The 288,358-nt window shown below is 46.5% G+C and overlaps 2 protein-coding genes, 1 long non-coding RNA gene, 1 other non-coding gene and 2 pseudogenes across 7 annotated transcripts; 1 reads left to right on the plus strand and 5 right to left on the minus strand.

The window, feature by feature from the left end:
- Positions 1 to 457: 457 nt before the first annotated feature.
- Positions 458 to 178,646, minus strand: CEMIP (cell migration inducing hyaluronidase 1). Of its 4 annotated transcripts, none has more exons than XM_054257295.2 (33): positions 178,415 to 178,646; positions 177,429 to 177,556; positions 175,927 to 176,099; positions 175,102 to 175,297; positions 166,580 to 166,675; positions 82,901 to 83,010; positions 78,478 to 78,624; positions 77,490 to 77,628; positions 76,233 to 76,469; positions 72,059 to 72,238; positions 68,701 to 68,771; positions 67,378 to 67,473; positions 66,606 to 66,727; positions 60,708 to 60,840; positions 59,770 to 59,961; positions 47,103 to 47,278; positions 44,665 to 44,874; positions 30,789 to 30,994; positions 30,022 to 30,091; positions 29,000 to 29,128; positions 26,495 to 26,580; positions 25,424 to 25,555; positions 21,879 to 21,914; positions 21,642 to 21,797; positions 18,800 to 18,980; positions 17,401 to 17,616; positions 14,247 to 14,458; positions 13,127 to 13,312; positions 8,483 to 8,687; positions 8,229 to 8,315; positions 7,428 to 7,585; positions 4,972 to 5,072; positions 458 to 3,241 (listed from the first exon to the last, which is right to left on the minus strand). In XM_054257295.2, the coding sequence occupies exons 6-33, from the start codon at positions 82,992 to 82,994 to the stop codon at positions 3,114 to 3,116; spliced, it is 4,086 nt and encodes a 1,361-aa protein (XP_054113270.1). In that variant the 5' UTR covers positions 82,995 to 83,010; positions 166,580 to 166,675; positions 175,102 to 175,297; positions 175,927 to 176,099; positions 177,429 to 177,556; positions 178,415 to 178,646; the 3' UTR covers positions 458 to 3,113. The 4 variants fall into 4 exon arrangements, with proteins under 4 accessions (XP_054113270.1, XP_078183035.1, XP_078183034.1 ...); XM_078326909.1 differs by having other exon boundaries at positions 177,429 to 177,588; XM_078326908.1 differs by adding an exon at positions 85,946 to 86,232 and having other exon boundaries at positions 177,429 to 178,646.
- On the plus strand, positions 3,129 to 45,147 carry LOC118154500 (uncharacterized). Its single transcript, XR_008482060.2, has 3 exons — positions 3,129 to 3,340; positions 12,389 to 12,510; positions 44,220 to 45,147. It is a non-coding gene; the product is annotated as an uncharacterized LOC118154500 (long non-coding RNA).
- A 21,327-nt stretch (positions 178,647 to 199,973) lies between the features above and the next one.
- On the minus strand, positions 199,974 to 257,170 carry ABHD17C (abhydrolase domain containing 17C, depalmitoylase). Its single transcript, XM_002749196.6, has 3 exons — positions 256,268 to 257,170; positions 206,091 to 206,270; positions 199,974 to 201,407 (listed from the first exon to the last, which is right to left on the minus strand). The coding sequence occupies exons 1-3, from the start codon at positions 256,858 to 256,860 to the stop codon at positions 201,188 to 201,190; spliced, it is 993 nt and encodes a 330-aa protein (XP_002749242.3). The 5' UTR covers positions 256,861 to 257,170; the 3' UTR covers positions 199,974 to 201,187.
- On the minus strand, positions 222,351 to 222,483 carry LOC118154843 (U4 spliceosomal RNA; annotated as a pseudogene).
- A 25,587-nt stretch (positions 257,171 to 282,757) lies between the features above and the next one.
- On the minus strand, positions 282,758 to 282,864 carry LOC118154931 (U6 spliceosomal RNA). Its single transcript, XR_004745185.1, has one exon. It is a non-coding gene; the product is annotated as a U6 spliceosomal RNA (small nuclear RNA).
- A 48-nt stretch (positions 282,865 to 282,912) lies between these two features.
- On the minus strand, positions 282,913 to 282,985 carry LOC144576850 (U4 spliceosomal RNA; annotated as a pseudogene).
- Between the last annotated feature and the right edge of the window lie 5,373 nt (positions 282,986 to 288,358).

Here is a 288,358-nt window from a genome sequence, read left to right on the forward strand (position 1 = left end):
GCTTCTGCCTGGCTTCCTCATCGGGGAGGGGAGTGGAAGTGACAGCCTCCTGATGGCTTAGAAATGTGGAGGACGTATTGTGTTCTGGACAGGGCCAGCCATATGAATGACATCTCTTGATTTGAACCATCCCTACCTACACCTATGGGCACCCCCTTGAGGTGGGGCAAAGTAGGATCTTGACATATGACTAGCCCTTGGGAATAAGACCGTGGAAGTAAGGCAGACACGGGGTGATTTCATCATTCTTATTATCCCTAAGCAACTGGTTCTCTTAGGTTATCCTTAGATAACATTATCCTTAGATAAAATGAAGCCCGCTTTAATAGATAATGAAAGGCAAGATGATGACATCCTTTGCGTGTTTACTATAATATGGCAACATTTTCCAAACCAGAGTCAATGTCCTCGGCTCTAGGTGAACCCCTTCCAAGCAATGCAAAAGACATTCCAAACGTGACAATTAAGACAGGTCTTTATTTCTCTGACAGTGACTTCTTGAAGTGCACATTTAATAAATAAATAGAAAATATATCTTTGTTCATAGTGATGCCTACAAGAAATGTTTACATACAAACACTCTATACATCTAACTTCCGAAAAAGGACCAGCTATTTCGGCAACAGGTAAAAGACAAGCATTTCAGAGGAGCATTGCTTTCCTTAAAGACCTAACTCACTTACATCTTACAAATAACAAGGAGAATAGTTTTCTAAGCAGTAAGAAAATTGCTACCAAGAAAATGCCGCGATATTGGCTCTTGGTGAATGGTTTAGGAAAAGTTTTATGTACAGATCCCGTACTGTGAAACATATGTACAACTCTGAGAACTTTCAAATAGAATCTTTTTTAAAATGAACTGAGCCAAAGACATTCAACATTCCTGGCCACCTGAAAGTGATCACATCCTAAGTGGTTCACAGTGTGAGACCCTTGCTTTAAAAGAGTGAAAACTCAACAAAACCGTGGACAAGAAGGACATGAGGTCATCGGAACTCTCCTCTCTGGCACCGCTAATCTCCCTGGAAGAGGTCTTTCCTGTGATTCTGGCCTTTGAAGTGGCCATATCTTTAAAAGCAGAGTACAATGGTCACTTCCCAGCAGCTGAAAGATGTTTGGTGGGAAAGACCTCCCTGGTAGTCGGCTCCCACCTGGGCAATGGACTCTTGGACCGAGTCTGATGTGTGCAGCTGGGTGGAGGGAGCCAGGCAGGCCCTCTTTGAAGGAAAGAGTTTGTGGTTGGGGCAGGAAAGGGGATAAACATAGTTCATCATCACAAGACCCAGGGAGACCCCATCGCCTTGTGCAAGAGTATAAACCACAGAGAGTTCTCCCTCTTCCAGGAGCTCTTTGGGCTCTAAGGTGGGCTAGGGAGCGAGAAGGGCATTTAGCACCCAGATGGACTGGGTGGACCCAACAGCTGTTCAGACACCCAAGATCAGCCAAATTGGCTCGCCAGAAACATGGCTGGCCCTACCCCATCTGCTGGGCCGCACCTGTAGAGCTGCAGAGACAGGAGAGCTGGCAGCCGCTGTGTACCCCGGCTGGGCTGACAGGTAGTGGGCAAAGTGAAGGCCACAGGGACCACCAACACCAAGGGGTTTGTGTGTTCGGGGAGCAGGAGGAAGACAGTGGCTCATTGTCATTCTACTCTAATTGTTTTCTTTCCTTCGAGGGGACTTGTCCCCATTTCCAGAAGCTGCTTCAGGAGCCCCTGGGCACTCTGGGGCTGACTGTTGAGGCAGTGTGGTGTGGCAGCAAGGGCTGGGGTGGGGCTCCCCGGGCCCTCCCCTGGCCGTGTTGTTCTTTCCCATCTCGGGGGCTCATTTTCCCCATCTGCTAAAATGAAGGCTTTGGGCTAGGTATTTTCAGTATTTCCAGCTCTGAAATCCCAGGCTGAGGGAGTGTAAGCACATCTAGGGTCTCCTGGAGCCCCCACTGCTCAGTCCCCGGGATGAAGAGCAGATGAGGCCCCAAGGCAGGAGCTCACTTCCTTGAACTTCACTGTACTCTCTCGGAGTCAGAGGCAGGGCTGCCGGGGAACGCATTCCTCAGTGCTCTGGGCATAAGCTGTGAAGCCCATTGCTCCCTCTGACCACACTTTATCATGAGTGGGCCGACGAGGAGTGGGCAAAGGGCAACGCTGCAGTCACCAGCGGAAGCAGGGAGGGCCCAATCCCTCCCCGACCCACCCCAGAGGCTACCTCTCCCCCCACCAAAATGCCCCCAGCCTTCATTGCTGTAAGTGAGAAGCCTTCCTGACCCTCCCCTCTGAGATGGCACTGGTCTCTGTTTTACCTCTGTGTGATTTCTCTGTCTGGCGTTGCAGTGCACATGGACCTGACTGCAGGCCCCTCGATCTAGGCATTCATTCTCACCTCTCCATCCTGTGTGCCCTGGGGCACCCAGCATCGTGGCTAGCAGAGGAAAAGAATGTTTTCCTCTACTGTTGGGTTTCAGGTACCATGTGAAATGCTGCAGATTTCAGGACTCTCACAGCTACAAGGGCCTTTGGGAGTCATCTAGTCCAAATCCCAGCCTGCCACCCAGTCTCCTGAAAGGTGGACACGGCCAGAGGCGGGGCTTGCCTCTTCCCCGAGGGTAGCCAGTTCCGCCTCAGCTCCTAATCCTGTGAGGCTGGCACTTGCCTACAGGAGTAAAGATTTCCTCAAGGCCAAGGCTTTCTCTACATTCACCACCCTCACTTGTCTGCTGCAGACCATGGGGATCTGCAAATGACCCGCCCTCCAGGCTACCTCCTAGCTGGGTAGGGGATCCTGGCAAGGTGTATCTTTGCTGTCCGCAAAACCTAGGTCTCCTGATATGGTCCCCACACCCCACTGAAGAGTCACAGATAGGAGAGAAGCACCCAAGAGGCTGCAGAGAAGTGAAGGTTTCCAGCACCGCCACAGGGGCTGCAGGTAGACACTTGAGTGGGGGCAGGTGGCAGCACCAGGGTCTCTAATATCCTTCCCTTGGCCCATCAGGGCTAATACATGGTCTTCCCAGGCAGCTGCTGGTAGGGGCTGGGGAACTCAGCCATCCCCCAGTGGTCTGCTGCCAAGAGTCAGCATCATAGTCCACCATGAGGTGGCACCGGGCGGCAGCTGTCCTCACAGCTTCTTCTTCTTCACCACAGGAATGGGCACAACTTGGAAGATTTTGGCCTTGTGATCCTCAGTGTCCAGAGTCACCCAGATGGGCCGGAAGCTGCCTTTGAAGCCAACAAATGCCATTTGCTCTGAAAAGCAATGATGAGCTTCCTGAGCAAACGCCCTATGAGAGGACGGCTGCCCCGCCCTGTTCCAGGGCTCCCATCACCAGCCCCTGCCTGCACCAGGTAAGGTACCCCCCAGCCACACTGCACTGTGACCCCCTGGGAAGAGCTCTGTGTTCAGCTACTGCTGGTACCTGACATGTGTTTGTATGGGGCATGCAGGGGCTCACCCGAGCCTCATGACTAGACAGGGCGATGGCCTTGCTATAGACAGGGGAGCCATGCATAGCAGGAAATGGGGCAAAATGTGAGGGAGGAGACTTCCTAGGAACCTGCCTACCTTCGAGCTGCCCCTCTAGGATCACCAGCAAGTCCCTGCCCTTCTCTAAAGCCCAGTGTTCCCATCCATCAAATGATGGCATTTATCTACAAGATCTCCTTCCACTCTCTATCACTCTGTGGCTTTGAAAGAGTTCTGAGAGAAGGAATTTGACCAAGAGTGTGGAGCCAAGGTGCAGCCCGAATGAGAACTCGAAGCCCCTGAACCCCACACAGCACCTCCACCTTGCAGTTCAGAACTTGTCCATCCAAGGGACATGGGGATCCACATCCACACTCAGTTCATCCTGGCAGGGAACGTGCATTTATCACCGCCGGGAAAGTGCCATTCAACTCAGGTCCCTTTACATGCATCAGCTTTTGGCAGCCAGGGTCTTAATGTGAAAGACAGAGGCTCCGAAATGATTCCAGGACTTGGCTGGAAAGGCTCCTTCTCTTTTCGTATGTTTTCCTTTAGCGGGTTGAGGGGTGTGCATTGCTTCTGGTTTTTCTCCTCACCCCATAGATGGGCTTCTGATTTTGGTATTTTCCGTAGTGAGGATGGCATCTAACTAAACAGCCCAGCTTTGGGTTAAGAAGATTAGGATCCAAATCCTAACCTTAAACAAGTGGCCTGGCTGTGAAATTCTCGGTGTTTTCATCTTAGGTGGAAATAGTAGTACCTGCTGCACAAGTTATTAACGAGTGAGTGAGATACTTACGCTCTGCAAAGCGCAGGGCTAACCTACATAGCATGGTCATGGTCATGGTCATACTGCCCGTGGAGCTGCTCTGCCTCCCACACAGCCTCCCTGAGGACTCTCCCTGAACCTAGTTTGTTTGATGATAATGGGTGCCATGCTTCTGTGTCCCTCCTGGATGGCTTCTTCCAGCCCAGCCAGCAAGCCTGTACTAGGCTTCACCACCGGAGAGCTGCCTGGCCTTGGACAAGCCACGTAGATCCTCTGGGTTCTAATTTTCTTTTCAGCTACCTATCAGAGGAACACATAAGAGTTTTGCAAGCTGCCAAGGACCGTCCATATGCTGGGCATCAGGTGGGATGCTGAGAAAGATGCAGGACCCCTGGCCAGTCTGAATAGCAGGAACTGTGTAGGAGGGCTAGACTAAGCCACTTTTCTTACAATACTTTTGTTGGATAAAGGGCCACCTTCCAAGCAAATGAGTGAACAACTCTAGCAATTTTCTTTCAGTGTCTGCCAGCAAGTTATAATACATTTGCTGCAGTTCAGGGTGGGAAACAGGTGGCATCTTCCCGTCCATTCCAGTAGACCACTGGTTGTATAGGGGATTCTGAGGTTGTACCCAATTAGTACAAAGCATATTCTCAACTCAGCAAAAGAGGAAAGCAACGTCCATGCCAGCCATTTGCCTTCTCTGGTTTTGGGGTCAATTTAATCCCCAGTTCAAACCCTTACCTTTCAACTTGAGACCCCTGTCTGCCCCAAGCTTTTCCAGCACTCTGGTCCACGGGCCTCTGGAGATGTATCTTCCCTTTGATACCATGAGCACTATGGAACTGTATGAGAAGAAACCGATTAGACCGGAGAGAGACTGCAAATTGGAGCAAGTGGGCATGGGGAGGGATGCTGGGTTGTGCATGGTGGGACTGGACTTGGCAGTGCCCAGATGTCTGGCCAGAAATTCAGGAAAGGGCAGCCTCTCCTGTGTGCCGAGCTGACCGGCTCTTTCCGTGTGATGACAGACATCCTGAGCTCCCTCCCACGCATCTGGCCACAGTTGGTGCCCATGGCCTTCTCCAAGCCTGGAGTCTGCTTGTGGCCTTTACATGTCTCTCTCCAGACAAAGGAGAGGGTATAAGTGGAGTACAGCGTGCCGGGGCTCGGCACGCAGGACTTCAATATGCATTTCTTCCCTTGAATGCTGTCAACCCTGGTTAGGTAGGACCAGATCGAAGTGGTGATGGAGAAAGGAAGGAGAAAGGGATGAGAAAGAGAAGAGGTGAGGGGAGGAGGAGGGAAGTATCTGTCATATAAAGCCATCCAGGAGCGCCTGAAGGTTCTAGAAACCAGCTGCATTTGGCATCACCTGGGATTTCATTAGAACCACAGAATTCCTCCACTGCAGACTTTCTGAATCAGAATCTGCCTTTTTGCAGGATCTCCAGGTGATTGTGTATATGTTAAAGCTCGAGAAGCCCCATGCTAGAGGATTTCTCTTGGAGCCCATCTTTCTTTTGCTGTCTTCTTTTGATGGACACAGGCTGAGTGTAGTCCAGAGCCAGCCTCCTTTGAGCTGCAGGAAGAGCATGGCCAGGTTTGAAGTCTTTCTGGGGAGAACATGTCCTTACCATGATACTTGGGTTGTACCAAGAGCTCAGATTGACCTCTCATGTTCATGTCACCCCTCTCTGGTCAGGCAAGACAAGGTTACTGCCTCGATTTTGCAAACGGGGATATTGAAGCAAATAGTTATCAAGTATCTCAGAGGACCTACCAAAGGGAAATATGCTTGAAAGAGGCAGAGGTTTGGAGCAACGTGCGTGCCCAGCCTGAAGGTCCCAAATTGCAAAAGTTTGACTTGGAATTAAGGAGTGTCTACTCCCTGTCAGGGGATGTATTCAGTCCAAAGTGCTGGGAAAACAGCTGTCACAGTGGCAGACTCAGCACGCCAGGCCAGACAGGAGGACGTGGGCACCTCCCCTGGGACTAGCAACGGGGCAGAAGCTCAGTGGGCATCCACTTCGTATCTCAAAGGAACTCTGTAACCATAGACCACAGTCCGGACATGGAAAAACTGTGCAGGAATCTGGAACCCGTTGTTACCCCCATTTGTGTTCCCCTGGGAGCAGCAGGAAAGATCTTAAGATGCAAAGGGCTTGTGTGTAATAAGGATAGATGGGAAGGGAGCTGGGGCTGCCTCAGGCCCTGGAGGAAGGCTGGAGAGGGAGGCCCAAAGCGTGGTGGGGAGCGGCCCCTTAGGCAGAGAGGGCTCATCGCAAACACAGTCTCCACTCTAGATTCAGGATCTGTTCTCAGGAGGAGCTTTCTACGTTGTTTCATTTCAGAACAAAAGCTAATGGTCCTTTGTTAAAGGTGCTGAGGAATTACCAAAGGTTGTTGCTAAGGAGAGGGGATACAGGTTTTCCCTACATTTAAGAGTTCAAACCAGCAGGCAATATGGAGGATGGGTGGGAGTTGGGGGAACTGGAAGGGGGGGCCAGTTAGGAGACTGTGCCAACGGTGCCGGTGATGAGCAGCAAAGGCCTGGGCGGAGCAGCAGGAGAGAGGATGCTGTGGAGGGAACCAGCAGGCGAGCTATAATGCAGGTGGAATTGACAGGGTGTGATGATAGCTTGTGGAGGAAAGAGAGGAGCCAAACGGAATGCCCAGATTCTCGTCTAACTAACTATCAGGGTGGGTGGTGATGATTTGATCAAAACTGAAGGAATAGGATGAGTGGCTGGTTTAGGGAGGTTGAACATTTTAAAAGGCTGAGAATGCAGTTCCTTATAAGACGTCCAGGTGGCGTTCTCCAAGTAGCAGTTGGGTCAGTGTCTGGCGCGCAGGAAAGAGATCCAGGCTGGAGATAGTAGCCACCAGCACTTGGATCGTGTTGAAGGTGTGGGAGGGGATGAGATCACGCCGGGAGTGTAGTGCAGAGGAACAGGGCAGCCTTCCCATGTGCAGCGGGGCTGCCCCGTCAGCCTCCGCCTGACCTACATTCACAGCAGCCTGGCTCCAGCCCCAGAGTCCATAGGCGAGGAAGCTCTCGTCCAGCACCCATGATTTGTGGGTAGGTTGTAGAGACTGCCTGAGCTTTTCCAGACTGATCTGTGATGAGGGCCTTTGTGAGAGGGAGAGGGCCCTTGCCCAGGGGTCTGCCAATTCCAGAAACAGAGGCACAGACTCACTTGTCAGGGACAGCCGCCATGTAGTTGAAAAGCTGCCATGGTATGCCCTGCAGAATGGCGTTCCTGAAGCTCATGTGGCTCACCACACGCCCTTGGTGCCCATCAATCACCACCACCTGGATGCCATCCTCCGAGCTGGGGTACTTCTTCCCATCCACCTGCAGAGCCAGAACCACCCAGGTGTGAGGCGGGGTGCTGAAGCCCCAAGGTTCTCCTGCCCGGGGGGTTCCCAAGCAGACCCTGAAGGCAGAAGCCGCCTGTGCTGCTGTTCGAAGCATAAACTCCATTATCACTTCACTCCCTGTAGCCCTCAGTGGTGGGTGAAATAATGGCCCTGCAAAAGATATGTCCACCCGGAACCTGTGAAAGTGAACTTGTCTGGAAATAGAATCGTTGCAGATGGAATCAAGTTAAATATTATTTGATGAAACCATTTGGATTTTTAGTCCAGGTAGGTGCCCTTGCAAAAGAAAGGAAGGGGACAGGTGAGAGTCAGACACTCAAGAGAAGAGGCCACATAAAGACAGAGATTAATGTGTCTGCAAGCCGAGGAATGCCCAGGAATGCTGGCAGCCACCAGGAGTGAGAAGAGGCAGGGAACAGATTCTCCCCTGAGCCCCCTGAGGAAACCACCCCTACCAGCACCTTGCTCTTGGACTTCTGGCCTCCTGAACTATGAGAATAACTTTCTCTTGTTTAATGCAAGCCACCCAGTTTGTGGTAATTTGATACAGCAGCCCTGGACACAGTGTCACCTCTCAATGAGCAAACCCGAATCCTGCAGGGGCCAGAGGCGCTTACCTCGATGTAAGCGAAGTCATTCCAAAGGTGGAAGAAGTGCTGCTTGAAACTCTCCATCTTCACCTCCAAGAAGTGGTCCTTTGTTTTCTGGAAAACATCAACCCCAATGCAATTTTCAGGTTTGGGTGGTCATTCCCCTCCTCTTCCCGCATCCCCAGCCACAGGAGATGGTTTGTGGAGCTGAGTGGTGGACCTAATTGGATCTGGGCCAGATTGGGTGGCAGAGGGGTCCAGGCTTGCTGTCAGTCACTCACCAGCTGAGAACCAAAGAGCTTCTTGGGCATTGGCACGTCCACGACAGCTCTCTCTGCGAACCTGGGGTAGGCTGTGGCTGTGCAGTCACTGATGCCTGCGTTCTTTGGGATCAGAGCTTTAATCTTGATCCTCTCACAGCCTTTCATGGAGCAGAAAGCAAACCTCTCTCTCTCGTTCTGAGCTTTCAGCTTCAGGAACAGCAGCCTGCACACAGGGAGCATTGCTGGACGTTTGCCTGGGCACTCAGAACTGCTCCCTTCTCCTCCCTCCCACTGAGACATTTACCATAAGCTGGTCATAGCAGGTAGACCCAGAGGCGTTACAGAATGGAACCATGTCCACCTACCACAGGGTTGTATGTAGCTGGAGAAATAAGGAACAAATGCATTGAAGAAAAAGCCAATGAGAATGGCAGTTCTATTCTGAGCACATTTTATGTGCCATGCCGTGCACACATGGTAAATCGACAAATGTAATCCTCAAACGATCCTGTCCAGTAGGTACTATTGTCATCCTGAATTCTCAGATGGGGAAATGGTGGCTCAGAGAAGCAAAGTGACTTGCCCAGGACCACACAGCTGGGACGTAACAGAGCTAGGCTTTTCCATGCCCACATTGTGCCTGCTGAGGAAGTGTTCCGTCTTCCTTACTCTGCTTTTCTCCATTTATCCCAAACATCATTTTATAATTTATTAAACAGTCATTATTATTGTAAAGGAAGCTGACCCAGTGTTACAGGAAGTCAGATTGTAAGGAAAACACAGCACCCGCTTGGGATTCATTATTGCTCTTTTAGGGCAGAAAAGCCCTTTCAGGCTGAATCCCGCATCTGAAACGTGGGAAGAAATGATATGGGGTGTCTAGCACCCATCCTGCTCTGGCAAGCAAGCCTGCACTGAGCTCGGTCAGACTAGGCAGCTGGGTTTGCCCCACAATGCCATCACCCCAAACCTGTCCACACAGCTGCTCAGACCAGGGGCACACACTGGGTTCGAAGCGGGGCCATGATTGGCTACCCAGTAACCAAGAGCCTCGCTCTCATGGGACCCAGCAGGTCTTGGCCAGTACTGATTGGTGCTTGAACTAAAAGACCACATGGAGTTGGGGCTGACAAGCTTGTTGTGCCTGCTGAGGAATCGAGAGAGGAAGGCAGTTCGCAGCAAGTAGCTAAAACAAGAGGCCAAGCATGTGTGTGACGGTGGGGAGATGGGGAGATGGAGGGACGTGGGGGTGGGCAGGCCGCCTCCTCCCTGCTGGCTTTGCTGTTTCCACTGCCTGAGCCCTTGAGGCCCAGGTGGGTTTTTATGTCTTCAGGGCCCCTTGGTTTTCTCTCTGTAGCACCTCCACTTATTCTGAGCTTCCTTGAGTGGCTTTATGTTTCAAGCCATCCACATCAAGTGATCTCAGAATAAAGTAGAAACTGACTTACTGAGTTACAGAGGCTGCCTGCTCAGGGCTGAGAGCAGAGCAGCCCCATCTGCATTCCATGCCCTGCCTGTGGGGGATGCTGGGGAGGCAGGTAGTTTTGAGCAGCTTAGGAGGAAGGTAGTTCACTGCCACCCATGGTCACATCTCCCTAGAGGCTCCCAACATGATCCAAACCACTCCTGGGACCAAGGCACAGAAATGGGATTGGTCCTGAGGCTTCCACACAAAATTTAACAGTATTCAGGTTTCCTTGTTGCCATTATATATCAGATAATCTAAACCGGGAGGAACCTAAACGACCATCCAGCCCATGCTAGATAGCAGTTGCCTTCCCTAATCCTGACCTGCAACTTGGATGCATGCCAGCTGGCTGAACTGCAAGGCCCTGGGAGGCATGAAAGGGGCAGGGGCTGGGCATCTGCCAGCCCAGTGCTCAGACCCTGGCTATGACCAGGGAATGTGGCAGAGCAGCACTCCTGATGGCCGTGCACCTTAAATAACATACTTGTTTATAATTTAGTAAGAATCATTATAATAATTCACTGAGATGGTGTTAAGCAAACTTAGCTATCCAGAACACAGCTGTAATCAATTACCTTTTTTTTTTTTTTTTTTTGAGACAGTCTCCCTCTGTCGCCAGGCACCAGGCTGGAGTGCAGTGGCGTGATCTCGGCTCACTGAAACCTCTGCCTCCCAGGTTCAAGGAATTCTCCTGCCTCAGTCTCCCAAGTAGCTGGGACTATAGGTACCTGCCACCACGCCCAGCTAGTTTTTATATTTTTTAGTAGAGACAGGGTTTCACCGTATTGGCCAGGATGGACTCGATCTCTTGACCTTGTGATCTGCCCGCCTCATCCTCCCAAAGTGCTGGGATTACAGACATGAGCCGCCACACCCAGCCAACAGTATTTTTTAACTTGGAAAAATTGAGAGATGATTCAGAGCTTATATATTTCACACTTTGAAACCCCCCTTTTTAGCCGACTTATTTTAATTTTCCCCCTAATTATAGCAAGCTGGTTGTTAAGTATCCTAGTCCATAGATTATTAGAAGGTGGCTGCTAAGGGCAGGTGCTCTGAATGTAAGAAATAACAAATGCATAAGGCAGAAAGATGTTTGAAAGCCCAAGAGTTTGCAGCCCTTCTCCGTAGGAAACAGACTCCCTATAACCGAACTCCTAGTCCCTAAGAGCATGGCTGAATTGAAACACAACCTAATGGTCAGTAGGCATAGGGCCAGGCTAAGCTACCCACCAAAAGGTTGCCTTATGCAGCAAAATGTGCTTAAGGTGACAAGTGGACAAGCCTTAGATTTTTAAGACTTTGGTCAAAGAGGTTCAACGTATTTCGTGGAAGTTTCCATTTGAAAAATTCAATCTTTTGAACATTTCAGCACATGAGCTGAAAAGAAGAAAATATGCGCGGATGGTATCACAGGGACTTTACCTTATCAGCATCTGTTATTTTAATCATAATATTTCCTAGTGGTATGTGCAGCGTATCTCATGCTCCTCTTCTGGCTTTCATTTGGGAGGATTTTCCTAAATACTCCTGGCCCCTGGTCCCTCCCCTCATCCGCTTCTTCCCAGGGAAGTGAGTGTAGCATATAATTGGTTAGTTTTGGGTATTTGGCTCAGCCCGTAGAGCAGGGGTACTCTGGTCTGCCTTCCATGCTCTGAGGTTTGCGGGCTGGTCCCTATGTGGGGAGCCTGTAATTGCTCAGTGCTACCTGGGGCTGGAGAAATAAAACTGGGGATGATATTGGGAAGCTCTGTTCTCTAGCGGCTTTATCATCAGTGAAATGGATCGCTGCTTCCTCACCTGCCAGCGTGTCTGCTCCCAACCAGCTTAGAGCTTTTTTGGGAATTTTTAGTGCCCTTCCATCCCAACATTTTACTTATACTTTTGATTTTCAAATTTTAATTTGCCCTTAATTAAATTGATGGAGCCATAAATAAGATAGGTCACCTGTTATCAATTTCCTTATCATGGACTTCCAGATTAGAATAGAAAACTGGCCATGAAATGATCTTTGACCCTTACTCCTCACAGTTTACTATCAATAGCTTCATTGCTGTGAAGCTGGGTTGGCTTTTTTTTTTTATTTAAAAAGACGGCATTTCACCATGTTGGTCAGGCTGGTCTTGAACTCTCGACCTCAGGTGATCCGCCCGCCTTGGCCTCCAAAGTGCTTGGATTACAGGCGTGAGCCACCACGCCCAGCAGCATTCTTAAGATATTAGACTAAATTTCTTTTTAAGAGGGGGACCAAAGAACTCCCAGGAACAGATATTCTGTTTCCATTATATCTCTATTGAATAAATCCAGTGCAGGTTAGCAAAAGGGTGAGGGTTTTGAAGACAGATCTAGGCTGATATCTAGGATCCAGCTGGGTCAACTTTATGCTGCGTTCTCAGGAAGTCTCTCCTATTTTTCCTGTGACTTCTTTGCCCATCTCTTCTTCTTTTTTTTTTTAGATGGAGTCTCGCTGTGTCATCCAGGCTGGAGTGCAGTGGCGCTATCTTAGCTCACTGCGACCTCCGCCTCTCAGGTTCAAGTGATCCTCCTGCCTCAGCCACCTGAGTAGCTGGGATTACAGGTACGTGCCACCATGCTCAGCTAGCTTTTGTATTTTTAGTAGAGACGGAGTTTCACTATGTTGGCCAGGCTGGTTTCGAACTCCTGACCTTATGATCCACCCACCACAAGTCCCAGCTTGTAGTTGGGACTACAAGTACCCACCACCATGCCCAGCTAATTTTTGTACTTTTAGTAAAGATGGGGTTTCACCATGTTGGCCAGGATAGTCTTGATCTCCTGACCTCAAGATCCGCCCGCCTCGGCCTCCTGAAGTGCTGAAATTACAGGCGTGAGCTGCCATACCAAGCTGCTAATCTCTTAAACCTCTGCTCCAAGTGGGCTGTGAGGATTTGAGATAATGCACCATCTTTTCTGGATTCTAAGATTTACTACCTTCGCTTTTTTTCCTGAAATACGTAAATTCCCCCACAATTCACATGTATATTTAATAGAGTGTTTTACTTTTAAAGCTTAACAGCTTTAAAAATGTTGGCCAGGTGTGGTGGCTTATGCCGAGAAAAGTGTCTTACATTAACTGGCATTAACTACCTGGTTGTTCTTAGGATTGCTGGAAAGGCCAGGTGGACAAGATGAGGTCCAGCCGCTTTCCTGCAGCCACATGGCCAGCCACTCACCCTGAGTCCTCATCCCAGTAGTAGTGGCTCCTGCCAGGATAGCTCTGCTCCACTTTGTCCATCTGCAAGGTCCTCACGAAGATGCCCGTCTTGGACGTTTGCTTCAGCAGGCGATTGTGAACGTCTGAGACGATGGAGAAGGTGGTGCCTCGCGGGTAGCAGAGCCCCACTCGAATCCAGTCGCCCCTAGGATGGGAAGCAGAGTCAGGTTACAAGCAAGGGTGTCCTGGCCACAGGGCCTTTGGGGTATGCCTTGGAGAAGGAGACCAAAAAATCTCCACCAAATGACACCTCCATTTTCATATGGGAAATTCTGAAAGAAAATTTGCTGTTGTGATAACCAAGTTGCAGTGCTCAAGGAGAGAGTGAGAGACAGTGGCTGCCATGAGCAGAGTCTGAATGCTTTACTCATGTGTCTCCAGGGCCAACCCCCCGGGTGCTCCCTGTGGAAGTTTGGGAAAAAGACATTCTTTTTGTAGTGAAAGAGCAGAGGGTCCAAAGGACCTAGGCTCAGCCCCTTCTGGGTCCAGCTTGACTGCAGGGCCCATTTCATCTCTTCCATCTCATTTCCCACAACTGATAAATGTCTGTCTGTCTCACAGGAATACTGTGACAAGTAAATAAAATGCATAGAAAATATTGAATCTAAATATATGAAGCCCTATCCAGATGCCCTTGGTCTCATCACTTTGCCTGGCAGAGCCTCATTTCCCTCTCTGTAGAATGGTAATAGCAATACCCAGATATTTTTGCCATCTATCAAGCACTTGCTAATGCCAGGTCCTGCATGCCCATCAGATCCTCATTGCACTTCTACAAGGTAACACTATCCGCAACTCAAAGATCAAGGAACTCGGGCTGAAGAGGTGACATGCCCTGCCCAAGGTCACCCATGCTGTCGCAGGGGCATGGCCTGTGTCCTCTAATTCCTAACTCCTGGGTGATATCAACCCCTCTAGGTGCTCCTGCAGAGATCACTCAGGCTAGCCTGTGGTTCTGTGAGAGGCAAGTCCAGGACTTTGAAAAAAAAAAAAAAAAAAAAAGGCATCGTTATCAGCCTTGAAACCACCCAGAGCAGCTGCCCCCAGATCTCCCTGCTCCTGGCAGGACACCCACTCACTTGTTGAAGTTGATGAGCCAGATGGCAAGTTCGGCAGGGGCCGTCTGGTCCCAGTGGATGGTGTAGCCCTTCTGCAGGGTGACGACTGGCTGGTACTGCTGGTAATGGGTGCTCCTAGTGAGCGCCCCCTCCAGGTAGAGAGGGTGGCTGGGGAAGTCATTCTTGATGATCTTCATTCGCAGGTTACTGGTCTTGTAGGCTTGAATGTACATCTTTTAAAACCCAAAAAGGAAATATACAATGAGGCTATTACGAAGGGTTATTCCAAGAGTGTCTGGTTAACATCTGACTACGGACTGCACTTTCAAAGGTGCTTTCTCTTTACAGAACCCTTTTTAGAAGGCTTGAATGAAAGGCCAAATAAGGAGACATCTTTTCCTGCTGGTGAACGCAGCGCCAGCCTTACTGTGTAGTCTAGGTAATGCTTTCTGTGCATCTTCATAAAAGTGCTCTGTTGAGTTTCCAGTGGAAATTTGAGAGAGTCTGCATCATAGTCAGATGGCAAATTCTGGACAAAGAACAGAGATGTGGACGGGGGAGGAAGGGAAAGAGAGGCAGGGAGAACTTTTATAATTCTGCCCTAAAATGTAGCTCGCCTGTAACTGGCAGTTGCTGTGCCTGCTTCTCAGGGAGTGCCTGGGTGTGTTGGCCTGCTTCTCCCTCCTACTCCCCCTCAGTCTCTGGCCCCTGAGGCCAGTCCTTGTGGTGCCACAACACACTGGATGAATAAATGGTGCCTCGTTTCAGAGGGAAAACCGAAAGCCAGACTGTCAGCCATTGAGTTCCAGGGACCTTAGAGCCTGGATGCTTTAGCCCAGCATTGGTTTAAAACACTGCATCCTGTTTTATGGCACTTCCCAAATTTATAAAACAATATCCCCTTAACAGCCAAGAGCGACAATCACACCAATGTGCCATGATGTTGTGCTTTCGGAAGAAAGTGGTTATCTTCCCCTCTAGTTTTATTGCATATAAGATGGAAAGAGAAGCTTCAACCATGCCATCTGAGGAAACTGTCCTGAGTATCAGAGGTAAGGGGTCCACTGAAGATTCTGTAAGATGTAAAGTGAAGGAAAAACACTATTAACCAGTTGCCAGTTGTGATAACCTGGCAGGCTCTAACAATGTTTTGGTTTTTTCACAGAAGATAAGCAACATATCAGAAAGAAAGTGTGGGAAGGAAAATCATGGCTCCATATGAGATACCCAGACCTTGAGCTGAGGCTGCGTAATGCTGAAAGTGTGGATGCCAGGCTTGAGAGTTTGGTCATCCTTCAATTATTCAGGGCATGACTCCCCTCCATCAGTTCTCTTCTGACTCCTATCTTCCTCAGACCATCACATCCACCACTCACTCCCATTAGTGACTTGGCTCTTCCCCTGCCCACACCTGCCGCAGAAGCCTCACCCTGGCTCATGACACAGCTCCACCTCTCCCAGGGCATAGAAAATCCCACAGCCTAGGAGAGAGCTGCCTCTGCAGATGCACCATCTCCAGTCTCCACTGCGCTTTCAACACTGCCAGGCGCTCCTTCCACAAGCCTCTTGTCAACATTTTCCACTCTCTGCAGCAGCTCTTCCAAATCTGTTTCAATCTCTGGAGGTTACTTTTCTCAAACCCAGTCCCCTAATTCTCAGCACATGACATCACCTTCTCCTGTAGAGAGGAACACCCTCAACTTCCTGCCCTCTGCCCCGTCTTCCTCTAGTCCTCCTTCCTGCTAAATGCTAGCCCGGCCACCACCTCTGGCACCTACTCCCCTAGCTGCACCCTGTGCCCCCTTCACCTCCCTATGGCCCCTTTCCTTCAGCCTGACACCATCTCCCTCTCCTATTACTCCTCCACCCTAAACCACCATTTAGCTCTTTTCCAGCACCCACAGTGGTGACAATGGTGCCTGCCTTGTAGGATAGCTGTGAAGACAGCGTCTTCATTCATACGTTTCCTTCACTCCCTGAGACGACCTAGCTCACTAGGAACCTGACAATTCATTTTCTCAGGCCTCTCTCCATTTACTCATTTATTCATTAGTCATTCATCAAAACACTAGAAGTAACAATAATATAACAATAGCTAACTAATATTTTCAGTTCTGCCCCATTCTAGGCACTGTCTAGACCTGCCCTGTCCCTCATGTGGCCACTGAGCACTGGACATGTGACCAGTGTGATTCAGGATCTTGAATTTTAAACTTTAATACATTTAAACTTTGAAACAAAAGCAATGTAAATATTTTTCCTATCCCATTACTCTGATTTGATCACTACACATGATATACATATATCAAAATACCACACATGCTCCAGGAGAATAGACTATGATCTAGCAGTAAAAATGCAAAACGAAATTAAAAAGAAAACATTCACATTGAACACAACGCTATTGTTTCAGCAGGACTGCACTTCCCTTTGTTGAAAATTGAGTGGCTTGAGAGTATAAAACATACAGTAGGTTTTGAAGACTTAGAAAACAACAAGTGTTTAATGATTTTCGACCCCGGTTCATGTTAAGATGACAGTATTCTGAATAAAGTATTATTACAATTAAATTGTTTCTTTTTCCTTTTTTTCCCCCAAAGACGGGTCTTCACTGTGTTGGTCAGGCTGGTCTTGAACTCCTGACCTCAGGTGATCTGCCTGCCTTGGCCTCCAAAGTGCTTGGATTATAGGCATGAGCCACCACGCCCTGTCTTTTTGACTTTTTAAGATGGCTACCAGAACATTTAAGGATACATGTGTGACTTGCATTACATTTCTATTGGATAGGGCTGGTGAAACACTTTACATGTATTTTCTGAAGCCATCCCCAAAATCTCACTTGGAAAGTTCAACTATTATCCCAGTTTTATGGGTGAGGAAACAGGTTCCACGCGTCTGAGTAATTTGCCCAAGGTCCAGTGGTAAGTGTTGGAGCCTGACTTGAATCTAAGCATTGGACCCAAATGGTTCTTTTCTTAAGCATTTTGCTTACTGAGTGTTTTGACTTGAACTTTATAAAAATCCTACTGGGTGAGAGGAAAAGATAAAAAGAAAGAAAAAAGAGATTCTGTATCTCTCTGGCCTGAAACAGAGCCAGGCATACAGTAGACACTCACTGAACGCTTGCTGCATGAGTGAATGAGTGAGTGACCGGGCCCCAGAAAGGTGTCCCCACCTGTGCATAGCGACCGCTGCAGATGGCTCCTCTCCAGTCGGGGACGTTGATGCACTCTGGGTGCCGGACCAGCCAGTTGTCATCTTTCGTGAGGTAGGAGCCTGGGTACTCGGACACGGAGCCATCGACGTCATGGAACACAGATGTCTTATCCCCATCCATGTCCAGCTGGTTGAACCAGGGCCCAGGCTCTCCGAAGAACACTCTGGAAGTAATCTAAACAGAGCCCAGGAAAGTTAGGCAGGGCTGGAAGGTGAAAGGAAACTGCAGCCGTCATCGGGCCAGGGCGAGGTTTCCGATTTCCACTGACATTACAAGCCGGCCAAAGCAAAGATGCTCTTGGGCACAGAGAGAAACCGCATGGCTGACCCCTCCGATGCAGCCGGAGTAACAGTCAAAGGTTCACCGTGCCTCAACTCCCAGACCTAGCACATGCTCCTGGCCTCTGCTCACTGGAGGGTTGGCTGCTGTGGGTGAGTGTGGAGACTGCTCTGAAATGCGGGTTTCACCGACGGCTAGGATGGAGGAGGGGACTGAGGACTGTGTGTGTGTGTGAGAGAGGTGGTGGTGATGTGTGTATGAGAAAGGGCACACACACACACACACACACGGGGGGCATCCGTGTACGAGAGAAAATGTGTGTGGGGCATGTTTCAGGAAGACAGTTTTGTCGCATGAGCCCTCGCAGACTTCCATGCCAGACCTCTTTTGGGCCCTCAGTTCCCTAAGTAAAGACATTAAGTAATTTCAGTTTCACATCTTCTCCCTGAGCCTGCCAGGAACTGGGGAAACGGGCAAAAGGCAAGAGCAGGGAGGAGGAGGAGGGAAAAGTCTAGGAATCTGTAACACGAGGGAAGTATACAGGAGGCCTGGCCCCGCCTGGTCTCACGGGGCAGCCCTTGATCTTGATCTCCTAACCCTCAGCTCTTCTGCCCTCTGTGTCTAGGGCAAGGAAGCCTCTGTTTATAGTCTGCTCTTGGGGAGAGATTAAACAGAACACCATCAGTTAAGATTTCCCTTGGAAACTGTGGGGCTTGTTAGATTCTTCGTGCCAACACAGGTGGCCTGATCACAAGACTCAGTTTGTCAAAGTCAAGACCCTTGGAGGAACAACCTAGGAACCTCAATCCGCACGTCGGCTTCCTCCTGAGGCCTGCCTGGGTTTTCAGCAGGGAGTGAGCAAGCAGGCATTTACCCAGACCTGACCTGTGGGGCAACCTACGCTTGTACTTTTCCAGTTTGGATGCAGAGCAAACTGGGACATGGCCCAGCCTAGTTGGAGGAGGCTTTTCAACCCCTTGTGGTGGTGGCAATAGCTCAAACTCTGGGCCCCAGGAGACTTGTGAATCACCATCCAAAGTCTGGGTTTGCCGGGAGTCTGCCCTGGCGCCTCACTCACCGGAACGTCCTCAAAGGCAATGCCGGTCACGTTGTTATGGGGGCAGCTCTGCCAGGCATTATTCAGGCGGAAGGCCAGGGCGCTGGTGTGCCGGCCCTCCAGGGCCACGAACTTTCGGAAAGTGCAGTTTTGAATGTTGATGGGGCCGTCATAGAACTGAATTCCTCTGATCGGAAAATTCCTATGGAGTTAAGTAAGATGTCAGTCTAAATGCCATGTTGTTTGGAGGTGAAACAACAGAGCAGAGACTTCCTGAGTAAAGCCATTCCTGATGCCCACCTCTGGCAACTGCCCCTGACCCAGATCATGACTGATTTGTTCATTCATTCATTCATTCATTCATTCATTCATTCATTCATTTAAAGCAAGTATAAACACAGTAAGTGTCAATGGATGACTGCCTGATGAATGGATGGATGGATGAGTGGATGGATCGGTGGATGAGTGGATGGATCGGTGGATGAGTGGATGGATCGGTAGATGAGTATCCATCTAGTTGCTGGTTTGGAGTTTGGAGAATGGTCCTGTGTTTCAACATTTCCCCCAATTTTTCAATTATATAGTCATTGGGTAAAGACTGTAAATACCACTGCCAATATTATGTTTCTTGGGAAGGTAGAGCTGTTAGTCATTATCGCCTTAGTTTTAGTTGCTATAACAATTAAATCAGATTAAGACCCACAGCAGTTTCTCCTCTGTGAGTAAGCCTTTCACACTGGCAGTGTGCTGGCTTTGGGAAATGGGGGGAAAGAACACAGAATGGAAGGTGATTAACATGTTAAAAGTAATTGTGAGGCAACATTTTTGGCACCCCTGGGCAAAGGGGAGGTCCCACTGGAAAGCAAGACAGTGGACTGACAGGGAACCCCAAGAAGGCCCTGAGACCCAGAAGAAGGTGGGAAGGGGCAACAGGCTTGGAGATGGAGGCAGGAGAGACTGGACAAGAGCTGGTAACTTGAAGATTTTGCCTTGGCCTAGCACGGAGTAGGTCGCTCAGACACACTCTCCCATTGCCTCAGACTCCTGAGCAGGGCATGGGCAGCGAGGGTCTGTGGGGCCGGCTGGGCTTCCTGGTGGCCCTTCTTGGGCCAGGCCCCACTCTAGGCTTGCTCCTCTAAATCCAACATGTATGCTTGTGCTGGTGTCTCTACATCTGGGTCGGGCCCGTTCTCTTCCACAGCAAATATAAATAAGGTAGAATAATGGAAAAAGAAGCAGAAAAAGTATCTGCCCACAGGGAGAGGCCATACTCCACCTGTCCTTGATCTTCAACCCTGCGCTCCCTTCCATTCCAATATGGTTCCTGGAGGAAGTCCTAGGCACAGCAGTCATGGTAACATGCCTTCATGGGCACCAAAGACTCTTTGCATTTCTACGTTTTTATGTTTATAACTGATTCACATCATGGCCTTGAGTCCTGATTCTCATGGGATGGCTCCATGCATTTCTTCATTTCACGTATTTTAGGGGTAGTCCATTTTTACTAGCTCTATATTTAGGTTTTGCACTTCAGGCCCTGACCCAGCTCTATACAAGATGGATCAGTCAGGATTAGGACTGTGCGGTCTTAGGTTCCTACCTGCAGATGCGATTTGAGGAAGCTGCCTCTGTCTGACAGGCTTCCATAAACAGGGTCACCTCAGGAAGTCATCAGAGCATTCTGACCCTGGGAGGCTGGCAACCCTTGGCAAAGAAATGCTGAACATGCAGACTCAGGGTCATGCATACAATGCTGAAAGGGACTGCTCCATCACTCAGGTTACACAGAAAGAAGGGCTTCTCACCAGCTCGTGCTGAAGGAGATTGTGATTTTGCCTTTGCAACGTCTTTTCCACGTCCAGTTGTGTTGGGAGTTTTAGGTCTATGTGTATTTAGTGTCCTGACTAATAGAAATTATATCTTCCTAGAGGAAGAGTAGGAAGCTCAGGAAGATAAGAAGGGCTGATCTTATCACCAGGAGCACAGGGGCCTACTCACAGGCTCAGAGCCCTGCTCTCTGGCTTGAATTCACATCTGAGCAGAAACACGAGCAGAAGGAGGAAAATTTCCCCACCACTGACCCAGCCTGTGGCCTTCCAAGAAATTGACTGAGTCCATTTTCCCTGTTTGCTCATCAACCCTCCAAGTCACCCACTCACTCTCCACCCGCCTGCTTCACGTCTGACCTTCATTTACACTCCCCCAGCTGTAGAGCCCAGGACTCCTTAGGACAGTCCCGCTTTTCTGTTGTTGAGGATGTCTGACTGTTAAAAAGATCCATCCTTCTTGCACTAAGCCAACCCTAAGCCATAGGGCCATGTAGAATGAGTCGCAATGTGCACAGCAGCTCTGAGGACATGTAACAACATCCCTCATGTGATGGCCCTGAAGTGGTGGTCCGTCTCCTGGCTGAAGACCCCAATCTGCATGTGACATGGCTTTGGCTTTTGTCACCCTCCTGGTTATTCTCCATTAACTGTGCTTCGTCCTGACTCTATCACTGGGCCATCTTCAGGAGTGGATGAAACACTCCAAGTGAGTCTGCTGTCACAGAAAAGGACTCAACAGTCCCTGATCCCAGACACCAAATTCCCATCAACAAAGGCCAGGAACGCATTACGCATTTTGATGGCCACATTGCCCTGATGCTCATATTCAACACTGTTTTTTGACTTCTGTCTCCCCATTTCTGATTTCATCCCTTAATTGTTAGTCTCAGTCACCTCAGTGATTCCTCTGGCTGGTACAGGACAGAAGAATTCATAGTCAGCAGGTAGAAACCACCCATTAACTTTTTCCCTTCCATCATAGCCACTTAGGCTAAGCCATGCAGAACAAGGAGCTACCAGGGTTGCAAACCTACTGGCCTATAGGGAGGGTCCTTCCGCTATGGTCCACGCCGCCGGGGCCCCAGATCCTGTTGTCCATCATTTCTGTCCCCACGTTGCCACTCTCGCCAACAAACAAGCTGTTCTTTATCTCCTGCTTGGAGCCTTCATCATACGGGAAGGTTCCACCGCTAGAGAGAGAAAATGTGTGAGGTGAGATGTCCAGAGACAAGGTCCCACAGAGGGCCGAGCACAGTGACAGTCGCCCTTACCTGGCCAGGGTCAGGCCGATGCCATTGTCAGCAAACCTGTGGATGAGAGCAGATTGATAGTCAGAGCATGCCGTGGCTTCACCTTCAGTGGAGTTGTGGAGAGGACTCTTCCTGTCCTTGGAGTCATACTGAACACGGTGCAGAGGAAGGAGACTCTACGTTAGCAGAGGGGTTGCTCAGGAAGTTGTGGCTCTCCTGTTCACAGGAAGGGGGTGTGCTGGGTCCCCTCCCACTCCGACTTTGACTCTAGAGAGAAAATGGGGACCCCAGTAGCTCCCCACGTTCAATGGTATTCACAATAGGCAGACTGGGCTCCATGTGTCTCCCTCTCCAGCTCCCATCCTCTGTGACTCCAGGCCTTAGTTTGAGGTTGGATCAGGAGAACTTTGAGGGCCTTCCGCTCTCAGGCCCAGCACCACAGAAAGGTGGAGTATGAGAATGGACTTCTATTTTTCTTCTTTTACCATCTTCACTGCTGGTTCAGCCATAGAGAGAAGCACCAATAGCTACTTTTCAAGTCCCCAGGAAGTCAGGCAGATGCTGGCCCTGAGAAGGGCAGAAGTCATTTTGCAATTGCACTGGGGCCATCTCATCAGCTCCCTTTCACCTCTGTCCTTTTTAGGGGTCAGATGAGCAAGCTCCAGGGGGGCATGTGATTGTGAGGGACAAAGGATTACACAGAATCCTGAGCTGAGCCTTCAGTCCATGCTACCACAGACTTCAGAGCCAAATACAGCGGCCACCTTCACTTCCTGTGTTCAGGGGTAGATTTAACTGGTCTCCACGCCTCTGCTTCTCCCATCTGTACTGTCCACCCTGCCAGGCTCATCTCAAAGTACCATTCTCACCAACCCCTCTGCTCCCTAAAATTTCCATGGCTTTTTAACCTTCATAGACCCAAGCTCCAGGGCCTGGTGAATCCATCCCAGCTGCACCAGGCTGGTCCTGGGGGCCAGGACGCTCTCTAGCGCCCAATGTGCTTTTTCATACTCTGCCCACCCTCTTTCAGGACACAGGGAACTTTTTCTTTTTCCAAAGCCCATTTAGTTCAAATCCATCATTCCAGGCCTATCATTAGGGCATCATCTTCTCCATTTATTTTCCAAAACTTCCTGAGTCTTGTCTCCCAGACCCCTCCATGGCTTTTCCTCATTGCTTCTGCCCCCCAATGCCCAGCTCTTCATCCCCTCATTCTCCACTATGTCCCTAGGAATGTCACAGAGACTTATAGTTCCCATGCCCACCGACCCACTGATGACTCCAAAATCAGGTACTTTTCCGGCCTGCACTTCCCCAATTTGGGACCTTCCCGGTAAATGTCTCATGAGCATCTCAAACTTAGCATGTCTGAAACAACACAATTTTCTTCTATCCAAGCCCGTTCCCCATTCCAAAGGCTCAGTTTCAACCAAGCTCTCATGACCTGCAGTCCTCTCTCATCTGGACCGTGGCAGTAGTATCTTCACTGGCCTTCCTGCCTCCAGGAGTGCCCCTCCCATCCCTGCCTGCAGCCAGTGTTTATACAGTGACCTTCCTGACATGACTACAATGGCCAAATGCACCAGTCTTTGAAGGGATCCCAATCCTCTGTCAGTCCCTGACTGTGCCAACCTTGTCTACGTGTAGGACCACAGCCTTGGTGCCAGTCAGATCCTGGGCCACCGTGGAATGAATCTAGTAGAGGATTAAAAGATACACCCACTTTGGCAGGAGGGGTCTTCAGAGTTTTTCTTGCTGCCCTAAATCCAACATTTACCATCTCTTTAGGAACCCAAACTCTGAGACGCCCAACAACCAGAACCAAGAAATTTACCAAATTTATGATATTGCAAAGAATTTTAGCACTGACACCATCTAGTTTCTCTTCAGTCCAGGGCTTCCACCCACCTTTTGGTAGTGCCCCTCCCAAGGATGCTGTAGGGTCTGCTCTAGGGATGAGCAGCCTGGCAGCTTACCCATTGACTGGTGCCTCATGTGGTAGGAAGGTTCTTCCTTCTCCAGAGCTGAAACCCGCCCCATGCCTATCACTTCTGCCCTCTAGAGCCAATCAGAACCAGCCTGCCCCCTTCCCCTAAATGCCCTTCAGAAACCCAGAATCAGCTCTCCTTTCCCTTTCCTTCTTCTTAAAATGAATGACTTCTCTTCTCCTGTGCAAAATGAAGACCCCCTCGGCCAGGTGCAGTGGCGTACGCCTGTAATGTCAACCCTTTGGGAGGCCGAGGCAGGCAGATCACAAGGTCAGGAGTTCGAGACCAGCCCAGCCAATGTGGTGAAACCCCATGTCTACTAAAAATACAAAAAATAGCTGGGTGTCGTGGTGCATGCCTGTAATCCCAGCTACTTGGGAGGCTGAGGCAGGAGAATTGCTTGAACCCAGGAAGCGGAGCTTGCAGTGTGCTGAGATCACACCACTGCACTCCAGCCTGGGTGACAGAGCAACAATCTGTCTCACCAAAAAAAAAAAAAAAAAAATTGAAGGCCCTCAGTCTCTCTGTCTCTGTTTTTGGTTTTGTTTTTCTGAACTTTTTTTTCCTATTGTTTATTTTTGACCACTGCCTACTGCCATTCTATGCCCCAGCCTGGCTGGGTGATCCGAAGGTCTTTGAAACTCCCCGTCTCTGTCTTCCACGTGTCTTCCTGGGGCTCCATTGCTAAGTCAGGTTCTCCTCAGGTCTGTGTGTTTCTAAGCAGCCTTTCTCTCCCTCCTCCTCTCTCTTGCACTCTGTCAATGCTGTGTCTCTGCTTTTCTCCTCACATACTTTTCAATTTCTCTTGCTCCCTTTCACCTTTATTACTCGTTTAATTGGTCACAATAAAATAGAGAAATATGTTTATTTCCTAACAGGGTTTCTGATTTCCCATTTTTTAACACAAAAGGCAGACAAGGAGACATTTCACAATATTCCCTGAAAACAAACCCCAGCTCCGCTGCCTGCACCTTCCGGTCCTTGTCCAGTGTGTGCCAGTCACTCACGCAGGGACTGAGAGCTCAGCCTTTCTGAGCCTTTCCCTGCCTTTCTCATCTGGGTCTTGCAGTCCAGTGAACTGTAGCCCCAAGCTCCAGTTCAGACACTAGCTAACTGCATGACCTTGAGAAATTCACTAAACTGAACTTCAGCTATCGTTTCTCAAATGGAGATCATAATTTCTATCTTTGAGAAACATGGTAAGAAATGAATGCAACCAAGTCTTCCCCGCAGTAAGTGCCTAGAATATTCTGGCTTCTTTCTTCTTCCCTCCCTTAGCTGATGACCGTGTGACCTTGAGCGAGCCAAGCCCAGTGACTATTTGGAAGCAAATCACAACAGCACCTGGTACTGTGGGCTGAAGCCAATATGCTGCTTTCAGGTTTTGTTTTTTCATTTTTTTTCTTTTTGGTCACTGCCTGCTGCCATTCTATGCCCCTGCCTGGCTGAGGGACCAGAAGGCCAAACGTCAGTATGTCTGGCTTCCCCTCTCTGCTTTGCTCTCCTCTCTCTGTGGGGCGCTGGGGGAAGACACGTCATGCCCACTTTGTGCCAAAGCCACACGCCGCTCTGACTCACCGGCAGCTGTCCAGCCACACGTCCCCGCCACGCAGCCAGGCCCCGTGGTCCTGGTTCTTGTAGGCAATGAAGTGCCTGATGATGGCTGGCTCCCGGGGCTTCAGCGGGTCGGCTTCCTGGTGAGGACTGTATCTGCAGCACACCATGGGGAGGGCACAGGTGGCAGTGTGGGGGGCATGCCTCTGCTGACTCCCTTCTTGGCTCTGTGAGCCTCTCTCTACTCACAGTGCCCAGGAAGGCACTGAGTACACAGAAACCCATTCTCATTGAATGAACCTTCTGAGCTCATTAGAGAAGCAACAGGTCTCTCCTCCATGGCCCAGCCCATGCGGGCTATAAACAGGGCACCTTTGTTTTTCGTCAGTACCACCAAAGAGCCTGCCCCCGAGTGGGGGCAGAGCACAGAGGAAAGTTCAGCTAGCCAGTCCCAGCAGCACATGCAACGCAGTGCTTGTGGCCCAGCAGGAGAGTCTGGGGATACACTGCTCTTCCACTAACTGGCAGGTCACCTTGAACTGGTGCCTCTTCTGGGGACTTCTTAGTTACAAAACACAGTACACTATCGTGTTACCAGTGTTACCCACTTTTGATGGAGACCAAGCAACTTGTCTCTTTAAAGGGGATTGTTTTTGCTAATTACCTTGAGGTTTCAAAAGTACCTTTTAAAAGTTGCCCCTGGCCTTTGCCTGAACAGCAGGTTTATTTATAGGAATGACCTGCATATTCTTTCCCATTAAATTGATGAAATTCTTCCCTTCTATTCTCTTCACCCTTTCATCCTGGCACCTCTTGTGGCGGTGCTCATTTCTGCTGACTTACCAGGTATTCACTTTGCTTCAGGATCTAAAGACCTCTGGGAATTTCTATCTTCCTTTGGCTATTGGAGCTGGAATCCTAATTGACTTTACCCTGGCTCAAGTTTTCACCATTGTACCCCCAGCAACTAGCTCAATGCCCAGCACAAACCAAGACCTCAACAGATGCCATGAATGAATGAGTGGCTGAAGGAGGGGGAGGCAGGAGTTGGACTGCAAGGTCACCATGGACTGTATCTTCCCAATGGCTGATTACCTGGCAGAGATGATCGAGAGGAAGGGCCGCTTGTCTTTGGCAGAGGCCTCGGTGGTTTTGACTCCGTTATCTATGATCATGCCAGCCTGCAGGGAAGAGACATTCAGGGACACATTAGCTTCTACTGCGGGCTGCAGGCGTCTTCTCACACCCAGCCTCACTGCATACCTCTGAATGCTCCAGGAAAAACAGCTCTGTTCTCAGGCTGCATCAACAGAAGTAGAAGATCTACAGTGAGGGAGGTGAAGACACCGCCTTATTCTGCATGGCTCAGACCAAATCTGGAATATTTGACCTCTTTGAGGAGCAGATATGGAAACTGAAGTCTAGAGAGGCATGTGTCTTGTCCAGGGCCACATGGTACAGTTCATGTGTGGAACCCACACTGCTTTGGACAGTTATTAGCCCAGGCCTCAGGTCAACAACAGGTGTTAATGCTTAGGAAATTTATCTGCTGTGATTTAAAGGAAACGCTGAACCTAAGTCCTGTGTTTACCTTAGGCAGGGGTCAGTGACCTTCCTGCGGTCTCATTTTAGCTCCTGCCTGACTTGAAGAGAGAATCTGGCTTTCTTGTTTGACTCCAAACACGTCCCCTTTGTCAGCTGTGGGGTAGGGAGAAATCGCATGGTGCTGCCCAGGGAGGCCACCATGCAGTCTTCACTCCTTTCCGGATTCTCTTGGCCTCTTGTGAATGCTCAGACCCGGATTTCTCTTCTTTAGATAACTGGAGGGCACTGTGGCCATTCATTCTCCAGCTGGCTTATCATTCGGCAGTGGCGATGTGAGTCAGGTGATGTGGGGTTGACTCGCAGCTCTCCACTCCTGCTAACTATGACTTCACTTCTTTAGCCTCAGTCATAGCGTCTGCAAAATGGGCTAGTAACACCTACATCACATGATGGTTGCGAGGACCGGATAAGAGACCCCAGGTGACACCTCCTGGGACAGGTCCCTCTCAGTGTGGATGTGGAGTCAAGGCTTACTGGGCATAAACACCAAGGACGGGGCCTCCTCCTTGGCTCAGACAATGGAATCAATGCAGCTGGAGGTTCCTCTTCACTTTTTCCCTCTCTACCCCAGAGAGTGAGACCTGCTGCCTTCCTCAAGGCTCGTCCCTGTGCACACCTGTGAGCCCTTGCATGCTGCTTGTTGGAAACCATCCACCCACGTGTACTCCCTGCTTTCCAGCCTCTCCATACCTGCTAGGTTCTATGTGGCCCACCTCCCTGCTCATGGGAAGCCTTCCCAAGTTGTGGGTGTGGGGGATGTCTTGACAAGCAGCCAATACATTCTCTCCACTGTTCCCCTGCCACCAATAGTGATACGCCCCTGCACCTGCCTCTATATGGAGACAGCTCTCTGAGGTCCGTGCCAGTCTCAGAAATGGCCTCTCTGATACCCTGCTCTAATTCTCCTCCGTCAAGGCAAGACTGTTGTTCTTCCTCCTCTGTCCCCTGCCCCATGACATTGCCCTCTTTCCTAGTTCCTGGGATACAACACTGCCCAGAGATGACTCTTCTCTCTCTGCCACCCAGCCCCAACCTGCTCGTCCCTTGCCCTACCCCATCTCGTAGGTGTAAGCACATTCTGAGACATGCTCCCTTTCAGTCTTCTCTCTGGTTGGGCTTTTTTCATCTTTTTACTTTTTGACTCTGCATGTATCTGTTACCCTTGAGGAGTATCAGTTTCTTCATCAGTACCATTAGGGATTCAACCAGAACACCAGCCTAGGCATTTGGGAGTCTCCCGGCACACTGCCCTGGCATCCTTGAGACTACCTCTGCCCTCACAAACAGCGTCTCTGATCTCAGCTGTGCCCCAAGCTCCATTCCCAGGCCCCATGACTCTGGTCTTGACTGCCATCCTTGCTGGGATGTCCTTGACAGACTCAAGATCCCACTCATCTCAGGATGCTCTGTCCCACAGTGCCTAGCTTGGTGCTAGACACAACAGCAGGTGCTTAGGACATGTTGATGAGCAAATGAAGATGACTGGGGACTTTGTGTCCCACCTGGCCACTTAGCTCTGTGCAGATGCAGCATTCATTTCCCAAGAAATAAGACAAGAGGGAACAGCAGAGAGCATGACAATGCTGCCTCCCCCGTCCTTCAGAACCATGTCTCCGTTTCCTTCTGCTTATAGATCAGGCTAACTTTTCATCATTGAGACCGCATCCATGACCACCAAGGGAATTGCAAGCAAATTCAGGTGCCCAGCTTAGGCAGCTCTCCCCCGTCAACGTGAGTGAAGGCACAACTTGCTGCTTCTAGCTCTGGGCACGTGCTAAGTCCACGCCTGTACGGGAACCACCACAGGAGATTCGTGTGAAGAATGTGGCCAATGGCCTGGGAGCCTCGCAGGGCTGCTCCATCTTCTTTGGGACCAACATGAAGAAGGCAGTTGTTCCCAGCTGTCGCCAACTGGCCACCCTGGCTCTAATCATCTGCAGGCCTGGGAAGGGGACCGAGAGGCTGGCCGGAGAGGCGCAGTCTGGAAAGACTTACCCGGTAGTTGGAATGTGCTCGGTTGTTATGGAATTTTCCCAGTGGAATGTGCTCTGAGTAACCTGGGGAGTACATTCCCACGGAGGGCCCTGTCGGTACGTGGTGGAAAATGAACCAAAATCCAGTTTCCTGTTGGGGAAGGACACAAGGGGAAAGCCACAGCATTCAGCCCCAGAGAGCTCCTGAGCCAGGCAGCCACACAGCCCACCCTGAAGGGTGGGTCTAGTACCCAGTGCCAACACCCACGCAGGCCCTCAATGCCCACCCCAGCACACCTCCATGTGGTCTGGTCTGGAAGGAAAAGAGTGCAAAGTAGAGCCCACCACAATAGTTCAAGCCCCGCAGGGGTTCCTACTCTATCAGACACAGCTCAGAATGGATGTGTTTCAATCACTGCAGGGCTTAAACTCCTCCTACACACAATGAGAGGATTTCATGAGTGTTCTCTGTGTGCCCCTTTCATTCTACAGATAAGGAAGCTGAGTCCCAGGTCAAGGTCAAGGTCCCATGGAAGGCCATGAGCAGGGCTATGTGGACGGCATGCTGTGCTGCCACCCTGGCCGCCACCTCCCAGCTGTGTGTGTCCCCGGGCATGTCAGTGCTCCTAACCTTAGCTTCCTCCCACATCATAGGGGGTTAATAACGTCACCGGGTTATTGCAAGAACGTCACCTCGTTCTTGCAAAAATCGAATTATGTGAGCTTACAACACTGATGTGTCAGGTACCATTCTAAGCTAAAATCATGGCATTCTAATATGATTTATTATACATAAAGTGTTCAGGGCTAACTGTGGTCACCAGTATTATGAAGTGACAGGGCTGTCCTTTAAAACCAAGTCCAAAGGACGCCCCCGACCCACCACCCCCAGTCTATTCTTTTCCTTCACTGCAGCTAAGCCTGTCTGCATGGATGTCTGCACTTGGGGCTCAGAGCACACATGTTTCAGGGTACACCTCAGCTGTCTCCCTGCCTCCAGCCCCTACCCTCATCTTCTACCAGAGAAGGGATATTTCTGCTCACCTCAGATCCTGCAGCGGCGCAGTTGATGAGGTTGTTGTTAGGATTGGCCATCCAGAAGGTGGACACGGCACTGCAGGGAGGGCAGAGATACCTGAGGTCAAAGGGCCACCAGGGGTCACCCTACCTCACGGTGGGCGCAGGTCGGGACTCTGATATTGGCCTGAGAGTCTCTTGTCAGATATTTGAGAAATCGTTGATTTGTTGATCTGAAACCCAGTTTTCTCATTAAAGTGTGGTGCTAGTTTAAGCACTTAAAATGTTCAGAAATTAAAATGAGCATGGGTCTTGAAAATAGAAGCCATGTGTGAATGATGTCAGAGTGGCTCTAAAATATGCATAGGTCAGAAGAACCCAGGAGCATAGCCCTTTCTAAGGGAGGGGTCCTGCATTTGGAAGGCTAGCTGCACCAAGTCTCTCTGTCCTCTGTCTTCTCTCTGGAAAAGGTCTGTGTGGTGGGGTCCTTCGTGGCAGCCGAGGTGGCAGCTGCTTCCTCTCATCAAAGAGCACCGTGTGGATCAGGAGAAGCTCCACAGATGAGAACAGGGGCCCTCTTTGGACAAGAAAAATGCACATGAGGCAAACTGAGAAGGGAGAAGGGAGAAGACGCCCTCCTGCCTGCTCTGCAGGAAGCTGGAGCAGTAGGTGGTTAAGGGCTGTGAGGCTCAAGCTGTGCAGAGCCCCACAGTGCTGGGCTGAGCTGAGTGAACACATGCTCACACATCCACACCCCATCCCCTGGCACACAGAGGGGGGGTCCAGGCACTTACTTGCAGTCCTGCCTGGGCTTGGGGATGTACCCGGGATAGGAGTCCTCGGTGATCATCTTGCACATCTTACTGTCACGGTCTGAGGGGAGGAGGGTTCCAGACTTGACAAGCAGGCCAAGACAGTGGTCAAAGGTGTTGCGTTCCTCTGGTCCGTCTTCCGTGAAGAAGCAGTGGCCCAAAGAGTTGTAACCCACGACGTCCTTGATCTGCAGGGGCCAAGACAGGGAGGCTCACCAGGCATCCAGTTATTCATGCACTCATTCATTCATTCAGCAGACGCTGAATAGTATCGCCCGTACACCAGGCCCTGGGAGGAGCACTGCAGGTTTGGAGATGAATATGACAACAAGGGATGGGCCTGGGGAAAGTGGAACAGGGGATGGGATGGTGACTTTTAAAATTCCTTTCCAGCTGAAGGAGTTGGGGGTGGTGAGGCTCTATAGGGTAGGAAAGAGGGCAATATATCATAAATGAGAAGGTGAATCCAAGAGAGGCCATGGACTGGACCACGTGCACCCACTCTGATGAGCACACAGCTGAGTGCCTTGTGTACAAGGACTTACCATGGAGGGACTCCACTGAGTAAGGGTGGAAGAGGGAACTCCGTCTAGGAGCAGCCCCTGAGCTGGGGCAGGTGCGCTTATTATTGAGACCAATATTCATGCTCCTCATTGTATCCTCATCCAGAAATCCAAGCCAACGTGTTAGCCCAGTTGCGCATCAAGCCACATTCGCAACGCCTGGCTTCAGAACTAGAAAGGGCTGCAAACTCCAGCTCTTCAGTTTCCTTCTTGGAATCACACAGTCAGTGGGGAAAGCAGGAAGAGCATTTGTGTGGATATTGAGATACCAGGGATTCAGTTTCAGCAGCACATCCAAGCAGCGTGGGGATCTTAGGCCTCCTATTTTCTCTTCATGCGCTTTTTTCCCACCGCAAAAATGAAGGACTTAAACTCCATGATCTCTGAGGACTCTTCTGGGTTTGAACTCATCAATCTCAGAACTCAGGTCTTCAGAGGGCCCCTAACCTGCGACCTGCCTCCCTGTCCATTGGCAGACCCTGTTTCCAAGCATAACTGGCAAACAGGTACCCTGCTTCCAAGCATAACTGGCAAACAGGTACCCTGCTTCTGCTCAGACACTCCAGAGAGAGGTTCACTTCCTTGCAAGGTGGCCTGTTCCACAGTGGGGCAATGGCGAGAAACGCCTCACTTATCTTCCTTCATCCTTGCCCCCGGGGACAGACTGCCCAATGATGTCATCCAACAAGGGAGTTCCTGCTTCCCGATGACATCAATTCAACCCACACCTATTCAGTACCTGCCACCATGCCAAGCACTGGAAAATCCACATACCAACCAGCAGCAACGCTTCCTCTCCTCCCCGCCCCAGCACTGTGAGCATGTTGAGAGGCTGTCCTGTGCATTGCGGGGTGTTTAGCAGCCTCCCTGGCCGCAACCTACTAGATGCCAGGAAAAGCTCTTCAGTTATGACCACCAAAAATGTCTCCAGACATTCACTGCCACACATTCCAGTGGGTAGGAGGGAGGAAGGGTGACAGAATCATCACTGACCGAGAGGCCTTGATGTAAACACCACAGTTCCCTCCAGCCTTTTTTTTTTTTTGAGACAGGGTCTGGTTCTGTCATCCAGGCCAGAGTACAGTGATGCGACCTTGACTCACTACAACCTCTGCCTCCTGGGCTCAAACTATTCTCCCACCTCAGCCTCCCCGGAAGCTGGGACTATAAGCATGTGCCACCACGCCTGAATAATTTTTGTATTTCTGGTAGAGATGGGCTTTCACCAGGTTGCCCAGGCTGGTCTCAAAGTCCTGGGCTCAAGCAATCCTTCTGCCTTGGCCTCCCAAAGTGCTAGGATTACAGGCATGAGCCACTGTGCCCAGCCCAGAGTCTTTCATATGACAGCTGCCTACTCCCCAAGCCCCAGACAGCTGACCTTTAGAAGCATCCTCAAACCACACTCCACACCCCAGCACTGGACGGGTCCCTTCTACCTTTCAATCTTGTTGAAATCTCACACCATCCTCTATTCAATTTTTATTTTGTTTGTCAGAGATGAGGAAAATGAGACTCAGAGAAGGCAAGTGATTTGGCAGAGGTCACATGAGCCATATGTACAAGGTTATGGCTGAAAGCATGGTTTTCTGTGCCCACTCATTCCATAAGGGAGGACCCAACATACAAGTGGCTCTGTTCCAGGCAAGCTCTCGGTTCTTTTGAATAAGCCTCCTTCCCTCCATCTTTGGTAATAGGCAAGGATGTGATCTTAAATCCTATTCACTTGTTTAATAAGTCAGTCAGTATCGCGGTCAGCCAATGGGACTGCTTTCCTTTCTTCTAGTAAGCCCTGGAAGCTTGTTATAAATAGCCAGGACAGACAAGCCTGGGACGAAAAAGACAAGGAAATGTGGGCTTCCCGAGCTGGCAGGAACATCTGTGGTCAAGTGTAATGCCTTCAACTTTATAGAGGAGGATGCCAAGGCCCAGAGAAGGGATGTGGAGTGTCCCAGGACACTCAGTGACCTCACGCTGCCGCTGTGCTCAGACCCAGGCCCCTGGCTCCCTGCCTGCCCCCATAGCTCTTTCTGAATCTTCGGGACCCATTTGCCCTGTTGTGTGGATCACACTTTGGGTAGTCTTTCTCTGAATAGGAGCAAATAATGACTTAGGTGCATTCTTTTTTTTTTGGAGACAGAGTTTCGCTCTTGTTACCCAGGCTGGAGTGCAATGGCGCGATCTCGGCTCACCGCAACCTCTGCCTCCTGGGTTCAGGCAATTCTCCTGCCTCAGCCTCCTGAGAGCTGGGATTACAGGCACGCGCCACCATGTTGACCAGGATGGTCTCCATCTCTTGACCTTGTGATCCACCCGCCTCAGCCTCCCAAAGTGTGGGGATTACAGGCGTGAGCCACCGCGCCTGGCCAGGTGCATTCTTACTCTAAAAAATGCCAGAGAAAGAAATTCCCTCTAAGACTTTCGAGATGTGAGAGAAAAAGCCTCATTGAAAGGAAGAAAAATGACCATTGTTTATCAGAGGCTAAATGTTTTGACAAGTTATCTTATCTAAACCTCATCACAACGACAATTCTGTAAATGACACTGGGACTTAGAAAGTTGCCCCAAGTCACTTCTCTTGCAAGGACCAAATTAGGACTTGATTCCCCATCTGTCTGATTCCATAACCTGTGTGTGAATGAATACTCAACAATGCCGGAGAGAAAAAGACTCTCTCATTTTGGGCTGCAGTTCTTCTCCTTAGTAGCGGCGTGAGGATGGCACACAGAATCAAGAGGGAAGCATAAGGCCGAGGAAAGCCCTAGGGTGGGGGCGGAAGACACAAGTTCAGGTCTTTACTAAGCCTCAAGCTGTGTGTGACTTGCCCAAGTGTCCCTGTGCAGTGAGATGACGTCTAAAGTTTCTTCCAGCTCTAACGTTCTGGTCTTGTTCCTCCTTAGATCATTTCTCAGAGTTAAATATTTCAACTGTGACATAGCTTGAGATGACAGATGTAGACAGATGTTTGGATAGGTAGATGGATGGCTAGTAGCAGATGCATAAATAGTAGCTGCATAAACAAACACGCATATAGATTCAAGGGTGGCCATTCAGTCCCTATGCATGCCAATCAGAAGTAATTCTCTTGCACAAATTGTATTTTTCCCTCTGTTCTTCGGGATACCTTCCTCCCTGCTGATGGCTGGCAGTTGTGAAAGCAATTGCTAAAAGCTGTTTTAAGTGTTCAGCCATTGTTAGGTGTGGTCCAGGCATAGGATGGCGAAGGAGAAAGTTCCTGGGCTCTGCCTGACCATCAGAGCTGCAAACAGCCAGCGCAGACTGCTTCAGTGGGGGTGGCCATCTTATTTAGTTTATGGTCTGAACCAGGACACTTTTGAAGTGAAGGAGCTGTGATTAGTAGTTAAGCTGGGGCAACAGGTCTAAACTAGACCGTTCTGTGCAAATCAGGACATATCTGTGTGCGGTGATTTCTACCATCAACTTGTATACAGCAAGTAAAAGAAACTGCTGTTTAAAACAAATACAGATAAAACTGAACTTTGTTTCTGCCTTCTAGGGTGGGTATGATATGATTTATGTTATTGAGAAATGTGGCTGGGCGTGGTGGCTCACGCCTGTAATCCTAGCACTTTGGGAGGCCAAGGTAGGTGGATCACCTGAGGTCAGGAGTTCAAGACCAGCCTGGCCATCATGGTGAAACACTGTCTTAAAAAAAAAAAAAAAAGGCCAGGCGCGGTGGCTCAAGCCTGTAACCCCAGCACTTTGGAAGGCCGAGGCGGGTGGATCACAAGGTCAAGAGATCGAGACCATCCTGGTCAACATGGTGAAACCCCGTCTCTACTAAAAATACAAAAAATTAGCTGGGCACGGTGGCACGTGCCCGTAATCCCAGCTACTCGGGAGGCTGAGGCAGGAGAATTGCCTTAACCCAGGAGGCGGAAGTTGCAGTGAGCCAAGATCGCGCCATTGCACTCCAGCCTGGGTAACAAGAGTAAAACTCCATCTCAAAAAAAAAAAAAAAACAGAGAGAAACTCAACAACAAATACAGTCATGTTCTAAAGAACACTGGAATTTCCAATCTTCTGCCATTACTATTATTTCTTAATTTCTTTTTGAACTGCTGAAAAGGAGATTGCATAGAGTAGGGTAGTGGGTCATTTGTTTTACCGACTGTCTTAATGAGTTTTTGAATATGCAAATTAAAACTGGGAGGAGAAAAACACCTGGACAACCAAATTACTCTGGCTAACAAGGAAAGGAGTGCGTTTCTAAGGCAGCCCAGGAGAGGTGGGGAGGAGGATGGAGAATGAGGAGGAGGGTGGAGAATGAGGAGGAGGATGGAGAATGAGGAGGAGGGTGGAGAATGAGGAGGAGGGTGGAGAGTGAGGAGGAGGGTGGAGAGTGAGGAGGAGGGTGGAGAGTGAGGAGGAGGGTGAAGAGTGAGGAGGAAGATGGAGAGTGAGGAGGAGGATGGAGAGTGAGGAGGAGGGTGGAGAGTGAGGAGGAGGGTGGAGAGTGAGGAGGAGGATGGAGAGTGAGGAGGAGGATGGAGAATGAGGAGGAGGGTGGAGAATGAGGAGGAAGATGGAGAGTGAGGAGGAGGATGGAGAGTGAGGAGGAGGGTGGAGAGTGAGGAGGAGGGTGGAGAGTGAGGAGGAGGATGGAGAGTGAGGAGGAGGATGGAGAATGAGGAGGAGGGTGGAGAGTGAGGAGGAGGGTGGAGAGTGAGGAGGAGGGTGGAGAGTGAGGAGGAGGATGGAGAGTGAGGAGGAGGGTGGAGAATGAGGAGGAGGGTGGAGAGTGAGGAGGAGGGTGAAGAGTGAGGAGGAGGGTGGAGAGTGAGGAGGAGGGTGGAGAATGGGGAGGAGGGTGGAGATTGGGGAGGAGGGTGGAGATTGGGGAGGAGGGTGGAGAATGAGGAGGAGGATGGAGAGTGAGAAGGAGGGTGGAGAGTGAGGAGGAGGGTGGAGAATGAGGAGGAAGATGGAGAGTGAGGAGGAGGATGGAGAGTGAGGAGGAGGGTGGAGAGTGAGGAGGAGGGTGGAGAGTGAGGAGGAGGGTGGAGAGTGAGGAGGAGGATGGAGAGTGAGGAGGAGGATGGAGAATGAGGAGGAGGGTGGAGAGTGAGGAGGAGGGTGGAGAGTGAGGAGGAGGGTGGAGAGTGAGGAGGAGGATGGAGAGTGAGGAGGAGGGTGGAGAATGAGGAGGAGGGTGGAGAATGAGGAGGAGGATGGAGAATGAGGAGGAGGATGGAGAATGAGGAGGAGGGTGGAGAGTGATGAGGAGGGTGGAGAGTGAGGAGGAGGGTGGAGAGTGAGGAGGAGGGTGGAGAGTGAGGAGGAGGGTGGAGAGGAGGAGGAGGGTGGAGAATGGGGAGGAGGGTGGAGATTGGGGAGGAGGGTGGAGATTGGGGAGGAGGGTGGAGAATGAGGAGGAGGGTGGAGAGTGAGGAGGAGGGTGGAGAGTGAGGAGGAGGGTGGAGAATGAGGAGGAAGATGGAGAGTGAGGAGGAGGATGGAGAGTGAGGAGGAGGGTGGAGAGTGAGGGAGGAGGGTGGAGAGTGAGGAGGAGGATGGAGAGTGAGGAGGAGGATGGAGAATGAGGAGGAGGGTGGAGAATGAGGAGGAAGATGGAGAGTGAGGAGGAGGATGGAGAGTGAGGAGGAGGGTGGAGAGTGAGGAGGAGGGTGGAGAGTGAGGAGGAGGATGGAGAGTGAGGAGGAGGATGGAGAATGAGGAGGAGGGTGGAGAGTGAGGAGGAGGGTGGAGAGTGAGGAGGAGGGTGGAGAGTGAGGAGGAGGGTGGAGAGTGAGGAGGAGGATGGAGAGTGAGGAGGAGGGTGGAGAATGAGGAGGAGGGTGGAGAGTGAGGAGGAGGGTGAAGAGTGAGGAGGAGGGTGGAGAGTGAGGAGGAGGGTGGAGAATGGGGAGGAGGGTGGAGATTGGGGAGGAGGGTGGAGATTGGGGAGGAGGGTGGAGAATGAGGAGGAGGATGGAGAGTGAGGAGGAGGGTGGAGAGTGAGGAGGAGGGTGGAGAGTGAGGAGGAAGATGGAGAGTGAGGAGGAGGATGGAGAGTGAGGAGGAGGGTGGAGAGTGAGGAGGAGGGTGGAGAGTGAGGAGGAGGGTGGAGAGTGAGGAGGAGGATGGAGAGTGAGGAGGAGGATGGAGAATGAGGAGGAGGGTGGAGAGTGAGGAGGAGGGTGGAGAGTGAGGAGGAGGGTGGAGAGTGAGGAGGAGGATGGAGAGTGAGGAGGAGGGTGGAGAATGAGGAGGAGGGTGGAGAATGAGAAGGAGGATGGAGAATGAGGAGGAGGATGGAGAATGAGGAGGAGGGTGGAGAGTGATGAGGAGGGTGGAGAGTGAGGAGGAGGGTGGAGAGTGAGGAGGAGGGTGAAGAGTGAGGAGGAGGGTGGAGAGTGAGGAGGAGGGTGGAGAATGGGGAGGAGGGTGGAGATTGGGGAGGAGGGTGGAGATTGGGGAGGAGGGTGGAGAATGAGGAGGAGGATGGAGAGTGAGGAGGAGGGTGGAGAGTGAGGAGGAGGGTGGAGAATGAGGAGGAAGATGGAGAGTGAGGAGGAGGATGGAGAGTGAGGAGGAGGGTGGAGAGTGAGGAGGAGGGTGGAGAGTGAGGAGGAGGATGGAGAGTGAGGAGGAGGATGGAGAGTGAGGAGGAGGGTGGAGAGTGAGGAGGAGGGTGGAGAGTGAGGAGGAGGGTGGAGAGTGAGGAGGAGGGTGGAGAGTGAGGAGGAGGGTGGAGAATGAGGAGGAGGGTGGAGAATGAGGAGGAGGATGGAGAATGAGGAGGAGGATGGAGAATGAGGAGGAGGGTGGAGAGTGATGAGGAGGGTGGAGAGTGATGAGGAGGGTGGAGAGTGAGGAGGAGGGTAGAGATTGGGGAGGAGGGTGGAGAGTGAGGAGGAGGGTGGAGAGTGAGGAGGAGGGTGGAGAGTGAGGAGGAGGGTGGAGAGTGAGGAGGAGGGTGGAGAATGAGGAGGAGGGTGGAGATTGGGGAGGAGGGTAGAGAATGGAAAGGAGGGTAGAGAATGGGGAGGAGGGGACTAGAACTCAACAACCAGGTTGAGGGTGGGGAGAGAGTACCCTGGAGGGAAGCGTCTGGTCTCCGGAGGGAGGGACCTGTTACTCCATTTCTTACTGTTGCTCGTGGTGCTGATCTGTAACGTGTTCCCTCTCCCTCCCATCTGTTACCCCAATCCACCAGTAAAAACCCTGGACCAATGAAACTTTTGGGGAAATCAAGGCAAACAGTCTGGGTTTCATATTTGGGCTCATGTGGAAAGGAGAGATCCAAACCACCTTTGCAAGAATTATAAGAGCTAGAAAATGATGACAGTGAAAGAGATCTGACCGAAGCAACTCCATCTTGCTTCTAACCCCCAAGCTGTCCTTGGTCATCCCTAGAGTAGGCCAAACTGACTTTGGGAGGAACTTAGTTTATGGCTTAACTTTGAAGCAAAAAACGATAACAGCCCTTTCCCAAAACAAAGGGGAGGGGGTACTAAACTGCTTTTGTAGGACTAACAACTAGCCGCAAGATTAGAAATTATGGTTTAGGAGTCACGAAGCTTGAGGCCATAAGATTCTAACCCCTCCCCCAATTGCTCCTGGGGACAACATCGCTATTATAAAACCTAAGATCAGTGCTTGAGATATTTTTCAGACGCTGCACTCAATGGATCCCCTAGTGCCTCCCAGACTGATAAACTGGCTCATCTGGTCCTGTGGCCCCCACCCAGGAACTGACACAGCGCAAGAGGACAGCTTTGACTCCCTATGAGTTCATCTCCAACCCGACCAATCAGCACTCCCCACTTTCCGACCCCTTACCCATCAAACTGTCCTTAAAAACCCCATCCCCCATTGTGGGGGAGACTGAGTTGAGTAGTAATAAAACTCCCGTCTCCCATACGGCCAGCTGTGCATGAATTAAACTCTCTGTTCCAATTCCCCTATCTTGATTAATTGGCTCTGTCTGGGTTGCAGACAAGGTGAGCCTCTTGAGTGGTTCCAAGATGAGAGCAGCCATGTGAATGAAGAAGGGAGTGGGAATGTGAATTCAAGAGACTGAAATAGGGAGGTAACCAGGAAAAACAGAAGCCTCTTCCACAAATCCTAGAACTTTGAGTCAGGAGAGAGGGCACCGGGTCTCCTGCCAAATACACATGGGGCTCAGCCATCTTTCATAGAATGCCAGAGGGAGGATATGTCCCTGGGGCTGGGGCGACTGGGGACTGGCTGCAGTCTGTATAGATGGTACCCACAGAGCAGTGCAGGTCACAACCTGTGGGGCCACACGTGGCAGCCTGTTGGGGACATCCTGGTTTCAAGCATCTTGTGGCTATTGGAAGCATTTATGTCAAAAATAGCACATTTTGAGCAACGCACGAGGAGGAAAAGAAGGAAAGGCAGGGAGGGGACAAGCCGAACCCACATTGGAGTCATTTCGTCCTTCCACAAAAGCACTGGATTAATTCGCTTCCTCCAGGGAAATCAGGAAGGTGATTCCCCCTATGTTCAGCCTCCGAGTTCAGAAACACATGTTAACATAAAGTAGGGGGCCCCTTTTGCATTCCCACCCCCACTATCCAGCCTACAGATACTGTGCCATAGAGCCTTCCTTCGAAGGCGGACCGCACCCCACATCTGCCTGCATCCTGCAGCTTTGGTGCTAACGACTGCGTTTCAAGAAACACACCATTGACAATATCAATATAGTGAGAAGCATTTTCCAAATTCTGTGTTACGGAACTCCAGCTCTGTGAGATGCAAATGCGTTTAGGCATCGCTAGGATAACCAAAGCTAAGCATGTGTTTTTACTGCGAGCTTTTGCTCTACTAGCACGCGTCGTATGTGGTGTTTGCCAAGGTCATTTAACTACAGAGGCCAGTCTCTGTTTGTCTGGATACTTGCTGCTGTCTCACGGAACCAGTGATGTTTGCGCAGAACACAGATACAGAGGTACAGAGTAATACTACTTAATAGTAATGCTCTTTGAATACCATTGCTGACTATGTCCCATACATTAACTGGTTTAATCTTCCTAAAGACCCTTTGAAGTCAGTTCTATCATCATCCTCACTTTACATAGGGGGACTGCGTCCTGGAAGATTGCCATCAGTACCCCGAGGCCACACTGGCTGATTAAAACACAGGTCCCTGTGACTCTACGCTCTTCTATCTCAATGTTCTACTGAGGCCCATAGTAACTGTTACATCAGAAAAGAGTTAGGAGTTGAATGAAGCAGGAGAGACAGCACTGGGTTGGCTGAACTTGGTGGTGACATTTTGAATGACATTGTTGAGAACCATCACCAGGGCTGGTGGAATTTCAGACCACCCTTCCAAAGAGTTGGCGGTAAAGAAAGGGAAAGAGCAAAGATGGCTGGCCAAGGGGGAATTAGGGACGAGGGAAGCTGGGTAAGAATAAAGGATACCGGAGCCTATCTATAGGCGGCGGGAGAGGGAGCTCATGAGCAAGGGGCTCCCAGGACACTGTAGGATCAGCCCAGAGCCAGGCTTTAAGGCACTCTCGGCTCTGCACAATCAGGAACCCCTCTTTGTTCCAAGCCAGCATCTGCTTGTCTGGAATCTATTCCTCCTTCAGATCAGGGGCGGTGTTAGGGAAAAGGTTCTGCGATGCTGCTGAGTGGCCTCTGCGTTCCAAATAGGATCTCATCTTTGTCTGTATTTGGCCTCCTTTCGTCCCATCAGCTAAAATCATGTTTCCAAACATAGTCAGCTGTGAATAAATCCTTCAAGCCAAAACGAAAGCAGCAAATGTAAAATACCTATGGAGACCATCCAGCTCCCGAGGCAGCATCTCTGAATGTGGAACTCTCTGCCCCAGTGGCGGAGCATTTGCAGGGTGCCAACCCACAAAACCCAATTCCCATGTGGGGGATGGCTCTTGGGGATCTTAGGGAAGGACACTGGAATGCTCTCCGTTACCCTGCTGTCTGTCTGCCTTAGAGAGTTAGAGGCCTGCACTTCATCTAGATTCTAAGCTAGGACAATTTGGTTTCACCTTGGGAAGGCCTCAAGGGCTGCAGTCTCCAAACCCTAACCCACCAGCCTGGCCATCAAGCTCAGCCCTGAGCTGAGTGAGGCTGCAGTTCTATGTGGTCACAAGGACCAGGCTGTAGCTGGTGCCTCAGCCACCTAATGTCTGGACAATGGCCCTCGCAGTCTGGCAGCTGGCATCCTTGAGAGCCAGGCGGTAGGGTGACCTTGGCACATAGGGCAGCAAGGGTCTTCTGGTTCTGAGAGGCTGTCCAAGGCTCTAGCTCTAAGAGTCCACCTCCAGAAACAGCTCCGTGGGCTACCCTGATCTGCTGACTTCCCTCTTGCCCCATGCATCTCTCAGTCCCCCATCCTATCTTCATGAACTCACACTCCTGGCTCAAGGCCTATGCCATCTCTCTCAGCCTCCCCCACCCTCTCCCAGCCTCTCCCAGCTCTCCCTGCTCTCGCAGATCTCCCAGCTCTCGCAGATCTCCCAGCTCTCCCAGCCTTCCCCACCCTCTTCCAGCCCTCCCAGCTCTCCCACCCTCTCCCAAGCTCTCCCACCCTCTCCCAGCTCTCCCACCTTCTCCCAGTTCTCTCAGCCTCCCCCACCCTCTCCCAGCTCTCCCAGCCTCTCCCAAGCTCTCCCACCCTCTCCCAGCTCTCCCACCTTCTCCCAGCTCTCCCAGCTCTCCTAGCCTCTCCCTGCTCTCCCAGCTCTCTGAGCTTCCCCAGTTCTCCCAGCTCTCCCAGCTCCCCCAGGACCTGCAGTGCTGCCGGGATGCTCACTCTCTACACTGTCCTGGTGGGTGTCCTAGAGTGCCCGAGGCCTCTGCCCCTGCCACTGGAACTTCTTGTGCCGTTTCCCCCTGCATGAGTCCATTGCTGCAGCTGAGTGCTCTGAGAAAGGTTTGCTATTCCAAAGACAGCCAAAAACATTTCACAGGCATTTCCTAACTGAACCACCCGAGAGGAAGCCGTCGCATTCTCCATAGCACGTGTGAGAAAACTGAGGACCTGCCTGGTTAAGTAGCTTGCCAGTGGTCACGCAGCAAGTGAGAAAGCACAGCCACACGTCCACACTCCAGGGTGTGTGTTTGTGTGTGTATTTTCCCTGAGAGTCACAATAGCTTCCACTCAAACTGCTGCAGATCTATAATTACAGGCTTCCAGTAACATTAATATCTTTCTCTTTAGTAAAGTGACATGTAGGTGAATGTAAGCTAAATTTACGAATAGAACTTCAACAAAAATGCTTACAGCAAGTAAAGCTCCGAAGACCCAGTGAAGCCTGTTATCTTTCCTAAGCGATCCTACATTGTTCTCTTCACCACGTGTCCTAACCTCCATCACCACCCTGTGTGAGAAAGGTGTGACTGCATCCATTCAACTGGTTCTGTGAATCGCAGGAGGGAGCAGGACAGACCTGAGGCCTGCACCCGGGACAAAATGTGGGCCACACACTCCGCTCCATGCTTTTCATGTTCTCTGTTAGCTCAATCCATGCAACCATGGAGAATAAGCAGTGCCGGCCTCTCCATTTTACAGAAGCATAGAGCAGTCAAATGACTGGCCCAAGATCACATGGCTTGTAAGTGGCAGAACTCCAACTGCAACGCAGGAAGTCTGGCTCCAGAGCCCATGCTTAGTGTGATACAGCATCCCTGACATTCTGAATGATCATACATCTTGATGTCTTTCCGCTTCAGCCAGAAAACATTGCCCTTTCCTTCTTCCTTGAGCCCCAAAAAAATGCCACATCTTCCAGCAATGGCTCCAGCACAGTCCTCTACCACTTATTGGGGAGAATCAGCCCTGATGTGTGGCCAGTACCTCCACATGAACCCCAGTTGCATCTCATTCATCCCCACAACAGCCCTATGTGTTTGGTGTTGTTTCTCTACTTGACTGAGCAGGAAACTGAGGTTCCGAGAAGTTAAGCTACTTGCCCAAGGTCCCACAGCTCACAACCTGTAGATCAAGCCCTTGAACCCAGGCCATCCTAAGGACTCCAAAGCTGATGATCTCTCCTGTTTACTCAGTGGGAGGTTTTAAATTAGAGGATTTAAAACACAGAAACAACAGACGCTCCTTTATAATAGAAGAGTACTTGAATAGAACCACACCGACGTCCTCCTCATTTTCCCATAATCACATGCCTGTTGGTGAGGTTCACTCTGCTTGTTTTAAAGCTGGGGTTACAAACTCAAATGCCCACAGGGACCAGAAGGCAATGAAAGGAGTGGCACTGGCCTGGTGGGGGGCGTTACAGTAATTGTAACCGCCATGGTGGGCCTGCTGCACCCTAGAGAATGCACACCTGTCTTAGTGGAGGCAGCCTCGACTTTGCTCTAAGCCATTGTTGCCATGCAGAGAGGCATGGGCAGGCACTGCCAACTCATCCTACTTTTCAAGAGAAGCCAGGAATCCAGATTTTTATGTCGAATCACTTAATTTTTAAATGATGGAAACTAATTCAAATGTTTCTTTAACCACTATTTAAGCCAAACAAAACACAATGCGTAGCTGGATTTAGCTTGAAGGTGCCATTCTGTGATACCCAGTGTTAAAGTTTATAGAGGATATAAGTGTAGTTCATTTAAAGAAAGTCCTATTGAGTGTAAAATTATCAATTTAGTTTAACATGTTCAAATGTTTCTCTAAACACAGTATAAGCCAAACAAAACACATCTGCTTGCTAGATTCAGACTGCAGGGTGCCATTTTATGATGTCCAGTGTTAAAATTTATAGAGGTTAGAAATGTAGTTCGCTTAGAGAAAGGTCAAGTTAGTGTAAAAATTATCTGTGGAAATCAAGACAAGCCTCTGATACACATGCCAATTTGCTAATGAGAGTATTTCTCCCAGCAGCACTTGCTCTGAAAGAAGACTTGGTTCAACAGAAGAAAAAAAGCCCATTGTTTTCACCATCTCAAATCTGGTGGGTAGATACCACAACCAAGTCCTGGCATGACCCCCCTGTCTGCAGTAACAAATCTGTCATGTCGTGTGGCCACAAAATGATCTCCAGATTTCCTGTTATGCCAATGAAGCACAGGAGAAAATGGACTCCCAGAAACCACCCCAAAGTAATCACTCTCCCGTCTCTGCTTGGTACCTTTGGTAAGGACAAACCTCGATTTTCTCCTTCCTGTTTGGTTGGTGATCTGCTCCCAGTTGATATCTTTCTAAAATCTAAGATAAGGATGGTTCAACCCCCAAAGACCTTAGAGTCAGTGTCTACATCCAAACACCCCTTCAGTGCTAACCATCTATGGCCCATCCCCAGAGTTCCCTGAAGGAAGAAGGTGCTTACCAACAAGCCATTGGAGCCATGGACTGTGACACAGCGAGAGAATGTATGATGGATGGAGAGGTCCCTGATGTATGTGGGTGGGTCATAGCCTCCCCTTTCGTCCACATCACCAGCCAGGTGGAAATGAATTGGGTACTGACCCACCAGCTGCTGTCCCATATGCTTCAGCTCCATGCCCTCCAGGTGTGCTGCCTTGAATCCCAGAGCAAACTAGAAGAGGAGAACCGAGAGTGAGAGGAGACCATGAGATGCTTCTGGATTTCCCTGGCTGGTGCCCATATTCCAAAGATGCAGCAGTACTGTTCCTTATCAGTCCCCACCCAGTACTCAGTAAATCAAATATATTCTCTGCAAATGGACTAGAATGTCTGGCCCTTCTTATATTGAGGAATACAGGCAAGGTGCTGCTAATGACAGAGGACATTGTGAGGAAATGGACTGCTTGGAAATGAGATGTTCTAATAAATGAGATGTTCTGTGATATACCTTGGGCTCACTTTGACCCTCCTTTCCCATCCCCCAAGCCACTAAGTGTTATGAGCAAGGGATAACTTTGAGATAACCTGGAGGGGCAAAAAGCATGCCCTATGAGCATGGGGGATCCAGAAGACAGTGGACCAAGGAGCAGCAACAGTCTTGGCCATTGTCTCCCATGTAAGACCTTCTCCTGGCAGAGGGAAGGGGAACACTGACTCTGGAATCTTTGTGAGCCCATGTTCTGGTGGCATGTGTGTGAGTGGAGGGGATGCCACATAATCACTTCACAATATGCCTAGAGCCATTCATTTTGGGCTCAAGAAAACCACTTGACCACAGGGATCATCTGCCCTCCAGGTGCTCACCATGAAAGCAGAGTCCAGAAAGGACTCCTGTCAAAAGTCAGGCTCAGCCAACCTCTAAGAGAGAATAATAATATTGGCATGCTAGCCATTTCTTCCAAAAATAGGTGTCAATCAGAGTGCCAAGTCCAATGCTGCCCTGGAGAGCTGTGTTGAGAATGATTCTGAGGGCTAGTGTGAGCTCAGTGGGAAAGTACCCTAATCACTCAGGGACTACTCTCGGGAATGGAAAGGGGCTACAGCAGCTGGTGTAATACATAACTGCTATTACTGCTTTAGTCTCACTAACGAGTTTCAGCTGAGGACAGTACCATCCCCTCTGCCCCACCCTTATACCCAGCAGATGACTGGATATGTGTACAAGTGTTTTTGGTGGTGGTAATGACTGAGGAGCACGGCTAGCATTGAATGAGTGGGGACCAGGGATGACGGAAATCCTATAATATAGGCCTGTGCGGCAAAGAATGATCTCACATAAAATGCCAGTAGGGCCCCCATTGTGAACTCTGTAGGTTTCACTCCATTTATCTCTTCAGTTACACTAACAAAACGTCATATCCTTAAAGTGCATGATGTTAGCTTTAAGAGAACTATCTTCACAAAACTCTGAGATAATATTGTGCTATAGACATTGAAACCAATTACTACATGAAGATATTTGGGGTATCTTAAGGAATGTAATATGCCAGGAAAAGGCACTTTGCATTGTGATGCAAAAGAAATTCCTCTTTGAGCTTCATACTAGAAAAATATAAGCACCAATAAACTAGTATCGTTTTTCTATATTGTACAGTAAGAACCCTGCAGCTCACTATGTCTCCTCTTTGTCTTGACTCTAACCAGGAAACTCACAGGTAAATTTAATGCTACAACTTTTGTTTTCTTTTTGAGACTGAGCCTCCCTCTGTCACCAGGCTGGAGTACAGTGGTGTGATCTTAGCTCACTGCAACCTCTACCTCCTGGGTTCAAGCAATTCTTGTGCCTCAGCCTCCAAGTAGCTGGGATTACAGGCACGTGCCACCACACCCAGCTAATTTTTGTATTTTTAGTAGAGACAGGGTTTCACCATGTTGGCCAGGATGGTATCCATCTCCCGACCTCATGATCTGCCCACCTCAGCCTCCCAAAGTGCTGGGATTGCAGGCATGAGCCCCCGTGTCTGGCCAATGCTACAACTTCTAGATCCTCTCACGTGCTTGTTTTATCTATACGGTAATGGATCTATTATAAACGTGACTTTTTGCAAGATGAATGCTAGTTCTTTTAGGAAGTGATCAGGGCAATAATGAATAATGAAATAACGAAGACAAGGGATGAAGGCATTGTTGAGACAGTGTGACGTGTACCATGTGGCTAAGAGCAGAGAGCTGTTTGTTGCCAAGTTAGCTCTGTCATCTCTGTTATTGCCAATTATTAGTGGGGGAAACTGCATGCCAATGGGTAATACATAAGCCTCCTCAAACTTCCAGAAGGCGCCCTCCCCTTGATCATACCTCCTGTTCCCCCACCCTCATCCCTACCAGGAAGCCCTGCCTAGAGGGTGACATCATGGAGCCTTTCCTGGTTGGGTTGACAGCCTCTGCCAGACACACACATACCTTGATGTGGCCCCCAAAGGTATCAAAGTCAAAGAAACTGCAGATGTGGTTTCTGTAGGGGTAGCATTTGTCCTCCATCTCCCCCATCACCATGATGTTCCGGCTCAGGAGCCCAACCTCCGCCCGCATGTCCACGCCATCGATCTCCTCCCCGATGTGCAGGTACATTGGTTTCCCTAGGGCAGACAGGGAGGCAGGTAAACGACAGCAGATACCGCATGCCCACTGAGTTCCAGCCAGCTGCTTCCATGGCTGCTGCTTGCTCATCACCAGGCTCGGTGTACACAGTGGTCTCATGTTACAGAAGGATGAAGGTCAGGGAGGTGAAGTCACATGCCCGCACGCAGAGCCAGATCTCACAGGTACACAGGCTCCAGTCTCAAGCCCTTGGCAGAAATGGCTAACTGTCCCTTAATATTTGTTTCCTCTTCTGCTCTTCAGTCCTGGACTACTGCATTTTAGCTGGAAACAGGGCCATCCAAGGGAATGACATTCTCAGCCTCCCTGCAGTCAGGTGCAGCTGTAAGATGTGAGAAGTGATAAGTGCCACCTCCAGACTGCCCTCCTCTTGCTCTTTTCTGGGGGCTAGCGGGTCAGCTTCACCCACGAAGGTGAGAGCCATGCCCCAGAGACAGCAGAGCAATGGGAGGGAAGAAACTGGTCTCCAGATGATACTGTAGATTGCCGACCTTAGGAAAATAAAACAGATCCCCTGTCTTTAAAGCCTCTGCTTTAGAGCAGTGCAAATTCATAACCTGTTAAGGCAGGTAAATCCCTATTCTGCTTACCTCAGCCTCATGCAGAATGTGTATCTACAGCCTGGGGCTCTAGAAAGAGCCAGACTGGAGCTTCCATATCCACCGTTGTGGCCTGGCTCTGGATGCCTCCATGGTACCACGTGGAGCAGTGGAGAAGGGCCTCCACCCAACTCCGTACTGAGCTCCTCACCACCCCCCGTCCTCCCTCTGGCCTCAGAGAAGAGGATGCTCCCTCTGCTTGCACACTGACTCCCAGGCCCACCCCTTTCCCTATCCTTAAGGCCCTGGACTCCCTCCACTAGCAATTTTATTTCTTCCTTCATTTGGGCTCCTTATATTCTGCCTTCAAACTTCTCTAGACCTTCCCATCCTTAAAAACCAAACAAACAAAAGGGCTTTTCCAGTTCTGCTACCCCTCCTAGCAATTACCAGTCTCTCTCCCACTGTAACTGGAGTCCCCGAACTTGTGATCTGCCTCTAACCCCTCCGTTTTCTATACACTCTCTCCCTCCCACCACTCCACCCAATCTCTTGCCAAATGCAGTCCTTTCCTCCCCACTCTGTGCAGAGAATGCATCTCAAGAACGATGCAGGGTGATGAGAGTTCGAACTTTAGAACTGCCTTTGATTTATAGCCCCAAATCCTGCCTCCACAACAATCCCACACGCTCTTATGGAATAAGGAGATCTCAGGCGAGCTCTAAATTCGTTTGGCTCATCCTGAGGTTGCTGACTTGGCTTATGGATGCTTTCTCTTCCATTTGAGGATGCAATTACAGACAGCAGTAACCTCCTATGTGGATTCCCAGCCTGAACCACACCAGCTCACCTCTTGGCTTTCACTATGATCTTGACTGAGCAATGGGGCCCCGGCCTCAGCCCCCAGACACAGCCAGTGTCCACATGTGAAGGCTACAGTTATAATTAGCCCCGAGCAACACCCACCACAGTGGCATTGCCCTGCTGTCTCCTCCCCAGGAAGAGCCGACCCTTGCCTGCCCCTTCACCCCGCACGTCCTGTGTGCCTGCAGTGTTTCTAGCGATGTTTACTGTTTTGGAATCCTGCAGACTCAGTGAGATGGTTGGTATCCTTTGAAGTATCTTATTCAAGATGTGAAATTGACGCACTGCAAATCTGAGAAAATATCTCCTGTGGAGCTGGTATAAGTTTCCTTCCACTGTTGTAACAAATTACCGCAAACTTAGTGGCTTAAAACAACATAAATTTATAGCCTTGGGAGTCACCGTCTGAAATGAGTCTTATGCGGCTAAATCAAGGTGTCAACAGGGCTGGTTCCTTGAGGAGGCTCCAGAGGAGAATCTGCTCCTTGCCCTTTGCAGATTTGAGGGGCCACCTGTGTTCCTTGGCTCATGGCCCCTTCTATCCGTTTTTACACACCTCACTCCAGTTGCTGCCCCAGCACCACGTCACACTCTTCCGACTCTGACCTTCCTGTGTCCCTCTTATAAGGCCCCTCGTGACCACACTGGGCCCACCCAGATAATCCAGGATAATCTCCCATTTCCAGAGCCTTAATTCATTACATCTGCAAAGTCCCTTTTACCACATAAGCTAACATTCATGGGTACCGAAGATCAGGACATGGATATTACTTAGGGGTCATTATTCCACCTATCACAGAGTCCTCCTTTTCTCAGATAGTGGGTTGGGTCTTGACCTGTCACCCAGGCTGGAGTGCAGTGGTGTGATCATAGCTCACTGTAGTCTTGAACTCCTGGGCTCAAAAAATCCTATGTGGGATCCCCAAATGCTGGGACTACAAGTGGGTCCCACCATGCCCAGCACAGAGTCCTTCTTTAAACCAGTATCAGACATCAAAAAAAAAAAAAAAAACCTTAGAAAGATTTCATTTACTGCAATGTACTCTCACTCCCTGATAGGCAGATGCCATAAAGGTCTGTCCTGCAAAAGGGGTGGGGAGTGGACACCACACTTGGAAGCTGTCAGGCCTTTGGTTTCATCCAAGCTTCTGACACCAACCAGGGGAAACGATATGAAGTGAGTTAACTCTGCAGAATGTGGGAGCCCCTTGTTCCAGGGCATCCCACTGAACGTGGCTTCTCACTTGTGCTACAGGGCCATGGTCTTCGCATTTCTAAGATCCAGAAGCAGGGCTCCTGCGGGCCACCCACGGAAAAGCCTCTCCTTTCATCCCTGACTCATCTCCCATCCATCGGCTCTGTGGCTTTCAGTCATGGGGCCCTCCCAGGTGTGGGGGGCAGAATCTTTCTGAAAAAGAACTTTTCACTGGCTTCTGAGTGACAAGTGCCTCAGGGGAGCGAGACAGAGGGCTGGACCTGCAGAACTGATGAGAAGAGAGACTCACAAGTCCAGCGAAGGATTCACTGAAGGACAGACTGAAAATGGATTATAATCAGATCTAATCATGAAGAACCAGATACAGAAGGGCTTTTGCAGTCACTTCATTTTCCATTTGAGGAAATGGAAGGTCAGAGTGTGCTCAGGGCCTGATGGTGAGTGGGGAGGAGAACGTGGGCCCACAGGTGACATGGGGTCTGGGCTGTTTTTCTTTACCCCTGGATCCTGGCCCTGTGACCAAGAGAGCACTGTGGGACTGTGGGACCTTTCCCACAAAGGCAACCTTCAACACAATGCCTCCACCTGTGACTCAATGGCCATGCCCCATGAGAGCGTGAGTCCTGTCTTTCCCAAGCCTCTTTTCCGGTCCATGGACCCTGGCCTCTTCCTCCAAGGACTAATACATCATGTCAGTCCCATGTACAGGTCTTCTCTCTGGCAGCCACAGGAGTGTGCTGCTCTGATCTCTCTCGGAGGGAGCCTGCCGCCAAGGGGGTCGAGAGTGGACAGCCTCCAGCAGCTGCACCTTCAGGATCCATGTGTGTTTTCTCCGGGGTTGTGCTCTTCTTGGACTCCTCCCGGTGAGTGAGCTCCGCAGAGGTACCAGAGTCCAGAGTCGGGTCCTTCCTGCCCCAGGTGAGATGCCCCCAGCAGGCAGCCTTTGCTCCCCAGCTCCCCATTGGCCCCTCAAGGTTTCTTAGAGCCACACTGCAGTCTAAGCTCCTTCCTCCTAATCATCCTTCCTTCCTCTCCCCTCCCAGGCTTCAGACCTGCATTTGAAGGTCTGAAGGAAGGATGGAAAAGTGAAGGAGCTCCTGACAGCCTGCAGGCTCCCTCTGCTACTCCTGCCGCTCTCTCCTTGGTCCTACACGCCGCCTACCACCTGCACATCTAAATCTGCCTGGACACATCTTCCTCCTTTGCTTTTTCCTCACCTGTGGAAGAGCTTGAGGATCAACACAGAGACCAAAAGAGTTTTGGCCCCCTCTGCTTCCCTGTCTTTCCTAGTCTTCCCAACTACCCCAGGGCAAGATGCTCCCTGCAGACAAATAGGACAGTAAAAATGGGCCCTTCTTTTTACAGAGCTGGAGTATCTTTCCCTTAGGCCTTCCAGAAGCCTGGGTTTCCAGCCATGCTGGATCTGGAAGTTCCTTTGTTTCCTGGTGGGCATCCCCGTGGACGGCTGTGTCTGTGCCCAGAAATACTCCCAAAAGGCCTTCCAGCCAGCAGGGCTGGCTTGGGCTGTTCTCAGGGTGCAAAGGAAGAACTGACTGCTAGTGCCCTAGAGGCATCTCACAGCAGCCCCTGAACTGACTAAGAGCAGCCCATGAACTGACCAAGCGATGGGGAGCCCCAGGGGTGGGTCCTGAGAGCACAGAGTGAACTTCGCAAAGGGAAGGAATCAGACTTCCCAAACTCCCCAAAGGGTTGAGCATGTTGAGAGAAACGTGCAGAGAGCAGCAGGCTCAGTCCTGCCGGGCAGGGGAGGGCAAAGAGGTCTCCATGCAAAACTCAGCTCCCTGCGTACCAGTTTAAGGGACTGACACAGCGAAATGCCCAGCTCCTGTGGGTTCATCTCTCATCACTCCCACCTACCCTCTTCTGTTCCAGCCAGACCAGACTCTCATCCTTCCTTGGACATGCACGAGCTTTCATCATGTGTCTCCCTCCACCTGCGACAGCTTTCTCCACTTTGCCCCTCACCATCCAGCTCGTTTCTCCTTCTCAGTGATGCCCTCTTTGACCACAGTCAGCATTAGCCTTTCCTTCTGGGAATTCCCACAGTGCTTGGCAGAGCCGAGAAACCAGGCTGAGCCTCCACGCCTCCAGGACACTCATCCTTTGCCTTTCAATCATCCCTCACAGCATGTGTATCCTGGTGCTCTGAGTACTGCTCTCAGCTTGCCAGCATCCACCTTAAAACATGGTGTCCAGGGGCTGGGTGTGGTGCTCCATGCCTGTAATCCCAGCACTTTGGGAGATCGAGACCATTCTGGCTAACACTGTGAAACCCCGTCTCTACTAAAAACACAAAAAATTAGCCAGGCATGGTGGCACATGCCTGGAATCCCAGCTACTCGGGAGAATTGCTTGGACCTGGGAGGTGGAGGTTGCAGTGAGCCAAGATCCTTCCACTGCAGTCCAGCCTGGGTGACAGAGCAAGACTCCATCTCAAAAAAAAAAAAAAAAAAAAAAAAAGGGATGTCCAGGAAGAACACGGATTAGAGGCATCTGCTTCCGCTCTTGTAGGTGGCCAGAGAGCCTCCTCAGGGATCCAGTCTTGAATGTTGCTACAGAGGTAAGATAGTGTGATGGGGAGGATTGTGACTCTGGGGCCAGGCTGTGAGGGTCAGATTCTAACTCAGCTCACAGCTGGGAGTCCCTGAGCATATTATTTAAGCTCCTGGAGCCTCAGGCTCTTCATCTGTAAAACGGAGATAATAATAGCACATACCTCAAAAGGGGGCTGTGATTGTTAAATGAATGAATCCATGGGATGTGCTTGGAAATGGTGCCCCTGGCACATGGGAGGAGGCCAGTGTAACAGAACTGACACCTACAACTGTCACTGGCACCATCCCCAAGGCTCCCACCGCTGGCTTCACACCTGTAATGATGGGAGTTGGTAGACAGCAAATTTGGCATCTTTCTTTGTCCCGTGGGGGAAGTTGGGCAGGGTGGAGGAGTGGCTGTCAGGTAGGGAGAGACACTGTGTTTATCAGACTCCTGTGAGCCAAGGAAATATAAGTCGGGCTGGGAGCTGCCAGCATGTTTCAGTCCCACAGCCGCCTCCCCGGCTGTGGAGCTTCCTGTCAAGACCTTGTACAAGACCTGGCCGTGGCTATTGGCTGTGGCAGCTACTTTATCTGTCCTGCTGCCGCCTTCGCTGGCCACTCCCAGGCTGCTATCCAAGAGACAAGGGGCACTGTGTGCCTGACTCCCCCGCACCTCATCCTGCCTCAGAATTCTCCCACCAAGCTCCACCCCTCCCTTCCTCCTCAAAGTCCTGATACATGAAGCTCCACCAGGGAAAAGCAGACGTGGCCAAAGCAGCCTTGTCTCAAATAATCCTGAAGTGCATGAGCACCCAGGTGAAGGGGAAGAGGAAGGAGAAGGACGAGGTGAAGGGGAAGCAGGGGGCTCTGCACACTTGCCGTACGCAGGCCTGCAGATGCTGACCTTCTCTCGTCTTTACTCTGCAGGTGTCCTGGTTCCACAACCCCCAGAACCCTCTCTACAGGATACACAGGGTGCTAGGCACCCTGGGGTCAAGGGAACAACATCAAAGACCTTCCAATGGAAGAAGCCAGAGTGTGCACTTGGAGCTCAGACCTAGCAGGACTCTGGGAGTCTGGTGGAGGGGAATAGGGGGTCATCATCTTCAGGTGGAGACGCTGGGAACGAGGGCCCTTATGGAGGGAGGGTGAAGCAGGACACATAGCCTTGGAGCCAGATGGCTCTGACTTAGAATCCTGGCTCAGCTGTTGACTTGCTTGACCTAGTATCACTGCTGCCCATAGATCTTCCAGTAATGAAGGAAATGCTCTATTCTGGGTTATCCAGAGGGTAGCTGGTAGTCACTGGCGGCTACTGGCCGCGTGAAACCTGGCTGCTGTGACTGAAGAATAGGTTTTTTTCATTTTGAGGCGGAGTTTCGTTTTTTTGCCCAGGCTGGAGAGCAATGGTGTGATCTCAGCTCACCACAACCTCTGCCTCCCGGGTTCAAGAAATTCTCCTGCTTCAGCCTCCTGAGTAGCAGGGATTACAGGCATGTGCTACCACACCTGGCTAACTTTGTATTTTTAGTAGAGACTGGGTTTCACTGTGTTGGTCAGGCTGATCTTGAACTCCCGACCTCAGGTGATCCGCCCACCTTGGCCTCCCAAAGTGCTGGGATTACAGGCGTGAGCCACCTCGCCCAATCGGAATAAAATTTTAGACATTTAATTTCCATGAGCCTCAGTTTTCTCATTTGTGTCACGAAGAAAACAGTAGCCTCTACTGTTTTGTGAAGACTGAACAAGATGGTTTATGTGAAGTACTTGGAATATCACAGAAAACTAAATTCATGTTGATTCTAGCTAATGGCAGTATTCTTTAAGGTATGGGGGTGTTTACGGGCAAAGTGGGGAGGTGGTAAAGACAAGAGGGCAGGAAATCAAGGGAGGGGAGTTCCAATTGCCACACTGTGAGCTGTTGAGAATCATACTGTGGGTGACAAAACTTTGAAATATTTTTAGATGATTCATGCATTTTCATTACTTCATTACTCCCATCTGTTTTCCATCAGAAAGGCCTTAAAATGCAAATGATCTTGTCCAATGGAACCTGGGAGCAATGAGGAAGGAGGACCCAGGAAGGATGTGTCCCCGTGTACAGGAAGCCTGGGGGAGACAAGCCTAAGAGATAGAACAGAATGGGGGGGGGCGCTCAGAGAAAACTCAGGATGGGGGGGGGCGCTCAGAGAAAACCCAGGATCAGGGAGGGTGCTCAGAGAAAAGTGAGAAGTGGGTAGAGTCCTTGATCCCTGTCAACAGGGAGATGGAGAGCCAGAGAATGGGCTTGGGGATGAATAGGATGAATCTGAGCCTCTCCAGGACAGACAGACATGCACACACAGGCACTCACACACACACACTCACACACATGCTCACACAGGCACCCCTACCTAGGGCTTTTCTGGTGCTGTTCACCAGGAGATGCTGTTTTCATGGGGGCCCCACAGCTCCTGGGCAGAGCGAAGGAGGCGGCCGCTCTGAGCGGAATATCTTTTAAGGGAGGGGAGGTGAGCTGGGGTGGGGCTGATGGGGAAACACACACAGGTGGTGCTAAACCCAAGGGAAGAGGAGGGCGATAGGGCAGGCGCAATATCTTCTCTGCTTATCCTCTCCCACTTGGTACTCAGGGCTGGAGCAGCCTCACTGCATTCTGTCCAGCCTTATGGGCCCCCAGGAGCAGCTGACCCTGGTGGCCAAAAGTGATCAAGAGGAGCAGCTCTCCTGCAGGGACACCCCAGCCGCACTGTAGGCTGAGCCAGAAATGCTGACACACACTGGTTCCCCATCGTCAGGGCTACCCTTGGCACCACAGCTGCCTGGACAGGACCTGCTCACAGTGAGGTCTCCCATGCAGCCCTTGGGGTAACCCAGCCTGGGGTGCAGACGGGGACTGGTCTGAAGAAAGCCCACTTGCCTCTCCCTGGAATGCCCACTGGCTCCACACAGGCAAGGGCTCACAGTCAGGCTTTCACCCTCCTAAACAGCCCGCATGTCACCCCAGGCCCATGGACCAGCTCAGAGTGAGCAGTGACATCAGCTCAGGTGGTCTGAATGCCACTCCTGCCAAGAGTCCAGGGGGACATCTGACCTCCCAGAGGCTTCTTCACAATGCATTGTCCCTGGGTGACACAGAGTCACTCAGTGAAGATGCAAGTGTTTGACTATCACTAGGAACTTGCTTCTCCTGGCACCCTCCTATAGCCACTGATCTAGACAGTTCTTCCTTGCCAGGGGAAATCCAGTAGGCTTCTACCCTCCAGAGACTTCCCTGTGCACTAAGAATAAAGCCCCAGATTGCGCCACGGCCCCTCCGTCTCCCTGAAGCCCCACGTAGCTCTCCCATTCTCCACGTTAGCTACTCCGGGCCTCTCGGTAGCTGGAATGCCCCATGCTCCCCTCAACTGTACATTCCCCTCTGGCAGTACTTCGCCCGAGGTAGATTCTATGCTGTCTGGGCTCAGCCGCTCGCTCCTCTGGGAAGACGCCCGTGCCTGTCAGCCTTTGCCAGTCTCCCTTTTCTACAGTCCCAGCACCTCCCATATTCCACTGTGATAGCAGCTGTCACCATTCGATTTTGGAATTCTATTTTGATTGGAACAAAACTTTGGTGGATATCTATCTTCACTGCTGGACTGCATGCTCCCTGAGGACGAAAACACATCTACCTTGCTCACCACAGCGTATGCAAGGCTGGCACTTTGCCTGGCAAATGTATGTGTTTTCTTTTATTTATTTTTGAGACAGTTTTGCTCTGTCACCCAGGCTGGGTGCAGTGGCACGATCTCGGCTCACTGTGACCTCCGCCTCCTGGGTTCAAGTGATTCTCCTGCCTCAGCCTCCTGAGTAGCCGGGATTACAGGCATGCACCACCATGCCTGGCTAATTTTTGTATTTTTTTTTGAGATGGAGTTTCGCCTTGTTACCCAGACTGGAGTGCAATGACACTATCTTGGCTCACTGCAACCTCTGCCTCCTGGGTTCAAGCAATTCTCCTGCCTCAGCCTTCTGAGCAGCTGGGATTACAGGCACACAGCACCATGCCCAGCTAATTTTTATATTTTTAGTAGAAACAGGTTTTTACCATGTTGGTCAGGATGGTCTCGATCTCTTGACCTCGTGATCTACCTACCTCAGCCTCCCAAAGTGCTGGGATCACAGGCATGAGCAACTGCGCTGGCCTATATATGCTTTCTAACGGCTTGGTGAATCAATGATGAAATGCTCCTACCCACCTCCTCGTGAAGAAAGAGCAGGGCAAGGCCACCTGTCCAGCCTAAGGATGGAGGAAGCATGCAACATGCACACTCACAGAGATGACATCCACACCTTGAGGCACTGGAGGCATGTGGAGAAATAGCTGCAGGCCTACGACAGACCTTGGGTGTTCATTAATAATGATGACAGCTGGGTGTGCTGACTCACGCTTGTAATCCCAGCGCTTTGGGAGGCTGAGGAGGGAGGATCACTTGAGCCCAGGATTTTGAGAACAGCCTGGGCAATATAGTGAGACTCTGTCTCTACAAAATAATAATAATAGAAATAAATTGCTTCCCTGTCTCTACAATACCCTCCACTTGCATGTCCCAAAAAAGCAGAATTGGTCAGCTAGAAAACGCTCTTAGCCACGCCCCTTTCTCCTTTCCCATCTTTAGGCACGGTTGCTGAATTACTGCACCTAATAGTAATAATAAGAGCTGACATTCATTCAGCACTTACTGTGAGCCAGGCAATATTGTAAGTGCCTCACATACACAAACTCCTTTAACCCTCACGACAATCTCATGAAGTAGTCATAATCATTATCTCCTTTTTTTTCTTTTAGAGAGATGAAGTCTCACTCTGCTACCCAGGCTGGAGTGCAGTGGCACAATCTCGGCTCACTGCAACCTCCGCTTCCCCAGTTCTAGCAATTCTCCTCCTCAGTCTCCCGAGTAGCTGAGACCATAGGTGCACGTCGCTATACCCAGCTAATTTTTTGTATTTTACTAGAGACAGGGTTTCACCGTGTTGCCCAGGCTGGTCTCAGACTCCTGAGCTCAGGCAATCCACCCATCTCGCCCTCCCAAAGTGCTAGGATTACAGGCATGATTTTACAGATCACGGGAAACTGAGATAAAAATTACATAACTGTCTAAGGTCATATAGCAAATAACTGCAGTTCCTGGAACCCAAATCCCAGATGTCTGGTTCCAAAGCCCATGTTCTTTATTCTATTCTGCCTCTGCCAAACAAAACCCAAACCAGAAATGTCTTCTTCAAAATATCTTCATAGAATGTGACCAACAGCATTTCCCCATCTACTATTAGGGGTTCAACTGCAAATAGCCACACAGAGCATCTTTGCATAAAACTGCCCCCAGCATGGCTGCTCACACCGTCATGAATATCTTTCTTATGAAAACCTCTGTGGCAGATTCCTCAGTGGCTCAGAGCTAAGGGAAAGTTGACCCTCTTGGTCTTCTAGGCTCCTTGTCTCCTTCCTTTCAGTGGATAATGATTGTTAAGTAATTCATGAAGTTTCTTTCTTTGCTCTGGCTGCCAGGAAGCTCAAAGATAAAGCTTATTGTCTATTTTAGTATCTTCTGCTCTCCTGCTATCTCGGTCACCTCCCTCTCTGCTTTCGCTGAATTTATTCTCCTTCTATCTTTTTCTCCCTGGGTGCCAGATTTACTTGGACTTGTGTTTGTGGTAAGATACCCCAAAACATTTTGCAAATAATGTAGGGGTTCAAACATTGTCATTTTAAAAAGCAGACTCTGTTACTTTGTTCTGGGCAGGAACAAATGTCTAGTCATCTCAACCTCTACCCACAAGCTGCTGCTTCATTCCCTCTCTTTAGCTACACTCGCCAAATTACCGTCTCCCTCCAAAGCATTGTAAGCCTTCTTTTTTAGGTTCTGAGATGTACGATGGGCACCCTGGCATCACAGCTGCAGTGTTTGTGGACTGCCTCTGCCACAGGACCTCTAGGGTCCGCTTCCCCCATGAGTGAGATAAGGTGACTGAATTCCATCAATGTTCTCAGACTTTTTAAACGTTTCCTCCACAGATTCTTCCTCAAGCACATCTCAGCCAGTCAAAAAGATTGTGTTGAATTTTATGTTCCATGGGTTTCTTTCCAAATGGATATGATGAACATAATAAAAATGCTTTCCCAATCCATAGTCTTTCTCCCAGCCCCACTGCAGCACGTGGTATTTTTAATGCCCAGTGTTGATTCCCCTTTCTTCTGGTGATACATCCCAATTTTCCTTTGGGGAATGACCATTTATCCCTTTGATGCAGTCCTAGAAGAACTTCCAGTGAAGGTTCCTGCCTTTCCCAGCCAAAGGGTGAGTATACGTGCCACTAGTCCAAGTGGATGCTCTCTCCCTGGAAGGTGACTTTGGAAACTATGTCCCAGGGCCTAAGCATGGTTCTTAAAGATGATGCCTTAAGGATGCATCCATTAGTTCCTGCTACCCAGACCCCATGGGCTAACTTGTTCCCTTTCCTTTTGCAGGTTGTTCAGCTTCTCCTTTAGTTCTCCAAGTTGAATATCCTCTCAATAAATTTCTGTTTTGCTTAAGATAGTCAAGTTGGATTCTGTTACTTACAACCAAAGAACTCTAATTGAAACACAACTCGCCATACTAAGAATTATTGATCTGAATTATATTTCAAGTCTCCTTTTACCTTTAACAATCTGTGATTCCAGTAACCTCACATAACATAAATTACAGGACATCTAAATCAAGATTTACGAGAAGAAAAAGAAAAACCCCAAACCCCCAGATAGAAGAGATTAAAAGTTTTGTAGTAGATTGAATAATTGTTTAACAAATATTCACTTCCTCCCCCTCAAACTTGAAGAGAGATATATACTTCCCTAGCCGAATTGTGTTGCACTTTACCATGTGATTTACTGTAGCCAATGGCATGTGAGTGCGAGAACGTGCCATCTTTGAGCCTAGGCTTTAAGAGTTCTGTGTTTCTGCTCACCCCTAGGAGTTTGCAACCTCCCCCAGGAGAAGAACATGTTTTGGGAAGAATGGGAGTCATATGGAAGTGACTCGAACCCAACTCTCAGCCTGGAGTCAAGCTCAGTCCAGAGAAACTGAACTCTAGACAACCTGCAGATGCATGAGTAAGAAATAAAGCCTTGCCATGAGGCTTCAAGATTTTTTTTTGTTATGCAGCATCATCACAGCCATAGCTGACTAATACAGATTTGTCGTAATTTCAGTTTACTTTAAGCCTAACAGTTTTCAGAATCTCCCAGTCTAGGGAGGGATTAGTAATAGTCCTACCTGCCACTTTGACCTGGTTGGGGGCGCAGGACCGGCAGGGAATCACCTGGAACTCTTCTGCCTGGTACATGGAGTAATCAGTACTTGCAATGACCAGGGTGTCTCCAGGCTTCCATGACTGTACATTATCCTCCAGGTTCAGAATGGTGCTGTTCACATTGGTGTCAATGGTGACTGTGAGTTTGGGCCTCACTGCAACCCAAAACAGGAAAGACTGAGACAGAGCCCTTTGCCCTTGGCAAATGTTTGGCTACCTCTTTTTTCCCTTCCCCTCCCTAAATAAGTAAATGCCAGCTTTGCCTATCCAAACCCCAAATCACTAGCTTACTCCATCCCGCTCTTGGTAAAGGTTTTTGAAGTCAACAAAAATCCTACCAGAAAAGAGCCATTCATTAGCTCCGGGCAAAGGAATTTTCCACTAACTTCTTAGCTGGAGTTAAATGTGGCTGCCTCACCCCACCCACTTTGCTAAAGATGTAAAACAACTACAGTTCCTCCCAACTATTATTTTCGGTAGCCATAAACCTCTCCCCCTAAACTTTCCTTCCTAATGACTGCCTTCTGGAGATGGCCAAGTGCCTCCGAGAACAACCCAACCATTTCCAATCTTTTCTAACAAGCACTTTTGGAACTGGGTTTAAAATAAGAGCACCCAAAAAAGCAAAACGCTGCAGCTCTCTGCGGGGGAGGATGGCTCTTCCCACCTGCACCCTGACTGCCTTGGACCAGGCCCTTCCCCTTCCTGAAAGACTTATGGGCAGGGTGGGGTTCTGCTGTCTTCTGCCAGCTCCAAGGCCCCTCGCACTGCTCCTGTGTCACAGAAGTACTCTCCTTTGGGAGCCCTGTTTCACTGAGATGTCTGGAGGTTGCCTGCATAGCTGCCAGTTCAAGGAACCGCGCTGCAGCTGCACCTCCATCCCCGACAAGGGACCACTTACCAGGCTTCCCACAGAGGAACCTCACACGGTAGCTCCTGCAGGCTCGGCCCCGGTCATAGCAAGCAAACCTATAATCTTGGCCTTTTTTGTAGACAACCTCGGTGCTGAGGTTAACTCCATCCATTGTAGTGGCCTGGGAATGGCACAGAAATTACAGAGCAAAGTCATTTTTTTTAATAAAGAAGGAAGGTGATGATTCGTGTTCTAAACATGTACTCAGAAGTCTAAAATTGTCCCTGCTGCAACGCTAGTTACAATGGCCCGAGATGATTATCCCGGTGATTGCCCCCATCGGCTTTGTTGTGAGAAAGACAGCCTAAAGTCTTGGAATAGGTAAATGCCTGGCCTGAGGTCCTACAGTACTCGATATCGAAACGAGGGATTTACTGCTTATGGCTGGGCGAACATTTTACAGGGCATCTAGAACAAGTGGGCGCTCTTTTAGCATCTGGGCACACCACGTTTTATAACCCACACCACCACTGCAGCACCAAGAACATTGGGAGCCAGCGGTCCCAATGTGGTTCCGCATCCCATGGGGAAGTCTTTAAAAAATGCTCATGCCCAGGCCATCCTTGGAGTCTCAGATTTGATTGTGTCTGGGGTGCGGCACAGGCATCTGGACTTTTTTTTTTTTTTTTGATCATTTAAAAAATTTACTTCATTCTTTTTAAACTTTGATATTTTTTACGATTTTTTTTCTTTTAAAGAGACGGTGTCTCGCTATGTTGCCCAGACTGGAGTGCAGTGGCTATTCACAGGTGCAATCCCACTACTGATCAGCACGGGAGTTTTGACCTGCTCCGTTTCCGACCTGGGATGGTTCACCCCTCCTTAGGCAACCTGGTGGTCTCCTCCTCCCTGGAGATCACCATATTGATGCTGAAATTAGTGCAGACACCCGATCAGAATAGCACACTACAGCCCAGAACTCCTGGGCTCAAGCGATCCTCCCACCACAGCCTCCTGAATAGCTGGGACTACAGGCACACCACCGTGCCCGGTGGGCATCTGGACTTTTAAAAGTTGCCCAGGTGATTCTAATAGGCAACAAAGTTTGAGAACCACTTGTGCAGTTATAAAGTGAGATGTTTACCTATATCATCTCATCTTATCTTCATAGCAAAACTATGAGGCTGCTGTTAGTTTTACAGATAAGGAAACTGATCCTCAGACAGGTTCAGTCACTTACCTGGGATCACAAAGCCAGGTGGTGGCAGAGCTAAAACTTGAACCCAGACTTATGTAACTACAATGCAATACTTCTAAGCCCCACCCACTCTTGCCCTGAGGCGCGAGCCACCTACTGTCCTTTGTTCAAATGTCTGCCTCTTCCCACTACATAGTGGGCTCTGGGAGGGCAAGGAGCAGGTTTTTGCCCCCTTGTCCCCAGCATTCAGCCCAGGGTCTGGCATAGAGTGAGGTTTCCGTGGATGAGGGCTGGCTGGTGAGCAGCCACAAGGCCAGGTGGATAATTTAGGGAGCAATTCTCCTCCCTACCAGGAGGGCACGATCCTTGCCAGCTGGGGCCTGTCCCAGAGCCAGGGTGTGTCTGCATCCTGACCGTGACTGTCATTCAGAGACATGCAATTTAGAGCAAGGGCTGCAGCTGTTGTCATGTTTGGCATAGAGACCAAAGGAAGGAAAGCACAGCTGATCAAGAAAGAGAGGAGACTTTTTAGGAAACATTGTTCTGAACCCAGCAGATCCGTTATCTTTGGCTTAGGAGGAGAGCCATGTGGATGTGAGTTCGGCCACAATGAAAACTCAGCCATTTCCTGCAAAAAACACACTCACACCCACTATCTCAGATGGTCTCTGCAACAGCCAGAGACAGGGTTGCAAACTCGCTTTTAGATGGAGGTCAATGCTGATGCTCAGAGGGGTTCAGGTGTAAGTCAGGTCAGTTAAGGTAAGCCTGACTCCTAGGGCCTCCTGACATGTTCCCCTGAGGCAAGCAAGGTCATCAGTGGGAGACGCCACGAGATGGAGAACTGAGCCCGAGAGCACCACGGAATGGGCTGGAGACTTCTCCAGGTACGACATCCAAAAGTAATTTCACGAGAGCTTCTACCCAATTCTGCTGCTTTTCCTTTTTTCCTTTTTCATCCTAAAGAGTGACCTCAGTTTTGGAGAAGAACAGTAAAAAGGAATCCACCATAATTCAGAGAAACAGATTTTTAAGTAGACCGAGTTTACTGTTATTTCTGATAATAATAATTATCAATATGATAACTAATTATAAATTTATTTCATTGTATTTTATTGATTTATTGATTTGAGACAGAGTCTCACCCCTTCCAGGCTGGAGAACAGTGGTACCGTCTCGGCTCACTGCAACCTCCACCTCTTGGGTTCAAGTGATTCTCCTGCCTCAGCCTCCCAAGTAGCTGGGATTACAGGAACCTGCCACCACACCCACTAATTTTTGTATTTTTGGTAGTGATGTGTTTTCACTATGTTGGCCAGGCTGGTCTCAAACTCCTGACCTCAGTTGATTCACCTGCCTTGGCTTCCCAGAATGTTGGGATTATAGGCATGAGCCACCGTGTCTTGCCAATAAATTAGTTTTCAATAATAAAAAATTTATGGGCCACTTTTAGTTTGCCCATTTCATTGCATAGAATCCACAAAACACGCCCATGAGGAAATGATTATTATCCCTAGTTTTACATGTGAGGAAACTGAGGCACTAAGTAACAAGACTGTGAGTGACGCACCCAGGGCACAAAATTTAATTTAAAATCCACTCTTAGGGTCATGCGAAGTGCAGAGTGGGCACTGGGAAGAGCGGGCTTTCTTAAATTCTGCACTGTGGATGCCTTCCTGATATACCAAAGCCCACAAGTGGTGGAGCTGCGATCTCTTTGGCCAACTGAGATCTCTCTGGCTTCAAAATATGTTTTTGTTACCATCGGGCTGACCTCCAGCCACTGCACTGGCTGCTGTGGGGAACACATAGACTGCCTGATGTCCCTCAAGGAAATCTGGGTCCAGCAGATCCCACTGGCCTTGAAGGGTAGCTGGGTTTTAACAGAGAAGGTGAAAGGCAAGAGAATTTTCAGCCAAGGAGAACTGAACAAAGGGCAAGACATAGAAACAGTGTGTTTCTGTTACTGTTTTTTTTTTTTTCAGAATCACAAAATATCAGATCTTGGAAAAGTTTTTCTTGAGGTCAACTATGCAGTCTTCCTACTTCCTCTTTCTTCCCAACCTGCCTCCTCCAATCTTGCCTAGGTTGCAAATGTCCTTGACACTCCCTGGCCCAGAGGCTCTGACTATGTCAGCGAGTGGCAGGTATCCCGGGACTCACTGTGTACGGCACGGAGCTGGTCACTGGGGGCAGGCACAAGCAGGAAGAGGAGCACGTAAGAGCTCAGGATCGGGGAGGTGAGAGGCACCAGAGGACCAGAGAAAACTGCATTTTGGCAACTGTGGCAAAAATGAGCACGTGGGAAGTTCTGTTTCATTTCAGTCTCTCCCTGGGTTAATTAACAGGGGCATTCAGCTTTTGGCTAATGCATTCGTCAGCTTCTAAAAAGGAGGAAATCCTGCTTCTCTCACCTCTTGTGAGCACAGACAAGACTGGCTTTTTCTGGTTTTAGAAACATCCAGGAGCATATTCTACATCACCATTTTTACCTTCGATGGATATCAAGAGATCCTCTAGCTAAGTCTGGGGATGACCGTTGGTGAAAGATTCGTGGCAAGAATTAGGAATAAGCCTAATCTCTCCAGCGTGGCAACACCTTCTCTTCAGTAGAGATGGAGGTTTGACTTCACCATTGGAGGCACATGACTCTTGCCTTTTAGATGACCAACTCAGTAGACCTCGGTTTTGCCAAGAAAAATCCAAAGGTCTTATTATGGAATTGGGAGTTCTGAATGCTTTCATTGTGGGAAGACTGGCCTAAGCCCCTGAGTAGGGGACCACACTGCTGTTGGGTCTTTTATTCTCTGGACCTCAAATAATGAAGAACTTGAACTCGGGGAATGTCTTGCCAAGGGGACTCTTTTCGTTGGAAGAGAACTAGGTCTTGCAATATGGCAACAGACTAATAGTTACGGAGGGTAGGGTTGGGTCCCCACGATGGGTCTTGGCTTACGGAGCTCTCAGCCTTGGTTTAATTGTGTGTTTTGGGACACTCAAGGAAGCGCCTGCATCTGTGCTAAGAGCAAAGTAAATGCAAGAATGGGAAATGTCTAAGAAACGCTGTTTTCCTGGCACTGAGAGGTGGTCTTCCAATCAACAGTGTCTGGAGCCAGGCGGCTGGCCGAGCAAACACCAGGAGAGATTTGTAGACCATGTAAGCATTCCTTGAGCATTTCCAGAAGTCTTTGGAGAGGGGATATTGCTAAAGAGCTAGACTTCCTGTGGTCAAGTGAACTGGAGGGATAAGATTATGGCTATTTCAGAATTAAAGCTGGAATGTTCAAGGTTACGAGAGAAAATTAAAATTAAATCTGGAAAGTATGTGCTATGGGGGATCAGTGCTTTTTGATTCTGTTGGACCCAAGGAGAATCTGCGACTTGCAACTTAATCTGGGTAAATCCTTCTCAATAACATCGAAACCATGTGAAGGAAAGAGCCTTAGCCAAAGAATGAGAAAGTTTTCTCCAGCCTTTGCTAAGTGCAGAACAGAGGATCCTCCCTTGGATACGTGGTCCTTCCTACGATGCAACGCAGAGGGTAGAAGTTAGTTCTGCCCAGGATGGCGCAGCTGGCTGAAAGCAGACAGATGGCCTGGGACCCGAGCTGACCTGGGACTTGAGCTTCAAGATTCTAGGAAAAAGTGTTGTACACATGTGGTCGCTATTTTTATTGGCTAAAGGAGGTAATGTGGGCGGGGATGGCCTTTCTCAAATGCCAGTTTTTTTTTTTTTTTTTTTTTTTTTTTGAGTCGGAGTCTTGCTCTGTCACCCAGGCTGGAGTGCAGTGGTGCTATCTCAGCTCACTGCAAACCTCCACCTCCTGGGTTCAAGGAATTCTCCTGCCTCAGCCCTCCAAGTAGCTGGAATTACAGGCACCCACCACTATGCCAAGGTGATTTTTTTTTTTTTTTTCATATTTTTAGTGGAGAGGGGATTTCACCATGTTGGGCAGTCTGGTCTCTAACTCCTGACCTCAAATGATCTGCCCACCTCGGCCTCCCAAAGTGCTGGGATTATGGGCATGATCTACTGAGCCTGGCTCCAGTGGCTTCTAATTCTCCATCAAGCATTTAAGCAGCCTCAGATCTTGTCTTAGAACAAGACTGGGCATAAGGAAGTGAGTCTCATTTACCTTGCCTATTTCTCCTGCCTCTCCTGTTGTGCCCAACGCTCAGTACCCCACTGGCTTAGCTGGTGAATTATGAGGCCGTGTATTTACTCAACACTTTCTGGATGCAGCCGAGAACATCAAGGTCCCCTTCAGATGGAATTAACTCCAAGTGAAGATTTTGAGCAAACACTGTCCATTCCATGAATGCTGGCTTTGATTTAGCTCAGTCAAGAACAAGGCTGTGCGTGTGTTCTCCATCTGGGCTGGCCTGGCCTGTACCCCAAATCCTAGCTGCATCCTGTGCACTCAAGGTCCCTAAGGAAATCAACTGGGAAGTGAGGTTGGGCAGGCCAAACCCATCCCTGCGGCGGGGGCACTCTCAGCCATGGCTGAAGAAGCACGTTAAAGAGAAAGAACTCAGAAGCTGGACTCAGGAGAGAATCAGCCCTCACTCTTGGACAGATAGCAAGCCTCCGCTTCAGTCTCTGAAGTGGGTGCGGGACTCTTCGGCTGACTTACCTCACAGGAGGGCCATGACAATCACAACACCCAAGTGACAAGAATGTCTGTAATCTATAGAGTTTTCTTCAAAACAGCACATTTCTATTTTCTATTTTTGCTGTGAGTTTGGTACCTGTATATCAATAGGACGATTGCAGATTTTTCCCGGGTGAGCTGCCCAGAGGTCTGAGATTTTCTCCCCACCTTTAGTCTGAGATACTTTATCGTGGTCGAACCACTCCGTCCACTCCACATCTAGGCAAAAAGCAAACAGCAGAGTCAGACAGAAGTTACCTGTGAGGGCAAGTCACACTCAATGTGGTCTCCTGGCATCCTTGGCACACCGGGAACTGAATATTTTGTGTCCGTGGTTGCACCAGGCTGGGGCTTGGGTGGCTCTCAACAATCTGCCTATTCTCCCATGTTTTAATTAAAAAAATGAGTTTCTCTTAATGTAAAATTTATATTCTTGGTTATCGCAAAAGCAAATAAAGAGAAAAGAAAACCCATCTGTAAATCCATCATCCAAGGACTGCAACTGGGATTGCTGTTTTCTGGAGTCCCTGCGTGTGGGCTATTTGAGGGGCAGGTTCCGTTCCTACCTGTGTTTCCTGTTCAGTGCCATTGCCTGGCACATCAAAGATATTCTGTGAACTAAGCTGAATGCCACAGACCCCAGCTGAGATGAAATTCAAATCTTAACCAGGGGAGAACACCCTTTTGGGTTATGGGCTAAAGTGGCTTGATTAATTAAAGACAACTCTCAGCTGCACATTTTTGGTTGATCCTGCAAAAGTTACAGTGGTCCGACTGCTATGAGACAAATCTAGTTCTTATAGCAAAGACACTGATTTCTGGTCTTCTGTCCCAGTGTTAGTGTCACCAAGTTGTCTGAGACGCCTCACCTTGAACCCACTCGCTGGACAAAGAAACATTGAAGTATTCGCCATGCTCAGTCTGGAACAATTTGAATACTCGGGCAGCGGCAGAGCCCCGGTGTCCTGTCAGAGAAACCAGACGCTTTAGGAACTGGACAGGCCCCCAGACTCAAAAAGTTGTAATTCCAAGGCAAGGAAACCCCCTACACACACGGACACTGACTCATTTATTTACAAATATTTTTTTAGGTAAATAAAAGAAAATCAAGATGTTAATTCACTTGGGAAACAGATTATTGTCCATTCTTTTGTGTCCATTTTGAAAGTTTAGTTCCAGCCTCCGAACAAATTCAGATTGTAGAGCTCTAGCATGTCTCACGGGCTGAATTCCTCCTGGGCGTTAGAGCTGCGGCACTGCCCTCAGCCTGCGCTGGGCAAAGGAGGCTCCCACTGTGTCCTGAAAGCCCATCTAAAGTGTCGTTTTAGCTCTTTTTAGAATTTATTTTGAGATGGACCCTCACTCTGTAGCCCAGGCTGGAGTATACTGGCGTGATCTCCTCCCAAGTAGCTGGGAATACAGGCACCAGCCACCATGCCTGGCTAATTTACTTTTATTAATTTTTTTTATTTTGAGTAGAGACCAGGTTTCACCATATTGGCCAGGGTGGCCTCGAACTCCTGATCCGCCTGCCTCGACGTCCCAAAGAGCTGGGATTACAAGCGTGAGTCACTGCACCCGGCCTGGTTTTAGCTCTTAAAGTACCACCCTTGTTGGGTCTATCCCACTTATCATCCTTTCTTTTTTTTTTTGAGACGGAGTTTCGCTTTTGTTACCCAGGCTGGAGTGCAATGGCACCATCTCAGCTCACCACAACCTCCGCCTCCTGGGTTCAGGCAATTCTCCTGCCTCAGCCTCCTGAGTAGCTGGGATTACAGGCACGCGCCACCATGCCAGCTACTTTTTTGTATTTTTAGTAGAGACGGGGTTTCACCATGTTGACCAGGATGGTCTCAATCTCTTGACCTCATGATCCACCTGCCTCGGCCTCCCAAAGTGCTGGGATTACAGGCGTGAGCCACTGAATTCTCATCTTTTCTATGCCACTTCTAGGTTTTAGATTAAGCAATGAAGACTTTCATGAAAAGGTAAATATTATCGCAAGTGATGGGCCTTGGGCCAGCTCTTTGCCACATCCATGTAAGGTGGCCAGTTAAGTGTCTGCTCACTCATCTAGGTGTTGGGAGCTGGGCATTCATGCTCGGAGAAAAGTGGGCTGTTCAGCAAAACCCTGCAACACTTGGTCAGAGACACACTGGAGGGAATCAGGCCTCTAGTCAGCTATTCATTACCATGATATTCAATATGGTCTTCCACTGAAGAAGATGGACTTCCTTTCACAGTTAGAAAACTCCAAGGGTGTCTGAAAAAAAGAAGAAAACAAAGAGTAAAGTTATTCACGAGTCTGAACCTGCACGGGGTGTGGGGTGGGGGGAGGGCAGAGTTGAAGCAGCATCAGGTTGAAGAGCATCCTTCCGTCCCTCCCTGCTGTTTGGGGGAAATTCATTCACTCTCTGGGCTTCTCTTCTCCAGAAGGAGAAGCACCTTTCTTTGCAAGCCGCTGCCTGGCCTGCCTGGTGTCTGCTTCTTGTGAGCCTGTTCAGCTCCATTCTGGCAGAAGATGGGAGTATGAATCACAAATAAACAAACAAGCCAACAGACCTACCACACCACCTGCCAAGCTCAGTTATGTCCCAGAGCAAGTGCCTGGATACCTTTAGGAAAACACATTCCAAGAGAGAACATGCTCAGCTCCCCTGGAGTTGAGCTCGAGGAAAATATCAGAGGCTAACGTGACTGACCATCTGCCTTGGGCCTTGGAAAGGAGAGAAATGTCTCTTGTTAATGGGGAGGGAAGGTGAAAAAGAAGATCTAAGGTTTTGAAAAATTGTACACCCATCTTTCCTTCATGCAAGCATCTGCTGCTTTAGGGCAGGAAGGTTTTCTTACCCCATTTGTCTTAGGCATTTTGTATTATGCCTAATGCAATAGTGGGGTTCAGGAGATGCTACCCCCAAAAATGGCAGCTTGGCATATTGAATACTTCAAGCTCATGGAATTTGAGAAATGGCAGGAAGGAGTTTCTGACTTTCCCCTGAAGCAGGTCCAAAACCCTTATGTGAGAGGGGCCTTCCTTATCCCCAAAGGCAGATGGCTAGGGTAGTCAGTCACGGTAGGATAGTCACGACAGCATAGTCTCCGATTCCCAAAGGCAGAAGGAAGCCAAGAGGAATCTGCAGGAACAGACCATGCTAAGTTTTCCCTGTTTACTGTGCTTGGCTCAATTCTGTCCTATCACATTTCCCCACAACTCTCCGCTTCATCAAACCTTGTGTACCGACACTCAGTTTAACTGTTTCTTTGGGTCCTGGTTTCCTCATGAAGGTTCCCATGTCGTGTAAAACTTGCCATCTGAAATATGTTTGTGTGCTGTTCTCCTGTTAATCAGCGATTTGTTACTGGTGCTCCAGCCAAGGACTTAGAAGAGTAGAAGGAAAGAGGTTTTCCTCCTCCACAGTAGCTCTCTCTCACTATAAGCTATCAATCGATTTTCGTGCTGAATGGCTCTCATTATTGTTTTGGTCTCTTGTCTTGGAAAGTGGGTCACTGCTGAATGGTGTTTAACCGAGGCTGGGGATTTGACTGCCCACTCTCCTGCCTAAAACCTTCAGTAGCTCCCCATTGCCCTTTGAATAAAGTCCAACTCGTTGGCACAGTCAAAGGCCCTCTGCCCCCACCCTCCAGCCTCACCTCTTACCCCTTGCCCTCTCTCGCATACTGCCACTGCCTGGCCATCCCCACCTTCTTCGGGAGAGCCACTCTTTTGCCCCTTGGCCTCCAAAGCTTCTGGTCTCTCTATGGGACCTGCTGGGCCTCATCCTCACGCGTGTGTCTGCACGAAACTCCCCTTGCCCACTCTCTTGCTCTCATGCCTCATCATCAATTTCCATTCACATCTGCCTTCCTCTGAGAGCTCAGAACACCTGGTCTAACCAGGTATCTCCCACCTTATGTGTTCAATAACCATTTCTCGAATGGGTGAACAAATGAAGGGTCCAAGTCTCAGTTCTCCTACTAATTTTAGATGCCTTTAAGTTTCTCACTCGAAGAGTGTCTCTATACAAATGAGGCGTGGAAATGTGATTTCTGCCTACGTACCTCCTTTACCCATTTGAACAGATGGGCAAAAGATGGTGAGTGCCCGTCTTTCCAGTGGCTCTTGTTTATAAGGAGAAAATAGTTGCTAACATTTCTGGAGTGCTTATTCTGTGCCAGACGTGATGACAAATATTTTGCTCATATTATCACATTTAATTATCCCATTTTACAGACGTAGGACCAGGCAGAGAATGAGTCCTTTGCCTGCAGTCACCCCTCCTAGGAGGCGCAACCCAGGCTCAAACTCAGGCCACCGGATGCCAGAACTTGGGCCCTCAGCCACTTTCTTCTGCTGCTGAGGCTCTAAGTAGTCAGTTCCCTGGTGTTTCTAGCTCACTGTAAATTAATAGACTGGCCTTTTGATTTATAAAACAACAGAATGGAAGTGCAATTAATATTTCCAGACAAAGGAGCCTTATGATTCCAAGGTATCATTGTCATCTTTGGCTGCTAAAGTTTCCTGCTCGAGTTTCCCGTCCAGGAGAAGTTGTCTCTGGGCTGTCGGAATGCACACTGGAACCTGCAGCACCCCTCCCTAGCCCAGGGCGTTTCTGCTTAGCCAGCAAAACTGCTTTGCTCCAAGCCCAGAAAAGTCTCTGGCTTGCCTCTCCTCTTGCCCCCAGAAGTGGGAAGCTGAAGGGAGGAGCATGGTAATCTCCAAACGGCCATGGGACAGATAACCTCAACTTTCCACTGAGCCCAGATTTGATTCAACATGACAAAAAGGCGTTTCTGCTATGGACACCGGGAGGGGAACAACACACAGGGAGGGGCCTGGCAGAGTGGGGTAGGGAGAGGGAGAGCATCAGAACAGCTAATGCATGCTGGGCTTAATGACGGGTTGATAGGTGCAGCAAACCACCATGGCACACGTTTACCTGTGCAACAAACCTGCACGTCTTGCACATGTATCCCGGAACTTTAAATTAGATTTTTCTAAAAAGGCGTGTTTACTATGGGGCCACCAGCCCCCTCCTGGTGCCGATGTGCATGCATGCCAATGTCAGACATGATGCTGCACTCCAAGGCAAACACAGCACACACTAGAACATGGCAAAGGGCCGCTTCTCCTTGGGCATTTGGCTCAGCGGAGACACTTCACAGAATTTCTCAAAAACTGTCTGCCAATCCCCACACCATGACATGAGCCCCTTCCCAAAGGGAAAATGAATATTAGCTGCGCATCAGAGACATGGCTGTTGCACACAGTAGGTGCTCAGGTAGCATTTTGTAAGTGGCTGGCTGAATGAACGAGCTCATATAAACAGAGAGCTTTTGTGTTTTATGAATGAACTATGCTTGTAAGAAAAAACAAGCTTTCTTTAAGAATAATTTCCAAACATATCAAATGCAGATGTCAATCCCTGCATCCACTAGGTCATTCAGGATGGTGTGGCTGTGGGGACAGGAGATGGGAAAGGTACATTCTCAGTAGGATAGGGTGGCTTCAGTATTCCAGAGCCCAGTGGCGGCCGAAGTGAGGGGCAGTACCTAAACCCAAGGTGTAGGAAGTGTTTGCTTCCCAATTTGGTCATCGCCTTCCTGGCTATGTCATCTAGATTTCGAGAACCTTCATCATTCACTGCAACAGCAAGGATCTTGCCATCGGGCACCACGTTCAAATACTGGACCAGACGTTCACTCTCTTTCTTGGATCTATAGGTGTCAAATCTAAAAAGGGTGGAGAGAAGAGATTTGAATAGTCTTGACAGCAGTCAAAAAAGAGAGCTCTAAGCACAAGCCTGTGCTGCAACAGCTAACATGCTATCCGAGATCCCCGGGTCTGCAATTCTTAAAGAAGGAAGCTGCGGCCGGGCGTGGTGGCTCACGCCTATAATCCCAGCACTTTGGGAGGCCGAGGTGGGTGAATCATGAGGTCAAGAGATCGAGACCATCCTGGTCAACAAGATGAAACCCCGTGTCTACTAAAAACACAAAAATTAGCTGGGCACGGTTGTGCATGCCTATAGTCCCAGCTACTCAGGAGGCTGAGGCAGGAGAATTGCCTGAACCCAGGAGGCGGAGGTTGCGGTGAGCTGAGGTCGCGGCATTGCACTCCAGCCTGGGTAACAAGAGCGAAGCTCCGTCTCAAAAAAAAAAAAAAGAAGGAAGCCGCTTCTTTAAAGAACAAGTAAGTTTAATTATTTTGCATACCATACAATGATATCCAAGCAGAAGGGATTTGACCATAATGTTCATTCGCTGAGTAAAATGCCAAAGAAATGATTGTACCAGTGGAGACTTCAGGCTCCAGGGTGTTGAGTGGGTCACATACTTGAGGTCTAGGACTTTTGGTATTCCCCTTTCATCCTGGAGGCAGAGGATCATGCCTCTTGCAAGAGCCTGGCTTTTAGAGATAGTTCAGATAGCTAGGGCGTTAGGAATGTGTATCTTTGATCCAGACTAAAACAGCAATCTCAGAATTCCTGGAGATGACATGGAGAGTATCCTAAATCCCTTATCCCACCCCAGAGCAGCTTGCAAAGAGACTTGCAGAGATCCAATTTAAAGTTTATTTATTGGCTGGGCATGGTGGCTCATGCCTGTAATCCAAGCACTTTGGAGGTCAAGGCGGGCAGACCACCTGAGGTCGGGAGTTCAAGACCAGCCTGACCAACATGGTGAAACCCTGTCTTTATTAAAAAAAAAAAAAAAAAAAGAAAGTTTATTTATTGACCTGTTAAGGATTCTTATGATAACGCATCTTAGAATCATTAAAATATAATCTCTGATTCACACAGTAGCAGTCACATAATATTTGAGTATTGCAAATGTTGTTGCATTGCTATTTTCTCCCATTTACTTTTTAAAAATTATTTTACTTTATTGCGGTAAGAACACCTACCTTGAGATCTACCCTCTTAAAATTTTAAGTGTACTGTATAGTATTGTGCAATGTTACACAGCAGATCTCATAATAGTAAGAACTGATCATCTCCAAATTAACAGATAACCTATACTCATACACATAAAATATTCACAAAATAAAAATCATACACAGAAAATCTGTACCTCTGGTGAGAAGAATTTATGAAGCAAAGACACAATTTTGTAATGACTCCAACTTTCCCCCATGTAAGGATAAAGATTTTGTGCAATTATGATGGAAATTCCTAAAGAATATGTCTTGGAACTTAAGGAACATAGTTCTAAAGTGAATCTGGAAAAATAATTTAAGGGGGTTTCTGGAAAAGAAAAACAGTGTTGGTACTGGTGTAGCTAGATAGGTGCTCCTGGGTCCTCACACTTGTTTTCAACTGTTGGCACAATCTGGTCCAACCCCACCTCACCTTGCAAACCCTCCACTGTCCCTCCCCAGAAAGCTCTGCTGCAAGCTGAGTGCTTCTCGGTGCCCAGTGACCACCCCACTAGCCCACTCTGCCTTCATCATTCCTTCTCTCCTTTTCTCTACCTGATCAAACACCTACTACCTTTCAAGAGCTGACCTAAGTTCCTGCTCCTGTAACCTTCTTTTTATTTTATTTTATTTTATCTTATCTTATTTTATTTTATTTTATAAGATGGACTTTCACCCTGATGGCCAGGCTGGTCTTGAACTCCTAACCTCACGTGATCCACCCACCTCGGCCTCCCAAAGTGCTAGGATTACAGGCGTGAGCCACTGCGCCTGGCCTTCCTGTAACCTTCTCAGCCTGCATTTACCTGTGTGCATGTATGTGCTTATTAATATCTTTTTTTTTTTTTGGAGATGGAGTTTTGTGCTTGTTACCCAGGCTGGAGTGCAATGCGGTGATGTGGGCTCACAGCAACCTCCGCCTCCTGGGTTCAGGCAATTCTCCTGCCTCAGCCTCCCGAGTAGCTGGGATTACAGGCATGTGCCACCATGCCCAGCTAAGTTTTTTTGTATTTTTAGTAGAGACTGGATTTCACCATGTTGACCAGGATGGTCTCAATCTCTTGACCTTGTGATCCACCTGCCTTGGCCTCCCAAAGTGCTGGGATTACAGCCATGAGCCACCACTCCCGGCCCTAATATCTTTACTCATACACATTTATCTATCACATTATTGAGGCCTCCAGCACATACTTTAGGTAAAAGATATTTGCAACAAGCAGGCGTTCTGTCCATGCCATCTCCACAGCCTCTGTCCAGATCACTTCTCATTATCAGGCTAGTACATAAACTTTAAATTGGATCTCTCAAGTCACAGTGTTGTACTTACTTAAAATACAGCACCAAAAAGATCAGTGCACAATTGAAGAGGCCATCCTCTCTACTATGAAGGCAAGGGCTCTCTGACATACTTTGTGTCAATCAAGGCATCAGCTGTTATCTATAGGCTCAGGCTAGCTCAGGCTCAGGACAAGGCAAATGGCTGTCACCAGGCAGCCCATAGAGGCGATACAGGCACACCTGGGTTTGAATCCCATCTCCAACACTTTTCAATCTTGTGGCTGAGTAAACTTAGCCCTGTGAGCCTCAGTGCTTTCAACTGTTTAAGGTGGATAATGACAGAACCTTCCTCACAGAATTTTGATGAAGATCAAAGTACATTTGACAGGTGAAGTGATGAACGGTGTTTTGCAGGGAGAAAGTCTAGTGACTGCATTATAGCTACTAATATTTACCGGCAAGGTTGGGTGTCTGTGAGCACCGGCAAGCTCTTTAGTTCTTGCCCACCCTGCCCCTGACTGCAGCTGGCTCCTGCTGCCTTCATGGTGACACCCATGGCTTGGACCCTGTTCTTGAGGAATGCGCCTGACTCCCTCCCCCAGCAGCCCCAGGATAGCTCTGTCTCTACTTGTCTACCCCACCTCTGTCCTTCCCTCTGTAGGGCCAGGATGAAAACCCCTGGGATTGTAGGGCAGGTCTAGCCTCGGCAGAATCTGCCAGCTTACACCTGCCCATGTTGCCCTCCAAACATCTCTCAGGTACACCCACTAACCGCCATTGCTTCCAGGTCTTCACCACCACCATGTCCTGCCTAGACCACAGGAGAAGCTTCCTAACCCCCTGCAAGGTCTTTGCTTTTGCCTCCATGATTAAAACCAATCTTTACCAACAGCAGCCAGAACATTATTTTAAATCAGATTATGCCCCTCTTAAAGGCTTTCAGTGACTTTGCTTCCCACTTAGAAGAAAAACCACCTCCTCATCGCGGCCTACAAGGTCCTGCCCTGCCCGGATTTGTGACTCCCATGTGATGTGACTGTGTGCTGCTCTTCCACTACCCACTGTGCTCCTGTGGCTCTGGCGGTCTTCCCGTCCTTTGAGAATGTCATGCCTTTTCATACCACTGGTCCTTTGCACTTGCTCTCTGTCTTGAACACTCTTTCCCTGACATATACCCTGCATTTCTCAGCTCAAATGTTGCTTCTTTACACTGCCTTTCCCTGACCACCCTATCTAAAGTGGTCTTCCCTAGTTACACTCTAGCATCTCACTGTCTTTCCCCCGCCTACTACCAATGATCACGATCTGAAACTATGTTGTGTGTACATATGTGTGCATGCTTGCTCCTCATTAATTCAGCATTATTAGGCAAACACCTGGGGAAGGACAGGACTCCTTGAAGGCAGGGATTCCCATCTGTTTCATTGATTGCTGTTCTCTCAACACCTAGAGTGGCACCTGGCCAGGGAGCACACTCAGTAAGTGTACTCTGAATGAATGAGTATACGTTTAAGTGAAGGCAAACCTTACCGGTCAGAATGGATAACTGTGCCTGATTTGGAGTCGATGACATGAACAATGACTCCGCGATGGCCCCAGCTCCTTTCGAAAAAATAGCCTCCTTCTGCCATGCCACCTGGGTGAAGGGTCTTGTTCAGAAATGTCCAGGAGAGCTTCTTCTGTCCATGTAACTCAAGAGTGCCTCCTCTACCGACCCCAATGTACTTCAGACCGTAATAAGGATCCGGCTGAATACCTTCATCAGCCCTACAAGAGAAAACAAGTCCCCAAAGTTGGCTGGCACATCCTTTGGCTGGATGCTGAACCGAGAGGGAACCTAGGAGTCACACCTCGCTGACCCCCACCATGGCCACCATAGAGCTAGTCACACTTTCATCACTTAGGTCAGTAAAAATAACACTAATGGCTGGGCACGGTGGCTCATGCCTGTAATCCCAGCACTGTGAGGCCCAGGTGGGCAGATAACTTAAGATCAGTAGTTCGAGACCAGCCTGGCCAACACGGTGAAACTCCATCTCTACTAAAAATACAAAAATCAGTCAGGCAATGTGGCACACACCTGTAGTCCCAGCTATTTCAGAGGCTGACTCACCAGAATTGCTTGAACCAGGAGGCAGAGGTTGTGGTGAGCTGAGATCATGCCACTACCCTCCAGCCTGGGCCAAAGAGCAAGACTCTGTCTCAAAACAACAATGGCAGCAAAAACATTAGCAACCCGATCTACCTAAGCCAGACCAAAATAAAGCCCTGAGGGCCAAGCTGAAGTGCCAATGATTAGTTCACAGGTTGGCGTGTTTCCCTTTCAGTTCTAAGTGTTTGATGTTTTGGTCCATATCAGACGCAGAATCACGTGGACATGCACTGCACCCCCTTGTGCATTCCTGGCTATCACTTCTTAACGCTCTCAACTGTTTAAAGAGGGAACACAGCCAGGGGCAGGTACCACATGAAATCTTCTTGTATCTTGTCCATCATAGCCTATTATATAAACACTTGCCAAGCCTCCCTGAACATAACATGATTGGAAGGCGGCAGAAAGGATGGCAGGCCCATCTCTAAAACAAGTATAGCATCCAGGCCACTATATGTAATATGCCTCATGGACTTCTCCATCCCAAGTCACCACGTCTTTCTTGTTCATGATCCCCATCTGGGATTCCTATCTTACAGGCAAGGCTTGCTCTCTTGCCTTCCCCTCCATCTTGTAAAGCCTCCCCCTTGTCAGATCCATGGGTAGCAATTGATCTGTAGGAGTGGTCTACCCACCTTCCATACAAAATGATGGTGAAATTGCCTTGGAAAGGGCAGAGGGGACTCCCAGCATGCATCTCTCCTCCGTTGTCGATCAGGATGTGCCTGGTTCGCAAAACAATTGGCTCATCATGGTCTTTAACAACTAGCTTGCCTGAAGACGTAGCATTGGGGGAAGGGTTAAGAACACAGTGTTAAGGGTAAGCTTATATTAGAGCCAAGGCAGACTCCCTAAGCACCCCCATCTCACTGGGGCAGGCAAAAAGGCACATCTTTCAAACATTCCTATGCTTGGTGTGCTTACAAGCACAGTCATCCATCAGTATCTGAAGGGAATTGATTTTAGCACCTCCCACAGATACCAAGCTCCATGGATCCTCCAATCCTGATATCAAAGGGCACAGCATTTGCATATATGCACCTAACCTATGCACATCCTCCCATATACTTGAAATCATCTCTAGATTGCTTATGGTACCTAATCTAATGTAAATACTGTATAAATAGTTGTCAAACAGTATTTTTAGGAATAATGACCAGAAGAAAGTCTGTACATGTTTGGTGCAGATGCAGATTTTGTGGAATATTTTCAATCTGGGATTGGTTGAATTCATGAATGCAAAACCCACAGATAGAGAGGGTGGCTGTAATTACTTTTCTTGCTCTCTGCTTTGCAATGTGTAAATAACACCTATCTGGTCAAATGCCATCACTGCATGTACCGCATTCAGTGACCAGGCCTCTAAAGAAAAGATAAGCAGAATTACTCAAAACACCAATAAGGTGTTTCTTCTACAAATGCTCCTCTCACTAAGATTGAACCTCCAAGGAGCCATTCCTAACAGCTCTGAGCTGATGGTTATCTCAAACAACGGAATGCCAACACGAACCCAAAGCATGTGATGTTTATTCTGTCCATCTGAGTTCATGGCAACCTGCATCCTATCTGCTAAGCTCTGAAGCAGTGGAGGGAAGGGGGAGGAGCAGAGAGAGATTGGCTTACCTCCCTCTGAGATGTGGATGGAATAGACAGTGGCAGAAGAAGTGAGCAGCAGTGTCCTACCCCAGCCGATATGCACATGGTGGTCTTGGTCATGGCCAGGGTTCCAGGGTTGCAGCTCTGGGCTCTGATCAGGGCACCCAGCAGCCACTGCCAAGGACAGAGAGATGTCACTGCTCCCATCTACCAGCCTTGCCAAGCAAGAATGCTACAGGCCAAAAGGGGGCTCCCATGCACCTTTAAGGCCCCTGCCTCCTCTCTGTTAGAGCTAAAAGCAAGACCCTAGAGAGCTGAGAGACCTCCTGACATAAGAGGCCGGAACCTTGGCGACCAGTCACATATTTTGCATGTATATTTATCACGTATCTGTGAATAAGTCAGTTCGCTTTTCTGGGTTCAGTTTCCCCATTTACAAAATAAAGGGTAGACCTAATGACTTCTTGGGACATTCAAAGCTCTAAAGTTATGCAATGATTTACCTAGACTACTCAGATTCTAAGACATTCTGTCTTCTGGAAAGCAGTGTTTGAGTAGCTAATAAAGCTCTTTCCCTTTCTGCATGAGAATTAGACCTTTGGTTAATTTTCTAGCTCTGTTCCACTGGAAACCTGAGAAAGACAGTATTATATAAATTGTTACCTAGCAACATTCTTTATAACAAAAGTGACCGCTGATTGGTGAATGGCATCTAAACTGGGAGGAACTATAGTTTATATTTATACCTGGTGGAGTTGTCACACTCTAGCCTTCCCTGAGAGCAGTGACTCTTATAATGGCACATTTTGTGAGAATCCTGGAAGTTACATCTATGGAGTTGCTACTGGCTCCAGGGGTGCATGAAGTCTCTAAGACACAGTGGTCTCCACACTTGTCCAGTGACAGTCTTATTTCCTCTCACCTGAGCTGTCACCTGGAGAGCCAAAGAGAATAGCTTCTGGATGGGTGTCCAGAAGACTGCCAGGACCACTCCCATGGAAGAGAGGAGCCTGATGCTGCTCTGATGGCATCTGTGTGTCCCATTCTATATTTTCCAAGAAAATCTGATAACCAGTATGACATATGGTCACCTAATGAGTCTGAATGTTTAGTTGAGCCTAGAAAGACCCAGGGTAGGTACTGCAGAGACATTTCTCCCTGATCTCTGTAGAAGCACAGGGAGGAGTCACAGTGTTCCCATGGCTAATAAAGTTTGATCCGTCAGTGTCCCCAGGTGGACTTGAGTGAGGAGGACTGGCACTGTCACAGAAACTGGAACAATCTCCAGCAATAGCATGGAAAAATTCAGGGGAAAACAGGTGGGAAGAGGCAATGGACAAAACAAGATGAGAATGAAGTGGCTCCGAGAACAAGCCCCAGTGCCCCCTCTTTTCCTGTGGCTAGAAGGGTATGAAGTATGAATCAGTCACTTTCAAAATAACCCCAGATGGGGATGAGGAGGCGGGAAGGTGATGGGCAGGTAAGCCCATGGCAAGGCAAGGTTTCCGATGAGAAGCTCTGGGGCAGGTGCTGAAAGGAATGGAAGCAAGCTCACAGCTCAGGCCCCCAGAAGGGAGCCTAGGAGAGGCTATGTCTCTCGAGCGAAGAGGGTGCCACAAACCCTGGGAGGGATTCTGGCATCAGTGCATGATATGGTTTGGCTGTGTCCCCACCCAAATCTCATCTTGAATTGTGGCTCCCATAATTCCCACGTGTTGTGGGAGGGACCCAGTGGGATATAATTGAATCAAGGGGGCAGTTTCCCACACACTGTTCTCCTGGTAGTGAATAAGTCTCACAAAATCTGATGGTTTTATCAGGGGAATCGCCTTTCACTTCCTTCTTGTTTTCTCTTGTCCACCGCCATGTAAGATGTGTCTTCTGCCTTCCACCTTGATCGTGGGGCCTCCCCAGCCATGTGGAACTGTGAATCCATCAAACTTCTTTTTCTTTATAAATTACCCGGCCTCAGTATCTTGATCAGCCTCTAGAAAATGGACTAATACAGTGCAATTAGGGGCAGGTCACTTCAAAATGTTTCTTGGTTTGTATTCAGCCATCTCCAGAGTAAGAGTGTCTGTCCCATATTTACAGATGTCAAGGAAACCTAGAATGGGGTCCCCTCTTCATCTGCACTCAACAGCACCAGATACGGACCCCATACCCACACTGAGTTGTCCTGTTTGCCCACCTGAAGGCCCTTCTCTTCTCTGCAAAGCAGAGTGTAGGTCCTCAGTGTCCGCTTGCTGGGTCTCACCCCCATCCCCACTTCCAGCCCCATAACAACTCTCCTCTAGGCTCCCTCTGCCTTGCTGTCAGCTGTAGTGCGGGCTTTGGATCTCTTCCATTAAGAAAAGAATTTCACATTTTTTGGAGTTTCACCAAAGTAGCTCTTCCAGCTATTGTAAATGCCAAGGGGCTCAAACAGTGGCAACACAAGGAAAAAATGGGGCAATTGTGGGCTTGCTCATCAGTGGACTTTCCATTTTAACGTAAGATCAGACTAGTCAGCGGTGGGGTGGGATGGGCTCTCTGCGGTGAAACAGAGTAGCCAAGGGTGGTCACGACGGCTGTGCTGTGAAGCCCACTGCTGGGTTTGTCTCCAGACAGGGTCAGGTGCTTAGCTGGCTTCCAGGAGAGGCCAGTCAGAGGTGCTGGGCTTCCTTCCATCAAGTCCTGGACGAAAGTATCAGGCTTGAAGGTGGTGAATTTCCAGCCATGTGGGAAACATATGTGGCCAACTGAGGATCGCAGTAGTCCGGGCAAGAAGCCATGAGCATGCTGGGAAGGAGCCACTGCAACTCCACTGGACAAAGCCTTGAGGTTGCATAGTCCACATCTGCCAGGACAATCCTGACTGCCCTTTTCACTCTCCAAGGGCAGCAGTTTGAATATAGTTTGCATTTGGATTTGGAGGTGGTCAGTCTGACCTGTGTGAGCACACATCCCCGCTCTCCAGAAGCTCTGATACCACAGCTGAAGCACAGCAGATGTAAGATTGGCCTTGAATGGACACTCCTTTTCTGCAGCTGGACGTTTTGCTGTTGGTGAAGGCCAGTGTCAGTGGTTTTTCATTTGTATGAATCAGTGAGTGGCTAAAGAGGGCCAGGGCTTTCGCTGAAATATCACCATGGCAACCACCCTCACTTTCCCAGGAGGTGCCGCTTGAAGCAGGATTGAGAGGGAGTGCAAGCCCGACCTACTTGGAGCATGAATGGCAAGGGCTGGCGTCTACATCCCTCTGATGTCAGAGAAAAGCACAGGCCAGATGGAACCAGAGGCTCAGCCCCTTTCCACATGGTTGATATGCAAACAGCAAAAGAGGTGCCAGGATGTGGGAGGAAACAATCAAGAGAAGTACCTGAGGGCACCCCTCCAAGGTGGGACACCTTTAGAGTAAGCCACCCTAAAAGATAGACCCAAACCCAGTTCCTGGCACAGAGTCAATGCCCACTTTGTGTTTGTTAATTCAATAAACGAGAAAAGGACAAATGAATGAATTCAGGTAATACAGCCAATCATCGCCTGGAAAGTTAAAATACTGACTACTGGCTGGGCATGGTGGCTCACACTTGTAATCCCAGCACTTCGGGAGACTGAAGTTGGAGGATCCCTTGAGCCTAGGAGTTCGAGACCAGCCTGGACAATATAGTGGGACACTGTCTCTACTAAAAATTTTTAAAAATAGCCAGGCATAGTGGCATGCACCTGTGGTCCCAGCTACTAGGGAGGCTGAGATGAGAGAATCACTTGAGTCCAGGGAGGTAGAGGCTGCACTGAACAGTGATCATATTACTTCACTCCAGCCTAGGCAACAGAGTGAGACCGTGTCTCAAAAGAACATGTCCCCTAAGAATCAGAAAAGTTCTTTAAGAAATCACAGTGAAGGAATTTCACTAGTTATTGATTGTTTTCTTCTATCAGTGGGTGAAAAAAAAACCAAAATATAAATTCAGTGTAAGGTTCTCTATTCTTATTATAGAAAATCATCAAGCTCAATGAACATAAAAAGAGCATCAATAAAAGAGCAATCAATGGTGATAAGATTACAGCACTGAACCCCTTCTGAAACGGTAACATTGTCCCTGTCCCTCACGGTCGGCTAGAACAGAGAAAAGTGTTTCCCTATAAAAGGGCCTCAGCTCTCCATCTGACCACTGCCCCTACCTGGTGAGCTTCATTCATTTGTATCAGGTGCCTGGCTCCTGCAGACACTGCGTTTGCAACCCCTGATTCTAGTCCAGCTCCTTCATTTTGTGGATGATGAAACTGAAGCCCAGGATGAAACGTGCTGGGGACCAAGGAATTGAGTAAGGCCAGGCCGGGGCCCAGTCACCCTGACCCACTCACACGGCTCCTCCTCCTAGCTCCCACAAGAGCAGCCTTGCTCCAGTGAGGGGCCGTGCCTTGCATGATGAGATGCAGAAGTCCAAGTGTTTGCAGTGCTCACCTGCGGATGTCACCCCAGGGAAGCAGGTCAGAGTGAGCCAGCTGATGGTCAGCATGGCCTTGAAGGAGAACTCCTGCCTCCCGGAAGCTCCCATCCTGTCAGTGTGCTCCCTGAAAGAGAAGAACACCGAGTCAGACATGCAGCCTCAGCAGGCTGGAATCAATCAGTACACAGGGCCGACATGGAGACACACAGACACAGGACAGGCAGTGCCAGAATGGGCACACGCCAGCCAGCCCACGCTCCAGTGCAGCAGCCTCACCTCCAGGGCAGATCGGGGCATGAAAACCCTCCCATTGTCCTGCCCGTGTCCTGCAGCTCAGAGACTGAGTGATGGATGGAATTTCATCCTTGGCACTCAAACTCCCTCCCCTCCAGAATGAAGCTTTTTTCTCAAGTCAAGAAACAGAGCAGAACAAAAGTACTCCTACTGAACATGAGCTGGAAATTAGATTCCACCAACTCGCTGTGTGATCGAAGATGATCTGTTTAATCTCTGGATCTTAGTTTTCTAATCTTTGAGGGTGGGGACTGGCTGTTTTCTAGCTTTTACGTTACCAGTCTATGTGTCTAATCCAGTCTTGGATAATATTGAAAATGTAAATATAGATGCCTACATGCTGTAAACCTTCTTCTTATCTATCTAGGAGGAAGGTGTGGCAAAGATAGCTAATTGTCCCCAGTATCCATTTTCTCCTCCTTCCTCAGTAACAAAACCCCTGGTGTTTATCTGGGCACATGGCTACCCAGAAAAAAGATTACATTCCTCAGTCTCACTTGCTTGTCCTTGTCCTCAGCCTCCATTACTTGTGGCCTTGGAATTCAGCTCTGGCCAATATAACAGAAGTATGGTGTCTGAATTCCAGGAAATTCCCTTAAAGGAAGCACAGAGAGACTTTCTTCTCTCCCTTCTCCTTCCTGCTAGCTGGAAGGAAGATGTGATGGCTGGATTTTTAGCAGCTATCTTGGGCCATTCAGTGGGGGCCATGCATGCACTGAGGATGCCAGTGCAAACAGAGAGAAAACTTAGGCCTTGACCCTGTGGAGAACCAAAATAGCCCTGGATGATGGACTTGTTTTATTTTGAGAGAATTAAGCTATTTTACTATTTTTTTTTGAGGCAGAGTCTTGCTCTGTTACCCAGGCTAGAGTGTAGTGGCAGGATCTTGGCTCACTGCAACCTCCACCTCCTGGGTTCAAACAATTTTCCTGCCTTAGCCTCCTTAGTAGCTGGGACTGCAGGCATGCACCACCACACCCAACTACTTTTTGTATTTTTAGTAGAGATGGGGTTTCACTATGTTGGCCAGGCTGGTCTCAAGCTTCTGACCTCAAGTGATCCCAAAGTGCTGGGATTATAGGCATGAGTCACCATGCCCAGCCTGAATTAAACTTCTAGTTTATTAAACTTCAAATTTATTGAAGCTATTGTTATTTTTTTTCCTTTTACTCATACAGAAGGTTAATATGGGAATCTATCTAGGTAAACCTCAAGACAGGAACTTAATAAAGACAAGATGTGAGATTTCCTTTTCCAGCTGTAATGCCACTTGGAGAGAAGTGTTTGTTCAAGTCCTCTGTGGTGCACGTAGGGAACTGAGACGGGCTTTGGGGGTGGCCAGCTCCAGCTTCTATGCGGTCTCCCCAATTCCTCCTCTGAATATGACTGTAGTTGTGCCCAGAAAGACACAGATACTCTCCCATACTGAGAAAAGGGCCAAAATCTATCTCACCCGGCCCAGGCTCCTCTCTGAAAACCAGCTCAGCGACAAATCTGATCACCCCCGACCTTTTGGTTCAAAGTGAAGCTCTTTGTGCAAGTTCAGTGAGTTGGGACAGGCAAGGGGTCTGAAAGGAGGACACTGCGCCGTCTGCCTGTTACCTCCCACACAGGTGTGCTTGGGAGGCCAGGGGAGGGAGGAAATGATACTCCCAGAATCAATGCCTGCCGTGTCCTCTCAACTGCCACCCTGCCTGACCCAAGCCTGCTCTGCTGAGAACAACAGGGCCCATTCTAGTCATGTCAGCCAGATTGCTGAAGTCATGCATCACAGCATCTGGGAGTGGCGCCTTTCCCATGGCCCCCAGAAGAGGAGTGCTCCATTTCACCCTCCTTACAATAGACAGAAGGGGACATCAGGAATAGGAGCATTTTATGGTCCTCAGGGAAAAGCCAGAACCCTGGTCTCAGATCTCCCCACCAGTATAGAAAAACCAAAGGTATTAATAGTTCGCTGTCTGCTACCAAAGTGTCCCGCTCATCATGGGCTCCCCTGAGGAACCCTTCCTTGGTCAAGGAAGATGACAGACTGCAAGGTTGGAAGTGAGAGGGCAAGGGAGGTAGGCTGGGTGGGGGCACCCCTCCTGCCCTAAATTGTTGGGTAACCCCCATTAAACACGTTCCCTTCTGTGGACCTCAGACTTCCCAGGTACAGAGTGGGGAGGGTGGTGACTTGGACATTGAAGGTCTGACATCTTCTGATTATATCACAGGTGATTTCAAAGATCAAACAAAAAATGTCACTTTCTGGATAAATGCAAAAATAATTCCACATGGAGGAATAATGCTCAACTCCCTTCTCCTAACATTTGTGAGACCTTCTGCTATGTCTCAGACCCAGCTGTCTAAGCCACTGGGGGCAGAGAGATTGCCCTGCCCATGGAGGCCAATCCCACACTGCGGGGCTGGTGGTCATCTGGGCTTTCTTGCCCATGAGTGGCTTCCAGTGCCTGAAGATACATGTCCCCAGAAACATTCTGTTGAAGTGAATCCTAAAAGATTCCCAAATTTCACTTGGGAATTCTTTCACCAAGGGAGGACAGCATTCTCCACTGGCCATTAAAAGCTTCCTGGCAACAGGAACTGGGATTCTGCTTCTTAGCTGGCAAGATAGTCTTGAAACAGTTCCCAGCTGTTGAAGGCATTGAAAGAGCACATGTTAGCTAACAATGCTGGAAGTCTCTACAGGAAGCTGTTGGCTGGAGACCAGTTGACCGCTGTCCTCACTGGGTTAGAGGGCTGCTCAGAGATCAAGCCATGAGGACCTGAGCTGGCCTGTCCCTTAAAGGGTGCAGCAAACTCCTTCAGCCGAGCCTTTGCAAAAGAAAATGCAGGCATCCTTTCCCAAAAGCCAGCACTTCAGGATACTCTGCAAGTCTTCACAATAACATGCTAAGGTTTTCCAGAAGCTCAGCTGCCCCAGGTCCAGCTGCTGCTCAGTCCCCGTGGTTGCTGGACCTCACAGGGTCAAGAGACAAAAGAGGAAAAGCAGGAGCAGGAGGCGTTGGTTGCTGGTGTCACTCTCTGCTTCAGAGGATCCAGGGTTGGTCACCTGCAGGGCAAGGGGAGACACAGGAAAGGAGCTAAGTGTTACAGGAGCCTCCAGAGAGGCCGCAGAGCAACAGCACTCCCATGACTCCCTCAACCTCATGGGGAACCAGGATCTTCCCTAGGGATTCTTGGAAGAAGAGGGAGGAGGAGGTAACAGAGAGGGTCAGTTTAAGCTGTGAGGCAGGAGGTGAGATGAGACTGGTGGGGTGACCTGGAAGCTGGTTTCCTGGAATAAGACAGCAGAGAGAGGCATTCCCCTCCCTGCCCACCCTGCAGGAGGCGATTCGTGCTTCAGCCAAATCTAGGCAAGGTTAATCTCAGTGACTGCAGGACAGTGGGGTAGCCAGGAGCGTGTGCTCTAGAGTCTTCGATCCCAGCCACGCAGCTCACATGGAGGGTGCCATGTGGCCACTTGTGCCCCGTTTAAAAGTCTGTAATGCTGAGACGATGTGCCATAAATTCAGGGTCACTGTGGGAATCAAGAGACACTGACACATGGTCAGTGATCAAGCCATTAAGTCTCTTGGTATCAAGGACAGTCCGTGGCATGAGAGAAGAGACAGGAGATGGGACCTGAAAATCTGGGTTTGAATTCCAACTCTGGCTCTCATCAGCCGTGTGACCTCGGGCAGGCCATTTAATCTCTCTGTGCCTTCTCATCGCCAACATGGGAACAATAATGCTACTGGTAACCAGTTGTTATTGTGGTAAGGGTTAACTGAGATATGCTAACTTGAAAAATGTCAACTCACAGATATCACTGGTCCCTGGAGTAGGCGATTTGGGTGGTACAGAGAGGAACCGGATGTGAATCCTGCCTCTCGAGTATTACTGGCAAGAGGAGAGGGAGGCCAGAATGCAAGGAAGTATACTCCCAAATGGTAAGCTGCTATCTTCTTAGGCAAAGGAAGATAAAGAGATGGATAGAACAATCTAGAAAGGACAGAACAATCTAGATAGTCACTCTGCTTCAGTTAGCAAAGTTCAAGGGAAACATTTTATTTGAGACTAATGATGCTGGATGGTTCTCTTAAAATGACACACGAGAATATACAGGTCACTTTTTATCCTGTGGAGAGGTAGCAGGCTTTGGAATCAACCACACCCTTGTGACTTCTCTTGGGCACAGTTTTGTTTACGCTGATATGTCACTTAATGGTTATGTATCTGTTACCGGCTGAATCGTGCACTCCCCAAATTCACATGTGGAAATCCCAACCCCCAGTACCTCAGAATGTGACTGCATTTGGAGTTAGGACTAAGGAGACAACTAAGGTGAAATGACTTCAGATGGGTGGGTCCTAATCCAATATGACTGGTGTCCTTATAAGAAGATGAGACCAGGGTGCAGACACAGAGGAGAGACCAGGTGAAGACACAGGGAGAAGACAGCCACCAACAAGCCAAGGAGAGAGGACTCAGAAGAAAGCAGCCCTCCTGACACCTCGACCTCAGAGCTCTAGGCTCCAGAACTGTGAGCAAACACGTTTCTGTTGCCGAATTCACCCAGTCCAGGCCGTGCTACTTTGTTACGGCAGCCTAGCAAACTAATACGACATCCTTCGGTAAATTACCCAGCTTTTCTGAAGCTCACGGGTCTCTCATCTGTCACAGTAATAGTAACAATCGAAGCAAACACTACCGGGACGGGACGCTGTGAGGTGCCAGGAACTGCTTTATGCACTTTGCTTACATTGACTAATTTACCATCTCAGAGCAATACTCTGAGCTAGGTATAATTATTATCTCTAGTTTATGGATGGGGAAATTGAGGCACAAAGCATATAACTTGCCACTTGCCCAAGGTCATACAGGACATAAGTGATAGAGTTCAAAGCCTGTCCTTCTTCTCCAGAAGTTGTGCTCCTAATTCCTAGGGATGAAATTATTTGCAGTCCAATCTCAGGATCTCAGAATAGAGGCCCTGGTAGGAGTGTGGGCTATCGCACAGTCAACACTTCTCAACCTTCAGTGTGCATCTGTTTTCCAGAGAGACCTTGCTAAAACATGCAGATTCTGATTCTGTAGGTCTGGGGTTCTGCAGAGGGTCACAGAACCAGTAGGTGGCCTAGTCAGGATTTGAACTCAGGTGTTCTGGTTCCAGAAGCCACATTCTATAAAATGGGAACAATAACACGATGCCCTGCTTATCTCTCACCCAGGTTTACTGGGAAGAGTAAATGCTTGATTTGAGCCATTTCATTGCCCCTGGTAGACAAATCCATGATCTTGAAATCAAACCTGAGTGAGCTTGAGGGAAGGTGGGCAAGAATCCCCCTCCAGCTCTCTTGTGGTCAGGGAAGCTTCCATGTTGCCCTCTTCCTTTATGACCTAGGTTTCTTGTCCATGGACTTTTAAATCCATGCCATGGCTCCTGCAGGATCACCTACACAGGGCCCACTTAGCTCCTTTTCTGGCAAAGGACCCAAGTCTATCCTCGTGGATGCCAGAAACCATGGAAACAGGAAAGCAGAGCTCAGGAATCTCCCCTGACAAACTGTGATTCAGAAACCCTTCTCGGACATTGCTCAGTAAGGACCCTGTCCTCCTCTCCTGGGTCAGGTAAGGGGCAGCCAAACACCCCCCATCCCTTACTGCCTCCACCCACCACTCGTCCCTCCCCAGGCCCAGCTTTCCCCTGGCAGAGAAATGCATCTTTCTGGTCACCTGGTTCAGACACAGCATCCCTAGAAAGGAGATGGGAGACAGAACAGCCCAAGCACCCCTCTGGATCAGATAAACACAGGAAGAGTTGCAAGCCTGGGAAACTCCCAGCAGCCCTGATCTCCCTCCTGCCAGCCCTTTCTCAGAGGTGTTGCTTTCAGCACTGTCTCCTTAGGATGTGTGGGGCCACTGTGCTGGGACCCCAGGGACAGGGTGCCCTAGCCTGCATCTTTGGAGAGAAGCGCTTAGAAAACCCTCTGCTTCTGCAAATCGGGACATCCCAGGCTGCTGCGTGAAACATGCTTCTCTGGCATGAGTTACTTTCACCTTTTGAAAACACACCTGCCCAGACCTCTCCCATGGCTGCAAAGACTAAAAACCCCAGAGACCCTCCAAAGCCTGCTGTCTCTTCCACAAACTGTGCTTCTAATTCCTAAAAATAAAACAAATCACCGTTTAGCTTCAGGCTCACAGAAGGTAGGAGCTGATAGGAATAAGACACCAATTGCAAGGGAGGGGACTTGTTAAAATGCAGTTTCGGATAGGTCTGGGGTAAGGTCTGATTCTGGCTTTCTAACAAGCTCCCAGGGGAGGCTGGTGCTGCTGGTTGGTGGACCACGCTTTAAGCAGCAATCTAGTTCACCCCCACCCTCCCCATCTTACAGATATGCAAACTGAGGCCCACAGAGCAGAAGGGAGCTGCTCAAGATGATTAGGAGCAACTAAATGGAAACCTGAACCAGTATCCGACAGGGGAATTACCATCTGAGCTCGAATTATGGGACACATGTCATCTTCTCTGTCACTCTGCTTGCTTGGGACGACAGGCGAGAGAGGGGAAGACTAGGCCCATTTATTCCCTCTTCTGTTTCTATTGAGGCAACACTTCAAATCATTATTTGGATAGTAAACGCATAACTTGGATATCTTTTATCCATAGATTCTTTTTGGTTTTTGTTTTTTTGTTGTTGTTGTTGATGTTGTTTTTAGACAGAGTTTTGTTTTTGTTGCCCAGGCTGGAGTGCAATGGTGTGATCTCGGCTCACTGCAACCTCTGCCTCTCGGGTTCATGCCATTCTCCTGCCTCAGCCTCCCAAGTAGCTGAGATTACAGGTATGTGCTGCCACCACGCCCTGCTAATTTTTTTTTTCCCCACTCTGTCACCCAGGCTGGAGTGCATTGGCACATCTCAGGTCCCTGCAGCCTCCGCCTCCTGGGATCAAGCAATTCTCTGCCTCAGCCTCTGGAGTAGCTGGGATTACAGGCACTCACTACCATGCCCAGCTAATTTTTTTGTATTTTTAGTAGACACAGGGGTTTCACCATGTTGGTCAGGCTGGTTTTGAACTCCTGACCTCAAGTAATCCACCCGCCTCGGACTCCTAAAATGCTGGGATTACAGGCATGAGCCACCGCGACCAGCCAAGAGTCTTAGATTATCTTTCCCCCAAAAAACGTTGATATGGGAAATTCCCACTCGGGAACCACATGCAGAGCCAAAGAGGAGAGAGGCTACTGTTCTTTGTGGTAGCAAATTCACCCTCGTGGGCTCACCCATCCCCAAGAGAAGCAGAGCCATCAAATCCAAATCCCTCCTCACCCCACAAATCAGCTGTCGGGGAGGGATGGTTTCAAAGCCTTTGCCAATTGTAGTTGGGAGAAAGGCAGCTCTTGAAACTATTTAATCCTCATATTCATTCAACTCACACGGTCTCGGTATCCCATGGGCGGCTGCTGTGCTGGTGCTGGGGGAAAAGGCAGGTAAAATCCCCACCCTCAAGGATCCCCCAAGTCCCATCCTCCTATGCAACAGGCCCAGAAATCTGAATAATGCACATGACCCTCCCCGCAAACCAGATACGTCCTTGTGAAAAGTCAACCTGTAATTACTCATTTGAGATTAAACCTAAGAGTAAATAATTTAGCCACAATGACAAATCTGGCAGGGTGTCCACGCTTTTGGTTTCTCTGGGTCATATTGGAAGAAGAAGAACTGTCTTGGGCCACACACAAAATACACTAACAGGAGCTAATGAGCTAAAAAAAAAAAAAAAAAGTTTGTGCATAATTTTCATGATAGCCACCATCACAGATAAGCAAAGAAAGTCCTCCCATTCAAAAGGTTGGACATAGCTTCATGCTGTCCAATACGGTAGCCATGAGTCACATGTGGCTATGTACATTTACATTTAATTATAATTAGACAAAATTAAACATGTAGTTCCTCAGTTGCACTAGGTACATTTCAAGCACTCCATAGCTTGTATATGATTAGGGGCTACTGTGTTGGACATCACACGTTGAGGACGTGTTTATTTATTTATTTTTTTGAGACAGAGTTTCGTTCTTGTTACCCAGGCTGGAGTGCAATGGTGTGATCTCGGCTCACCGTAACCTCCGCCTCCTGGGTTCAGGCAATTCTCCTGCCTCAGCCTCCTGAGTAGCTGGGACTACAGGCACGCACCACCATGCCCAGCTAATTTTTTGTATTTTTAGTAGAGACGGGGTTTCACCATGTTGACCAGGATGGTCTCGATCTCTTGACCTCATGATCCACCCGCCTCGGCCTCCCAAAGTGCTGGGATTACAGGCGTGAGCCACCATGCCCGGCCCCCGAGGACGTGTTTATTACTGCAGAAACTTCTACTGAACAACTCTAGTTTAGAGCGTCAGTGTTCAGAGCAGTGTAGAAGGTCTTTACCAGAGCTATAAGCCAGTTCAGAGCAACAGTTCTCACGGTGGCATTCCCCAACAGCAGCATCACACCACCTGTCAGAAACACAGATTCTCAGCCCCACTGCGGACCTACTGACCTAGTGACTCAGAAAAACCTGGGGGTGGGGCCTCGAAAGCTGGCATAACAAATCCTCCAGGTGATTCTGATATGTGCTTAAGTTTGAGAACCATTAGTTAACAGAGTATTCACTAAATCCCAAAATGACACTTGCCACCCATCAGTTAAGTGTCAACCTCCTAAATATTTGAAAGTGTATCAGGCTTTATCACAAGATAGATCCAAATTTAAGTCTCAGACCTGCCACTTAAGGCTGCGTAACTGGCCAATCACTTAACAGTCTAAGCCTGTGTCTGCTCAGTTGTAAAGTGGGAGAATAATAGTATGTATGTCTTAGAGGTCTGTCAGATGGGATGAGATGATGCTTGCAATGCGTGTGGCACATGGGCCGGCCCGAATTAAGACTTCATTAAGGTCAGTGTGTCTCCATTACCCAGGTCTGCCTCCTGGGCAGTGACGGATGCAGCTGCCATCACACCGGCTTACTACATGGGTTTTTTGGGTAGCAAATTGGTAGCCCTGCGTCATCAGATGAGAGGTACATCTAAACAAGAGTTGCTTTCTGGAAAACTTGTCACAGAGGGCTTTATGCAGGAAACTCACCCCTGTCGGGCAATATATTTATGACCTGGGGAAAAACCCAAGTATGACCTAATGAGAGTCCCTCACTGGGCTCTGGGTGAAAGTTCTGCCTGGATTATGTGAAGTGTCGCAGATACACCAAGCCAGAGTCCTGGGGTCCTGAAACAGCCTCCTAGCAGAGAATTCAGGAGTAGGTAAGGGGAGGTGCCTGCTACCTCAGAGGGCCAGGGTGTGGGAGGAGGTCATTTCTGCTCTGCAACCTGGCTCATTGTTTTATTCCGGGGGGGATTTGCTTGTCTTCCACATTCAAGCAAAGCACAGCTCCCAAAAGAGGGGAGGGGAGGAGAATGGAGGGGAGGGGAAGGGAAGGAAGGGGAGAGAAGGGGAAGGGAAGGGATGGGAGAGGAAAGGGATTAAAAGATAAAATATGCTGTGCATGGTGGCTCATGCCTGAAATCCCAGCACTTTGGGAGGCCCAGGCGGGCAGATCTCAAGGTCAGGAGTTCGTGACCAGCCTGACCAATATGATGAAACCCTGTCTCTACTAAAAGTACAAAAATGACCCAAGTGTGATGGCAGGCGCCTATAGTCCCAGCTACTCGGGAGGCTAAGGCAGGAGAATCGCTGGAACCCAGGAGGTAGAGGTTGTAGTGAGCCACTGCACTCTAGCCTGGCCAACAGAGTGAGACTCTGTCAAAAAAAGAAGAAAGGGAGGAAGGGAAGGAGGAAAGAGAGAGAGAAAGAGAAAGAAAGAAAGAGAGAGAGAGAGAGAGAAAATATGACTTGGTTTACCCATCCCAGTATTAAATCCCTACCCTTTGGGGGATTCCATGAATGAAAACGCAGCACCTGCTGGGTGAGGGGCTGTGACAGAGGGGAAAGGGTGCGGGAAATGCAGCACCCAGGGAGCAGATCCATTTTTAGTCCCACTAACTTCCTCCTGGCCCCCAAAGGCCTTGCCCTGTTCCGATGTTTGCTTCCTTTACGTCAGTGTTTTTTCTCTTCCCCACCATCCTCCAGCTGCCATGCTCCAGCTTTTGAAATGTATAATTTGTTTTAATTACAAAATAAAATAATTTTTACCTCCCCTAGAGGGTTCTCTCTGGTCCTAAATTTCCTGTCAATTTCTTCTCCCTCTGCATCTATATCAGACTTATCAACCCCTTATTTAAGCTTATCTCATTCTGCCTTTGGAGTTCCTGAACATTTTCCGCCTTGAGTTGTGGGCTCCTTGAGAGCAGGGACTCCATTAAAACATTTTTCTTCCCAACAGACCTTAGTTCAGTAGCTTGGCACACCAAGGCTGCCCGGTCAACACTGGACTGAGTGAATGTGTTTGCCAAAGGAATTTGGCTCTTTGCTAGCTCTGCAACTTTGAACTTTTTGTCCAATGCCCTCTATCAAACCAGGTGAGTATATTTTGAAGCAGAAATTGGAGACATTAAAATAAGCAGATTTTAAAAAATATATATTACTCTGTTTTTGTCATGTTAGCATTACCCTGAATTGGGGAAAAAAGAGTATCTTCCCTGTGAAAGTCGGTTGTCTCCCATCATCATAAAACAAGAGGGGAAGTCTTACTACAAATACAGGTGCTCGCAGGCTCAGCAAGTCCAAGGCCAGCCTGCCCCTGCTACAGTCTGGGGTGACTGGAAGCTGCAGCGAGGAAGGTTCCTGGCCTCTCCCGCTAATCCCAGGACTCTCTGGAGGGGACACTGCACACTAGAAAAGGTGAGCCAAGCCCGGGTGCAGTGGCTCATGCCTGTAATCCCAGCACTTTGGGAGGCTGAGGCGGGTGGATCATGAGGTCAGGAGATTGAGACCATCCTGGCCAACACGGTGAAACCCTGTCTCTACTAAAACACAAAAAATTAGCTGGGCATGATGGCACGTGCCTGTAGTCCCAGCTACTCAGGAGGCTGAGGCAGGAGAATTGCGTGAACCTGGGAGGCGGAGGTTGCAGTGAGCCGAGATCACGCCACTGCACTCCAACGTGGTGACAGAGCAAGACTCCATCTCAAAACAAAAAAGTAAGTCAAGTGTCCCAGTATGCCCTGCCCTCAGTCCCCAGGTCATAGACACCCAACACCTCTGAAATTCACTTATTCCCATAGGACAGGCTTCTTGCATGATTCCTTCAGGTATTTCTGGGACTCCCCACGGGTGCCTACACAAATCCTGTCCCAGCTCATTCTACAAATATCCTGGGCTTTCACAGCCACAGCCTCTCCCTGGGAGCTTAGCTAAGATCCATCCCCACTCCTGCTCCTCATCCACCTGCTGCTATCTTCATGCATGGCACAGGAAGTATCCTCCCCCAGCCCAACCCGCCCTGGAAGCTGCCTCCTACCTCACGCTGAAAGTGGCCCATCTTATCTGCATGGAAAGGGAGCATCCAAGCTTGGTTCCATGTTCCACAGCCAGGCGAACCTGGCTCCCACAGTATTAGGGAGGCTAACAGAGAGGTTCATTTAGGACACACAGGTCCTGGTAATGAGCCTGCTCTGGCAGCTGGCTCACTCTCCACCTTAAACCTCTCCTGACTGTCCCTCTGGCCCCAGCTTTGAGTCTTCATAGCACAGGACAGCTTCTTCCATGATAGGATTCCGCTCTCGGAAGCCCCATTGTCCTCTCCTGAATTTGAGCATCTGCCTGGCTTTCCCAGCCCATCGGATGGTCTGTAAACAAGTGAACCTCATCTGGAAAGACAGTTTAAGCTCCACCAGCTCAACCTGGGCTCCTCAGCCTCCTTATGAATCACCGGATGCAGCAGGTATTTCGAGACAGGCGCTGCCACCTGACGTCAAAGGCAAGCTGACCTGAGTCCCAACTCTGGCTTCCCCAGGCACCACCCACAGAAGGCTCTGCCGGCTGGCTCTCCTCCAAGCAGGGAGTCTGTCAGGGTCAGGGGAGCCCAGAAGGTTGCCCCACCATGAGCCTTTTATTCCCAGTTCCCTGGGCAAAAGTGGTGTGGGCTGGTTCCCCAGAGCCAGCTGCTAAAAGCTCAAATGATGCCAAGAGCAGCCAGATCACAGAGTTCAAGGACCTCAGAGGTAAGGTGAGCCTCTCTTGAGACTCTGAGTCAGAACTTGGAGCTCCCCAAGTCTACTCACTGGACTACACACCTCCCCAGCTGGTTGTGTGCACTGTACTGGCTTCATAAGTGACTGTAGCAATAAACACTTCATCAATTGTATTTGTTAACTGAAAATACCAGCATCAGCAGTTAGCCTGGCATTTCTTCTGGTCTGAAGTTATTCTGTGTGTGCCTACTTGTTTCTGAAGCTCAAGATAAATTTTTGCCAGATGCCTCCTGCCTTCTCCCCATCACCCCCACCAGGGTCAAGACCCACATCACTCCTCATCAGGGTTATTTAATGGCGCTCTTTTCCCCATTCTGCCCACTGAGGGGTTCCCGGCCCAATGCAGGAAGGGAGGCTCATGGTCCCAGGAAGAGCTTTGTTTCCAAGTGGATAAACTCGTGCCGAAGGAGAGTGAGGATGCCTGGAGAACACAGCAGGTGCCAGGGATCAGCGAAGATGGGCATAGTGCAGGGTTCATTTATGAAGCACCTTCAGTGCAAAGTTAAGGAGTCTGGACTTTATCCTGAAAGCGTGGGCGTGGGGGCACTGGCGGACAGGAGGAGCCAGAGGAGTGAGCTGCTGTGTGCTTTCATGCTTGCCAGGGACAGGGAGGAGGAATGGGAGGGGAACAGGAGTGCAGCCTGGAGGTCCCTGCTGGAATTTCATTAATCAATCCGTGTTTATTAATAGTGCCTCCTGCGTGATGGGTCTAGGCATTGAGACACAGCAGGAGACAACCCAGGAAAAGACCCTGCCCGGGATTAGGTTAGAGCTTAGGTTCCAGTTGTCGGAGAGAGGGTTTGCAGGAGGAAGAACAGAAACCAGTAAGCAAGGAAATGCATCCCACGTGTCGGATTGTACAAAGAGCTACAAAGAGAAATCACGCAGAGGAGGAGTTCCCCCTGATAAAGTGACCTTGGAGCAGGCAGCGGAAGGAAGAAACAATGGGGTTAGGAAATGCCATGGGACCCTCCAGGCAAGGGGACACAGCAAGAGAAGGGTGTGAAGGATGCAGCAGCAGGGGCTGGAGCGGAGCGGTGAGGTCAGAGGGCAGAGGCGGCAGCACAGCTGGGGGTAGGGTAAGTTGAGGGTGATAAGACGTGAACAGCCAGGTGGCTGAAACTGGGGTGGAGGCAAGGTGGAGGTGGGAATGGAGAGGAGGGATGTGTGTGGTGTTTGAAGCCGGGCATGCTGTCGAAACCATGCCTTTCTCTGCAGCAGATGCCCACTCGGCTCAGAGCTTCATTGATTAGCTGTTAGGTGAGAAGGGCACTGAAAACCCCGTCACTGGATGTGGTGTTTGCAGTGTTGCAGTGCTGGCTTAAATAAACCCTGCAGCGAGCTCTGTGACGTTCTCATCCCATCATGGCTTTCACACTGACAACTAATCCTTTTGGCGTGATGCCTCCAGCACAGCAAGCCCATGATTGCAGACTGTGTGGGCCTGACTTACAACTGTCATTAAGATTCTAGTGCCCAGAGGGAAGACAGGTAATGTGATTCCAGCTAAGTGGGCCCCACCATACACACCTGGATGTGAAAGAAGTTCTCAAAACCAGAAGGCCCTGGAAAACGTTATTGGAGTGGTTCTATGTGTGGCTCTGTTCTGTGCGTTCGAACTATTTTAATATGATAGAAGTGTAACTCTAAAGCACCCACTTTCCAAAATGAAGGAACAGGGGGAACAGAGCACCAGAGAGACTCACCCAGATGACTTGAAAGCAGGGGGAGCCAGCAGCCAGAGCTGGAAAGGTCCAGAGGAATGTGTGTGTGCCTGCGTGTGTACATGTGTGCGTGTGGATGCATGTGTGCGTGTGTATGAGTAAGAGAGAGTGAGATTCCTCTGCAGAGCTTGACAAGCAGGCAGATCCGCCCCAGCCCTAGGGTTCTGACTCTAGGTTTGGAGCAGGAATTAGTAATCTGAATTTGTACCCCAGCCAGACACCCTGAAAGATTCTGATGCAGGTAAAGTCCTTCTAGAGGCACAGTGGGAAGGGGAAGATACGTTTTCTTCTCTCTACCAACTAAAGGAAAAACTACTTTTTCCCTTCACTACTCCAATACTTTTGGCCGCTAAATGTGTAAGGGATTTTCATCCCACACAGTTCTCCCATTCTCGGTGCACAATAAGTAGGTGCCCTACCATCCATTCGATTCTGATGCTGTCTACCCAGAGTCAGTACAGACGCCATGGATTGAGATCTGTGTTTAGAGCCAGGTTAGGGTTAGTCCACCATTGCCTTCCAGCATGTGGACTGTGAACTAGAGGCATCCTTCAAACTGAAAACAAGGGCCTTGTAGGGCAAGGGCCCTCTGACCCGGGCAAAGGCATATTCTGCTGAGAGCAGTAGGAGAGATGGGACAGGTAGGGGTTCATTGCCAGTAAGATGCCTCCTGCTCCCAGAGCTGGGTGTCTTCAGGATAGGCAAGGTTTATAACAAAAAGTGATAGATTGGAACCATCCTTAATGGTGGATGGGAGAATGTGCTGTATTCAGAATGAATGAGGAGCCCACACAGGGTGTTTGTGGGTTTCACTCCCTGCTCCCGCATTCAGCACCTTGATGTTCCTTTGCTCCCACCTCTCCCTTTACTCTCAGTCCATGTGGCTAACAGGGGCTGACCCACTCACCAGGCTCTAAGGTAGATGAGTGACCCAGCCTGGCCCATGGATAGGTACATTGCCCTGGCTGCTGTGACTGGCACAGGGATGTTCACATGACCCAAGTCAAAGAAAAGGGACATTGGCTGGAACTACTGGGAAAGCTGGATCTCATCCCACTGCGGTTGGCAAGCCCAGAGTTGCTGGGACCACCTTTGCCTCTATTTTGAGAGAGCCTCCCTGAGAGTGAAGCTTGCACAGAGGAATGTGGAGCCTAGAGATGAAGAAGGCTCACACCTGAGCACCAGACCCAACAATACCTGAGGCTACCCCTATCCCAGACTGTTCAAATGCATGAGCCAATACAGTTTCTTTTTCGTTTAGGCCAATTTGAGTTGTGTTTTTGACGTTCACTATGGAAACAATCCTAACTAATAAGGAGCCAAAAAGGGAAGGAAAAATGAAGGTTAGTTCTTTACAAGGCTTTTTGCTCTCATAAAATGGTTATATAATTAATGAGGCCTCCTATTACTTTATTGGAAAAGAAGACTTCTTTTCCTCCATTGTATGGTGTCCCCAAAACAGGCATGTCCCTAGAAAATGCAACCCACATCAGAAAGAATGAAAATCATCACTACCACTAAGGCTGACGACTATTGCATGAAGAACTGTGCAAGAACCACCGACAGCCTACTCCCCACCATATCCCAGTCCGTCCTCCATAGACCCACCAGCATGGATCGTGGCATGCTTTTGCTTAAAACCCTCCAAGGGCTTCCTGTCCCACCTAGCATGAAGTCAGAGCCCTTTATCCAGCCGCGTGTGGCCTAACCCCTCTGCAGCCTCATCTCATACCAGTCTCCATGCATGCAACACGGGCCTGTTGCTTCCCTGAAGATGCCAAGCTTGATTCTGCCCCAGGGACTTTTTACATGTGGTTCCACTACCCCACTCATCCTCGGGTCCCAGTCTAAAGTCCTGTTCTTACAGATGCTTTTCCTGCCCTCTTCTTCCCATCTGAAGGTCCTCTCTATCAGCGCCCTTTGTAGCAACCTGGTTATTTTCTTCACACAGTTTATAATCTTATATTTGCTAATGAGTTTGCTTATTGTACATACACTTCATGAAGGGAGGGATTTGGCCATTGGTGATGCTGCTGGAAGTGTGGTCCAGGGACCAGCAATATCAGCATCACCTGAGAGCCTCTTAGAAACCAGGGGTCTTGACCCACGACACTGATCGGCAATCCCCAGTGACTAATGCACACAGTGAAGTTTGCAAACTTCAACTTCTAAGGGTCCTTTCTCTACTCTAAGACACCTTTTGCCCTCATCTTCCCTCACTGGGAAAGGAGTTGGATCTGCTGGCTTCTGTGCATCTCCTTCCATTCCCCTTCCCTTCCCCCAGTAGCATTAATATTAACCAGTGGGGCCACCAAACACAGTGGATGCCATGAAAAGTTTCTCAAAGATCTGGGGGCCCCAGCGGGCTTATGCGAGAGCCCTGAGACAGGCGTGCAGCCCACAAATGAGCCCCTTGGCTTGGACACAACAAGAGGCCAATTTGCTGGCACCTGCTGTGCCTGGAAGTCGGGCTGGAATGCCATGAGGCAGGGCCTGGCAGCAGTTCAGAGAGTGCAGCCTTCCTCCCGGGCTCCTGTTCTCAGGCTCACACAAACCCAGGAAGGGCAGAGACAGGGAATGTTTGCACAGCAGATAGACTTTCTCCACTCCTCCCTCTGCCCCGCCAGAGTGGAGTCGAAAGAGCATGCTTGATTTTAGTTCAAGTTTGGGCCAGAGTCCTCCTTTGATCTGAGAGGCTTGTCTTTTCCTGGGTTATTTATTTGTAGAAACCACTCTGGTTTCCTGTGACTTCAAATACACCTACAGGAAGCCACTGGCAGGTGGGGTTCTAACGCATAGGCCTGTTTTACAGCCCTGGGAGCCACCAGCTCATTGTGATGGGATCAGTTACCTGGATCCCCACTCGCAGGTGAAATTTACAGCCCTGGGCTATAGAACAAAAGCCCCTGTTCTAAGGAAGAAAATGGGTTTGGATAAAGCTAGCCAGGAGGAGTGGCCAGAAACAGGGAATCCTGGGTTCTAGGCCTGGGAGACCTTGGCAGGCCTCCCCTGGGCCTCAGTATTCCCTCTGTAAGTGAGAACCAAGGAAATGTGTATTTTAGTGCTTACTCGGGGCCAGGGAGCTGTGACTGAGATATGTAGGGATGACAGTTCCTGATTGCATAATCTCAGCTCGCAATCCTGAGCTCCGGGACCCCTGACTCACCACTAGGGGACCCCAGGGCTCCACATAATTGCTTTTCCCTCCGACCCAACGTTTTGCTATGAAAATTTTCAAACACCCAGCCAAGCTGAAAGAAATTCACAGTGAACATGAACACAACCACAACCCAGATGCTACCGGTAACATTTTCCTGCTTTATCGCATATCTATCCATCCAGAAATCAATCTTAGTTTTTCATTTCAAAGTAAAGACACCACCACCACATTTCCCCTCAAACACTTCAACCTGAATATTATTAACCAGAGTTCCATATTTTTTTCATCTTTTCAGGAAAAATTTATGTGTAAATAAAACACACAAACCTAAAGTGTACACTTGCTGAGTTTTGACAAATGCATATGTCTCTGAAATCCAGATCCCCAGAAAGGCACAGAACATTATCATCCCCCTAGAAAGTTCCCTCATCCCCTTCCCAGTGAATTCCAACAAGAGGCAACCACTCTTCAGGTGAGAAATACCAGAAACATTCCATAGATTCACGTTGCCTCTGCTAGGACTTCATGTAAATGGAATGATCCAGTATGTAGTCCTTTGTACAAGGCTCTTTCACTCAGTATGTTTTGGGATTCACCCACATTGCTGCGTGTATCAGTAGTTCATTTCCTAGAACTGCTAAGGAATATCCAACTACATTAATATACTCTACTACACAACTGCCTTACTATTACTGCTTCAGGGAAGGCCAACAAAGTGGAATTTGGGAGTAAAAAGATGGCACTGGCCGGGCACTGTGGCTCATGCCTGTAATCCCAGCACTTTGGGAGGCTGAGGCAGGCAGATCACTTGAGGTCAGGAGTTTGAGACCAGCCTGGGCAACATGGTGAAACCCCATCTCTACTAAAAACATAAAAATTAGCCAGTCGTAGTGGCACATGCCTATAGTCGTAGCTACTCAGGAGGCTGACACAGGAACCAAACCCGGGAGGTAGGAGCTTGAACTCAGGAGGGAGAGGTTGCAGTGAGCAGAGATGGTGCCACTATACTCTGGCCTGGACAACAGAGGGAGACTCCGTCTAAAAACAAACAAAAGAAGGCAAAACTTTGCTACCAAAATGCAGCCAGAAGGAGCTGTGTTTGCCGCTGTCCTCCATTCCAAGATGCTGTGGAGGCAGATGTCCTCAGCTCAATTCCCAGTCCCATCATTCACCTGCGGTGTGAACCTGGGAAGTCCTGGTACCTCTCTGTTCTGCAGCTTCCTCAACTAAAAGATGCTGGTGACAACAGGACCTTCCCCAAACAGCAGTTGGGAGGAAGAATGAGGTAAAGCACTGGAAGGGATCAGGGAGTTTCTGGCATGTTCCATAAATGTTACCATATGTTGGTGAGGAGGAGCTTTCACTTTCATTCATTTATTTTTTGAGACAGTGTCTCACTCTGTCTCCAAGAGCTTCAGTGCAGTGGCATGACAATATCTCACTCCAGCCTCAAACCCCTGTGCCATCCTTCCATCTCAGCCTCCCGACTGGCTGGGACTATAGGCACACACCACCAGGCCAAGCTAATTAAAAAGAATTTTTTTTTAATTCTATGTCATGTTGCTCAGGCTGGTTTTGAACTCCTGGACTGAAGTGATCCTCCTGCCTTGGTCTCCCAAAGGGCTGGGATTACAGGCCTGAGTCACCATACTCTGCTGAGCTTTGACTTTTAAAAGATATGATGCCTGCATGTACCAGCTCTGCAAGTCTTGGAAATTTCTGTACATTCTTTTTAAAGCAGGCATGGCTTCATTCTGTATATAACATTATCTCGTGGATTTATTTTTTCTCTTTCTGGTTTTCTGCTTTCCCTCCCCACGACTTCCCTTTGGCATTTTTGAGCTGTCCAGCATATAAGTCTATTAAGTACCTTCTGTCTAACTGAGGTTTTGAAAGGATTCAAAAAGATGGTGTAGATGAGATGTTTAGGGAAGCACCTGGTTTGTAGTTAGCTCTCTTATATAAAAGTTGTTTTCCATTGTTAGTTGTGTTCTCCAAAAAAACAGGGCAGAGACTAATTTGCTGAAAACAAATGTGGATGCTCAAGGAATACCTTTGAGAGAGTCTTGCCCTGAGAAATCAGGACACCAGGCTCACAGGTCAGCCTTGCCCTCCCTGCCCTACAGATGCTATTAAAAATGGAATTCAAGGGAGCAACTGCAAATTGCCTGAAGCATCTCCTGGGCCTTCAGCCTGGTCTCCCAAGGGCTGCAGCCCACGCCTGGTTTATAGCCAGGGGAAATTGCCAGGGGAAGTTGTTTATAGCCAGGGGAAGAGCAGAGCCCCCGCCTCAGGCTCTGGCCACATTTGCAGAGCTGAGCTGTGGCCCAGCATGCTGGCCTAGGTTCAGCTCTAGTCGGCCTTGTTACCTAAGATCTTCCAGAGGCTTCAGTTGGAAAAAGTTATTCCTTGCTTTTCTCCGTAAAATGAGAGAAAGTGGTCCTGGCAGAGAGAGGAGGTAGCACTGTTGCATCTCAGGGCAGGCCTCACTGGCTCACTGAGGGCCTGCAGAGGCCCAGGGGACAGTGCCTGGTTGGAATCTGAACACAGAACTCTCTGACTCCAGCTTGTTCCTGCCTCTGTCAGTTTCCTTCTGGGTATTAAATCTGGAAGTTGTGCTTCCAGCACCTGGGTCTAAGAAATAATCTTAAAACATCAAGCCCATGACTTGCCCCAAGATCCCGTAACAAAGATTCAAAGCAAGATCCCAATTCAGCTCAATGCTGGTGCATCACATATTAGGTCGAACCGTACAAAATTGTCCATATTCAACGGTCTTGATCCACAAAAATGTCTGTTCTGTACAAGTCAACCTATATGTTTATTCAGCCATTCTTATGTATACACCATTGTCCTTAAGTCTGGGAGGGGGCTGGGGTAGCAGAGAGATGAGAAAACAATGCTTGCCCTTAGAGTTTGTGTTCTAGAGCCCTTGGAATCTAATCTCTCTGTTCTTCTGATTTTCTTTCTCAAGCAGTCCTACCTCTTACCATGAGAGCCATGCCATTTGAATTGGGACAATTTCCTTCTTAGGGCGTCAAGGACCACCATATTGCAAGTCTTCCCAAAGCTCTGCCTCGAGCCAGGGTTTCCACTCCGCTCCAGCGCCCTCTCTGTGATCTGCCCTTTCACAGGATGGACCTCCTAGAGTCACGCTTCTTCGGCAAGCTTTCTAACTTCTAGGTCAAACAGACTGGACCAGGCGCACAACGGACCAAAGGTGGGCGGATTATTTTTCTCCTGGTTCCAGTCCCTTCTTGTGGCCTGGCTTTATTCCTGCCTTTGATGCCAGGAGACACTACCTGTTTCCTCACTGTAAATCTAAGCCGCGTGCTTTTTCCCCGCCTTTCCATTTGACTAAATGTAGCTCAACTTGGTTTAACTTACTTGCAACCAAAAGTCTTAGTTCTTCAGCCCATACATGAGTGATCTGACTTTTATCTCCCAGGATCTTATTTTTGTTTGTTTTTGAGATGGAGTTTCGCTCTTGTTACCCAGGCTGGAGTGCAATGGCATGATCTCAGCTCACCACAACCTCCATCTCCTGGGTTCAGGCAATTCTCCTGCCTCAGCCTCCTGAGTAGCTGGGACTACAGGCATGTGCCACCATGCCCAGCTAATTTTTGTATTTTTAGTAGAGACGGGGTTTCACCACGTTGACCAGGATGGTCTCAATCTCTTGACCTTGTGATCCACCCGCCTCGGCCTCCCAAAGTGCTGGGATTATAGGCGTGAGCCACCGCACCCAGCCCTCTCCCAGGATCTTAAATGGGCATTGGAACTTTCAGCTACAACAAACACACTTTTCTGCGCAGATTTCTACCCTATTCTCAATGTCTCTCCTGCATTGACAGTCCCATCGCTGGTGGCCGGGACTTTGTAAGAACAGAGGAAGTCATTCTCATGATTCACCTGGTATCCCAGGGCTGGATGGGGGTGAGCTGTGCAGGCTTGAAGGACTCACAAAGATGGTGCATGCGGGTGTGGGCTACCGGGACATTCTGCCCCTCAGCTATGCAGGTGCCTATTAGGAGCTGCTCTGGTGTGTTTACCATTCAGTCCATGTTGGAACAAAGACAAGCTGAAAATCAAATAAACGCCTTCCAGACACTTAACGCTGCACACACTTTATCTTCCTCCTCCTCCAGGATTGAAAATGAGATAAGCACCACCTTACTTGGCTATTCTCCAGGGTCCTAGCCTAACCGGAGAAAGGGAGAGGGTGAGACTATCCCTCAAAGTATGTTGGGACATGAAAACAGAGGCGTAAACCCGTCTTTGAATGGGGAGAAATGATAGGTGTATATTTTAAACCATGCTTCAGTATGAAAGATGATGGCAGAGGAAATGTCAGTTAGCTGAGTCAGAACGTTTCCAGCTCCATAAAAGCAAATGCCATCTTCTACATGAAACTTCCAAGTAACGGCAAAAACGCAATTACTTTTGCACCAATCTAGAATAATGTTGCTATTACTAGTCACTAATTGTACCTCTCCTATTTAAAAAAACACATTGGAAGTAGCCGTAGAATCCAGAGGTTCCAGTTCTGATGTCAGTGACACACTCTGACGGCCTTCTGTGTACCAGCCACCAGGCTGTTTACTTACTCCATGGTTTAACTCCCACCACATCTCAGAGGTTAAGCGATTTGTCCAAATTCACATAATCGGCAAGGTGTACATCTGTTCCAGGGTCCAAGTTATCAGAGTTTCAAGCCATTGCATTTTCTCACCACTCTGCTGCTCCAAGAACTAACAGTTCCACCAGAAGAGAGCAGTGAACTCTCAGCCAAGCACCCCTTCCTGCCCAGCAAACTTGACCTCCTCCCACTCTTTTGCTCTTGAATTCACCCTTTCCCCCCTGAAGTTCTACCACAGCCTTCTGCTTCCTCATTATCTCTTCAGCCCAGAATCTCTCTATCCTGACATCCACAGGGCCTCCCGATAGCCGCTTCCAGTCTCCTCCTCCTTCCAATCCGTTGCCTACAGTGCTGCCAGGACGGTGTTTCTCAAACGCAAATCTTGTATTCTACACCCTTCCAAAACCCGTGTTGCTATCTGAGCTTCCCAAGAAGTGGCCCCTGGGTGTTTCTCTACTCAACCTCACCGGTTCCCTCTCTTCAGGCCCCGCATCACCTTCTAACTTACAGTCTGGCCACACTAGACCACCAGACGACCTCCTGCCCACCCAATGCCTGACATGAGCATGTGGTTTGTGCCTCTTATCACATTGCTGTTTTTGCTGGAAGGCTCTTCTCCAGCACCAATGCCTGGAGGAACCCTACCCCCCATTGAGCCTTTAATAAATTTCCAAGGGGAATGAAACACCCTCTTTCTTATTTCCCACCTCTATTCAACACAGGTCTCTTATTATTACAGAATTTTATTACGTGGATTTTTCCATGCTAGAACATGAACTACTGGAGGGCAGGGAACCTTATTTTCTTCCCTTTTCTGCCTCTGATTGAGGGCCTGGCCCAGAGTAAGGATTTAGTAAATGCTTGTTGGATGAATCACAGAATCAGTGCTCAACAGATCAAGGACCAAATGATTCATGTTAACCCCCAAAACAACCTCACCTAGAGTGAGATTAGATTTGCCAGCCAATTAGGCCATGTTCCTGTCTCCTATTCACCCTTTGTTTGCTTCCTGTCCCTGCTGTGGAGTTGGGGTGGCCCCAGAACTGTCTGACCACCTCCCCTCCTCTATGCCCTGCCTTTCCCTCTCCCACATAGTCACTCCAGGGACTCCCATGAGGGCTAGCACCACCCTGGCACTGGCCCCTGCCAACTGGCCCGCAGGTGAATGCCTGACTCAAGCCAGACCAATGGGTTGCTTCCCTGAGATTCTGGGCTTGGAGCTAGAGAGAGTCTGAAGTCAGTCTCACCGCTGTGGTTCAAGTTACTCAGTACAAGACAGCAGCCCCATCGGCTGCTCCATTCCCTGTTGGCACTAGAGCCCTGCATCCCTGCTTTCAGCCATCCCTGAGCCTGCCTCCCCCAGTGGTCTTTCCAGAATTTCATTTCTCAATCCTACCTGAGATTCTCTGCACCTTCACCCTCTCTGTTGGCTTGTTAATTGGAGTTGGGTTTCTGTCACTGACAATTCCAGAACGCTGACAAGTAAGGGGGTGAGCACGCACCTTTGCTGATACACCTGGCAGAAAACTCAGCCAGGCTATAGCTGGGTCCATGGAAATCACTGCAGTGAGACGGGGCCCCTTTCCCTCTCCACCATCAACTTTAGAGGCAGCAAAGTCCCTGATATCACAGCTTCTCCTCACCCACCCTACAGGACATGTCTCCTTGGAAAAATAAAAAGAAGATGATGGCTGGCCAGGATGGCTCATACCTATAATCCCAGCACTTTGGGAGGCTGAGGTGGGTGGATCACTTGAAGCCAGAAGTTCAAGACCAGCCTGGCCAACATGGTAAAACCTTGTCTCTACTGAAAATACAAAAAAATTAGCTAGGTGTGGTGGCACTTATCTGTAATCCCAGCTATTTGGGAGGCTGAAGCATGAGGCTCACTCGAACCTGGAAGGTAGAGGTTGCACTGAGCTGAGATTGCACCACTGCACTCCAGCCTGGCTGACAGAGTAAGACTCTATCTCGGAAAAAAAAAAAGAGGCCGGGTGCGGTGGCTACGCCTGTAATCCCAGCATTTTGGGAGGCTGAGGCAGGTGGATCACCTGAGGTCAGGAGTTTGAGAGCAGCCTGACCAACATGGTGAAACCCTGTCTCTTAAAAAAAAAAAAAAAGAAGACAATAAAGAAGCTGCCACCTTCTGTCCTTCTACTCAGGCCCAAAACCCCTGACTAGGAATCACTCCCCAGGCCAGCTCCCACCAAAGACAGCCCCTGGCCCCTCCTACACACACCTCCCACCTCTCCCACCCCTGACCCTGACATTTCCCCGCTCTGCCCCTCCCTTGCCTGGACGGCCATAACAGCCTCCTCTCCCTGCAGACCACTTTGCCAACGGAACCTTCCCCAGACACATATGCGGCATGCTCCAGTCTTGTTCTAAAGCTCTCAGTCCTGCCCTCTCCCCACCACTGCCGCCTACAAACTCTCGATGGCTTAGCAGAGGGTGGCTCTTACCTAACTCATTACACCTTGGGCTGACTCATCTCTAGCGTGTGTCAGGCACTGTGGGCCATGCGTTCTCTCTTGGGTCACGCTTGAGCATCTCTGCCTCTCTACCTTCACTTGCTCCGCCCCCCTGCCTGGAATTCCTTCCCACTCATTCAGGTATTTCACTACCTTCAGTATATTTCAATCTGGCCTCATTTTTGAGAACCTCTCTGATAACATCGATTGATAGCCGGCTTCCTTGTTAACCACCTGCTCACTCTCTCTCTCTCTCTGGTGCTCATTCTGCTCAACCACATGGGACATTCAGATTAAGAGTAGCCTCATCCACCTCATTTGTCCAGCACACGAGTAACTGGAGCTGGATCTAAGGAGTGAACTGGGCCGGAACTCTCAGGTCACTGGCAGAGGCAGTAACTGATCCCACGGCGTGAAGTGGGTGAGCAAGAGGGAGGAGGTCAGGGTGACTCAGGGTTGGAGTAGAGAGGGGGCTCCTCGCCAAGACAATGGGGAGCAGATTTCCCAGCTGGCTGGAAGTTCCTGCTGAATTGGAAATGCTTTCAGGTGGCCGAGTGTAGGGGTGCAGTAGGCAGTTGCAGAGGCAGGTCTGGACATCAAGAGAGAGGCATGGACTTGACATTTTAAAGAGATTGGCCAGGTGCAGTGGCCCATTCACCTATAATCCCAGCACTTTGGGAGGCTGAGGCAGCACTTGAGGTCAAGAGTTCGAGAGCAACTTGGCCAACATGGTGAAACCCCATCTCTACAAAAAATAGCTGGGTGTGATGGTGCGCGCCTGTAATCCCAGCTACTTGGGTGGCTGAGGTGGGAGGATCACTTTAAACCTGGGAAGCAGAGGTTGCACTGAGCCAAGATCGCACCACTGCACTCCAGCCTGGGCAACAGAGCAAGACTTGGGCTCGCGCTCTCTCTCTCTCAAAACGAAGAAAAAAAATAGTTTAAGAGATCCCTGAAGCCTGTGTGTTCATCAGAGGACATGCTGACTGTGAGGAAGTTGAGGCCTGAGTTCTGGGAGCACAGAAAAGATTGTCTGTGACCCTGCAAGGTCCACTTTGCCCTTCTTAGTAGCTGCACCCCACATTGCAGAGCTGGCCCTGCTTTGAGAAGCTGGGGAAACCGGATTCTTGGGTACAGCTTCCTGTACCCCTTCTTTCCACTTGGGAGCCCATTCTCATCTGTGAGCAGGCTGTGCCCCAGGCCACCAAGAGATGGCTTCCTTCCTTTCCGGCTGTTGCTTCTTGGAAGACTAACCCCAAGAGAAATCCTCCATAAATGGGATGATGTGAACCAAACTTCAGCCCTCTCCCTAGAAATGCCAGCCACTGCCTGAGTCCCAGCCAGGGAGAAAAGGCCCCACAGGCTTGGGGCTGGCCTGCTGAGGCTCTGCCCTTCCCACAGCTGTTCCTGAGCCACAGAGGTCTATAAATGTATTACAAGGTGTCGAGTGGATTGTGAGGCCAACCCAAGGTGTCAGAGCATGGAGCAGAAACAGCTGAGGGGCGGCCGTCCAGGAACTAAATCTCTCATCAGTCTGTTTCCCAGAACTGCGGAGCGTGAGTGGCTTCTCTATAGGAAAAAGGCTGATGGAGGCCAGGTGATGAGGCCAGATAGGCAGAGTCCATGTGGCTTGTGGAGGCCAGAATAAGTATCAGCCCTTTCAGACCTCGGTTTCCTACAGGGATCCTTCTCAGACTTTTTCCAAGGCTTTTTCTGATAAATCACCCAATTTCTGTTTTATCTGGGTCATCGTCTCCTTAAAGTTCTGAAGATCATCTTCCCCACTCACCCTGCCACATTTGAGTACAGTCTGTGTCCCACTCTTGAGGATAAAGTCCTCTTTGTCCCTGCAGAAGGCATTCGAGGAGATGCATACGCTGGAGAGCCGTGCCTCATGACTCACTGTCTCTGAAGATCACGGAAGGAATCTCAGGAAGAGCGAGCGTCTCCACGGCTGTTTCATCTTCTGCTCCTGGCTCCTCCCGGCGGGGCAGGGACATTGCTACCCGGCCAGCAAGCATCCTGTCACAGCGCCCTTCCCTCCTTTGACATTCTGAAGAAGTCCATGGTTTTCCCAGACTGAAAGAAGGTGGTCCCAGCATCAGCTTTCTGAGCCCATGGAGTGAGGACCTGTTTTCTCAGCAGCCTTGCCGGCCACCGCCCTTGGTGACTAGGATCATCACACAGACACAAACTGCAGCTCTTTGTCAAAGGCATCTTGCTGGAGTGGATGAAATACCTGGAATATCCGATTCTGGGGTCCTACTCCCGGGTGGCGAAGCAGTGAAGGGACTTGATCTCCACTTTCTTCACAACATGGTCCTGAGTCGCTGCTGGAGCTGCCGTGAGCCCTGACTGTACCCCACCCCGGAAGCTCTCTGTTCACTCACATTTGCTTTACTGGTATAATTTATTGATGCCTCCCATAAAGCCCTAAGTTTACTGCTCACTATTTCCAAAAGTTTCATCAGGGCCGAGTGCAGTGGCTCACGCCTGCAATTTCAACACTTTGGGAGGCCAAGGTGAGCTGATCACTTGAGGCCAGCAGTTCAAAACTAGCCTGGCCAACATGGTGAAACCCCATCTCTACTAAAAATACAAAAAGTAGCTGGGCACAGTGGTACACACCTGCAATCCTAGCTGCTTGGGAGGCTAAGGTGGTAGGATGTCTTGAACCGGGGAGGTCAAGGCCACAGTATACCAAGATTGTGCCACTGCACTCCAGCCTGGGTGACAGAGAGAGACCCTGTCCCGCCCACCCCACCCCCAACATAACCAAAAGCTAAATAAGAACTGTGTGGAGAAGTTCTAAAATACACAATTTCCTAAGTCCTTTCCTGGTGATCTTCATTCTGGACATTCTGGGATGGGACCCAGGACTTGATCTCTTAAAAATGTGCTCAGAGATTCTCACACACAGCCAGCAAATGGAAACCACTGGTGGGAGCCCCCAAGCCTTGTCACCAGAACAAGAGCAATTATCGGGCTCTAGTATCAACAGCTGAGTTGCTGAGCCAGGAATTAGGACTTCACACTGATGCTTAGAAAGCTTCCTTTTCATTTCGGTCACCTTTGATCTTTCCCAACTCGAGCTTACCACTCAAATCCTTCCCCACCGAGTGGCATTGGGCCACTGGCAGGAAGGCCTTTCTCCCTTCCATACGTCTTTGAGAAAACAGATGACACAGTCCCCAAGCTGCCAGTAGTCACCAAGTTAACTCTTTGCTAATTTCCTGGGCTTGTACATATCCTGTTTGAACATCAGTTCCCTTGACCCAAATGGCCAGGCACGTGAATAGCTGCTCCAGAGGCCTCTGACCTACAGCCCTGATTAGTGCAGGCTAAGGACTACCGACAGGCGACCCACCCAGCAGGTGAAGCATAGGAAAGGTTTCCCTGGGGAGGAAAGGCCTCCCTCAGGATGCTTGGAGACCTGCAAGACAAGCATGACTGACTCAGAGAGAGAGCCGCGGGAGCGAGGGAGGGGAGGAGTGTGCTCATTGGTTGAGTGACTGTAAGTGAACAAGTCAATGCATGTCCCACACGGGGCTCTGTGCGTGAGTTTATGGGGATGGGGGAAACGTCCATCTCCATAACAGAAACCCTCTGGGCCTGATATGGCCAAAGGGTTAAATGGAAAGTGTTCCCTGACTGTCCTTCCCAAGTGTCCCCCTTTCCTCTGCCACCTGGTCGCGCCCAGAGCAAAATGGTCTGTATGGAGATTAACACTTAGGTGGGTGGATAAAGGAAGCACCCGTCCCTCAGCCTGGAAGTGAGGTTTCAGGGCGGGAGTCAGTGTAGCAGAGGGCATGTGTGCCCAGAACAGGGTCAGGCTGAAGTGGATGAGGTGGGTGGAATGGGGGTGTCAGGAGGAGTTTCCCAAATCTAGAGGGCGGAGGGAGGAGGGCAGATGATGCATGTCTGCTGGCTTCACTAATTACCTGGTGTGTCTTTGCACAACATGCCAGGGTCTGAGCTTTCCTCTGGTCCCATCCAGCCCTGCCTAGTGACTTGATCTAGCTCACCAACAGGACTTGCCACTCAGTTATGGCCTGCCCGCCTCATCCCAGGTCACAGCCAGAGTCACTGTGGGAGTGTTAAGGGCTGGAATGCTTGCTGTCCCAGGCTCCAGTACACCAAAATCAGTTCACAGCACCGTGTGTCTTCCCTGAAGACCAAGAAGGAGGCCAGAGAAGACCAGAAAATCAGGACAAAGAGGAAGGCGATGATCAGCATTTCCCGTATTTTCTCAATTAGGCTCCCCTGACAGGTTTTTAGTGCCATGTTCATATACTACCTGCACCATCCACCCTGTATGTAGCACAATATTTGCTACATACTGGGTTGCTACATACTGGGTTGTCAATATATTTCTGGGTTGTTTTTAAACAGGGTCTCACTTTGTTGTCCATGCTGGAGTACAGTGGTGTGATCACTGCTCACTGCAGCCTCAACCTCCCAGGCACAAGAAATCCTCCTGCCTCAGCCTCCCAAGTAGCTAGAACCACAGGCATGCACCACCATGCCTGGCTAAGTTTTAAATTTTTTGTAAAGATGGGGTCAAGCTGTGTTGCCCAGGATGGTCTCAAACTCTTGGGCTCAAGCAATCCTCCTGCCTCAGCTTGCAAAGTGCCATCACACCCAGCCTCAGTCTTCCTCAGATACTAGCTTCATCTCCCAACACATAATTGTCAAATCACTGGTTGTGCAGAAAAATTTAACTTTATCCATATGTTAGTTTAAAATCATTGTTTAAATTTAATTATAAATTTAAAAAATTTATCACTTTTTTTTAAAGAGACAGAGTCTCACTACGTTGCCCAGGCTGGAGTGCAGTGGCTATTCACAGGCACGATCCCACTACTGATCAGCACGGGAGTTTTGACCTGCTCCATTTCCGACCTGGGCTGGTTCATCCCTCCTTAGGCAACCTGGTGGTCCCCTGCTCCTGGGAGGTCACCATATTGATGCTGAACTTAGTGTGGACACCCGATCAGCATAGCACACTGCAGCCCACTGGGCTCAAGCGATCCTCCCACCTCAGCCTCCCGAGTAGCTGGGACTACAGACACGTGCCACCACGCCCGGCTAAAATCATTTTACAAATCACTCATGCTTAGGAGCATCTGGATGAGCTTATTTGAAGGTCCTTCTAACATTAAAGAATAAATGAGGAGTGGATATGGTGTGTACTGGGTTCTGGGGCTCTGAGCCCTGTCATGGGCACCCCGTGGCTGGGGCCATGCCCTGCTCTCCCAACCCAAGGCCGGGCCACCTGGCTGCTCTCCAGCTCCCGCTCCGTGCCCCAGTCCTCACGGTGTTTCTACAGCAGCCCTGACACCTGGGCATGGCTTCCTCATTCCATTATATCTTCTGTCACTTTGGGGATGGTAGACCCTGAAACTGGATGGGGAGGACACAGGAAGTGAGAGGCAGCCCCATTCTGCCACCGTGGAGCCGCTGGTCAGGTCCAACTGGCTTAAAAGAGCCCCAGCTGAAATGAGTAGACATTCCTCTCTGAGCTGCCTCAGCTCCGTGAGTCATCCTGGGGGGTGGTTTTCAGGAACACAGTCCTACCATGGAGGCAATGGCCACCCGAGAACCCCAGAGAGGAAGGCGCGGGGCAAAGCAGTTACCTGGCTAAATTTGGAAGACAGGCCTACAGCTGTTTCCACCCACTCCTGCCCCCTCATCCTGGCATTAGGCTATTTTTTTTAATTGCCTTTGCTCCTCGCCTGAGTATTGCCAGCTATTTTTCCCAGGAGACATTAAAGTAGGGCACTGGCGGACTGGGGGATGCAGGCGGGCTGGAGGGCACAGGCGGGCTAGGGGGGCGCAGGCAGAGAGGCCCCGAGGCAGCTGCAGCTCATCCCAGGCAGGGGGAGGGTGCAACGAGGCTGGGGGCACACAGGCAGGAATCCCACACCCATTGCCCAGCTGCTCCAGATGCTGGGTGTGAGTGCCAGGGAGGCTGGCCCAGGGCTGTGTGGACCTGCCTGAGTGGTTGCTGGGTGCAGCCTCAGTGCCCTGCCTTCCAGGGAAGTGGCAATACGAAGCTGGCTTGCCCAGGAGTAGGCCCCATGGAGAGTTAAAAATCTGCAGCTGAGCTGAAGTGACACAAACGGGCTGCATTCTCATCTGGCTCTGTCACTAATTCACCAGGAAGCCTTGGGCAGTGACTGGTTACTCTCTGCCTCAGTTTCTTCTTCTGTAAAACAAGGAGGGGTCTCATACTTTCCCAAGTGCCATGCCACCAGGATCCTCGCTCTTCTCTGGAGTGAGAGGCAGGCCTCTCTTTTGGCACCTGGGTGGGCTTCTGGGTGCTGGGTGACAGAGCGCCCAGAGAAAAAGCACCTTCACGATCTCCTCAACACATGGTCTCCACCATGAACTGATAGAGATGGAGGGATAAGTCCAGCTCCATATAGAAACCCTCTGAGACTGATGCCGCAAAAAGGTTAGAAGGGACCGTCCATGACTGTCCTTCCCAAGTGTCTGTCCTTCCTTCTGCAACTTGGCCTGGCCCAAAGCAAAATGGTTCATATGGGGATATAGACTAATGTGGGTGGGTGAAGGAAGCACCTGTCGCTCACCCTGGAAGTGAGATTTCAGAGCGGGGGTGGGCGTAGCAGCCCCCCTGCCCCTCCAGCCAGAACTGCCATCCCATATCCTCAGCTGTCTCTAAGCAGAGGCAATGTGCCCAGTAGAATAGGAGCTGAGTGGAGGCAGGTCTTCTTGACTGATGCATTCAAAGCATCTAAACAGTGCTGGTCTCATAGTAGGTGTTCAATAAAAGTTGAATGAATACATAAAATTAGCAAGAAGATGGGCTTTAGAGTCAGACTAGCTCTACTCACTAGGACCAGTGACCATCTGACTAGTGAGTTACCTCATATTTCTGATCCTTAAAATAGTCACCTGAAAAGTGGGGATAACGATGGTGGTGCCTTCCCTCATAAGGCCATCGTAGAGATTAAGTAAGATACAATGCCGAAGACATTCTGTATGTGTCTGGCATGTAGTGGGTTCACTGTTCTCATTTATAGGGTGGTTCTACTGGGAGGTACCATCAGTATTTTAAAGGTCACCTTGTACAGTCCAGCTTATCACCTCTCACTAACAAGATGTTCTCTGCTGCTCTTGCTTTCAGTTGGTGACAATGTCATCCACTCAATCATCTATTTTTTTTTTTTTTTGTAAGTGGCTAGTATAAAGGAGATACAGCCATTTGTTTTGTTTTGCCTTTCTTTTTCTAGGAACATTTGAGATAAAATTACAATAATCTACTGTTTTAGTAAGATGAAATGATACTGCTTAAATTTGGAAAAATCTCAATTGATTTGACCACTTTTCTTGTTTAATCTTTTATTTTTTATTTTATTTATTTTTTAATGGATTGGAGGTTTCAGTGGGATGGGAGAATCACAAGGAATCAGGTGTTCAGAGGAATGTATTGAGTAGAGGTGAGGAACTAAGATATTGAAAAGTAAAAAAAGGAGAGAAGGAGAGGAAGAAAGAGGAAGAAAAAGAGGGAGAGAGAACAGGAATATTGCTTCATTCTAAAAATAAGTATTAATAATGGCCGATCAATATTTTGTGTATTTAAAATGGAGAACTCTATAAATAGTTATTGAGTTTACTTGTTCCGGATCTGAGTTGAAGTCCTGGATATCCTTATTAATTTTCTGTCTCGTTGAGTCTAAATCTCGTTATGGGTCTTATGTATCTGGGTATTAAGATCTCTTATTGTTGCATTGATCCTTTTACCACTGTATCTTTGTTGCTTTGAAATCTATTTTATCAAATGTGAGAATTGCAACTTCTGCTTTTTGTTTATTTATTTATTTTTGCTCTCCATTTGGCTGGTAAATTTTTCTCCAGCCATCTGAGATCCAAGATGGCTGATCACTAACAGCTCAGGATTGTAGCTCCCAGTGAAAGCTCAGAGAACGAGAGGACGCCACACTTTCAGACGAATTTTCGTCGCTCACGGACCAGCAGATTTCTAGTGGAGGAGCCCCACGGGTCGCCAGCACGACTCTTGTGACCGGCACAGCGGTTTTGCCGGCGCCTTGGCGCAGCAGCTCTTCATGCAGAGTTAACGGGACTGGTTCCCTTACTGACTGGTGTTTGGAGCTCCGGGAAGGCAGAGCCGCTTGTTGCGGACTCAAGAAGGAAGCCAGACCGGAGATTCCCGGGCAGAAGAGCACCATCAGTCTTACCACTGCTATTTGGGCCGGCACAGTGGGTTGCTTGAATCCCAGCACTGGGAATCAATAAATTGGACGTCGACTCAGAAACCTAATTAGAAAGGCGGTAATTGTAAAGACGACAGATGGATAAATTTATAATAAAGGGAAAAAACCAGCCTAAGAAGGCCGAGCATACCCAAAATCAGAACCCCTCTCCCTCTACAGGGGATTGCAGTTCCTCAGCAGCAATGGAACAAGCCCTGATGGAAAAGGACTGTGTTCCATTATCTGAAGTAGGCTTCAGAAGGGGGATGATAAGAAACTTCTGGGAATTAAAAGAACTTGTTCTAAGCCAATGTAAAGACACTAAGAACTTTGAAAAAAGGTTTGACAAAATGCTGAAAAGAATAGACAATATAGAGAGGAATATAAATGAACTAACGGAGTTGAAAAATACAACAGGAGAACTTAGTGAAATATGCACAAGTTTAAATAGCAGAATGGATCAAGCAGAAGAAAGGATATCAGAGGTCAAAGACCAACTTAATGAAATAAAACGACAAGACAAGAATAGAGAAAAAAGGATGAAAAGGAATGAGCAAAGTCTCCAAGAAATATGGGACTATGTGAAAAGACCCAATCTACGTTTGATTGGTGTACCTGAATGTGATGGAGAGAATGAATCCAAGCTGGAAAATACTTTTCAGGATATTATCCAGGAAAATTTTCCCAATCTAGCAAAGCAGGACACTATTCAACCCCAGGTAATACAGAGAACACCCACAAAGATATTCCTCAAGAAGAGCAACCCCAAGGCACATAATCGTTAGATTCACCAGGATTGAAATGAAGGAGAAAATACTAAGGGCAGCCAGAGAGAAAGGCCAGGTTACCCATAAAGGGAAGCCTATTAGACTTACAGCAGATCTCTCAGTGGAAACCCTACAAGCCAGAAGAGAGTGGGGGCCAATATTCAACATACTTAAAGAACAGAACTTTCAGCCTAGAATCTCATACACTGCCAAACTAAGCTTCACAATTGAAGGAAAAATAAAATCTTTTATGAACAAGCAAGTACTCAGAGATTTTATTACAACCAGGCCTGCTTTACAAGAACTTCTGAAAGCAGCATTATAGGTAGAAAGGAACAACCAGTATGAGCCTTTCTAAAAATATACCAAAACGTAAAGAGCATCAACATAAAGAAGAATTTACATCAACGAATGGATAAAATAGCCAGTTAACATCAAATGGCAGTAACCCTAAATTTAAATCGACTAAATCCCCCAATCAAAAGATACAGCCAAAACCTAATGGTATTTCCAAAGATACACAAAAGACTCAAAACAGAGGGTTGGAGAAAAATTTACCACTCAATCATCTAAACAGAAATGGGGAGTTCCTCTTGGCTCTTCCCATCCCCTGACCCCTGGGACCTCCTGGAAAGTCCCTCTACAGGTCTCATGAATCCTTCTCTCATTCCTGCTGCCACGACCCTTATCCTCTCTCAAACGTCAAGCCTCACTCTAAGATCTCCAGATGTCTTCTGCACTCCAGGCCCCTCCCATACCCCTGGATTTCTCTTTTTTTTTTTTTTTTTGAGATGCAGTCTCTCTTTTGATGCCCAGGCTGCTGGAGTACAGTGGCACAATTACGGCTCACTGCAACCTCTGCCTCCCAGGTTCAAGTGATTCCCCTGCCTCAGTCTCCCCAGTAGCTAGAATTATAGGTGCCTGGCACCATGCTCAGCTAATTTTTGTATTTTTAGTAGAGACAGGGTTACACCATGTTAAACAGTCTGGTCTTGAACTCCTGACCTCAGGTCATCTGCCCACCTCGGCCTCCCAAAGTGCTGGGATTACACATGTGTCACCACAGAGCCACCATGCCCAACCCTGGATTTCTTTCTATCCTCAACCTTGCTGCAATCCCTCTCTAGCTATCAGCCCCTCAAGAACAAAGAATGAGTCTCTGTGCTCAGTAAACATTTGTTGACTGATAAATCAGCAAACACAGGAGACCAGAGTAAAGGTCAAGGTGGGGGAGAAAGGCCAAGTAGAAGGAGAAGAAGAATGAAAGGCAGTGGGGCTGAGAAGCTACTTTGTGCAAAATCTATTACCTTTTAATCCACCATGATTTTGTTTAAAAGAGAATAGGTAAATGATGAAAAGGAAAAGCATCTATAAGATATGAACAAATGGTACCCAACTTGTTTCCATTCCAAGAGCGTGTTTCTAAGTTGACTGTTGAGAACTTGGCATCGCATTTTCTGATGGACATGCAGTTCAAGAATATATTGAGAGTTCAATAGCTGTTACTGTCCCACATCAGTGACAACCATGGATGAGGCTCATCAGTGTCTCCTGCATTTGCTGATTCATCAGTCAACACATGTTTACTGAGCACGAAGACTCCTTCTTTGTTCTTGAGGGGCTGACAGCTAGGAAGGGATTGCAGCAAGATTGAGGATAAACAGAAATGGGGCTCATCCATCGTCGTCACTATCTCTGATCAGTGACAACTATTGGTGAGCTCTTAATATATTTCAGGAACTGTGCCAGGCACTTTCCACGCATCTTTGTATGTAATCCCCGCCAGGAATTAGAATCCCCATTGTACAGATGAGGAACAGGGTTGTGGGAAATTTGTGCAACCGTCTCAAGATCTTTTGGCCAGTTAGGGAAGGAGTTGTGAGTTGAATCTAGGTTTGTTTGATCCCAAAGCTTGTGCTTTCCCCCATAGGCCATGTTGCCATGAATTCCCAGCAATACAGCCAGCTGCTCTGATTGGTCAGCCCTGGCCTCCCAGCCTTGTCATTGGCCAACAAGCCCTGAAGGGAGGGCTCTGCCAGTTACAAGGACCTGTAAGAGGGAAAGCCATGGACAGAGAAGAGAAGGAAGGAAAAAGAAAGACTCCTGATAAACACATCAGGTGGACTGAACAGCAGGAGATCAGGCTAAGGGCAAGTGGAAATGCCTAAGAAAGAAATAAGGTCCAAATTCTAGAAGTCATACCCCTTGCCCCCTGCTCCCATGTCTGTACCAACATGGTGGACAGGAACCAAGAAGTGGAGTAGTGGAAGGATGATCCCATGCCCTCCTTGGCTGTGGACTCTGGGGTCCCTCCTAGAGCGTTTTCTCCACCCCCACCCCATCACTGTCATGGGAGCCCTTTGCTTACCTGGCCCTGGGTGACTGAAGGCAGAGAGTAGGGGTTACTGGCTGTCTAGGGGCCAAGTCGGACCTGCAGATGTGTATAGGTCGTTCTGTGTAGTGTTTTTAAACATATTTTTAAATTCGGAATTTTCATAAAAACATCTGGATTTCCAGCTCCACTGGAAAATCTGAAGATCTGACAACCCAGGCCTAAATTCCCACACGGCAGCCATCAGCTGGCAAAGCTACAGCTACCCCCTTCAGCTGGGGCAGAGCCTCCCCCTCAGAGGACAAGATGAGAGGGGAAGGGATGTTCAGGCTGTCCCTGGCCATGGCCCCAGGTTCCGGGATAGCAGCCTAGAGGTTTCCAAAAGCTGTGTCGTACTCCCCTTGTGGCTGGTCAGGACAGAGAACTGCTTTGTCAGCTAATGAAGTTGAGGCGTGGTGGCCGCACGGTGGGGAGCCCGACAGCCTCCAAGCCTGCCTATTTCTCCACTGCTGGGCTCAGTCCACTCCAGGAAGCCTGCTGGTGCTTCTAATGTAACATAAAACACTCTGGCTTCCTAGCCTGGACCCCCTGGACTCCCTGTCAGGTGGCCGTGGTCTCTGCACCCCAGGGTGGTGTATCCAGGGCACCTGGGCAAATACTCGAGTGCCACAGGTCCCAGGGCCGGCCTCCCACGCATCGGGCCATGGCACCCAGCAATCCAGCAGTGTGGCCCCTGCAGCTCCTGGTGCACAGTGCTGTTTACTTCTTCAGGGAATGCTGTAGGAGCCAGGCCTGCCGAGCCGGAGAGGCAATTTCAGAACCACCAGGCAGATTTTTCATTCCAACTTCAAGGAGCTTCCAGAAAACCCAAACAAACATTTGAAAACGGCTGCCTCGCCACAGTTCTGGAGGCAGCGCCAAGGAGAAAGGCATCGCCTGTGGGCCAGCAGGGTCCCTGCCAGGAGGGAGGGTCCTGACAGGCTGGGCTGACCTGTGAGACTGACTGCTCCAGCCAACTAGGTGTGGAGTCCCCGTGAATGACTCCTTCCCACCTTCCACTCCTCACATGCAATGCGAGTGGGTGGATCATCTCCGCTCTGACTTTGTCTGGAATTCCCTCTCCTACCACACTGCCACATCGCACCAAAGTCAGGGGTTGGACAAGCAGAGAGTCTGGGGCAGGGAACAGCAGCGCAGAGACCTGGAGGAGCTGTAGCACAGCATACTTGGGGCAGCCAGAGGGCAGAGTGGGAAATGCATTGGTAAAAGTCCCTGGGAGAAAGGGTGTTCTCATCTTAGATGGGTGAACAAGGAAGTGGACGTACCCAACGGAGAGCACAAAAGAAAGCAATGAGAGACCCCAATCTGTGCAGGGGTGGTGTTCAGGATGCAAGGTGAATTCAGGTGGGGTGGGGTGATGTCAGCAACCATCCATGTCTGTACCATAAGCTCAGCTGGGCAACTTTGCCCCTAACAGCTGGCATCTTGAATGAAAAGAAATGAGCACTAATAATGACCCCAGATAAATGCAAGGATGAGTGGTTCAGATGCTCCGGAACATCTGGGTACTTCTTCTCAATGGAAGGCAGATGGGGAAGAAGGAAAACACCATCAGATAGTATCTGTAACAAGAGTTCCAGCCAACCAGGAGCAACTGCTTAGAGGCAGTCTGGTGAAGTGGCTGGAACTATGGCATTAGAATCTGAATTTTGACTGTATGTTTCTGGGCAACCCCTGGTTTCCTCGGCTCCAGTGACCTCTCAAGGGTATTGTGTAGACAGACATGAACTGGTACCTGTGTTCTGTACCAGGCTGCCATGAAGAATGGCATTCTTTGGGTCTTGCCATTTTGAACTCCTCTTCCAGAGGAGCCTGGGAAACCCTCTGCTTACCTGATTCTGGATTCTACCATCATTTACACCCCTCCCATTTCTCCCATTCATTCCACTTGCACATCCGTCTGTCTGTCTGCCAAGCACGGAATCTGGTATGACATCACTCTTTCCCATCTGTGCATCTCGGAGTGCTTATGGAGCAAATCATTCTGAGCAGCCACAGATTCCTGAGGAGGGCCTGGTAGTGCTCTGGAGTTTGAGCAATCTCATCTTCTCCTCAGCCTCAGGGACTGTGCTGGGGGCCAGACACATCACTTAGATCACAGTGAGCAGATGGCTGCCGACAGAATAGGGATGCCAGATGTGGGTCTGTTCCCAGTGAGGGAGAGAGTGATTCTGGGGCCAGCTCTGGAAGGTGGGAGCTAGGGGCTGGGGAGAAATTAGAAATAACCTTTCTGAACTAGAACTCAAGGCAGCCAGGGGCTCAGAACATCTAGGACTCCTCTGCTTCACCCTTACAATCCTATCACATTATTCTGCTGTGCTGCAAAATGTCACTTACAACCTTCTACTGCTTTGGTTCTGGTAACTGCAGAGTCTTTATTTGCTGAATACTCTGTTGGATAAAAAAATTAAAATCTGGGCATGGAAGCTGACACCTGACCAAATTTCTCTGCATAATAAGCAGGGAGGCCTTTGGATGTGATGGGGGTAAAGGGTCAGGCTGGCAGAAAACCCAGGAGGAACCGGAAAAACAAAGGTCCTCACTTGATTGGACACTATGGAGGAAGGAACTGTGGAAACAGACACGTTTGAGGCAGGTTTTCAAGCTGTTTGTAATGGAGTATGCGTCTCCCAGACCTCCTTCCCCCTGAGATCTTCAGCAAAATGTCTGCCATGCTCACGAATGCATTTGGTACAAGCGGATAAATACCAGAGATACAGCAGGGTGCCAGACACTGGAGAGCAATTTGTTTGAAATCTCTGCCTTAATTTCTCAGAGAGGAAGGCATTTTTCTGCCTTTCAGAACTCTCTCCTCCTCAGCCCATTAATACCACCAGTCCTGAAAATGGTGCCTTTTTGCTCTTACAGAAAGAGGCAGAACTGAAGGTCAAGCCAAGCTCAGCACACTTAACTCTTCGATGTGGGCAACAGAAGCCTGTACCAGAACTTTAAGGCCAGGAAAATCCACTAGCAGCGGAGAGGGTGGAGACAGTTTCCAAGTACTTTTTGGTTTAAAAAGAAAACTAGAAAAAAAAAAACTGAATACAAAAAAAAAAAAAAAAAAAAAAAAAAAAATCACTTCCGTCTCCTCTCTAAATATGTCAAATATGAGCCACTTTTTTATGAGCAAACCAAGTTACACATGACCTATTTTGATGTTTCCCAACCAATAGAAAAAAACATTTTTTAAAAACACTTAAAAGTAAACATGTAGATATTTCCATTTTCACCTAAATTTTATTATGTTTTTTTCCAAAAAGAAAAAGCCCTGGTTCAAGTTGGGGCAAGGCTCTAATCTGCCCAGACTATCTGTGGCAACCGTGAGGCAGAGAGAAACAGACTGGGGGAAAAGAGAGACGGTGGATGACCGCAGCCCAATGGCAAGGTCCCTAAGGAAGAGGAAATCCCAGGTGCCCACAAACCCTGGACACTCAGGTGAGCATACGCGATGTCCTCAATGGTATCTCCAATCTGTAAAGGACGAAATAACATTATCTGTTTTCAGACTTCATGGGCACCCCATAGACGCTGACACCTGAAAGACAGGCCGGTAGATTCCACACGTTTGAGACCAACTGGTTCCTTCTGTGGACCAGAAAAGCACAGATTGGCTGCCCCTGGAGGGTGAAGAGTGGCCATGCAGGGCCCCTGCCTATCACCCAGGCCCAAGACCTGACAAATACCCAAGTGGGCAAATACTGACTGAGCTCCTACCCTGTCTTGAGCCTGGTTACGCATTGATGGTGGACGGGTAGTCCTCTGATTCCGCCCAGAAATTCCTACTTTGGAACTCAGCGATGGTACTACATTCTCCATGGAACCTTCTCTGCTGTTCCAGGCAGAGAGGACAGTAGGAGCAAAAGCATGCTGAATCGGGGGAACTTGGAGTAGCTTCCCAGGGCCAAAAGAAAAGATACATAAGATAGAAGAAGGAGGGCAGGAGGCAGGCTGGAGCTAGCTCACTAAATCCACTGCATGCCAAGCTAAGAAATTTGGCTGCATGCTCGCTCTCTCTCTCTCTCTGCAGTGAGGACTCGGAATAGTTTTTAGTCCAAGAAACATAATCTTCTAAAAATGCAAACAATCCCTATTTTGAAAAATAACAACACTTGAGTAATATAAGAAGCTGCCACATGCTCTTTTTTTAAAAGCTTTTTTTTTTTTTTTTTTTTTGAGAGACAAATTTTCAAGGGCCTAAATACTGGAGAGATGCTGTCTTCACAAATTGGAAGACTCAATATTGTAAATATTTGGTTTTTTCCCAAGTTGATAGGGAGAATCCCAAACAAAACCCCACTACGTTTCCCTTAATGGAAACTGACAAGGTAATTCTAGAAGTTGTATGAAACTGCTGAGGGCCAAGAACAGTTAAGACAATCTCGAGGAACAATGTGGGAGGCCTTAATCTCCTGGATATCAAGACATATTCTAAAGCTAAGTCTTTGAGATAAATGAACCAGTGAAAGAGAATACAGTCCCACAGATTATGGACATTTGATTTATGACAACAGTGGCTTCCCAGGGCCATGAGGAAACTATAATCTTTTCTTTTCTTTTTTTTTTTTTTTGAGACAGAGTCTCAGTTTTGCCAGACTGGAGTGCAGTGGTGCAATCACAGTTCACTGCAACCTCCGCCTCTCGGGTACAAGTGATTCTCCTGCCTCAGCCTCCCAAGTAGCTGGGACTACAGGTGTGTGCCACCATGCCCAGCTAATTTTTGTGTTTTTAGTAAAGGTGGGATTTCACCATGTTGGCCAGCCTGGTCTCAATCCTGGAATTACAGGCCTGAGCCACCACCCCCAGCCAAGAATAATCTTTTCAATAAAGTTGCTGAGTCAATTGAATAGCCAGCCATATTTTACAAATGAAGCCTGACTTAACCTTTGCCCGTGCAAAAAGTCAATCCCAATGCAGATGGTAGCTCTAAGTGTGAAAGACAAAAATAAAACTTCCAGAAGAAAAGGCAGGACAGGTAACGATGTGTACAACAGAAATAAAAAAGGACTTACCATAAAAAAAGATTGGTAACTGGACCACATGAAGAACTTCTGTTCATCAAGAACACCTGTAAGAGCCTGAAAAGGCTTCCGAGTGGGAGGAGAGATTTGCCAAATATTTAACTGACAAAGTGTTTTCATCCAGATCACATAGAGAAATCAGTTGCTCTCAACTGGGGGTTGCGGGACATCCCCCTGGGGACATGTGGCCATGTCTGGACACATTTTTGAAGACAACTGGGAGGTGGGGTGCTATTGGCATCTAGTGGATGAAGGCCAAGGGTGCTGCTAAACACCCTACAACAAACAGACTAGCCCCCAAGAACAAATATCATCCAGCCCCAATATCAATAGGGCTGAAGAAGGCTGAGCACAGTGGCACACGTCTGTAACCCCAGCGCTTTGGGAGGCCAAGGCGGGCGGATCACTTGAGGACAGGACTTTAAGACCAGCCTGACTAACATGGTGAAACCCTGTCTCTACTAAAAATACAAAAAATTAGCCGGCTGTGGTTATGCAAGCCTGTAATTCCAGCTACTCAGGAGGCTAAGGCACGAGAATCTCTTGAACCTTGGAGACAGAGATTGCAGTGAGCAGAGATCCTGCCACTGCACTCTAGCCTGGGTGACAGAGTGAGACCCTGTCTGAAAAAAAAAACAGTGCTAAAGCTCAGAAACTCTGTTCTTAATAAAACAAAACAAAACAAAACAAAAGACAGGCAAACTGACAGAAAAATAAGCAAAAGCCTTGAATAGGAATTTCGAAAAGAGGAAATCCTAATGGCCTTTAAAGAGACTCATTAATTAACAGGAAAATATAAATAAAATATAAATTAAAACCACAGTGAGCTACTACAACATACTCTGAATGGCTAAAATTCAAAAGACGAACAGTCAAGTGTTGGCAAAGATATGGAACAACCAGCATTCTCATGCACTGCTGGTGAGAATGCAAACCAGTATACACACTGTGACAATAACATTCATGTTAGCCGAAAAGCACAAACAATCTAAATGCACATTAAGAGCAGACTGGATCAATAAGTGGTGGTATACTCCTACAAGGGAATAGCACAGATGATAAATATGAACAAACTACAGATACAAGCAAGAAGAGCACAATAGACTTCCACAAAATAGGCCAGACACACTGGAGTCAAACTGTAGTGTTCCATTTATAGCCTGTTTTTTGTTTTTTTTTTTGAGATGGAGTTTCACTCTTGTTACCCAGGCTGGAGTGCAATGGCACAATCGCGGCTCACCGCAACCTCTGCCTCCTGGATTCAGGCAATTCTCCTGCCTCAGCCTCCTGAGTAGCTGGGATTACAGGCACGTGCCACCACGCCCAGCTAATTTTTTGTATTTTTAGTAGAGACGGGGTTTCACCATATTGACCAGGATGGTCTCAATCTCTTGACCTCATGATCCACCCGCCTCGGCCTCCCAAAGTGCTGGGATTACAGGCTTGAGCCACCGCGCCCGGCAGCCTGTTTCTTGAAACAGGAAAAACTCAAGTATGGTATTAGAAGTCAGTATTATGTTGACCCTTGAGGAGTAAGAAAGGGAACATGATAGAGAAGGGCCATGAGAGGGGTTCTGGGGAGCTGGTAATGTTCATTTTGCAAGAATTTTTTGGAGCTATGCATTATGATCTGTGCACTTGGATGTATGCTGCATCTGCCTATAGGATTTTTCAAACAATTTAAAATGCCCTCTTGTGAATAATCTCAATTACTGAACACAAAGCACCACACAGATATTCATTTTTTTCCTGGTTACATAGAACTGTGTGGATTCAGCCAGTCCTTCAGGCCTTGGAGGTGTGGAAAGGCTGTGCTCTCTACCACTAACCTAGGGAGTCATCTTGGCTGCCTCTGCCCATGCCCCCCACACAGCCCTCCAAACTGCATCTCTGATACCCAAAGGAAGAATGGGGAATGAGTTGCTTGTTCTCAGAAAAATTACCTGTTTGGATACAACCTGATTCCTCTGGGGGGAAAAATTTACTTCTGAGTAAATTCTGAGTTCTTATTTTCCAAAATGAGAATTCCTTGTAAACTGAAGGAGCTAAAAAGTGAGTCTGAACCCTCAGATATGGAAAGCCTAGGGTGGCAGACCCAAGCTCAAATGCCTACAGGGGTTGGGAGCAGTAACTCGGTCGGTGGAGGGGACCCAGCAAATGGGAGGACTCATGCTCTGTTTGCAGGGCAGGCACTGCTCAGCCCACCCCTTCTCTGTGCGCATGGACCAACTTTAATGACTGACTTCTAATCACCAGAATATAGCAAAAGTGTAACTTCCAAGAGTCCTTTAGAAAAAGTGATACGCCTTCACCGGGGGTGTCTCTCTCTCTTTCTCTCTCTCTCTCCTCTCTCTCTGCAGACTTTCACCATTGGAACGCAGCCACCATGCTGTGAGAAAGACACATAGAAAGGCCACTGCAGCCCCTGGGGAGGTTTCAGTCGAGAGCCAGCATCAGCTGCCAGGCATGTGAGTGAGTGAACCCCAGATGCTTCCAGCCCCAGCCTCTCGGCTGATGCAGACCAGAGACAAGTTGGCCCTGTCCACATCACAGATTTGTGAAAAAGATAAATATTGCTGTTCTTTAAAGTCGCTGCGTTTTGAAAAAGTTAGATGGGAAATGTTTACCTTTAGAGATACCTGGAATATCTGGATTTTAATGTGAATTTTCCAGATTTTTTAAAGACTACATGGGCTGAACAAAAGAACCGCCGGCCAGATCTGACTCATGAGCTGCCACTTTGAGACCCTGGGTTAATGGACACATTAACTGCCTCCAGCTTCCAAAATGCCAAATCCTGACACGTATGAGTGCCTCAGTGAGACCCCCAAAACTCATTCCGATCTAATTTAAAGGCAGAACATGCACTCGTTTGAAACACCAAAATGCGAGTAGAGAGTGAATACTGCAGATTTGCAAATCTATAGTTTTGACTAACTTTTGGATCAAGCAGGTCACAAGCAAACCCCACCAATTGGAACTAGCAATACCCTGGTGTCTGACTGTTTCTCTTACACACACACACACACACACACACACACACACACACACACACACACGTGCGCACAGTTCATTTTAAACCAAAGCTCCAGAATCATGAAGTCCTGTCTGATATAGTAACATGTAGGCAACATAGATCAAAGAGTGAATTACTTTTGGCCATGACTGTAACAATATAACTTCACACCCACTGAAATGTTGCTAAATATGGGAAGTGCAAAATTTTCAAACCAGATTTTGCAAAACAAAAGCAGGCTGGCAGACTTGGAAGGGTGCTTCCTGCATGGTGTATGCCAGGCATCCTAGAAGCTTCTACAAACACATTCTTGTCTTTTATGACCAGAACAGGTGACACTTAAAGCAGCATCCATTCAAATGACAATAGATGAGAAATGTTTGTAACAGGTTCTTTCTATCTCTGTCGCTTCCTCACTGTCACTGCTTTTGTAAATCCACCTTTCCCCTGGAGCTCCATTTGTACACAGATCAGAGTGAGGAAGGCCAGGGAGAAGGAATTTGGCACTAATGCCCTTGAATGAGCCCAGTGGCCAGCAGCTGCACCCAGAGGCCCTCTGACAAGAAAGACAACAAGCTGTGACTTGTGGTCAGCAAGTGACGAGTGACCACAAGTGACTTGTGGTCAGCTTGAGGACACCTGCCCTTCACCACCATGGTTGCCCAGCGTGAACCCCTCTGGACCCACAGAGCTGCAGGTCTTTGTAAGGAGATACAGCAGGAACCCGGATATGCCAGCCCGGGCTTTGGAGTCATCTGGAATTCTTGTCAGCACCCTGTGTTTGTCATCTCTGCGTAGGACCCAAGTCAGAGAGGCTGGTCTTTCCCTACCCACTGGCGACTGCTTGACTCTGAAAGTAGCATGATTAGCCCCAGCCACAGGTGCCACCTCCCAGAGATCCAGAGCCAACAGGCTACACATTCTGTCTCCCAGCTTAGCCCACTGGGAAACTGGAATCAACAGTGTGGGCAGTGCCATGGCCCACTGAGCACACTCAGCTCTGCTCGGCAGGTGATCTTGAGCACTGCCAGAAAGACACCCTCACAGGCTCCCTCTATCCTCTGCCAAACCCCCAGCCACCCCATGCTTTCTCTGAGCCTCCCTTATGATACCTTCCAGAGCTCCTGTTCCATAATTCACCACCCTGCCTCTAAACCTCAACACCTTCACGGAAAGCGCCCTCTACCTCCTACCTAGACCCAAAGCCAGTTCTTTCTCAAGCACGCAGAGTTCTGTCAGCCTCCTGAGGTCACCCATTTCCCATGCCTCCCAAATTTTGGGGTTGGAAGGCTAGACCAATATTCTCAGAACTAACAGTACATAATCTCCCAGCACTGTAACTGCTTCTTGATTTACTTCTCCTACATGTGAACTCCATGGGGTCAGTGCTGGGCCCAGCTCATGATTGGTATACGCAAAATACACATAGAACATTCAGTACATGTTGAATAACTTAATGGATACAAGCAGATTTTATTGCCCCCATTTTACAGATATGGAAACTGAGCCTCAGAGAAGTTCACAGACATGCCTAGTTTTACAACAGCAGGTAGCAGAACCCCAGCTTGAACCAGGTCACCTGCATCCTCCGTACCTTGCTATCTAGTAACATTACTCAGCCCATGAGATCATGATTAGATAAGCTAAAAAACATAGCTTAAAAATAAAGATAATTTTATTTCCAGTTAACACGGAGACTTCCAAAGAGCTCACAAGATGAAAGAAATAAAATTTAGGGAATCACCTGGGGCAGAAAAAAAAAAAAAAAACCTTTCCTGCCCAAACCACCCTTGAATCAGGAAGGAAAGGAGAGAAAGGTTGGTCCCATTAAGCTCCAGGGCCCGGGGACCATCCTTAGTCATGGGCAGAACAGACAGCTCAGAGAAATCACAGTCCTAGAACCAGAAGGACATGCCAGTCCTGGCTCTGACTCCATCCTGGGCTCAGTCTGACCCTGTAAGAGAGGAAGACCTGTGGATACAGGCTGCTACAGGAATCATGCTCACAGTCACGGGCTGCTGCTTTATGCTAATTACAGTAATGACTGTGGGAAGTTGAATTGTGTCTTGTTGCTAAAAGATAAATATGAAAAAAAGTAAATTACAAAATATTGAGCAAATGACTAACAGGAGGGTTGAACAAAGGAAGTTTATGGGTGGATGTCAAAGTGACCAGCCGTCAGCCTGGACCAGGAAACTTGGCCCATGAAGGATTGTGAGACAAGGGCTCATTTGTGCAGAGTGGTCCCAGATCCCCTTAAAACACAAAAACTGGCTTAGGAGTGGCCAGAACCTCTGGAGCAATGGCCTGGCTGCTTATGAAAGGACATACACACACACACACACACACACACACACACACACACACCCCTCCCCTCTATAGTGCTGAGTCAAGAGGCATCAATCCCAAGAGGCTCTCAATAGAAGATAACCACCTGGAGATTTGTGGCAAGAGATTTGCACAGTAAGATTTGGGGAAATTGTATAAAGGAAGCATTGCTTTCCCAGGCTTCCCAACTCCCCATAAAAACCCAATACTCCTTAGAGGTATTTGGCCAACCTGCAGAAATTCCCACCTCTGCTGTGTACATCCCCAGAGTGGGCCTTCTAGGTGCATCAACCTTGGGCTCAGAGCCTGCTCTAAGGAACTCTTCATAACATCCCAGCAGTTAATTGATAACAGCAGTTGCACTGGCTGGAGAAGGGTGGAAGCCAGCTTATCCCCTCCTTTCCTCAAAACTCCGGAGAAACCTCTGTGTAAATCCCTGGCTTCCACGGAACATGGTTTGAGAACTGATCTAAGGCATGCCCAACATGGCAGGGCAGTCCAGAGGATGAAAAATGTGAGTTGTTTTTAAAAGGAGATCCTCTGTGGAACCACGAAGGTAGAAGTGAGACAGCAGGAGGTAATGAGGAACTGGGTGACAGAGGGCTAAGGGTGGCAGACGCAGGCATCTTATTCCCAAAGGCATCGGCTGAGCAACAGCAGCAGCTGAATGAGGATCAGGAATCACACAAGGGTGCTCAGATATCAGGAACTCAGGAGACGGAAGGAGTGGGAGGGAAGGGCCCAAGCAGGAAAGACAAGTCTCTCAACCTCTAAGTCCTGAGGAAGGCCAGAGATGTGGACAATGACAGGTATTTCCAGGTGGGAGTTGAAGGCACTCTGGCCAGATGGGTCAGGCCTCCATCAGGGCAGGGATCAGAACAGAAGAAGGCCTGGAGCAGCTGTCGGGAGGGCTTGGGAATCCCACTGGGATCACAAACTGTGGCCTCCACTGTGAGTCCCCAGCATGGGCTCCCAGCAGCTGTCCTCTACTTTAATTACACAAACCACTTTCTGTGCAGGGAAAAGAGGAAGACGCCATTGTTCACAGTTGCAGATGAGCAATCGAGAACTCAGACTAAAATGCCGGTCTCCAGATTTCTACCCATTCGTGGCTCACACAGACCAACTGCCATTGGAAGCGTCGCAGCCATCTGTGAGTCTACTCAGGACACTCCAGTGGAGACCTGCTCATTAGGTTGACCTATTCCAAAGCCTGATTTTTAATTACAGCACCTGCCACACAGACTGAGAAAAACTAGATGAAGAAAACCAGTTCCCATCATCTCAAAGTGGCTGCTATTTTTCTTAGAAGATTCAATTCCACTATGCCCTGCTTTTAGAAAACTCCATGTGTGAAATTCATAAATAGGCTAGGAAGTATATATTTATGTCACCAGAAAAATATTCATTATATAAGAATATTCAGTTTACAAATGATTAGCCATTAGGGTTATTCTAAGGAGTGAACAATCTTTCTAGTGTTCAAAATATCTTTCAAATCAAGCTCTATGATCAAATGATTCAAACTGTGTCTATAGCCTTATTATGTTGGACAATGTGATATTCGGACCAGACTTTTTACCTTTGGATTCTGGGACTGCTACCCAGCACTCAGCATTTTTTTTTTTTTCAGATGGAGTCTCACTCTGTTGCCCAGGCAGGAGCACAGTGGCACAATCTCTGCTCACCACAACCTCCCCCTCCCAGGTTCAACAGATTCTCCTGCCTGAGCCTCCCAAGTAACTGGGATTAAAGGCATCTGCCACCACACCCAGATAATTTTTTCTAATTTAGGAGAGACGGGGTTTCACCCTGTTGGCCAGGCTGGTCTTGAACCCCTGACCTCAGGTGATCTGCCTGCCTCGGCCTCCCAAAGTGCTGGGATTACAGGCGTGAGCCACCACATCCGGCCTGCATTCTTAAGAAGTCTTGGGGAAAACCAAAGCACTTTTCTTCACATGAAATCCTTTTTTAACCCTTTGATTTTGATAATTACTTTTTTCCTTCACGCCTCACATTCAAAGATTTCAACTGGATCTCGCTACTTAGGATTCTGACAGAGGTGGTATGAAACTTTGTTCCAGATCTTCAGAGATGAACACAGGGAGATAGAGACAATTTAGATTTACTTTAGAAATGCCAAACTGATAAACTGACAGTAAACTAATTTTGCCAGCTTGGAAATTCCACAGTTTTAAGGGGGCTGGAGGGAGGAGAGTTTTTACTCTACTCTCCACTCATAATTTTGACAAAATGTCTTCAGGTCTCAGGTATGTAGATGCATCCTTTCCTAATTGTTCAGTAGCAAAGGAATACGTTTCCTAATATAATCTATTTGGTAGTTTGCATGGGATTTTTCTGGGGAATGTTTTTTGTTGTTTGTTTGTTTTTGAAAAGGAGTTTTGCTCTGTTGCCCAGGCTAGAGTACAGTGGCATGATCTTGGCTCACTGCAACCTCCACCTCCTGAGCTCAAGCAATTCTCCTGCTTCAGCCTCCTGAGTAGCTGGGATTACAGGTGCCCACCACCACGCCCGGCTAATTTTTATATTTTTAGTAGAAACAAGGCTTCACAATGTTGGCCAGGCTGGTCTCGAACTCCTGACCTTAGGTGATCCTTCAGCTTCGGGAAGTTTAACATTCTGTGCAGATCATTGCCTTTAGACTGAAAACTATCAGGCTATACTGCAGTACCTGTTTATAAGTCAGTTTCTCTTCTCTCATTACTCACTCCCATGGTGACCACCTAAAGCATAGAGCCATATTCTCTCTCTCTCATATCAGGTAAAAAGAACTGAGCTAATCATGTGCTTCAAATGGTGGAACAAAATCATCACTGGGGCCATGTCACCTATCCCCAGGTCTAATCTGGCCCACTGCAGTGCATGGTAGTGATTTTTCTAATGGATAAAGAAGAGAAGCAGGTTGGAAGCAGCACAGTGGAGTGAAATTCAGTCAGGGACTGTGACCTTAGAAAGATTAAACCCATCCTCAGTCCTCCTTCTTAATGTGGGACTTGGGACAAGTAACACAACCTCTAAATGAGCCTCAGTTTCCTCAGCTGTAAAATGTTTTCATCAAGTTATTAAGAGGATTAAATGAGGATGTTATGCCAAGTGGAAGGTGAAAACTCAAACCCACGAGGGAACAAGTAGCTAAGAAATGAAGGGAGAAGCTGGGTGAGAGGCAGTAAGGAACAGCAGGGACTGCAGCCAACTGGAGAGCACCCTGAAGCGTGAATGCCACATTTAAAGGCATCCATCCCTGCAGGGCCAAATGCATGACTTCTGTGGGCCAAATTTTGCCTCTGACTGTGGCCTCTGCCCCAGGTCTGGCACATATGATTATGTAATGCTTATTATACCCTGATTATAACAGTGAAAGGTGGAGGCACTGCAATTTGAGGCCTGCATAATCTAAAAGCCAAGAGCCTAAGCTCAGGTCAGATCAGTTCTCTGCCAGACTCTCTCTGATCACGAGTTGCCGCATAAACCTAGAACCCAGTTTGTACACTGAAAATCCAGCAAAATCCTTACTACCACCACAAAAGACAGCACCACCAAGTGTGAAGTTATAGTCATGCTACTGAGCAAATTATTCTAAAATAGCCCCGTGCTTATCCTAACGCAAGACGTAGAAGCCTGATAGAAGCCAAGGCCACTGAAGATTACTATGCACCAGGAAGGCGGCAGGGGAAATGGGAGAAAGCAGCTGCAAGCAGAACAAACCCAGAAAGAAAGAAAAACTGCCCAGACTGGTAACTTGACAGCAAATGAATTTTGTAAATAATGCAGTATTTGTAGTATCTGGAGAAAATGCAATGCTATCTAAAATATAAGGTCTTCGAGGGCAGGACCACATATATTTTGAATTCCCTACCATGCATAAGGCAGTCTAAGCATGCGGGAGGTGCTGGGTTAACGCTCGGTGAATGAAAGTGATTGGATGGAGTTGCAGAGAAGGAAACAGGAGCAGGCAGGAAGTTCCGAAGTAACAACGTGTACCGTTATTAGTGGGAGAGTGTAAAAGGTGAGTCTACATGGCATGCAGAGGAGGCCAGGTGCCCACGATCTTCTCTTTATCTCAGGTGTTTCTGTTGTCTGGGCAATAACAGACAAAGGTACCCTCAGGCAGTCAGGATGGTGGGAGAATGGTGTGGCTTCATGGGAGGACTATCTACAAGTCTTAGTTGGGGAAAGGGGAGCATTCTTAAAGCCTTGGGAGGCATCCTGCATCTTGCCACCCCTCCTGTGCCCTGAATGACATCTGAGAGACACATCCAGATGCAAATCCAGGGGCTTGGTTTCAGAGTGAACTCGCTAATGGAGACTTTGCCTCGCTCGCTTGTGTTCTCCTCCCAGATGCTAATGAGAAAGTGCAATGGCTTCGCTAACTTGTCTGAACCATGGCCATGTATGCTGTGGCTTGGCCTCTGCTCAGCATTTGGAGTGGTTTAAACAGCAGGTCAGACAGAGGCCTTTCTAGCCCAGCCCTGTCCTGGAAATTCTTATTAACATTTACAAGAATAAGAGGAGAAAATAATGCCTGCTTCACCGAGGGCGGGGGAGAGGGCTTGGGCCTTGGAGTTAGGAATAGCACATTTTATCCTGCTTCAGCTATTCCCTACTACGTGTGTATTGACACGTCATTTAACCTCACGGAGCCTCAATTTCCTCATTTATAAATTGAAGGTAATGCTACCATAGGTTCGTTGTGAGAGTTATTAAGTGAGGTTTTACACACACACACACACACACACACACTTCATAGTGATACAATGCCCACCCGGTACACAGTTAGCTCTTAATTACTGTCTTCTCAAACCTACATCACAGGTTTGTTATGGGTAAGATGTGAGTAGACCGCGGTGTTGATCATAGCCCTTCCTCCCTCTTTAGCTGGTGGGGAATACACGCAGACCCAAATGGAGGTTAAAGGATCTATTTTACTCAGGCTCACAGTTAACAGCTAAAGAACGTTCCAGAACATCGTATGTCCAATCGAATGATAACAGCTGAGCCCACAGGTAGGAAAACGCTGCTTCTGCCACAGGCCCTGGGAGGCCACTTTCGGAGCTGGAGAGAGGTAGGCCTATTGAGTCTACCCCAACCCATCTGCTTACTGCGTGGGAACTGGGGACAGAAGCTCAGATTGGTGGGAAGAATCAAAAACAAGAGACAATGAGTCTTTCCTATTTAGTAACCATCTTGCAAACTACTTGTAAAATGTAAATGAGTGAAACAAGGCAATATTAAAGAAGCTGCCAGGCTGCTATGTCAGAATAAGGTGCAGACCTCCACCCCGCTCCCTCCACAAACAAAGAGGCCAGAATATCCAAATATGTTGAATTGAGGTGTAGTGGCTGGGGACATGGACGGCTCCACATGCCCGCGGGGCAGGAGGATGCTGGAGACTGTCCCATTGGGTCTTAAGAGCAGAGGACAGGCGCAACAAGCAGAACTCCTGAGGGCAGATGCAGGGATGCCAGCTGAGACTGTGACAGACGGGGTGCCCTGGTGGCAGTTTCACCCAGAAGCCCAAAAGATGAGAATCTGAGGCCTAGACAAGAAAAGACTGTGTGCCGCCAGAAGCCACGAGCAGGTGACGCTAGTGGGTGAGCACCAGCAGGAGGGTGGGGAGCTGCGCCTGTGGGCTAGACTGCCTCGAATCTTAGAGCAGAGCTGCAAAACATGAAGCAAACATCCCTCACTTCCCCTTCTCAAACTCCAGGCAGATGTCACTCATCAAACACAACACCTGTCCCCAGGGACCCCAGTGTGCCTAATTGCTATCCCAGGTTAAAGGACTATGACCCCAGCAGCAGGGAAAGTTAAGTGCTTCAGACACGCCAAATTCAGGGGTACAGTGGCCAGGCCCCTTCTTGGTGCTGTGCTAGGGTCTTAGAGTCCAGCACACTGGGGGTTAAATCTCAGCTTTACCACTGACCAGCTCTGCTCAGTTCCCCATCTGTGAGATAGTGATAGCTTACAGGTGGATGAGAGAATTCCCACACCTGGCTTTCTGTTGTGCATATGGTAAATGTGAAAGAAGGGTCCATCTATTTTTTTCTTGCATTCATCATTTCACCTTCTGGAAGCACCTTTGTTTTGATCTCAGTCCAAATATACAAGTCACAGAACATCCTTAACACCTCTCCCAATCTTAAAAATTATACTGGTGTGGCTGGAACCCACCATCACGGTTGGGTTGGGAAAATGGGGTCTCCTCCCATCTAGCCTCAGGACAGGAAACCCCAGGTGATGGTGTGGGTGGTGTGGGGATAATAGAAGGGGAAAGGGTCTGGGTCCCCAGTGTCTGGGGTAGAAAGCGGACCTGTTGGAAAGCTGAGCTAGAGCCAAGATGTCCCTGCAGAGCTGTATCAGGAGACTCCTACGGCTGCCAACAGGATCCCAAGTGATCCCAAGTCTCCATCCATGCCCCAATGAATTCCGGCCCTGGAATGCCAGGGCAGCTTCCTCTCACTAATGGCATGATCTGCAAAGGCCTCACATGGGTACACACTTTGCTCCTGGCCAACCCTCTGGGGACTCCAACTGTGTCTGAAGCTAGTTGCCATCAATGGAACTACCTGTACTTCACTCCAGGGGAATGAACACATACAAATGTCTGAAAAAACCACACAGGCCAAAATTCCCCAGGAGAGTAAACAGAGGCATACTCTCATTTCAATAAGAAATTCAAACAAACCGTTTCCCCAGTTCCCTTCCTGAAACCCTGTTCTCTCCCATTTAAATCTTAGCGCAAGAAAAGATTGTGGGCTGTTGTTTTGTTACTTTAAGGTGCAAGATAGCGGATGCCCAGAAAGGTTAAGCAATTTTTCAGGACCACACAATTAGTCAGTGGCTCACCCAAGCCTGGATTCTGGCCCCCGGACTCTCGGCCCCATGTTCTCACTTGGTTTGACTGTTTTTCAAACTTGGCTCTCATTTCTGACCATCTGTTTGAAAAGCTCAAGAGTGAGGTGTCCTATGTGGCAGCAGATGGAAGTCAATCAAGGCATAGAAACCAAATGGCACCACGCTGGGGGGAGGGATACTCTCAAAGTGGAAATATCCTAATTTGATGCCACAAACAACATGAGAAGAGGAAATAAAACCAGATCGTTAGGCAAGCAGCTGTGCTTGGTCCTACAAAAACCAAGCCACCTTAGAGTTCTCCCCATCACTGGACAAGCCACTGTTTTCAATGTGGTATTGACACTGCTAACGTCAGATCAGACAGAGCTTTCTGCTCTAAGCTTATTGACAATCTTTTCTGTCCTTCATGTGGAAAATCGGGGAGAAAGCCTGGGTCTTGTGAAAACAGAGCCTGTGCAAGAACCAGACAGTGACAGCTTAGAGGGAGGCTCGTGAATCCACACCAAGGGGAACCTGGCCCTCGTTTCAGAGACCTGATGCCTGGCACAGGCTGGTTTGGCTTGGAAAGCGACAGAGCTGTGACCGCACACATGAGAAGACCATCAAAACACCGTGAGGTCATTACAAGCACCAGTCACCCTCACTTCCTGCAAGGTCTCCGAGGCGGTGGCCCCAGGGGCAGGCAGCAGGGAGGCTCAGTGCATTCAGCCAGCAGCCATGCTCTGAAGCCTGCAGAAAACCAGGCTCTGGGATCAGCCCTGGGACCAGTGGGAAACATGTCTGGGGGAGTCAGGGAGCTGTGCACGAGAAGCATCAGTTTCAGTCTCGACCGGGAGCTTCTGTCAAAGCCAATTGGATATACAATGGCTTCAGGGGCTATCAGATCCCAGGGAAGACTGGGACACATTGGCACTCATCCAGTTATTCTCTACTTGAGGATGAACTGATCCAATCATTGCACCACAGTCTCAAGGTGGAGCAACCAGGAGGAAAAGGAAACCAGCTGTGTCACTCGTCAGGTGCCCGATGGCAAACAACAGCCTTCCAACATGGCGGCCTCTAGAAAGTTCAAGTGCTTCCAAGAGCTCCTGACATGCATACCTTTCTAATCCCAAGGGGACACTGTCCTGAGAGTCCCTTTCAGTGATTCGCCACATGGAGCTGTGCCTTCAGGTGGTCCCCTACCTCCTCTCAGTCCCAATCTGTTCCCTGGCCCATGGGCACATCTAAGCAGCCCATGAGAGGAAGTTCCAATGGAGAGGAAGAGATGTAAAGGATATGCAAAGATCTCTTCTTCCCCAAAGACCTCATTCCCTCTCCCTCATGGTATCCCCTCTCACACCTTGACTGAGTGGCAGCCCTTCAGCCTGTCTTCTTGGATGAAGCTGTCTACTCATCCCTCATAGGCCTCCTGAATATGCCCTCCTGTTTTTGGACCCTATTACTTTCACCTGGTCGATGGAAACAGCCTCCCTGCAGATCTTTCTGGTTTATCTACCTACTTCTACCCAATCCACATAGTTGCCAGAACTGTCTTCCTAGAATGCACCTGTACTCATCCCTTCTGCTGTCTAAATGCTTTCCGTGGCTCTTGGCTATATATGGGTCATCACTTCCTAGCATGACCTTTTATAACTTGACTTCTGCTTCTCTTTCTGGTTACCAACAGCACTGGTAAATCAAACCATTGGGAATAAAAAGGAAATTAAGGTTCCTGGATGCAATAAGTCAGGAATGAGGAGAGTCTTCTGTGCTCCATGTTCCCTCATTCCTCTGAGTGGCCTGCATCCTCACACTGCCATCCTGCCAGTAGCTGTTTCCCCATGAGATTATGTCCTCCGAGGGGCTAGCGGATGAGTGAAGCTCATCTCTAATTCTGAGCAACCAGCACAAAGCCTGTTGTTTGAACAGTCTCTTTCCAACTACTGCCTTCTCAAAGGTCTCACGTCTTTATGATGAAGTGCAAATTCACTATTTTGAAGCATCTTTTGGTTTCAGATTCTATTAGACACAGCCACATTTTTAGCTTATTTGATTCTCAGCACAGCCTTGTAAACGAAATAATAACAACATAAAATAGTAATATTTAAAACACACTTAACCCTCATTAAACACCAGAAATTGTCCTAAGTGTTCCCATGTTTACATTATTTACTGTGTACAGTGTCTCAATGGGTTAAGGATTATAATAATTTCCTTTCTATAATAGGTGAGAAAACTGAGGTTTAAAAAGGTTGAGGGACTTAACTACAGTTACCCAGCTCTCACCATCCTTGGGAATTAAATCCAGAGCCATCAGCTTCTATAGCCTGTGCCCCTAATAACTATTATCACCCCATTTTACAGACTCAGAAACAGAGTCTCAGAACGTTGAAGGGGGTAGTCCAGGGTCACATAGCTAGCCAGTGGCCAAGCCAGCCCTCGTGATTCCACATCCTATGCTGGGATCCACTGCTACCCCTTGTAACTGATGATCCTGACTGCGGTTCAGGTTGGATGAATCAAGGAAAAAACCTTAACCCATCAAAAGGCAGGTTCCTAAGCTAAGAAGACCCCAGGAAAGCATACACATCTATGAATATAAAGGATACACTGTGCTACCAGCCCTCAGAAAATTTGTGCAGGCCAAAGGAATACTGGGCTCTGCCTGAATGCTTTTGGCAGTTGGGAAGACATGTGACTCATGGTATTTATAAGGAACACGCTGCCCACTTTCCTCTGACCAGTCTGGGTAGCAGCACTACCATGGAATACCACTGCCCCAGAGAATTCCAGATTAAATAGAGGAAAATCAATCAGGGAAAAGAAGCATACAACTCAGAAAGAGAGAGAGACAGAAGAGGTGGCATGTTTTTGCACAGTCCCACAGGATTTTGGAACAGTCCAGAGCAGGAGCTGTGACCTTAGCCAAGAATCAAGGATAAACATGGGCAAGAGAAGGGCAGGTTGAGCTTCACCATCCCACCCTCATCATGCCGGCCACTTTGAGACGTCCACACTTCAATTCTCTGGCTGGCTGCGGAAGTCGACGGGTTTCAGACAGACTTGCCTTTGAATCCTGATTCTGTCCTATTGTGGCCAAGTGACAAAGTCAACCAACTTAACTGAGCCTCTGTTTCCTCCATCCACAAAATAGGGTTACTGAGACCAGTAACTCAAGGACATTCATGAGGATCAATGACATGATGTATATGAAATATACACAGGCCTAAAGCAGAGTAAGTGCTTAATAAATGTTCCCCCTTTCCTTCCCCTTCCTCTAAGAGAAGATCCTTTCTTTCCTCCTTAAAATAGGTTGAAAGCAATCTAGCCCATCATTTAAAATGATTAAAGTCCCCAATTTCTGTTTATGAATGCTATCGAGGGTATGGGGGAATATATAGGGTGTGCTGTCACTGGTCTTGGTGAACATAAATTTGAGGAATTGTACCAATGTTCCCATTCCCAGTCACATTCTGTCATGACCAAGACATTAACGGATGTGACACAGATCCCAGATGAAAAGCAACTTCTGAACCACACCACTGGCATCCTGATTAAAGCAAACATAAGCCAGCTGAACGCAGCAAGACATCTGGAACCATCCTTAAGAGTGACCATCCGCTAGATGAGATCCAACTCTGTCATGAGTGGAATCAACTTCCTGTCTCAGGAGGCTCCAGATTTCAAATCCTGCGCCTCTCCATGGCTTCCTGAGATCCTAACCACAGAGCGACAGCCATGAAATCTAAGCAGAAAGGAAAATGGGTGAGGCCAGTTGAAGAATTATATAATCCTCCATTTTAAAAATAGGACTGGGTATTTTTGGAAAGAACTGGCGGGGTGAGTTATTTAACAGCCTCTCTGGCTAGCCTGTGGAAACTCAGAAAACGGCCTTCTCTCAGGGTCTCTAGAAAGATGCACTACCTGGTACAGCCAAAGAAGAATGAAGATGCCCAACCAGGGTCGAAACTGGGATGACGCAAACACGGCCTGCTCCTTTGTAAGCTGTGGACTGGCCCTGGAATGCATGCTGGGAGGGGAGGAGCTTGGAAGTCACTCCCCAGCGGATTTCTGTGGATTTTCATCAGCTACTGTGAAGCCCTCTGAGCGATGCAATTGATCAAGGATGACAAAAGCCTGGCATCAGCTTCCACGCCTCAGTTCTTGTTCCCATGCCAGACATTATTAATCAAACACAACTTTCTCTATAAGCCCCAGACCCAATTCTTTACACAAGTCTCCCAGAAGCCACCAACAATCAACGGGAGTTGACACAAGGTGAGACTTCAGTCTCTCTGCAGTAGCTGGTAAGTGGCACCCTGGCTTCCGTTTGGACCACTGCTACGTTGCGGAGTTGACCTGTGACATTGACAAGCTATTCTGACATCAGTGACGCTCCCTGCAGCTTAGAGTTTCAGGACTTCTGTTGTGACACAAACACAGCTGGTTAGAGAATAAAAGCATTCATATATTTCTGAAGCAAATTCTGAGTACTTTCAAGCCTGTGCCAAAATTAAAACTGTCTGCAAAAACTCCGATTCTCTTCCCCTTTGGGCCTATGGTCAGTTTGCACTTCTCCTGCCCGTTTTCAAGTGAGACTATGGCCATGTCACTTGGTTTGGCCAATGATACATGAGAAGTGACATATGTCACACATGTGAAGTCGTAGGAGCAGTGTATGATCCCCCATGCTCCGTCTCCTCTGCCCTGGTGATGGTGGAAGTACACAGAGGAGCAGCTTCTCCAGCAAGGGGCCTTGCATGACTGTGAGAGACAGTATCTCCTTGCTGACCCATGTTGGACATGAGTGTGAGTGAGAAATACATACTTTTTTTATAGTAAGTTGCTGAAATTTGGGGGCCATGTGTTCCTGCAGCATTGCTTTACTTATCCTGACTTATAGACAATTTCAACTACTCATTTCGTCGGATTCTCTCAACAACCATGAGACATAGGAAAAATGCTGTTACCCACATTATACAAATAAGATGATGAATGCCCAGAGAGGTTAAATAATGAAGAAACACTGAAACCTTTAACATTAACTGACCAACAACCTATCACCAAAAAGGGAAATGCATATGCTCTGATCATATAATTTTTACAAGAGGCATGGAAGCAAGTCACAGATCTCACTGAAAAATTAAATATTGCCTGAAAATTGACCTAGAAGCACCAAACACAATCACCTAAGAATAAAGCCACAGTTGGCCACCACAGCCTTCTAAATTACGGTTCCCGCTCATCTTTACAGCAGGATCCTCACATTCAGCCACACCCCCCCAAATGTTCCCATAATCCTCTCTGCTTCTACTTACATATTATTGTTATCATTATTATTTTGAGATGGGTCTCACTCTGTTGCCCAGGCTAGAGTGCAGTGATGCAATCACCACTCACCGAAACCTCTACCTCCCAGACTCAAGTAAGCCTCCCACCTGGGCCACCTGAGCAGCTGGGACTACAGACACCATCATCGCGGGCTGATTTGTTGTCATTATTGTTTTTGTAGAGACGGGGTTTCTCCATGTTGCTCAGAGTGGTCTTGAGCTCCTGAGCTCAAGCTATCTGCCCACCTCATCCTCTCAAAGTTCTGGGACTACAGCTGTGGGCCATGTGCCCAGCCTACTCACACATTATTTATGCAAATCCTGTTCTCCTATAAGCAACGTCCAATTATTTGAGCCATTTTCTCCCGCCTTCTCTTTCAAATGACAGACACTGCATGTTCCAGGGGGGCCTGTCCCCCAGGCTTCTGCATCCCCAGCTCCACGCTGGGTACAATCACAATAATTACATCAGCCAATGTGTTGTCGTTTGAGCTCCTTCCTTCTCCTCAGCTTTCCATTTCTATTTCTACATAAATAGCCTTGTTATAAACTCTTTACTGTCCGCCAACTCCATTCTTTTCTGGAAGTAGCAGAGTATACATTACAAACATAAAAATATAATAATAGACTTATCTTGACTCTGTTCAGGCATATAAATAAGATCTCTGTGCTGCAGCATGAGGAGAGAGAACCCTGTCTGCTGCTTTGTCTGTAGTTACTCTCCTAGAGGGACGGTACAACGCAGGCTCCTAATCACAAGTATTCATTGCTCACCTGGTTTGTGTTCACTGCTGGGCTTGGAGCTGTGCAGATACAAGGACACAACATCCTGTCCCCCTCGTTTGACCTCTGGTCTTCTCTCCCGATGCCTGTCCTGAGACGCATCCCCACCCTTCCTCTTGCAAACATCTACGAGAACAGTTTCAATCCAGCTGATGGGGTCAGATTAGAGTGTTGTAGGGGAATTATTCGGGGGGGCTTTAAAATATTCCAGGAAAGAATATTCTGATATCTGGAGTAATCAGGGAAGGCTTCCCAGAGGAGATGCAGCCTGACCTGGGCCAGGAAGTGTATCTCATTTGTAGGACAATGGAGGAGGCTTGGCCCAGGTGGTGCAGAAATGAGGCGAGGAGGGGCGGAGCGATAAGAGCCTAATGATCAGTATAGACACCTGCCTGCAGGAGGCCTCGGAGTAGGAAGCAAACGGGTCAGAGGAAATGTCCAGACAGACAACTTTTCTGCCTCCTTCAAAGACCTGTTTCTTTGATTTCGGAGCTTTCCACTCCCTGGAAACCTGTTGAGTGTTAGCTAGCCCAGCCTGCCTCAACCACCATTGAGTGGTGATGCAGAGAAGGGAAGCGTTTAGGGTTTAAGGGGCGCTGCTGAAATGGGAACGTTTCTCTCGTGTTCTTGGTCACATATATTTCTCCAGGATTACCATATACCCACTCTACCCACTGGGCCCTGAAATCCACATGCAGCCGTCACAACTTAAAAAAAAAATAGTGCTGACTTTTCACAGCAAAATAGCATTGCAAAAGAGTTTGCTTTAGAAAGTCAGTCTCTCTTAACTCACTTAGATTTTTAAGCATAAATTTCAATCTGGAGGAATATTGGAAAGAGGGTACCGGTAATGGACTCATCCCAGGAAAAGTATTTATTCTTGCCTTTCCTCAGCCAAGGAAAGTTTCTGTGCTGGAAAAAGCACCTCACCATCCACAGAGCTGTATGGCAAAGATTATAAATAGAAATAAAGAAGTCATTCTGACGTGTTTATCATTTTGCCTTTAACTTCTGGAACTCTCAGGGCAGAAAAAAGCTGGATCTTTTCCCTCCTACTTGGAAAATACCATATTTCTTTGGGTTTCCAAATAATATCTTACTAATAAAACATGATCTTCAGTGTTTTTTTAAAAAGGCACAGGCTTAGACTCTCTAATGAGAGAATATTTATTCTAACTCCTCATTTTTATAACTAAGAAAGGAGAAGGAATAAAGAGGGAAAAAAGGAAGAAAGGAAGGAGGGAAGAAAGAAGGGAAGATGGAAGGAAAGAAAAAAGAAAAGAATATTCATTGAATATCTACTCTAAACCAGGCACTGTACCGTGTATTTCTGTATGTTACTTCATCTAACCCTCACAGCCAAACAAACTGGAAAGTATTCTTGGCCTTGTTTTTGTGACCAAAGAATTCAAGGTACAGTAATTAAATGCCCTTCCCAATGTCTCATAGCTGGATAGGGACAGAGTGTTGCTCATCTGATCTTCACCACCGCAATTAGGCCAAGCAGACCACGTGACACCCATTTTACAGATGAAGAAACCTAATCGCAGAGAGGCTGAGGCATTTGCCTGTAGCCCAAAAGTTAGTGAGCAACAGAATTAGGGTAAGAATGCAGTTCTCCCAGCATCCCAGCCAGTGGCTTCTCTACTGTCTTACATATGGGGTATACATGGCAGGTTTTCCTTGCTTGGACCAGTTTTTCCAAAGAAGTAAACTGCTACTGTGATCTCCTTGGAAAGACGCTCTCAGGGGTCAGGAAAAGCAACAGGGACAGTCTCCACCTGTATTGACAGTGCAACCGTTGGGCCGGCCATAGTGGCTCATGCCTGTAACCCCAGCACTTTGGGAGGCCAAGATAGGAGGATCGCTGATGCCAGGAGTTTGAGACCAGCCTGGCCAACAGAGTGAGACCGACACCCCCATCTCTTAAAAAAGGAGAAAAAAAGACAGCACAAACATGGAATTTAAGTCTGCATGAGGGGGAGGAAATAATACAACTCACATTGGAGAAAATAACGATTTGGAGGAATTAGTGAAATCTCTCTCAGAGCCACTCATTCTCCAGGTCTGTATGTTACCCATGCTGTCACTCTGGCTGAGGTACCTTTCCCTTCTTCACAGGCCCAAAGCCTTTGATGTCCACCTGAAGACCCTCAGTGAGCAATCTTCCAAGGCACCCACATGTTCTGCCCTACGGTTTGGGGAATAGGGAAGATGCAGGGGAAGAAGTCTAAGAGGGGGAACATTGATCTGGATTTTGAAGAAGAGTAGGAGATTGTGAGGGACATATGAAGTTTGAAGAGGATCTTTCAAGGCAAAGGAATCAATGACCAATGTGCTGCCCTAGCTGGCGCAGAGAGAACTGCTGGAGACCAGAATGAGCTGGAGACAGTGGCCAAGCCGTGGGTTGCTCTGGTGTCAAGCCAAAGAGCTTGGACTTCTTCCTTTTATGGATGAGAAAGGGTGTCTCAGCTTTGATCAGTAAACCTTTGCTACTACAGGTGTAGAGCCAGGTACTAGAGATACTTTGGTAAATGAAACATCTCTCCCACTCTTGAGAAGCCCAGGGGCTGGTGGATTTTAAGTGAGACAAAAGTGATCAAATTTGCCTTTTAGAAAGATATTAGTAACTGACATAAATTTTAATTCTTACTTGTACAACATCAAAATCCTTTGAAAAGTACAATTCAGACTGCTGGCTCTGAAATCATCTGCCTGAGTTCAAATTTGTACTATGCCACTTGCCACTGGACCATGAGGAAATCATTTCACCTTTAGAGTGCTTCAGGTTCCTGCTCTTAAGACAGTACAGCTGTTCCAGCCAGGTGCGGTGGCTCACTCTTATAATCCCAGCAATTTGGGAGACCAAGGCCGATGGGATCACTGGAGGTCAGGAATTCAAGACCAGCCTGGCCAACATAATGAAAGCTTGTCGACACTAAAAATATAAAAATCAGCTGGGTGTGGAGACACGTGCCTGTAATCTTAGCTAATTGGGAGGCAGGAGAATTGCTTTAACCTGGAAGCAGAGGTTGCAGTGAGCTGAGATCGCGCCACTGCATTCTAGCCTGGACGACAGAGTGAGACTCTGTATTAAAAAAAAAAAAAAAAGACAGTAATGCTGCTCCTTTGAGGAATGACGAGGAGGATGGCAGCTAACACTTGCTGAACACTGACTGACTACGTGCCAACCACTGTTCTAAGCACATCTGCATGAACTCATTTAACCCTCACTACAACCTTTGGAAAGAGGTGCTCCCATTTTATATTAACCCGGAAGTGACCAGCTTCTTGTCACAGAACCATTGAGTATCTTGCTCAAGGTCTAGTGGGGTAGTTACTATTAACTCTTGTTTTTATTCCTCATCTTCTGCCTTTATTTCCAAGAAACAAATGTGGTAGTAAAATTTAAATTAATCATGCATTGTAAAGGGGAAGCACAGCAGTGATGTGAAACACAAGATTTCTTTTCAAGTCTATCCCCCTTGATTTCAGCGTGACGCGGGTGTAGAGATATCTACGCCCAACTCCGCATTTTTGATGAAGGTGTTCTAGAGCTCTAACCCAACCCCTTCCCACAGGGTGCATGAACCTTCTATGCTGTGTGATTATTGCCCAGCCTATGCTAAGTGTTTGTTAACGGCACTTTCATTTCAGTGTTTTCTCAGCCTAACAAATTAGACCTAATGATTTGCTTTCCTGCTGCATTTAAAAAGACATGACTTCATGTTTTTTATAAACATGTTTAACCATAAATCTGGTTAGTCTGATCCATGAGCCAATTCTGCCTGTGAAAAAATATGAGAATTCTTCCAGTACAACTTAAAAATATCAAATATCCCTGGGAATCACTGCAGTAACAGCAACCACAGAGCAGCTCCCATTTCCTGAGTGTGTTACTGTGCTTTACAAGGGTGCCATGCACCTCACGTTCCCTAGCTCCAGCAATCCTCACAGCAGGCCCACAAGCAGGTACTATTGGGCCCATCATACAGGTGAGAGATCTGAGGCTTAAAAAGATCAGAGGCCGTGTAATTGACTAACAGCAGAGCTCGGATTTGAACCCAAGCATCTGTCTCCAAAATCCTCTTCTTTTATACAAGTTTGTAATACAAACAAGAGGGGAAGAGGAGTCTATGGAAGTGACCTAGAAGCTTCTCATTGAAATTATCCTTAGATGAATGTGAAGATGAAAGCATTTAAGTGATTGCCAGATGCAGGCCACCACCCAGGTTAATTATAACATTGCAGAATATGCTCATGAGAGGTTTGCCAAAGCTGGCTACAAACAACCCGGGTTAAAACAGGACATCAAGTCAGCATGGTGTCATGCGCCTGTGATCCCAGCTACTTGGGAGGCTGAGACAGAAGGTTTGCTTGAGCCCGGGAGTTCAGCCCTGTAGTGTGCTATGCTGGTGCCTATGAATAGCCACTGCACTCCAGCCTGGGCAACATGGAGAGAAACCCCTTCCCTAAAAACAACAACATAAAACCAGGACGTGGAGTCAAAGCAAAAGCCATGCTGAGTGTGAGCTCCCAGGCACAACGACGTACATTCTCTGGCACTCAAAGCAACTGGTCAAATTATGCCAGAGAAAGCCAAGTGTTTGCAAACCGGGTTTAAATCAGGCTCATGGGCCAGGTGTGGTGGCTCATGCACCAGCTGTGGTGGCTCGTGCCTGTAACCCCAACACTTTGGGGGGCCAAGGTGGGCAGATTTCTTGAGCTCAGGAGTGAGTTCAAGACCAGCCTGGGCAACATGCTGAAATCCCATCTCTACAAAGAAATACAAAACATTAGCTGGGCATGGTGGCACCCACCTGTGGCCCCAGTTACTCAGGAGACTAAGACAGGAGGATCCTTTCACCCTAGGAGGCAGAAGTTGCAGTGAGCTGAGATCATGCCACTCTACTCCAGCCTGGGTAAGAGAGTGAGACTCTGTCTCTAAATAAATAAATAAATAAATAAATAAATAAATAAATAAATAAATAAATAAATAAAAGCTCATAGGAAGTGTGATTTAAAGTGAGACACTCATCACTGTCAGTTTGGCAAGGTTGCCTCTGGTGTGTCTCAATCTTCCCTGTCATTGTCATGTGACCATGTCCAGAAGAGCATAAAATCAATGCATTGATCTGGCCCTCCAGGACTGTGCTCTGTGATTCCCACAGTACATCAGTCACACTGGGAAAATGCCACCTTCATAGAGACCGAGAACATGTTCAATCTCCAGGCTCCATGATGGATGCAGTGAAAACTTGCAGGTTTTCATTCAGAAATGGGCAACTGGTCATCCTCAAGGGCCAGTGTATATATCTCTTTTCACAATTTCCAGAGAAACTTTCTACCCCTGTTGTTCTCCTAAACCACCTGACATATTTTTCTATTACAGGATTTTTCATGTTGAATCCTATTTAGTTTTTTATCTCATTTCTCCACTAGACTGTAAGTAGGTTGGGGGAAGAGGCTTCATCTTAGTTTTCTGGTGTCTACTACAAGGCCTAGCATGCAGTTAGAGTGCAAAGCAGTTTATTAAATCAATGAGAAGCATGATGTCTGGGTGATGGGTAGGCTGGTAAATATATAAATAAATGAATGCACAGAAGGTTGAGTAGGCAAATGGATGGGGAAAACGTAATTGTATTGCTGGATGGACAGCCAGATGGTTGGAAGACTAGATGGATGGCTGAATATGAGGATGGCTGGTTGGATGGAGGGATGGAGTGATGGATGGATGGATGGATGGATGAATGGGTGGATGGATGAATGGATGATGTGGATGGATGGATGATATGGATGGATGTACTGTGGGTGATTTGGTAGATGGAGAGACTAGTGGGTAGATAAATAGACAAGGAGCAGACAAGTTCTCAAGGAAGCAAGTCAGTGAGCAATTTTAAGTACAAGTTTAAAGAACACAGTTGACTCAAGAAAGAAAATGGAAAGTCGTCCTTCAAGAGAGTCCAAAGCCAATCTTCCCCAAATCAAAAGGGAAACATAGTTGTAGGCTACATTTGTAAGATTTCTTTTGCTTCATAGACTTTGTGAAGTCTTATGAAGCCTGGTCTCAATAATATCACAATATTATACATCCATATTATTAAGAAAAAATCAATTTATCAATTGTGTGACAGGCAGAATTCTAAGATATCTCCCCACCAAGAATCCCAGAACCTGGTATACACACACACCTTGCTCCCAGTTACCCAATCAAGCACTAACGTAGGCACTGCATTAGAGAGATTTTAAAGATGTAATTGAAGTCCCAAATCAGTTTACTTTAAGATACAGATAGTATTCAGGTGAGTCTCACCAATCACATGGGCCGTTTAAAAGAAGAAAGTATTCTCTGGCTGGTTGCAGAAAGACAACCTAGATACTCAAAGCACAAACAATATTTTCAGTACAATTGTTGGCTTGAAGACAGGAGGGAACACATGGCAAGAAGTACAGGTGGCCTCTATGTGCTTACAGCAGCCCCCAGCTGACAGTGAACACGGAAATGGACTTCAGTCCTACAAGCTTAAGGCAATGAATTCAGCAAACCACAAGAAAGACCCTGACAGTGGATTTTTTCCACCATAGCCTCTAAACAAGACCTGAGCCTGGTCAACACCTTGATTTCAGCCTGGTGACACCATGAGTAGAGAGCCCTGTCAATCCACACACATGCTTCCTATCCACAGAACTGTGAGCTAACAAATCGGTGTTCTTTTAAGCTGATAAATGTATGGCAATTTGTTATGCAGTATCATGAAATTACATATCAGTTTCATACAGAACAATTCCATAAAAGGGAATTCCACTTGATAGAAACAGATTGTTTTCTTTTCTTCTGATTGATTGAAGTAATATCTAATAGCAGCATTCGGTCTCAGATCGATTCAAACGCTAACTTCATGATATGAACATTTTCCCATATAAATAAACATCCTTTGCAAGATTTTAAATAGCTACATATGATCACATTATATTGAAACACAATAATTAATTCAACCTTTCCCTACAGCTGGGCATTTGGGAGGTTCCTAATCATTCACTACTATAAACATCACTATTATAAAAATTACTGTAGAGGCCTCCCTGTGCTCTTCCCTGATAAAGTCTTTAATGTCGGGTATTAGAAATGAAATTGCTGACTTTAATATAGTACCCATTTTTAAACCTTTTGATACAATTGATATTTTCACATGCATTATATGAAACTGTACAAATCCCCACATCTGACCACAAGTAAGTAATTTAAGAGAAATCATTAATGGACCCTCGTATCTTCATCCTTAAGCATTCATATTGATCAGCTTTCCCTAACCACTGGCATTTCTTTATATTCCTCTGCAGTTCTGAGACAGCAGCATACGGTGCTGATCGATTAAATCACAGACAATTGTTAGCAAAGTCAGTTCTACTTTCTAATTGGTTCTGTTTCTACTTTAAACACTCCAAGCCCATTGTTGGTTTCTTTATGGGTATTTTTTTTTTGTCAGCTTTCCCATGTTATTTCATTTGAACCTGTTATCTTTTATTTCATAGAACTGATCTTTTTTTAATTGCAGAGAGTTCAAAGCAGACGCTACCCAAACCACTTCTACTTCCTGTAGCATTTTTTTAATATTTTTTCCTACCTCTTCCATGCTGTGGCTATTCCTTCTTTTCAGTTCCATAACCTTTTCATGGCCCTAAGTTTTGTGGGTTTTTTTTGTTTTTTACAGAATGTATTAATCTGTGATGATACCACTGTATCCTGGCTTGTTAGTTTACACAGGTGTGGTAGAGGTGGAGGCTCGGAATCTCATGGGTCAGCTCTCTGGGTGCTGCTAGAACCCTGCCTGCAGACCTGAAGTTAGGATGGAGGCTGATTGAGGCCAGTTTATACTCCCAGCTCAAAGATGCAGCCGCCTAAGTGGGGGCGATGAGAGGCAGCTGGGCTAATGTGATACCTTCCACTGACTGCTGTGAGGGTCTCAGCAGTGGAAGGCTGCTGACAGGCCATCCCCAGCACCAGGCCTGCCTCCTTGTCAGTCAGCGTCTATGCACCACTCACCATTCCTAATATGCCAGACACTGAACAGGCCATGGTGATCTTGGATGACTTAGTTCTCCCTTTTGAGCCTTACTTAGCTTCATCTATAAAGAGAAAAATCCCTAGCCTAGTCTCCTGATGAGTTTCAAAGAGTTTTCTAAACTGCCTACAAATCCTCGGTTAAGTATGATATTTAGAATGAAGCTTGGCAACGGGCTGCAATGGGTAGAAGAGAGGAGACAGACAGAGGGAAGATCAAATGGGCGCTGCCAGCAGGAGTCTGCAGACAAATGCTCCTGGACACGTGCTCTCTCCAGAGCACACAGGTGCCTACAAACACCAGGACCCAATCTCAGCCACCTATCAACTATCCCTACGACAAACAGATCTTCAGAAATGTCAATGCAATCGCAGAGCATTGACAGAAACACTGAAATGGAAAGAGACTTTTAAACAAAGGCCACTGTGCTGGCTGATAACCTTTTGATGATCAGTGTTTTAAGACAGCCTGTAGCTATGATGCCTTTATTACTGTCCACCAGCAGTTGATCCCATGGCTTGCACTGACTCATTCAGTGTCGGTGGGTCATGCACACCCTTGTTCTGGCCTCCAAGGCCTCCAAAATTTGGGTCCAATCTACCTTTCCAGACTTACTCTCCCTCTTATTCTTACAAATATTCTCTCCTCAGGCCAGGTGCAGTGGCTCATGTCTGTAATCCCAACACTTTGGGAGGCCAAGGGAGGACGATCACTTGAGGCCAGTAGTTTGAGACCATCTTGGGCAACTGAGTGAAAACCTGTTTCTATACAAATTAATTAGCAGGGTGTAGTGGCGTGCACCTGTAGTCTCAGCTACTCAGGAGACTGAGGTAGGAGGATCACTTGGGCCAAGGAGTTTGAGGCTGCAGAAAGCTATGATTGTGTCACTGCACTCTAGCCTGGGTGACAGAGCAAGCCCCTGTCTAAAAAAAAAAAATCCTCTCTACATACTATGTCTCTGCTTGAACCTTGAATGCTCCCTTCTCTACTGTCTCTGATCTATTTCTCACCTATCGTACATCCAGTCCCACCTCTTCTTTAAACCTGTTTTGAGAAAGCCCAGCCCACAATTTTAGTCTCTCACCCAAACTCACAATACTTTTTGTTTCTGACACTGATTTGACATTGATCACCAATTGACTTCTAGGCACCATTTCTTGTGTTGCTTTGTGTTGTAAACTGAGGCTCTTCTATCTTAAACACAGCAGAACTTAGACATGCAGACGATTATCTCATCTACTACACCCTCTAGAGGAACTAGGGACCTCAAAGGCTTCAGCACAGCCTCAAGACTATTCTTACAGGTATCCTTCTTAGGACTTAATTCCTGGAAATAAACAGAGGTCACTTGAAAAGCAAACTGGAAAGTGAGTAGATGATCAAAAAGTCTAACACCATGCGTAAAGTGTGGTATAACGCCAAAGGTTCTTAGAGATGAATCTTCTTCTGGAGCTTATAATCTAGTTCAGAAGGCAATTGCAAAGAGCTTTCAAACTCTCCCAAGAAGCTGTCCAGGGATGTGGTGGTATTTAATTTTATCACTACCCTTTCCCCATGTCCTCTGCTAGGTATGTGAAAAAGATGACATTGCATGCATATTTAGTGAATAAATGACCAAATGAACAAATCCATCCCCATTTCCTCTTTCTTGGTCCCTGGCAGAAAATTCTTCTCTTGGGCCATCTCACGTTGCAAGGAGATTGTTTTCTTCCACGAGCACTCACCATGAGCTGCTCTCCAGAGTATTTTTCAGAATTGGGGCCCAAAGACTCCTGTGGACATAGTCTCAGGGGCTCTGTCATATAAGCCTATTACTCTAGATCAACTGGATAAGTCGTCGTAATGAAGTGCTGTACACAATTTCAGTGCCATCTGCATTCGTGAATACCTTGGGCCAAGTCAAGGTCAAACAATGTCTAGGCGCCTAAAAGTTTTCACAGTAATTAGAATTAAGTGGCAGAAGAACCTAGTCAACACGTGACACATGTTGGTATGGGCATGCCAGCCTCCCCAGTAAAATGTTTTATAGGATATTCTGGTTGCTCGCAGATGCGTTTTACACACCTTGTCTTTGCCCTCAGCAGCATTCAGTGACTCAGTACCAGTACGTAAATACGCTGTGTAGAATATTCCATTAACCAGCATTTGACATTTAGTGTCAGGTATTGGGAGATTTCCTTTTATAGAAACCAGCTTAATAAAATAATAAATTAGGGTCCAATATGAGTTCAGTATTAAAAAGTGGGAGAAAGTGACACACGATGACTCAAACAATGGTCCTTTATACACAAAATCAAATAAACCAAGACCAGAGAAGGTGAAATGGAAAATGGAGAGATAAAACTTTTTCCTGTGAAGTCCAACATCAGCAGATTCGGCACATCAAGTTTATGTTAACAGTTTAAATTGTATTCATGTTAGAGTTTTGTTTGCATATCATTTGTAAATTTGTTTTAGATTTATAGGTGTGTAAGAACTATACACTGAGGAATTTCTACCCAGTTTTATGTTTGTATATATTTAAATAACATAGTAATAAAGGTAATTTAAGTCAACAGTAGACATCCTTGGGAATGTTTTCCCTTAAAAAGAGTCTGTATTTTACTCAGGTAAGAGCCACGCTGCTCCCCAGCTTCCTAACCACTGGGTAACCACCAAAGGGAAGGCAGGCAGCTGCCTGGCAAATGCGTTTTTTAAACACCTAACTTAGCGCTGGGAAAGCGCCCCAGCACGGGAACCGCCTGGCTCAGCAGGCAATTTAAACCTGAAAAGAAGGTCTGCTTGTTTGCCTGTCTGCTTTGTAAATATTGTCCCGGGCGGGCAGGAAGGGGCAGGTTTTCAAAACACCCATAATCATCTTCTTCTGTGTATTCCTTTTGCTTCGGACCTGACTCACAGAATGCAAACAGCCTTCAGCAGCCTTGTCAAATCAGAAGCAGTTCCTTCAGGGCTGGCGTGATCTCTAAGTCAGCCACTGATTTTATCAGAGCACAAAGCTTGTTCTTGGGGCTGTTAAGGCATAAATCCACCTCTCCTACTTTCATGTGGTTGTGAGACCTGGTGCAAGGGTAGGTGTTGATACAGGAATTGGGGCTCTTGTGCTAGCTAAACGCACAAGGGGAAAATGTGCAGTTCCAGGGTAGCCATGGTAGCTCTCTGTGCAGCCACGTGACTTGCTCCCAGCTTTGGATCTTCTAGAAATGTAGGCCTGACTACCTCCTACTTCAGAGATGAGTTAAAGCCTTTCCAAAAACGTATTGTTGTTTTTATTAAGCAATAACCAAAAGCCTCTCCTACTTGGCCCTTTTGCTCGTCCCCTAGTTCAGGTACTATGACAAGAACTCTGTCTCCACTTAATAACAACCAGAGGAAAGACCTTGGTTTTATCACACGAGGAAGATGAGTTTGCTCTGACATTAGAGACTTTCACAGAGGTTTTGAGATTTTCACCTGTGAAGGAATCCCGGTCATTCATTAAGAAAGACACAGGTGCGTTCAGCAAGTTGAAATCCTGCATGGAAACCTCTCCTGGGGCATCTGGAGCAGCAGGCGAAGCTTCTGGCATCCTTGTCCAGATGTCAGAGCCGACAAGAGCCTAGAGCCAGTCCAGTCCAGTGCAGTGCAAGCTGCTTGTTTCTCAGGTGGAGAAACTGAGGTTCAGAAGAGTCAACCTTCCTCTGGTCACATGACCACACGGTATTGAAGCTAAAAGTAAAACCTAGGCCTCCTGGCTCTTCGTCTAGAACTCTTTCCACCAAAGCACGGTTATGTCTTCAAAATAAAAGAGACATTGTCTCTCATATTCTCTGACTGTGCAGCCGTGATATTTACAAATAAGGCAAGGAAAAGGCATTGTTTTCTTCTACAAGATGCCAGTCACAAGGATCAGAGTTTACTTTAGAGCTGAAAAAAGATCTTGGGGTCCGATATGGTTTGCCCACCCAAATCTCATCTTTAATTGTAGCTCCCATAATTCCCATGTGTCATGGGAGGGACCTGGTGGGAGGTAATTGAATCATGAAGGCAGGTCTTTCTGGTGCTGTTCTCCTGAGAGTGAAAAAGTGTCACAAGACCTGACGGTTTTATAAAGGGGAGTTCCCTGCACAAGCTCTCTTGCTGCTGCCATGTAAGATGCGCCTTAGCTTCTCCTTTGCCTTCCACCATGATTGTGAGGCCTCCCAAGCTGTGGAACTGTGAGTCCATTTAACCTGTTTTCTTTAGAAATTATCCAGTCTCAGGTATGTCTTTATTAGCAGCATGAGAACAGATGAATATAAGGTCCTACTGATTTATATTCTAGATGGAATCATTGCATTCCAAAGACAGCCATTTACCCACAACGGAAAATGGATCAGAGGCAAAGCAGAGACCTGTGGGGCCGGAGCGCAAGAGAGACTTGTGCTCAGACAGCAGACCTCTCCCACACCACAGAATAGCTGGAACAGTTGCTTAACCTCTCTCAGCCCATTTTTTTCTTAGCTAGATATTCTGGGTAGTCTAGAACCAGTTACCTGGGGCTATTGGGAAGACTAAGGCAGATAATGAATGCAAATGCTCATCACAGTGTCTGGCCATCAGTGTCATCACTGTCACCTTCACCACCTTGTCGTCCAGTCCGGGGAACTTTCCATTATAATATGTTGCTGCTTCTGAGATGTTTTTCATTTTTATGTTATCTTTAAAATAAATTCTAAAGTTAAATGTTTTGAGTTTGGCATTTCCTAATCCAACACCTAGAACTTTGGGGCAAAATTGAATTGCATACTTTCCATACATCTATCAGGAGAGTAGCATTTCTGCCTGGTGACCGGATGACCATGGGAAGCAATGCACAGCTTTCTGAAATACACACACTCGTTCTGGGAAGAAATGCTGTCCCAATATCCTCCTTGTAGGTGACTGGACAGCATCCAGCCATCCTATGGCCCCAAGGGAGGTTCTGTACAACTGTGTGGGGGTGGCAGGCCATGACGTAAAGTCTGGCCTCTTTACATGAGGAAGTACAGAGTGGTGGGAGCAGTTCACAACTGAGCTGAGGAATCACTCTCTTCCTTAGGGCTCTGAGAAGCATGAATGAAGAATCAGCCCTCCAAAGCCCAACTTTCTCCACGACTGTGAGAAATACATTCCTGCTGTTAATAAGCCACTGAATCCATGAAACTTTGTTAGAGCAGCTCAAACTGACTAAGATAGTGGCTCTGATAAAAGACCCCAGTTCGTCCTCACCATTCCTTTACAAACCAAGGGTGGTCCTCCCACCATTGTACAATTGAGAAAACACAGGCCTGGAGAAGTAAGTTGCTAGTCCAAGTTCATATAGCAAGCTAGTCACAGAATCCTGAACCCAGGACCTCTGAGTCCAAAGCCATTTCTCTCCTGACCACATTCCAAGATAGGCATGTGAACATGTCATAAGTCTTCCAGGAAATAGACCCAACCAGGAGATTTATTTCAGTCATTCAAAGATACAGAGAAAAGCAGCAGGAGCTGACCCAGAATTGCAGGAAAGTGATGTCACTGCTCTCGCCAGCCCACGCCCCATGGTCATTATTTTAAAAGCGATGAGACCATCCATTAGAGCTGGCACTGAAGCCATGCCCCTGTCAACATCCGGGTGTGTGGGCAGGGCCTGAGCGGACCCTCTGGGGGCTGCATTGCTGACACTGTGGGTAAGGGCTGGAGCCTCAGTGGGCAGGGCCTGCCCATGCCCAGCTGAAGGCAGAGGCAGAGCCATCAGGAAGGGCAAAAGGGGTTACAGGGCTTCCTTTGGGCTTTGGCGCTGCCCAGCAGCCATTGATGGCTTAAACCAGTCTTCAGGACATCCAGCCATGATTCTGTATACATGTCCCTTTTCCATCTTAGGGTGCCTGTCTCCTGGGTACCCCCACTCTCAGGTGCCAGCCCTGTGTCTTGTTACTGCACTCAGAGGATAGAAGCCTGAGATTAAGTACCAGGCCATGTTGGCAGAATTAGGACTCAAAGAAGCAATGCAATGTGACCCTGTATGAGTAATTCTTGTCTCTCGGTATCTGAAGATTGGTTCCAGGAGCTCCCTTAGATATCAAAATCTCCAGATGTTCAAGTCCCTAATATAAAATAGTGTAGTATTTGCATATAACCTAAATACATCTTCCTGTATAGTTTAAATCATCTCTAGATTACTTATAATATCTGATACAATGTAAATGCTACATCTATAGCTGTTATCCTGTATTATTATCCTGTAAGGACAAGAAAATAGTCTGTACATGTTCAGTGCAGATGCAAACATTTTTCAAATATTTTCTGTTTGCAGTTGGTTGAATCTATAGGTATGGAGCCCTCAGTATGGAAGGCCAACTGTGCTGCAGAGTAAGTAACTCTATCAAAGGTGGGTGTAGTGGATCGATCACAAAAATCAATCAACCAGTCTGCTCATCCTTCTCTCCTTTCCCCAGGTCCTTGTCTTTTGCAATGCAACTTTGCAGCTTCTCCCATTAAAAGGTAGAAGCTGAATCCCCTTCCCTTGAATATGAACTGAGCTGGCTTCAGCCAAAAGAATGCAGCAGAAGTGCTGGTGTGCCATTGAGTTTTGAGATCCAGGCTTCCAGAGGGCATGCATGCCTTCCTTCTCTCACACAGAACAAACAGCATCAGTCACCTTGAGAACAAACCCAGGCTAGTCTACTGGGTGATAAGAGACACATGGTCCAGTCACCCTCATCCACTGAATCGAGAACCACCCAATGCCGAACACGTAAATGAGGCCATCCTAGACCAGCCAGCCTCCAGTTGTCCTGCCCATAGTCACAGGAGGGAGCTGAGATTAGCCAAGCCTGTCCACATCAGCAGAACCAGCTGGTTGACCCACAGGACAATAATACACAGTTGTTTTAAGCCACTGCCTTGAGGGTGGTTTGTTACACAGCCATAGCTTACTGACACATTGGGGAAGGAGAGAGGGAACTCTTCACAGAGGAAGGGATGCCTCAACAGGTCAGGAAGAATGAACAGTAGTTTGCTGGATGACTGAACAGAAAAAGCAGCATTTACAACAGCAAGATGGCAAAAAGCATCACTGCATCAAGAGGATCTTCACAATCCTGGGATGTTGCTAGAGTCTAAAATGAAAGGGAGAAGCAGCTAGACAAGAAGCTGGAGAGGAAGGGGTAGGTAGCCCAGCTATGGTAGGCCCTGGGCCCCAAGGCTGAGCTGTATCCCCAAACCCCCAGATCGACAGTTTTACTTTATAACAGGTTTTCGGAAAGTTATTAGAATGTGTAAACTCAATGTTTCTGCCCCCACATCAAGTACCGAAATATTTCAGATATGATCAGAGATGGCGAGAATGTCAATTACCTTGCAAATCTATTAGAATGTGAATTTCTTCTCTAACTCTGATCTAATGTAAGGTTTTCAAAAGACTCCCTCAAGAGCATGATGATAATTTGTAAAGACCCCTTAAGAGCAACATCATGGCGTGTTTGATGAAAAATAAAGCCTGGATTTAGGAAAAAGTCCCAAAGTAAAATGACATGGAAATCAAGGTTTTCCCAAGATTTTATCAAAGAGAAATACCAACAGTTTAAAAGTAGTTACCTCAACTAATATTAAGTATCCCAGCTGTGGGAAGACATGGAAAAGCCAGCCACATTCAGTCATTAATGATTTCATTCATTCATTCCACAAAGGTAGCAGTCATTGACTCTGTCAGATCCTGCAGTAGGAGCTGAGATTCTACGAATAATGACGTGAGCCCTGCTCTCTTGGCAGTCCCAGGCAGAGGGAGAGAATAGACATACAACCACACCCCACCATACAACTCACATGGGCTATAAGAATGGAGGTATTCTGGAAACCGAGAGGATGGTGAGGTGATTTCAGCTGTCCCTTCAATACAGGCTATTAATGAATTTCTATCCAAGTGCAGTGACTCATGCCTGTAATCCCAGCAGTTTTGGAGGTTGAGATGGGACGATCACTTGAGTCCATGAGTTCAAGACTGGCCTGGACAAGATGATGAGATCCCATCTACACACACACAGACACACACACACACACACACACACACAAATTAGCTGGCATGGTGGTGTGTGCCTGTAGTCCCAGCTACTGAGGAGGCTGAGGCAGGAGAATTGCTTGAGCCTAGGAGTTTGAGGCTGATCATGCCACTGCACTCCAGCCTGGGTGACAGAGAGAAACGTTGTCTCTCTAAAAAATAAAAGCTAATAAATTTCCTTACAAAATTTTTGATCAAGTCAGGGCTTATTTCACTTAAGATGATAACCTCTAGTTATACTACCATGTTGCTGCAAAAGACAGGATTTCATTATTTTTTGTGGCTGAATAGTATTCCATCGTGTTTGTACACCTTTTCTTTAACCATTCATTCACTGATGGACACTTAGATTGATTCCATATCTTTGCTATTATCAAAAATGCTGTGATAAAAATATAAGTGCAAGTATCTCGTTGATACTGATATAGTGATGTCTTTTCCTTTGGGTGGATGCTATGTAACAGGATTGTGCAGGTTAGTCTATTTCATACACTACTTGTGAATAAACTTTTCATCAACTCCCATTTTGTAGAGGAGACTACATATGACACTCAAAATTGTGACTTATCTCCAGACCAGGCCTTCCCTAGCCTGAAGTCCCAAGTGGGAGTTCCAATGTGGCCCCTCTCAGGCCTCAACTCATTGAGAGAAACACAGATGAGGCCCTAGGGAAGAGCCCTCTATTTCCTCTCCCAACCAGCGCTGTGCAGGGCCTGCCCACATCTAGCACTCGCAAGGCGGCTGGCTGCCCAGTGTGCCACTCCAGGCCAATCCTCACTTGACTAAATCCTTAGTCTGGAACATCCCTCAGCTGGCCGTGTCTCTGCAAGACCTGAAACACACCCAGGCCTGGTCTGCCAAGATGGAATCTCTGAAGTTTGCCCAGATGGCCAGATCCAATGTCTGGCGGAATTCCCACTGTGCTAGCCTTATCTCATTTCTGTCATCTTCCACACTGGTAACTGGATCAAATACACTTTTACTGGCAGCACAAATCAACAAATAAAAGAAAGATTGCTCCATGAAATTGTCCTGGGATAACAAGTTAGCAAATTGCAGGGAAAATTGTGCTAGAGTTTCTCCTTGCACCAGGAACTGAAATAAATTTGAGATAGGTCAAAGAACTTAAAAATCAATCCACAGGACCTCTAGAAGGTTCTAGAATTGTACATTAAAAAAGCAATCAATGTGTAAATGATCAACACATTGAGCTGCATGAAAACATTTTACATATTTTGCAAAATAACCAAAAGAGAAGAATGGGAGAGAAAACTGTTCAAATATTTAACAAGATCAGATACACCAACAAGGAAAATATGAATACCTCATAAATAGGTGTATGATATGAATACACAATGCTGAAAATGAAAAATAACCAGTAAACAAATGATGGGATGATCTGCACCTCCCCAGTTATCAAAGAAATACAAACCTAGTAGCTATGATTTTTCACCCAGTAAAATTACTTTTTAAATTATGGTAATATCAAATATCAGTGTAAATAAAACTGTGGTACACAATTATTGAGAGTGTTAATTTGAATAAATCTTTGGAGGCCATTTTCTTTGCTCATTTACTTATACTTCTAGAAATCTTTCCATGAAAATCAGCAAAACTTGGGAAAATATGTATTAAATGGTCATTTAAAATATTTAATAGTAAAAATTTGATGTTATTTTATAGCAATTAAAAATATGATTTTGAAAACTAAAAATGCTTATGAAAAAACTTGAAAATGTGTTATGTATAAGGTAAAATTCTATCAACATTATGTAAAAAATACAATAACAACACTAGAAAAATATTCTTCAAAATTCTTAAAGTGGCTATCTTAAGTAGTAAGATTATGGGTTTTTCTTTTTTCATTTCTGTAATTTCCAAGTGATAAGGAAACACTCAAGCTGGCCTCTCCATCCAGGACATCACCAGTCACCGCAGCAGAGGAAAGAGGAACTAAAGAATTGTGGTTACATGGTTTAAATAACAGAAACATGGAATATGTCTATACACATGCACCATGTACATTCTTTGTAAAAAAGTAATAAAATGTCTCTCTTGACCATTCCAACTCCTAGTTATTGCTCCTTCCTCCAAAAGTCTTAGAATCAGGATGGTTTTACACAGTGCTTAGAGCACAGATCCAAATGTTTGGGGAATGAATTACTTAATGAAGGAGCATTTCCTTTCTCCACAGTGGCCTAAAACACCCTGGAGACTGCTTGGCATTGCTTACTAGTGAGGATGGGTTATGCCCTGCCATAGTAATGAAGAACCCCAAACTGCAGGGCTGTCTTCTCACCTGGTCCCCAGGTCCACTGTGGTGTATGGAGGACCCTGGACTGTTATGTGCACCTAAGCACCCAGGCTGGCCCCTCCATCCCAACCATCGCTAGTCACTGCAGCAAAGGAAAGAGGAGCTGAAGAATCATGTGTTAGTTTTTGTACATTTCTTCTAGAAATGATACACATGTTTTCTGTTCATGTGTCACTGACTAGAACAAGACACTTTGCCACAACTAATATCTGAAGCATGGAGTGCATTCTCCTCCCTTGTGTCCAGAAAAGAGAGGAACTGGAGGTTGGTGAATGGTGTGACTGTTGCTTTTCATACATACACATCTCTCTATCCCGTTAGACCATGAGCATCCCAGCTGTCCTTCCTGCACCCTCCCTACCCCAGCACACCAGCACTGCTCACAGCTGGCAAAGCACCGGGACACCATAGGTGTTCCCTGTGGCATCAAATAGCAATGGAGGTTGTGTCTATCCCAAAGATACCGTGATCCCAGATTATATTCAAATACGCATTGTACCCTATTTATAATCACCTACAACTATCTGCAATCACCTCCACTTCTCAATTTCTGACAATCACAAGTTGCTGTGCACAATTCCCATAGGCAGTTCTGGCCAGGTTCGTTAAACTGGGGCCATCAAGCGTCATAGGAGCCCTTCCAAGCCTCACCTAATAAGACGTCTCTGGGCATCTGATGCCAGAGCCCCGACTCTCTCCACATTTGGCTTCATCCTTACACGCCAGCTACACTGAACCACTCATACCTCCTTTCATGTACCCTGTTATCCAACTGCCCTTTCCCTAAAGTGCCTTCTCTAATCAGCAGACAAATTCTTACTATACTTTGTAAGGTTCAAGTGAAAGATTAATTCCCCCAAGAATAATGAGGTCCTTCCACTTTTCTGCCCACTCTTTGCCTTATATGGACATAAAATGTGTCAACCTCATGTGTCCACATGACCCCACTCAGATTGAAAGGTAGGTTCGCTCACCCCGTACCCAGATTGAAAGGTAGGAGCATCAATTACTGGGTTTTGCGTTCTCCATGTCTGGGGTAGAGTGGCTGATTAATCAACGCTTGCTCAATAGATGGTCTAAGCAACTGCAGCATCTCATGGCTTTATTGATCTACCTGGCAGTGACTCAGAGCCCTCAAGCCTTGGTATCTTTTTCGGGAAACAGCTCAGACTTATAAATGCATTGGTGGCTTATCACACATGTAAGTGGGACATGGAGCATGCACCAAGAGTCTTGTGATAAGAGTATTTCATCAGAATACCCTGAGTCTGCTCATTCATTTCCTGGCAGTCTCCTTTCGAATACATCTTGGGTTTCAAGGTCTCCAACAGAGCTCTCCAGGATGAAAAATGGACCCACTAAGAGCACACATTAATGACAGTGGTTTTCACTGCAGCCCTATCCATTTACTAAGCACTCTATAGTTCTGAGTGTAGTCCACAAAGAGAAGCTAATTCAAAGCTCTCTTTATAATACTTGCTAAGGCTAGGCATGGTGGCACGCACATATAGTCCCAACTGCTTGGGAGGCTGACAGGAGGGTCGCTTGAGCCCAGGAATTTGAAACCAGCCTAGGCAACATAGTGAGACCCCCATCTTAAAAACAAACAAATAAATCAAAATAAAATCCTAGCTAAACTCTGATTAAATCCTGTTTTCAAAGTTTAAAGTTGTGGGAAAAGGCACCTCTTTGTGAACATATTTTCTGGTACAAGCTATGTATAACTGCAATAATAAATTGTAAAATAAATCAGAGGTAATTTTTTATCATTTCCTCAGAGATAATAACAAAAAACTCCATATTATTTAAAAAATTTTTCTCCTGTCATCCAGGCTGGAGTGTAGTGACACAATCATGGCTCACTGCAGCCTCAGACTGCTGGGCTTAAGTGATCCTCCTGCCTCAACCTCCCAAGTAGCTAGAACTACATGCATGAGCCACAGCACCTGGCAATTTCTTTTTCTTATAGATGGGGTCTTACTATGTTGCCCAGGCTGGCCTTGAACTCCTGGACTCGGGAAATCCTCCCACCTTGGCCTCTCAAAGCACTGGGATGACAGGTTTGAGCTGCTGCACAATGAATAACTTCTGTTGAAAAGATGCGAGGTTTCTTGCGTGGCCATGCCCAGGGTGTCCTGGGGTCCAATCTGAAACCCAAACCCACTCTAGTCTTCTCTCATCCACCACGGTGCTCATCCCACAACCTGGGAGTTCTCCTGGACACCTCCCCGTCCCTCACCCTATGTCTAATGCACCGTTCCATCTGTCCACTGCGTCTCCTAAACACCAGCTGGATCCACACACACTTCTTCCCCACTGCCTCCACTCCAACCCACCACCAGCAGGCCCCTAGCCCAGCACCATAGCATCCCCTGTTATCTTCCTGCATTTATTTTTGCTAACCATTGCCTATCACCTCCACCTACCCAGACACAGAGCAGCCACAGGGATCCCTTTAAAAAAACAAAACAAAACAAAACAAATCAGATAATGTAACTCCCCTGCTTGAAAGCATTTCATGTCTTCCCATTACTTTCAGGATAATGTTCACAGCCCTAAGCGCTGGTTTACAAGATGCTGCATGATCGCCCTGCTGCCCCTCACCCCTGTCTCCCCTTCAGTCCTGCTCCTCACCTCACTTTCCCCAGCCAGTATGGGCTTCTCTTGCTCTGTGTCTTGGGTCCTCTCCACATCCTCATTCCCTAGCACATTCTTGCCCCCTCCCTTGGTTTTTCCAGTTTCTACTCACCATCTTCCTAGGCTCTGCCTAAATGTTACTTCCCAAAAGAGGCTTTCTCTCCCTGCTCCCACTTCTACTTCCACCAGCCACGTGCACCAGATCCCGTTTTCTCTCCTGGAAACTTTCAACTTTGCTTCATATCACTGACCACAGTTTGGAATCACATATACCCATGATTTTTTCATATCTATTTTTTTCTTTTTTTGGGACGGAGTCTTGCTCTGTCACCAGGCTGGAGTGCAGTGGCACAAACTTGGCTCACTACAACCTCTGCCTCCCAGGTTCAAGCAGTTCTCCTGCCTCAGCCTCCCAAGTAGCTAGGACCACATGTACATGCCACCATGCCCAGCTAATTTTTGTATTTTTAGTAGAGACGGAGCTTCACTATGTTGGCCAGGATGGTCTCGATCTCTAGACCTTGTGATCTGCCCACCTCAGCCTCCCAAAGTGCTGAGATTACAGGTGTGAGCCACTGCGCCCAGCCCATATCTATTTCTTTATATTTGTCTCTCTCCCTAGACCTACATTGTTTCACTAGCCACCTGAGGCTATTAAGCACTGGAAACATGGCGGGTCTGAATTGAGATGTGCTGTAAGCAGAATATACATACCAGTTTTGAAGATTTGGTATGAAAAGAATGTAAACAGTCTCATTACTTTTTATAGTGACTACCTGTTGAAGTGACAATATTTTGGATGTATGAGGTGAAAGTAAAGTATATAATTAAAGTTAGTTTCACCTGTTTCTAACTTTGTTTTAGTGGGGCTACTAGAAAACTCAGAATCCCAAATGTGTCACCTATGATACCTCTGCTGGACAGCACTGCCCTAGACTTTATTATTATTTTTTAATATATATTTTATCGCATTTTAGGTTTTGGGATACATGTGAAGAATATGCAAGATTGTTGCATAGGTACATACGTGGCTTTGTGGTTTGCTGCTTCCTCCCCATCACCTATATCTGTCATTTCTCCCCATGCTATTCCTCCCCAACTTCCCACTGCCCCCCCGAGCTGTGCCCTAGACTTTAAGCTCCATGCAGGCAGGTCCCAGCTCATTTTGGACACTGCTGCAACCCCAGTGCTAGGCTGCATCCCCAGAGCCTAGCAGCCTCTGCAGTACTATAAGCTGACTTCAGTAAATGGCTAAATGCGGGAATAAATGAGTGAATGAGTCAGACAGGCAAAGGGAAAACTTCTGGTTGAAAAAGTAGTCACATGAACAGGGATACTATAAGTGTCTGCAAGCTCGCTGTTAATTTGTGTGAAGGAGAAGTGTCTGATTGGAGACCATTTGGAACAAGCTCCTGCCTTGTCTAGAAGCCAAGCAGGCCTCCTAGGTCATCCGTGATTAAACCACAGAAAAGTTACAGATGACAGAAAAGCAAAGATAAAGTGCTGGAGGGTGTTTGACCTCAAGTTGTCCCACTTTTCAAATCCCGAAAATCAGGAACACACTCGGGCAACACATCGACCTAAAAATAAAATCATAAAGATAACAAAAGGAATTTGACAAAAGGATTCTATTTAAGTTCAAAGAGGGCCCTAGTGTTCATCAAACCGTAATGAGCACCTATGAAGAGTTTCTGGCAGGGATGCCCAGTCGCACTTGGTGTGTTTTTCACCCTATTCCACGCGTAAATATTTAGCTCAGTGTTTCCCCAACATAGGTCCCACAGCACCCAAGTCTCACAAAGTCCTCTGTGAAAATAGAAAGGGAACTCTCTAGACCAGCACATCTGGGATATGCACCTCCCATAGTGCATTTACACTGTGCACCTGTCCCAGAGAGCCACGGTGCACGCTGGTTTACAAAGGCATTGAGAAGATCTTGGAAAGTGAAAACAGGGTGACTTTGTTTAGCCCAGTTTATCTCAAACATGTTTGACCTCAGACTATCTGGTAACAGCATGAACAAGCGATGCTCCTGAGAAACGCATTTTAGGAAGTGCTCATCTAAGCTTCATATTCAAAACCATAATTAGTGATAAATTGTTCTGATCTTGTGGGTAACACAGATCAGATCCCTGTGGGAAACCCAGCTGTGATAACCAGGGTTCTGCCATTCAATGGTAACCACTGCCGTTTACTTTGGGTCACCTTCATGGTGACTACTCCCTCCTTCCCAAAGGTGAGTCTCACTTGAAGTGCTGTCCTTTTAACCCATGTTCTCTCTGCCACCTCTGCTACAGGACAGTCAACAAGGCAGTTAGAAATTTGCCCAAGAATTGATGAAGAATTATGAAAAAAATCACAGTATCTGCACAGCTTATGAAAAGTCAGCACAGAGCCCACAGGATAAACCCTCCTCACCCCATCCCTGAGGTTGGATACAGGAAATGGGCGCATCAGTCCAAAGGGATGTTGTGAGACAAGGTCTGGGATTAGGAGGCTTGGAAAATTTTCCCCAAAGGCTTGGAGCCTTTACTTGCAGAGGAAAGAGAGCTCATGTTGGCAGTGACTTGGGACAGCACACCCCTGAAATGTCTCTAATTTAATGTTCTCTCTATTGCCTTTTGGACCCTATGACCCCGGTACCAACAATTCACTTTGGGCAGTGCAGTTATCCTTCTTGCTCAAGGGTATTTTCCAAGCCCTAGCAGCTACATTATCCACTATTCTAGAGCAAGGATTGGGATTCTAGAATGTATTTCCTACCAAGGACACCACCCTTGGGAGGGAGGAAGGCAAGCCCAACCTTAGCCACCTGCCACCAGGAACAAGGGCCTAATGCTTACCCGCTGAGCACAGACTTCACTCAGGTGAAAGGCTGAACTCCCTGACTCAGCTTTTAAGGATCTACAGCCCTGCTCCACCTTGGTGATCTCATTTCCAGCCACAGGAAAGTTCTTCTCTAAATATCCATTTTTTGGATCCTCTTCATGCAGTTCAGGATATTCCTTCCTTCTTAACCCTCTCTTCTCTGGCCTGGGAGAAATTGTACTGTCCTTTCAGGCCCAATCAAATATCACTTCCTCCATGACACCTTGTCTCGTTCCCCAGCAGAGTAGTTTACCATCACTTTGTACTGCTTCTGTGTTGCCTTATGTGTCTGTTACAGCATGGATTGTAGGTAGCTGAATGTCCGTCTGTCACCCCAACTAAACTGTGAGCTTCTCCATTGAGGGAGATGCAGTGGAGTCATCTCTGAATCCCAAGTGTTTAGAAAGAATTGGTGGGTCAACGCTGAATGCATTCAGGTTGCAATTACTCTCAATGAATTCAACTCTATGAATACTATTCTATAAAACTGATCTACTGTGAATTCTCATATTCCCCTAAACATGCTTTTTCAAAATTCAAGATTCGAGCAACATTGTTATTAAAAAGAGCTTTTGGACTCACAGTGACAGAGGTCCAAGTTCCAACTCCACCACCTTGAGCCGAGTGACCTCCACCTGGAGCTGCGTGAGGGTTACAGCTTTCCTGAGTCTTCTCCATCTGCAAAACGGGACCATGTCTTGTTCACAGTTGTCAGGAAGTTTAAATAAGATGATGCATGCAATGCTCTCTGCTTCAGTCTGAATGTTTTAGGTGGTCAATAAACACTGAATCTTAATAATGATGATGGAAATAACCACAAGGACAGAGGAGTAGGGACCTCTGAGAAATTGACTAGCGGGCATTAGTTTCATTCAAATATCAGAGCAGAATACCCAAGAGTCAACACCGAATATACTGAGAAATGTACATGCTTGGGGGCTGGTGCTCAGATGCAGGGCTCATTTATTCATATATTTTTAAAATATTTGAATACCTACTATGTGCCAGCCCTTGGGAGTAAAACAGAGCATGAAAAGTCTCTGCCTTCAAGGCAAGTAGGGGTCGTGTCTCTGAATGAAGAAAGGACTCTTCATTGTGTTGGAACATGGCTGAGATGAGAAGCCATCTCTATTGAGGGAAACCACAGACTTCAGCACCACATATCCCACAGTGGCCACCAAGGGCCCTCCATGAGCAGGGCTCTATTTAATTAGTGACTCTCCCCTCGTTCCCCCTGAGCTCAGAGGGGTGGTGTCCTCAAACAACCTCAAAGAGCAGAAGCGGGAGTTCATGCCTGTTAACCAAGATTCAATGGAACGATAATCTTTTCTGTGTGTCAAAAATAGCTTTTTATTTAAAGAAATTTTATATGGAGATGTTTAAAGTGAAAATGAACTTCGCTACATGGCCATTCGCAGAAAATTCCAGGATATGTTAATGTGTTACGATTTGTAACAGTACACCATGATTTTAAAACACAAAACAGATTTCAGCTGTCTCTCAGTCACCTGGAAAGTTCATGCATATACACAACCTACAATTATGTGGTCAGAGGAATCTCCAAGCCTCTTCAAAGCTACCAACCAAACAGACACCACTGAGATGGTCATGCCTTTTTATTTCTAAAGAACCATTTAAGCAAGAAGAAATCCCTGCATATGCAAGTCCCAAAGCCAAAGTTTCTCTGTCAGTACCAGGAATGGAATTGAGAAATCTGAATTGAGGATTGATGAACTCAGTGGCTTTTTAAGAAGTCACAGACCAGTGACACATCAGCCCAATAGAATTTGCAAAACACTGTGCTGTGGAGCACCACAATTCCTGTCCTCTCCAAAAAGAAAGGGAAGCAAGGTTCTCCTTGCAGCTTCAGATCACAAGTCTGAAGAGTACACGTGTTCCTGTCTTCTCCACCTTCTCTGGGAGTCCCACACCCCAAATGCAAATCAACGGGGCTCAGAGTTGCCTTTAGCATCACCAAAGGGCTTGTCTGCCTTGTCTCTGGTACTGATCTCTGCCTGGGAGACCACAGCAGAATCCACACTGACTGGGATGTTGACCTTCTAACCAGAATGAGCCCTGGAGGTGGGTGGGATTTACCAGGGACAGGATGAGCGTGAGACACGGGAGGCACTCACCTTGGGTGCAAAATTGAAGAGGCCACCATAAAACTCAATGATCCATATAAAGAATAGTGCAATGCAACATTTCAAAAATCAAGATCAGCACCCAAAATTTCATGATGAACCAAATAGCAAAATTCTAAATAAAGACAGGGTCAATATTATTGATTTTGCTTTTGCTTCTAGTGCCTGCGTTTCCTTGTGTCTAATCAAAGGCTTTGGAGTTGACTGGCCGTGAGCATGGAGCTCAGCAACGAGCACCAGTTGGAGCGGAACAGAGGCGAGCGGGCTCACTCACGGCTCAGCAATGTTGGTGCAAAACAACCTTTTGCTGAGTAACAAGGAAATGGATCTAAAACATATGGATTAAATGGCTCTGAAAATAAACAGGGTTTTAAAAGGAAAGGAAAGGAAAGGAAAAGTACTTAGCCACTATGTTTGAGGTTTTCCTGAACTCAAACCTTTGGAAAACTAGCATAACAGTGAATTACTCAGAGCCAGTAACACAATCAGCTTTGAAATAGGCTTGTCATAAACCACCAGTTTTTTCTAAAAAATATATATTTTTTTGAGTTGGAGTTTCACTCTTGTCAGCCAGGCTGGACTGCAATGGCGCGATCTCGGCTCACTGCAACCTCCACCTCCCGGGTTCAAGCAATTCTCCTGCCTCAGCCTCCTGAGTAGCTGGGATTACAGGCATGCACCACCATGCCTGGCTAATTTTTATATTTTAGTAGAGATGGGGTTTCACCATGTTGGCTAGGTTGGTCTCAAAGTCCTGACCTCAAATGATCCGCCTACCTCGGCCTCCCAAAGTGCTGGGATCACAGGCGTGAGCCACCACGCCCGGCCTTAAAAACTTTTTTTTTTCTAATGGTTCACCCAAACTGGCTCCCTATGCACTGCTTTTGGGGCTTATTCCTACTGTTCTTTACAAGAATCTAGGAAGTAGGAGAGGAAAAATCTAGGAAGTAGGAGAGAGAGAGGCCGAATCCCAAGGTTTGGGAGTCAGTCTGTTTTAGTATGTTCCGGTTGCTATGGTGATATGGGCAGATCCCCCCAGAGAGAGATGCCGCTGATGACCCACAACATCCAGCCTTCGCAACGCTGCCCAGGGCAACAGGTTTTTGGTATGGCCGGCAGAAGGAGCCCCAGGCAACTGCAAATGCCCATCCTGGAGGGGAACCCAGCTGCCAGGCAGCCCCTTCCCTCTGCTAGAGTTCCTCACATACCTAGCAGGATTCTTCCAGAGTTAAAAGTGTTGTCTAAACTCTCTACATTGAACACGCTTCACTCTCGACATCTTAAATAGTTCATATGATTATGTTTTTAGAGCTGGCTCCAAGCCCAGAAGGGGTTCTTCAGATCCCTTTCTAAAGACTGGGACCACCCATCAGTGTGGGGCAGCCTCTTTTCGGGTGTTGCACCACTCAGGGTATCATTTTCTCCCTTGAGGTCAGCTTCGTAGGAGGCAGACAGAAGCCACAGCTAAAAGCTGGAGGCCCCTCGTCCTGCGCCTCCCAGTGGAGCTCTTCCATTATCTGTTTGACTTGTCTCCTTTCTTCAAACCCCACCTTCAAAACACCTTGCGATCACATTTAGCTTTTTGACATAATGAAAAAGGATGCAAGATCCTATCGAATTTGCCAAATTTTAAACCCTGAAAATAAGATGATTTTTTCTTACCAGCTTTTATAAAGAAATATTGGGAGGTTTAACAAGATTAACTGACCAGGTTGTGAATAAGAAGCCTGAATATTTGCAAAAAGCTCACGGTTTTGTTTGTCCCTCCCATGCTCAGCTATAACTTGGAGTTTTCTGGACCAGCACCTATGATATATAGCCTTTTCCATTGGTCTTCCATGTACCCCATTTCTTTTACTTTAAGTTCTGGGGTACATGTGCAGATTGTGCATGATTATTACATAGGTATACACATGCCATGGTGGTTTGCTGCCTCCATCCCCCCGTCACCTACATTAGGTATTTCTCCTAATGTTATTCCTCCCCAATCTCCCCACCCTCTGCTATCCCTCCTCTAGCCCCCCACCCCCCCAACAGACCTCAGTGTGTGGTGTCCCCTTCCCTGTGTCCATGTGTTCTCATTGTTCAATACCCACTTATGAGTGAGAACATGCAGTGTTAGGTTTTCTGTTCTTATGTCAGTTTTCTAAATGATGGTTTCCAGCTTCATCCATGTCCCTGCAAAGGATATGAACTCATCACTTTTTATGGCTGCGTAGTATTCCATGGTGTGTATGTGCCACATTTTCTTTATTCAATCTATCATTGATGGGCATTTGGGCTGGTTCCAAGTCTTTGCTATTGTAAACAGTGCTGCAATGAACATACATGTGCATGTGTCTTTATAATAGATCAATTTATAATCCTTTGGGTATATACCCAGTAATGGGATTGCTGGATCAAATGGAATTTCTATTTCTAGGTCCTTGAGGAATCGCCACACTGTCTTCCACAATGGTTGAACTAATTTACACTCCCACAAGCAGTGTAAAAGTGTTCCTATTTCTCTACCTCCTCTCCAGCATCTGTTGTCTCCAGATTATTTTTCTTTTTTTTTTGAGACGAAGTTTTGCTCTTGTTACCCAGGTTGGAGTGCAATGGTGCGATCTCGGCTCACCACAACCTCCGCCTTCTGGGTTCAAACAATTCTCCTACCTCAGCCTCCTGAGTAGCTGAGATTACAGGCACGCACCACCATGCCCAGCTAATTTTTTGTATTTTTAGTAGAGATGGGGTTTCACCATGTTAAGTAGGATGGTCTCGATCTCTTGACCTCGTGATCCACCCACCTCGGCCTCCTAAAGTGCTGGGATTACAGGCTTGAGCCACCATGCCCGGCTGTCTCCAGATTTTTTAATGATCACCATTGTAACTGGCGTGAAACAGTATCTCAATGTGGTTTTGATTTGCATTTCTCTAATGACAAGCAATAATGAGCATTTTTCATATGTTTGTTGGCTATACAAATGTCTTCTTTTGAAAAGTGTCTGTCCATATCTTTTGCCTACTTTTTGATGGCATGTACCCCGTCTTTGTTGGATTATCACGCACGGGATAATTCCAGATTTCATTTTTAATTTTAATTCTGGTTTTGAATTTTCACTGCAAATTGTTGATGGAGAACTGCGCGCGCACACACACACACACACACACACACACACACATACACACACACACAGAGCAAGACATCCAGAATATTAAAAAGACACAGCAGGCTGGTGCAGTGGCTCACACTTGTAATGTCAGCACTTTGGGAGGCAGAGGTGGGCGAATCACTTGGGCTCAGGAGTTCGAGACCAGCCTGGGCAACATGACAAAACCTCACTTCTACAAAAAAATGCTAAAATTAGTCCCAGCTGCTTGGTGGGCTTGAGGCTCACCTAAGCCTAGGAGGTTGAAGCTACAGTGAACCGTGTTCACACCACTGCACTCCAGCCTGGGTGACAAAAGTGAGACCTTGTCACAAAAACTAAACAAAACATACAAAAACACACAGCAACACAAACCACAATAAAACCAAGCTAACACTATTGATAAGACTGCCAAAAGCAAAAAAACTGACCCAGAACCAAGGTTTTCAGACTGCTCCTTGGAATCCAGAGCTCAGTGGAACTGCTTGAGGGACCTCAAGAAAAAAATCAGCTCCCATCCCAACCAGAGCCACTTCTTATCTAGTTTTTAAATTGGATTTACTAAAATTGTATTGGAAAAAAAGCATTTTGTGGTCCAAGTAATTTTTACATTACTAGTCTAGAAAACTAAAGTTCTCCTAAAGGAAAGAAGCCTAACAGAAGCACTCTCTCTTGTGCCCAGTGTAGCCCAAAGTCTGGACAGGTAAGCTCATGCACATGATATAGGTAAGGGAGCTTATATACCTGGACAGGTAAGAGAGCCTATGTACCAGGACAGGTAAGGGAGCTTATGTACCTGGACAGGAAAGGGAGCTTATGTACCTGGACAGGTAAGGGAGCTTATGTACCTGGACAGGTAAGAGAGTTTATGTACCTGGACAGGTAAGAGAGCTATGTACCTGGACAGGTAAGGGAGCTTATGTACCTGAGGCAGGTAAGGGAGCTTATGCACCTAAGGCAGGTAAGAAACTTCATGCAGAGGTTGCAGGAAGTAAAGGGGTTAGGCCTTTCTGAGCTTCTGACTCTCCTCATACGCCCTCAGTGAAGCTTCTTCGGATGTCCTCTGGCTGAATTATTGATCTTCGTTTCTCCAGCAGGTCCCCTGCCCTTCACTGCTCCTGACTAATCTGTCCTAGGCCCCTTACTCTGTATGACAACTTCAGACTTGGATGTCTGTCCCCTCACCAGGCTTCTAGCTCTTTGAGAGCAGGGACCATGTATTCAACTGCCTTCTCAGTGACTCAGTGCCTCATAGAAGATGGTCAAAAAGTTGCACTCAACTTAGTTTCTGCTTCTGAGTATGGTGGGGGTGACAGAACGCAATTGGGCTACCCAGAATGCACTGGGGATGACCAGTGCGTCCTCCCAGGAGTGCCACAGGGAGGGAGTTGAGGAAGATAATTGAGTATTAAATTTTATTTTCAGGTTGAAAAAGGAAGAAGTTGTGATCTTTGGAGTCTAAAAAAAGTTGTTTAAATGTAAACATGCATTCTCAGTGTCTGGAACCAGAGTTAGATGAAATTCCCCAAGTGATCTCTTAATGCCACCAAAATTACATTCAAATGCCTCTGCCAAGCAAAGATAAACTGCCATTTGCACAATGATCTTGCACTTAAAAGTAGCTTGGTCCAGAGAGCTTTGGAAAATTTATTATGACAGGGAAAAGTGGAAACTTAAAGGGGGCCAAGATATTTAGTCTGCTGATAAGATGGCTTAGGAGCGACAATAATTATCTCCAAGAATTTGAAGGGTCATTAGAAGGTCATTAGAAGGGTGCAGACCAGCTGGGCTTCCTCTACTCGGACAACAGAAACTGACTTAAATTATACCAAGAAGAATTAGAATCAGAATCACATACAGTCATGAATGTCATCATGACATGGACCCCTGTGATTTGAAGGAAGCTCTGTGCACCAGCAGCATCACCTGGGGCCATGTTGGAAATGTGGACTCTCAGGCCCTGACTCAGATCTGCCAAATCAGAAAGCACACTTTAACATGCACCCCTGTGATTTGTTAGCATAGTTTAAGTCTGAGAAGCACTGGCCTAACCTAACTCCTAAACAGAAGACTAGAGAAGCCAGAGAACCTGTCCAGGCTTTAGCAGATAGTCCAGGCAAGAAGCAGTGTCACCATGACCTGCACCCGTAAAGCAGTCCCCCAGGAAAACTCCAGTGAGTTCCACCTTTCCTGACTGGTAGAGCCACAGAAGAAGGTGCCTGTGCTCCAGGCCGCTGCCCATTCCTCACCCCAAAGGCTGTGTGTGTACCTTACAGCCACAAAGACTCCAATGAACAGCATGAACTCCTCACCCCAGAGAGGGCCAGAGTAAAGCAGGCTCCTGGGGAAACCTGTGACCCTCTCCGCTGTGTGTAATGTCTAGAAACCCGCAAGACAGCAATCGGGCATGGACACCTTCCACGCCAGAACTATCTAGATGTGCTTTCTCCATAACAGAAGATGTCTAATGGTGCAGCTCTCCTACTGACAGGAGAGAAAGAAATTCACAAGGCTTTCAAAGACCTGGAAATTTGAAAGGTCTTCAAAGGTTTTCAAAGTCTGGGCAAAGGACTTTAAACTCTAGTTGTATCCAAACCCCTGATATGACTGCCCTTCCAAAAGACACAAAGATTTCCCAATGCAAGGAGCCGGGCTGTCCAGCTCCTTACTCTGAGTGGGCACCAGTGCAAGGAAGGCCTGCCTGCCTGTGCTCCCTAGGGTTCACGTACCTACAGAGGTGGAGAGGGAAGGATAGATTTGGATTCCTGGAGCCAAGCTGAGCCTAGGGACGGGCCCTGAAAAATAACAGGGGCAGAGAGGAGTAGCAGCACCCCTTGCTCTGTGTGCATGTGTGTTTAATGACACCAAGGGAACTAAGCAGACAGCAAATGTATATTTGATGACGTTTCTCTGCAAGCAGCCTCCCTTCTGAAGAACCAAGCTTGAACAAAGCCTGGTGCCAGGGCATGCAGAGGAAAAAGAAGGACTACAGGCCTGCCAGAGTGGGTAAGATGGCCCCTGAAGAGAGTGGCAAAAGCAGAGGGGCAGATATTAATAAAAGTCATCATGAAAGCCACCATCCCACTCAAATTAGCAAAGTTTCCACGTGCCAGCCTTTAGAGAAAGGAGGCTTAGGCCCAGCTGAATAGCTTGCAAGGTAGCAGAAAGGAATCCAGCACTGAGAAGTCTCCCCCAGTACCCATTGCCTCTTCCAGCCTCCTGCCAACCCAACTGGACACAAAAAAGTAAGAAAGTGATCTTTTTCTATTCACTGTTCAAAGGAAACTGAAACTGTCTCCAGATAATTGTAAAAACCAAGCAGTGAGAGGTAGTTGATGCTTTACCCTGATAAGATCCAACAACCGGGTATGTGCCATCACGTGGAAAGAGACGTGTTGTCCAGACTTTTCAAAGATACGCAATCTTGTGGATGCAGCTCACAAACATGACTTTGTTCCCATTTAGGAACCCAACCTACATGTTTGCATTTCTCTTTTGAACTATAACTGCAAACACAAATTGCATTTAATCCATCAAATTGGGATGCTCTGTGAGTACAACAGAAAATACTAAAAAGAGGTCACTTAAGTGGCAGGCTCCAAAGGAGGCTGATGTGAGTAATTGAGTTCACCCTTTTCATCCTGCTGGCCTTCCCCACTGAATGCCACTCTCACCATTGGATGTGTCTGTCCCAAGGACTCAGACACTGCTGCAACAGACAGAATAGCACGGAGCTGATGGAGAGCTCATTTCTATCACTTCGCATGACTGTTCCTCCCTCATTGGCCCTTCACTCTTAGAGTGTTCTGTAGTTCCATCATTTTCTCACCAGAAAGCCAAGTGTATGCTGGAAACTGGAATCTGCACAGGAGATAGCCAGGAATTCAGGGTCATCTGAGGGCCACGTCCTCCTGCTCCGTTCATGTCACCAGTGGTTGAAAGTCACAGAAAGACTCTGAGCATCTGTAGACTGTATTCTTCGACTCCAATCCTTTTAGGTGGAAGAAGCTAAGATTCCTTCTGATCTGTTAAGAGTAGAAGGAGGGGAAGAATAAAAATCTAAGAGCACAAGAATGTAAAACTGACAAGGATAAAAGCACTCACATGCACACACATGTACACACACATGCGTGCACACATGCACACGCACACACACACACACACACACCCTTTTCTGAGAAAAAAATCTAACTGGAAGATTGGGTATTATACAATTCCATTATCCAAACTGCTGTGGTGTGTCATGTATTGGTGATGACTACCAGACAGAACCCCAAAATGCAGAGCTGGAGGGAACCCTCCAGTCCAGCTGGAATCAAATAAGTGCCTACTGCTCTGGGCAGAGCAATTGTCTTAGTCAGAAGCTCACACATAAGCAAGGCAAGGCTCAACCATGAAGTGAGATGCTTCTGCTTGGCAATGACCACTTAGTGATCCCCTGGGCCAAGTCCCACTCCATAAAGATAACCCCCACTTCATCCTGCAGTGATCCAGAAACCAGTACTTGGAGGTCACTCCCTGTCAACACCCAAGAGTACTTCACTCCCAGAACAACAAAGCCCCTTAGAAGACCTTGCACGCTTGTGAAAGAACAATCAGGAAGAACTGATCATCTGAACCAGAAAGCTGTGATAATATTTTGAAAATGACTTACTTTTCTCTTTCCTCCAAGTGGTATAGGTAGGAAAAAACAGCTGACTGATTTTTATCACATACAATTTCTTCCATTTATCTTTAAATAATAAATTATTTGCATTGTGATCAACTCTGGCACTTTCATCAATTCCATCAAGTTCTTGATGTAAATATAAAGTGAAGACAGCGTCCCTATCAAACAGTTACTAGGTTAAGAGAGAGGGCAAAGGATGGTGACCGTAGTTCAAAAGAAATGCACACCTGTCTTTAAAATATAACTGTGATTGCTACCATTTTAAAAGATTTCTCTGTGCTCAGGACTAGATTAAATGCTTTACATTGTGCCAATTACACCAATTCTCATAGCAACCCTGCAAGATGGGATTGCATTATTCCCGGTTTACAGATGAGCAAACAGGCACAAAACATTTGAGCAATTTTTCCAAAGATGCTCTCAAAATAAAAAAATTTTTAAAAGGTGTTTAATTGTTTTTACCCTAGGCCTTTACCAGTCACAAAGAAAAAGCAGACCTGGGTTTCTTGCAGTTTTAAAATAAAGGAAGATACACAGTTCTGTATGGGTGGAAATGACTAAAAAGACCCCCATCCGGTATATTTCTTGCCAGAGGAGACAGATCTTTAATTTGGTACACAGATTAAACCCTACATGTTTTCCACCCTGTTTCAAGTAACCAACTTGAAAAGTCATCTGCTGGGCTAAAGAGGAGCCTTTGGAAATTGCTTCAAGAATGTCATGCACTTTGAACAAAACTATTAGGACTGGAAAACAGCATAGTTGCTTTTGCAAATGCATCTGATCGTATTCTCTATAAACTTGTTCTATTTGATTTCTTCTCCATTCTGTCATTAATCGTGAAACTAACGTATCCACCCAATACCATATTTATTACATAATTTAATTTAATGCAACACATGAACCTACACAAAAATAGTTTGAGCTGGATCCCCAATTACGTCTGGCGTAATTGCATCTGGCATTATCTCACTGCCTGGGTCGGATTCGCAGGGGCTGCACTTTCCTAACAGCTCTGAGGGGTCTCTGTGGTGTCACAGAAAAGCCAGAGAAGCACAGAGTGCTCCCGGGAGGTCCTGTAGAAAGCCAGCTGCCGGCTCAGCTAGGACCTGGTCAAAAACCACAGACTCCTGAGGGCTGGGCTGCCTCCTGAGTGGTAATACCGAGGGCTCCCGCGGACTATCATTCCCCTTCCTCTTTCCCAGTGCCCCAGCGCCCCAGTGCCCTGGGTCTGGGAAGAAAGCGCACAACTTCCCAGGAGACCCAGGGCCACAGACCCCGAGTGGAGGAAGTGGCTGGGAGCTGTCCATGGTGGCGTCGCGCCTGGGCACGCAGAGCCGCCGACTCCCCGCCCTCCGGCGTGCCCTAGATCACTTTCCAGACCACAGGGATAGAGACCCGCTCCCGGGCTTGCAGTCTCTGGGATGGGGCTGCAGCCAGTCACTGGCTCACACATCAAAAGCTTAGTTTTTAAAGGGAGCTCTCACCTGTGGGTAGCGTTGGCTGCTTGGAGAAGAACTTGAGACCTCAAACCCGGCAGCTGGCAGAGCTCCTGGGACTGCTGTAGCGCCCGACCCTTGGGGAACGGCGGCGGTCGCGGAGAGTGAGTCTGCGGCTGAGGACCCAGGACGCACTGCACTCCTCTATCTTGAACACAGGCAACCCGCGGGGTCCATTCTAGAGCATCTCACTGGCCCTCGTCCCCAGAGCAGCGAGCTGAGACCTGGCCAGCGCTCTGCCAGGACGCTGCCTTTCCTCTCAACCTAACACGACCTTTCATGGAGCCGACGTCCTTTGCCAGGAAACACCAAACCTCCTTCCAGCGATGCCACATTTGGAATCCCAGTCTAAACATCAGCAGAGGCCCCCGGGGTCATCTGACATTGCAATTGCCTGCGCTCGGCCCCGCGCCAGCGCGTCGCGGGGTGCCTAGCGCTGTCCCGGAGGCACAGGGAGGCGAGGGAAACCGGGAGGAACAGTGTGCGGAGGCTGGAGCAGCAGGGCTCAGACCTGTTGCTAGGCGCACGCCCGCTAGCGCTCAGTGCGAGCTGGCTCCCTGGCGGCAGGACCCCAAGACCTGACCCTTTGGGTACTCCCTACTCGGCGAAACACTCTCCTGGGCGCAAGCCCCCGGTGCCATTCAGAAGGGGAAAAACCTACGGGAAACAGGAGTCTGCCCTCTGGATGCCCTCTGGGGACTCCAGTGCCCCCCTCCCGGCACCTGCAGCTTGCAGAGCATCACAGGATCTCAGAGAAATCCCACAGAGGACAGTGCCAGGGGCGCGTGCCCATCAACAGACGTATGGACACACAGACAGACAGAGGTGGACCGCACAGCACAGGGGGGACAAACAGAAACTGAGGTAGGTAACGTTTACCCTATGCCGGGTGGAGGCGCGGGCCCCGCTTCCTACCTCCCTTCTGTGGCCTGGACCGTCAGCTCCTCCTTACGCCCCCAGGCAGGCCCTCTTACCTCTGGGTAGGTGGCCGAGACAGTGCCACACCTCGCGGGCCAGGAGCGCAGCGGCTCCGGGTGTCTGTCTCTGACCGCTGGGCACCGCGAGCTCCCGGGGCGTGGGCAAGCCTAGTGGGAAATCGGGTTCCGACCCTGGCCACGCTCAGCGCCACTGGCTCCCCGCGCCGCTTGCACTCGCCAGGCTCCAAGCTATAGCGCAGCGCTGGGCTCCGTTGCGCGCCAGCTCCCCGGCAGTCCGCCGGAGCGGCCGCTTTTATAGCCACTTTTCCTGACTCCTCCCCCGTGGAGCCCCTGACGCCCGCGCGGCACCGAAGCTCCCTCCCTCGCCCCCCGAGGAGCTTCGTTCCACGCGCCCCCGCCTTGCCCAAGTCGGGCGGGGGCCTTGCGCCCGGGCGGGACCGGGACGGGCCCTGGCGGCGGCTCTGGGAGACGCAGACCCGAGCCCACGGAGCCCGCGGAGCCTGCGTCCCGCCAGCGGCGGCCAGGTGAGGGCGCTGGAGGCCGGTACTCGCGAAGCCGCCTCGGTGCCCGGGACAGCGCGTTCCCGGGACTCCCAGGGGCCGGGGTCGCCCGTGCCCCTTCTGCGCCCGGGGGCTTCCTCACAGGCGAAGAGGCAGTGGAGGACAGGAGAAAAGCCTGCGCCTGCCGCAGAATCGCCACGAGTCAGGGTCCCAGGCTAGGTCTCAGATTCTCAAACTCAGCAGCAAAAGAGTGGCCTTCGAAAGAGATTCTGGAATGGGTCTAGCAGGTCACCCGAGAGGAAGATGAGCGGGTGTGCAGTGAAGGCGACCTTGGTCTGACACTGGGTGCAGACGTGGCCGTTGCGACTGCGTACAGGACCCTAAACCCTCCCGGCTTCAGTTTCCTCATCAGGAAAATTGGTTCTGTGAGGCTTCCTCACCAGAATGGTGAGATTTAAGAGGTCGGGAAAGTCCAGGTTCTAAGCACCTAATAGGTGCTGGGTAAGTTAGAGACATTTCATTGGGTGGGAGGGCTCTGTGCCTCTTTAACTGCGCAGGCCAAAGTCCCGAAGGGTACAAGCAAGAAGGTGCAGCTGGTCTAGATATTCCGCGGCGGGAGGAAACAGTACCAGTGGGAAAAGTCCCTAAGGGCAGATGGAGTCTTCTCTCGACTCTGCCGCTTACCTACTGTTTGACCAGGGCCAACTGCTTCCCCTGTCTGAGTATCAGCGTAGTTTTTTTGTTTGTCTGTTTGTTTTGCAGGGAGGTGAGGAGTGTTTTTCTTGTTTTGTTTTAATCTTTAAATTGAGGGCGTTGATACCTGCTCTCTGCTTCTGCTTTTTAGAGTGTGACTCAGGCCCCTTTCCTGATTAGCAGAGGCCTCCTAGATATACATTTCTTTCTTCCTTCCTGCCAGTGTTCCCTGAAAGCCAGCTCCTCAAGGTCCCCATCCTGTGCAATACAGGCTAGCTTTGAGAATCTAGGTCTGGACTTGAAGTCTAGGCTGTGGTGGGCAGAAGCTGTGGAGGTCTGTGACCATCTCTTCTGGGCAGAAGCAGAAGCCTTTGGTCACCTGGTTAAACCGGGGAAATCCAGCATTCCACCTCTAGGCCTTTTCCAGAAAGCTGAACTTGATCCTCACTGGGGATGGCAGTCAGGACTCTCAGCCCTTCTTTGACTTACTGGGAAGTAATGAACTGGATCCAATGGCAAGCCCTCCTCCCCAGCCTTTTCTTTCCAGCAGAATAAAATGGAGCCTCCCCCCAGAGCCCTCTTCCCAGTTCTCACCATGATTCCTGTTTATTTTTTTCTTCCTTAAGGAGCCCCCAGACACTAGACCCACACACAGTAGTTGTGTGTTAGGAGGATTGGGGGTGCAGGGCATTTGGCCCAAATGGCGAAAGGTCAGCCTGGAATCAGCCTTGCTTGGCACGACATGCAGGATTTTCCATCCACAGACAGTAGATTTGGGGCCTGAGTGGAGCCAGGCAGCTCTCTGGTGGGGGTTGGCTCCACAGGCATCTGAGAGATGAAGTGGTAAAGGCAGAGTCCTGTCTAGGGATGGGCCCTGAGAAGTGCTTAGTCATGTTTTCTCAAAGCACTGAAATGCCCAACACATTCCTCTGGTATCCAGTTTTCTTTATCACAGACCAATACCCAGGGGAAAAGAGCAATGCCGATGAATTACAAACAGGCTCCGCATGTCTAAAACCAGATTCTCCAGCCAGTTTTCCCTTCAGCACTGCCATTCAGCACTCGATGATGAACGGGGCGTGCCGGGTAATTCTTTATGGAGCAATATTAGCAAAATCTGGTGGATTTACTATGCACACTTCTCCAGTCCAAGGTCTTGCTCTTATAAATGCAGAGACAGGAAGGAGCTGGTCAAGAAGGGCTGTGTTGGTTTTCTGGTTCTTGCCGAACTCTCCCAGCGGAGAGCCTCCAGAGAGAAGGGAAATGCCCATCAATGGTGTGACCTGCCACTTCCTCCGTTCTTTGCATCTGCCTCCAGCCAACCTTTCTCAGGTGGGATGCAGCCCCCTCAGCTACAACCTTGTGCAGTAGAACGGCCCGCCTGCTCACTGCTGCCTCAAGCTACCCAAGTCTGGCATCCTCGGTCTGCTGGCAGGATGCCACGTCTGCTTCCTAAAGCAAGGGCCTTCACACTCCACCTGCTGATCAGAAAAGCCAGCCCCTGCCCCTAAGGCAGGCTACCTGTGAGCAGTTTGAAAGGTTGGCCACACCTGTGTCTCCCTACGCCAAGCCTCCAGACCCAGTTGTCCAGGAAAACCTGGAGTAGGTGGGTGGAGACAAGGAGAAAAGGGAAGCAGGATGTCGTTAGGGTAATTTGTGAGTGGGCTGTGGGTCTCAAGGTTTCCAGCAGACCCGCAAAAAATTAAAACCGAATTGGGCATCTCCACCCTTGGAGAAGCAGCTCGTAAATAATGAGCATATTTAAGTTCCACCAACAGGGGTCGCTCTTGGACACTGGGCCTGAAGCTGGCATCGGAAAAGGGAAATTCCCAGGCCTGAGCCCTGAGGCCAGATTCCACCACACAAACGAGGCTGCCCAGCTGAAGAGAGACAAGTCCTCAGTTCTTCTGGTGAGTGAAGGCCTGTGTTGAAATTTGTGACGGCAAGTCCCAGCTGTGAAAGTAGATTTCTATAACTTCCTCTTCAAACTCACCATCACTCCAGAAAGAACTCTCCTTTCCTGTGTTTTATTTAGGTCTAAAACATATGTAAACGGTGTGTGTATGATGTCTTCATATGATTTATTTCCTTTTTGTCTAATTGCAAAAAGTCATACATGTTCCCCGTAAAAAAAGTCAACCAACCTTGAAAAACTTAAACAATAAAGAGAAAAATTACCTAACATCAAACATAATGTATGTACATGACAAAGCTTGAAAAATACAGAAAACACTAAAGAAAGAAAAAAGTCACTTGTGCTCAAAGATCATTTCTGTTCATTTCAGTATAGAGCCAAACATTTTTCTACGTATAAGGTACATATATAGTTGCACAAATAGATAAATGTATGTAAGTGTCCCATCCATGTTCAATACCTAGCTCAAAATTCTTCTCTTCCACTAGATTGCATGTTCTGAGAGGGCAAGGCTGTGTCTCAAGTTTACTCATCTACCCTGTAGTAGCTCCTATAGTGTCCAACATAAAGTCCACGTGTAGTCCATGGTCAATGAATGAATACATGAGTGAGCATTGCTTTTTTTTTTTTTTTTTTTTTGAGATGGAGTCTTGCTCTGTCAGCCTGGCGACAGTGCTGTGGCGTGATCTCGGCTCATGGGTGAGCATTTCTTATACAAATAACATACATAGCCAGGTATGGTGGCTCACGCCTGTAATCCCAGCACTTTGGGACACCAAGCCAGGTAAATCATGAGGTCAGGAGATTGAGAATATCCTGGCTAACATGATGAAACCCCGTGTCTACTAAAAATCAGCCCAGAGTGGTAGCACGTGCCTGTAGTCTCAGCTACTCAGGAGATTGAGGCAGGAGAATTGCTTGAACCTGGGAAGTGGAGGTTGCAGTGAGCCGAGATTGCGCCACTATACTCCAGCAAGACTCCATCTCAAAAAAAAAAAAAAAGTAATAATAACATGCATACAGTGGAAAAGGAGACCCAAGTTGTTTATAAACATTTGAAAAGATGCTCAACTTTGCACATAAATGAAGAAACACAAATTAATTAAGACTATGCTGAAATCCCTGTCAGGTTGGCAAAACTCCAAAAGTTTGACACTGCCTCTTTGGGAGGGAGGCCAGTAAGGGTGGAGAATAGACCTCTGCATTCATCACTGATGAAACCTTATGTTGGTGCAAACTGTGAGCGCAGTTTGACAAGATTTATGAAAATGTACATAATGTTTGACTCAGCAATTCCACTTCCAGGAATTTATCTTAAAGCTATACTGTGGGGAAGGAATAGCACCAGGTTATACTTTGTGGCCTTATTTTTAATATTAAAACAACAACAGCAACAAACTAACCTAAGTGCCTAGTAGTCGGGCTAATTAAATAATGTTGCATCTATATGATTGAGTCCTATGTAGCTGTTTTAAAAAGGAATAGGATGTGTGTGTGTGTGTATATATATATATATATATATATATGTATATATATATATATATATTTTTTTTTTTTGAGACAGTCTTGCTCTGTTGCCCAGGCTGAAGTGCAACGGCACGATCCTGGCTCACTGCAACCTCCACGTCCTGGGTTCAAGCATTCTCCTGCCTCAGCCTCCGGAGTAGCTGGGACTACAGTTGTGTGCTACCATGCCCAGTTAATTTTTGTATTTTTAATAGCGATGAGGTTTCACCATGTTGGCCAGGATGGTCTCGAACTCTTGACCTCAAGTGATCTGCCCACCTCGGCCTCCCAAAGTGCTGGGATTACAGGCATGAGCCATTGTGCCGGGCCAGGAATAGGGTAAATTCTATGTAATAAAATAAAAAATTAAAGTGTGTAGCAATGTATATGGGATACATTTGCACACTACCATTTGTGCAAAGAGGAAGGGGAGGAAAAACACTCTGTATCTGCAATTATTTATGGATGCATAGGAAATTATCTAGAATGACAGGCAAGAAACTAAGAATATGGTTTCCTGTTTGGTAATTGATAGTTTTGGTAAGGGGTGGGCAGATGGAAGATGAGTGGGAGGTCAACTTTTCCTTATGTACGTTTTTGTAATTTTTTTCTTTTTGAATCAAGTGAATCATTACCTAGTCAAAAATTTAAAACTGGGTGTGGTGGCATGAGCCTGTAGTCCTAGCTACTCAGGAAGCTGAGGCAGAAAACTCATGCAAGGTTGTGGCGTATTGTGACCAGGCCAGTAAGTAGCCACTGCATTCCAGCCTGAGCAACATCAAGAGACGTTGTCTCTTAAAAAAAAAAAAAAAGAAAGAAAGAAAGAAAAAATGTAAATAATGTTTAAATGGCAAAATTGTATATAGTAATAACCCTGGTTTTTTTTACTTAGTAATATATCCTACACATTTCCCTGTATTTTAAATCTCTTTAAAACATTTTTTAGTGTTATTCATGTTTTAGCATTTTAAAGAAAATCTTTTATTTGTTTCTAAATTTTAATCTATTTATTTATTTAATTAGAAATTGGATTATGAGACTGGCTAATTTTTGTATTCTTGGTAGAGAAAGGATTTCCCATGTTGCCCAGTCTGGTCTCGAAGCCCTGGGCTCAACAATCCACCTGCCTCTGCCTCACAAAGTGCTGGGATTACAGGCTGGGCCACCACGTCCAGCCTTAAATCTCTTTTAGCATTTCTTTTTTTTTTTGAGGCGGGGTTTTGCTCTTGTTTCCCAGGCTGGAGTGCAATGGCGCGATCTCAGCTCACCGCAACCTCCGCCTCCTGGGTTCAGGCAATTCTCCTGCCTCAGCCTCCTGAGTAGCTGGGATTACAGGCACGCGCCACCATGCCCAGCTAATTTTTTGTATCTTTAGTAGAGACGGGGTTTCACCATGTTGACCTGGATGGTCTCGATCTCTTGACCTCGTGATCCACCCGCCTCGGCCTCCCAAAGTGCTGGGATTACAGGCTTGAGCCACCGCGCCCGGCCTCTCAGCATTTCTTAATATGGAGATAATGTATATAATCACTCCCCTGTTACTGGTTTCAGCATTCTAAACACTCCCATGTATGCATTTCAGGAAAATCTGGGCACTGCTCAAGAATTCTTATTTCTTTTTACATGACAAATGTGAAGGTATGCTTCAGGACTCAACTCAAACGTCACTGTCTTTGGGAAACCTTTTCTGATCTCCCCAACCCTGCACGCCTTCCATTGCCTCCCCACCTCCAGCTGTGAGCTTTGGAGAATAGGGATGCAGCTCACCAATCTTTCTGTTCCCAGACTAGCACAATGACATCCTGAGTTGATGCTCAGTAGACACACAGATAAATAAACATTTCTTCACTACAATTCATACAGTCCTCCCAGGGAGGAACTTCTGGCTTAAAAAATAAAATACAGTTGAGCCTTGAACAATGCGGAGTTAGGGGCACCAACTCCCAGCACAGTAGGAAATCCAAGTATAACTTCTGACTCCCCCAAAACTGATCTACCAATAACATACTGTTGACCAGAATCCTCACCGATAACATAGACATATTTTGTATGTTATATGTATTATATAATTCATTCTTACAATAAAAGAAGGTACAGAAAAGAAAACCATAGGGATGACAAAATACATTTACAGTACTATACTGTATCAATACCGTAAGTTTACGTGTCTGTTTACAAGATGAATCCTCCATCTGAAATGTCAGGAAGCTGCAGCTGCCGACTGCAGTCTATGATACAGATCGAGCATTCAACTTTTTCTTGTAATGTCATGACTTTGCTTCCTGGGAGCCTGTCCAGCTTCAGCAGGAGCAGGGTATTATTCAAAGTTTACAGGATTGCGCTAAACAGGATGAAAAATACACAAGAACCACAGGAGATTACTTTCTATTGAGATTTGCGCTTTACTGGAGAAACAGTTGCTCATGCGGACATGATGAGCATCACAGGGCGTTTTAAGCGGATACTCAAAACACTTGAGCTCAGCACACTAACAACAGGAGGTGGCTGTGAAATTATTACAGTAGCGCAGCGTGTACTACAGTTAATTTTATGCAGTTATGGTTTAATATTGTATCTTTATATCTGTTTGCATTTCTTTTAACTTTGAATAGTGCCATGCATGGTCCGTAAGTGTGTGCGTAAGTTCTGATAAATTTTAACTTTCTCTACTAGATATGTGTATATTTTATAGATGTAAATGATAAAATAGATTTGTATCTACACATATTTTATGCATTCATGACATGCCTAACTTTTTCTTAATTTTTTCATTATTTCTAGTCTATACGTTTCATCTGAAAATATTTTCAAATTAACACAAATCTCCAAAAAAATGTTCTAATATATATATTGAATTGAAAAAAAAATTCGTGTGTAAGTGGACCTATGTAGTTCAAACTCAGGTTGTTCAGGGGCCATCCGGATGTTACTTCAGCTCATCCACAGACAAACAAGGGTTAGATTTGCCAGTACCCTTAGCTACAACACGCGTGCCTCGTGGTTTCAGTGACAACGTAAGCAAATTGTTATTTTTTTTATAATGCCATGAAATCCTCTGCCTTCTTTTCAAAGCATACAAAGTGCACCAGCCTGGGAATGGGCTGAGTTTAAACTGTCACTGAATCGGTTTCTGCTCTCACGCAATTCTCTTCCCCTGTGTGATGCTTAATTTTAGGTGTCAACTTGTCTGGATTAAAAAATACCTAGGGAGCTGGTAAAGCATCCCTTTTGAATGTGTCTGTGACGCTGTTTCCAGAGGAGATTGGCATATGAGTCAGTGGACTGAGTGGGGAAGATTCACCCTCAGTGTGGGTGGGCACCATCCAGACAGCTGGGGGCACAGATAAAATGGAAAAGGAAAGAAAAGCTCTTTCTTTCTTTTCCTCCTTCCTTCCTTCCTTCCTTTCTTTCTTTTCTTTCTTTCTTTTCTTCCTTTCTTTCTTTCATTCATTCATTCTTTCTTTCTCTCTCTTTCTCTCTCCCTCTTTCTCATTCTCTCTCTCTCTCTCTCTCCAGGACCTAGAACATTCACCTCCTCCTGCCCTTGCAGATGTGAACTTCAGTCTCTCCAGTCTTGAGACTCCAGGACTTGTGCCATCGGCCCCTTGGTTCTCAGGTCTTCAGTCCCTGGCTGAGAGTTACACCATCAGTCTCCCCAATTCTGCGGCTTTCGAACTTGGATTGAGGCATCCTAGTGGCCCCCAGGGTCACCAGCTTGCAGACAGCCTGTGGTGGAACTTCTTAGTCTCCATAATTGTGTGAGCCAATCCCCATCATAAATCCCCTCTCATATGTCTATACTGAATCATGCAGCACTTCATGAGGGGAAAGCATTCTGGGAAATGCACTGTGAGGCGATTTCACCATTGTGTGGATATCACAGCATGTACTTACATGAACCTAGATGGTCCAGCCTGCTACACACCTAGGCTATATGGTGGTCGCTTCCTCCTAAGCTATTTCCTCCAGAATAGCTTTGAGAAGTCGTTCCTAGGCAGGAAATGACTTCCTGTTCTTTGATCGTAGTAATAAGTGAGAACTGTTTTTAAAGCTGCTCCTTCAGTGACAACTTCCTGTCAGTGCACATGCTTCTGAAGCCCAGCCAGGCAGCATCAGACTCCCTCCAGGAAGCGTGCTGTACAAACCTGTACAGCACATGACTGTAGTGAATACTGTAGGCAATGCATCTAAACGTAGAAGAGGTCCAGTAAAATTATAATATAATCTGGCTGGGCACGGTGGTCCACGCTGTTATCCCAGCACTTTGAGAGGCTGAGGTGGGCAGATCATGTGAAGTCCAGAGTTCGAGACCAGCCTGGCCAACATGGCGAAACCTGGTATCTACTAAAAATACAAAAAAATTAGATGGGCCTGGTGGCGTGTGCCTATAATCCCAGCTACCCTGGAGGCTGAGGCAGGAGAATTGCTTGAATCCAGGACATGGAGGTTGCAGTGAGCCGAGATCATGCCACTGCATTCCAGCCTGGGTGAGCAGTGAAACTCCATCTCAAAAAGAAAATGATAATAATAATATAATTATAATCTTTTGGGACCACTATTGTGGTTTGTGATTGACTAAAACGTCATTATGAGGAACATGTGTATTTTTATTTATATATATATATGTATTTTATGTACATATTTAATTTTCTGTCTCTCCAGAGAATCCTAAATCTTCCTGGATTGCCTAAAATGAATTAAATGTATGAAATAAAGTGTTGTGCTAGTTGGGATGTTGCAGACTGATGGCCTGTGGACCACAGGGCTGCTGATGTGCTTGGTTTGGCCCACGTGGTGTGTATATGTGTCACAGCTGTGTGACAGCCTCTCCGAGTCAGCACATTTACTCAGCGTTGCCTTGCACCTGGCCCACCTCATGTGTTTACAATGTGTACCCCTGTAAGTGTCAGAGGGTGACCTCTGCACTGAACCCAACCTTATGCCTAGAGTTGTGTAAGGAAGAAGTCGCTGCTCCAGCCAGGCAATGGGAGAAGTGGACACAGCACGCTGCTGAGCTCTGTAGTGCTTTGGGGAAGTCAGAGGCTGTCTGACTCAGCCATGGGAGTCTTTAGGGATTGAAAAACCTTTAGAAGCAAACCCTGGAGGGAAGCTGTTGCTGACTGGCTGGCCTGCAGAAGCACGTGCACTGACGGAAGTTGTCACCGAAGGACTGGAGCAGCTTTAAAACCGGTTCCCTTATCACTGTGACCGAAGAACACTAAGTCTTTTCCTTTCTAGGAACGAATTCTAAAAACTATTTCTAGAGCAATTAATTCCCATCAGGATGCCTTATTTAAACACAACATGAATCAAATCAAATCACTGGGAAGGCTTGTTACCACAGCTCACTACAGCCTTGACCTCCCAAGCCCAAGCAATCCTCCTACCTCAGCCTCCCCAGTAGCCGGGATCACAGGCACACACCACCATGCCCAACTAATTTTTTTTATTTTTTGTAGAGACAGGGTCTCACTATGTTGCCCAGGCTGGTCTTAAAATCCTAGGCTCAAGAGATCTGCCCACCAGGAGTGTCAGAGGCATTCGAACCAGAGTGACTCCATCTTGAACAGGGACTGGGTAAAATAAGTCTGAGACCTGCTGGGCTACATTCCCAGGTGGTTACACATGCTTAGTCACAGGGTGAGATAAGAGGTCGGCAGGACCGGAATCACAAGATACAGGCCACAAAGACCCTGCTGATAAAACAGGATGCCGTAAAGAAGCCGGCCAAAACCCTCCGAAACCAAGATGGCGGTGAAAGTGACCTCTGGTCTCCTCACTGTTTACTCCTCATTATGTGCTAATTATAATGCATTAGCATGCTAAGAGCCACTCCCACCATTACCAATACAGTTTACAAATGCCATGGCAACGTCCAAAAGTCATCCTATATAGTCTAAAAGGGGGAGAAAACCACAGTTCCAGGAACTGCCTACCCTTTCCAGGAAAACTCATGAAGAATCCACTCCTTGTTTAGCGTGTAATGATGAAACCACCATGAGTATATTCAGTGGAGCGGCCCAGGCTGCTGCTCTGCCTATGGAGTAGTCATTCTTTTGCTACCTTACTTCTCTAATAAACCTGCTTTCACTTTACTCTGTGGATTCACTCCAAATTCTTTTTTATTTTTATTTTTTTGAGATGAGGTTTCATTTTTGTTGTCCAAGCTAGAGTGCAATGGCACAATCTCAGCTCACTGCAACCTCTGCCTCCTGGGTTCAAGCAATTCTCCTGCCTCAGCCTCCCGAGTAGCTGGGGCTACAGGCATGTGCCACCACGCCTGGCTAATTTTGTATTTTTAGTAGAGGCAGGGTTTCCTCATGTTGTTCAGGTTGGTCTTGAACTCCTGACCTCGTGATCCACCTGCCTCAGCCTCCCAAAGTGCTAGAATTATAGGTGTGGGCCACCGTGCAGATTGCACAAGATCCAAGAGCCATCTGTTAGGTTCTGGATCAGGACCCCTTTCCAGTAACAAAAGTGCTGGGATTAGAAGCATGAGCCACCACACCCACCCTTAGAATCTGTATTTCTAAGGAGTTTCCAGGTGATGCTGCTGATCTAAGAACCACACTCCAGCATGATAGGATTTGCACTTAATTATTGGTTAAGTAAACATTTACAAAATAGGATACTACAGAGTCCAAAAATGAGTCTAATCATATACCTTAGAAAAGAATCGTCAATATGTAAGTTAAATATATTTATTTCATTTACAGCCAATGGTTAGGAAATATAAATTCCAGGCTAATATTGCAAAAATTCTTCCCCTCTTCTCCTCTCCTTTTCCTACCACCTGTCTACCCCCCAGAAATTTGTAGCAGGCTCCATGTTGGGGAATCTCACACCAGGTATTTGTCAAGGAATCTCCTAGTTTTGTGATTCTGTATTGTTACAGATCCTGCCTGGGCACACGAACTCTTCTGGTCAAATTATAAGCTATGTCGATAAGCTGATGTAATTTGCAAATACAGGAGGCAAGCAAGTTTACAAAACAATCGGTGAATGGCGTGTGTGTTTCTGTATGTCTCTGTGTGTGTGAGAGGGAAAGACTGACTTAAGAAATGACTCTACAGGAGGCTGAGGCAGGAGAATTGCCTGAACCCAGGAGGCGGAGGTTGCGGTGAGCCGAGATCGCACCATTGCACTCCAGCCTGGGTAACAAGAGCGAAACTCCGTCTCAGAAAAGAAAAGACTCTAAACTCTTCCCCTTTACATCACTTGAAGTGCTAGATATTGTCAGGTCATTCTGGGTTCTTTTAAAATAAGCCACTTTGCTGGAGAAATACACGCTGTCTTCAGAAGAAAAGCCGTGCACCCTCGCGTTTGCATTGTGACATTCTGAGGGGAGGCCCCTCGTAAATATGTGGAAGAGAAATGAAAACACTTCCTGTGTTTCTAAAGATAAACAGTTTTTACAAACAGAATTCTTACTAAAAAAAAAATTAAAAACCAAGGCATACACTTATACACAAAAGCTATTCTTATGCATGACTCAGGGCATAGAATGAATACAGTTTCAGTACACAGTGAATGAATGATGTCATTTCCCCATACATTTCCAAGAGGCTCCCTATCAACGTCCTCATGTGGAAAATCCTTTCAGTAGAGAATAAAATGTTCTGTTTCTCCAGATGATAATAGCTAGTATTTATTGAGATCTCAGCATATTCTAGGCTCATATAATCCTCACATTAATATTAAGAGGTAAGTAATAAATTATACTCACTTTACAGGTGAGAAAGCACAGAAAGGTTAAATAATGACCCTGTGACACAGCTAATAGCAGGTGGAGCTAAAATTCAAGCTCAGGTAAACAAATGTCACAGACACACGTCTAACCGCGACACCCTCATCCTCCCAAATGCCTAAGGATTTGATGTCCTTATCACTTTCTCAGCATGTTTTTTGTTGAGAAAAACGAAATGTGTGTAATACACACTATGAAGTATGTGTATTACAAAATGTATGTAATACACACATTTCAAAAAAAAGAATATGTGTTATATTTTTTGCTGTTCCTTATTTATGCACCGAATGGTCCTTTGTTGCCCCCACCAAGAGACAGGGTCTCACTAAGTTGTGCAGGCTGGTCTTGAACTCCTGGCCTTAGGCAAGTGTCCAGTGATCTCAGTGACCTTTTTAAATGTTTAAATTTTATATTTTTAAATTTCTTTTTCTTGAAACAGAGTCTCGCTTGTTGCCCAGACTGGAGTACAGTGGTGCAATCTCAGTTCACTACAACTTCTGACTCCCAGGCTCAAGCAATTCTCCTGCCTCAGCCTCTGGAGTAGCTGAGACTAGAAGCACCAGCTAATTTTTCTATTTTTTTCAGTAGAGATGGGGTTTTACCATATTGGCCAGGCTGGTCTCAAACTCCTGACCTCAGGTATCCGCCCACCTTGGCCTCCCAAAGTGCTGAAATTACAGGCATAAGGCACCGTGCCTGGCCTCAGTCTGCTCTTTACATATGTCTTTTCTTAAATGATTCTGAGAAGTTGATGGTGCTGAAATGGCTCACAGGGGAATGGCAAGGTTCCTTCCTAATTAGAAACTAATATGTCAGCTGGGATACCACTGAGAGGTTGAATCAGTAAATAAAATTCTCTTCAAAGGACAAAGGGAGAGAATATATTCATCATATATAAAGGATTTGTATCCAGAATATATAAATAATGTCTCTGCCAGGCGCGGTGGCTCAAGCCTGTAATCCCAGCACTTTGGGAGGCCATGGCGGGTGGATCACGAGGTCAAGAGATCGAGACCATCCTGGTCAACATGGTGAAACCCCGTCTCAACTAAAAATACAAAAAAATAGCTGGGCATGGTGGCGCGTGCCTGTAATCCCAGCTACTCAGGAGGCTGAGGCAGGAGAATTGCCTGAACCCAGGAGGCAGATGTTGCGGTGAGCCAAGATCGCGCCATTGTACTCCAGCCTGGGTAACAAGAGCGAAACTCCTTCTCAGAAAAAAAAAAAAAAAAAAAAAAAATGTCTTCAAAAAAGAAAAATATAGAACTCTCTCAGCTAAGTAGTCAAGAGTCAAGTATAGACGTTTCACAATACAGAACTTACAGATGACTGTATCTTTCAGAAAAGTCACTTACTCTCCTGTATAACCAGGAGCATAACATTTCACATCCACTATTTAGGCAAAAATTTACAAAGTTAGAGGATGCTGTGTGTGGATGACCAGAACTCCCATCCTCTGTTAGTGAGAAGGTAAATTGGTGCTCTTCCTTTGGAAAATGACTTGGCATTATCTGGTGAAGTTGAACAGGCAGATTCCCAATGACTCAGCAATACTCAAACAGGGCCATGGACCAGCAGCAGCTGGGAGCTTCTCACAAATGCAGAATCTCAGGTCTTACCATGAACCTAGTGTCAAAACCTGCATCCCCAGGTGATTTGTGTCAAAGAGCCCATTAGAACCCCCTCCAGACTGCTTAAATTGGAATCTTTGAGGGTTGGACCCCAGGCATCAGCACTTGTAAATGCCTCTCAGGTAATTTCAGTATGTTGCCAAGATTAAGAACCTTCAACCAGAAGTCTCTTACATCATGAGATGTACAAAACTATCTTTCATAGCAAAAGCCTGGAAGACACCCTGAATGTCCACTAACAAGAGATTGAATAGACCGAGTGCAGTGGCTCATACCTGTAATCCCAGCACTTTGGGAGGCCTAGGAGGGCAGATCACTTGAGCCCAGGAGTTCAAGACCAGCCTGGGCAATATGACAAAATCCTGTGTCTATAAAGATACAAAAAAATTAGCCAGGCATGGTGGCATGGGCCTGTAGTCCTAGCTACTTGGGAGGCTGAGGTGAGATTGATTGACCCTGGGAGGTCAAGGCTGTAGTGAGCTGAGATGGGGCCACTGCCCTCCAGCCTGAGCAACAGAATGAGATGGTGTCAAAAAAACAAACAAACAAACAAACAAACAAAAAATTGCATAGAGTACATTCATACAATGCTACATAACAATGAATATAAATAAACTAAACTACAGCTGTATGGATTAATATTGAGAAATCTAAAAGGCACCCTGTGGAGTACAAGAAGAAAGCAAATGAAAAGTACAGCAGTAGGATGATCTTTGTACAAAATTTTCAAGAGCACATTATATAACATATACACACGTATGCATGTGATATATGCATATACACATATATACATAGGCATATATCACACACATTTTTACTGTATAGGAAAGAAAATGAGTGAGAGGAAATTCAAGATAGAGGCTATACAGGAATGCAGGAGGAAAGAGAATGTGATTGGGGAGAATGGGAGCAAGTGAGTTGCTAGGGTTCAGGTTCAACAGTGGGAATGTGGGTTTTTGGTTTTTTTCCCCCCGAAATTGTAAAAATATCTTCTATCCATTTCCATAGATAAAATGTAAAAATTTTAAATTAAAAAAAAAAAGTTGTGTAAAGGGCATCTTTCCTGTAAGTTCTTCTGAGCCCTCTTCTTAAATGTAACTCAGGCTTCATCAGACATCCTTCTCTGCTCTCTTCTGAGCTGGCTCCCCTGGCACTTGCTTTGAGACCAGCATAGAGAGGGTCCACTCCTTTCCCAAACTGGGTTTTTTATTCGAGGGCCCCTGGCCCACTCCAGGTCCCATCCTGGAATGTGCTGGAGGGGCCCAGAAGCTAGCTGTGCCTCACAGACCTATCTGCAGGGCATGCGGGAGCCTGGAGAAGGGAGGTCTACGGGGTGGGATTCAGACAGAAGTCAGTATCTTTGTAAGAATGGAGGCCCTGGGCCGGTCTCCACCCACACCCAGACAGAACCAGACAGGGCCAGGTGTGAACAAGCAGGGGCCGGCCAAATGGTAAATCATTTAGCAGCAGAGTAATGATTTTAAGTAACAACCTAGTGAGGGCACAGACAGGGTAAACTTTGTTACCCAAGAGTGTTCAAAGTGTTTTCCATTTTGTTCTAAACCCAGACTTCACCCATCCATTTAATGAGTGGGTCCAAGCCTCCATTACCTCTTGCAATGCATTTATTTCTACCTACAGAATTTCATCTGATCCCTACTTGTATTCAAGAAATCACTACCATTTGAGAGATAAGGGACAGGCCCAGAGCTGTTAAAGGATTTGCCCAAGGTCTCACAACTCCCATGGCACAAAAATTCCCAGCTAGACCTGCTGTCTCTCCATCCAGGACTCCATTACTGTCTCGTCTTCTTCTGGGCTTGTAAATGCTTCTACACTCCACTCTGGTACATCCAGAGACCCGCTCCTTACTCAGCAAACTAAGGCCTCTCCCTAGGCTTGACTGTGGGATAAATCCAAGCTCCTTAACCTCTCCATAATCTGCTCTCACACTTCTCAGAAGCCAAAAATAACGGTTTTTAAATAACCTGTAAATATCACCTAGTTCTGTGTTCTTAATCTTTCAGAATCATTGATACCTTCTGCTGGAGCTGTGGATTTTCTCCCCAGAAAAATGCCCGTAGGCACAGACATCCAAAGTATGGCATGCAGTTTCAAAGGGGGTCACAAATCCCAAGACTCCTCTTAAGAATTGCATATTAGCCTGTCAATGATAGACTGGATTAAGCAAATGTGGTGTATATACACCATGGAATACTATGCAGGCATGAAAAAGAACAAGATCATATCCTTTGCAGGGACATGGATGAAGCTGGAAACCATTATTCTCAGCAAACGAATGCAGGAACAGAAAACCAGACACTGTACATTCTCGGTTATAAGTGGGAGCTGAACAATGAGAACACATGGACACAGGGAGGGGAACACCACACACTGGGGCCTGTTGGGGGAGGGCGGTGGGGAAGGGGGATCATTAGAAAAAACAGCTAAAGCATGCTGGGCTTAATACCTAGGTGAGGGGTCGATAGGGGCAGCAAACCACCATGACACACGTTTACCTATGTAACAAACCTGCACATCCTGAACATATACCCCAGAACTTAAAAAATAAATTTTAAAGAATTACAGATTAAATATTGTAGTTCCTTAAAAAAGTAAACATAGAATTACCATATGATCCAGCAACTCCGTTTCTGATTATATACCCCAAAGAATTGAAAGCAGAGTCTCCGACATATTTGCACACTAATGTTCACAGCAACACTGTTCATAACAGCCAAAAGGTGTAAATAACTGGCGTGTTCATCAACGGATGGGTGGATAAAGAAAATACGGTTGATATAGTTGGGCTCTGTGTTCCCACCCAAATCTAATCTTGTAGTTCTCATCATCCCACATGTGGTAAGAACCCAGTGGGAGATGACTGAGTCACAGGGGCTGGTCTTTTCCAGGCTGTTCTCGTGACAGTAAATGGGTCTCACGACATCCGATGGTTTTAAAAACAGGACTTTCTCTGCACAAGCTCTCTCTTTGCCTGCTGCCTTCCATGTATGATGTGACTTACTCCTCCTTGCCTCCCACCAGGATTGTGAGGCTTCCCCAGCCACATGGAACTGTAAGTTCAATAAACCTCTTTCTTTTGTAAATTGGCCAGTCTGTTAACAGCAGCATAAAAACGGACTAATATAATGGTATATACATACACTGGAAAATTACTCAGCCTTAAAAAGGAACGAAATGTATCACATGAATGAACCTTGAGGAAATAGGCCAGACACAAAAGGATAAATACACCTAATGATTCCACATACCTGAGATACCTAGAGTGGTCACATTTATGGAGACAGAAAGTAGAGTTCCGCCAAGATAGCTGAACAGGAACAGCTCCGAGGGCAGTTCCCAGCGAGAGTACACGCAGAAGGCCAGTGATCTCGCATTTCCGGCGGAGGCGCCAGGTTCATCTCAATGGGACTGGTTGGACAGTGGGTGTAGGCCAAGGAGGGCACACTGAGGCAGGGTCGGGGGTTGCCTCACCCAGGAAGTGCAAGGGACAGAGAACTCGCCCTCCTCGCCAAGGGAGGCCAGCGGGGACTTTTCCGGGCCCTCGGGCACTCTGGCTCAGATACTGCGCTTTTCCCACGGTCTTCACGGCCCGGAGACCAGAGATTCCCGCCAGTGTCGACACCACCAGCGCGGTGGCTTCCAGCACAAAACGCGGCAGGCGTTTCAGCCACGCCTGGAACACCTGCGAGGGAGAACCACGCACTCCCTGAAAACAGGGGGCTGAAGGCAGGAGCCAGGTGATCTGGCTGGGCGGGTGCCACCCCCACAAAGACCAGCAAACTAAGTCCCACTGGCTTGAGATTTTCGCAGCCAGCACAAGTTTGAGCTCGACCCAGGACGGTGGAGCTCGGTGCGGGGAGAGGTGTCCACCATGACCGGGGCAGTTCTAACCCTGCGTGTGTAAACAAGTTATCAAGAAGTCTACACCGCAGCTGGGGGGGGGGGGGGGGGGGGCGCCCGTGGCAGCTCAGCAGCGCCTCTGCTGGCAGACTGAGACTAGACTCCCTCCCTGCCAGGCAGGCATCTCTGAAAAAACGCAGCAGCCTGGCAGGGACTTAAAAATAAAGCCCCACCTTCCCGGGTCACGCACCTGGGAAAAGGGGTGCTTGTGAGCCCCACTTCAGCAGACTTAAACGTCCCTGCCCAGCAGCACTGAAGGGAGCAACGGAGCTCCCAGCACAGCACTGGAGCGCTGAAAAGGGACAGACTGCCTCCTCAGGCACCCTGACCCCTGTATATCCAGAGTCATCTCATACAGGAGAGCTCTGGCTGACATCTGGCAGGTGACCTTCTGGGGTGAAGCTACCAGAGGAAGGAACAGGCAGCAATCCTGGCTGTTCTGCATCCCCCACCCCCCGGCCCCACGGGTGATTCTGAGACAGAAAGTAGAATGGTGGGTGCCAGGGGCTTGGGTGAGGAGGGAATGGGGAGTTAGTGCTTAGTGGGTACAGAGTTTCAGTTTGGGATGATGAAAAAGTTCTAGAGATGGATCGTGGTGATGTCAATGTGAATGTACTTAATGCCTCTGAACTGGCACACCTAATAAAGGTTTAAAAGGTAAATTATATGTTATGTATATCTTACCATACACACATAAAAGAACTGCAGGTGGAATGGACCCCTCACCTCACACATGAGGATTCTGAGCCCCAGGCAGTGGCCGGGTCTCTGGCTGAAAAGGAACAGGGCCAGGAGCAGGCGGGCCTCCTGCTACAGAGCTGCTTTGTGGCCCTCTGCCTGGAACCCATCCGGCAGGGCAAGCTCTGGGAAAGTTTCAATGGGAAATGCTGTGTCTCCCACTGAAATCCTGGTGGGCAAAGCCTCAGTCAGGTAGGCAGTATTGGAGCTGCACAGAGTAAAATGCCGTATCTGTATGCCCTTCATTTACTGGCCGCACAACCCACACATTCAGGGGAAGGTGATTTACCCGGAATACTTGTCCTCTTCAGAAAAAGTAACATTTTCTGGGGGAGTTAGGTAGTGCCATCCAGTGGTATTCCAGAACAAATTATAACAAAAGCTCTCGCTGATATCATTTTATATAACAACTACTAAACATGAATCCGGAAGAAAGGGTTTGTAAAAGGATATTAAAGAGACACTTGGAGGTTCGGGTGTGGTGGCTCATGCCTAAAATTATAACACTTGGGGAGGCCAAGGCAGGAGGATCACTTGAGGCCAGGAGTTTAGACCTGCGTGGGCAACATAGTGAGATCTCCACCTCTATGAAAAATAAAAAAATCAGCTAGGTGTGGTGGCACACACCTGTAATCCCAGCTACTCAGGAGGCCTCAGCTGTAGTCTCAGCTATAGGAGGCTGGAGCAGGAGGATTGCTTGAGCCCAAGGGTTTGAGGCTGCAGTGAACTATGACTGCACCACTGTACTTCAGCCTGGGTGACAGAGTGTGACCCTATCTCCCCAAAACACATTATTTTAAAGATTTTCAAGATACATTGTGATGTGATCAAAGTGAATACTAAGTAGTTGATGTGTCTGATCCGCCATTGCTTCCTACACTTCCTCCACAGCCCCAAACTTGGACACCCAGCTGGCTACACACCAAAATGTTAACAGAGGCACATTTCTGTTGATGAGATTCAATTGCCTCTTTTTGATTTGTTTTGTTTTTTTGTTTTTGTTTAAGAGGCAGATTCTCACTCTGTGGCCCAGGCTGGATGCAGTGGCGTGATCATAGCTCACTGCAGCCTCAAACTCCTGGGCTCAAGTGATCCTCTGGCCTCCTGAGTAGCTGGGATTACAGGTGTGAGCCACCACAAGTGACTCTTGAAAATATTTTCATGGCACTAATTAACTATTCTATGGCATTATCTATTATGGTTAAAGAGTAATTTGTTGTATAAACATAATAATTAAATCCCTATGGCTGAAAACAGATTGTGAGCTTTCACTGTTATTAAGAGTAGAGCAGTAATTATCCCATTTAAGTCTATCTTATCTTGATTATTTCCTAAGGCTAAATTCCTAGAAACAGTTAGATTAAATTCCTGAACATTGTTAGAATTTTGAGTCAAGGCACACTTTAGAAAGTTGGTACCTATGCGATATATAAAGTTAGCAGTGTAATTTTAGATAACCCATTTATCCACACCCTCACTACCAACGGAGATTATATTTTAAATATTTATACCAACTTTACAATATAAGATGGAATTTTACTATTTAAATCTGTATTTATTACATTTGATTATTTAATTAAATCTATGTGATTATTACAATCTCTTATGAACAGTCTCTTCATGTCCTATGCTCTTTACACATGGGGTGTCTCATCATTGAATAACTAAATGTATTTTTCCATTATCTATCATATGCTTTATCATGTTTTACCCCAAATTTGTCATTATACTATATTTTTAATATGAAAGTTTTATGTTTTATATAAACCAAATCTAAAATTTTAATCCCTTGAGGTTTCGAGATTAATTTTGCCACCAAATGCTATTGTTCTATTCTCTTTTGAGAGCTTCATCTTGATCAAGAATCTCTGCTGTCAGTAGTACAATTTACAGTGCTTTATAAAGCATTAAATGCTGGGCATGGAGGCTTGCACCTGCAATCCCAGCACTTTGTGAGGCTGAGGTGGGAGGATCGCTTGAAGTCAGGAGTTTGAGACCAGCTTGGGAAACATGGTGAAACCCCATCTCTATAAAAAACATAAAAATTAGCCAGGCATGGTGGCTAATTTAGGGAGGCTGAGATGGGAGGATTGGGAGGTTGAGGCTGCAGTGAGCCATGATCACACCACTGCATTCCAGCCTGGACAACAGAGTTAAACTCTGTAAAAAATATAATACAGCTAAAAATGGACAGTATTTGCATAGCCATGATTTCATTTAATGCTTATGTGCCCTAAGTGTGGTCAAAAAGGGGGAAAAAAGCATCAGAGGCCCAGAAAATTAGGGAATGAGGTCAATATCACAAGCTTAGATACCAAGACAGAGATTAGATATGGTCCTAATCTTGTCTCTGCACAGGCTTATCTGATAAAGACTAGAAGAGACCCTCCTCATGTGTGAGCCAGCCCCACCCATGTGATTAAAGATCAGTAAGGGGTAACCTTCGCGCATGTCTCTCACGTTCACCTGTGCACGCTCCCACGTCCTCACACCTTCCTGACCACCACTTCCTCCCACTGCACACTTAGGAGAGTGTGTTCCAAGAGTTGAAACCTAGCATCCCTTGGCTGCTCTTTTCTGCTCAGGTGGTCAGAGGGCTGAAAACTCTACAGAACACACCTGTTTCAGGCTTCCTGACCAAAGAGGCATGTCCTCCCTCTGAGCCAGGTCGCAGTGAGGTCACCTTCATCAGCTCTGTATCGTGGCCAGAATCCACTGTGTCTTCTATTTAGATGCCATCCGCACTTTACTGCTACATGCTATCTTGGCTTCTTCCAAAAGTAATCGAAGGCCTTTTATAGAACAAAAACATACACCTTGAGAAAGATGGTGCAGTTGGAAAGCCCCAAGGGTTTATTCTTACATTAAGACCAAAAGTTGTTTTCTTATTCACTCTTTTCTTTGACGGAGAGATGAGGAAAAACACTGCTCAGGCCACACATTCTGATCCATGCATCCTTTATTCCATCACCACCACTGCGCTGCATCCGAGCAGCAGGACACAAACCGGTGAGCACGCGCAGTCCAGCTGTACAACAATCTGAGGCTTACAGTACATTTAAGGCTTTTAAATTTGGAAAAAACAAATTAAAACCAAAGAACCCCCAAATCCAAACCCCTAACCAATACAAGTAGTATAGCAATGTCAAGCATCTTCTATTTCTGATGCTTATTCAGCGCAACTCCAGTGTCAAAACCCAAATAATTCCTAAACTAAAAAGATTAGTTTAGTGAAACTTTAATTACATAAATTCTTCAAAGCATAAACTTGGAATTTTTGTCTTGGAAATGTTATAAAATTTTTAATAGCAAAACATAGGAATAAAAACATATTAACAAAATGTATTCAATCATTTACATTACAAACAAGGAATCCGCAGTTCATTGTTGTAGCCTGACAAAAGAAATCATATCTACCATTAAGAATCTATGCACAATGTGATTGCAAATATGTACAGTACTTTAAAAAAGCCTACAAGGAGGACTTTACAGAAGGAAAGTCAGCTAGGCTCTTTGTTAAACCAACCAGACAATCAAAATATTAAAACTCTGTTGGCTAGTAATAAATTTACACTTAAAAAAACCCCTCGTTTCTTTTTGTTTAAGAATATTCCAGTTATATTTATATGGTTACAGTGGATGAAGCTGTACACGATAGTTCCAGGAAATGACCCTTCAGTTCATTTGTCCGGGGAAAGATCAGCATGTTGACAACAATTAAGAAAAGAATTTTCACCACAAGTTTTCCAGTTACACCATCACAGCTTCACAAATGGATCCAGTGGCAGAAAGAGAGCTGCATGTCAAATACTGAGAACACTGGTGGAGACAGGGGTGAGGACTGCATGAATGAACCAGAAATGATGGGTAAGGTTGAGAAACAGATGCGAGGCTACTTTATACAGCACTAGAAAACCGTCCCTACATTCAGCTCTCATTCCCATTCTTGCAAGGTAATGAAGCTGGGAATCCCAACTGTTCAGTTTAACGTGTTGTGTGAGTTAGCAGAACAACCTCTAGATACAAAAGACTGAGATTTCATCAGCTGGGCACTTCTTCATGGTTATCAAGCCTTTACAGCTACCCAGTTAAAGCATGTGCAAAACAGAGGACTCTTCTGTTCACAGTAAATGAGGTAAGATCAAGTTGTCGTCTTCAGGAATTAGGAAGTTCGTGGGATATGAACTGTTTTAGTCTCTCTAGGTATTGTGCATAAAGCTCTATGTCATTATGCCCAGCCCCTTCAACCCAGAGGGGCTCCACGGCTCGGGGACAGCGCTCGTACATCGCCAAGCCGTGGGAGAAATCGATGACCTCATCTTCTGTACCGTGAATGACCAACACAGGAGAGGTGACTTTAGATATCTTGTCAATGCTGCAAAATGGAAATGGGGAGGCAGAAAGAGTTAGGCTCACAGATAACACGCGTCACATTTAATGATAAGTTTATGCATCTCCACACACCATGGTTTTTTTTTTTGTTGTTGTTTTTTTAAGTATTAAGGACTTTATCTTTTAGAGCAGTTTTAGGTCCATAGCAAAACTGAGAGGAAAGCACAGAGATTTCCTATACACTTCCTTGTCCCCAAACGTGCAGAGCCTCCCCCATTATCAATGTCCCCACCACAGTGGTACATTTGATGTACCTATATTAACACAGTTTGACTTCTCCTTGCTTCACCTTTTTTCTGGTAATTTATTATTTTTCTTAAATCAACTTTGCATTTTAGAATAATTTTGAACTTGCAGGAAAGGTGTAAAGATAATAAGTGTGTATATAAAAATCAGCCGGTCATGGTGGCGCATGCTTATAATCTCAGCTGCTTGGAAGGCTGAGGCAGGAGAATTGCTTGAACCGGGATGAGGAGGTTGCAGTGAGCTAAGGTGGTGCCAGTGCATTCCAGCCTGGGCAACAGAGCAAGACTCTCTCTCAAAAATAAAAAATAATTGCCCCTACATACTCCTAACTCATTTCCTGTAAAGTACAACATACAACACTGTACATTACCAGGATACATCCGTCAAAGCTAAAACACCAGCTCTGGTGCATCACTATGAACTAAACTCCAGACTTTATTTGGATTTTGCTGGTTTTTCCACTAATGTCCTTTTTCTGTTCTAGGATCCAGTCAAGAATAGCACACTGCATTTGGCCGTTGTGTTTGTTAAAGTATTTTATTAAAGACAGAACTCTTCAGAGCATCTAACTAGCAAACCAGTAACTACTATTTTAATATATTCATATTTTCTGAGAGTATTAAAAAAACAGGTCAGAACTTAACATATCAAATGAAGGTCTCTTTGGAAAGCTGGACACTTAATCTGCTGCCATTCAAGACTTCAGAATTCTTTTTTGAGAGCTACCTTCAGAATTGACTCAATGATACACATCCCATTTCATAGAAGCAAGCGCCTCCTTTTAAAAACTAGAAACATTTAGTTTGAAAACTTAATGTAATGCCTAGATCTTATTCCAAATGACTTCTCTACAAAAATCAGATCTACTCTCAAAGGATGAGTATTTGAGGATCTTTAAAAGAATATGCTTCAGCCTCCAAAGACACATCCCAAAGAGAAATCCAAAAGACTTTAAGCATTGGTTGAGCTGGGTGTGTAGGCGACTTCTCCGATGGGGACAACACTCATTTCATCCACAAATGAATCAAGAGAGATGGATATTTCTCCATTCTGTCCTGCCAAAGGGCCTCTTATAGTTTACTTCTCTTTCCATATTTGATCCCAGGTGAAGTTACAAAAGGATACCAATTTGTAATATTTGTGGGAATCTTTGTGGTACAAGCAACAGCTAACATTTTTTAAACATTTACCATAGACAGGTGCTTTGCACGTAACACACAAAATCTTGTTTAATATTTAATGAAACACAATGAGAGAAGAATGACATATCTTGTTTTATCATGAAGAAAACTGAAGCTGAGAGATTATTAAATAACAGGAATGAGGTCGTGGAGATAATAAAGAGCTCTAACATGAATTACACATTCCAAAGATCTACAAACAACTGTCATCTAGCCTTTATTAAAAACTCGAGGAGCCACAGACCACTTCAAGGCATCCCAGAAAGACTGCAAAACCTCATCAGCCATGTAATTTGCAGAGACCAGAGCACTGTGGCAGTATTCAATTATGCACATTGGAACTCTTATTTGGAAACCTACTTTTCCTCTGTACTTAATTTTAAAATGACTTCCTTTAAGACAGTTCAATTATACTCAATCAAAAAGATATTTACTCAACAGTTAGAATGGACCTGGGCCTATGTTCCGTGCTGCACAGTTTAAGAGAATCTCCACTGCCTGGAGGGTGTATTTGAAGCTGAATGCCATCATCTGATCCCAAGTATAAAGGAGGTAAAAGAAAATAAACTATAAATGAAATAATAATCTGGATCCCTATTCTTTTTTTAAAATTTGTTTTAATACTAAAGGGAAATGTGAAAGTTTCCACTTTTAAGGAAAGAAACGCAGATGATTCTGCCATTTGGCAGCAATGGACATATTAAGAAAACGTTTACCAAATTCAATTTATGATGAACGTCAATGCAACCATTAATGGTTTGAAATCTATCATATGAATAATTAATGACATTAAATATTAGAAGTAGTCTTTTTTGTCGTCTCCAATCATCAGCCTTTTTAAAAAAAATTTTAAGAGACAGGGTCTTCCTCTGTTGTCCAAGCTGGAGTACAGTAGTATAATCCAAGCTCACTGTGACCTCAAAGTCCTGGGCTCGAGGAATCTTCCCAGCCCAGCCTCCTGAGGAGCTAGGACTATAGATGTGCACCTACGGCTGACTAACTTTTAAATTTTTTCTGTAGTGACAGGTCTTGCTATGGGGTCATCCAGGTTGGTCTTATACTCATAGCCTCAAGTGATCCTCCCACCTTGGCCTCAAAAAGCACTGGGATTACAGGTGTGAGCCACTGTGCCTGCCCTCCAATCATCGACCGTAACTCAATGAATTACTTAACCTCTCAAAGTCTCAGTTTCCTAATCTGTAAAATGAGCATAGTAATGGGACGAACATCTTTTATTTTTTCTTGAACTCCCGACCTCAGGTGATCCGCCCGCCTTGGCCTCCAAAGTGCTTGGATTACAGCTGTGAGCCACGATACATCTTTTAGTTTTTGAGACAGAGTCTTGCTCTGTCGCCTAGGCTGGAGTGAAGTGGCATAATATCGGTTCGCTGCCTCCCTGGTTCAAGCGATTCTAGTGCCTCAGCCTCCCCATTAGATGGGATTACAGGCATGCACCACCACGCCTAATTTTTTTTTTTTTTTTTTTTTTTTTGTATTTTTAGTTGAGACGGGGTTTTGTCATCTTGAATTCCTGAATTCAGGCAATCTGCCCTACTCGGCCTCCCAAAGTACTGGGATTACAGGAGTGATCCACCGTGCGTGGCTGACAAACTTCTTAAGACTGTTGTGAAGATGAAGGGGGAACACGAAGATGAAATGCATAGCCCGATACCTGCCATACCAGATAAACTCAGGATAAGATTAGTTGCTAATTTGTTATTAATAATTCGTTGGCATGGCTGTCTTTTAGGGTATACGCTAATTTACGAGCCAGGGGAAAAAAAACAACCTCTTAGTTTTGTTACCAGGGTAATTCCTGGGATCGCTTTCCACAAACATGCTAAGTATCCATCTTTCAGCAAACTGGCCTCTCATTACCAATTCAGCACAAATAAGGCCACATTGGAGAGGCACATTAGCCCTACTTAGCATTCCCAGCCACACCACTAGAAATCTGCAGTACAACTTTCCCATGAAGTTGAATCTCATTGAGTCCTGGTACAAACTGCACAAAACTGAAGTTCACCCAAGGTGTTAAAAAAAAATCCTGTATGTTACAGCTGAATCAATTAACCCTAGGCGTCAAGTTTCCTTTCTGTGAAAGCAGACAGTTTGTATAAAAGAAGTTTATGTAACCAAACGGTGATCTTTTATGGTTTTTTTTCCAGCAATAGCAGAATGAAAGCAATTAATGGGTCAATTAAAACCCTAAATCTGTGTCTTCTTTCTGCTGGGGTTTTTCTATAAAATGGCAACATAAGCTGGCCAGTCCTGAGGGTAACAATCCTAGGCCACCTTAGCAAGGACTGTGGGGGAAAATATTTTGTATTAAAAATACTCTCCTCATCTTAGGTTTTATTTATTTTATTTTTTAAAGAAAAAAAACAAGTAGAAATGTTGAAACAGGAATTCAAGAAGCCAATGTGCTCATTGCTTTTGTAGTTACATCCTCCTTGCTTCTATTACTGGGAACTAGACAACAGGAGCAGCTAGGTTGGCAGCTGTTCTGCTCCCTCCAGTGGGCTGGAGGCAAAGCCCTGGGTGCAGCAGACGCTCTCGTTTTTAGCTTCCTGGGGTGGATGCTGGCACCTCTACAGGGGTGAGATCTGGTTAAAGTGGCAGAGCAGAATAGGGGGTGGCAGATGAGTTTGTTCATTTATGCCATTTCTGTGACTATTTACCAGAGATCAAAGCCTGGCTTGTCGAGTAACTCACTTTGCCTTTATTCTTCAATTTACAAAGATTGACTGAGCATGGTACCTTTTCCCTTACTGGCATTGTCCAACTGAAAAAGTAAGAGGAATTTCAAAACTGCTTGCTTGCCTGCAGTTTTTGAGTGTCTACACCACTAACTGCCCCATCACACATGTTGCATACAGCTCATGATTCAGCAAGACCTGTCTCAGAATGAATGAGCAAGTGTTGAACTGTAAGTTCCTTTGGGATGTATGGGTGCTGTGCTGTTAAAAATCCTGTATGTTACAGCTGAATCAATTAACCCTAGGCGTCAGTACACTTAAGGTCCTTATGCATCATCTGGGAGATTTTCACAAGTGAGTCAGGCCTGGGAGTATAAAATCTCTGGATAGTGTGTGTCATATCTGCTTCCGCATGCCCTGTGGCACCCGGGGCAGGGTCTGACGTAGGCTTCATTCAGTAAATATTTACACAGCTAATGGGAGCATTGGATATGAACACGGTCACTGGCTGACTTACCACTTGTATAGGCACAGACTTACCTGGGGAAAGCATCAAAGCAGTATGTTTTCCTGGTATCCGGGAAAGCCACACGCAAACCAGACATCAGAGGGGAATGGAGAATGACCGCAGCGCACTCATACCTCGAGGCCAGGTCTACCGTGGGCACAGTCCCAATGCTCTGACCATAGAGGATAATGTTCTCAGGACTTACGCCATACCTGGAGAAACCAAAGGTCGTACGCCATTAGCTAAGGTATGAAGAGAGAGAGAGACAGAGACAGAGAAACCCGTATCATGAACCCATAAAATTCCCACATCCACCAGCTTAAAACCATATCTAACTTGTACACTTTAAGATGAATGTGAGCTTGGCAAAAGCAAAGATTTTGTCTTCCACAACATTTGCAAAAATAATGAACATATCATTTTTCTGGCCAATTAACTTCATAAATTTCATTTCAGTAGATACAGAAGTCATCTCATTTCTTATTATTTTCCCTTTAAATTTTCTTTGCTAATCATAAACACACTTCTAAAGTTAAAAAAAAAAGTAGGTTTGGCAAATTGCAATATTAAAAACCCGAAGCAAAGTTTTCATTATACAAAATATATGAACATTTATCAGAAAAAGATTTACTGGGAGACAATTAATTTGAAGATAGTTATATTTTATTTAGTCTCTCTCAGGGTTAAACCCTTTTAATTCTTTCAATCCATCAGCGGGCTCCAATCCATTCTCTTCAAATTGTTAGCTAGACAAAGGGCTGTGTGGAAAACAGGCTTCATTTCCCAGCTTCCCTTGCAACCTGCTGTGTGCAGAGACCTAAGTTTCAGCCTACTGGATATCAGCAGAAGTGACAAGACCTCCAGGTCGTGCTTTTTTTTTTTTTTGAGATGGAGTCTCCCTCTGTTGCCAAGCTGGAGTGCAGTGGCGCGATCTCAGTTCACTGCAACTTCTGCTTCCCGGGTTCAAGCGATTCTCCTGCCTCAGCTTCCTGAGTAGCTGGGGCTACATGTATGCACCGCCATGTGGGACTAATTTTTTATTTTTTAAAATAGAGACAGGATTTCACCATGTTGGCCAGGATGGTCTTGATCTCTTGACCTCGCAATCTGCCCTCCTTGGCCTCCCAACGTGCTTAGATTACAGGTGTGAGCCACTGTGCCTGGCCTAGGTCATGCTTTAAAGCAAATGGTGAGCTTTCCCCATCCCTTCTGCCTTCCTGGTCATGGCAAGTAGATCACAATGAGCTACCTCAGCCCATGCAGAAGGACGCAGCACCCCAGATATGACAGTGGAACAACACAGAAGGAACCTGGGAAAACACATGCTCTCTTACTATCCCACACGGGATATCTAGAATATCTAAAGAATGCTTAGAAAAGAAAAAGACAAATAGGCGAAAGAAATGAAGACACAGCACAGAGGAAACAAGAATGCCTAATACACACATAGAAAGAAGTGATTATCTCACTAGAATATCACGATGCAAATTACATCCAGGAGTTATTATTTTAAACCCAAACAATGGACAAAAATGAAGAAGCCAAATAATGCTGAGAGATGGCAAGGACATGGAAAATCGGAACGCTGTTACTTTGTAAATTCATACAAGCACTTGGGAAAACAATTCAACATTATCTGAGAAAGCTGAAGCCAGGGAGCCAACAGTTCTCCTTTTCAGAGTAAGTACCTACTATAGCTCACAGGGCAACATAAAGTGCTTTCTGACAATAGTCTTCAGTGAAAAGAACACCAATCCACAGCTGAGGGAAACAGCAGGATTTCAGCCCAACTTCTTCCCCTTCAAGCTCCACGAAACTCCATGGAAAAACGGAAGCCCTTAAGAAAGAATTCAGGGCATTGGAACATGCTTTATGGAGGGAACCACACCTGGGCTGTGTCATGGAGACAGGAATTAAGCACACGGAGGTGAGAAGGACTTTCTATGGGAGATGTGCAATGCATACCCAACGTGGCAGCAAGAAAGCACTGAGCTGGCCGGCGGGGGATGTGCTAGGATAGCGTGAATCAGAAGCCAAAGGGTTACGGCCTGTGCTGGAGATGAGGGCCACTGGAGTGTCCAAGGGCGAGATGACAATGGCAGGCAGGAGGTGACAGCATGAAAAGGAAGCTGGGAGATCCGGTAGGGGACTATTAAGAATCATGCAGAAGAGAGGAAATAAAAGATTGTAACAAAAACCGCACTCATCCTCGCTTTCTAAAGCGAAGTGTCTGTGTGGCCCCGAAGCTTGACACCATCCGGTACAACTGCACCTAGGGAAGGGGCCCCCAGAGGCAGGTTTTGCCTGGCGGTCTTGCCTGGGGCTTCATTCCCATTGGTTTAACAGGTTATTAAGAAATGGTCCGCACAGGGAGTTCTGGTGGGGAGGTTTGAGGAAACAACGGGTCCAGCAGCATCCTGTGCCCAAATCCACACCAGAGACCACAGATTTTAAAACACCTGCCATGAGGACTAAATGGGGCGTGGGGTCAGAGAGGAACGCTGCTCTCATGGCTCAATGCTGAAGGTAAGCAGTCCAGTGATCTTCCTCAGCAGCAACTGCCACCAAGATCCTTCTTTCATGGACTTTGGAGGAGTTTTTAACCTAAAGTCCAAGGAGTCTTTGGGGCAGAGCATCAGTAACATCAGGGATCTCCTCTTCCCTCCTCCATTTTCATCAGATTTTCAAAGTGCTCTATGACCCCAAAAAGCATACGGAGCATGAGATACTGCACTACAGGGCGTCCACCAGCACCTGGAGAGAGAACCTCCAATATCCACACCTAGGAATGAGTTCTTTCCACAATGGCCATTCATTTTGCTGTCAGTTAATTTTAAAAATCATAAATCAAAGAAAACATAAGAGGAGAAGAAAAGTGAAAACTGAAGGCAGTTAATGAATGAGGCACAGAAGATTAAGGGATGATAAATACTGAATATCAAAAATAAAGTAAAAGACTTCCAGGTAAAAATGGCAACCAGACTAACCCTGACCTTCTTCAGTAACGTCAGGATTATATAGGATAACATTATCACAGTTATGAGGAAGTGTTAATTTTACTTCTTATGACGAGTCCGACATGTTTTCAAAATCCTGTCTTCTATACAACACACCATGGGACTTTACAAGCTCAGAGGCTGCACTGAATAAAGGAAGGAACAGGCATGGGCCCAAGAGGCACAGCCCAGCAGATGAGGCAGAGGGGAGAGCCCTGGCCATCACGCAGACAGATCTGTCTCCTCGAAGTGTCCCGAACCAGCCATCCTCAGAGATCACAGCCCTCTTTAAATGCCTTCTGGAAAAGCTAGAGCTACTGTGCCTGAGGTCTCTCCACTCTTAGCCTTCAGTTCTCAGCACTAGGATGCACCCAGTACCTGTCTCTACAAATCCCACCTTTAATTCCAACAGACTCACATCCTTCATGATAACCAACTCAAGGTTTTCACTGAAAAGTGTCACCAGGTAAAACACAAACAGCACTAGCCATAAAGGGGGAAAAATGACAGAAAGTATTACATTAAAATCAAGAACTTCTGGTCATCAGAAGACACCCAGAAGGAAGTGAAAGGGCAAACCACCACGTGGGAAAAGACATTTGCCACAGAGCCTAGATCTAGCATATGTAAATAACGACTACAAATCTATAAGACAGCTGACCAAATGAGAAAAGTCAAATTTTACAAAAAATGTTTTTTTTCTTTACAAATTTTTTTTCTAGAGAAAAAAAGGGGAGGGAAAGACAGAGAAAGAAAAAGAGAGAAAACAAGAGAACAGTTACTCAACTTCATTAGTAAAACAGAAAATGGAAATTAAAAATCATGTTATACTCTACAGATTCATCAGATTGACAAAAATTCAAAAGTCTAACAATATTAAGTGTTGGCAAGGATGTGTACAGGAATGTTCATTCACTGTTGATGGGGGTTTATGTTGATAGAATCCGTTTAGAAAGAGTTTGGCAATATTAAGTGACATGATTTATTAGCACATACCCAGGGACCTAGCAATTCTACTCCCAGATAAATTCATCACAGAAATAAGTGCTTACGTATACCAGAAATATATACTAGACTGTGTGTGCTTGTCTACACAGAGAGACAGCCTTAAGGTATATCAACAGTGAGTAAATAAATAAACTGTGGTATAGTTGTGCTGTAGAATATGTATGTGGACACTAAAAAAATTCATATATTTCAGTAGTTTTGGAGGTACAGGTGGTTTCTCATTATGTGGATAAGTTCTTTAGTGGTGATTTCTGTAATTTTGGTGCATCCATCACCACCAATGAATCTTAAAGTCACACTGTTAAGGCCAGGCACAATAGCTCATGCCTGTAATTCCAGCACTTTGGAAGGTCCAGGTGGGAAGATCACTTGAGACCAGAAGTTTGAGACCAGCCTGAGCAACAAACAGGACCCCATCTCTAAAAAAATTAAAAAAAAATTAGCTGGGCAAAGTGGCAGCACCTGTAGTCCGAACTACTCAGGAAGCTCAGGTGGGAGGATGACTTGAGCCCAGGGGGGTCAAGGCTGCGGTTAGCACTGTTTGTGCCACTGCACTCCAGCCTGGGTAACCCTTTTAAAAAAAAAATACTGTTAAAGAAAAAAGGCAGATACAGCAGAACACACACTATGTGACGTCATTTACAAAAAACTTAAACCCACCAAACTGAAACATCGTTGTTTCGGGATATTTCCTTGGGTGGTAAGCCTGTGATGACAAGCAAGGAAGTGAATCACCAAAGTCAGGACAGCGATTACAGACAGGAAGGAAAAGGGTCATCACTGGAGAGAAGCATGGCCTTCATGGGGGCTGTAAGTGCTGGTGAGGGTCTATGTCACATCACAAGTGTTCCTTTTATAAGTCATCAAGCCGGACATCTGTGTTTTATGAACTTTTATCTATGGCGGTTAAATTTTATGACGAAAAGAAAAAGTTCACCAGATACTTCAAATGTGGAGACAGCCCTGACAAAACTGTTACAACTCATGGTAGATTCTAAAAACAAACTTCATAAGGAAACATCACACCATTAAAAATTATATCTCATAAAGAGTTAACATGGGGAAACACTCAGAAAAAGCAGCTTACAGAAACAGGGTCACAATTACATCTCTAAAAAGAAACCTCTATATGGAACAGGGACTTGGAAGCAATACATGAACATGGTAATAATGGTTATCTTCAAGTGGTGAGACTGAGTAGTTCTTCTTTCAAATTTTCATTACCAATTTCCTTTACTTATTAGGCAGTGACTTGTCGGGGGAAAAAGGGAAGCGGTGTTGCTGGTCCTTTCGTGTGGAGTCAGCAGGCCTGCTGCTAACAGCCAGCGTTTATGTTTTTGAAAGGGCTCAGAAAACAAGAGCGTGCTAAGTCAAATACTCAGATTCGTTAGTGCTGTGTTAGGGACTTTTCCATTGCTTTTTCCTGTCTTTACCACACTGTTTGACACCAAATGAGGAACCAAGGAGGGAGATAATTCTGTGAAAGTATTGGGACTTTTAGTAGAATGGTAAGAGGCTTCTCTGTTCTAACACTTGCTTTTGGCAGGTGAGGCAACTCTTTTTACTGTAGTACCAGGATTTTTTTTTCTATCAAAGTATTAGACTAGTGACCTCTATGACAGTGGTTCCAAAATGAGAAGCATCTGAATTACTTGGGAACTGTATGTCTCTGTACCTTAGCACAGTCCATCATCTTCAGCCCTCGGTGTTACAAACCCGAGTCTTTGATTTCTTGACCACCCTACTTTGGCCAACTCCTAGTCCTGGGAGTTGGCCGAGGTGAGGGGATTTGCCAGAGGGAGAAGGCAGGAAGGCCGACAGCTGAGGTGTTCTCCCACTACTGAAACCACAGGCCCATAAATGACCAGCGCAAGCAAGTACAGCCTAGAAAATGGAATCCATGATATTTCTGATCAGAGTTCATCGTAAGGGCTCAAAATGCATTCAGTCTTAGGATGTGTGTTTCTTCCCTCTAAGGAACTCAAGACATAGCTCAGAAGAAAGGATACTAACATGGTAGCAACAGGCAGTGCCCTGCTGCAAGTGAAGACCAGCAGGGAGAGGTCACAGAGAATAAGTAATGAGGTCAGGTCTACTACAGGTCTGAGCAGGTGGCAAGATTAAAGCTGTTGGACACAGTATCAAGGGCTTAGTTAAGCAACAGAATCAGGAAGTCAGCATGTGTGGAAAGGGTAGGCAAGAAAACAAAACATGAAAACAAACTGAGGCACTGACCGGGCAGCGGGGATCAGGAAGTGAGATGGGAGCTGGTGCAGCCCAAGGTCAGAACACACAAACATCTGCAGAATAGACGTGTGGCACTGGAGGCTTAAAAAGAAAGAAGAGGGCCGGGCACGGTGGCTCACGCCTGTAACCCCAGCACTTTGGGAGGCTGAGGCGGGTGGATCACGAGGTCAAGAGATCGAGACCATCCTGGTCAACATGGTGAAACCCCGTCCCTACTAAAAATACAAATAATTAGCTGGGCATGGTGGCACACGCCTGTAATCCCAGCTGCTCAGGAGGCTGAGGCAGGAGAATTGCCTGAACCCAGGAGGCAGAGGTTGTGGTGAGCCGAGATCGCGCCATTGCACTCCAGCCTGGGTAACAAGAGCGAATCTCAAAAAAAAAAAAAAAAGAAAGAAAGAAGAAAAGGCCAAAAGGGACAAGACTTGAGTTAGGAAAGGGAACTCAGCAGCCCACGTGCACATTCAAAGAAATACCCAAATAACACAGAGCAACGGGGGCGGTATTGGTCCACTTTGTGTTGCTATGAAGAAATACCTGAGACTGAGTAATTTATAAAGTACAGAGGTTTATTTGGCTCACGGTTCTGCAGGCTGTACAAGCGTGGGACCAGTACTTGCTCCACTTCTGGTGAGGTTTCAGGAAGCTTTCACTCATACAAAGAGAAGGAGGAAGAGGTGTGTCACATGGTGGGAGGGAGAGTAAGAGAGATGCCAGTTTCTTTATAAGCAACCAGCTCTCATGTGAACTAATATAACAGAGAGAGAACTCACTACCATGGGGAGGGTGCCAAGCTATTCATGAGGGATCCACCCCCAGGACCCAAACACCTCCCACCAGACACCAACTCCAATGCTGGGGGTCATATTTCAACAAGAGATTTGGAGGGGACAAATATCTAAACCACACTGGGACAAAATCAGGGAGCATTCTGATTCAAAATACAAATACAACAGAAAATCCAACAGGTAGGGCAGTAGCAAAGGCATGCTAAATATTGTTCCCTGTGGAACATGGCAGTCGGGATAAAAGAGAGCTCACAGGTAGGTTGTGAGTTCAGCTGCCAGGGGAGGCTTCTCTACTCTTGAAGGGATGAGGTGAAGAGCAAAGTATTTTCTGCGCCAGAGAAAGGTGCATAATAAATGTCTGCTATTGACTACACCATGTCATTCTGAAAATGTTCTCCTCTGGTTTCCCCAGGACCACATTAGCTAGATTTACCCTGCTCTTCCTGGGCACAGTTCTTCTGTTTCCTCTGCTCACTCCTCTTTCTTCTCCCACACAATAGGTGGGCATCTCTCAAAGCTCAATCCTCGCCACTTTCTGGAATCTTTTATCTTCAAATTGATTTCCCTATATTAATAGAACTTGTCCAATGCCAGCATCTAGCACGGTGGCTGACATACAGTAGTTATGTGATAAATATTCATTAAATGAATAAATGGGTGGCCAGACTCTAGAGTGTGTTCATTCGCCCCCAGTATTTCACCTTAATTCCAGCCTCCCCATCCCTTTCCTGTCTTTTGACGCTTCTTCCCGAGCACCCCATCCCTTCACATGTAACATCTCCCAAACCTGACTCTTCAAATTCGTTCCCCAATCTTTCTGTTTCTACCAATCACCACATCCTGTATCACATAGGCTTGGGAACTAGTATGAGTTTTTCACCTTTCTCTCCCCTTTTGCTCTTACACACTCGTAGTCACTAAATCCCAGCATTTCTACCTTTGAGATGTTTTCCAGACCCATCATTTCTCTGATACCACCTCTGTTGCTTTGTGGTGGGCTACAAATGGCAGCATCTTTTGGACAACTGATCATGATCTGCCTTCTGTTCAGTCTGTGAATGTGCAGTTTGCCCAGTGATGAACGTCTCCATCCAGGTACCCAGGGTCTGTTAGCCGGAGTCTTTCAGGAATCCTTACTTTTGCTGCCTGTACAACCCTCTCCGTGGTGCTCAGACAGCCCCATAGGGATCTTGGCTGCTCAAACTACCCATGCTCCATCCTACCCTGTTGGTTTGTGTGTGTCAGCTTATGGTTGAGAAGGAAGCAGGTGTCATGGTTCCTGACTACTTACCTGGTTCCAATCCATTGCCACACCCTGACTGGTGCTAACAGCATACACTCTGCCAGCCTACCAGCTTCCATCCCAGCTTCTCCTTTTTCCCAAGACAGCACCTGGGAATCCCCCAGGCATAATCAACGCCCACACCTGACTTCTCTTCTCTCCCACACTTGCTTTCCTTCCAATTCTATCTATATAAACTGCCACACTCATGCCACTCCCTACTCCAATCCATCCTTCCCAACAGATACATCTTCCTTGAGAAAAGAAAAAGGCAAAACAAAAAAGAAAGCTTTCGTTATGCTACTTCATTCATCAAACTCTGTAGGCAACCACTATGCTTAGGATAAAAGTCCATGTCCACAATCTAACCCCGTCCAACTATCCCAACCTTTTCTCTCCAAGTGGCCCCTCTGCTCCTGTGATGCAGGCTCTCCCCTCACTGGCTCAGAAACACCCTCTGCCCAGAATGTTCTCCCTCCTTGTCGTCATCTGAACAACTCTGGGTCCTTTGGGTCCATTCTGGTCCCACCTCGTGTCTTCCCTTTTCCTAACTCCTCCAGTCTACAGACAGAATTTTCTTTCCCGAGCCATCCACTCGGATGCCTAAGGACAGGCAAGTGGGTGCTATGAACGGTGCTGCGGCATGCCCTATGCTGCCAATGACGATGTAAGCTCCACAAGGGAGGTAAAACTGTATCTCCCTTTGGGCAAGTTAACAATTTCCAAGCTCAGGGAACCAGTGAGTTTGGAGGCACCTTTTGCTTTGAACAGAATGTGGTTCTAGCCAAAAGCTGCTTTTGAACAAATTGAAACTAAATTTCAGACACAGTCATCATTCCAGTGGATATATAATCCATTCAAAGTTTAACATCATCTTGGGGTCTAGATAGGAACAGAATCTCTTGTATGCAAACTAGCAAAAATGAAGACCGTAATAATATTTACTAAGCATGTAGGCATTAATGTTTTTAAGCATGATGTAAGATTTTCTTAAAACAGAGCACAAGAAATTAAAGTCTCTCAATTTTTACCAATTTTTTCTCAATTCAGGGGAAGCCATAACCCTGAATCATCACTCTTTGTCACGGGCAGTGCGATGTGTGCAGTAATCCCTTTTGCAAGTTTTTGCTCTCAGCCTCTCCCAATGTCTACCATTCTTTTGCAGTCACAGGCTATGCTGAGTACACGTGGATCAGCACAAATTTAGGTTTCCCTTCCCACTCAGCATATGGGACACACCCCCAAGAGCACCCAGAGGACTTGGCAGCCGTCTCAGGAGCGAGAGGAAGCACTGAGGCAGGAAGTTCCTGCGATGGAGGCTGACAGCGCCAAGAAGATGGTGTCTCATGGGAACCATCACTTATAAGGTTAAAATCTGCTTGTTTTTGTTTTAACGTAAGGCTGGCTTTTCCTTCTATAACCATGAGCAAGCCTGGCCTCCCTGAGACACACTGCATCCTGTTTAAGTTAATGGGCCCTGACTTCGTCCTTTGTCAGGAGCGCTCCCATTTATCTTCAGAGAAGCATGCTTGGCACAGTTCCACTAACTCTGAAGTCAACATTTTAAATATTTCAGAGCTAGAATTCCTAGTGGAAATATCTTAAGACATAGGACAAAGATAAACACAGAAGGTAACGTGAATGTTAACTGAAGGATGAAGTCTGAGAATATTGAGAAATCCTAATGACTTTATAAACTTTAGATAAACATTTAAAAAATAAAAAGTAAACTAGAGCAAAGCTTCAGAATAAAAGGCTGACTATGCAAGGGAAGCCAGTGCGTAAATAGGACCTACCAGAAAACACAGTCGGCCATGTGGAATACTTTCGCCCTCAGGCAAACCTTTTAGCCCAAACTTAACAAGCTTGCTTTATATTTTAATTAGGAGGAAGAGGAGGAAAAAAGCATTAATCACCTAAAATGTGATTATTTTTTCTTAAAATACACCTTTGTTTTGAGGAACTGCAAAAAAAAAAAACCACATTTGTAGATTTAGAAAATTTTTTAGCATTATACTAATTAAAATTTCACAAATACATTTCTACCGATTGTTCATTCCAATGGTGAAAACAAAAATACGTTTTAAAGTATCTGCTGCTTTGGTGCTATTTGAGAAAACATAAAAATGGAAAGGTCAGTGATGTCTGCTGTATATTTTTCCTTTTTCCAATTTTTAACGAATTTGATTAAAAGGGACACTTACATACATGTTCATTATAACCCCTGGAAGTTTTAAAACCTGGGCACAGTCCAGGTATTCTCTCAACAGTGGTTATAAAATAAAACATACCAAATACAGCATTAAACGTAGGCTCAGTCTTCAAGTAACACTGGATGTAAGGAGGGTAAATCGCGTGCTCTTGGGTTACAGGTCTTTGGGAAAATAATGAAGGAAATGAGATTCAAACCAAGAAACAACACTAAAACCAAGTATAAATGTAGGCAACATTAATATTATGGTCAAGTCCACTGAAGTACCGCAAAGAGAATGATGGAAATGGGGACCTCGAAGTCAGAAAAGAACTACAGTTATAAGGTGGAACTTGAAGCCAAGTCAAAGGAGAGGAGATTTAAAACATCAAGAGAAGAAAGGCAACAGCAGTAACCTCTCTCAAAGAGGAGGAGGGAGAGTCTCTTGTGAACACGGGACTGGAGCCTGCCCTAGCTGGAGCAGGGTTTGTGGTTAGGAAGCAGCAGGGGGTAAAAACAAGGAGAAGCCAGAGTGTGAAGGGCTTGGGAATGTGCACAAGGTCCCACCAGGCGGAGGCAGGCGGAGAGTGTGGCAATGGGAAGACGGGCAGTAGGTGGGAAGATGTTTTTTGCAGAAGAGAGTTGCTCACATCCCACATGTATGTAGCAGGCAGAGGGGCGCAGGGAGAGATTCAAAGACAATTCTATAGGTAAATGTTGAGAAAATTGGCACAAATTGGGAGGTTGGGAAGGAGATAACAGGTAGTTGGAATTTTATTTGTTTCAGTAGGAAATTAGTTTGGGAATATACTGAGTTTCAGGGAACTCTAGAACATGCTAAGCAGGGCATAAAAAGTCAACCTCTCAGCGTTAATTATAAAGAAAAATCTCCCTGAAACTGTTTGGATATCTATGCTAAGACCAGTCCCTGAGCTCTCCTCATTCTCTCTCCTGCCAGAGTGCAGTGGAAGACAAGTGGCTGGAAGTAGGAGCCTGGGAAACATCGGTCCAGGCAAGGAGACAGGAGCAGAGCTAATAGCAGAGGCTCTGAAAGGCCCAGGTCCCGTGTGAGAAGATGGTAACATAATGCACAGACTAACAAGGGCATTTTAGGAAAACACAGCTTACGAAACAGCTTGGTGTGGTAGAATACCTGCTAATCAATGCAGCCCTTCCTAAACCTATTCACTCATTTCAATACATATCAAGACATGCTTTATCTAATTTTTGTAAAGCAGCTGCCACCCTTAATGAATGATGCTTCATTCTATCCTAGATGTTTGAAATTCTTTCCAAATAGTGGTTCAGGGAAGGGCTCTCTGTGTCAGGTCAAAATCTACCTTCAAAGGAACATAATTCTTTATAATATTCAAGACTATTCTCTCCTACCATATACCCTTTCTTTGTGTAAAAGCAAAAATACACAAGACCTGACAGAATGACTTCAATTTTTTAAAAATCATCTTTCAGAGGAAAAGCTGTAGTCCTAAATATAAAACCAACTCTCTTTGAATCTGCTACAAGTAAAACAGAATAATTTGCTTGAACTTATCTGAGTATAATTGCACATGAAATCATTCTAATTCATAATGGAGATTCTCTTGGCATTCTGTAATTATTTAACATGTTGGAAAAGCCAGGGAATGCAGCTGTGTCTCTACAACTGCACACACACCTGTTGAAAGGTTAGAATGCCACCTCTCTCAAAGGGTTTTTGAGCAGATTGCACAAGCTGTCACATCTAGGCCAGGTATGGTGGCTCACACCTGTAATCTCAGCACTCTGGGAGGCTGAGGCAGGAAGATCACTTGAACCCAGGAGTTCAAGACCAGCCTGGGCAACATGGTAAAACGCTGTCTCTACCCAAAATACAAAAATTAGTCAGGCATGGTGGTGCACAACTGTAGGAGAAGGATGCCTTGAATCTGGGAGGTGGAAGATGCAATGAGCCAAGATCGCACCACTGCATTCCAGCCTGGGTAACAGAGCCAGACCCTTCTCAAAAAAAAAAAAAAAGAAAGAAAATTCACTAGTCCACTTCCAAGAAACCCAGCTAAAAGTTAACATACAGATTTCATGAATTCTTTATGCTGGGGGGAAAAAAAAACTTTAAAAATTGAATTTAATTGTCAATTTGATTGCCAAGGCTGAAAAATATTTCTTAGAACTAGAAACTCAAGTGTCTCATTTCTAATTGTCATCTCTTTGTAGGATGAGTTAATACAAGAGCTATATTGGAGGAGACACAGATGGTTGGTGCGTTTGCCTGCTTGACACTGACTTGCAAATGACTGTGAATCTGAGACAGCCACACTACATTTAGTTCCTGCACTAAAACTGCTGAATGTTTGCCAGAAGTTCTTGGAGAGTGACTTACTGGGGACAGAGAATGTGTGTGACCTGCTCGGTCCTTCTGGACCATCCTTCTGCCTCCCAGTCCTTGAACTCTAGGTATGAAGGCATGTCCAGGTCTGGGCAATGAGAGTACTGAACCCTCCTGGCCAGAGTGACTGCTTAGGGGATAAGCCTAGGACCCAAGCCTGGTCAATCCCAGTCCTCCCCAGGATGTCTAAACCCTCTTCTGCTGAGCCTGGGGCTCAGACAAAGGTGACACCCTTGTCACCATATAGAACACCTTATTACTACAAGGAAGAAAGCAAAGCTGAGATCGAGCGAGTAAGCAAGCTTGCTTGATGCCATCGTCTGAGGCCCTGCACTCAGACATGTGAGCTTGGAGTCCTCTTAATGCTGGACTAAAATGGATTCTGTAAGCAACCTGGAGAATGTGGTCATGACCATGAGGAGGTGGGGGACAGGGGAGGGAAGATAGAGATTTGCAGGAGACACAAAAGAAGAGTCCTCTCTGCAATCAGACAGCACAAAGTGAATCCAGCTCTGCCTTGCACCCTCTCCTCAGCCATAGAGGGGTAGAGCAAGGCTTGCCTCTGGGACTGCTGCAAGAATTAAATAGGCAGTGAGTGAAACTGCCAGGCTCGGGCAGGCCAGCCTTTTTCTTTTTTTTTTTTTTTTTTTTGAGATGGAGTTTCGCTCTTGTTACACAGGCTGGAGTGCAATGGCGCGATCTCGGCTCACCGCAACCTCCGCCTCCTGGGTTCAGGCAATTGTCCTGCCTCAGCCTCCTGAGCAGATGGGATTACAGGCACACGCCACCGTGCCCAGCTAATTTTTTGTATTTTTAGTAGAGACAGCGTTTCACCATGTTGACCAGGATGGTCTCGATCTCTTGACCTCGTGATCCACCCGCCTCAGCCTCCCAAAGTGCTGGGATTACAGGCGTGAGCCACCACGCCTGGCCAGGCCAGCCTTAATCTTCTCTCCTGCACCTGTAGTCCTGCCCCATCCAGGCTGCTTTCCTGTTTCCGTAAACAGCGGGCCTAGGTGGGCTCAAATGCAGCCCAGGGATACCACAAGGCCACATCTGAACTGAAGCCTGAATGCTGGCCCACTTATTCCATCAGCTCCAGCTCAGCACTGCCCACTCTTGCTGTTTATTCCCTTAAATGTGTTTTGCAAACATTCAAAATGGAAGTATGTTAAACAGACACTCTTCGCTGGACAGACCCCATGAAGCAGCCTTTTGGCCCCTCCTTGATGGCATCTTCAGTTCTGTTCTCTCGGGCCTAATTCTCTCTTTGTGCCTGTCTTTCATTCTTTTTCCTTTTATTCCCTATTTTCCATTCCGCAATCAGAAACATTCCAACTCGCCATCCCGTCCTCATGTTTGTAATCCTAGCACTTTGGGAGGCTGAGGCAGGTAGATCACAAAGTCAAGAGATCAAGACCATCCTAGCCAACCTGGAGAAACCCTGTCTCTACTAAAATTACAAAAATTAGCTGGGCATGGTGGTGCACACCTGTAGTCCCAGCTACTCGGGAGGCTGGGGCAGGAGAACTGCCTGAATCCCGGAGGCAGAGATTTCAGTGAGCCGAGATTGTGCCACTGCACTCCAGCCTGGCAACAGAGAGAGATTCCGTCTCAAAAAAACAAAAAAGTTCAAAGCATCAATTGTGGAAATATACCAAACACAGGATAGAAATGAAAAGGCCCTTAGAGAATCACACAATGGTCCACTTTATTTTATAGAGAAGGAAACTACAGCTTCGAGAGAGGTTACTGTTTTAACCCGAATGGAAACTGCCTGTCAGAGTCTGGGACATGGACTAAACGTGGCGCGCGGTGAACCCTGTGAATGACAGAAGCTGGCAGAAGCATCGCTGAATTGAGGGAGTTAGTGCAGCTTCTGCGTCAGGCACAACTGTCTCAATTCCACCACTGCAGCTGACAAGTCTGGGGCAAGTGGTCCAGTCCTGCTCTGGGTGTCCGTTCTCTTGTGTGTAAAATGGGGCACTGACCTAAAAAGGCTGGTGTGCAGCTGCCCAGTCGCATTAATTATCACCGCCCCATCTTTAGCTCACAGGGAAAAGCAATTTGGAAGGAGTCTGTCCAGAGCACCAGCCTGAGCATCGCAGATGTCAGTGGAGCTTTAAACGTGAACATTCCATACAATGGGTGCAGAGTCTCAGTTTGGGAAGATGAAATTCTAGAGATGAATAAGGGTGATGGCTGCACAACAAGGTGAATGACCTCAATGCCACAGAACTGTACATTTAAAGATGGTTAAAATGGTAACCTTTATGTTATGTCTATTTTACCACAATTAAAAAAAGAAGAGTAAGCATTCCTCTTAAATCTAGCTCATGCTCATTTTCTTATCAGATAGTACCAAGGAAATTTCCAGCTCTCCTGAATTCTAAATGAGATGTTATTATAAAAGTACAAACAATAAACAGTAAAATTTGTGTTTTACTGTAAAATCTCTAAAATCCAAGAGCATTAAAAATTTACCAAAGACATTATACAAATATGTATGTCACTAATGCCGTTCTTCTACAAATCTGGTAGAACATTCTACTCATGATCTATCTCACAGGTTAGGGTCAGGGAAGACTGGGGAAGCTTGGTGGTAATGACAAACCTGGGGTCTTGTAAGAATTCTTTTATTTAAACATGCCGATGTCCTCCCTGTCACGAAGACCTTCCATTACGTCTCCCCCTCGCCTGGATTTTTAAAAAACACAACAAAGGAAAACCACTCCCTGGATAACCACAAGTCTACCGTCCTTTTTCTCTTTTGGAGATGAACGGATTCCCCGAGGGACACCACTTCTGAAAGGAAGCCAGTGCAGTACGTGGAAACATGGAGAGAAACACTTCTTTTAACAGTACCTCTCGTTTGAAGAAAATGGTAACAGAACTCCAGTTTCTATATTTGAACACTCAAGGGCAGCTGTTAAAGGGGTCGAATGCATTCTAAAATATCACCCCAACCCATCTTTCAAGGACATGGGATTTGGGGTTCTGCATGCCAGATCCAGTCCCACGGCCTCCACAGAGTCGACGGGGACTGTATGACTCAGAGGCCTTCCCACGTGGACTCTGCAATTTCCTTCTTCAGACAGTCTAAAATATGGCCTTGAAGTAACTTCAACATTATATTTTCATTAAAATACTATGCAGTGTACAAACATAAGGAAGCAAATCCTACACCCTGATTTATCATCGACAAGCAGCCTTTACTGGCAACTAAACACATCGAGTACCAGGACATTAATAATTTAAAATCCCAGCTAGCCACATGCCATCCTATTCACTTTGCCATCAACAATTACAATATTCTTATAACCCAGTTTTTGGAGTAAAAGGCAATAATTAGAGACCCAGCAGTGTAAATAGCAGATTCCATTTCTTTTGCAGACCACACAAGTCTGTACTATGTGTCATCTGAAATAAGCACGTCACAGGCTTTTTGTCCTGCAAGTCCACGTTTCAATTAGCAATAATCGCGCCTTGGATAAACCTCATTGGCTACGATACTGCCACTGCGCAAAGCTAGGTCCACGTTTTATTCACATTCTCAACCTTGGTGTCTTACATTTATCCTGTCATGCTAATGACTTTTCTTTGGCAGAACATACAATACTGTGTCTCCTCATTTAAATCATTTCAGAAATGGAGAGACCTCATGTAAGCTGCATGCCAACAATGTCTCAAACAGCTACAGAAGCAGAGCTGCGTTTTCATCCCGAAATAAAACTGTTTTGTCATTGCGAAAAATTCAGACTATGACAACATCTAGATGCACGTATCATACAACTAAGGCGCCTCTCCATCCAGCCAGCAGGAACTCAGGGAGGGCGGAGGAAGCCTGGCCTCCAGAAGTGGATTCCATGGTCTCTGCAGGACAGGGAAGCTCCAGACCCCAACCGGTGGTCCCCAGATACTGGGGTTAAAATGCTAAAACAAAGGAAGAGGCTCAAGGGAGTTGTTCTGAGCATGACATTTACTCCATTTCTCTGGGTGAGGCTTATCTGTAATCACCATATGTCTATGCCTAGGTGCTCACTTTGAGTCTTTCTTGTCCCAGATTTTTTTTTTTTTTTTTTTTTTTTTGAGATGCAGTCTTGCTCTGTTGCCCAGGCTAGAGGGCAGTGGTGTGATCTTGGCTCACTGCAACTGGATGCGTGCAGTTCTCCTCCCTCAGCCTCCTGAGGGGCTGGGATTAAAGGCAAGTGACACCAGGCCTGGCTAATTTTTTTGTATTTTTTTAGTAGAGACCGGGTTTCACCATGCTGGCTCCCAGGCTGATCTTGAACTCCTGACCTCAAATGATCCACCCACCTCGGACTCCCAAAGTGCTGTGATTACAGGTATGAGCCACTGTGCCGGCCTCTTTTCCCAGCTTTTAACACAATTCCAGCAGTCACTTCATTCCACATCTGTTTCCCTGGCTGAGTGCTCTCCTCTTTCTAAACCCACTGGACCTCAAACAGCCCTGTCTCTCCAAAATTCTACCTGTGATGCTATTAGGTACTTGAATATATTAAACATGCAAATTCCTTTCCTCGGCCTTAGAATGTTCCTGCATTATTATTTCTAATACATCTGACTCCCTGTTGACAACTTACCATGCTTTTTTAGTTCCCATCAAAGAAAAGAAATGTGGAAAAGGACTATATAATTTTAAAGGCAGTCAAGAATGGTTTTTTCACCCAAAACTTGAAAGCAATCAGAATGATATATAATCTTCTATACAGTATTAACAAATGCTTTCCATGACATTTGTATGCATTTTTTAACATAAAAAGCATGTTTTTCACCCTTTTCTACAACGTATTAGAATTCCTTAGATTGAAAAATGTGAAACAATATGAACAAAATATTTATGAAAATATTAAGATTTTACTAAGATTTCATATCCACTAGTTCTTTGGCACAAAGCACAATTTACGTAAATAAAATAAATATCTGAATTGAGTGTTACATAATAAATACCTCAGTTGAGATTTTTTTCCTGCCCTGCTTGTTACACGCATACATGCTGGCTAGGTTCTCACTGTGAGGCCCCCCAGGAACCAGAAATAGAGAAAGGAAGAATTTATTCCTCCAATGGTTACCAAGCACCCACAAGCTGAAGATACAATAATAAACAAGGAAGACCTGAATTTTGCCCTCATGGGCTTATAGTCTAACAATCTGATGATAAATGCTAATTCTAGTCTAAAATATGAATGGCTGCTTTTAAAGTCTTGCCAGTTCGTTTCATATGGCTGGCACTCATGTGCCTCATCAACTCTTGAGAAAGATATACACTTTAGAAAATCTGTGCTTTAGGCTGGGCATGATGGCTCATTCCTGTAATCCCAGCACTTTGGGAGGCTGAGCCAGGAGGATTATTTGAGCAAAAAAGTTTGAGATCAGCCTGGACAACATAGTGAAACCACATCTCTACAATCCATCCATCCATCCATCCATCCATCCATCCATCCATCCATCCATCCATCCATCCATCCAATCTGTGCTTTTAATAACTAATTTGACTACTGAGGAGGAGATGCCCATTTATCTTCTAAAAAGTGTCAATTTATTCAGACATCAGAAGGCCCTACAGTCTAGTGGTTCACGTGGTTTCATCGACTTAGATGTACTAAAGAAAGGGAGCTCAAGGACTTTGAGCCCACAAGTCACTAGTCCTAAGTCTAATACCCAATAAAAATGCCCATAGGCCTTGAGGTGATTTACCTGCCTTTAGATTTCCTCTCTATCAAGTGAGGGGAAGGGATGAGGCCTGGATCTGCCTCCTCTGGTCCTTCTTAGCTAGTCACTGTCACTTTCTCCTAAAAGCTCAGCCCTAGCAGGTCATAAAGCATGCTTGATTAGGTCAGACCAAAGGTGATTTTCCCAGGGAGGACTGAGGTCTCATCTGCGTGTGAATGGCAGTCCTGGCTCTTAGAGGGCGCCTGAACACCAGGAAGATGCTAGAAACCATTTTGGTGAGTTTGTACGTGGGTGAGTGTACATGCATTTATTCATATAGTCACACTCCTCAATAGCAGGGGCTCACTCTTGTTCATTATTAGAAGGCGCTTGGCACACAACAGAATTAACTATAATAAAGTGATAATGGTGCTTTACATGCCCTTTTTCTAATCCTGCCACCCATTTGTAGGGTGGTATCATGGGCTCCATTACACAGATGAGGAAACTAAGGTTCCTGCCAGGTAGGTGAATTGCCCCAGACCACAACGCTCTTAGGCAGCAGAGCCTGGCTGTGAACCCAGGTCCATGCCTGCCTCTAGAGCTCAGCCCCTCCACGCAGAGCCATGTCTACGTGGAGCCACCAATGATGGCTGCACCCAGGGAGGAGTGGCAGCAGCAATGCTGTGTCAGGGGTGTGGAGGCCTGACAATCCGTCATGGACGTCACCCCAGCCCTTCCCCTAATGCCACACTCACATTTTTAAATGATGAAGAAGCAGAACCTTACTAGAAAACCTCAGAATTCATGGTGCTGCAGCAGTCGGGCCAAAGAACAGCACACATGTCACCAGACTGGTCACTGGCCCCTCAACCTTGGGAACACTCACAGACCCCACTGCGTGCAGCTCCTCAAATATCCAGCTTTGGCCCACAGTCCTCACTGCACTGTTCCCTTTCTTCCCCACCTTTTGCTCACTCAATAAACTGTCTTTATTTCTGGAGACTGATTATATTCTAATTTGAAAAGAATGCTATGCTGTGACACTGATTGTTAGCCAAAGGGCTGAGAGTGGCTCAAAAGAATCCGGACTATGCAAACCTTCTAGGATAGCAAGGCTGGAGAGGGCACACAGAACATTCCTCACCAGACACACACAGAGCCATGCCGTTCCACCTGCCAAACAACCAGATAGTTCGAATTTCTCACCTTAAATTTCTCCAGCAACCAGATACTCTAACATGCCCTCTCCACTGGCTGAACTGCCCTCAGTCTCTGCTTAAATGTACTAAAGTACTGAGTGTCCTGAAGTGATTCAGATCTCTCACCATGTGGGAGAAGGAAAGACTGAAAGTTCAGCTGTTCAAGGACATGAAAAGACATCAGGGTCAGGTCTCCTTAAGAATTCATCATACCCCCTACAACACTTTCAGACAAGTTAACTGTATTTTGTTTTTGAACTTTAAGTTAAATCTTTCTTTCTCCCTGTCATAACCTATTTGAATACAGCTATATATGACCTCTGACAGAACTTATTTCAATTCCCAGTACCAGGCAGCTACAGACACACAGAAGGAACAGGCAATCGGAGGAAAACCACAGACATGTAAAAAGATTTTATGAAATTTAAAAAGGGACCGACCGAAGAATCAAAGTAAATGGAAGCTATGGCACATTCCTTAACCACAATTCAAAGGTTAAGAACAGAAAAAGAAGCAATTAACAGGAGAGAAGGGAAAATCCTTGAAACTGGGGTGGGAGGGGAAGATGCAGAAAAATCTTTTCTAAACCACTCCTGAGTCAAGAGAAATCCAAACAGCAACAACAGCCTATGTAAACAAACAAAAAACGGTGGGGTGCAGTAGTTCACACCTGTAATCCCAGAGCTTTGGGATGCCAGCGCGGCAGGATCGCTTGAGGTCGGGAGTTCAAACCCAGCCTGGGCAACAGAGCAAGACCACATCGCTATAAAAATAAAAATCAGCTAGCCATGGTGGCGCACAGCTGCAGTCCTAGCTACTCAGGAAGCTGAAGCAGGAGGATCACGTGAGCCCCGAAGTTCAAGGCTGCAATGAGTTAGGATCATGCCACTGAACTCCACCATGAGCAACAGAGTGAGACCCTGTCTCTAAAAATATAAATAACTAATCCAAATAAACACATAAAAATATAAAAATAATGACACCAGGTATTAAGAAGTGATGTAATGAGAGTCACCTTGACCATCAAAATAATCAAAGCTATACTAATACTAAACTAGAATGCGAAATTCGAGCTTAAAGACCCTGTAGATAACGGCATACAGCGGGAATTCGTAACTATCCCATGTCTGCACTAGCCCATCACTCTCAGAGAATGTCTGAGGAAGAAGAGACTTCAGATAATCTCCATTCCAAGGGTATGCTAACTCAGAAATAGCAGAGAAAATCTTCTGTATTTATGGACTAAGTGTTCGGGGCAAGTTTTGGTTCGTGATATTATATTCATTTTTGTTTCCTGTTAGACTAGACCCTGATGCCCAAGAGGCGTTCACACCTGTGACTGAAACTCCCACAGACGAAATCGTGTCGGTTAGGCACACTCCCCTGGGGTCTTTGTGCCTCGTCCCTGCAATTCTTTGTTTGACTCTGGTCATTCTGTAAGACACTAGGGTATAAAAACATAACAACAGTGGTTATGAAATGAAGATAACACAGAAGTACTACTTGGTGCAGGATTTAAAAGACCTTTGATGGGATTTGTAATAAGAATTGTCAAAGTAAAGGCACGTCACCTTGTTTTCCTCCACTGAAACCCACCACAAGTAAAAAGGTTCCAAGAAAGGGCCAGGAGCAGAAAACTCCATCCTTGATAAAACTCGGAATGGAAGGAGGAAATGGAGGAGGGAAGAGGAGAAGGAGAAAGAGGAGGACGGGGAGAAAACAGCACAGCATCCATCACCCTCACAGACCCACGGAGCTTGGGGGGCAACTCTACCCAGTACAGACACCAGAGACCAGGCAGCGGCTGACTACAGGAGGCATGTCTAAACCTCTTTGTACCTCCATTTTATTTTTTCAGCCTTATTTATGCTTTTTCCTTACGGGAATTTATCCCCCTTAATATTTTATACATCATTCTAGATGAGATATAAATCAATCATCAGTCAAAAATCACTGCACTGTGTAATTCCCAACTTCCACAGTGACGACCCTGAGTCATTAATAAATTATTACACTGCTGATTTTCTGCTTAGGATGGAAAAGAAATACACAAGATATTTTAGGCCTAGTTCATCACATACTATAAGGTTTTTTTCCTTTTTCCAGGGGTAGGTGTGGTGGGAGGAGACAGGGTCTCACTCTGTTGCCCAGGCTGGAGTACAGTGTCATAATCACAGCTCACTGCAGCCTCAACCTCTTGGGCTCAAGTAATTCTCCCATCTTAGCCTCCCAAGTTTTCGGGATTATAGGTGTGCCCCACTACATCTGGCTAATTTAAAAACATTTTTTTATAGAGATGGGGTTTTGCCATGATGCCCAGGCTGGTCCTGAAGTTCTGGACTTAAGCAACCCTCCTGCCTCAGCCTCCCAAATAGCTGGGATTAACAGGTGTTCACCACCATGGCCAGCTAATTTTTGTATTTTCAGTAGAGATGGGGTTTCAGCATGCTGGCCAGGATGGTCTTGAACTCCTGATCAAGTGATCCGCCAACCTTAGCCTCCCAAAGTACTGGAATTACAGGTGTGAGCCACTGTGCCCGGCCTGAAGATGATTTTTTTTTTTTTTTTAGGCAGAGTTTCACTCTTGTTACCCAGGCTGGAGTGCAATGGTGCGATCTCGGCTCACCACAACCTCTGCCTCAGCCTCCTGAGTAGCTGGGATTACAGGCACATGCCACCACGCCCAGCTAATTTTTTATATTTTTAGTAGAGACGGGGTTTCACCGTGTTGACCAGGTCTCGATCTCTTGACCTCGTGTCCACCTGCCTCAGCCTCCCAATGAAGATGATTTTAAGTTCATTCTGGTCAAAGGCCATCAGGAGGCGGACCATAGTGACAGGCAGATGGAAGTATCTGGTTCACCTCAGCTGCAGGAGGATGATGCCACTGGGGGTGGTCGGATTAGAAAGAACTGAGGCCATTGGCCATGCAGAGCAGCGGCCTCTCTTCCTGCACTGATTCCGTGTGCCCCAGGAAACCTGTGGCAATGTGGCTTTCTTTATGCTTGTACAGAGACAATGTGACTATAACAATGCAAATGTCCCCTTGACCTAATATTTCTCATTGTAAATTAATAAACTATCTATTAAGAGTCACTTAATGTGTACTAGCTGAGTCTGATAAACTGTGGAACACTGATAAGACGGAGTTTCGGAATCCCTAATACAATCCATGGTAAAGTTCCCCTTAAACTATGGTAATTCAACAAGAGCTCATGAGCACAGGCCCTAACAACGTGAGCTGGTCAGTTCTTTCACTATGGAACACCCAGTGAAACTAATCAGGCTGTCAACATTATTAAAACAACAGGACAGTCTCACCTGTGGAGAAGTTCACCTGCAACTGTGCAGGCCGCATTACCAGCAACTCTAGGGAGTACCGTTCACATAGACTGAGAAGTCAGCAGTGATCCCCTGGGTCATGGGACGGGATGCCCTGACACGTAACAGTCTTGGCAGCTCACAATGGAAAATACAGGCTTGTAAAACCATAATTAAAAATATTCCTTTGTGTCATTCAGACAAATGTAATATATACAAACAATGGAATATAGCCACCCCTCAGTATCCTCAGGGGACTGGTTCCAGGATGACAATCCTCAGATGCTCAAGTCCCACAGTCAGCACCGCAGAACCTAAGGATGTCAACAGTTGGTCCGCCGTATCCCCGAGTTGTGCATTGCTTAAATACTGTTATTTTTCATCCAAGTTTGGTTGAATCTGTAGATGCAGAAGCTGACTGTACTACTCAGCCCTTAGAGAGATGAAAATCCTGCAGAATTTTATGCTACATGAAATAAGCCAGACACAGAAAGCAAAGTGCAACATGATCTCACTCACATGTGGCATCTAAATAGGCAACCCCACTGAGGCAGAGAGTAGCATGCTGGTTGCCAGGGTTTAGGTGAGACAGTAATGGGGAGGTGTTGGTCAAAGGGTACCAAGTTTCGGTTATGCAAAATAAATATCTGGAGATCTACTGTACAGGACAGAGTCTATGATTAACAATACTGCATTGTTTACTTGAAAATTCACCAACAGGGAAGATCTATGTAAAGTGCTCTTACCACAAAAGGAAAAACAAAAAAGTGTGGGCAGGAGAAAACTTCTGGAGTGATGGACAAATTCATGGCAATGACAGTGATGCCAGTTTGATGGTTTCATAGGTGTAAACTTCAAACACATCAATTTGTATATATGAAATATCTACAGCTTTTCGTATGCCAATCATAGCTCAACAAAGCAGGTCTTTAAAAAAGATTCCTTTCTCATAGAGAAAATAAAGGGAAACATAAAAAAAAAAAGATTCCTTTGGCTTCTAGTTCAAAATGATCACCTGAGCCCATCTGTTCACTTCTCAACCAATCCAAACACCACTGAAAAAGCAGCATAAAATTAGAAAGAAATAAATCTGCAACAGCAGAGAGAACAGAAGACAGGGAAAAATCGGAAGGCATTTCAGTGCCCCTCTCAGTGACAGAAGGTACATGGAAACAAATCGATGGATATCACCGAGTGAACTCTGCCCAGGACTGCCATAACAGGGCTGCAAGGAAGATGGAAACCAACTCAAAATTAGCATGCAACTAAAATTAGGTAAATTACAGGAAGTCTGAACAGGAAGTTATACAAATCAGACTTCCTTCCCCAGCACAGAGTATAAAGCCCTCCAGGGTGAGCTAAGACTTTCAGTTGGTGCTCTCAAGGAAAGTCATCCCTATTCTGTCACTGGGGGGCCTCTTCCTTCCAGAAACAAAGCCTACCAGAACAAAGAAGGAGGCCCCCAGTGCCCTACTGGCTGCCTGTATCTATCTGAAAGCCCCCAGCCTACGTATCTCTCAGGGGAGAGGCCTGGCAAGGAATGCCTGCTTATACCGCACAGAGGAAACCCAGTCTGGTTACCCAGTCGTCCTCAGTGTAAACTGATGAACAAAAGTAATGACAATGACAACAGCATTTATGGCACAGGTGCTATTTGCCTGGCACAATTCTAAAAGTTTTCCATGTCCTAAATCATTTAATGTTCAATACCTACGGCAGGTGGATATCGTCATTATTAAAGTACTTTACAACAAGAAAATGGAAAAGCCAAAACTCAGCCCAAATCAGAGCCAGAGATCAAGCTCTTTATCACCAAGCTAACCTACCAACATATAAGGAAAGCTAGCAGCATGAAAGACCAGAGTATTTTTCTCAGAGGATACAGAAAGATAAGGGTCCAACATACAGGGCTTTAAAAAAATAAGTATCCTCTTGGATTTATGAAAATACATCCTTAAGAGCAGGATGCTATGAAGAAGTAAAGTCAAGAGTTTAAAAAAAAAGATAAAAAATGATGGGTAAATATAAAATTTAACTCAGAGTCCCAAAAATAAAGTTGAAGAGACCTCTCAGAATATCCAAGTAGACAAAAGATTGAAGAATATGAGAAACAAGGAAAATCCAGAAACCAGTGTAACAGAAGTCATAAAAAAAGAGACCTATGAAAATGGAGGAAAAGAAATTTTAAAAGAAATATTAAAGAAAATCTCTGAGACCAAAGGATCCAAGTCTTCAGTTGGTAAGAGACCCCAGTAAGTATTTAATATAAATTCATAATAATGTTTCTTCTTTTGAGACAGAGTCTCACTCTGTCGCCAGGCTGGAGTGCAGTGGCGTGATCTCGGCTCATTGTAACTTCTACCTCCTGGGTTCAAGTGATTCTCCTGCCTCGGCCTCCCAAGTAGGTGAAATGGCAGGCACCTGCTACCATGCCTGGCTAATTTTGCATTTTTAGGAGAAACGGGGTTTCACCATGTTGGCTGGGTTGGTCACGAACTCAGCCTCCCAAAGTGCTGGGATTACAGGCATGAGCCACCATGCCTAGCCATTAATAATCATTTAAAGACCTTTCCTTGGAACAATTTTTTTAAAACCTCAGAACATAAAGATTAAAAAAAAAAAATCCTAAAAGCTTCCTTAGAAGAAAATCAGGCCATCTTCAAGAAGCCAGAACCAGTCCAGCGCCAGGCTCTGCATTCAAGGTGCTACAGGACAATGCCATGTACATTCCCAGGTCTACTGACCTTCAATCCAGACATGGATCCACAAAATGGCTTCTAGAAAGTTCACCTCCTACATTTCCATTCCTTTAAAGATATTAAGAACTTCCTCCAGCAAAACTAGAAAGAGAACCAAGAAAGAACATGTAGAATCCAGAAAACAGGGGGCTCACGAAGAAAGGGGAAAGGCCTCAGGTGATCCCTGAGTCCTGGACAGGGAAGCAGCAAATTAAAGTGAGAGAAAGGGAAAGCTTCCAGAAGACAAAGGAGGGCAGCTTGCAAAAGGTGGTGTAACAAAGGAGATGGAAACATCTGAGCAAATGACGAAAGCCCATGATCCTTTTCTAAACAAGAAAAAGAAAAGGAGGCTGGTTGCGGCAGCTTATGACTGTAATCTCAGCACTTTGGGAGGCTAAGGTGGGAGGATTTCTTAAGCCCAGGATTTCAGGACCAGCCGGGCCAACATGACAAAACCCTGCCTCTACAAAAAATACAAAAAAATTAGCTGGGCATGGTGGTGTGCGCCTATAGTCTCAGCTACTCTGGAGGCTAAGGTGGGAGGATTGCTGGAGCCTGGAAAGCAAAGGCTACAGTGAGCTGAGATCCGACCACTGCACTCCAGCCTGAGCGATAGAGCAAGACTCTGTTTCCAAAAGAAAGGAAAAAGAAAAGGTGATCACAAAATCCAGGAAATGGAAAGTCTAGTATTAAGAAATCATGATTCAAAGATGAAATTAAACATACAGCAGTTTTTAAGCCATGATGGAGTACACATTTGCCCTAAATCAGAAAGATCTACAAAACATAATCTTTGAGTGGGCTGGAAGCCCTGAAACTACGTGTAGAGGTAAAAATGTTACTCTAGCATAATATCAATATCAATAGTAATGATATTTGCTGATTTTTTAAACTTATAAATTCAAATGATAGAAAGCAATGGAAAGTCACTTGTGACTACCAGAAATAATGCAGATGTTTGCAGCCTTGATACTGTAGCAGTAAAAATTAGGCTGACAGCAAGTGGAAGCTGGGGGCGAGGAAAGGCGGAGACTTCGTGAGACTGTGTGCAAGGGAACAGAAGAAGAAATAAAGCTTAGGTACATTACCTAAAAATCACACTCTCAACGAAGAACCAAAAGTAACTATCGAACACTGGAAATAGTAAAAGGAAGTCTGAAAGATTGGTTAACTATGAAAAATCCTCACTTCTTAGCAGAAAGTCAACTAATAACTGTCTAAAATTGCTCCTGGGTATTAGGAGTCAAGAGGAACAGGGGTGGCTCTTGCTTTTCAGCATAATCTTTTCTGTTTGACTTGTTACACTGTCTGCATACATCATTTAAGTAAAACATTAAATGTTATCATTAAAATGTTACTCATGTCACTTATTACTAAGTCTTCTCACTGGAGAGCTGGTGTATCTTAGAACTAATGACATACCTTACTGTGCTTATCAAGGTATATTCTCCATTAATACCCCAAGGGCATTCCTTCTTTAAAAAAACAGACGGGGGAGTTACCACCCTGCATGTCGCCCGTCATCACTGTATGGGGATATGAAATGCAGGCATTATTCAGAATGAGTCACAAAGTGACACAAAGTTATTATACCTCTCCTCCACCTTACTCTGCCCTTCATCAATCAACCCTGTCTCTTCAGCTGTAGCAAAATGATGCCACTCTATTGGAATGATGCTGCAGTTCTCCGAGTCACCAGAAAGACGATGCTAATTTGCAGTAATTACATTTAAGAATCTGATCTAAAAATCAAGACTGAATATTAATAAGATCAGTGGCAAGGAGATATTCATGGGCAAAGCATGGGGTTTAAAATTACAAGAAGTAGTTGGGTGTGGTGGCTTACGCCTGTAATCCCAGCACTTTTGGAAGCCGAGGTGGGATCACTTGAGGTCAGAAGTTCAAGACCAACCTGGCTAACTCAGTGAAACATCATCTCTACTAAATACACAAAAATTAGCTGGGCATGGTGGCACACACTTGTAATCCCAGCTACTGGGGAGGCTGACCAAGGAGAGTCACTTGAACTCGGGAATCAGAGGTTGCAGTGAACCGAGATTGTGCTATTGTGTTCCAGCCTGGGCAACAGTGTGTGACTCAGTCTCAAAAGTAAAAATTAAAAAATAAAATAAAATTATAAGACTATAGATAAATACATATAATATATATAAATTAATACAGATATTTTAAAATCTTCAAAGTCAGTTAAAAAAATAATAAACTTCAAGCTGGAGACCTGATTTGAAAATAGTTTACGTGTGGGAAAAATTTTTGAAGGCGGATCTTATAATTGATCAAAAGCTTGAAATGAGGCAGGACTTTGATGGGGCTGTTATAAAAGCTTACACAAGCAACATTCAAATCTCAAACAATCCTATGGCCCTAATCTAAATCACCTTCCTGACAACTCAAGCGGGCGTCTGTTTTATTTATTTATTTATTCATTCATTCAAAGAATCAGGCACTTTGCCTGAACTGGAATAGGTTCACAGAGACTCCCCAGGCAGACCTCTGTATTCCATGATAATGGGGCTGCCAGCTAGCAGTTCAGTTAGGCCAGCTGCAACATCCTTAGCAGGACTCCAGTACTCGTGAAATTATGTGAATATTTTATTGCAACCATTTTCAAATTCTGCTTCAGAACATCTTAAGCTTCTCAGGAACCTAGTCCAGGGGAGAAGGTTGAGCTTCCTACTCTGATTCAATCCTAATTCAAATTCTGAAGAAAAATGGTTCCAATTTTTGAAAATAAAGATTTTAAAACCACTGTTAAAATGTATTTTGTAGCTAGGCACAATGGCTCACATCTGTAATCCCAGCACTTGGGGAGGTCGAGGCGGGTGGATCACTTGAGGTCAGGAGTTTGAGACCAGCCTGGCTGGCTAACGTGATGAAAATACTAAAGATACACAGATTAGCCAGGCATGGTGGTACGCACCTATAATCCCTACTCATGAGAATCACTCGAACCTGAGAAGCAGAGGTTGCAGTGAGCCAAGATCACACCACTGTACTCCAAACTGCACAACAAATTGAGTTTATCTCAAAAAAAAATTTTGCTGTAATTTTATAAAATGAATGGAAAAATAGAAAAAATAAAAGTGCTAAATTAATAAGTGCGAGATTCAAACAATATGGATGGGGCAAAGATGAAAAGTATTAGCTATACCAAAGCTCTGATTTTCTTTTTTTTCTCCTATTAAATGCTCACTGGCCTCTGGCTGATAGAGTGTACGTTCAATTTTAAAGGAAAACAAGGACATGTAAAGCACTTGTGTGAAAACCTAGAAATAGATGTAATTTTAAAAACTGTTAATAAAAATAAAAATATAACTAGGAAACCATTTTTAAGTAAGCTTTCAATGAATGGAACCTTCCCCGTAACAAGTCTATCATCCTGCTCAAAGCAGTATTTTTAGAAATGCTTTTATGACAATAGCAGGCTGCTCGTTCATCTTTAGCCCTCATTACCCGGTGAGATGAGGCCATGGGGGAACGGATCCAATACACTGTCCCTTGTCAGACCTCACCTGAACCGTAGGCCTGTCTCAGAAATTCTGCTCAACAGGGATGTCCTCGCAGAGAAGGACAGGGATGGTGAAGAATCCGGGAACACCTCAGACAAAGAATGGTCAAGAGAACTGGGAATGCTCACGCTGCAAAAGATGATTAGGAGAAGAATTTAATCTACCTCAGCCAGGATTTGCTGAGGCTCCACTTCATGTTAGGTTCTGCAGGGAATTCAAATGCCACCCAGACGCCACCTCTGCCCTCATGGAGCTTACTAACCAGCAGTTTCCAAACATCTGACAGGGTGTGAAGTGGAATGACAACCGAGAATTAGGACTGAGGAGAAAATTAAAAGACAGAATGGAACTTAGGCGAAAACACTGCTCTTCTTAGAAGGATTCGACTGTTGGTATTCAAATATTAATTCAGTTATGCATTCAAATAATATTTATTGAGACTGGATGACTATTAATAATATTAATAGAATTCCTGGCCGAGATAAATTCAGAGTTCGGTGGCCAGCCGCCTGGGTATTCAAGGGTGTTTGTGGGGGCGGGGGGTGGGAAGCAAGACAGGGACCATAGGGTTAGAGGTAAATTATTATTTCCCTAGAAATGAGGCTTATTTATTACATCGTTCAAACAAACACAAAAGCTAAACAAACATAAATTGCTAACAGGCCATTAAACTGTATCAATAACCTAAGATTAGAGTCAAATTTTGCACTTGACATTAGCATATTTAAAAAAAAAAATTTTAAACATCTTGAATCAAGTATGAGTTACACTAAATGAGTAAATCCTATACTTCTAGTTTTCATACACTTGCAAACTGTCCCACCCGTCCTCCTCCAGTAAAAATAGGGAAGTGATCTGGGTTGCCAAATAAAATACTTTTAAAGACTATTTGAAGAACAAAAAGCAGAAGAGGCAAAAACGTCAGAATACTGGAGCTGCTAAATAGATTTGGCTTCAAGGATCTGTTGTTTTCGTTTTTCCTGTTTTTCTGTGGATAAGTAAAAATGTCTTCCTGCACCATGCACTGGCATGAAGGATCCACTGGATCACCTCAAATCTACTGTCCCTTCCGAGGATCATCTGACTGTATACTGTAATGGTTTTCCTAGCAATAGAGGAGCTAAAACCGTACAATCCACTCATAAATATAATGGACTTAAATATAATGGACTTTATAGGACATAATATAAGTAAGCAGAGACCATACTCCTTCATCTATCTGGCTATAATTCAAGAAGTCTAAACTTCAGTGGAGTTAAATAAGACAGGAGAGATTTAAGATGATTTTCTTTATTAATGGCATCTTTTTTTTTTTTTAAAGATGGGTTTTTTTTTTTAAAGACCATGTTGGTCAGGCTGGTCTTGAACTCCCGACCTCAGGTGATCCGCCTGCCTTGGCCTCCAAAGTGCTTGGATTACAGGCGTGAGCCACTACGCCCGGCCTATTAATGGTATCTTACACTAGAGATACAATCTACCAAGAAACTTACAGAGGCTCTGGACATGGTTATAGCTCTTCTATTGCCAGGGCCCTCTCATTTTCAGGTGAAAGGGACCTTCTTACTTTGTAGAAATTGTGGCGGACCTACAGACTGGCAAGAATCCATGAAGCAGGAACGTTTCACACAAGGTCACAGGACTTGTCTTACGTGGCTGTCCCTGCAGTCTTGAGACAGAAGCATGTCGGAGCCCAGTCTGGGACTAGGTCAAAGAGCCTTGACCAGGCTTCTGAGCAGCTAGTTACAATCAACAGCCTTTATCCCTGGAGCTTACACATCTCCAGAAAGCAACCTGCAATGATACTCCAAGCTCTTGGAAGATAAGAACCCCCTTCTTTACTTACCTTTTAGAGTTAGGCACGTTGGAGAGACCCCATAAACACATCAGAAGATTCTGACTCCCTGTCTAAAATGATGCAAGTCAGTGGGAAAAACTGGTCCTTGTTTAAATCATCAGGAATAAAATGTTGCTCCAGATTATTTAATACAGGTTATTATGGCTCAAAAAACAATTACAGTGATGTCCATAAGCAGACTGTAAGAATTAAAATTCAATTGCTCTCCATTTTTTCTTAAGGTCAAATAGGGAAAGGCTACATTGCTAGACCATTTGGATACATGGCTTTATTTAGCCTGACAAAAGCATTGCAAAGCAAATGATGAAAGTGACTACTAAGGGCAGCAAGCTAATCCGGGCAACTGAAAACATGCAAAAGTCAAAAGAAATATGTCAAAACCTTGCACTCACTAGTTAACACACATGTAGGCTGCATAGAACCGCTCTTAGGAGCCAAGAGAGTCTATGTGAAACTGCTTCGAAGATCACAAACCCACTTAGAAATAGGTGGGTTGCTATTCTTCAAATCTTTGAAAGCTCTCTACTACTATAAATTCATTCATATCTTTCCCTCATTTCTTTCAGTTTTGTAAAAATGTATTCTATCCGATTTACATGTAAGCACTTTGCAAACACTCATTTACTATGAATAACAATCCTACTATATTCACAATTATCATTTCCCCACTTTACAGAAGAGGAAACTGAGACACAGGGATTAAACCATGCAGGCAGGATTCGAACCCAGGTGATCTGGCTCTACTGACCTTGCTCTTAACCCAGCCCCACCTACAGTTATCCAGCTGTTTACTAATCTTCCTCTTATCAGAATCCACAATAAAAAGTGGTAAAAGAGTCAGAACTACCCAATCCAAATGGTCAGAGGAATCCGAATGGCCACTGCAATTCTTTCCTTTCTTTCAATTGATTTCCAAAGATTCAGGAGAAATTTTCTCTCGTCAGAAAATGGTCAGACAATATAGAATTCCATGGGAGAAAACAATCTCTCTAGGGATATACAAAGTAATAAAATGCAAACTGAGTATTTTGTTTACTGCAGAAGATTATACATAGCACTTAGCCCAACACCTGACATATACCAGGCACTCGATTTGTGGAAAGACTGCAATTTCTAAACATTTTAATTTATTGTCATGTTCTTGATACTATATTTCTGAGGAAAGAAATTCAAAAATATATTAAGTAACAATATGAATCGAGAACACTGGTGTCTAAACTTTTACATCCTTTTTAATAAAAATCAGAGCATGTGCTCTCAATTTGTGTGTGTGTATGTGTATTTTAAAACACTACAAAATCTACAGGAATTGAAAACACAAACACACACACACACACAAATCACAAATATTAAGCCAAAATGTAAGTTCTGGTGTTGTCTTTCTGTACCCCTAGTGTAGGCCTGGAGCGTTTTCTAGATGTCCACGCCCTGCCACCTTAGAAGACTATGCATGTAGTGAACATTTTCTTATTTTAGAGCATGGGATCCAGGGTCAAGCTGCCTGGGCTCAAATCCTGGCTCACCTTTTAACTTGGTGTGACCTGGGACAAATCATTCATCTACCGTGGTCCTGAGTTTCTGGATCTGCGAAATGGAGACAACAGTTCATGCCTCACAGATGCGAGATGATTAAAATTACACAATATGTGAAATGTGCTTAGCATAAAACAAAATGTTCAAGGAACACTGGTTCCACCAGAACTACAACCTTATGCAAACTTTCTACTTTATAAATGGAGACAGGATGGGTGTGATGCCTCCCTCATGCCTATAATCCTAGCACTTTGGGAGGTTGAGGTGGGCAGATCGCTTGAGTCCAGAAGTTCAAGACCAGCCTAGACAAAATGGCAACATCTCTTCTCTACCAAAAATTTTTTAAAATTAGCCAGGTGTGGTGGCCCGTACTTGTAGCCCCAGCTACTCAGGAGGCTGAGATGGGAGGAGCACCTGAGCCTGCCAGGTCAGGAGTGTGATGACCCATAATTGTGCCACTGCACTGCAGCCTGGGTGACACAGCAAGAGCATGTCTCTAAAAAGAAAAATAAAAAATAAAAAGTAAAAAAAAAGTGTGTGTGTGTGTGTGTGTGTGTGTGTGTAGACAATGAGACCCAAAGATAATATAAGACCATCATCCAGGCCACACAGCTGTGTATCTCAATGTTAATAAAAGCCACTGTTCTCCCAGCTCCAGACCAGTGCCCTATTTAAGCAAACCACTAATTCTGGATAAATGGGACACACTCCTGGAGTTCCCTATCTTTCTGTTTTCCTTTCTAAGACTGATTTTGAAAAAAAAAAATGAACAAGACCTCAGTGGCTTTCCTTTGGTAAGTATTTGGTATTAAATTTCTCCACAGCCTCCCTTAACTCTACTCTCATGGTGCAATCCACACTCCAAAAACGGCAGGACACCGTCACCACGGCATGCCAAGGAGAGCGTGGCTCTGCAGCTGGCTCCTCACTGCCTGAGAGCTGCTGTGGGTGGCAAGAAGACACTGCGGCGAAGTCAGAGAGCTATGATTTGTGCATTTCAATGCATGCACATAGTTCCTTAAAAGAGATTTACAAAGTAGTAATAATAGACTGTGGATGGCAGAGTGTGAGTGGAACTGTAGATGCTACAGAATGGTGCAATGTTAACAGTTGCTCCGGTGATGACAGCGCCATGGAATTTATCTTAATAGTTTCTGGATACTGTACATAATTTGAATTTTTTCCATTAGAAAGTTTTGTTTTTAATAAACAACATGGCAAAGTATCAAAAAGACAGCAATGCACAGGTCTCATGGATCTGAGATGAAGCCAATAGACAGGCAGTCAGTAAAACTAGAGAGTTAGAAAAAGCTGTTTAAATTCTACATTCTTCTCGTTATTAAGTGACATTTGAAGTATAGGCAAATCCTTCAACAGTAACAACCACAGTCACTTTGTCCAAGTATTGTAAAAAACATACTAGAATGAGAGGCTGTCAATCCACACGTGGAAGGCTGTACTGCACTGACAGCTGGACACACTCCTCCCCACACAGGACAAGAACAAACATCCCCTCTCCTCTCAGCACTCCTATCACTCTTCTGGGCCCCTACCCACAGACAGGAGGCTGCTCTGCAGAAAATAAGCTTTGACTTCTATACAGAAGGCCAGGCAATTGAAGGATCAATGGCAGGCTGAGGCTGGGACCTCAGTTTCCTGGGCCCAGATGGCTCCTTCTACCCCTCCTTGGATGGGCTACACATTCACACCCATGCCTAGAGAGGAACCTCAGCAGGAAGCTGGGGCTGCACCAGCCACCTGACTGATGCCTCCATTCCAAGAATCAAAGGAGATGAAGGCCCCACATCCTGAACCTGAAAAGAAAGAGCTCTCCATACAAATCCCACCTCTTACAGTGATTCTACCCCCAGTCCTTTGGTACAAGAACTATCGTACTGGGCTCGGGGTGAGTCTAAAGAATTAGATACTACCTCTGTCCTCAAGGAGATCACATTCCAACGGAGGAGTCAGGCATAGTCATCCATAACCAAAGGACCAGAAGATAAGGACTGAAACAAAGGAATAATCAGAACTATGGGAGATAGAGAACGGGAAGTCTGTTTTGCTGGCAAGGGAGACGTGTGAATGGGTGCAGGAGGGCTAATGGATACCACTGTCTGACGGCTGCAGAGAAGCAGGTAAAGATCAAAGCCATGGCATTTTCTTCCTCCAAAAATATACAGGCAGGAAGCAGTCTTTCATTCTACCTAGAACTTTTTAGAAAAGAGCTGCAAACGAAGGGACAAGTCCTAGGAAATACAGACTCCAATTGTTTGCCGCGTTAATTAGTTAGCCTCGCAGTTCTTTAGCAAATGTCACTAAGAGGATAACTCAGAAATAATACAAGAACAGGTTTCAGAAGATCCAATGCCTGTAAAAGTCCCCAAAAGCTGGTCCCATTTTCAGTTCAGAGAGGAAATACAGGGAAACAGACAGGCAGGAGGCATTATGCAAATTAAAACTGTAATCCTCACCACACTTAATCCTGCCAAAGTAATTATGATTTTCTCACATTTTACAAATCAAGAAATACTAGTCCACATCAAGTCAGTAGGAGGTTTTTTTAAAAAATAATCTAGTGGAAGTGAGGAAGTGTGCAGTAATGACAAGACCTCTGGCAAAACTGCAGTGCACAGAACCTCCCTGGGGAAATCTCACACTGCCTGGGGGTGCTACAGCAAGCATGGCGCTATCCTGCTGCTCTTCTGGGTGCTGGGAAGAAACCTCGGGGGAAATCAGCGATCACTCTCCAGACACAGAAAGTAACCAAAGAGCCACAGCCCCAACCTGATGTCAGGATGCTCTCTCCTAGAGAAACCTGTCACTCAGTGATTCATGTGCGCATCTGATCCTCAACACTGGCTTCTTTGAAAGGCATGGTGGCAATGCTGATCAAAGATGCCACGGAGCCAGATGAGCAGAGCTCCTACAGAGTGACTGGCACAGAAGCAGAGGTAGGTCTATCCCAGGAAAAACTGCCAATTCTTTCAGGTTTGTTTTTGGCTTACTTGCCTTTCCTTCTTTGAAGGGAGAATTCCCAAAAATTTATGTCTAGCCAGCCCTCACTCCTGAACTCTAGACTTACATTCTTTTGCTTACTCTGCATCTCCACTTAAAGGTCTGCTGAGCACCTCAAGCTCAACCACACTCCTTGTCTATGTCCTGCCCCAGAATCCTAAGCCACTCACAGCCCTCCCCATCTCAATCGACAGCAACTCTGCCGGGCACGGCGGCTCATGCCTGTAACCCCAGCACTTAGGGAGGCAGAGGCAGAGGCAGGAAGACTGCTTGAGCCCAGGAGTTCCAGCCTGGACAACAGAGTGAGACCCCATTTCCACAAAAAGAAAAGTAAGTTTCAGTTAATGAAAATAAAAGAAAAAAAAATCCATTTCAGTTTCTAGTTTTCCTGTTGCTCAAGCCAAAATCCTTAGAGTTATCCTGGATACTCCCCTTCCCCACTCTGCATCAGCAAATACTGTTGTTGATTCTGCCTTTAAAATACATCCAACATCTCACCACCTCTGCTGCCAACACTCTGGTCCAAGCCACCAGCATCTCTCATCTAAAATACTGCATTTGAATCCTAACTGGTCTCTTACCTTCCTCCCTTGACTTATCAGCCCCTCCAATTTGTCATTAACACAGGGTAACCCTTCTGAAACCTAAGTCAAATCGTGTCACATCTCTACTGAAAGCTCTCCAGTGGCTCCCAGTCCTGCCAACAAAGCCAAAGTCCCCGCAATGGTCTGCAAGGCCGTTTGACCGATGCCCTCACCCCTCCCCTGTTACTCAGTCCTCATCTCCTACTCCTCCTCCTACCCCTTACTCGCCCTGCTCTAGCCCCCCGCTGGCTTCCTTGATGATCTCTGCATCTGCCAACCATACCCCATCTTAGGACCCTGGTCCCTCAGCCCGTTCCTGTACAGAGCTTTGGGCCACGTGTCACTCTCTGAATGAAGCATACGCTAATCACCCTTTAAAAACTGCAACCGACACATCCATCTTCCAGCACTCCCATCCCCTCGCCCTGTTCTGTTTTCCTCTAGCAGTTATCATATTTGAATAATAAACTGTCATTTACATAATCATTATGATTACTGTGTTCCATGGGCACTTGTGAAACAAAGCTTCACAGGAGCAGGGCTTTTGTTTCTTTTCTTCTGGAAGAAAGCCTGGCCCACAGTAGACACTTACTATGTTTGTTAAACACGCCGATCCAGCGGGATATGAGGTGAGTCCAAAAGGAGTATTTCAGAATTCAAAATCCTGGAGGTAGAGCATTCCAGGTGATCAGGAGGTGAGAGGTGTGGCCACGGGTGTGGGCTGCTGTGAGTGGTGCAGAGTGGAGGAGGAGAACAATGAGGGAGAGGCTGGGGAAGTGAGGCGGGGCTGCAGAACAGGCTGATCACAGCCCAGGATATTCACATTATGCAGGATGAAAGCAGAAGGTTGGGGGTAAAGAAAATGGTGATCCAGATGTGCGAGTCTTTGAGGAGTATGCAACTATAACCCGGAGGCCAACAGCTACCAATCGCTTTTTAACTTCATTTCATTATCATGTTTTTCTTTTTTGAGACAGAGTCTCACTCTGTTGCCCAGGCTGGAGTGCGGTGCTGCAGTCCCAGCTCATGGCAACCTCTGCCTCCTGGGTTCAAGTGAGTCTCATGCCTCAGCCTCCCAAGCAGCTGGGACCACAGGCGTGAACCACCATACCCTGCTGATTTTTGTATTTTGGGTCAACACGGGGTTTCACCGTGTTGGCCAGGCTGGTCTCAAACTCCTGACCTCAAGTGATCCACCCACCTCAGCCTCCCAAAGTGCTGGGATTACAGGCGTGAGCCACCACACTGGGCCCCAATAGCTTTTTTAAAAATCTATATATTTATATTTATAATATATACATATATTTATCAAGTATACATTTACTGCTAAAAACAATGTGGAAATCCTTGGTATAATATAAACTATTACTGCTCCAGCAAAAGAGAATCACAGAAGCTTCCAAAGAGCAGGTAATACTGTACAAGCATGGTCACTATGTGGGGACTCCAACTGCCTCCCTCAGGAATTATATGTCCTCGGGTTCCTAAAATACGGACAACCCACCCTCCCCAGCAGCCTGCGGGTTTAAGATGACTGCATCTGGGCCCGCTCCAGACCTATTCTATCGGAGTCTTTGAGGATGGGGGTCTGGCATCTATTTTAACAAGGCCTCTCAGTAATTCTTACTCTAAAGTTTGTGAACTCTGTTACTACCAACTTACTTGTTTATTTACTCAACAAATACTCAATGAACACCTATTTCCCGCCAGGCTGCACTAGTCCAGGTGGCTGAGAGGAAGGAGTGAGTGAAGCTGATCATGCAGAGTAAGCCTGCCTCCTGTACTGGAGCATTTAGGCTTAACTCACAAAACATATGGAGGATTCACGCCTGTAATCCCAGCACTTTAGGAGGCCGAGGCAGGAGGACTGCTTGACTCAGGAGTTTGAGACCAGCCTGGCCAACATAGTGAAACCCTGTCTCTACTAAAAATACAGGTTATCTGGGTGTGGTGGCACACATCTGCAATCCCAGCTACTTGGGAGGCTGAGGCATGAGAATCACTTGAACCCAGGAGGCAGAGGCTGCAGTGAGCTGAGATCATGCCACTGCAGTCCAGCCTGGGCGACAGAACAAGACCCTGTCTCAAAAAATAAAACAAAACGAAAAACAAAATGGAGAAGAATGTGAGGTGGGGAGAACAGGCCAGTGCAGCAATTCGGGGACAAGCTATCGAGAGGCTAAAATAAGGAAAGAAGGGGAAGGAAGACGGAGGAAATCATAATAGAAACGTGTGGCTGACCAGATATTCAGATGGAGAGAAAGGGACCACAGAGGACTCTGTGGCTTGGACCTGGATAAACAGAAGCGAGTGACGGAGCATGAAGAGCTGCACTGAAGTGCCTGGGGCCCGGGTGCGGAAGGACTGCCCACTGGGTGCAGCCAGAGGCAGCTGGAATCCTTGCACTGCAAGCTCCCCCTGAGCTTCAGGAATGGAAGCAGGAATTGGAAACCATTTATATTTCTAGTTTAATACCTTCTTAACCTTTTTAGGGTTATCTTGGAGTTTTCAGTAGGAAAAACTAATTTATTCTAATTAAACATATGACGGTGTTAAGGTTTAAAAAATGGATATCCCCAAATACAGTACTTTGAGAGGCTGAGCTGCAGAAGCCTCGGGAGGCCTCTCTGCCCCTCCCCACCAAAACTCTGACCCTCCCAAAGCACAGCAGGAAGTTGTTCTCTGAAGTCCCCTTATCCGCCTTAAGTCCAGATTAAGCTCCAGCGTCCAACCCTCGGCCCAGGATGGCTTTGGATGATGCGGCCCAACACAAATTTGTAAACTTTCTTAAAACACTGTGAGATTTTTTGTGATTTCTTTTTTTTTTTTTTTTTTTTTTGGCTCATCGGCTATCGCTATTTTATGTGTGGCCCAAGACAATTCTTCTTCCAATGTGGCCCAGGGAAGCCAAAAGATTGGACACCAAAGAAGTAAAGAATTACTTCTGTTCCCTTCTGTAGGTTTTCATTAACGGAACTCCTATTGCAGGAAGAAAGCGTGCAGTCTGTCAGTTCACCTACACAGACTTTTGTCACAAACACTGTCTGCCCTGAGGGTCCAACAGACTTTATCTCAGTGTGTTCTCCAAGTCCATTACATTCCCCTAAAAATCATTTACCATCCCTCTAAAACCACCCACATGTTCCCGTTTCCCTTTCCCCTAAGAAGCGGGGCATATAAGAAGACGCAGGCACCCATTGAGATATTGGGTAGTTATTCTGACATTTCTCCACTGTGCACACAGATAAATTTATATGCCATTTCTCCCATTAATCTGCTTTTTATCAAGTGATTTTTCAGCAAACCTTCAGCACACAAAGAAGTTTTCCCTTGGCCTCTACAATGGCATGTTCATTTTTTAAGGTACTTATTTTATCCAGTCTAGCTGTATACTATAAACTATGCTTCATAGTGATTAGCATGTGACACATCGTTTCCTAATATCTATATGAAAATTACAATAGTATAAAGTCACAAGTTATAAGGACAACAGTGATAGCCAAACATCACGGCAACAATCAATACCGCAGAAATTGAAATACCCTTGAGCTGTTTATGACAACAGGAATAGATCAAATTATTTAAGTTAGATCAGCACACAAAAACCTTGTTCTGGCATCATAGATCTTTGCTGTCCATATAATCATCACTGCACGGGGTTTAGTTATGTCCATGACAATCTTTAAAAACAGTCTGACATTAGGTAAGAATTCTCATCTGATCATCAATCATAATAACAGAGAATTTAGCAAGTAGAGTCACACGCAACATCTGGAAACTCACTTTTTGTGGATATATTCTGAACACAGGCTCCTTTGCATTTTCCCCCAAAGTAACTACCCAGATTTCACTGTAACCATGAAAAAATGTAAAGTGAAGGAGCAAACAAATATTCAGCACTGGCGGTTCTCTATGCTCCGTTTTCCTTTGGAAATTTAAACAGGGCTCTGTTAACAAGTAAGCTGGACATTAGGCTCCTCTGGGTGATTCAGCAAGTAATTGATGTACAATGGTTAACTATTCGGTCTGAGCATTGAATCTGAATGACCTAGACTTCCTGAAAAACAGAGGTTTCCAATTTCACCGTGGAGCCGTGGTCCTTTAACACACTAAAGTGAATCAATAATGTGGGAGTTATCAATGAGCTCCATTACACAGAGCCGTGAAAACGCCACATGAATCTGAGGTACAAGGCATTATGGGAGCATTCATATTTTAAAAGGAAGCTTGCTGTTCAGATCCTTTGGCCAACTAGGGAAAGGGAAGCTTAACTATCTTTTAGGGATCGTTCTATAAGTAAAGAGCAACCAGAACGTCCTGAATGGTGTACACGATACACACTTTTGCCTTCTGGTCCTTGCCATCTCCGACTCTGCTCAGAGAAGTCTGATTCCTGCCTACCCCCACAAAGCTAAGCCTGGGAATGGCAAAGGGAAGGGAGCAAACCGGGAATGGTTTGCAAAGTAATTGCAGGTGTTGGATTACAGGTAGGGTTTCCTCCCCTTTAAAGCTCTCCCTTGGGGACATAAACACCTAGGTAAATGAAATGCTATCAGATTTAAAATACGAATGCATACCACTCTCCAATGCTCTCCAGGCCACAAGCAGCAATTCCAAAGAGACTTTCCCCTTAGCTACAAATAAAACTAAAGCATCCCTACTGTTCCTCCACTTCCACATCCACCAAACCAGGCTTGACCTGTGTATTTGTATTTACACAGGGTGGGAAAGGAAGCAAGTTCTTTAACACTCCTTCTGATCCAAGCACCTACTCTCCAGCATGATTTGCACATTAGGTTATTACAGCTCTAGTTATTTTATCAATAATCCCGAACAACAATACCACGCTCTTGCTATGTGGAAAGCTCTGTGTTAAGCACCTGACAAGGTGGTCGCTGCTATTGTAACCATCATCATTATTTTAACTGAGGCATGAAGTGAGGGAAAGCAGCTAATCACAGGCAAGACCTAAAATCAGGTGTGCTGGACTCTAAAATCTATGCTCCTAATCACACACACACACACACACACACACACACACACACACACACACACACAGAGGCAATCATAGGAAGCTCAGAACTGCAGGGAACATTTTCCCCCAGGTTACCCTTCAGACAACCTTGCCCGTGTGACTCAGACATAAAAGCCAGAATCAGTTCCAGTTGTAAACCAGCTAAATGAAGAATTAAATTATGAAACCATTTCACGCCAGGAACCTCCAACCCAAGTCACACAGAAGTCCACTGGCAGCATCAAGTTTTGGCCATCTTCCCCCTCTTGCCTCCTTCACCTGATACCTGGCCCGACCTCCGCTGCCCCATAGGTTGTTTAGAATCATGTCCACACCATAGACCACTTCTCCTCAGCAGCCCCACAGCCCCATGGTGGATGGTGTGTCAGCTGCAGGACAGGAGACAGTACAGGCAACAAAGGGACAGACCTATTTTTCTACAGCCTTTCACTTCCAGGCTTGCAGTGGGCACCCACACATGTGGTCTCAAAAAGGCAATGATGTCACTGCTCTACTGACCTGGTTTAAGGAATTAATTGTAGTGTATTCTTCAAGGTCGATGCTCTCTTGTCAGACTGAACTCTGTGTCACACAAGGAGCTCAGTGGAGAGTGGTGACAATTCCATGCAATCTTCCATCCACAACCAGAGGAGAGGAAGGAGACTGACTCAGAAGGCATGGAAGTGACAGCATCCTGGGGGTGTCCACATGCTCACCCGGCCACAGCCCCCTCCTCTCAGGACTGCGCCCTCCTGCAGGCACCAAGGAGGAAGCTGCATTTCTTATCCTGCTTTGGCACCAGCCCTCGATAACCCAGGGGTACAACCAGGTGAAGCAAGGATGGGAACTGAGCATGAAGGAGGCCAGCTCCAGGCAGCCAGGTCAGAGCGAAGCTAGGTGGGTTGCGGCACAGTGATGCACAGCGGGTGTGAATGAGGGAAAAGGCTTGCATGAAGAAAGAGCAATGGGACAGGCCCGAGGACAGATGAGAGCAGCCAAGCAGCTGGAGAGAGAGAGAAAGGAAGAGGGCAGGAGCTTCAGGCTCCCTGGAATCTCGCCAATATGAATGTGATGATTTCTCTTCAACCACTGCCCATTCCTATGGTTTACTCTAGCGGGTTCCTGGCCACAAGAGATCTTTATCTGGAACCATCTACCACACTCTCCCTCATCCACTGCTTTGCTTCCTGCTGGTTTGGTTATCCGAGGTACAGAACAAGATATTTTGTGTATCTTGTTCTGAGGTACAGACCACAGTCACTCAACTTTCATTACAGTATACTGGTATCATCGTTCTATTTTATCATTACCTATTACTGTTAATCTCTTACTGTGCCGAATTTGTAAACTTTACCGTAGATAGTATGTATAGGAGAAAACATCATGCACACGAGATTTGGTACTATCCAAGGCTCAGGCAGCCACTGCGGGTCTTGGAATGTATCCCCCAGGTAAGGGGGGATGACTGTATATAAATGTGTGAAAATTTCTAACATTCCCTTTTTTTCAAGTCTTAACAAATGATAATCAGGGCTGATCTTGACATGCTCACTGGCTCCTGGACATTTCTAAGCTAGTGTATCTCAACGCTGGTTGTGTGTGCACACCCACACACTCACACACATAGATTGCACACTTAGAAAAAAATCTACCTAGGAGATTCTAAATACAGCGAGGGTGGACATCCACTGACCAGAGAGAGTGCACTGTATTTCCCCACGCAGTCAAGAAAATGCAAATTCAAAAACATTAGGTGCTTTCCCTGAAAATCACAAAACACAGACTCACCAGAGGACACCTCAGGAGCCATGCAGTGGGATCACATTTAATTATTCCAGGTTTTAAAACAGTGTAATGTGAAGCCCAAAAGTGTGACGTGTGCTGTTGAAGGGGACAGCCAGAGTTTGAGTGCTTGTACCCTCCCAAACTCCTGTTGAAATTTAGTTGCCATGGTAACTGGATGAAGAGGCAGGACCCTAAGAGGTGATCAGGCCATTCAGGCTCCACCCTTATGAATAGATAACCCCTTATCTCAGAGCAGCTTCAGGATAAAAGAGCAACTCTGTGCCTCTCTCCCTTCCCTCACTTGCCCTTCCCGTTTTCTTGGGGAAGGCTTTGAGCAGCAGCCTTCCTCCTGCCTTTGGTTCAAGAAGCCAGCCGAGAAGCAGCACAGCCATCAGACACCAAACATGGAATGCCTGGATCTTGCATTTCCCAGCCTCCAGAAATTGGGAAAGCAACCTCTTTTCTTATAAATTACCCAGTCTAGGGTCTTCTGTTACAGCCGTACAAAACTACAGTGAATTAGTGGGAGTGCCGGAGTCAGAACTAACTTGCCTAGTCCAAAAGGTTTTATTTGTTTTTTTTGAATCACATCTTTTAGATGAAATTAGAAAGCCTATTATTTAAAGCAGGCTTAACAAAAAAAAAATCACTCACTCGGTTATCCAAATAATAATCTCCCAACGGTATGTGTTGATACTTTGGATTCCTGTACATAGGCTTCTTAAAGTAGAGCAGATTTAGAGTTTCAACATGAGCCTCAGCAAAATCCAGTACAGAGGGTAAAGCTGCTATCAAAATGAACACTGCAATTTCCAAAGCCAGATTTTCGAGTCCTATGTGGGATTATCGACACTGAAGAGAGTTGTTACTAAATTTGGAGAGTGAGGAAGAGAAGCAGTAACGGAAGGTAGGGAATGACCTTACAGGCAAGCTCTAAGTCATCTCGGGATAGTATGATTTAAGTGACTTCTGCAGGGGAAAAAATGCTTCTTGCACCAATATGCAATGGCATCATTAGAGTTTTAAGACTTGATTTTGGTTTCTGAAGACAGGTTCTTGCTATGTTGCCCAGGCTGGTCTCAAACTCCTGGGCTCAAGGGATCCTCCTGCCTCAGCCTCCCAGTAGCTGAGACTATAGACATGAGCCATCATGCCCAGCTAATTTTTTTTTTTTAGAGACAAGGTCTCCCTATGTTGCCCAGGCTGGTCTGAGGCTCCTGGGTTCAAGCCATCCTCCTGTCTCAGCCTCCCAGAAGCTGAGAATACAGACATGTGTCACCATGCCTGACTTAGACTGCGCTTTAGGGAAGACTGAGCCGCTAAGAGTTCCCTAAATGAAAACACATGTGCTTGGAAGAGAACACATTAAGGAGTTATTGCCCATTAATACAGAAAATGAAATCATCTGTCAGATCTTTTGCAACTGGATTACTGGAGAAAAGCAAGGCCCCTCAAAACAGAACCATAGGTAAGTACATTGTGGTGGGAGGAGAGCGAGAGCTCAGATTTTGGTCCCGATAGAGAGCAGAACCGCATGGTGAGGCCAGCCGGAAGGGCCAGGTATAGCAAAAGAGCACTCGGAAAAAGGGTGAAGGTAGACCAAAGAGAAGGTCCACTACTTTGACCCCCAAATCACGCTGTGCTTACTTCAGTTTCAACAGGTCTGTGCTTAAGAGTTAGGTTCTTCCTATTCACATATTGGCTGCCTTGAATTGCAAATCAACGTTCTATTTCCTTTCTAGAAATATCATTGTCAAACAGCATTCATAACATTTCTGTTTTTCTTTTCTTTTTTTTTTTTTTGAGACAGAGTTTCACTCTTATTGCCCGGGCTGGAGGGTAGTGGTGCAGTCTCAGCTCACTGCAACCTCCACGTCCCGGGTTTAAGCCATTCTCATGTCTTAGCCTCCTGAGTAGCTGGGATTACAGGTGCCTGCCACCAAGCCCACCTAATTTTTGTATTTTTAGTAGAGACAGGGTTCGCAGTTCATACCATATTGGCCAGGCTGGTCTCAAACTCCTGACCTCAAGAGATCCGCCCGCTTTAGCCTCCCAAAGTGCTGGAATTACAGGTGTGAGCCACCACACCAGGCTGTTTTTGTTTTTCTGTTCCCTAATCCGTCAAACCCAGGTAGAAATTCTAAGCCTTCTTCCCTTAATGGCATCATAGTATTCCTTCCTGGAACACTGAGAACAAACAAGTTAGGTTATTAATACGCCCAGGAAAGTAGCTTGCTGCTCCGAGGAGGATTCCACCCTGAGAGTGCTGGCCATGAACACCATTCACAACCAACAGAAGGTGTTGCTTTTGGGTCCCACGGCCTGAGAAGATACCACTACAGCTTTGCTATGACATGGATTTTCCAATTATGGGTGCTGTGAATCACAGACACAAAAATTACAAAACAGCAAATCATAGTTATGTATTCAAAATGCCTCTGAAATCTATCCCATTCTTTTACAACTAAAAAAAAGCAGTTTGGGATTAACGATACTTCAAGAGTATGTAGTACCGGGTCTGGCACAAGTGGAGCATAAATCAATGTGTGTTTAATAGTTTGGGGTTTTTTGCTCATATTGTTTTTTGAGACAGAATCTCACTCCGTCGCCCAGGCTGGAGTGCAGTGGTGCAATCATGGATCATTGTAGCCTCACACTCTGGGGCTCGGGCTATCCTCCCACCTTAGACTCCCGAGTAGCTGGAACTACACGCACACACCACCACACCCGGCTACTTTTAATATTTTTTTTGTAGAGATGGAGGTCTCAACTATGTCATCCAGGCTGGTCTTGAACTCCTGGGCTCAAGTGATCCTCCCGCCTAAGCCTCCCAAATTGCTGGGATTACAGGTATGAGCCACCACACCTAGCCTATGTTTAATGGTTAATGGTTTACTGGTCAAATGAAGGAATAAATGAAATATTAAGTCTTTTGTAATTTGCCTTTTATACTTAAGGCACTGAAAAGTCTTAGTTATCTTCTTCCCTCTGCATCTGCTTTCTCTGACTGTGTCAACGTTTCTCTGCCTACATTACCAAATGCCTCTCTCGTCCACAGCTTTTGTCACCAGCATCAGAAAGAAGGATGGAAGAGACTTCTGTGGATAGCATCAGCAGACACAGATAACAAACTGAATTACAAATGTCCCACTCTCCTGTTTCTCTGGATTAAAATATTTCAGCTAAAATCCTCTGCCTCCTTTACACCTCATTCTTGGGCTATTTGCTTGTTTGGGTTTATAGTTTCAAATCAGTCTGATTCACTGTCTCTTGAGTCACGGTGCCACTTGTGCACACACAGTCTAAACTGCTTGGCCCTAAGAGGATTTCCCTGGAAGGATGTGTGTTGAGGAGGCTGAATCTGCCTACGCCCACCTTAACCAACAGGCAGCCTCTCTCCTGCACCGATTAATCACTTTACCTCTCCGACTCAAGTGACAATACGCTCCAATAAGGTGTCCCTGATTTTCAGTGTCCTTTCCACAGATACGTCTAAGTGATTTCAATTCATTCCCTCAATTACTTGTATTCACAACACACTTATATTACTTATCAGTAACACAAACATAAGACAAGTCTTGATCTTGGGGCTGTCCATGCTGCTCAGTGAGCTCTCATTGGTCATGCCACTCTTTCTCGCTCCTTCAAACTCATACAAGTTTCAGGAACTTTTCAAATGTTTAAAATGATCATCTATATTGGCCAAGTGACAAAAACCGCCTTTCTTACCAAATCTACTTCCTCCTGAAACGCTTACTCTGGATCACATGCCCACCTTAATACTCATCATCTGGGGGGATTCACTGTCTTTATCCATGCATGAGGGGTCTGCACACTGGCAGTGTTTACATCTGTGTCAAGGGCTGGGCAGCTCAATCTATCACGGGCATGGGCTGGCACAGATAGGTAACAGATAAAAGAGGCAGAGTCATACAAACGATGGGTTAGTATTGCTCTTCTGTCCAATGCAGACATTTCAACGTCATAAGAACACCAACACAATGAATACAAATGGACCAGGCCTGAAACCAATACAACTGGCACTTTTTTTGTCTATGGCTGTACCTATGGATATTAAATCCTGAAGATAAAATACCCAAATCCTTGTAAAAGTCCAACTTAGAAAACATTAAATTTACCCCACTTATCTGTGGGGCACCCATTATGTGCAATTCTTTCAACAAATACCAGTGAGTGCGAATTATCTAAGCCACTTTGCCAACTGTCAGGAATAAAGAAGACAGAATGTCCCTGCCCTCAGAGATCTTTCAGTTTAGTGGAGATACAGTTAAATAACAGATATAGCCACACTACGATAACTCAAGCAAAGGGGCTGAGTACAGGTACATGGGGAACACAAAGGGTCTCCTAATCCAGTCAGGATCCAGTGTTCCCAGCGCAGGAGAAGGGCAGATAAAAAAGGCTAGGTGTGAGCAGAATGGTGGGGCAAGGTCTTGAGTATGGGGCTTGGGGGCTGCAGGGCACTGCACCTTACAGTCCTCCTGCGGAAACAGTCTAAGCACAGACATAGACATGACTCAGAACAAGGCAAACTCTCCAGTCAGTGTCCTGGGGAGTGCGGTTAACTAGGAGGGAAAGAAAGATAAAGATTCCCAAAGAAGACATGGGGATGGCGGGTGGAAAACAGTCTGACCCAGTAACAGAAGAATGGGTACATGGGGTGGAAGGCATTCCTGCCATGGCACTGGCCTGAATGAAGCTGTAAAGGAGCAGAGAATAGGGTATGTTCTGGGCAAGCAAGGGCAGAAGAGCCACACTAACAGCCAGAGAGGAAAGACGAAAAGGAAGGTGGTGGAGGGGCTGATTGGCTTCAGAAGTAGGTAACTCCTATGTCAGCAGAATAACAAGACACACAAATGCAATTCTTGAAGAATCTCATAAATATGACGACTGTGGCAACAGTCCCGTGGCAAGAGTACTAAAGTGGTGGTTCAACAGACCGACCACTGATTTGCCGCCAGACTGAATGTAAGCAGTGTCCATGCATGAGTTGGGAAATAAATTTAGCAATTCACAACCATCATTCTTTCTTCTTTTTTATAAAAGTGAAATAAAACAACATATTCTGCTAAGTGTATTGCCCACAGAAAACTGACTGTTTTGTGAAGCAGTGTCAGGTGTGTAGATACAGATGTGTATATGTGCTTGATCAAATGTAAAACGTGCTTCTTACTGTGAGGTTACAGTCCAAACAGTTTGAAAAGCACAAGACATGAGGATTTGTAAGGTTCCTTCAAATTCTAAGATTCCCATGCAGCCTTTAAATTCTAACCTATTTTACAGTTGAATAAATTAACTTAGATAAGAGTTCTGGTATAACATTTAAAAGACCTTGGGCAATCTTTACACATACCATCAGATAATTCAAAATTATCCAAAACAACGCCCAGATAAATCAACATTATCCAAAACAATGACCCTTATTTCACTAAATATAACCAGGAAAGAAAAAAAAGTCTCCAGGAAATAACTACACTCCACATATGCTGTAACACAGACACACCTGCATATTTGGGGCAAAGGGTCAGCCACGTGAAAGGCTTTCATTGTAATGCAAACATGCACACACAGGAACAACGTTTTAGGGAAATTCTTAAATTAAAAAATCTACCACAGCAGGATTTTCATGTTTCAGTTTTTAAAGATCTAATGCCAACCTTATTTTTAATACCTTTGCCAACAGCAAATTCTAGCAAGCTACTGACTGTGTGTGACACATGCTTTTGAAACCCTTTACTGGAACAGGTGGCTTTTAACTCCTCCTTACAGACTCTGACCCAATGTATCTGCAGGTGATACAGTCTCATTTGCCTAAGCCACTTTCGAAAAGCTATAATCCCAGTGAGGGCATCCCCTTCCAGACTTCAGGAAAGCATAAACATGCAACAGCGAAAATACTAAGTACTTCCCAGTTGGACAGGCCATCTTCCCAGACAAGCAAGGAGTCACTTAGGAACAGCATGAATACGAATGAAAAACAAATCATAAATGTTGATGATATGCAGAAGCCAAGCAAACAGGTTTTAGATAAAAACTACAGAAGGGTCCATGGTGACAGTAACGCCCGGCGTACTTATTCTGGGGACTCTTTCATCCGAAGAAATCAAATCTCATTATAGACATGACCTCAGGCATTTTCACTATCACTGCTATAAGGCAGGTTGGAAAGGTCACATATACCCAAACTGGAGCACAAACAGGTCCCTGCCTGCCCACTTACCAGACTTTTGTCTAATTGCGAATAAAAGTCAGACTTTTGGCTTGCTTGTTATAAAACAACCAGATCTAACCACTAAACCATGTCCCCAGTTTGTGCCTGGCTCACAGAAGGCCCACTCTAAACACTTCCCAGTCCTTCTGTGAATGCTAATTCAAGGTCAGAGATTTCCCAGATTCGAACTTATCCTGGGCTGTTATGGAGGCCGTGTGCCAAGCCCACAGCTACCAGCTAACTTCCTGCCCCACAGTGCCACTACTCTGCTCCACCAAGAGGCAAAGTCCCGGCTCCACCCGCCCCTCCAGCTGCCCCCAAGGTTGCCCGGACATTGTTCTGCCCGCACTTTACAACCAGAAAGTCTTTCAGAGGCCATCCTGTCTCGCCTTCTGACTTTACAGGGAAGGAAACTGAGGTCTAGAAACCCATGTGCCTTGCCCAAGGTCACTTCAGCTGGTACAAACGAAACACGAACAAAGTTGTTTTTTCCGCCCGGTACTTAAGCACCCAAACGCTGCCACTGGCGGTGACCGGAGCCACAAAAGACCCAGCTGGTGGACCAGCGGCACCCAGGCCAGGCGAGCCAAAGCAGGCACAACCCTCTGAGTCTGAGCTCTGCAGGAACCTGAAGGCTGGCGCGGTTTTTGGAGAGGGTGGGAGCAGGCCACGGAGGGACAAGAAACGCGAATTCACGGCGGCCAGGGGGCCGTCCGCTGGCCCACAGCCCCGGAGGAGGGGCCCCTCCCTTGGCAGGCCACCCCAGGGACCCCAAGAGGCCTCACCCCGCCCCCCCACAGGAAGCCATGCCCGGCGACCCCAGCAGGCTCACCGGGTGCGCAGCGCCTGCCACGCGGCGTCGATGTCGGCGTAGAGGTTCTTCTCGGAGGGTTTGCCCGAGCTGACGCCGTAGCCCGAGTAGTCGTAGGAGAAGATGTTGCAGTTGATGCGGGAGCCGAGGCCGATGTAGAAGCTGCACATCTGGCCCAGGTCCACGGCGTTGCCGTGCGAGAAGAGCAGCGTGTAGCGGCTGGAGGGCGCGCAGCGCACGAACATGCAGCCGAGCCGGTTGTCCCGGGCCGTGCGCGAGAAGAAGACCTCGACGGCGTCCAGCTCGCGCTGCGAGTACTGCCAGTCGGCGCGCTCGCTGAGGTGCAGGCTACACGCGCCGGGCCCCGCGCCCGCGCCCTCCTCGGGCTGCTGCGGTGCGGGCTGGGCCGCGGCGTTGGCGGCTGCTGCGGCCGGGGCCGGGGCCGGGGCGGGCGCGCCGGGGCCGCGCTGCTCGGGCGCCAGCACCGTGTAGGTGGGCTCGGGAGGCAGGAAGGCCAGCTTGGCTGCGATGCGGCTCGGGCAGGGCGGGCAGCAGAAGAGCCAGCACAGCTCGCCCAGCGAGAAGCCGTTCATCCTGGGGCCTGGCTCGGGCATCGGGACGGCCTGGTGCCCGCCGCCGGCCCGGCTGGCTGGCTGGCTGGCCCGGGAGGACGGAGCGCGGGCGCGCGGCAAGGGAGCGGGCTGGCGAGCGCGGAGGGCGGCTGCAGCCCGCCCGCCCGGCGGCCGGAGGAGGCGGAGGCGGAGGAGGGCAGGAGGCGGGGCCGGCCCGGCGGGCGCGGCGCTCGGAGCTCGGGCGGGTCAGCGGCGGCCCCGGAGCCCAGGCGAAGCGCGGGCGGCCGGGGCCCGCGCGCGGCACACAAAGCCGGCGGCGGCTGCCATGGCCGGCTCGAGCGCGCCGCCCCCCGCTACCGTTCCCGCTCCCGCACGCCCGCCGCCGCCGCCACTTCCGGGTTACCGCGCGGCAGCGCCCCCGCCGGGACGCGGCGCAGGGCCGGGCATCGGGGCGGGGCTCCACGGACAAGGGCGCGGGCACCTTCCCCGGCCCGGGAAGCATGTCTCGACCCACGGCCGACGGGGGCTTCCAGGGGCTCCGGGACCCGGAGTAGCGGGGCGCCGACAATGGGGCGCTGCACCCGGACAGCTGGGCCGAGCCGCAGAGGGGACCGGGGAGGGGGTGCAGGTGTCCCGGGGTGGACCGCTTCCCTGCCCCCGCGGGGATTCCCTCCCCCAAACCCAAGTTTCTGCGGTGGGTGGAGGTACTTGGGAATCTGCTGAAAAGAAAACTAAGGGTGGACAAGAGTTGGAATATACCCCAAATATTTGGCTCTCGTGTGTGCTGCTTTCTGAACTGGCTCAATACCAAAAGCTCTCAGCGCCGTCAGGGGTACGGGGTTGTGGGATGGAGCGCTCGGCAGCGTGTTTCCTATTAGGAGACGCTGTTTCTGCATAGGTAGCAACAGTGTAGCCTTTCTGAGGGCATGCTTTTACCCTTAGTGTATTTCTGTATCTGTAAGTCAGCTGTTAGAACAGAACGGTACTGTATTTAGCAACACACCATGTAGAGGTTGTCATTTCTGTCCCACGTGTGGCAGATTTGCCAGTAGTAACTAGATACTAGGTATCCTCTACAGTGTTTGTGTCTCTAGAATTGCTTTGGGTCTAGGATTTTTAAGTGGCCTTAATCATGAACGATTTCTTACACTGCTTTAAATCCACTGGAATCTTGGCAGCCACCTTTACATGATTTTTAAAATATAACTCTCAGTACCTTGAAACTGTGCTCTGGTGCCAATTTCCACAGAGCCTTCTATACTTCCTTTTTCCCGCCTGATTTGGCAGCTGAATTCCCCTTCAGGAACTGACAGGAGATACCCTTCCCAGACTGCCAGCAGGGCAGCTGGAGACTGGGAGGTTGGCACAATCCCTACGCTGGGTCTGTTTTAACTCAAACATGTCCTGAGAATTTTACCTTTCGTTGTGGCTTTCTACAGAAGGAGTATTTTGAGCAGCCTCATCTAAATGAATTGCCCATACTGATTTCAGTAACCTTCAGGACCTCGCTTGTATTATTTTTTTAAGAGACAGGGTCTCCCTGTATTGTGCAGGCTGGGCTCCCAACTCCCAGGCTCAAATGACCCTCTGGCCTTCCTCCCAAGTAGCTAGGACTACCAGCACACGGCACCTTGCCCAGCTAGGACCTGGGTTTTAAAAGGCCATTGCTTCACTGAAACCATTTTAGTTGTTTTTGAACTATTGAAGCTTGATTTGTAAAAACCTGGTAACAAAGCCTGTTCAGATGGCATAAAGTCTGTTTCGAAGGTTTTCACACTTGGTGAAACTATTCACATAAAGCCAAATTTTAGTTTTGCAGGTTTGCATTTTCTTAAAAGAAAAAAAAATGCTTTATACAGCTGGGCACAGTAGCTCACACCTGTAATCCCACCACTTTGGGAGGCTGATTGGACGGATCACTTGAGGTCAGAGGTTCAAGACCAGCCTGGTCAACATGGTAAAACCCCCATCTCTACTAAAAATACAAAAATTAGCCAGGCATGGTGGCACACACCTGTAATCCCAGCTACTCAGGAAGCTGAGGCATGAGAATCACTTGAAGCCAGGAGTCAGAGTTTGCAGTGAGCCAAGATTGTGCCACTGCCCTCCAGCCTGGGAGACAGAGTAAGACTGTCTCAAAACTACATTAAAAAAATGAAAAAATTTTATAATTGGCTACACCTTGGTATATTTTGGTAACTTTGTTGTATTCAATATTTATGTAAGTAATGTTTTTGTGCTCACAGCACCCACTGTGTTAGGTGCTATGCTACCAACGTGAGTAAGACTGTCCCTGCTTTCAAGTCCCTTACAGTCTAGGACATCAGCAGAAGATTCAAAACAGTTTTTATGTGCCTTTTAAAAAAATCAAGTCCTCATAAAAGCTAAGAAAACAGTCTTGTGTCCTGGTTCAGTGGTGATATTTCTATGGGGAGCTAAGGTATAGTTGAGTGCATTAGTCCCTAATCTAATTCAGAACAAGAATAGAACTTTGGGAACTGAGATGAAAGGGTGTCTAAGAGCCCCCTCAGTCCATCTTTCTCAGATACCACTCCTCTCACCTGTCCTTTGATAAGAGTTGAATAGCCCTTAATTCATGAAAGCGGGGATTGATGAGAGTCTCAAGCACTTGTCTTCTGTGCTGCTGGTGGAAAAGACAGCCTTTGTATTTCAGATAGTCTGGCAGCAGTGTTAGCATTGTCAGAAAAAAATAAAAACTAGATATGTGTTTATTTATACCTGAACTCATTCCACAAAGGATTTGTGAAGTATGATTCAGTATAATATAAATAAATAAGCAAATAAATAAAAGTCTGGCTTTCCTTTGCATCCTATTAGGAGGCTACACAGAGGTGGGCTGCAAGAGCACTTATTCCCCAGGAAAATAGGTTGGTTCAGGTTTGTGTGAATATTCACTTGGGACCCTAAGATTATATGCCATAGATTGGAGCTACCAAGCCCTTATCTCCTGCCACATATCGGCCGTGGTAGAGTTTGTGTGGCCCACTGACATGAGATGTGCTGCCCGGGGAATAAGAGGTGACATGTCTCAGCACGTCTCTAACATCCAACATTCCTGACGACAAATGTGTCAGTGTGCCTTGTCATATTGGTTGGGAAACTTATACAGCACGGAAAGAGTGCATTTGCCTTATAAAATGTGAAGATGCGCTTACCAGCTGTCCACTTTGACCTTAAAGCAGCAGTCCCCAACCATTTTGAGCCAAACCAGGCTGAGGCACAGGGACTGGTTTCATGGAAGACAATTTTTCCATGAAAATCCTAGTTCGATTCTCAGAAGGAGCTCGCAACTTAGATCTTCCACATGCACAATTCACAGTAGGGTTTGTGCTCCTATGAGAAGCGAATGCTGCCGCTGATTTGCCAGGAGGCGGAACTCAGACAGTAATGCACACCCACCAGCTGCCCACATCCTGCTGTGCAGCCCCGTTCCTAACAGGCCACCTACCAATACAGGTCCACGGCCTGGGGTTTGGGGACCCCAGCCTTAAATAATTTCTCTGTTATTCTGATCATCGTAGTAGAGAAAAGTCTAACTTTGAGTTCAGGTCAGCAGACATTCACTCTGCTAGGTGCTTACCATGAGTCGGTCACTGAGTTGACTTGGTAATGTACAGGTGGCTAATGCACAGCTCCTCCTGCCCTCAACAAGTGCATTGTATGATCTGTCTCTTAGAGTAACTATATATCCTGCCAAGCCAGCCAGGATTGACGAACTAAGGAATATTCCACATAACTAAACACCTGCTCTCTATTACTTAATATTGGCCCTTTACACACTGGATTTTGGCTTCCACACCAGTCAGCTGGATATGGAGTTGCTCAAGACCACTTTCATTTGTAAAAGTAGAACAAACTTTGGACCGTAAGAGAAGGATACTCTTGCTTAAAAACAGAATCTTGTTGTCTGTATGGAATCTAAGATATGCTGCCCCATTTTACATTTTTTAAAAAACTTAGGACTGGGTACTCAGTGAAATCAGGGATCATGTCTATTTTATTCACATTGTTTCCCCCATGACTGGCATAGAGAAGATGCTCAGTAAATGTTAATTAGTTGCTAAATTAAAGAATGAGAGGGCAGGTACAGGGGCTCACACCTGTAATTCCAGCACTTTGGGAGGCTGAGGCAAGCAGATTGCTCGAGCTCAGCAGTTTGACACCAGCCTGGGCAACATGGTGAAACCCTGTCTCTATAATAAATACAAAAAGAAATCAACTAGGTGTTGCGGTGCACTCCTGTAGTCTTAGTCACTTCAGAGGCTGAGGTTGGAGGATCACTTGAGCCCAGGAGATCGAGGCCGCAGTGAGGTGTCATCATGCCACTGTACTCCAGCCTTGGTGACAGACTGAGTCCCTGTCTCAAAAATAATAATAAAATACATGTCAAAGAATGAATGAGTGATTTAGTGAATGCATACAAGAGACCAAGCTTGTTCCTTCTGTTTTGGGCAGTGTTACTGGAGTTATGGGCTTTGAAGAAAACACAAAGTGGTCCAGAGCCAATGCCAGTATCACCCTGCGTCCTCTAGCCAAGGAACTGTGACATTCTCTCTGTATTTCTTACCAAAAGAGCTCACATTGTGTTCTGGTGACAATGTACCCAGTTAAGTCGCACAGTCACTCAGCCTCCTTTGCTGTCAGGATGGCCCGTGAAAGGATTCTGTCCAATCGGCCCTAAATGCAGAATATTGGAGGATCTTCTGCAGAGACTTTTAACAGAGCCAGGCTCAGCTGCAAGGTTTCCCTTCACCCTTTCTTTATGTTCCTTCTTGGGTTGCAGGCATTGTTTTTTGAGCAAAAGCAGCCATCTTGCAAGCATGAGGGTAAATTTCACAGCTGAACATGGTGGTACAGAAAGATAGCCCAGTTCCTTCATGACATGGTTTCATAGCTGCCCAGATCTGGCCTGCATTTGTCTAGGCTTCTTATGTGAAAAAACCAAGTCTTTGTATGTCGTTGTAGTTGGGTTTATTTGTTGATTCAGGAATCAGAAGCAAAGATCTGACATTGTTCTTAGCTGCTTTCTCGATAAGGACAATGCATGCTGTGTTGGTCAGTAGTGGAACTATGCCTAAATCCTGCTTGCTCCTCCACGGAAAAATATTTAAGGATGACTGACTACAGATGGGAAATTATTTTTTAAGGAGATAACTAGTAAACTAACAAATCTGAAATGTGAAAAAAATGAAAAGCTTCTAATTTTTAAAATAAGATATAATGATACTTTGAGGTTATTCCAGTTCTATGCTGGCATTAATTGGGGTAAGAGGCCTGCCATTCAACTAAACACTTTTGGAGACAAAATATCTTTTCCCAGAATCTTTTTCAGTCTGAAGGCATTATCCAAAGTGTTGTAAATGAGGTCACTGGAACCCAGCCGGGGAGAGCTGAGATCCACAAACCGCTGAGAAGGCACTGCAGAGATAAGGACTGAAAGAAACAAAACCCCGGCCACCGCAAAAAGGTGTTTTCACCGTTGCTATAACCAGGGTCATTCCATGGGTAATAATGTCCTCAAACCTGCATTTCTGACTAGTCTTATCCTATCTCCTATTCATAGATTCTTAACAGGGGGTCCAGAGTCCCTGAAATTGATGACAGAATTTCAAGTTGGTAAAGTGCCTGATAGGCTCGGTGCCCACCTGTTTATCCCTGCGTAGTCAGCACCGAACATCAGGTCCTAGTACATAATGGGAACGCAAAACACATTTGTCAATCGACTGGAATTAAATTTCTGCTCATTTCTAAACACTTAAAAACTATGCAAAGATGGAATAGACTGGGTATAACTGATAAGTAAATTTTTACTTAACAAGTAATTTTTTAAATGGAAAGTGGGAAGGAACAGCCTCTTATATGCTGAGTTTGCAAATCTAATTTTAAGATGATGATGAACAATATCATGGCATCAATTTTAAGATTCTTTTTTAGAATTTTGGATAGTTGCACATTAACCCAATATACATGAATGATTATTCCTGGAAAATTTTAATAACAAATATTAAATGCATGTTCCAAAAAATAGTGATGCCAGCATGAGACCGGAGAGAGACATCGACATGACCTAGCAGTGTGTAAGTATTTTGCAGAGGATGAAGTTGATCCTTCCAATCTGTGAGGATACATTAACATATTCAGTTAGCTAAATATTTGGAAAAAATCAGTTCTGATGAATTAAAAAGTGAAAGATATATTTTTAGTGAAACCAATTTAAATAAAAATTCCTAGGTTCTGAAGGTGGTGGCTCATGCCTGTAATCCCAGCACTCTGGGAGGCCAAGGCGGGAGGATCACTTGAGCCCAGAAGTTCAAATATAATGAGATTCCATCTCTACAAAAATAAATTTTAAAAAGTAGCTGGGTGTGGTGGTGCACACCTATGGTCCGAGCTACTCAGGAGGCTGAGGCGGAGAAATCGCTTGAACCCAGTAAGCTGCAGTAAGCCATGATTGCACCACTGCACTCTGGCCTGGGCGACAGAGTGAGACCTTGTCTAAGAAAACAAAAAACTGATAACATAAGTTTTAAATATTTTCTATACTAAAGTGTTTACAGGTGAGATGACATAATGCTGAGGATTTGCTTTTAAAAAAAAAAATCATCTGCCTGGCTCTCTGGTTCATGCCTGTAATCCCAGCACTTTGGGAGGCCGAGGCAGGCAGATCGCTGGAGCCCAGGAGTTTCAGACCATCCTGGGCAACACGGCAAAACCCCAAATCTACAAAAATTACTAAAGTCAGCCAGGCATGGTGCTGCTTGCCTGTAGTCCTGGCTACTTGGGAGGCTGAGATTGGAGGATTGCTTGAGCCCAGGAAGCAGAGGTTGCAAGGAGCAGAGGTCACATCACTGCACTCCAGCCTGGGCAACAGAGCAAGACCCTATCTTAGAAAGAAAAATAAGATAATGTGAGGAGAGAATGAGGAAAGAAGACAGATAAAAAACAAGATTGATTAGCCACAAGTCGATAATTGTGAAATAATGGGTTGATGGGTATATGGGGGGTTGATATACCATTCTCTACTTGTGTATATGTTTGAAAATTTTCATAATAAAATTTACATATTTTTAACTCTTCATGATTTTGACAAACTAGGCAAAAATATTTGCCTTAAATTCATGTTTTAAAAGAAGTCAAAAACCCCACTGGAGAAAAATTGGCAGAATAAGTAACCAAACATTTTATAAAAAGAAGTACAAATGGCCAATGAGCAAATGAAAAAATGGCTAGAGTTATTAGTTTTAAAAAAGCAAATTTTGAAAATTATATATTTTACCCCTTTGGATGGACCCCAACTAAAAGATGTTTTTGTGAGAAGGGATAAAGACCGCTAGCGCTCTGTTGGACATGGTGCTGGAATGCGGGCACTCTCATATATAACTTTCTGGCAGATAAGTGAACTGGTGTAACTTTCTGGAAGGAAATTTGACAATATATATCTAAAGGCTTAACAACATACCTTCTGGTAATCCAGTAATTCAGATTGAAAGTTAGTCTAAGGAAATAACTCATTTCTCACATAGATTTTAAATACTAGGATGTTTATGACAGCATAGTTTATAATAGCAAAAAAAAAAAAACCCCAAAAACTTGAGAACACCAAAAACTAAAGTAAATAATAGCTCAGGCAATAGAGTAATATGTGCCATTAAAATGGAAATTGAAGAACCGTATTTACTATGATAGGAAAATATCCATAATACGTTGAGTGAAAACAGAGCACAAAGTATTTACAACAATATGTAAATATACTTTAAAAGTTCAAGCCCCCCCAAAACACTATCACTGGCTTTATTAGGCATTCTTGCATTGCTATAAAGAAATGCCTGACGCTGGGTCATTTATAAGGAGGGAGGTTTAATTGGCATAAGGTCTTGCAGGCTGTACAAGAAGCGGAGTGCTGGCATTTGCTTCTGGGGAGGCCTCAGGAAGCTTCCAATCGTGGCAGAAGGTGAAGAGGGAACAGTTGTCTAATGTGGCAGGAGCAAGAAAGATTGGGGGAAAGGTGCCACACTTTTAAAGAACCAGAGCTTGCAGGTACTCACTATTGCAAGGAGAGGACCAATCCATGACCCATGACCCAAACACCCCTCAACAGGCCCCACCTCCAGCACTGGGGATTACATTTCTCTTCCAACATGAGTTTTGGCAGAGACACAAATCCAAACCATATGACTGGCTAGTGAGATTGTGGAGGATTTGTTCTGGTTTGATGGTTGTGTCTTATGGATGCCTATATTGTATAAGTCCTAAGCTCGTGTTGTTTTTATAATTAACATTGAAATAATAAAGGCCATTTTATGTGAAACACAGAAAAGGAGGAAAGTCCTCATGAATAATGAAAATGTTCTTCCAGCTATTCCAAGATACTTCATTTTTTTATTTTTAATTTTTTAAAATGTTTTCTATTTGGGGAAATATTGCCTTTCTTTTTTTTAAATTATACTTTAAGTTCTGGGGTACATGTGCAGATCATGCAGGATTGTTACATAGGTACACACATGCTGTGGTGGTTTGCTGCATCCATCCCTAATATTTCTTTTAAAAATGTAATTGTTCATCTTACATTTTATTAACCAAATTTTTTTATTTTTTGAGACAGACTTACTCTGTCACCCAAGCTGGAGTGCAGTGGCACGAGCTCAGCTCACTGCAATCTCCACCTCCCAGGTTCAAGAGATGCCTTTGCCCCCCAACGCAGGTGAAATTACAGACACACCCAACTGATTTTTGTATTTTTAAGAGTCGGGGTTTCGCCATGTTAGACAGGCTGGTCTCGAACTCCTGACCTTAAGTGATCCACCTGCCTCAGCCTCCCGAAGTGCTTCCCTGTACAAGCAATTTCTCCATTGAGAGATGTGTTCTGTTCCTCTACTTGTTTGAGATTGGGTTTGCCTGTGACTGCTTTGATTAACAGAATGTGGTTGCAGTGGTTCTGTGAGACTTCCAAGCCTATATCCTACAAAGCTTCGCAGCTTCCATCTGACTCTCTTGATATGCTTCCTTGGGGAAAACCTGCTGGCCTGTTGTGAGGAGTTCAAGTTATTCAAATGGAGGGTCTGCGTTGAGAGTGTCTGATCAACCTCCCAGATTCTTCAGTTGTTCCAGCCCAGGTATCAGACATTCAAGTGAATGGTCAGCTTCAGCTGGCATCTGACCACCACCTTACGGAAGATCCCAAGTGAGAACCACCTAGGTAAGCCTATCGACCCTCAGAACCATCAATACTAATAACAAATTTTTGTCTTTGCCACGAAGCTTTGGAGCAGTTTCTTATATAGCAGTAGAAAACTGAAACAAAAATGTTTTTCATCATGCCACAGCAAGTCCTCTTTATTAGGCTCCCTTAGGAGAAATTTCTATTTTATCTTGATGCCAAAAAGCGTTGGTCGCCAACTAGGTATACACTCTTGGCGTTCAAAGCCTTCCATGGAATAGCTTCTAATAAAATTGGAACCTTGCCCTGCTTACGTAAGTAGGTGTTTGGGGACATAATAAACAAAGTCGGGCAGGAACAGGAATCCAGAAATGATACATATTCATTGTCCTGGGATGGGCACCAGGTGGGTGGACCCAGCTTCTGACAACAGAAAATTGTCCTGCTAGACGGGCAGAACTTCCTGTTCAACACAGAGATCATTCCATGTCTGCACTGCGCCAGTACAGTGAAGTGTTAACTGAGGCAAATAGGAAGTGCTACGGGGCGTCAAGGAAGTAGTTACTCTCCACTCCTGGGAAAGTGATCAGTCAGAAAAGGCTTCACAAAGGTGACTTTTGAGCAGAGGAAAGTGTCCAGAATGTGTACCAACAAGCAGTGTAAGTCGCAACCCAGGAAGCTTGGTCAGAAGCAGGAGGGAGACAATTCACATTTATGGAGCCCTACCTCCGTGCCAGGCAGTAGTAAACACGTCAGAGGTGTTTGAACGAGAGCAGCTTCATCGTGAACAGGGACTGAGTAAAATGAGGCTGAGACTTGCTCGGCTGCATTCCCAGGAGGTGAAGCATTAGTTGTCACAGGATGGGACAGGAGTTCAGTAGGACCGGTATCACATGCTTCAGTTCACAAAGACCTGGCTGATAAAAGAGGATGTGGTTAAGAAGTCAGCCAGAGCCCTTCAAAACCAAGATGGCAGTGAAAGTGACCTCTGCTCATCCTCACTGCTCATTTAATGCTAATTATAATGCATCAGCATACTAAAAGATACTCCCACCAGCTCATGACAGTTTACAAAGCTCATGGCAATGTCTGGAAGTTACCATATATAGTCTAAAAAGGGGAGAAACCCTCAGTTCCGGAAACTCCTCACCTCTTTCCTGAATGAATAATCCACCCCGCATACAGCATATAATCAATAAATAACCATAAGTATGCCCCGTCCAGCAGCCCATGCTGCCGCTCGGCCTGTGGGGTGTCCACCCTTTTATTCCTTTGCTTTCTTAATAAATCGCTTTCACTTTACTCTGTCAGCTCGCTCTTGAATTCTTTCCTGCGCAAAGCCAAGAACCCACATGGGATCCCAGGCTGAACTGCAGTGTTGGGGTTCACCCTGTGACAAACAGGGCACTGTGAAAGGCTGTTGATCTCTGAGCCGGAGATCAATGCACAGGAAGTTTATCAGGGAGTGACCCTGGCATCAACATCTGTCGATGGGAAAGGAAGGAAGGCAGGATTGGGCAGAAGGAAAGTTGTGCTGTAATGCGGTCTCACCGAAGGTCTCGGCTCCCAGCATGGGGAACTCTGAAGATAAGAGAGAACACTGAACAACTTTTTCATATCACATGTCACACAGCTTACACATCTCAGAGCAGAAATTGGAGTCTGGTTCTGATTCCAAAGTTCATTCTTTCTCTAGGATGTGAATTCTCAATGGCAGATATGGGGGCAGGGAGTGATACCGCCTTCAAGGCTGTAAAACTATTTTTTTTTTCTTTGAGAGAGACTCTCACTTTGTCACCCAGGCTGGAGTACAGTGGTGCAATCTCAACTCTCTGCAGCCTCGACTTCCTGTACTCAGGAAATCCTCCCACCTCAGCCTCCCAAGTATCTGGGACTACAGGCATGTGCCACGACACCCCACTAAGTTTTAAAAAATTTCTTGTAGAGGTGGAGGTCTTGCTATGCTGTTTGGGCTGGTCTCAAACTCCTGGCCTCAAGTGATGCCCTCCTTCTGGCCTCCCAGTATGTTGGGATTATAGGCATGAGCCACCACACCTGGCCGAAAACTGTTTTTTGGGGGTACAAAATGATATTAGATATGACAGGGTTTGTGACCTTCAAAGGGTCACAGAACATAAACACATAGTATATCTGTGTAATGTATATCTATACATACATTATAATTTCATGAGGAGGAACAATTAGGGAAAGAATGTCAAAGAAGTGATAAAAGAAAAACTTCAGCCTAATTAAATTTAAAAGACTTTAACTGAGCAATGAACGATTCATGAATCGGACAGCTTCCCAAGCCAGAGTAGGCTCTGAGACTCCTGCGCAGCCACGTGGTAGAAGATTTATGGACAGAAAAAGGAAAGTGACATGCAGAAGAAAAAAACTGAGGTATAGAAACAGCTGGCTTGGTTACAGCGTGGTGTTGCCTTATTTGAACGTGGTTTGAACAGTTGGCTACATCTGTACAGAAAAACCTTCAGGCTGAACTTAAAATATGGACGGAGGCAGCTTTAGGCTAAACTTGGCTTAACAGGAGGCTGATGTGATAGAAAGGCAATAATGACAAATAGATTGACAAATTCCCCTAGGGAGTATTGAAGGTGGGGCTAAGAGCTATAAGGTAAAAGTAGGTGTCTACGAAAAGAGTCAAACTCTAAAATATTTGAAGAGATTTATTCTAGCCAAATATGAGTGCCCAATGGCCCATGACACAGCACTCAGAAGATCCTGAGAACATGTGCCCAAGGTGGCAGGGGTACAGCTTAGTTTTATTTCCATTTTAGGAAGACATGGGACACCAATCAAATACATGTAAGATGCACTTTGGTTCAGTCCAGAAAGGTGGGACAACTCAAAGGGGGGCAGAGGGATGGGGGAGGGGCTTCCAGGTTAAAGGTAGATTTGAAGATTTTCGGATTGGCAATTGGTTGAAATAGTTATTATTGTCTAAAACTTAAGGAATGTCTGTGTTAAGATAAGGGGATATGGAATCTAGAGTTTTATCATGCAGGTGAGGAGGGTATAATGAGGCATGTCTGACCACCCTGCCTGTCATGACCTGAACTAGTTTTTCAAGTTGGCTTTGGAATGCCCTTGACAAGAGAGGGGTCCATTCATGTGGTCGGGGATGCTTAGAATTTTGTTTTTGGTTTACATAGGTATTACACATTGAGACAAAATTATGAAGGAGTAAGAAAATGCAGGGGCAGCCCCTGGACCTGCTCTCTAGACCACGAGGACCCATTTGGGATTTTCCACAGGGAAACAGCATGTGTTTTGGATATATGGCAGGAGCAACAGTGTGAAGCACGGACTGGAGATGGAGACAATGAAGGTCGGAGGCCATTGCAACAAACCACGTGAGAGACAGAGCCTGACTCAATCATTGACAATAGGATGGAAAGAAGAGGAGAGCTTTGAAAAGAGATTGAGAAAGAGGAATCAACAATAAGATTCATACACTAGCTCTGTGGGGGTGGAATGTGGAAATAACAAACCCAGTGTTTTCTTTCTATTTTCTCATCCCACGACAATCCATACAGAAGACTTCTGTGACCAAATGTCAAGGGCCAGGGAGGAAGTCACAAATGATGCAAGGCATTTCCCACCCACACCAAGCAAGCAAGCAGTGCTGCAGCAGACACCACCTAGATATTCTCTCTTTTTTTTTCTTTGAGACGGAGCCTCACTCTGTCACCTGGGCTGGAGTGCAGTGGTGTGATCTCGGCTCATAGCAACCTCCACCTCCCAGGTTCAAGCGATTCTCCTGCCTCAGCCTCCTGAGTAGCTGGGACTACAGGCACCTGCCACCACACTGGGCTAATTTTTATATTTTTAGAAGAGATGGGGTTTCACCATGTTGGCCAGGCTGGATTCCAACTCCTGACCTTGTGATTCGACCACCTCGGCCTCCCAAAGTGCTGGGATTACAGGCATGAGCCACCGCACCTGGCCCATGTAGGTGTTCTCTACTTCAATTCTCACATAGCCCACCTGGAAATAGCATCAGATCCCACAGGGTGAGGACTCAGTCCCACAAGATGTCAAATGCCAGTTGCAAGTGTCAGATTATTATACCCGTGCTTCTGACTGACTATGACTTGGGATTCCCATGATCCCCTCCTTATTTTTGATTAATTTAGTAGAGTGGTTCATAAACTCTATAACCAGTTTATTATCATAAACCAAACAGAATCTGAGAGAAATCTCAATCAGTTTAAGAAGGTTAAGGACACGCCCGTGACACAGCCTCAGGAGGTCCCCATGTGCCCAAACTTGGTTGGGGCAAGTTTGGTTTTACACATTTTAGGGAGACATGAGACATCCATTAATATATGTAAGATGTATATTGGTTCAATCCAGAAAGGCAAGACAACCCAAAGTGGGGGGCGGGGGAGGGCTTTCAGGTCAGTTTCATTCTTTTGAGTTTCTGATTAGCCTTCCAAAGGAAACAATCAGATATGTATTTATCTCAGTGAGCAGAGAGATGACTTTGCCCTCTGTCTGTTCTTTGCCCACAAATTGTGACAGAGGTTTGTAACTTTTTATTTTTTAATCTTGGTGTTACAGGAAAAGGCTTCAAGAGGGGGTTGTTGAAACTTGCCCGAGAAGGAATTCAGGGTGAGTCCATACAGTACAGTGAAAGCAAGTTTATTAAAAAAGTAAATGAGTGAAAGAATGGCTACTCCATAGGCAGAACAGCTCTGAGGGCTGCTGGTTGCCCATTTTTATGAGCATTTCTTATATATACACTAAACAAGGGGTAGATTATTCATGCCTCCTTCTTCTAGACCATGTAGGGTAACTTCCTGACGTTCATGTTGCCATGGCATTTGTAAACTGTCATGGCAGCAGTAGGAATGGAGCAGTGAGGACATCCAGAAGTCACTCTTGTGGCCATCTTGATTTTGGTGGGTTTTAGCTGGCTTCTTTACTGCAAACTGTTTTATCAGAAGGTCTTTAGGACCTGTGTTTTGTGCCGACCTCATCCTATGACTTTAGGATGCCTTAACTAACATCTGGGAATACAGCCCAGTAGGTCTCAGCCTCATTTCACCTAGTTCCTATTTGAGATGGAGTTGCTCTAGTTCACACGCCTCTGACATTAGTAGCTATCCTTTTTTGGAATAGAATGGGAGGCAGGTTTACCCTAAGCAGTTTCCAGCTTGACTTTCCCCTTTGGCTGAGTGATTTTGGGGTTTCGAAATTTATTTTCCTTTCATGTTTTAAAGGATATTACAAAGAATACCGACGAAGTGACATATAGGGTTAGGTGTGTGGAAGAGCACAGAGCTTCTAGCCCTTCCCTGGAGCACCACCCTTCAGAAACCTCCACATGTTCAGCCATCAGGAAACTCTCTGAACTCTGTCTTTTTGGGTGTTTCAGGAGGCTTCATTATGTAGGCATGGTTGATGAAGCCACCGGCCCTGCCCCTTCCCTGCAGGTTGGTGGGTGAAGCTGAAAGTTCAAACCATTCGGGCACAAGGCTGCTTCCTCTGGCAACTAACCCCCATCCAGTGGTTTCAGGGACTTTCCAAACATTGCCTCATTAACATAAGCTCAGGTGTGTTTGAAAGGACTTGTAAATAATCAAAGATTGTCTTCCACCTTTACCCTTCAGGAACTACTTTAGGAACCAAAACCAAAAATCTAAATACTTTAACACAAATATTCTTATTATACTAGTCACTTAGGAACTAACAAGGGCTACTGGGGCTGAGAGCTGGGAATCATTGATGAAAACCAGATATATATCTGTCATAATAGCACAGATGTGGAGGTATGTGGCCATGAGCCTCACAGGGTAGAGAGAGTTCTATAATCAGAGCAAATCTAGAATGAGAGGCGGCTTTGCAAGGGCGATCACGTGAGTGAGGTTGCTGCAGGACCTCGGGGAGGAGGGCTGGAGGAAGAAGGTGGCAATGCTGATTTAAAGCCAGTCCCTGAAAGGAGGGCAACATTTTGAGGTAGAAGTGACAAGTGAAACTGTGGAGGTAACCCATGTCTCTGGGGAAGAGAGTGCGGAAGCAGAAGAAAGCTAAGCAGATGCTACCATGAAAAAGGCGACAAAACATCTCAGCAATTGGTTGCCCGTAAAGGATTTTATTTCTCCTTTGCTTATGAAGCTTAGTTTGGCTGGATATGAAATTCTGGGTTAAAGTTCTTTTCTTTAAGGATGTTGAATATTGGCCCCCACTCTCTATTGACTTGTAGGGTTTCTGCTGAGAAATCTGCTGTGAGTCTGATGGGCTTCCCTTTGTGGGTAACTCAACCTTTCTTTCTGGCTGCCCTAAGCATTTTTCCCTTCATTTCAACCCTGGTGATTCTGAGGATTATGTGCTTTGGGGTTGCTCTTCTTGAGGAATATCTTTGTGGTGTTCTCTGTATTTCCTGGACTTGAATGGTGGCCTGCTTTGCTAGCTTGGGGAAGTTCTCCTGCATAATATGATGAAGAGTGTTTTCCAATTTGGATTCATTCTCTTCGTCACATTCAGGTACACCCATCAAACGTAGATTAGGTTTTTTCACATAATCCCATGTTTCGTGGAGGCTTTGTTCATTTCTTTTCACTATTTTTTCTCTAATCTTGCCTTCTTGTTTTATTTCATTGAGTTGATCTTCAATCTCTGATATCCTTTCTTCTGCTTGATCAATTCGGCTATTGAAACTTGTGTATCCTTCGTGAAGTTCTCGTGCTGTGTTTTTCAGCTCCATCAAGTCATTTATGTTCTTCTTTAAACTGGTTATTGAGTTAGTATCTCATCTAACCTTTTTTCAAGGTTCTTAGGTTCTTTGCATTGGGATAGAACATGTTCCTTTAGCTCAGAGAAGTTTGTGATTACCCAGCTTCTGAAGCCTGCTTCTGTGAATTTGTCAAACTCATTCTCCATCCAGTTTTGTTCCCCTGCTGGTGAAGAGTTGTGATCCCTTGGAGGAGGAGAGGCATTCTGGTTTTTGGTGATTTCATCCCTTTTGCACTGGTTTATTCCTGTCTTTGTGGATTTATCTACCTTTGGTCTTTGAAGTTGGTGACTTTCAGTTGGGGTCTCTGAGTGGGTGTCCTTTTTGTTGATGTTTGAGGCTGTTTCTTTCTGTTTTTTAGTTTTCCTTCTAACAGTCAGGTCCCTCTGCTGCTGGACTGTTGGAGATCCACTCCAGACCCTGCTTGCCTGGGAATCACCTGCAGGGGTTGCAGAACAGCAAGAATTGCTGCCTGTTCCTTCCTCTGGTAGCTTCATCCCAGAAGGGTACCTGACAGATGTCAGCTGGAACTCTCCTGTATGAGGTGCCTCTTTGGATATACAGGGGTCAGGGAGCTGCTTGAGGAGGCAGTCTGTCCCTTGTCAGAGCTCAAGTGCTGTGCTGGGAGCTCCATTGCTCCCTTCAGAGCTGCTGGGCAGGGACATTTAAGTTTGCTGCAGTGGAACTCACAACCGCTCCTTTTCCCAGGTGCTTTGTCTCAGGAAGGTGTGGTTTTATTTACAAGTCCCTGACAAGCTGCTGCCTTTTTTCAGAGATGCTCTGCTCAGCAAGGAGGGATTCTAGTCTCAGTCTGCCTGCAGAGGCATTGTTGAGCTGCTGTGTAAACGGCTTTTGTTTACACAGGCAAGGTTAGAGCTGCCTTGGTAATGGCAGACTCTCTTCCCCCAACAGAGCTCAACAGTCTAGGGTTGAGCTCAAACAGCTATGCTGGCCTCGAAAATCCCAAGCCAGTGGGATTCAGTTTGCTGGTCTCCTGGTACCTGGGAGCCAGATCACCTGGCTCCCCACCTCGAGCCCCCTTTCTCTCGGGTGTATGGGCAACTCTGTCTTGCAGGCACTCCAAGCACCAGTCAAAACGGCTGCTGGTGTTTGTGCTGGGAACTCGTGGTGCCAGCTGAATTGGCTGCCCAGATTTGCCCTAGAAACCCACAGCACCTGTCAGCAAGGGGGAATCTCCTGGTCTGTGGGCTGCAAAGACCACAGGAGAAGCACAGTATCGGAACGGGAGCTCTGGAGTGGCTGGACGTCCCCGATGGCCTCCACTGGGTAGGAGGGAGTGCCCTCTGGCCTGTTGAACTTCACAGGTGAGGCAGTGCCCAACCGTGCTTTGGTTTTCCCCCCTTGGGCTACACCCACTGTCCAACCAGTCCCGTTGAGATGAACCTGGTACCTCTGTTGGAAATGCAGAGATGACTCACCTTCTGCATCACTCTTGTTGGGAACTGTGCTCCGGAGGTGTTCCTATTAGGCCATCTTGGTGGAAGTCCCCTGAAATGTTAGAGTAGATCAGAAAAACATTAAGGAACCATTGAGTGGAACCCAAAGTGCAAGAAATTGGGGATCACATAGTGGCCAGTTGTGATTATGATTGACAGTTTGGACTATGGAATCTGCTAGACTTGGGCCTGAACCCTAACTCTCCTCTTTAGCTGCATGATCTTGTAAGCACTGTAAGCTTCAGTTACTTCATCTACATAAATTTGGATAATAATGGCTGCTACCTCTAAGAGACTAAAGATCAAATTAGACATACATATAAAGAAGTTGGAATAGGCTGGGCATGGCGGTTCATGCCTGCAGTCCCAGCACTTGTGGAGGCTGAGGCAGGAGAATGGCTTGAGCCCAAGAGGTCAAGACCAGCCTTGGCAACAAGGTGAGACCATGTCTCTACAAAAATTTAAGAAGTTAGCTGAGCATGGTGATGTATGCCTGCAGTCCCAGCTACTGGAGACACTGAGATGAGAAGATCACTTGAGTCCAGGAATTCGAGGTTATAGTGAGCTATCATTGCACCACTGTACTCCAGTCTGGATGACAGAGCAAGACTCTGTCTCTATTTAAAATTAAAAAAAAAAGAAAAGAAACTTGGAAATAGGAATATATTAAGTGCTCAATAAAATTTCAGTTATGAAGCTGGATGCAGTGGCTTACGCCTCTAATCCCAGCACTCTGGGAGGCTAAGGCAGGTGGATTACAAGATCAGGAAATGGAGACCATCCTGGCCGGCATGGTGAAACCCCATCTCTACTAAAAACACAATAATTAGCTACAGGTGGTGGTGCACATCTGTAATCCCAGCTACTCGGGAGGCTGAGGGAAGAGAATCCCTTGAACCCCGGAGGCAGAGGTTGCAGTGAGCTGAGATCACACCACTACACTCTAGCATGGCAATACAGCAAGACTCTGTCTCAAAAAAAAAATCAGTTATGATTCTGTTCAAACATCTGGTGAGCAGGAGGAAAGAGCATTTTATTAGTTTCCTAGGGCTGTCATGACACATTGCCACAACCTGGGTGGCTTAAAGCATCAGAGATTTATTCTCTCGCACTTCTGGGAGCCTGAAATAATGGTATCAGACCCTTCTCAGAAGACCCAAAGGAAGGATTTATCCTTAATTGTTCCAGCTTCTGGGAGCTCCAGACGTTCCTTGGCTTGTGGCTGCACTGCTCTAATCTGTGCCTCTGTCTTCACACAACCTTCTCTGTGTCTCTCTGTATATCAAAATATCCCTCTCCTTTCTTTATAAAGACACCTGTCATTGGACTTAAAACCCACCCTAGATCCATGATGACTGAAATTGAATGATTCTTAGGTAATTCATTCTGCAAAGAATCTATTTCCAAATAAGCTCACATTCTGAGGCTCTAGTGAAATGGGAAAGTTCCCTCATTTGGGTGTGGAGTCACCAAACAGGGGTGTGGCTTGATTGTTTGGTCACCCTGCAGCTCAGCCCCCTAGAGGGAGCATGCAGATGGATAGGTGCAGAGGCAAGGGAGAGTGTTTTGGGCTCTCAGCCCCATGGTAGAATCTAGGGGTGGGTGTCAGCGACTCCCAAAGCCCAAGTGGACATGTGTTACGTTGGGCTCCTTTAGCTTTGCCATCTGCATATGGCTTGTGTGTTAATCAGCTCAGTGGACCCTCTGCCTTATCACAAGGGTAGGGGGCTGGTGTGACAGTCTTCTGTATCCCAAGCTCTTACCAGTAGTATCCTGAAAGAATCAGATCACACACAGGCTTGAAGGATGAGTGCAAGGTTTTATTGAGTGGTGAAAGTGATGGATGGGGAGCTAAAAGGGGAATGGAGTGGGAAGGTGATCTACCTCTGGAGTCGGTCTACCCATTGGCTAGACTCTTCTCTGACCTCCCCTGACCAAACTCCCCTCAGTGTCCAGACATCCTCTTTTCTCTTTCTTTGCCACATCATTTTGCTATCACTGGTCTGCTGGTCTGCTGGTCTATTTGCCTTCTCATCTCCTCACTTGTGGGTCTCATCTAGAGCCTGGGATTTGAGGTTTATATGGGGGCAGGATAGGGAGAGTGGTGAGCCAAAAGGCAAATTTTTGGGCATGAAAACAGAAATAGCTGTCCTCATTTAGGGCTACGAGTCTTCAGGCTTGAGGGTGGGGCCTTTGCTGGGGAACTGCCCTCTTCTACCCAGCATTTTCCTGTCTCCTGTATCATTGGGTGGACAAGAACTTTGTTGGAACACTATTCAGCTCACTACATGGGTATAGAATGTTTCAGAGGAGCTTGGTGGCAAAGGGTGGGAAAGAAACGTGATGATACTTTGTTTTTAGGGAAGGGTAATTCTTTGATAAGATAGAAGAGACTTCATGGCTTTGCAGGTGTGGGAAAGGAGACAATGAGAAGAAATGGAAAATTCAGGAGGAAATATGTGATGTGCTCAGAAGAGAAGGAGGGCAGCAGAGAAACAAAAGTACAAATAGAGGACCAGACTTGGCCAAAGACGACATTTCACCTGCAAGGTCAGTTGTGAAGACATCAAGAGTGTGAGCTTGTCAGTAGGGAAGCTGAAGACATTTTCACCTGGTGACTGAACTGTGTGGGCCGTTACTTACTGAGAGTAAGTGAAGGTAGAAAAGATTGGATGGGTTAACAGGAATGCTGAGGTTTGGAGAATTGCTTTGGAGTGTGTGACAATGTGTGACCATGTGTGGAGCAGCACCAAGGACCCAGCTGAGTTACAAGAAAGCCACTCATTGAAAAAGAGCTTTGCTGAGTAATGACATTTATAAAACCAGCCATGCTTGGTCAAATACAGAACTTTAGAAAAGAATCTCAGGACAGGTCATTCTTCTTTAAAATGACTCATCTAATGAAAGAAAGTAAGATGTAAGCATAATATTCACCATTAAATCAGAGGAAGAAAAAAACACTGCCCAATTTAACATTCAACTAATTTCATATTTACTTCAAAAAAACATTTCTAACCAATCCAGCCAGCAAATTCAAATGATTTCCAGCTCTACAAACTTGAAGACAGGATTTATGGCTTATAATGAAAGAAAGACATCTTGGAGGGCTAGGAGGAGCAGATGCGTTCTCTGTGAATCAGATATAGAATGACAAAGGGTTATCATTTCCATATGGATTCTGCTATAGATTTCCAGGGTAGCAAGACAGCACAAGTCCTGTATCTACATATATAGCTATGCATCTATGGGATAGCATATATGCATAGCTATCTTTTCAATCACATGGGATGTGATTGAAATCACATGGGATGGGATTGTACTGGCAATTGTGATTTGCATTTCTTTGGGGCTGCTATCAATCAGAATAGTAAAACTAACCATTCATGCACAGATATAAAACTTTGTCAGAATCTTCCTGATCAGAGTCCATGCCCGTAAGGTGATGGCATCCCATATTAACTATTTCAGATTCAGACAACTTTCTATTCTGTGCCCTGATTGTCACTGTCCGGTCACAAGAGAAAGAACTTCCAGCAGAGTCCAGAAAATTGTTATACCCAGGTATACCCAGGGGATAAAGAACAGGGAAACCAAAGTTAGCTCAGTTAAAATGGTGGTAGCAGAGGCCCACTCACAGCTCTTGCTGTTACCGAACCAAACTGGGGTCTGCTCACCGGGTGCAGCAAAGCCAAACACTGGCACTGGATGGCAGCCAGAGAAAGTGGGGGATTTATTGCAGGGCACCCAGCAAGGAGAATCAGGCAGCTCATGCTTAAGACGAATTCCCTGATGGATTACAGGTAAGAGTTTTTAAAGGTAGGGAGGCAGAGGTTACAGGTAAAGTCATAAATCAATATCTGGCAGCTATATATTGGTTTGACCTAGAAAGGCAGGACGTCTGGGTCATGGAGGGCATGAGTCATAGGTGGATTCAAAGATTTTCTGATTTGCAGTTGGTTCAGGAGGCAGAGCTTTGTCTAAAAGTTGGGGATCCACAGAAAAGAATGTTAATTCTGGCTTGTGGGCATGACCTCCTCCAGACCCTTTAGGAAGAAATTTAGAAAAATAACTCTTGTCAGAGTTCATTCCTCAGTTCCCCTTTATCTGAGGTCTTTGTGCCACTGGTTCCATTTGTTGGGGGGTCTAAGTTTCTGAAAGAGCTCAGGGACATATGGTAAGATGTTATCTTTAGTGTACAGGGAACCAAACATCTCGCGATGCTGACTTCCTTGGCTACTGCTTATCACGTTGGTCACTTACTTCTCAGGGGGAGCTAGGTGCCTGGAATTTCTCTAGAAAGAACTCAAGATCTTCCTTGACTTCCATGCTTGTGAGAGGGTGTCTGGCAGGTCACTAAGAGGCATCCCTGCTCCGTCTCATTGCCTCTGTAGCCTGGTGGTGGTAAGGACGCTAGGCTCCTGAGGTTCCATTGAACTAGCCAGGCTCATCTAGTCCTTGGACCTTTGAACCCAAGACAATGTCTTTTTATCTTTAGCACAGTGTCTTAGTGTCTCATTGACCTACCCAACCTTACCAAGCAGGCCTTGGCTTTAGTATGAAACCTCAACCACCACTGACCGGCCCAAGTGACTTGGGACTGTAACTCCCAGGTGCCGTCATCGGACAACTGATTCATGCCTTATTTCCCCATCTGGAAGGTCCAGAAAACAGGAACATCTGGTATCCCAAGTATGTGAGAGATTTAGATTAAGTCAACCTACATACAATCTGATTAAAGAACACTGTGAAAATGTCAAATGCTATAAATATGGATAATATAGTGATAGTGAGAAGCAGCTTGGTTAATTGAAGCCAGTCCTGAGAGCTATCCTATAATTATGGAGTGAGTGACTGTGTCTGGTATGCCCTGAAGCATGGCACAGATCTTTTCTGCAAAGAGACAAGTCAAATAATTTTGCATCCCAATAATGTCTAAGATACAGCTTTAACCTAGGAAATGATGCTAAGCATTCTTAAGAGTTTGACTTAGGCACCAACTATTTGTCTTTATGGCATGGGACCCCAGTCATCAACTGGCACTTCTAAAAGAGAATGGGTCCTCCACCGTACCTCAGGCTCTTGGCAACTCCATCTGAGTGTGAAATAACTAGAAATCTTTTTCTCTGACCTGAATAGATGAGAAAAAAAAAAAAGAAAAATCAGGAATGAGGATTACATCCTCAAGGTCAACAGTTCCTAAGTCAATAACTGGGACTCCGGTGTTTATAATACTGACATTACCTTTTCTTGAAATGCTAACAGAGGCCGGGTGCAGTGGCACGTGCCTGTAATCCCAGTGCTTCATAAGGCAGAGGCGAAGAAGATTGCTTGAGCCCAGGAGTTTGGGGTTAGCCTGGGCAACATAGTGGGATTCCACCTTTAAAAAAATAAGAATTTTTTTTAAAAACCCCCATTCTGCATTCAGATCTTGATGTTAGCCACATTCCTAAATGATCCCCCATAATAAGACTATTACGTTTTTAATTTGACAGATTAAAACCTCCAGATTACAGATTTATTTATTTAAAACTTCCAGATTATAAATGTATTTAAAAAAAAATGTTGCTGTAGACTGAGTAGAGAAGGGATTGATGTAAAAATCTGTGTGTACTCTTCAGTTTCCTTCTGTACCTTTTCACAGATTTAGTGTGGTTTTCTTTGTTTGTTTTGTCTGATTTTTAATACAGAGTTTCTCTCCATCCCCCAGGCAGGAACATAGTGGTGCAATCTCTGCTCACTGCAGCCTCAACTTCCCAGACTCAAGTGATACCCCCACCTCAGCCTCCTGAGCAGCTGGGACTACAGGCACACACACCACTCCCAGTTAATTTTTTGTAATTTTTGTAGAGACAGGGCCTTGCTATGTTGCTCAGGCTGGTCTGAAACTCCTAGGCTCAAGCAATCTGCCTGCCTTGCCCCCCCAAAGTGCTAGGATTACAGGTGTCAGCCACTGCACCCGGCCTTTCACAGATTTATGTGCAGGTGTATAATTTCATTCTTGGGCCTCTCCTTGGAAGATCTCAACTTGTAAATCTTGAACACCCGCCCACCTCTTTTCCCACCTCTTCAGTCTGCAATTCCACCTGCCTCCTAGGCATCTCCACTCCAGTGAGCCGCAGGCCCCTTCTACTCAGTATGTCTGCAGTGGAGCTCAGCTCAGCCCCCATCTCATCTACCTGAGCCCTCCTCCCACACTCAGCTCAGCAAATGGCACTCCCCAGAAGCCACAGCCAGAGATGTTGATGTTATCTTTGATTCCTTCTCCTCTTTCACCCTCTATTTCCAGTTGGTTTGGGTCTTGCTAATTTTAATCCTGACGATAATTCAATCCATCCCTACCTTAATTCAAGCTACAATTCTTTTTTTTTTTTTTGAGTAGGGTTTCTCTCTGTTGTCCAGGCTGGAGAGCAGTGGTGTGATCTTGGCTCACTGAAGCCTCAGCCTCCTGGGCTCAGGTGATCCTCCCACCCCAACCTCCTGAGAAGCTGGAACTATAAGCAAGCACCACCACGCCTGGCTAATTTTGTGTATTTTTGGTAGAGATGGGATTTCCCCATGTTGTCCAGGCTGGTCTTGAACTCCTGGACTCAAGCAATCTGCCTGCCTCACCCTCCCAGAGTGCTGGGATTACAGATGAGAGCCACCTGCCCTGGCCCAGGCCACAAGTCTTTCTTGCATAGATTGTTGTCTTAGCTTCTAGCTTCTGCTTCAATTCTCATTCCCCATAAAATTTGCTCACGTCCTGTTCCTGCTTCAGATCCTTTAACGATATCCCCTTGACATTAAGATAAGGTCTAAATTCCATTATAGGGCCTCTGAGTCCTTTCTTGTCTCTAACTTCATCTCTAGCCATTCCCCACCTCATCAGAACCTACTCACAATCCCTTAAACAGTCCATACTCTCTACCCTTCCCCCATTAGACTCCCTGAGGACAGGAAGGACAGTTGCCTCCATAATCATCACATTCCTAAGGCCTAATACAGCATCTGGACCTTGAAACATGGCCATGGTCTGTGGGTCTGTAGAGCATTGCAGTTTCCCTTCTCACTCGTCATTATAAAAAAATGTACTTTTATTTATTTATTTATTTTTGAGACGGAGTTTCGCTCTTGTTGCCCAGGCTGGAGTGCAATGGCGTGATCTCGGCTCACCGCAACCTCCGCCTCCTGGGTTCAGGCAATTCTCCTGCCTCAGCCTCCCGTGTAGCTGGAACTATAGGCATGCACCACCATGCCCAGCTAATTTTTTGTATTTTTAGTAGAGACGGGGTTTCACCATGCTGACCAGGATGGTCTCGATCTCTTGACCTCGTGATCCACCCGCCTCAGCCTCCCAAAGTGCTGGGATTACAGGCATGAGCCACTGCACCCGGCCCAAAATGTACTTTTATTTTCTAAAAATAAATTAAAATAGCATCTTTCTTTGTCGCCCAGGCTAAAATGCAGTGGTGTGATCACAGCTCACTGCAGCCTCAGACTCCTGGGCTCAAGCAATCTACCTGCCTCAGCCTCTCAAGTAGCTGGGACTATAGAAGCTCGCCACTATGCCCTGCTCTGTGTGTGTGTGTGTGTGTGTGTGTGTCGAGATGGGGTCTTGATATGTTGCCAGTTAGGCTAGTCTTGAATTCCTGGCTTCTCATGCTATCCTCCCACCTTGGCCACCCAAAGCAATAGGATTACAGGCATGAGCCACCTCTCCTGGCCTAAAGATGTATTTGTAAGCTGTTTTGTTTGTTTGTTTTGACACAGGGTCTCACTGTCGCCCAGGCTGGAGTGCAGTGGTGCAGTCTTGGCTCACTGCAGCCTCAACCTCCCCAGCTCAAATCATCCTCCCACCTCAGCCTCCTGAGTAGGTGGGACCATAGGGGAACACCACCATGCCTGCCTTGGCCTCTTAAAGTTCTGGGATTCCAGCCACCTCGCCTGACCTAAAGATGTATTTTAATCCACATATTCCTGTCTTTAATTCCTATCATACCAAGTAATCTTATCCTCATAAGATTGTTTGTACTATAGTATATTATAGTCTCAAGCCCACATCATTACCAGTGAGATGCACGGTATTATGTAGGCAGTGAAGGTTGCACGTAGCATCTACAAAATAAGGCTCTTCCTGCAGAAGTCCAATCTGTCTTCCATAGCAACTGGTTTGACAGGTCGAGCTAGGTGTTTGTCTCCTTATCTAATTTCAATCTAAAGCCCTTCTGATCTGGTCGCCCTATCTCCAGGACACATATATTAATCTCAACCCTCTTGAGGGACATGCTTCCCTAGCCATGTGTCAGTTTCCTATTTCACAGAATGTCGATGTTTCGCTTTGTCGAAGTGTTGCAGTATTTGGAGACTCCTTTATGGCTAACAAATGGCTCCTATTTTAATTTTGAATTGGGCACTCTAGGGAGGGAGATTTCCACCCTCCATAATCTTACGGTGAAGAGTAGAGATCCACGAAGCCCATTCCTTCTTTCATGACACCCAGCCCTGGAGTCTGAGTCTCCCATGTTTATAGAAAAACACCAATCATGGGTGACTTGGAAACTCCATTTTATGTTTTTATTTTTATTTTTCACAGATTTGTGTGCCGTCCTCATGCAAAGGCCATGCTAATTTTCTCTGTATCATTCTAATTTTTGTATATGTGCTGCTGAAGCAAGCGCTATTTTATTTTTTTTACTTGAATGAGATAAGGTTTATTTTGTTTCATCGTGTAATTTCAATTAGCAATAATTGCACCTCGGACAAACTTCATTGGCTATGATACTGCCACTGCACAAAGCTCATCATCGTGTAATTTCAAAGGAATTACTAGTTTATCAAATTTTAAGCAACATACTATTAGGAAAATAATGTCAAAAGTGTCTTTCTCTTTGCCACATCAGATAAGAAGAAGGGATAAATTTTCTAAATCTGAAAACATACAGAGGAAAGTCTGAACAAATTCACTTTTGATGCTGAAGCCTTTATAGAATGAGGGGACTGGGCAAGGTGCGGTGGCTCACGCCTGTAATCTCAGCACTTTGGAAGGCCGAGGCAGGCAGATCACGAGGTCAAGAGATTGAGACCATCCTGGCCAACATGATAAAACCCCGTCTCTACTAAAAAATACAAAAATTAGCTGCACGTGGTGGTGCATGCCTGTAGTCCCAGCTACTAGGGAGGCAGAGGCAGAAGAATTGCCTGAACCCAGAAGGCGGAGGTTGCGGTGAGCCGAGATTGCACCATTGCACTCCAGCCTGACACCTGGTGACAGAGCAAGACTGTCTCAAAAAAAAAAAAAAAAATGAGGGGACTTTTCTAAGATGAGAATGTGAAGAAGATAATATGAATGGATTAAATGGCTTTCCAGGAGGTTCCTCTTCTATGATCCTTTACTATTCTGACCTTGCCAATTCGTAGCCCTGAATAAGCACAAACAGGCCATGTACAGTGGTTCATGCCTGTAATCCATCTCAGCACTTAGGAAGGAGAAGGTGGGAGAATTGCTTGAGACGGGAGAATTGCTCAAGACTAGTGTGAACAACATGTGAAACCCATGTCTCTACAAAAAAAGTAATTAAAAAATTAGCCTGGCATGATGGCACACACCTGTGGTTTCAGCTACTTGGGAGGTTGATATGGGAGGAGGATCACCTGAGCCTGGGAGGTCGCGGCTACAATGAGCCGTGATTACACCACTGCACTCCAGCCTGGGCGACACAGCAACAACCTGTCTGAAAATAAATAAATAAATAAATAAATGAAAACACAAACACCGTCTCCTTTGTTCTTCATCATGGGCTGCTGTGCTTGGCTACGGAAATTGGTATTCCATTGCGTAACTCAGCTGCAATGTTGCTCACGAGTCTTCTTACTCACAAGGCTTCCTTGTTGATGTCCTGTTCCCAATCAGACCACACCTGGTATCATATGCAATTCTGGAGCCACATATCCAGAGCGAGATTGAGACAAGCTGAAGCACGTGCAGAAGCTTCGAAACTCATCCTGCGCCTTGTGAGCAGTTCTTGAAAGAAAGTTCGATGTCTGGTTTGAAGAACAGTAGAGCTGATTTCTGAAGTCCAATTCAGGAGGTTCCAAGAAATAGAACTTTGACTAATTGGCCAGAACTGCAGAGAGAAGGATTCAAGGGTCAGTGCAAGGAAGCACCTTGTACGAGTTCTCCAAAAATAGAATGGGCTCCCTCTGCAGAGAGCTCCCTTCACTGGGGCTGATTATGCCCAAGTCTAATCTGTTACAGGTGACTGAACTAGAATGCTGGGATCCCAGGTAACCAAGAGGGCCTATTATTCTGTGTTGTAGCTTTCAAATTTATTTAAAAAATGTTTTCTCATTGCATTATGTACAACCGATACACTCATGATGATTAAAACTGAGCTTTTTCCAGGGAAGAGGATATGAAGGGGAACAAAAAGATAATTACTGCATGGTATTAGAAGAGCCATACTTAAAAGAGTGTCTAAGAGCACAAAAGAGGACGTGACTACTGAAGACATCAGAGTTTTAAGCCCACTCTTGTAGAATTAAGCCAGTTTGTTCATAATCAAGAAGAAGCAAGTGCAGTCATTTCAGAAAAGGGTGTGGAGGTTCCTCAAAAAACTAAAAATAGAATTACCATACGGCTCAGCAATTCTGCTTCCGGGTACATATCCAAAGGAACTGGAATTGGAACATTCAAGATATCAGCACACCTCTGTTTATTTCAGCATCATTCACAGCAGCTAAGATAGGAAGCAACCTAACTTTCGCAGTGGCTAAATGAATAAAAATGTGGTATACACACATGCGATGGAATACTATACACAAACTTTACAAATAAGGAGTGTCTGTCATTCAGACAACACACATGGAGTTAGAAGACGTCGTGTTAACTGAAATGAGCCAAGCACAGAAAAGCAAATAATGTGTCGTTTCACGTATATGTGGAATCTAAAAAAGTCAATCACATGCAAATAGGAGAAAGAAGGGTGGGCTTCACAGAGAGGGAGGGATAGGGAAAGAGGAGATGCCAAGCAAAGGGTACAGACTTTTATTTAGCCTGGAGAAATAACGTAGTGATCTACCGAACTGCATGGTGACTGCAGTTACTAACAACATGAATTTCAGGGCCAGATGTTGTGGCTCACACCTGTAATCCCAGCACTTTGAGAGGCCAAGGCAGGTGGATCGCTTGAACTCTGGAGTTCAAGACCAGCCTGGACAACATGGTGAAACTCCATCTCTACCAAAAATACTAAAAATTACCAGGGCATGGTGGCACATGCCTTTGGTCCCAGCTACTTGAGAGGCTGAGGTGAGAGGATTGCTTGAGCCTGGGAGGCAGAGGCTGCAGTGAGCTGAGATCTTACCACTCACTGCACTCCAGCCTGGTGTCAGAGTGAGACCTCATCTCAAAAAACAAAAAAACAAGTCAAATAAAATTTTAAAATTCTTAAAAAAAAAAAAGAAAGAAAGAATAATCTATATTTCAAAACTGCTAAAAGTATAGATGTTTAATATTCTCACCAAAAAAAGTGATAAGCTGGTAAAGTAATAGTTATGTTAATTAGCTAGATTAATCTCTTTACAATGTATACATTACAGATCAAAACATTACATTGTGCTCCATAAAAAACCCAATTGTTTGTCAATTATAACTAATGAATGAAAAGAGGGAAGAACCATAAGCAAAAGTTCAGAAGAATTAAATGTCTGTGTCGTGTGTAGCCCAGTGTATACAAATGGCTTTAAATGGCACTGCGCCTTTGCTTTCCAACAAAAGTCAAACTTTTTTCCCCCTGATTCAATCAGCAGGTTTTCACTGAGCACTTATACTGTATACAATATTGGCAGGTAAGAAGCTTTAAAGCTTTAAAAGCAATCTGACTCAATTTTGAATAACCTTATAGGAACTTAAGGTCGCGATGCCTTATGTTTGTTATGAGAGCACAAGGAACTCCTGAAGACTTGAAGCCCGGGAACAAAGAGATTAAATAGGTGTAGTAGAAAGTTGTGATATGTTGTGTGAGGTGGCGTGGACTTTGGAGGTCTTGAGGCTGGGAGACTTCTGACCTGGTGTAGTGAAGCTGGACATAGGGAGGAAGGGATAGAGTCAATAATTATTTCAGAGGTAGATGTGACGAAACTGAGATACGGGGATTGTAAGGAAGCAGAACCAGTTGAACATGACTCAGAAATTGGTTAGAGGCTGGGCTTGGTGGCTCATGCCTGTAATCCCAGCGCTTTGGGAGGCTGAGGTGGGTGGATCACCTGAGGTCAGGAGTTCAAGATCATTGGTGAAACCCCATCTCTTCTAAAAATACAAAAATTAGCCAGGTGTGGTGGTGGGTGCCTGTAATCCCAGCTACTTGGGTTTAGGCAGTGCTGTAATCCCAGCAATTTGGGAGGCTGAGGCAGGAGAGCTGCTTGAACCTGGGAGGCAGAGGTTGCAGTGAGCCAAGATTGGGTCATTGCACTCCAGCCTGGGCAACAGAGCAAGATTCTGTCTCAAAAAAGTAATAATGAATTTCTGGTGGAAGATGAAAACACTGCAGGAATACAAGATGATGAGTCTGATTTTAAACATGTCAGTGTAGGGGTGCCCAGGGACATCCAGTTGGGACAATCTGATGATCCTCAGAAATATGGGCCTAGAGCCCAGGAGAGAGAAATGGAGGCTGGTTAATAACAAGTTGGAGACACCATAAATCAATCATCTCTGCCCTGGGTGACTCCCCTCTTCTCCTCTGGAAATAAGGCCCTTTTATTACGGGAACAGCTCCTCTATCCTATCCTCAGTCCCCACCATGAAGCTGCCAAATTTCTCCATCACCACATCCTCTGGCCACTGTTGCCTGATCCAGAGGCAGGTGTCTAAGAGAGGCTAACTGCAGCTGGGAGCGATGGCTCATGCCTGTAATCCCAGCACTTTGGGAGGCTGAGGCGGGCGGTTCATGAGGTCAAGAGATCAAGACCATCTGGCCAATATGGTGAAACCTCTACTCTACTAAAAAATACAAAAAAAATTAGCTGGGCATGGTGGCGCATGCCTGTAATCCCAGCTACTCGGGAGGCTGAGGCATGAGAATTTCTTGAACCTGGGAGGCAGAGGTTGCAGTGAGCCGAGCCGAGATCATGCCATTGCACTCCAGCCTGGGCAACAGAGCAAGACTCCATCTCAAAAGACAAAAAAAAAAGAGAGGCTAAGTATGATTCCTTCTTGGGGATATTTTTAAAATTTAAATGTCCAACATGTACAAAAGTCTACAGAATAGCATAACATTCAGTGTGTTGTCCTGGGTCTTAAACAGACAGACAGACTAGCATAACAAACTCCCACCTATGTAATACCCACCTTCAGCAAGGATCAATTCACTGGCCAGTCTTGGTTCAGCCATACGCCCATCTTTTTCCTCCCTTGTCATATTAGGATTTCACTCTCTGGTACTGGAAGGTGTAGGATGTAAATAAAAAGACAGGAGAGGTTTGCAGCCATGCTTCTCTCCTGTTGAGCAAGCCAGTCTAAAGGAAGAAAAGATGAAACTGACATAAAGAAAACATAGGGAGAAAGAGTCCTGGAAGCTTTTGAGTCTGTGCTCCTAATGTTCCAGAGTCCGCTCCACAGTTTGATTGTTCAACCTGTAGATTCTCTGAGCCCAAAATCTTCTTCCAGCTTTAACCAGGTTGATTAGGGCATCAGTCTCTTACTACCACGCATTCTGACTAATACATGTCAGTATTCAGTGAATGATTGAAGCCATCCTGGGTGGGTGTTCTCTCTTGTAAAAACAGCTTCCCTCCACCCTGAGTGTCCAAATCCTCTAACACAAAGGCCACCTCCTTCATGGCAATTTCCCTAATCCTAGTAGCAGGAAGTGGCCTCTCCTATTCCTGAATCACAGGGTACCTTGTCTACACACCCTCATGGTGTGCCTCGCAGTCTCTTGTTTGAGAGCCCTGTGGGTGCACGTATTAGCTTTTTGCTGCAAACTGTAACCCTCTTGAAAGCATACGAAATGACCTGAAGTCGTTTTTTAGTTCCCATCTCACCTCTCAACATCATATACAGTATAAGTGCTTGGTAAAACTTATTTCTTAATACTTTTTTTACTTAAGTTTTACCGAGCACTTATACTGTATATGATCTGTGTATTTATCTGCTGATTGAATGAGGGGGGA

Source organism: Callithrix jacchus, chromosome 6 (assembly GCF_049354715.1).
Source record: "Callithrix jacchus isolate 240 chromosome 6, calJac240_pri, whole genome shotgun sequence".
Classification (NCBI taxonomy): Eukaryota; Metazoa; Chordata; class Mammalia; order Primates; family Cebidae; genus Callithrix; species Callithrix jacchus.

What these genes read in the sequence shown, in the direction of transcription:
- CEMIP (XM_035303983.3), bottom strand. Translation starts at nt 82,994, where the DNA reads ATGGGAGCTTCCGGGAGGCAGGAGTTCTCCTTCAAGGCCATGCTGACC. An exon ending in CATCCACATCTCAGAGGGAG is followed by an intron (nt 77,629 to 78,477) that starts GTAAGCCAATCT and finishes CTACGTCTTCAG; the next exon opens with GCAAGCTAGTTGTTAAAGAC. An exon ending in TGGCTCATCAACTTCAACAA is followed by an intron (nt 13,313 to 14,246) that starts GTGAGTGGGTGT and finishes TTCCCATCCTAG; the next exon opens with GGGCGACTGGATTCGAGTGG.
- ABHD17C (XM_002749196.6), bottom strand. Translation starts at nt 256,860, where the DNA reads ATGCCCGAGCCAGGCCCCAGGATGAACGGCTTCTCGCTGGGCGAGCTG. An exon ending in TGGCAGGCGCTGCGCACCCG is followed by an intron (nt 206,271 to 256,267) that starts GTGAGCCTGCTG and finishes TGGTTTCTCCAG; the next exon opens with GTATGGCGTAAGTCCTGAGA. An exon ending in TGCTTTGATGCTTTCCCCAG is followed by an intron (nt 201,408 to 206,090) that starts GTAAGTCTGTGC and finishes TCCATTTTGCAG; the next exon opens with CATTGACAAGATATCTAAAG.